General features: G+C 41.1%; 1 protein-coding gene across 3 annotated transcripts; it reads right to left on the bottom strand.

Moving 5' to 3' along the window:
* Nucleotides 1–47,906: 47,906 nt before the first annotated feature.
* mtcl2 (microtubule crosslinking factor 2) lies at nt 47,907–221,462 on the bottom strand. Of its 3 annotated transcripts, none has more exons than XR_012100889.1 (15): nt 220,322–221,462; nt 203,388–203,612; nt 188,740–188,898; nt 152,356–152,418; nt 147,645–148,931; nt 143,523–143,669; nt 119,734–119,859; nt 108,977–109,207; nt 107,916–108,080; nt 105,967–106,134; nt 95,164–95,415; nt 91,481–91,551; nt 88,976–90,419; nt 86,292–87,191; nt 47,907–47,983 (listed from the first exon to the last, which is right to left on the bottom strand). XR_012100889.1 is itself a non-coding variant. In XM_073061885.1 (14 exons), exons 1-14 carry the CDS (start codon nt 221,078–221,080, stop codon nt 87,054–87,056), a joined length of 5,235 nt encoding a protein of 1,744 aa, XP_072917986.1. In that variant the 5' UTR covers nt 221,081–221,462; the 3' UTR covers nt 80,607–87,053. The 3 variants fall into 3 exon arrangements, 1 of the variants encoding a protein (XP_072917986.1); XR_012100888.1 differs by lacking the exon at nt 47,907–47,983 and adding an exon at nt 65,658–66,443; XM_073061885.1 differs by lacking the exon at nt 47,907–47,983 and having other exon boundaries at nt 80,607–87,191.
* Between the last annotated feature and the right edge of the window lie 52,967 nt (nt 221,463–274,429).

Raw genomic sequence — 274,429 nt, 5'->3', positions numbered from 1 at the left:
TTATGCCGATAAGTGTAGGAATGAAAAGGTTGAGCATGGTGAGACTAATGTTCTGAGCTGCGTATATTTCAATGCATTGAGCATTGTAGGAAGGGTTGTATGAGCGTAGGGCATGGATCAGCAGATAGAACTATGACATTGTAGTCCTCAGTGAGAATTAATTGCACAAAGGGCAGGACTGGCCCCTCAATGTTCTAGTGTTCTGTTGTTTTAGATGTGATAGAACAGGTGGGATTAAAGGAGGAGGGATGGCATTACTAGTCAGGGAAAATATCACGGCAGACTCGTCTAGTGAGACTTTATGGGTGGAACAGAGGAATAAGAAAGGTATGACCATCTTAATGGGATTATGTTATAGACCACCCACCAGTCCACAGGTTTTAGAGGAGCAAATTTGTAGAGAGATTGGGGACTGTTGCAAGGTACATAAAGCTGTGACAGTGGTTGATATTAACTTTCCACAAATTGACTGGGACTCCCATACTGTAAAAGGGCTGGATGGGAAAGAATTTGTCAAATGTGTTCAGGAAAGTTTCCTTAATCAGTATGTAGAATTCCCAACTGGAGAGAGTGTGATAATAGATCTCCTATTAGGGAATGGGACACGACAGATGAAATAGGTTTGTGTATGGGAACACTTTGCATCTAGTGAGCACAATGCCATTAGTTTTAAGATGTTAGTTTAAAAACTTCTATAGATGTGTGGTGGAAAGTGTGCTGACTGGCTCCATTATGGCCTGGTATGGGAACACCAGTGAGTGGAAAATCCTACAAAAGGCCCAGTACATCAAGAGTAAAACCCTCCCAACTATTCAGTATATCCACATGAAACGTTGCTGTAGAAAAGCAGCATCAATCATCAAAGATCCTCACCATCCAGGCCGTGGTCTTTTCTCACTTTTGCCATCAGCTAGAAGGCACACCTGCCTCAGGACCCACACCACCAGGTTCAAGAACAGCTACTACCCTTGAACCATCAGGCTCTTGACCACAAGGGGATAGCTACACTCATTTAAGGACTCTGACATTGTTATTTCATGTTCTTTGTTTATTGCTATGTATTTATATCTGCATTTGCTCAGTCTGTTTACAGCTAACAGTTCCTGATATTTACAGTTTACAGTTACTGTTCTATAGATTTGCTAAGTATGCCCACAGGAAAAAAAGTTGTATGTAGTGATGTGTATGCATTCCAATAATAAATTTTACTTTGAACTTTAAACTTTGAAGAGAATTATGAAAAAGAATAGGTCTGGTCCTCAGCTTGAGTTCCTAAATTGCAGAAAGGCCAACTTTATTGGTATCAGAAAAGATCTGGCAAGTGTGTATTGGGGCAAGTTGTTTTCTGGCAAAGACGTTCTTGATAAGTTGGCAGCCTTCAAAAGTGAAATTTTGGGAGTGCAGAGTTTGTATGGTCTTGTCAGGGAAAAAAAGGCAAGGATAACAAGTTAAAAGAACCATGGTTTTCTAGAAGTACTGAGGCACTGGTTTTTAAAAAAGAAGGTGGTGAATAGCAGGTATGGGCAGGTAGGAACAAATGAGGTACTTGAGTATAAGAATCAGGGTTAAACAAAGGCATAAGGTTGCTCTAGCAGACAATGTGAAGGAAAATCCTAAGGGATTCTATCAGTGTATTAACAGCAAAAAGAGAGCAAAGGACAAAATTGATCCTCTGGAAGATCAGAGTCTTAATCTATACATGGAGCTGAAAGAGATGGAGATATTAAATGGATTTTTTGCATCCGTATTTACTCAAGAGCTGTGAGGCAAAGCAGCAATGAGGTCATGGACCCTATACAGGTCGCAGAGGAGGTATTTGCCGTCTTGAGGCAAATTAGGGTGGATAAATCCCCAGGGCCTAACAAGGTGTTCCCTTGGACCCTGTGGGAATCTAATTCAGAAATTGAAGGAGGCCTGGCAGAGGTAGTTAAAAAATCTTTAGCCATGGGTGAGGTGCCAGAGGATTGGAGGATAGCTAATGTTGTTCTTTTGTTTAAGAAAGGCTCTATGAATAAGCCAGGAAATTGTACTCCGTTGAGCCTGATATCAGGAGTGAGAAAGTTATTGTAAAATATCCTAAGGGACCTGATATATACTGTAAGTATTTGGACAGACAAAGAATGATTAGGGATAGTTGACATAGCTTTGTATATGGTAAGTTGTGTCTAACCAATCTTTTACAGATTTTTGTGGAACTTACTAGGAAAGTTGAAGGCAAAACAGTGGATGTTATCTACATGGACTTTAGCAAGGTGTTTGACAAAGTCCCACATAAGAGATTGGCCGAGAAACTTCAGTGACTTGGCATTCAAGATGAGGTAGTCATTGACATTGTGGGAGAAGCTGGCAGTGATAGTAGAGGGCCCCCCTTCTGATAGGCGGCCTGTGACTAGTGGTGTGCCACAGGCATCAGCGCTGGATCCATTGTTGTTTGCCATCTATATTGATGATCTGGATGAAAATGTGGTAAACTGGATCTGCAAATTTGCAGATGACAAGATAGGGGGTATATTGGACAACAAGGATGACTATCAAAGCTTGCAGCTGGATCTGGACCAGCTGGAAAAATAGGCTGAAAAATGGCAGATGGAATTTAATGTAGACAGGCGCACTTTGGAAGAACCAGCCGGGGTAGGTCTCGCATGACGAGAGTGGTTGGGCACTGAGGAGTGCAATTGAACAGAGAGATCTGGGAATTCAGATCTATAATTTCTTGAAAGTGATGTCACAGGTAGATAAGGTCATTAAAAAAAGCTTTAGACTCATTGGCCTTCATAAATTAATGTATTGTGTACAGGAGCTGGGATGTTCTGTTGAAATTGCGTAAGGTGATGATGAGGCCTAATTTGGAGTATTGTGTGCAGTTTTGGCCACCTACTACTAGAAAGATGAAAATAAGGTTGAAAGAGCACAGGGAAAATTTACAAGGATGTTGTTGGGACTTGAGGACATGAGTTATAGGACAAGCTGATTAATGGTTCGGCACAGACTAGATGGGCCAAAGGGCCAGTTTCTGTGCTGTAGTGTTCTATGACTATTACATTTATTTTTTTCATGCACAAAGCTGGACTGGCAAACACAATTAACATATTTAGCTAGTATACTGATGACATAAAGTTCTAACAACACACAAAATGCTGGTGGAATACAGCAGGCCAGGCGGCATCTATAAAGAGAAGCACTGTCGACGTTTCGGGTTGAGACCCTTCGTCAGGACTAACTGAAAGGAAAGACAGTAAGAGATTTGAAAGTAGTGGGGGGAGGGGGAAATGCGAAATGATAGGAGAAGACCAGAGGGGGTGGGATGAAGCTAAGAGGTGGAAAGGTGATTGGCGAAAGTGATACAGAGCTGGAGAAGGGAAAGGATCATGGGACGGGAGGCCTCAGGAGAAAGAAAGCGGGAGGGGGGAGCACCAGAGGGAGATGGAAAACAGGCAGAGTGATGGGCAGAGAGAGAGAAAAAAAACAATTATGTCAGGGATAGGGTAAGAAGGGGAGGAGGGGCATTAACGGATGTTAGAGAAGTCAGAGTTCATGCCATCACGTTGGAGGCTACCCAGCCGGTATATAAGGTGTTGCTCTTCCAACCTGTGTGTGGCTTCATCTTGACAGTAGTGGAGGCCATGGATAGACATATCAGAATGGGAATGGGACGTGGAATTAAAATGTGTGGCCACTGGGAGATCCTGCTTTCTCTGGCGGACAGAGCGTAGGTGTTCAGCGAAACGGTCTCCCGGTCTTTGTCGGGTCTCGCCAATATATAAAAGGCCACACCGGGAGCACCGGACGCAGTATACCACACCAGCCGACTCACAGGTGAATTGTTGCCTCACCTGGAAGGACTGTCTGGGGCCCTGAATGGCGGTGAGGGAGGAAGTGTAAGGGCAGGTGTAGCACTTGTTCTGCTTACAAGGATAAGTGCCAGGAGGGAGATCGGTGGGAAGGGATGGGGGGATGGGGGTGATGAGTGGACAAGGGAGTCGCGTAGGGAGCGATCCCTGCGGAAAGCAGAAAGAGGGGGGAGGGAAAGATGTGCTTGGTAGTGGGATCCCGTTGGAGGTGGCGGAAGTTACAGAGAATTATACGTTGGACCTGGAGGCTGGTGGAGTGGTAGGTGAGGACAAGGGGAACCCTATCCCGAGTGGGGTGGTGGGTCGATGGGGTGAGGGCAGATGTGCGGGAAATGGGAGATGTGTTTGAGAGCAGAGTTGATGGTGGAAGTAGGGAAGCCCCTTTGTTTAAAAAAGGAAGACATCTCCTTCGTCCTGGAATAAAAAGCCTCATCCTGAGAGCAGATGCAGCGGAGATGGAGGAATTGTGAGAAGGGGATGGCATTTTTGCAAGAGACAGGGTGAGAAGAGGAATAGTCCAGGTAGCTGTGAGAGTCTGTAGGCTTATAGTAGACATCAGTAGATAGGCCTTCTCCAGAGATGGAGACAGAAAGATCAAGAAAGGGGAGGGAGGTGTCGGAAATGGACCAGGTAAATTTGAGGGCAGGGTGAAAGTTGGAGGCAAAGTTAATGAAGTCGACGAGCTTAGCATGTGTGCAGGAGGCAGCGCCAATGCAGTCATCAATGTAGCGAAGAAAAAGAGGGGGACGGATACCCGTATAGACTTGGAACATGGACTGTTCCACAAAGCCAACAAAAAGGCAGGCATAACTGGGACCCATACGGGTGCCCATGGCTACACCCTTGGTTTGGAGGAAGTGGGAGGAGCCAAAGGAGAAATTATTGAGAGTAAGAACTAATTCCGCTAGACGGAGGAGAGTGGTGGTGGAGGGGAATTGGTTAGGTCTGGAATCCAAAAAGAAGCGGAGAGCTTTGAGACCATCCCGGTGGGGGATGGTGGTATATAGGGACTGGACGTCCATGGTGAAAATAAGACGGTGGGGGCCAGGGAACTTAAAATCATTGAAAAAATTCAAAGCGTGAGAAGTGTCACGAACATAGGTGGGAAGAGATTGAACAAGGGGGGGATAAAACAGTGTCAAGGTGTGCAGAAATGAGTTCGGGGGCAGGAGCAAGCTGAGACAATAGGTCTACCTGGACAGGCAGGTTTGTGGATCTTGGGTAGGAGGTAGAAACGGGAAGTGCGGGGTGTGGGAACTATGAGGTTGGTGACAGTGGATGGGAGATCCCCAGAGCTGATACGGTTGGTGATGGTATAGGAGACAGTGGCCTGGTGCTCCTTAGTGGGGTCATGATGATGGGGTAAATAAGAGGAGGTATCAGAGAGTTGTCGCTGTGCCTCGGCCAGGTGGAGGTCAGAATGCCGGACAACAACAGCTCCCCCCTTATCAGTGGGTTTTATAGTGAGGATGGGATTGGTGTGGAGGGAGCAGAGCGTTCGGAAGGAGTGAGGTTGGAATTGGAACGGGGTGTGGTGAAGTCAAGACGGTTCTTCTGGATTAGAGCTGGCAATAGACTATGGCAAAGAATTTTTATAAAAATTCCTACTTTGGGATTAGCTGACCATAGCTATAGTACAATAAAGGCATTAACCTGCATCAGTTCTTCTTTAAGTGGACAGTATTGGAGAATAAAGTTGCATTGTTTGCTGTGTAACCAAAACTATGTAACCAGCCTTGTGTTTGCTATTTGCTATGTATCCAATTTATTAGCCAGAATGAAATCTCTGTATTGTCTCTGTACTATTGAACACATCAGTGACTTAAGAAAGTAGCTAACAGTGAGAAACCAGCCTTATATTTACTATGTATCCAGCTTATTTCCAGAATGAAATCTCTGTATTGTCTCTGTACTATTGAACACATCAGTGACTTGAGAATGTAGCTAACAGGGAAAGTAAGCAATGTAGAGATAACGGTGGTAGACGGGATCGTGGAGTGGTGTGATGGTATGGGAACCAGTCAAGGCACTAGAACAAGTATATGCTAATACGACTAAGATAAGATTACTATAAAGAATACTGTGAACTAGGCTCGGCGGACAATTAGTGACACGCTCATTAATTGTCTCAGCTTTTGTTTGCAAATAAAGGCTTAAACTTCTCGAAGAATTTTCTGCGTCTCCTGGTTATTTCAAGAAACCACGACAACAGCCAGTGACTTCTTCCCAGGGTGGAAATGGCGAATACCAGGGGACATAATTTTAAGGTAATTAGGGGAAAGTATAGGGGGGATGTCAGAGGCAGGGTTTTTTTTTGCACTGAGAGTTGGTGACTGTGTGGATGTCCTGCCAGGGGTGGTGGTGGAGGCTGATATACTAGGGGCATTTAGGAGACTCTTAAATGGGCACATTGATGAAAGAAAAATGGAAGGCTATGGAGGAAGGGAGGGTTAGAATGACATTGGAGTAAGTTAAGATAGGCAAAACATCAAGGACCCAAGGGCCTGTGCTGTGCTATACTGTTCAACGCCCTTAACATAGAGTCCTAATAAATAAAAATGTAGTTAATCTAAATGAGTAATAGTGAAATTGCACTTAGATTTGCTAATAATATCAAGTGGATCTTCTGCTTTATTCGTTCTTGGAATGTGATTATCTACTGCCAACACAATATTTTTTATCTAGTCCTTAAATTTCCTTAAAAGACTGATCGGAGAGAGAATTTCTGAACTATTATAGAACTCCTGTATTCTTTCTGGGACTTTGACCCAGCAACAAACAAGGAATGGCAATATATTTTGAAGCCAGGATGTTGTATGTCCTGAAGCGGTTGGTTTTCCTTCATATCGGCAAGACAGTTGAGTCAGTGGGTTTAGTTGGTGCTGTTGAAGAAGTCTTTGTGCTAGCAACATATATCATTCCTGAATAACATTTTCCTATTTCTTAGAAATAATATAAATAATCTTCACTGATCTTCCCTCTTTGCAGTAACAATTTCCTTTTGTGAATTTTTTTTCCTGTAATAAAGTTTAACTATTTTGTTTTGCCTTCAGCCATCTGATAATGATCTAAATCTGAATGTTTTAAGCATCATTGGTTGCCTTCCTCTGGGAAATCATGAAATGAGCGTAACTCAAGTTGCAAAGCCTGTTCACCTACAATTCTATTTTCAGCACTCTGTCCTCTATTCAGATGCCTTCCTCGGCATCTGCCATCACTGATTCATCATGCTTTATTAACTGTAGTGCCTGTGATCAGTGGAACTGTGAAAGCAAGGCAAGGGTACTGTGACCATTATATTGTAAACATAATTATGATTGAGAAAAATATCAGAAATCAATAGATCAAATTTGTGAATGCAGCGGATGTATTTTTCTGAAAATGTGTATTTTAAAATGTTGGATGGTTTTTCCAAAGCTTATATTACACCGATCAGGTGTGTGAGCTCTCTCTGTCTCCTAGGAAACCAATTGTTAGGACTCTGTTGCAGTCAGTTCATTCAAGGCTGATCATAGCTTAAAATTAGTTTGAAGCCAATATAGAAAATTTGAATGTTCAGTATACACTCAGTAACCATTTTATTAGGTACACCTATATTCCTGCTCATTAATGCAAATATCTAATCAGCCAATCATGTGGCAGCAACTTATTGCATAAAAGCATGCAGACATGGTCAAGAGGTTCAACTGTTGTTCAGACCAAATATTAGAATGGGAAAGAAATGTGATCTAAGTGACTTTGATTGTGAAATGATTGTTGGTGCCAAGACAGTATGTTAGATACATGGGTTAGGAACAAAGAAAAAAATGGCTGGAATTACTTAGCACTTTAGTGCAAGGGTATTTATTAGGTGCATTGAAAGTCAAAACTTACAAAAATTAGAGAGAATAATGAAAAGTAAACTGCCAATATTTACAAAAAAAAACCGACCAGAAAACACAATGAATAGCTCCATACCATTTGTCCAGTGTGAGCTCCCGGCAGCATGATCTCTTTCTCTCTCCCCCACTGAGATTGATGCACCCTATTTAATTAGGCACCAGGACGTACAGTACCATCTTTAATTACCCACAAAGTTAATTTAAGATTACAAAATAAGCAGAAGTATCTACCTTAGATACGAGTATAAAAACAACACATACACATTTACACATCGCCATTATTAAATAAATAGAATATTCCGAAGTGTAAGGTGTGAAAGGCATCATAAAGCCAACCTGTTAGGCCCATTATGAGAATGTACGCACTTCAGTATACTCAGTGCAACAACAACAGAATGACAAAGCAATGGGTGTAAATGCGCAAGTGAAAGGAGTGTGTTTACTGAGTGCTCTCTGTCACATGGTATGGTTTATCTCAGAAATGGCTGATCTCCTGGGATTTTCACACACAATAATCTCTAGAGTTTACAGTGAACTGTGCGAGAATAAAACAAAACATCCAGTCAGTGGCAGTTCTGTGGGAGAAAACATCTGAGGTAGTAAATTGGATTAGGCATTAAGCAGAGAGTGGTAGTAGAGGGTTGCCTCGCTGACTGGAGGCCTGTGACTAGTGACGTGCCACAAGACTTTGCTATTTGTCATCTATATCAATGATCTGGATGATAACATAGTTAACTGGATGAGCAAATTTCAAAGGTTCAAATGTTCATTGTATTATCAAAGTATGTTTGCTAAGAAAGAAAGACATCAATCCTTCCCCACACACATAAACCCTAATCCCCCCAGCCCCTCCCTAGCACAAAAACTAACAGATCATCCATATGGAACTGAAGGAGGACAATATTAACTACAGTTAGTCAGTCAGATGACAGTCAAATCCATAAATCTCAGAATTTCGATAACGTCTCCGAGAGCATTGGGACACTGCGACACTTCCAAAGGCAGCAACTTGAACCAGTGTCTCCTCCGATGGCAATGAGCCAAACCAGCAGCCAGTCCAAGGGCAGCGACACAAACCACCAGACCCTCTGAGGGCAGTGACTCGAGCCAGTGGCCCTCTGAGGGCAGCAACGTGAACGATTTGAACCAACGGCACCTCCGAGAACTGCCTGCTCTCTTTTGCTTTTGTCTCGATGTTTCAATCTTCCTTGACACTTTAATCGCTGAGAAATGCTGTTGATCATGGCCAGAGGCGAGGTATGGGCTGGTTCAGTTCACCGCTTGAAGTAGCAGAACCCGACGTTTGGACGGAGAGTTAAATGCCGGGCCAGGTTGAAAAGGTCAGGATGTAGGGGCCCAAGACAAGGTGGGAGCCGGGTTCATATTGCTGCTCCACTGCATTTACTTGGCTCTGTGCTGAATTATGGGACTCACTTGTGGACCTCTCGTGCTTGTGGTTACTGTTTGTATGATTTTTCCCCCCCATTGCACATTGGGTGTTCGATGGTCCTCTAAGTGTAAAGTGAAAGTTTAAGGGGAACACGAGGGGAAACTTCTTAACGCAGAGGGTTGTGAGAGTATGGAATGAGCTACCAGCACAAGCAATGCATGCAAGCTCAATTTCAATGTTTAAGACAAGTTTGGATTGGTACATGGATGGTAGGGATGTGGAAGGCTATGGTCCTGGTGCGGGTCGAGGGGAGTGAGCAGTTTAAATGGTTTCATCACAGACTAGATGGGCTGAAGGGCCTGTTTCTGTGCTGTACTTCACTATGATTCCATGACCATATTGATGAGAGATGTCGGAGGAGGATGGCCAGACTGGTTCAAGCTGACAGAAAGCAGCAGTAAATAATCACATGTCCCTACATGGTGCCCAGAAGAGCATCGTTGAATGCACAACACGTCAACTCTTAAAGTGGATGGACTACAGAGGCAGAAGACCACACCATGTTTCACTCCTGTCCTAATAAAGTGCCACTATGTGTATATTAAGGGTTAAAATTTTCAACCAGGGTATTTTCTTGGAAATGGAGACATATTATTATGTTCTATTTTATTTATTATTATTTTTTTCTCTCTCTGATACATTATGAATTGCATTGAACTGCTGCTGCTAAGTTAACAAATTTCACGTCACACGCCGGAGATAATAAACCTGATTCTGATTCTGACATTTGTTAACATTACAAGTGAATTGCTGAAGGAATAACAGTTCAAACCAGTCACTGATTTGAAAACCAGGAGCAATTTTAAATCAAGCAAACAACATTTTTGATATTTCTCCAAAAAAATCTTGAAGAGGATGTCAGTCGAGTGAAATAGCCTTTGCTTGATTTTACTCCTTTTCACGTCCCCCCAAGGATCATTTCTTAACTGTCTCCTATTGCTCATTTACATGGTACCCCTCAGAAAACATTCAATAACACGATGTCGTGTTTCATGTGTGTACTCGTGGCAACAGTTCTCTATTTGATCTCTTCACTCTCCCCAAGTTATTACACTGTTTGTCCAACATCCAGGAGCGAACAAAAAAGATTTACTCCAACTAGTGTGGCAATAGTGATACCTTTAGACATCACTGACACATTTTGCATTTCATTTTTGATTGCTGGATTGTTGGTTGCCTTCGCCCTAAGTTCTAGAATGCACATGCTTTTGATCATCTTTCCTGAAATCTTTCATGGACTGTATCTAATTAGTTATACTTGTATTACACTTGTTATTAATAATGCCTACTTGATACTATGTTAAAGGCACTTTGCACATGCACATTCTTGCACCTGTTGGATAGTTGCATGTGTTGTCATTTGGATAAGACAATAGATGTTCTGACCTCAGAGTTTAAGTGGTGATGAGGAGTGAAGTATGATTCTTGAAGTCCTTTGGCTGTTCAGAATAATATGTGGTGAAGTACTTTCAAATTATCTCAGATTAAGAAACACTCATAAAAACTTGCAAGTAAAATGTTCCCAATTACCTCTAGATGGCTTTGCTGGAGACCTACAAAGGATCCCTTTAAATCTAAATGGTATATCTTTCAGTGCTGCTGAAGAAGTCGTCATATTTGCATCACTTTCCCTGTTCTGACAGAAACTCAGCCCACCAAGTTGGCACTCTAGAAAAGATCGATGGAACAGTATGTTAGCCCCACCAGCTCTTCGGTTTTGCTGCTCCTATTTTTCTAAGTACAAACAAATTAATTATAACAAAGGTATCATCTTATCAATAAAATCATGTTGAATTAAATGATTTACATCATCAAGAGAGTCTTATTAACCAGTACCAGCTCATAAGTGCAATTACTAAGAAAGAATGGCAGCATCTCTATTTACTTTGAATTTTGAACTTCAAACTTACTTTGAACTTCATAAAAAGGAAATTTGATGAAATAGCTGACTCTCATGAGGATATTCTCTGGTAAATCAAGGTCTTTGGAATGAACTAATATTTTGTAAATAGCCTGCTTTTGGTAGTTCTAAGCAAATAATTGCTGCAAGGTATAACTTGGGTAAATATTGGAAACATTTGATGGTTCTGTCATTATTTGCAGAGAGGAAGAAGTTTTAGAATAATGCTTTAATGTGCACCAAATGTCATTTTTGAAACCTGAGTATAATTGCTGCAAAGTAACCTTAGCTAGCAGAAGCACTTATCAGGGCTTCTCCTGGGGCAAGCACGGAATCAGTTGACTGATTCTACGGAATCTGTTTCTATGCCGGATGACTCAGTGATTCCATTTTGATTTTTACTTTCATTTGTCAGTGTTAGGAGCTTGACAATGAGGTGTCAACAGTTGCTTCTAGTCTCTCAGTGTACAAACTAAATTACATTTATTGATTTGACAACAATCAAATTGAGGAACTCAGCAGGTGGAGCAGCATCTGTGGAAGGCAAAGAATTCTTTACCACAACCTCACCACAGAGTTTTTGTAGATCCACATTCCAGCAGCTGCAGCCCCATGTGTCTCCATTTATTGATTCATATTTGCAACCTAATTTTTAAGCAATAACTTACATCTTTCATTAATAAATCTCCTTTCTCGTTTACCTTTTCTTTTCCTTAACATAAATCCTTTTTAGAATTCCTTATTCCGGTCAGGTTAGTGTTGATTCGAGAAGACTAGAATCAAGTTGTTGTGGTCTACACACATTTTCTCTCTCATTTTCCGTGTGGTGTTGTCCTGGATTCTTGTGTAGTAATGAAAAGTATTTTAAGAGAGAGCAAGAAAAAGCTTTCTGAAGATCTAAATAAACTCTGTCACAGGAAGAGCATTCAAATTTCAAAAGTTCCTGAAGGAAAATTATAGCTTTTTTCCTGTGTTTATATAGCCAGAAACAGGTGCAGTTCTAATTGTATTTTTCCAGCAATGAAAGAGAGCAATAAATATGAGAAGATAGGCATTCACTGAATTTCATGAAGCATTGTTTATAGGTCTCTTAAAATGATAATTTTGATAAGTGAGAAGATCAGCTGGGACAGTTTTACTTATTCCATATCAATTATCATGCAATATTGTATTAGCAAAGATCATGAAACATACAGAAATATTTTCAAAGGATATTTTCTCTATAACCATATAACCATATAACAATCACAGCACGGAAACAGGCCATTCCGGCCCTCCTAGTCCGTGCCGAACTCTTAATCTCACCTAGTCCCACCTACCCGCACTCAGCCCATAACCCTCCACTCCTTTCCTATCCATATACCTATCCAATTTTACCTTAAATGACACAACTGAACTGGCCTCTACTACTTCTACAGGAAGCTCATTCCACACAGCTATCACTCTCTGAGTAAAGAAATACCCCCTCGTGTTTCCCTTAAACTTTTGCCCCCTAACTCTCAAATCATGTCCTCTCGTTTGAATCTCCCCTACTCTCAATGGAAACAGCCTATTCACGTCAACTCTATCTATCCCTCTCAACATTTTAAATACCTCGATCAAATCCCCCCTCAACCTTCTACGCTCCAATGAATAGAGACCTAACTTGTTCAACCTTTATCACCATTACAAAACATAAAATAGGATTTTGATGTAACATTTAAATTTAATTTTGATTGCATTGCTGAAACCCTGGAATGGAAATCCTTTTCCATTGCAACAAGGCTAGGTTGGCAGGATGAAATGATCGTAGCTTAATGAGTGTAAAAGGATCTATGTTATTTAAACAGTTATACTATTCATTGAGCAAACTGAGGTATGTGCCTAACTCACCCAGCTGGCTCTCATTCTGGGTTGAGATTTTCTAACAAAATAGTTCATGAGTTTTAACACTGAATAAATTAATACTATGAATATACTTCTAACCATCTTTGTGTTTTCTGTGCCCAATTAAGTTGGAGTACAATCCATGTCAAAGCATAAGAATGGAAATAAAATTATTTTGTTCATAATCAGAACTGGAATCTGGTAGGAAATTGTTTTAATTGGACAGAAGACGACTATTCAGCTCATGTGCTGATGTTTTCTTGATATTTTAACTTGTGTCTTTTTAATGTCACTGCCTTGAAAATCCTTTACAACTTTCATGCATTTGTTCTGAACTTGAATAATCTTACAGTCCCTTGGTCATGTCCCTATTTTTACCCATGTAATAAAATTATATCATTTAAAACTGCTCTCTGCACCAGACTTGCACTTACCTTTCGCGGCTTACTGCCTGCTTCTGATACAGAAAAGTCCTAGTTTTGCAATACTCATTTTCTTCCATCCAAACTTCCCATTGCCTTTCCCCTCTTGGTACCAAAACAGTCAGATCTCTGTGCTCCTCCAGTTCTTGCCTCTGAAGTCCCTGCAACAGACGGCTGTGCTTTCAGCTACTGAGTCCCTAAGGTTTAGAGTCATAGACTCGTATAGTATAGAAACAGACTCTTTGATCCACCATGGCCATTAGGACCTCCTGGTGGGAAGCACTGTAGTATAGCAGTTAGCATAATGCTATTACAGCACCATCAATCACCGATTGGGGTTCTATTCCCACTGCTGTCTGTAAGGAGTTTGTACGTTCTCCCCGTGACTATGTGTATTTTCTCCAGGTGCTCCAGTTTCTTCCCATGTTCCATAGATAAATGGTTGGGCTAGTGAGTTGCGAGCATATTATATTGGCACGGGAAGCATGGCCACACGTGCGGGCTGCCCAGCACAATCCTTGCTGATTTGATTTGATGCAAATGACACGTTTCACTGTATGTTTTGATGTACTTTTGACAGGTAATCTTTATATCGTACAAGGTAATGGCGATGCCGCATTTGGAGTACTGCACTCAGCTTTGGTCCCCTTACCAAAAAGAGACCAGAATACCATAGAAGGCAGTTCTAAAGAGATTAATCAGGCTGATTACTGGGATGAAAGGATTGTCCTACCAAGTCAGAATAACTGGATTGAATCTAAACAACACACACAAAATGCTGGTGGAACACAGCAGGCCAGGCAGCATCTATAAGTTCTCCTTATAGATGCTGCCTGCCCTGCTGTGTTCCACCAGCATTTTGTGTGTGTTGTTTGAATTTCCAGCATCTGCAGATTTCCTCATGTTTGTAGATTGAATCTATATTTTTTAGCATTTCTAACACTGAGGGATGATTCCATTTAGACATACAAGATCCTCATCACGTTGAATGGTAAGAGGCATGAGGGGTAGAGTGGCCTACTTATTTTCTTGTGCATTCTTGTTTGTGTTACTTTGACTATTTACTTACACACATACAGGATCTCTATGTTTCTGCACCATATTTACATGTAGCCCACTCGTCAGGCTCATGTACAAACTTGGCTAGCTCTGTAACAGCCACGTGACTCTGTGGTGAAAAGGCCCCTCTCAGAAACAACATACGTCCAGGGTCGGTATGATTTGGGGTTCAACCAAACAGGAATATTGTGATGTTCTGATTCAAGAAACCTGGATTTGAGCGAATGCTTTGCAAATATTGCTCATACACAATTATCGGTTAGCAAGAAATAACATTATACAACACATAATATTATAAAAAAGAATGTTTACCAATTAAAAAAAGAATGTTTACCAATTTCAGCTTTATCGAACAGTTATTAAGAGAAAAAAAAGAAATAAGAAAAAAAATATAAAAGGGCCCACTACAATTAGACCAGTCTAAATGTGCACATAACCGTTGGAGCTCATCTCTTCCAAAGCTGGCTATAACAATTACTTACAGCAACAAACCCACAGTCTGGGTGAAAGCACCCGCCACAGTACGAACTTCCCTCAAAGTCCATCTTGAACAAACTGGCTCTCTCTCAGGAGTATTGACCCTTCCTCCTTGACGCCGTTCATCTGCATGAAGCACTTCTTGCAACAGGGACTCTCTTTCGCACGACGTTCTGTGGCATCTTCCCTTCTGTCCTGCTCTGGAACTCCCGCCAAAAGACACCAAACCAGACCACTGTCTATCACAAATCTCTCTTTGCCCCTGCTCTCTCTTGAACCTTCTTCAGATCCCAGTGCCCTGATTGGCTGACACAACATACCTAAGTTGAACAGCAGGGCCAAAACCAAAACATTCTACCAGCAGGACAGACTGATTTTGCAGGAAACTGCTAAAATGAAATGCCTACTGCAAAGCAGTAGCAATCTTAACCAGGGCATTATATACATTTGCACCATTTAATTCATCCCATGTCTGCTATTATACGACCAAAATTACTTCACTTCTGAGCTTTGCATCTGGGAATCTCTACCCTGATCCAGGTTATTAATAGACCATAACAGCGTGTGGTCTTAAAATGGATTTCAGGAGAATACCACTGTCTACTTCTCTGTTTCCTGAAAATCAACCATTCACTATTATTCTGTTCTTTGTCGGTTTTAATTTAATTTAGTTTAATTTAGAGATACAGCGTGGTAAAGGCCCTTCTGACTCATTGAGCCCACACTGTCTAATTTCACCCATGCGACCCATACGTCTATGGAACATGGGAGGCAGCTGTGGTACCTGAAGGAAATCCATGCGGTCATAGGGAGAACACACATTCCTTACAGACAGTAGCTGGAATTGAACCCAGTTACCAGCACTGTAATAGTGTTACACTAACCATTACACCACCGTGCCACTCCATGTTGTCCCTTTACCCATGCTTATTGTCCTGCGTACAGCCCATCATGTTTGGTTTGGTATTGTGGTAACTTCTACTTTACAGAAGGACCACTCGACAATTTTACGGCCAAAAGAGCATCTTTATCTGGGACGGCAAATGATATTTACAATACAAAGGCTTCCAGGTACCTCGGGCAGCATGGATGGTGGAACTACATACCGGGAGTAAAAGCCCCGGCAACCCCAGAACCTGCCTCTTGTTAGCAACAGCTTCCCGATTAGTATTAACTTACTTTTAATAATACTCACATTACAACAGGTATTAAGTTTTGTTTGATGACCTACCCTTGAAACTTCTTACGACAATATTCAAGATTAAAATTGCAATATGACTGCAAGTTATTTCTTAATGCGGTGTACTATTCACAGGGTTACAAGATTCTGATGTAGGGGCATTGTACAACGTGTTCCAATCATAGTCAAAATAAGTTCTTATTTAAAAGTCAACGTGCTTTTTTTATTGCAAGTTTCCAACTGTAAGGAATGTAAACTCGCTTTTATTTTTCATGTCCTTGAATACTGCACTTCTGCAGTTTAACATGGGCAGCAGCAGAAAGAGTAAACCATCCCTGATGGAGCCAGCCAAAGGCTCAGAAAGCCCAGAGATGCTTAACAAAGTTGGAATACAGATGCATTCAAATTTGTGACTGGTTGCTGATGATTCCAAGGGCTGTCTGGAAATATTCTAATATCTACCTCGAGATTTTGTGGATAACACTATTCCTGAGAACCAAGTTCATTGTTGGGGGAAAAAGCAAAAGATCTCAGAAAAGCAACCCAAGGATGAGAGCAGCTCTTCAGCAAACTGTCAACGTCACCTGCAATTATCTACTTTATTCCCAGCCAATCCTTCCTGTCCATCACATTTTCCAATGTATAAGTAAAAGGACAATTTGCAATCCTTTCTTTCTCGTTCCTGTAGAAATCAGCATTTGCAAGGCCAGCAACTCTTTCCACTGCCCCTTCCTCAATTCATGTTATTTCATCATCTTCCCTATCTGATTTCCAATCTCACCACATGGATTGTATGCATTGGCTAACAGGCCTCCAGTTCAATTTTCATCATCTCTTGTCCTGTCTTTCCAGGCAACAAAACATCTCATAGGCTATCTGGAAATAAGACAGGAAGAGTACCCGACATGGTTGACGAAACCCTGGAGATTTGCAAGCAAGAAATTTTGGTGGAGTTGTGGGGCATGAGGCATGGGTACTGCAAGAGCTGGGGATGAGTTTGGTCGGTTTTTTTGGTGCAGGAGATCTGGATGTTATAGTTGCACTATTTATGTCAGTTGACATTCAGCCAAGTGATGACCTCAAGCTGAAGCCTGCTGCTTGGTAAAGCCCTGCTTCTCAGCAGCTGGTCCTCTAGGGAAGGCGTCCTATGTGCCGCCACAGTGACTGACATCCTAGGTGAGTGAACTAGAGTGGTGAGATGAAGCATTCAACACCACCGAGTAGGAGGAGGTATCAATGTCTGAACAGGTAGAAAATAGCTCCTGGAAGTTGATTATATTATATCAGTCTTCCAACAATGGTGCCAGAAAGTCAGTTTCAGATTCAAATTTATTGTCATTCAACTATATACACGTTTACTGTCAAATGAAACAATGTTCCTGTAGATCAAGGTGCACAACACAGTAAGTATAACTCACACTCAACACATTTGGTAATACTACCCCACATAGAAATTTACAAATAATAAGGTGCATTCATGACACAAGTCAAAGAGTGAACAGTATATGCTACTGGGATTGTGAAGAGACCTGGGTAATGACCAGGAGTTCAGTAGTCTCATGACCTCGGGCAAGAAGCTGTTTCCCATCCTAGCAGTCCTTGTCCCAATGCTACAGGTACCTTCAGCCTCATGGTGGTGGGGGGGGGGGGGGGGGGGGAGTTGGTGAAGAAATTATTGGACGAATGGGAGGGATCATTGATAAAGCAACTATTGCAACTATTAAGGTTCCTAATGTGAGCAACAGTTGCTTTACTTAAAAAGACAGCTCCTGAGAGGAACAGATTTAATAAATCATTTTATGAGAAAGAACTCACAGATTGCCACCAGGTGAAAAATTAAATCACTACCATTATTGTGTTTGGGTTTAAATGGACCACCTTTATTACATTGTGTTTTGAAATTAATATGGATATGATCTGTGCTAACAAAGCCAGATTATTTGAAAGCTTGCTCTCTTTGGAAATTCCATGTTGCACACACATTATGCGGTATTTCACTCGCGTGCAGCTACTATTATTCATTAACAGGCTCTTTAATGTAGAAGCCTCGGGACAGGAATTAAAATGAGTTTATTTTGAACTTCTGTTGTTACTCAAGTTAATTAGTTTAGTGGTCAGAAACACATTGCTGGTTAGCACCGGGTGCTAGAAGATATTGATTGTTATTGATTTTATTTCTCTCTAATGGTAATTACAGAATGTATCTTATTTAAAGCAAATTACCTGAGTGCTTATAAGCTTCACCATCTACTAATTGCAAAGAATATTCTAACTGAATGATCTATTGCTCTGGACCTTTGAAAGTTAATAAATTTGACATCATCCTACATTCTTATATAAATTATATTTATGCAGAGCTAAAATGCCCCATGATTATCCATGATTGAAATTTACCAAATTGCTGGATGATAATATCCTTGTTATCTTCAGTTTAGGTAATACCTTTGGCGATCTTTTCTTTCAACACAATCCATCAAAGGTTCCAGTACTGATCGGTGAGTACGTGTTACCACTAAACCACATGGGAGATTTATGTTGATTATAATTAATTTTTTTCTCAAAGATTTCTTGCGGCATTGCTCGCAAACAGTTCGAAGCTCAAATGCATTTTAAACTGTTTTTCTTGTCAAAATGCAAATCAAAGATGTTTTCTATTAATACAATGAAATACAAACAGAATAATAACAAATATATTAATTGACTGACGTGTGACTTTGTTACAGACTTATCAAACTGTCTATCAAGAAAATGAGATTACAGTAGCCAATGGAAGAAATAATATTTCAGTGCCTCAGTAAATTAAAGTTTTGTTTTGACTCTATCGTACCCATCATTCTGTACCAAGAGCCACTGTGATTGCTCTTTCTTATATACTAAATGGGGTACCCATGGGAATTAGAAATAATGCTAGAAGTCTGACCCTGGAAGAACTGCTGGAATTGAGGTCTGGGTCACTGTTCCATTTAGTTTTTTGCAAATATAGGATTTCTAGGTCACAAAATCTCCTTGTAATGTGAGATGCAGTATGATGGTGAACACAGTGTGTTGTGGTTCCCTAGAATAATAAATATTGGCTAGAACATTATTGGCTGTAGACCATTATATAGTACCATATACCTTACCTTCAAAATTCATTGTACATCATTCAGTGTAATAAATCAGAGGCAGAATACGATGTATTGATAAAGGCAGGGATGAAGCTCTAGGTAGAAGTTTCTCTCTCTTCCATTCTCTCTGCAAGTAATGACTCCAAATGAGAGGTTGAGGATATAATTGATCTTCTGGTGAATTTATTTTCCTCATTTATACCTTCTGAATTATTAATAAGAACCCAAATCATTATGATATAGGAGCAGAGTTAGGTTATTCGTCCTACTGAGTATGCGCCGCCATTCAATCATGGCTGATCTTTTTTCCTCAACTCCATTCTCCTGCCTTCTCCCTAAAACGCCTAACCCACTTATCAATCAAGAACCTATCAATGTTTGTCTGAAAACACCTTTTGATTTGTCCTTCACAGCCCTCTGTTGTAATAAATTCCACATATTCACCACCCTTTGAGATTGAAAAGGCAGGGTGTTGGCTCCAGAGGCGAGAGTCGGGCCCGCTGAGGCTGAGGCCTGCTCCATCCGCTCCAAGCTCTGCACTGAACTGAGGCTTGAGCCTGTGGCCTGCTCTGGCTACACTGGGCTTTGTGTCTATGGACTCACTTTTGTTCTGAATACTTTTTGCTTACTTTTGTTTGCATTATTTTTTTCCCTCTATTCATTGGCTGTTTGACTGTCTTTTTTATTATGGGTTCTTTTGGGTTTCTTTGTCTTGTGGCTACCTGTGAGGAGATGAATCTCAAGGTTATATAATGTATATATACTTTGATAATAAATGTACTTTGAACTTGGAAATTTCGCTTATACTTATTCTATCAAATTCCTTGTTGTTAATTTACCAAATAGTGACCTTGCAGAAGAATAAGATTTTATTTTTGGCTGTGTATTCTTGTAGGAAACAGGTTGTATTTTTTTTAAGGGCTATGGGAAAGATCAAGTGACTGACCTGCTCGGAGAGCCTTACAAAAAAACTTGCTGAATCACAAAATCTGAGTGCCGTATCACTTGTAACACAATACCAAATGCTGGAGGAACTCAGCATGTCAGGCAGTATCCATGGAGAGGAATAAAGAGCCAACGTTTCGGGTTGCTGTATCACTCCTATGATTTCATAACGGCGATTTTCAAAAATCTTCAACTTCAATTTCCTGTCTTCAGTGAGTTTTGTTTAAAAGTTGTGTAAGTAACAGTGACAGAACTTGCTGCTTGTTTTGACACCCGCATGCTCAAGTTTGACCCGTGAGAAAACTTGTATTCTGTGCATTCACAGCTGTAAAAAAAAAACACTTCCTAACAGCCTGATCTTCATTAGTGAGATTGTTTATAGCTGCAGGGCCATTTTCTGACTTACTTCGTTAATACAGGGAACAGAAAAGCTGTACTCATGAAGCATCTGAAAACCATCTTTGACAGCCAGCCAGATCAGCAACCCTGTGTGGATCACTGTCAAATGAATCAAAAACATTTCACGTTTGAGGAAGTGACTGGTACTCAAAACCTATGACTATTAATCAAGCTAAATCAATAATGATTAAAATTAAAACAATGCTAAAACTCTTAAGAAGTTGTGAACAATATTTTTTTAAAAATCACTAAAATAAACTTGCTTATCTAATGCAACAATCTGCTGGAGGAACTCAACAAGTCAAACAGCATCTGTGGGGGAAAGGATTGTTGCCCTTTTGACCCAAAATGTCAACAATTCCTCCCCACCCCCAGATGCTTCTTGACCCATTGACTTCCTCAAGCAGATTGCTTGTTGCTTCAGATTCTGTAGTCTCTTGTGCCTCTTCTTTTCCTAGCAAGTGCTCCTCTTTATTCAACTAAATGGATTTGCTCTTTTTGTGTGTTGTGCATTTTGAAAAGGTTCAGTGGGGAGATTCCCTAGTGTAAGTGCAGGGAATTATCACCATTTTCATTCTGTCATTAGAATCAGAGTAGCATCAAGAAATGTATTCAGAGGGTAATCCTGAATTTAATAGCACTTGCATGGAAAAATGCAGGTGATTTAGCAAAGTACTGCTGGTACTTCTACTGCATGATCAGGCCTTTTCAGTAGACACTCAAACAGAATATTATTGCGAAATATACATCGTAGGATTTAGTATTCGGGACCAAAGATTGCAGCATTTGGATAAAGTATTAACCAATTTGCTTCTGCTGTCTAGGATTAAAGTAGGGTATAATGGAATGTGAATTATGCACTTTGAATGTCTGGCCATTAATATTTCTAACAGTAATTTTCGATCTTTTATTGTGTAATTGATGGCATAATGACTAACCGCAGCCAGGAGCAAATAAAGACAGGGCCTGTGTTACACTGTTTTGAACTTAATGAACAATTAAATGCTTTAAATTTTATGCATATTGATAGAAAGTTGAGGGCTGGAGGGCTTCTCAATTATACTTTAAAGACTTTTTAGGTTATGGTTTACTTATCCAGTAATGACAAGTGCTTCATTTACTGAAAGCTGCAAGCTATTCTTATCATGCTTAGCAGCTGTCATTTTCCAAATGATTCAGCCTGTTAACTGATGAACACTTAATACATCTGAATGTGTTTAATATTCCCAGCTATTTGGACATCAACACCAGTAGTAAGGTCTGACTTGCACAAGTGTCAAATTAAATGATTTCACCTGCAGTGTTAACATACATGCATTCCTATGCAATTGTACAAACTTGAAGGCTATATTTACCACTAAAGGGACCCTTGACTTACCATTGATTACAGTTTAGCAGATTTTCAGGTGGTAAAGATGACACGTGGCAACCTGCTAAAAGTTCGAGCTGCTAATGATACAGTGAGATACATAAATTTGGAACACAAGAGGTCCTGCAAATGCTGGAATGCCAGAGCAACAGACCCAACACTGTCTGTGAGGAGTTTGTACATCCTCCTTGTGACCATGTGGGTTTACTCCGGGTGCTCTGGTTTCCTCCCACAGTCGAAAGACGTACCAGGTGATAGGCTAATTGGTCATTGCAAATTGTCCAGTGATTAGGCTAGGATTAAATTGATGCGTTGCTGGGGGGATGTGGCTTGAAGTGCTGGAATGGCCTATTCCATGCTGTATCTCAATCAATCAAACAATAAATGTTGGAGGAACTCAGCGAGCCGGGCAGCATCTACAAAGAGGATTAAACAGTTGCTGTTTCAGGCCAAGACCCAGGAAAAGCTGTTGTCCACTCCCTTAACCAATCAACTTGAAGGGTCATGAACTAAGCAATGTAAAGGTAGAGAAGGGAGTAACGTTGGAATGGTTTAATTATTATCTCACAGCTTTTGACTTAGAGCTTATATTAAAGGGAGACCAAAGACAACCTGGTGCCATACAGTAGAGGCAGAAGTGAGGACCCTAAACCACACCTGGTGCACAATAGAGAAGTTGGCCAAGGACAGAGGTGGAGGACCTTTATTGCTGCCCTAAACGCCAGCAGCATAACAGGCAGTAACAAACTATATTAAAGCGATCAGATAACTATACTCAATTTGAAGCAGTATATCTAAGGCTCTCTACCAAGACCAAAATCCTTCAAAATGACTGCAGTAAAAACTTTTTTTAAAAAAAGGAGAAAATTTATTTTGAAGTACACAGGGACGTTGTCGATTTACTGCAAATTAAAGCCTGAAATTGCAGTGCCCAGAAGAACGGTTTTGTGCTTATATCATTCTGTGGGTCCTTGGGGAATATGTTAACTGCACCACTTTACCTGCAATTACTTTTCAATTGTCTTCCCATAAATCAGCTACACTGTGCAGACTGGCTGCACCATTCATGTACTGACTAGCAAAGGTGTTCTGCCCAGTGTGACTATGTGAAGGCAGAATACCATGGCAACAGTGACATGAAGTTGTGGAGAATCAGTGGCAGATGTGGACATGGAGGGTTTTCCATAAACCCCCCTGTCAATGGCTGTGTGGGGTACCTTCATCAGAAGCACTTAGGAAATTTATTAAAATGGATTATCTCCACCTTCTCAAAGGGACAATCATTCTGACCGTGCCAGCAACACCCAAACGCTAAATAGAAATGTGTGAATGGTGTGGTTATGTCTTCAGCATCTAAGCTTGCTCTCCGGAAGGCAGCTTATCTACCTGTCTCAGAAAGACCAGCAGCAATTACAATGATTCGGAATGAATTCCCTGGACAAGTTCTTAAAGCAAAATGATAATTTTACATTTATCTATCTTCCAGATAAAAGGAGACCACTGTTACCACTGTGAAAACCATCAAGATCCTCCTGTGTGTTTTGTTCAAATAGCTTTTAGGGACAATGGCACAAAGAAATGCATTAAAGGAGCATATTCTGCATTTTTAACAGCTTTATCTTTGCACATAACTGCTGCGGTGCGATCATATGCCAGTTGGTACGTGTGTGTGAGTGAGAGTGTGTGTGTGTTGTTATGGTGATGGAGAGCAAGGGATTTGTTCATTTGGTGCTGGGGGAAGGGATTTGAAGATGCTTAAAAGCTCTGATGGCTCCTTAAGATACCTTTTGCACCTCAGTAATGCAGCTCGAGCCTGTGATGACTGGGAAATAGTATCAGTTCAAGGGTAATCTGCTTTCTTCATGACTACTCATGCAGCACTGCAAAGCAATTCACCTTCAAATATCTCAATTACATATTTTTAAAATTTCTATTAAAGCACGCATTCAGTTGATCCTGTTGACTTAACAAATTAAGTCTCATAATTTCCCTGCCCACCTCTCACTCATCCTCATCCAATTCCATATTTCACCATGGCAACATTTCACTGATGTAAACATTTTAAGTCAGGATAAAATATTAGATGTGCCCACTTATTCAACACTGTGAGGAGGTTACCATGGTGATGAGTCAAGTTTCTGGCAGTCTGCTCAGCACATCCATTCAAAACAGATTTAGCCTGAGAATTTAAAATTAATTAAAAACAAGTTGTCTATTTCCACATTCTTCTTTGAGATGCAGGCGTTCAGCCTGATTGAATGAGGGAAATAGTGATACGTTTCATTATCATGCTTCAGGACAACACACTACAAAATATTTTATGAGGATACATTAACTAGAATATGATAACTAAATAAAGAATTTGACAACAATATATACAGATATGACAACAATGTGGACTATTTTGTGATTAATTAATTGTCTTACTTTTTAAGAGGTTTGGACATTCTGATCAAATATTTTACTATACCTGAAAAAGTGTATTATGATTTGCAAAAGTAATAGAGGATTTTACTGTAAATTTACAAATGAACTGCAGCCACAGAGAATTTTCATAACATAAAAAACATATTTCTGAGTTATTTCCAAATGTATTAGGACTTTGCGTTCAAAAGGTAACCCGAAGAGTCTACAATTTTTGCATTACCTGAAAGCCTGCAAAATCATTTGTACCATGAACCCGATTCACTAGCCCACTAGCCTCTGAAAGTGAATTCCTGAGCTTTCTAACAAAGGGTGTGTTAATTAAATCTATCTATCTGTGTGTGTAGGTATGTATATATTTTATATACAAATGTTTGTATATGTATATATAAAATATGTGTGTGTGTGTGTATATATATAAAAATAAAAACTTGGGTATTAGACTGACCAAGAAGCTAAAATATACCAAAAGGAAATTTTGTAAGATATGATTGCACTTTAGTTCTTTGATGCCCAATTTCTGTTTTTATAAAAGCTAAGTGAGATAGGAAAGCTTTAAGCTCAAGTAGTGATTTCTGAGGGGGATTGCTAATCTGCCCTGGGTAGACTACACACTTTGCACAAATTTATATATTTTATCATGGACCGCATAAGGAAACTGCTGGGGAGGATTTCTCAGAAATTAAAGATAATATTTGTAAAGAGATGCTTGTAAATATAAAACTTTTTGTACAAAAGACTGGCAGTTGTTCAGGACTGTGTTGATGCATTCATCTGGAACAGTCAGATGCATTCCTTCTTTATGGCCTTTTATTGTTTCTTGCCCTCTTTGTCAAATCCCCTTAAAAAAATTTTTCTCTCATTCATCCAAACTCCAAGAAAATAGGCCTAATTTGTTCAACCATTCCTGATAAAATAATACTTTCATCTGGGCATCAGTTTGGAGACCTTTTCTTTGACTTCACGGCAAATGTAACATTCCAAATAAGACAATCCAAACTATACACTGTACTCCACTTATAATCTTATTAAAGTCTTGGATGATAGCAGCAAAAATCTTTTCTTTTATTCACTACCCTCTTTATAATAAATATCCATAATCAACAGGAATAGACAGGGAATTAATAGCAGCTCAAGGCCTCCTGGCCTATCAAGCCATACTTCCTTTCAATATGATTAGTGCTGACTGCCTGAGCTTCCTCTCCTCTTCTATGCTTTGGTCTAAATTCCTTATTTATTCACCTCTATTAAATATCTCCAGTGGTCTAGACTCCACAGTCCTCCTATACTGAGGATTTCAGAGATTCACAACCCTCTGTGAGAAGATTTTTCTACAATCCTCAATCCCCTTGTTTAGGACTCACCTATCTGTGGAAGTATCTCAGTTTTGACTGTGTAATGCCTGTTTTGAATAGAGAACATAGAACAGTACAGGCCCTTCAGACCATGACATTGTGCCAACCTAATAACCTTCTCTAAGATCAATCTAACCCTTTCCTCTTACATAGCCCTCCATTTTCCTATCATCCATTTGCCTACCTAAGAGCTTATAAAAGTCCTCAATTATCTGCCTCTGTCATCACCAATGGCAGGGCATTCCACACACCCACCACTCTTTGCGTTTTTTTAAAAAAAACTTACCTAAGACATCCAATGTTACGTCCTTTGAATCTTTAGTATTTGAGTAAGATCACTTTCTTCCAAATTCAAAAGAATAAAGATGCAGCTTCTTCAACTATTTGTAAAAGAGCAACCTTCTTGTCCTTGGAATTAGCTTAGTGAGCCTCTTCTGGACTGCCTTCAATACTGGTATATATTTTCTTTATTAAGAAGGACAATGATTTTCTCAATTATTTGCTATACCTTTCTGCTAACTTCCCAATCTAATTTATGAAGAGTGCCTAATCTTACTGAAAGTTAATTTCATATCATTTAAATACTGTGTTTTTCCATTCTTCCTATCAAAGATAATATAACATCACATTTTCCAATTTCATCCTATCTTTATTCCCTCCTCATTTCACCTTGCTTCATCCTTATACAGATAGTTGGTGCTACAATTGTAATATATCCCCTCTCTATCTTTATTTACTGGTGGCCTCTAGAACAATGTACCTAAAACTTTTGTTTTAACATGTTCCATCACCTGGCAATATTGCATTATTTGACATCTGGATCTGTTAGCAATAGGATGATCATGTAAAGTGTGTTGTATGACACTATTTTAATGACTCCATTTGAGCCTACCTCATTCTATGTATCGATCTCTTCCAGTAGAAAATAGTTTTGGTATCTGGTTATGCGTTCCCACAACTTTGTCACAGCTGATACAAGTCAGAGAGAAATCATTCCTCTTATTCAAGTCAAGTCATTTTTATTGTCATTTTGACCATAACTGCCGGTACAGTACATAGTAAAAATGAGACAATGTTTTTCAGGACCATGGTGTTACATGACACAGTACAAAAACTAGACTGAACTATGTAAAAAAGAACAACACAGAGAAAGCTACACTAGACTACAGACCTACACAGGACTATATAAAGTGCACAAAAACAGCGCAAGCATTACAATAAATAATAAACAGGACAATAGGGCAAGGTGTCAGTCCAGGCTTCGGGTATTGAGGAGTCTGATAGCTTGGGGGAAGAAATTGTTACATAGTCTGGCTGTGAGAGCCCAAATGCTTTGGAGCCTTTTCCCAGATGGCAGGAGGGAGAAGAGATTGTATGGGGGTGCGTGGGGTTCTTCATAATGCTGTTTGCTTTGCGGATGCAGCATGTAGTGTAAATGTCCGTGATAGCAGGAAGAGAGACCCCAATGATCTTGACCTCACTATCTGCTGCAGGGTCTTGCGATCCGAGATGGTGCAATTTCTGAACCAGGCAGTGATGCAGCTGCTCAGGATGCTCTCAATACAACCCCTGTAGAATGTGATGAGGATGGGGGGTGGGAGATGGACTTTCCTCAGCCTTACTATAGCTTATACAGGCAATTTGTTTAAAAAGGGTTCTAGAAGTAAGCCTGGCAATTATAGACCTGTCAGTTTGACATCAGTGGTGGGTAAATTAATGGAAAGTATTCTTAGAGATAGTATTTATAATTATCTGGATAGACAGGATCTGATTAGGAGTAGCCAGCATGGATTTGTGCGTGGAAGGTCATGTTTGACAAACCTTATTGAATTTTTTGAAGTAGTTAATAGGAATGTTGACGAGGGTAAGGCAGTGGATGTAGTCTATATGGACTTCAGCAAGGCCTTTGACAAAGTTCCACATGGAAGGTTAGTTAAGAAGGTTCAGTCATTAGGTATTAATGCTGGAGTAATAAAATGGATTCAACAGTGGCTAGATGGGAGATGCCAGAGAGTAGTGGTGGATAATTGTTTATCGGGATGGAGGCCGGTGACTAGCGGGGTGCCTCAGGGATCTGTTTTGGGCCCAATGTTGTTTGTAATATACATAAATGATCTGGATGATGGGGTGGTAAATTGGATTAGTAAGTATGCTGATGATACTAAGGTAGGAGGTGTTGTGGATAATGAGGTGGGTTTTCAAAGCTTGCAGGGAGATTTATGCCGGTTAGAAGAATGGGCTGAACGTTGGCAGATGGAGTTTAATGCTGAGAAGTGTGAGGTTCTACATTTTGGCAGGAATAATCCAAATAGAACATACAGGGTAAATGGTAGGGCATTGAGGAATGCAGTGGAACAGAGAGATCTAGGAATAACAGTGCATAGTTCCCTGAAGGTGGAGTCTCATGTAGATAGGGTGGTGAAGAAGGCTTTTGGAATGCTGGCCTTTATAAATCAGAGCATTGAGTACAGAAGTTGGGATGTAATGTTAAAATTGTACAAGGCATTGGTAAGGCCGAATTTGTAGTATTGTGTACAGTTCTGGTCACCGAATTATAGGAAAGATATCAATAAATTAGAGAGAGTGCAGAGACGATTTACTAGGATGTTACCTGGGTTTCAGCACTTAAGTTACAGAGAAAGGTTGAACAAGTTAGGTCTCTATTCATTGGAGTGTAGGTTGAGGGGGGATTTGATCGAGGTATTTAAAATGTTGAGAGGGATAGATAGAGTTGACGTGAATAGGCTGTTTCCATTGAGAGTAGGGGAGATTCAAACGAGAGGACATGATTTGAGAGTTAGGGGGCAAAAGTTTAAGGGAAACATGAGGGGGTATTTCTTTACTCAGAGAGTGATAGCTGTGTGGAATGAGCTTCCTGTAGAAGTAGTAGAGGCCAGTTCAGTTGTGTCATTTAAGGTAAAATTGGATAGGTATATGGACAGGAAAGGAGTGGAGGGTTATGGGCTGAGTGCGGGTAGGTGGGACTAGGTGAGATTAAGAGTTCGGCACAGACTAGGAGGGCCGGAATGGCCTGTTTCCGTGCTGTGATTGTTATATGGTTAATTTAGCCTCTTTAATTGAGGGTTATGCTTCTTGATTATTACATGCATTTCATTCTTCCCATGCAAATTAGTTAAAATATAGTGAATTTGGATTAAAATTTGCATATGAATTTTATATATAAATAGGCATCCATTAGTCTCATGAGACCATGAATTTGCACCTTGGAAGGTTTTCAGGGTGCAGGCCTGGGCAGGGTTGTATGGGAGACTGGCAGTTGCCCATGCTGCACGTCTCCCCTCTCCACACCACCAATGTTGTCCAAGGGAAGAGCAAGGGCCAATACAGCTTGGCACCGGTGTTGTCGCAGAGCAATGTGTGATTAAGTGTCTTGCTCAAGGACACAACACACTGCCTTAGCTGAGGCTCGAACTAGCAACCTTCAGATCACTAGACTAATGCCTTAACCACTTGGCCACGTGCCAACATTTGGTATGTAGACCCTAGGATATATATTCTAATGTATTGTATATATTGTTTTGAGTTCTCTCTGTGTGAGGCATAGGCTTATTCCCAGGGTCTCCCTGCCCCCCTATTTGTGAGATTTACTTGGAGCATTGTTTATGAAGGACACGAGGCATTGTTGAGGATTCCTACCACCCATCCCACAATCTCTTTATCCCACTACCATCAGAAAGGAGGTACTGGAATATCAGGACGAGGACTGCCAGACTAATGAATACCCTGCCACCACCAAGGTCTCATCACTAAGACAGAGAGCTGTTTACTGTACTACTTACTGTTTACCTGCTGCACACTACATGTACTTTGAATGATATTTTATTAACTTAATTATGGTAATATTTTGTTTTATGTGCTGTGTGATATGTTCTATGGTGCAGAGGAATATTGTTTTATTTGGTTGTATGTATGTACAGGTTAAATTATCCCCTCTCCATCCCATCCAATAACATTGCAAATGATGTAATCAGCAATATAATAATCCACCTGCATGAAGAGGCACTCACCTCAGTACCTTGGCAGTGGCTTTTTGAAAGAGTTTTCCTTCCCTCTGCCAAATTGTGACAGACATCTTGCTGGATTTTGATGACTTTAATCATTTTCAAACGAGTCTGATAGAAATGTTTTTAAAAATATTCAATTACATTGAAGTTGTAGAAAAGGATATTGATACACTAATAATTAATTTAAAAGCCTGAAACATATCTATACTTGCTCATTCATCTGACAGCTTCCAGGATACAGTGTAATGCCATTACAGTGCCAGTGACCCATGTCAATCCCATGAGTGTTCGTAAGGAGTTTATACTTTCTCCCCATGACCTTGTGGGTTTCCTCCGAGTGTTCTGGTTTCCTTCAAAATTCCTAAGATGTATGGGTTAGTACGGTGTAATTGGGTGATGCAGGGTCATTGGGCTGTTATTGTGCTAAATAAAAACTAAAAACAGAGTCGAATGTGACTTAACTCTACTCGGAGACCCAGCTCTGCTATTGGACTCGATGGGTGCTGAAACCACTACCTAGGTCAGCATGATTTCACTTAGCAGTTTATGAAATCAGCCAAGCAGAGCTTGAAATGTACAGTACCTTATAATCTTTGTAATATGATACTAAATTTGGAACTGCATTCATGATATTGAAAGAGAGAATATGTAAAGCCAATTTTAGCTCCTTTACCCGAGGGAGCCAGCAAATGTAAGTTGTGTTATTATTGTTGTTACTGTTTCTGACATGATTATCAGTGGCACTAAAAACTGCATTTATTTAACACTGTAAAGGATTTAATTCTCCCAAATTAATCAGCTGATCTGAATGATTGGTAGAGCACGTATCACTTCCTCAGTATCTACATTCATGAAAATATTGAACAATCCTGCCAACTGTTTGCCAAAATACCACAGAATTATTTAGCGCCTCTTACTGGTGGTACGTCCCACTGGTGTCATTCCTATTTCACACTCACGTGCTTAGAAGTATTAATTTTCAGTTTGGTAGCCATCTGGTGAACGGAAAATAATTAAGAACCAGCAAGAATATAATTAGATCTGCTTAGCATTAAATGAACCATGTCTATCTTTAATAAATTTTTCATTAAATCTCTATCACACTTAAATATATTTCTAAACCTTTCAAACTCTGAGATCCATGCTGAATTGCTTAAAAGGAGCAGCATTGGCTCTGATTGGGAGATAGCAAACTAAATATGTTCATTATTTCCATTTATTTATGAAAAATGAACACTTCACATTAATTGATTTGTTATTCAGGGCAACAGTGCTCTGTAGATTCCACATTTATGATATTGGAATAAAATAATAATTTAGATGTGCAACCATTTAGGAATATTGAATACTAAGATCAAACAACTGAATAGAAAGTCAGAATTGAAGATTGAGGTAACTGCTGGATGAGGTTCTAATTCCTGGCCATTAAATTACCTCTGGTTACGCTGGACAACAAAGATTTTGCTTCTTGAATACTTCTGGCTGTATCTTGTGGATTTTGGGCTGCTGATCATGAAAATCACCATGAAATTTCCCTACTGCGCACAATTTTTTTGAAATCCCCGAGATGAAGAAAGGCATTTTTGTTGGCCCACAAATCAAACAGGTGATCAATGGCAGGCAATTCAAAGAACTTCTAGTGGGGCCGGAGAAAAACAAATGGAAGGCATTCGAGGATGTTGTTGAAATTTTCTTGGCATCTACAGAGCACCAACTATGTGCAGCTGGTTGACAACATGCTTCAAACATACAAAACCATGAAATGCAACATGTCACCGAAGATTCATTTTCTGCGTTCCCAGTTAGACTTCTTCCCTACAAACCTTGGCGCTCTCAGTGACGAGCATGATGAAAGGATTCACCAGGACATTGTGATCATGGAGAAGCTGTATCAGGGCAACTGGAATCCATCAATACTGGCTGATTATTGTTGGATACTTAAGTGAGAAGCCTCAGACATTGAGTTCAAATGAAAATCATCAATAAAACATACTTGCCTTGGTTGAACTATTGCAAAGCATCAGCACCATTATACAATTAAATGCATTATATTCAATAAAAGTTAATTTTTGTTTCTCCAAATTCCTATGTGATACATATAGTCTGGAATTGTATTTGTGTTCAGCTTCAAATGGTCTATCATAAACAAAACAGAATTTCTGAGGAAGCAACACTTTTGAAAGAAAATGTCCAATATTACTAAACATATAATTTGTTTAATTTGAAATTAAATTGTTCATAAAGTAAAGTCACTTAATTAGCTAAATTTGAAATAAACAAATGTCATTAGAACCTCTAAGGTCACTGACCTGAAACATTAACTTTATTTCCCCATCCACAGATGCTGCCTGACCTGTTGAGTATCTCCATCATGTTCTATCCTTCAGATTTCTAGATACTTCAGTTTTTGACTTTTAAGAGAAAGCAATTAGAATAATAATCTAAAAATCCCAAGCAGGAAATAATTGAGAACAGAATTTTTTATAATGCTAAAACCAATAAGTCAATCATGGCAATTTACCTTCACCTTCTGCTCCTTTCCTCTCTACTCTTTTGCCCAATTTAAGATGGTGCTGGTGAAACACAGCGACGACTTACTGGCAGCAAAGAAAACTACTATCTACTTTATTAATCACACTTCTTTTTCTGGAGATCAGTCACTGCCATCAATACCCTTTTGAAGGTGAGCTTTTGAACCGCCTGTATGACCTGGCAATTTTGCGGTGTGAGCTAGATTCGAAGGTGTACGGGCTGAATCGAGGCAGTGGGGCTCAGACCTAAGAGCAGGAAATGAGACAATGTATGGTTATTGCTGGAGCAGGATTGGAGTTGATTCTAAGTGGCAGAACTAAGGTGATGTAGAGTCAAGATGGTGGGACCCGGGCCAGGGAGCGAGGAATAAACAAATGTTTGACCGATTTAAGTGCCAGGCCAGATTGGAAAGGTTGAGTATAGGCCAAATTGAGGTTGTGGGTCTTGGGCCCATGAGCATATTGAAATGGCAGAGCCTGGGTCCAAGACCAAGGAACAATGGGATGTTTGGTCAACTTAAACACCAGGCAGGGTGTTAGGGCAGGAGGTGAGGATTGGGCCAGTGTTCAGCTCACAGCTCTATGAGGTTTACTCATCTCCGTACAGAACTGAGGCCGTGTCCCTGCAACTAATGGATTCCTGGATCAGGTGTGACTGGCTTTGTGGCTGTGGACTCACTTTCGTGAACTTCAGTTTGAATGTCATTTCCTTACTTTTTATTATTTGCATGATTTGTTGTTTTCTTTTGCACATTGAGTGTTTGTTGGTCTTTTTTAATGGGTTCTATTGGGTTTGTTTTGTGGCTGTCTGTAAGGAGATGAATCTGAAGGTTGAATATTATATACATTTATAATAAATGTACTTCGGACTTTAAACTTTTGAACTTTGGCTTATGTCCCTTTCTTTTCGAGTCGTAATGAAAGGTCTTCGGTGAAAACTAGAGTTAAGATTGGATCAGCCATGATCTTGTTGAATGGCGGAGCAGGCTTGAGGGGCCGATTGGCCTACTCCTGCTCCTATCTCTTATGTTCTTATGTTATGTTATGTCTTGACATGAAATGTAAATTATTCAGTTTTTTCCATAGATTCCACCTGACCAGTTGAGTTCCTCCAGCATTTTGTATGTGTTGTAGCATGACAGTTTAATGTGTTCATGTGCTTTTATTGTCCATCTATGTTTGTCTTTGAGAAGGTCAGTGTTAAGCATATTTCTGGCAATGATGTGTCTTGCTCTGCTGACCCACGACTGTGCCGCAACACACAGCCTGAACCACTTCAAGTTCGCCGATGACACGACTGTGATGGGTCTCATCAGCAAGGATGATGAGTCAGTTTACAGAGAGGAAGTACAGCGGCTAATGGACTGGTGCAGAGCCAACAATCTGTCTCTTAATGTGAACAAAACAAAAGAGATGGTTGTTGACTTCAGGAGGGCACAGAGCGACTACTCCCCACTGAACATCGACGGCTCCTCGGTAGAGATCGTTAAGAGCACCAAATTTCTTGGTGTTCACCTGGTGGAGAATCTCACCTGGTCCCTCAACACCAGCTTCATAGCAAAGAAAGCTCAGCAGTGTCTCTCCTCAGCCTTTGCAGAAAGTAAAGTCCATCTCCAACCCCCCATCCTCATCACATTCTACAGGGGTTGTATTGAGAGCATCCTGAGCAGCTGCATCACTGCCTGGTTCAGAAATTATGTACTGTACCAGCAGTTATGGTTGAAATGACAATAAAAGTGATGACTTGACTTGACTTACTTGACCATTTCAGAGGACAGTTAGATGTTAAACTATGGTTTAGAGCCAAAGACCACATGGCAACGGCAGATTCCTTTCTCCAAGTTCATCAGAAACAGATTTTTATGAAAATCTAATTACTCCATTGTCAGTATATATCAAAACTAGCTTTTTTATTTTAAACTTATTTAGTTGATTAAGTGAATTTAAATTCTGCAGATTCATTGTCTTGCAGGCATTTACAGGAAAAATAACGAAATACATTAGAACCCACAAAAAGACAAACTGTGCAAATGTAAACATAATACAGAGAACATGAGTTGCAAAATAATCCTTGAAAGTGCGTCTGTACGTTGTAACATCAGTTCAGAGTCGGGGTCAGTGAAGTTATCCATGCTTGTTCGGGGTACTGATGGTTGTAGGGTAATAGCTACTCCTGGTGGTGTGTGGCCTAAATCTTCAGTTCTTACTGCATAGCGATAGAAGACCATGGCCTGGATGGTGCCCTATACATGTACTCAATGGTGGGGAGGGCTTCTCCTGTGACAAAAAGGCTATTTTCACCACTTTCTGTAGCCTTTTCCATTCCTGGGCATTGACGTTTCAATACTAGGCTGTGATGCAGACAGTTAGGATACTTACCACTGTAAGTAAAGAAGTTTGTCAAAGTTTTTGGTGACATGTTGAATCTATGCAGAATTCATGGAAAGTAGAGGTGCTGTCATGCTTTTTTTTTGTTTTGGCATTTAAAAGCTGGTCCCACTGCAGATCCCCTGTTATATTAATGCCAAGTAATATCTGAAGCTGAAAATTACAGTTATGTATATTTTATAAACTACAGAACTGTGCAGAAGTCTTATGCACATATATATCGCTAGGGAGCCGAACACTTTTGTATAGCACTGTATTTGTTGATGTTGAACAGACAGCGAGTTTGTAAATCTGCCTGGAGCAAAGGATGCTGGGAATAGTAAAGAGGGAGGGGTGTGGGGCAGGTGGCAGAGAAGGGTGCCAAGTGTGAGGGAGTGCTATGGGTGCAGACACCCAGCTCTGAGACACCAGGCAAATCAGTTTGATTCCAAGCAATTAGTTTATTGATCATAACAGAATGCCTCTTTGCTGCTTGCTTCTCCCTCCCCTCTCCCTTCTCCTTTTCCAAACCATGATTCCTCTCTCCCTGGTCCCTTTCCACTCTCAGTCCACAATAGAGACCAATACCAACATCAGGTTTATCATCACTCATATCTGTCCTAAACAGTAAACACAATGTACACTGCAGATGCTTTGTATGTGTTTATCTGTCCTGAAATTTGTTTTATTTAAATTTGTTTTATACACACACACACACGAGAGAGAGAGAGAGAGACCGTGAGCTAGGGTGCCTAAGTCTTTTCCACAGTACTGTATTTTGATTGTAAAATGCACCCAAGATGATCCTGATCTCAATTAAATAGGAAATTTAATTAAAATTAAATAGGAAATAATGGTCATGTAAAATGTGTTGGTATATTAAACACGCTACACTTTTGCCTTTGAAACATAGTTAAACTACTTCTTTAGCAGTTCCACAGCACTCCAGTGTGGATGAGAGCTTCTGACCAAAGCAATTCCATCAATAAGGTTATGGAGATATTATGTTCACTTAACTTGAGTTCTTCTCTTTGAAGTTGCCTATGGAATGGAAAATATAAATAATGTTTATTCATCTGTGCTACAATTAGTTCAGTAATTAGGATCTTGGGGAAAAAACCATATTTACCACTGAAGTTAATTTTAAATTATAGCTCTAAATTAAGGCTGACTTTGCATGTACGAATCAGGCACAGATAAAAGAACTTCCCTCACTACCAATTTTATTACTTTCAAGAATAGTTCAGAGTCAAACACAATAAAGAAAGGTACTAGTTTTTGAACTGCCATCTTACGAACTACATTGCCTTTAAAAAGTATTCACTCCCTTGGGAGCTTTCGTGTTTTATTGTTTTACAACATTGAATCGTGGAGGACTTAATTTTGCTCTTTTTTGACATGGACCAGCAGAAGAAATGTCAAAGTGAAAACAGATATCTATAAAGTGATCTAAATTAATTACAAATGTAAAACATAAAATAACTGATTGAATAAGTATTTCCTCCCCCCTTTAATATGAAGCACCAAATCATCGCTGGTGCAGCCCATTGGTTTCAGAAGATATATAATTAGTTAAATGCAGATCACTTGTGTACAGACAGGGTGTTTCAACTGACTGTAGTAAAAATACATTTGTATCTGTAAGGTCCAGCTGCTGGTGAGTCAGTTTCCTGGCAAAAGCCACACCATGAAGAGAAAGGAACACTTCAAGCAATCTGCGAAAAGATTATTGAAAAGCACAAGTCAGGAGATGGATACAAAAAAAATTCCAAGTCACTGAATATCCCTTGGAGGACAGTTAAGTCAATTATCAAGAAATGGAAAGAATATGGCACAGCTATAAATCTGCTGACAGTAGGCAGTCCTACAAAACTGAGTGACCATGCAAGAAGGGGACTAGTGAGGAAGGCTACCAAGGGACCTATGACAACTCTGGAGGAGTTACAAACTTCAGTGGCTGAGATGGGAGAGATTGCGCATATAACAACTGTTGCCCAGATGCTTCACCAGTCGCAGTTTTATGAGAGAGTGGCAAAGAGAAAGTCACTGTTGGGGAAAAAATACTCACATGAAGCCTCAGCTAGAGTTTGCCAGAAGGCATGTGGGAGACTCTGAAGTCAGCTGGAAGAAAGTTCTATGGTCTGATGAAACCAAAATTGAGCCTTTTGGCTGTCAGACTAAACGCTATGTTTGCCATAAGCCAAACACCGTACATCATCAAAAAAACACACTATGCCTACCATGAAGCATTGTGGTGGCTGCATCATGCTGTGTGAATGCTTCACTACAGCAGGCCCTGGAAGGCTTGTGAAGGTAGAGGGTAAAATGAATGGACTGAAATACAGGGAAATCCTGGAGGAAAACCTGATGCAGTCTGCAAGAGAACTGCGACTTGGGAGAAGATTTGTTTTTCAGCAAGACAATGACTCCAAACAGAAAGCCAAAGCTGCACAGGATTGGCTTAAAAACAACAAAGTTAATGTCCTGGAATGGCAAATCAGAGTCCAGACCTCAATCCAATTGTGAATTTGTGGCTTGACTTTGAAAGGGCTGTTCACTCATTACCCCAATGCAATCTGACAGAGCTTGAGCAGTTTTGTAAAGTAGAATGGGGAAAAATTGTGGTGTCTGTTATGTTACTTCTGTTTAAATGTACCATGGCTTACCAATGAAGAATCCTATTCTGGAAGAATTAGAGAACTTTTATTTACAGTAATAAACAAACATGTCTTAAGCCAGTCTTGTGCTGGAACATTCTAGCAATCCTGCGCATGCTCAGTGCTCTGTCCAATCATGTACTGGCACATTATTGCACGAGATATCATCACATCTTCCTTAAAAAGTAAAAAACAATTAACAACATTAATCAAAACACATCTATATCAGATAACTGAAACTCTGAACAGACAGACATACTTTATTGATCCCGAGGGAAATTAGGTTTTGTTACAGTCGCACCAATCAAGAATAGTGTAGAAATATAGCAATATAAAACTATAAATAATTAAATAATAATAAGTAAATTATGCCAAGTGGAAATTAGTCCAGGACCAGCCTATTGGCTCAGAGTGTCTGACACTCCGAGGGAGGAGTTGTAAAGTTTGATGGCCACAGGCAGGAATGACTTCCTATGATGCTCAGTGTTGCATCTTGGATTGAGTCTCTGGCTGAATGTACTCCTGTGCTTAACCAGTACATTATGGAATAGATGAGAGATATTGTCCAAGATGGCATGCAACTTGGACAGTATCCTCTTTTCAGACGCCACCGTCAGAGAGTCCAGTTCCACCCCCACAACATCACTGGCCTTACGAATGAGTTTGTTGATTCTGTTGGTGTCTGCTACCCTCAGCCTGCTGCCCCAGCACACAACAGCAAACATGATAGCACTGGCCACCACAGACTCGTAGAACATCCTCAGCATTGCCCAGCAGATGTTAAAGGACCTCAGTCTCCTCAGGAAATAGAGACGGCTCTGCCCCTTCTTGTAGACAGCCTCAGTGTTCTTTGACCAGTCCAATTTATTGTCAATTCGTATCCCCAGGTATTTGTAATCCTCCACCATGTCCACACTGAACCTTTGGATGGAAACAGGGGTCACTGGTGCCTTAGCCCTCCTCAGGTCCACCACCAGCTCCTTAGTCTTTTTCACATTAAGCTGCAGATGATTCTGCTCGCACCATGTGACAAAGTTTCCCACTGTAGCACTGTACTCAGCCTCATCTCCCTTGCTGATGCATCCAACTATGGCAGAGTCATCTGAAAACTTCTGAAGATGGCAAGACTCTGTGCAGTAGTTGAAGTCCGAGGTGTAGATGGTGAAGAGAAAGGGAGACAGGACAGTCTCCTGTGGAGCCCCAGTGCTGCTGACCACTCTGTCTGACACACAGTGTTGCAAGCGCACTTACTGTGGTCTGCCAGTCAGGTAATCAATAATCCATGACACCAGGGAAGCATCCACCTGCATCACTGTCAGCTTCTCACCCAGCAGAGCAGGAAAGAAGGTGTTGAACGCACTGGAGAAGTCAAAAAACATGACCCTCACAGTACTCGCCGGCTTGTCCAGGTGGGCGTAGACATGGTTCAGCAGGTAGACAATGTCATCCTCAACTCCTAGTCGGGGCTGATAGGTGAACTGGAGGGGAGTCTAAGTGTGGCCTAACCATAGGCTGGAGCTGCTCTAGAACAAGTCTCTCCAGGGTCTTCATGATGTGGGAGGTCAATGCCACCGGTCTGTAGTCATTGGAGCCACTGGGGCGCGGTGTCTTCGGTACAGGGACAAGGCAGGACGTCTTCCACAGCACAGGAACCCTCTGGAGACTCAGGCTCAGGTTGAAGACATGGTGTAGTACTCCACATAGCTGGGGGGCACAGGCCTTGAACACCCTGGGGCTGACACCATCCGGGCCTGCAGCCTTGCTTGGGTGGAGATGTTTCAGTTGTCTTCTCACCTGTTCAGCTGTGAAGCCCACCATGGTGGTTTCAGGTGGGGGAGGGGCGTAGTCATGAAAGTAGGATGGGGGGGCTGTGAGGAGGGGTAGGAGGGGAGAGTGTAGTATGTGTTGGTTGGGGGCCGACAACAGATGAATCATGTGGGGGATGGGCAGGGGCCACAGTGTCAAATCTGTTGAAGAACAGGTTAAGTTCATTGGCCCTGTCCACACTGCCTTCAGCTCCTCTGTTGCTAGTTTGCCGGAACCCAGTGATGGTCCTCATCCCACTCCAGACCTCTCTCATGTTGTTCTGCTGGAGTTTCCACTTAAGCTTCCTCCTATACCTGTCTTTAGCCTCCCTGATCTTGGCTTTCAGGTCCCTCTGTATTGTCCTCAGCTCCTCCCTGTTTCCATCTCTAAACGCCCTTTTTTTAGCGTTCAGGATGTCCTTTGTTACCCATGGCTTTTTATTTGAATAACAAAGGACAGTTCTTGCCGGAACTTGCCGGAAGTTTCTTAACTCTCTTTCTTAAGGTCTTTGGGAGTTATCCACTTTGGGAGTAAGAACAGGAAGGCAGATTATTATCTGAACGGTGTAGAGTTAGGTAAGGGAGAAATACAAAGAGATCTCGGAGTCCTTGTTCATCAGTCACTGAAGGTGAATGAGCAAGTGCAGCAGGCAGTGAAGAAGGCTAATGGAATGTTGGCCTTTATTACAAAGGGAATTGAGTACAAGAGCAAGAAAATCCTTTTGCATTTGTACAGGGCCCTGGTGAGACCACACCTGGAGTATTGTGTACCGTTTTGGTCTCCAGGGTTAAGGAAGGACATCCTGGCTGTAGAGGAAGTGCAGCGTAGATTCACAAGGTTAATTCCTGGGATGTCCAGACTGTTTTACGCAGAGAGGTTAGAGAGACTGGGCTTGTACACGCTGGAATTAAGGAGATTGAGAGGGGATCTGATTGCAACATATAAGATTATTAAGGGATTGGACGAGATAGAGGCAGGAAATATGTTCCAGATGCTGGGAGAGTCCAGTACCAGAGGGCATGGTTTGAGAATAAGGGGTAGGTCATTTAGGACAGCGTTAAGGAAAAACTTCTTCTCCCAGAGAGTTGTGGGGGTCTGGAATGCACTGCCTCAGAAGGCAGTGGAGGCCAATTCTCTGGATGCTTTCAAGAAGGAGCTAGATAGGTATCTTATGGACAGGGGAATCAAGGGATATGGGGACAAGGCAGGAACTGGGTATTGATAGTAGATGATCAGCCATGATCTCAGAATGGCGGTGCAGGCTTGAAGGGCCGAATGGTCTACTTCTGCACCTATTGTCTATTGTCTATTGCGATTTTGTTTTTTTCCTTAACACAGCTCCCTCCTCTATTTGGACCGTGTATGATCTGGTCTGTGTCCATGTGTTCATTTTATCTTGTATCCTCACTTTGTCTCTTTGTCCTTCAGACAAATGTCTCCGTAGATCAGTCAATTCACGTTCCACTTCCACTTGTAATGAAATACGAATCTTCTTTCCTTCCTCTAGTTCATTCATTAACTGTGTAATCATGTATTTATGCTGAGACTTCAGCATTTCAATAAAACTTCTCAATTCCTTCACTTGTGCTTTCACTTCTTCCTTATTCTGTGCCTGCCCACTGTGAGCGTTCCTGGTCTAGACGGTGATGAAACTGAAACTCATATTCTCTTAGTCTCTTTCATTTTCGCTTGCATTGTTTGGTCATCTCAGACACTGCAGCTACTGCTTTTATATTCTCCATGTCAGCATTTGCCTCCATCGAAGAAAGCACTTGCCCATTCACCCAGCTGCCTCATTTAGCTAAGCTCAGATGTGCAGTAACCTGTGTACAGTTTGGTCCTCAGCTCAACTCTTCCTTCACAACTCACTCAGCGTAGTGACTTCCTTCTGTCAGTTCTGAAGTAATGGTGGCCTTAGCCATTTCCAGCTCCATGTCTTTTTTCCATTTGTATTTGACCTCTGCTCTTCCAATGTTGACGTCCATTGAATTTCACTTTTCTTCGTTTCTACCTATCTCGTGGCCAGAACTGTCAAATAATTGAAACACCCTGAATGTCTCAAATATCAGAAAATACTTATAAATGATCCAAAGATAGTTTAACAACTTAACCTTTTAAAAAGAACTTCCAAAAGCATTCAATTAAATTGAATACTCCTAATAATTAATAACTGTCATTATCCCTTGCAGTGTTTGAAACGAAGGAAGAAGCTGTCCTTGCACGGATGCAATGTGCAGCAGACTGTTCCCTCTGATACCCCATTGTGGTAGGGAGTTACTAGAACATCATACCCCTTTATGTGAGGAGCAGTGACAGAGAGAATTTGGAAGTAATACTGCAGAAGCCACTGCCCATAACTTCAGGAGACTTGTGTTCACTGGTAAGCTACAATATTCTTTATTTTTATGTCAGCAATAGCCAACGTATCCCTGTAAAATCCAGGCTATTGATACAAAATATCAACCAATTTAAGCTTTATTTCACATTTCTGTATTTAATGTCCAATTACCAATGCCTCTGTATTTCTTTGCCCAACCAATGACATTTTCCATTTTTAAAACCAGCTTATGATTTATTTTTTAAAATGAAACCTCTGAAACAAATAAATGATTTTTATCAATCATGACATTTGTATCTATCCCAAGATGATTCTGGGTGTTCTTTTTCCAAAACAATGTAATTAGGATTCCTCTAGATTATGTTTGAGACCCCATGGACTGACAACCATTCTGTTCTACAGGAGCTTGGAGCTATTTGTGTTTATATTTAATTTACTACATTTTTCTGTTTAAATTTTGTGTAGCTTGAATTTTAGCAGTGTGTTTTAGTGCTGTTGCTTCAATAATGGATCTTTTATGAACCAAACACAGATAGCCATCTTCTCTTATCTTTAATTATGTGGTTACATATGAACGTTAAACTCATTTTTGGAAAAGCATTCAAACACAGTTGAAACAGATCTTCAGGAGGGAGTTTGGCACATGTATTCAGATTGTTGCTGAGAGGACAGATTTCTACCCCCAGGCTTAGTTTCAGAAAATATGATCTTTACAATTAAGAACATGGATTGGAACTGTACTTCTGCTTGAAAGGCTCATTAAGAGAACCACCTTGCAGGCTCCAGTACCACATTGGAAACAGCTGTTCCGGACACAACTCTAATAGTGGGTTGTCTTTCAATTAACCACATTGTAGCCAGAGTTGTTATTTGCACTAAACACTTAACCCATGGTTTAAAAATAAGCTGTAGGTCAGACGAGCCACCTTATTAATTTTATTAGTACCTAATCTGTACTAAAGAGCTTTGTAGTTGAGTTGCCCAATGTAGGAAGATGGGACAACTTGTGCAGTATGAGTGACTGAATTAAAGAAGAGCTGGCAACAATCCCCACTCTATTTGATGAATTCATCAGATGTAAAGTAATCATTCTATTAAGTAAATCAGGTTAACACCGCTTAACTCGACTACAAGGGTGAACAGAAGCAGACTTGGTTTATTGCACTTGTGGCAAGTATCTTCATATTCTTAAAGGCCACCTTTGAATTACCAACATTTGAACCATAGTAATCTCCAATCTAGTTACTATTCCACCCATATACTGTAATAATGTGTATACTTACTTTTATTCTATGCATTTGTGTAAAATCTGCTAGGCACTCAACATCAGTTAGACCAAAGAGCTGATTCTGGACTTCAGAAAGAGTAGGTCGAGGGAACACGAACCAAACCATAGAAGGATCAAAAGCAGAGAGAGTGAACAATTTCGTGTTCTTGGGGGTGGATATCTCTGAGGACCTAACCTGGGTACAATATATTGATGCAGCTAAAAGGAAGGCAATTCGGTGGCTATACCATCAGTGGTTAAGGGGATCTGGGGTTTGTCAATGAAAACACTTGAAATGTACAAATGTACCGCGGAGATCATTCTGACTGGCTGCACCACTATCCGATATGGAGGGGGAGGGGTTCTACTGCACAAGATTGAAGTAAGTTGCAGAAACGTGTAAAATTAGTCAGTTCCATCATTGATACTAGCCTCCATAGCACTGAAGACTTCTTCAAGGAACGGTGCCTTAAAAAAGCGTCCATCATTAAGGATCTCCACCACCCAAGACATGTCCTCTTCTCACTGTTACCATCAGGAAGAAGGTACAGAAGCCTGAAGGCATACACTCAGTGACTCAGGAACAGCTTCTTCCCCTCTGCCATCTGATTTCTAAATCGACATTGAACCCATGAACACCACCTCACTACTTTCTATTTATTTCTTTTTTCACTACTTATTTTAACTTCACTATTTCATAGAGGAACTCAGCCTTTTCTCCTTGGAGTGATGGATGATGAGAGGTGACCTGATAGAGGTGTACGAGATAATGAGAGGCTGTTCAGGAGGCTTTAAACTAATGTGGCAGGGGGATGGGAACAAATGCAGAGAGACAGAGGGGTGTAAAATGAGGGTAGAAGTAAAAAGTAGTAAGGTGAAAAGTAAAAGTGGCAGGCAGGCAAATCCAGGGCAAAAATCAAAAAGGGCAACATAATTGTATAAGGGCTAAGAGTGTTGTAAAAACAAGCCTGAAGGCTTTGTGTGTCAATGCGAGGAGCATTCGTAACAAGGTGGATGAATTGAATGTGCAGATAGTTATTAATGAATATGATATAGTTGGGATCACAGAGACATGGCTCCAGGGTGACCAAGGATGGGAGCTCAACATCCAGGGATATTCAATATTCAGGAGGGATAGACAGGAAAGAAAAGGAGGTGGGGTAGCCTTGCTGGTTAGAGAGGAGATTAATGCAATAGAAAGGAAGGACATTAGCCTGGAGGATGTGGAATCAGTATGGGTAGAGCTGCATAACTCTAAGGGGCAGAAAATGTTGGTGGGAGTTGTGTAGAGGCCACCTAACAGTAGTAGTGTGGTTGGGGATGGCATTAAACAGGAAATTAGAAATGCGTGCAATAAGGAACAGCAGATATAATAGGTGACTTCAATCTACATATAGATTGGGTGAACCAAATTGGTAAGGGTGCTGAGGAAGAGGATTTCTTGGAATGTATGTGGGATGGTTTTCTGAACCAACATGTTGAGGAACCAACTAGAGAGCAGGCCATTCTAGACTGGGTATTGAGCAATGAGGAAGGGTTAGTTAGCAATCTTGTCGTGCGAGGCCCCTTGGGTAAGAGTGACCATAATATGGTGGAATTCTTCATTAAGATGGAGAGTGACATAGTTAATTCAGAAACAAAGGTTCTGAACTTAAAGAAGGGTAACTTTGAAGGTATGAGATGTGTATTAACTAAGATAGACTGGCAAATGATACTTAAAAGGTTGACGGTGGATATGCAATGGCATATTAAAGATCGCATTTAAAGATCGCATGGATGAACTACAACAATTGTTCATCCCAGTTTGGCAAAAGAATAAACCAGAGAAGGTAGTGCACCTGTGGCTGACAAGGGAAATTAGGGATAGTATCAAGTCCAAAGAAGAAACATATAAATTAGCAAAAAAAAGCGGCACACCTGAGGACTGGGAGAAATTCAGAGTCCAGCAGAGGAGGACAAAGAGCTTAATTAGGAAAGGGAAAAAAGATTATGAGAGAAAGCTGGCAGGGAACATAAAAACTGACTGTAAAAGCTTTTATAGATACGTGAAAAGTAAAAAGATTGGTCAAGACAAATGTAGGTCTCTTACAGTCAGAAATGGGTGAATTGATCATGGGGAACAAGGACATGGCAGACCAATTGAATAACTACTTTGGTTTTGTCTTTATTAAGGAGGACATAAATAATCTTCTGGAAATAGTAGGGGACCGAAGGTCTAGTGAGATGGAAGAACTAAGGGAAATACATGTTAGCAGAGAAGTGGTGTCAGGTAAATTGAAGGGATTAAAGGTAGATAAATCCCCAGGGCCAGATGGTCTGCATCCCAGAGTGCTTAAGAAAGTAGCCCAAGAAATAGTGAATGCATTAGTGATAAGTTTTCAAAACTCCTTAGATTCTTGATTAGTTCCTGAGGATTGGAGGGTGGCTAATGTAACCCCACTTTTTAAAAAAGGAAGGAGAGAGAAACCGGGGAATTATAGACCGGTTAGCTTGACATCGGTGGTGGGGAAAATGCTAGTCAGTTATCAAAGATGTGATAACAGCACATTTGGAAAGAGGTGAAATCATCGGACAAAGTCAGCATAGATTTGTGAAAGGAAAATCATGTCTGACGAATCTTATAGAATTTTTTGAGGATGTAACTAGTAGAGTGGATAGGGGAGAGCCAGTGGATGTGGTATATTTAGATTTTCAAAAGGCTTTTGACAAGGTCCCACACAGGAGATTAGTGTGCAAACTTAAAGCACATGGTATTGGGGGTATGGTATTGATGTGGATAGAGAATTGGTTGGCAGACAGGAAGCAAAGAGTGGGAGTAAACAGGACCTTTTCAGAATGGCAGGCAGTGACTAGTGGGGTACCACAAGGCTCAGTGCTGGGACCCCAGTTGTTTATAATATATATTAATGACTTAGACGAGGGAATTAAATGCAGCATCTCCAAGTTTGCGGATGACAAGAAGCTGGGTGGAGGATGCTAAGAGGATGCAGGGTGACTTAGATAGGTTAGGTGAGTGGGCAAATTCATGGCAGATGCAATTTAATGTGGATAAATGTGAGGTTATCCACTTTGGTGGCAAGAACAGGAAAACAGATTATTATCTGAATGGTGGCCGATTAGGAAAAGGGGAGGTGCAACAAGACCTGGGTGTCATTGTACACCAGTCATTGAAGGTGGGCATGCAGGTACAGCAGGCGGTGAAAAAGGCGAATGGTATGCTGGCATTCATAGCAAAAGGATTTGAGTACAGGAGCAGGGAGGTTCTACTGCAGTTGTACAAGGCCTTGGTGAGACCACACCTGGAGTATTGTGTGCAGTTTTGGTCCCCTAATCTGAGGAAAGACATTCTTTCCATAGAGGGAGTACAAAGAAGGTTCACCAGATTGATTCCTGGGATGGCAGGACTTTCATATGAAGAAAGACTGGATCGACTGGGCTTATACTCACTGGAATTTAGAAGATTGAGGGGGGATCTTATTGAAACGTATAAAATTCTAAAGGGATTGGACAGGCTAGATGCAGGAAGATTGTTCCCAATGTTGGGGAAATCCAGAGCGAGGGGTCACAGTTTAAGGATAAAGGGGAAGCCTTTTAGGACTGAGATGAGGAGAAACTTCTTCACACAGAGAGTGGTGAATCTGTGGAATTCTCTGCCACAGGAAACAGTTGAGGCCAGTTCATTGGCTATATTTAAGAGGGAATTAGTTATGGCCCTTGTGGCTAAAGGGATCAGGGGGTATGGAGAGAAGGCAGGTCCAGGGTTCTGAGTTGGATGATCAGCCATGATCATACTGAATGGTGGTGCAGGCTCAAAGGGCCGAATGGCCTACTCCTGCTCCTATTTTCTATGTTTCTATAGGTCATGTGGATAGTCAGAGGCTGTTTCCCAGGGCTGAAATGGCTAGCACAAGAGGCCACAGTTTTAAGGTGCTGGGAAGTAGGTACAGAGGAGATGTCAGGGGTGAGTTTTTTATGCAGAGAGTGGTGAGTGTGTGGAATGGGCTGCCAGTGACGGTGGTGGAGGTGGATACGATAGAGTCTTTTAAGAAACTCCTGGTTAAGTACATGGAGCTTAGAAAAATAGAGGGTTTGGTAATTTTTAAGGTAAAGACATGTTCGGCACAGCTTTGTGGGCTGAAGGGCCTGTATTGTGTTGTAGATTTTCTATGTTTCTATGTATGTATACTTACTGTAATTCAGTTTTGTTTTCTCTATATTTATTTCTCTCTATATACTTATTCATGCATCCCATTGTATACCTGCTGTTGTAAATTTAACAAATTTCCCAAAATATGCCAGTGATATTAAAAGTGATTATGATTCTGGTCATATAATTAATTTAAGAAAATTATGCTACTAAACTCTTCATTAGCAACTTCTCCAAGGATCATCGCCTTGTTGTGGTGTGGAGAGGTAGTGAGTTCCTGAGATCCCAAAAGCAATGCCATCTGGTGCTTAGTTGGGTCCCCCCTAACGGTAGGTACAAAGTGGGGAGGGGGGGGGGGGGGGTTCCAGACAAAGCGTGATCCAACCACGACCTCAACAGTGGAGCTGCAGGTAGATGCTGACACATCACAGTGGCAGTAAAGATGGAGGAAGGCTGCAGCCGTGAAGGGTCCCTAGTTAACTTGCATTCCATGCCGCTGGACTCTGATCTCGATCTGTCAATGTCTATGCGGTGGCTCCCCACGTTAAACAAAGTTGCACACAGGCATTTTCCATTAGAGGAATCCACCCTAACATCCCAGGACAACCCCTTGTTAAAACATCATACTCAACTCGAGTGATCGCACGACTGCTATTCGTTAGCATAGCATTGGAAGTTGCAGAAGTCGATCAACAATACCCAATTTCAAAGTGTGTATATATGTGGTTATATCTTAAGGGCACCAACAAAAAGCAATACACAATTTTGTATGGATTTTGCAATTGACTGGATATGTAGTTTAATTATGAGCTGCCAGAGGATGATTGATCAGCACAATATATGGTTCAAAGTTCACATCATACTGTGTGAATCTGACCTCCATCAAATAGTGTAATAACTTTAGATGGCTCTCAAAACAAAAGGAAATCCAGCAATCCTTTTCATGGTTAGAAGAAATATAGCCGAAACTGGTCCTAAAGATACAAAAGGTAGCATCCTTTTATACTGGTGGAGGATCAGTATGGAGATGTTACAGTCTGATGCTGTATTAAGCCTTTGTTCTTCACTGGCCAAAATAGGAGCAGCTGCCTTGAGTACAGTGTTGTTGTTTGATTTGGATTACCACACGATGAGTTGTCTCACACTGGATTTCATTTGACCTTTGAGCAATAAAGAGGAGATTGAGAACAGCGTGGTATGTGTACGTTATTACAGCACTAAGGCAGGGAATGTCTTTTAACTATAAAATTCCACAATGTCACAGCAGCAATGAAATGTGATTCAATCACAAAGAAGAGAAAATCTGCAGATACCGGAAATACAAGCAACACGCACAAAATACTGGAGGAACTCAGTAGGCCAGGCAGCATCTATGAAAAAGAGTATTGTCAATGTTTTGGGCCGAAACCCTTTGGTCTGTCCTGCTGAAGGGTTTCAGCCTGAAATGTCTGCGATACGCTTCAATAGATGCTGCCTGGCCTGCTGAGTTCCTCCAGTATTTTGTGTGTGTTGCTTGAGTTAAATGTGATTTATGACTTAGATAGATTTGAATATATCAGTGGTGCTCTTTCGGGAGGCTTGGGGAAATTTGTAGAGCAATGGACAAAATTTAACTCTAGCAGCTAAAAGATTAAGGGGCTTCCTCCATTTCAGTGGAGTACAGAATATCCCTATTGCAGAACAACTGCTACATTTACTAATAACAGTTGTAGCAGTTAGGATGAATGGATTTTGTGTGGCATTGAGATGGTTTCATCAGAAATTGCGGTGCTTTCAGAATAAACAACAATATGAAGGAATTCTGCTTTATTTTGCATCATTATTGCCAGTGAGCATGTCATCAGTGACAGGAAAGTTATTGAAAGTATTCTGAGGGACTAGATATATAAGTACTTGGATAGACTTGGACTGATTAGGAAAATCAGTATGGTTTTGTGCACGGTAGTTCATATCTAACCAGTATTACTGAGTTTTTTGAGGAAGTTACAAGGAAAGTGGATGAAGCCAACATTCACTGCCTTGCCTACATGGCCTTTAGCAAGACGTTTGACAAGGTCCTGCAGAGATGGCTGGTCAAGAAGATTTTGTTGCTTGGCCTTCAAAATGAGGTATTAAACTGGATTAGACATCGGCTTTGTGGAGAAGCCAGAAGGTGGTAGATGGTCACCTTCCTGATCAGATGCCTGTGACTAGTGGAGTGCAACAGCGACTGGTGCTGGATTGATTGTTGTTTGTCACTTATACCAAAAATCTGGATGATAATGTGGTTAACTAGATCAGCAAATTTGCAATTGACATCGGGTTGGGGTGTGGTAGGTAGTGAGGAAGACTATCAGAGCTTGCAATGGGATCTGTTCCAGCTGGAAAAATAGGCTGAAAAATGGCAGGTGGAATTTAATGCATTGTGTGAGGTATTGCATGTTGGGGGGACCAGCCAGGGTAGATCTTACACAGTGAATGGTGAAGCACCGAGGAGCGTGGTTGAACAAAAGGATCTGGGAATACAGGTCCATAGTTCACAGGCAGGTAGGATCATAAAGAAAGCTTTTGCCATTTTGGCCTTCATAAATCAAAGTGTTGAGTACTAAAAATGGGATGTTATATTGAAGTTGCATAAGATGTTTAGAGGCCTAATTTGGAGTGTTGTGTGCAGTTTTGGTCACCTACCTACAGGAAAGATGTAAGTAAGGTTAGTACAGAGAACATTTAGAAGGATGTTGTAAAACTGGAGGACCTGAGTGATAAGCAAAGATTGAATAGGTTAGGACTGTATTCCTTGGAGCGTGGAAGACTGAGGGGAGATTTGATAGAGGTGTACAAAATGATGAGGAAATGCAAGCAGGCTTTTACCACTGAGACTGGGTGGGACTACAACTAGAGCTCATGGATTAAGGGTGAAAGGTGAAAAGTTTAAGGGGAACATGGGGGGAAATGTCTTTACTCCAGAGGGTGGTGAGAGTGTGAAACAAGCTGCCAGTGCAAGTGGTGCACGTAAGCTCAACTGAGGAGAAGTTTGGAGAGGTACGTGGATGGTAAGGGCTATGGTCTGGGTGCAGGTTGATGAGAGTACACAGTTTAAATGGTTCAACATGGATTAGATGGGCCAAAGGGTCTCTTTCTGTGCTGTATTTTTTCTATGACTTTACCTATATTATCTTTAGAACTAGAATTATACAGTATAATTTTTATCACATTTAATCAAAAGCATTACAGCTGGAGCAACACGTACAAAATGCTGGAGGAACTCAGCAGGCTAGGCAGCATCTATGGGAAAGAGTATAGTTGACCTTTTGGGTAGAGATCCTTCAGCAGGACAGGAGAAAAAGAGATGAGGAGTCAGAGATAGGGGTGAGGGGAAGGGAGAGAGAAACACAAGGTGATAGGTGAAATCTGGAGTGTGGGGGTAGGAGGAATGAAGTAAAGAGTTGGGAAATTGATTGGTGAAAGAAAAACAGCTGGAGAAGGGGGAATCTAATAGGAGAGGACAGAAGGCCATGGAAGAAAGAAAAGGGGGTCGATCACCAGAGGGAGGTGAAGGGCAGGCAAGGAGACAAAGTGAGAAAGGGAAAAGGGGATGGGGAATAGAGAAGGGGGGCAGTACATGAGGTTTGAGAAATCTATGTTCATTCCATCAGTTTGGAGGCTGCCCAGTCGGAATATGAAGTGTTTCTGCTCCAACCTGAGTGCGGACTCATTGCGACAGTAGAGGGGGCCATGCATGGACATGTCAGAATGGGAATGGGAATTGGAATTAAAATGGCAGGACACTGGGAGATCCTGCTTTTTCTGGTGTACAGAGCGTACGTGCTCAGTGAAGTGATCTCCCAATCTACATTGGGTCTCACCGATGTACAAGAGTCCACACTGGACTCAGTAGATGACCTCAACAGACTCACAGGTGAAATGTCGCCTCACCTGGAAGAACTGCTTGGGGCTCTGAATGGTAGTAAGGGAGGAGGTGTAGGGGCAGGTGTAGCACTTTTTCCGCTTGCAAGGATAAGTATGGAGAAGCAATGATTCAGAATCACTCCTCCTTAGAAAAGTACTGTATATCTCTGTAAGGTAGCTTACTAATGTCAGGATTATCCTCAATCTTAGAATATTTGGAATAGATAGGAAATATTAATCATACATCATAACACCATAGAAAGAGGCCATTGGACCAATAGTCTAAAACTTCAGTCAACTTCACTTGCCCCTTCATTGAAATGTTCCCACAACCTGTGGACTCACTTTCAAGGACTCTTCATCTCATGTTCTCAATATTTATCATTTATTTATTATTATTTCTCTCTTTTTGTATTTGCATTCTGGTTGAACACTCAAGTTGATGCAGTCTGTCATTGATTCTGTTATGGTTACTATTCTGTGTATTTATTGAGTATACCCACAAGAAAATGAATCTCAGGGTTGCATCTGGTGACATTATGTACTTTGATAATAAAATTACTTTGAATGGCTCTCTACATACCAATCCAGTCTGCCCCATTTATCCACTCTATATCTGTTTATTTCTTTCAAGTGCTTTTTCAGTTTCCTTTTAAAAAATCTTGACCATATTTGCCTCTAACATCCTCTTTGGTAATGAGTTCAAGTTTATAGCCACATGCTGTGTTTAAAACTTCTTCCATACATTCTCTTGTATTTTATTTTCCAAAAATCTTTGTCCTGTCAGCTAATGCTAGCACTTTTTAAAAATCTGATGACCTTTGCATATCCATACCAAGTCTCTCTGCATCCTTATTTGCTCCAAGGACAACAACCCTAACAACTTATCCAACCTGAAGTCCATCATCTCTGGAATAGTTCCAGTAAAACTCCTCTGCACCCTCTTTCAGATTTTTGTATCCTTTCTAAAACAAGTTGATATGGTGCTCAAGTTGTATCAGAACCAGACCTTTATAAATGTTCTTCATCAATCCTCTACTTTTGTACATAATTCCCAGGAACATCCAGATCCCATGTGCTTTGCCAACTATTCCCTTGGTATGTTCTGGCAGCTTTAAAGAGTGATGCGCATGAAACCCCAGGCCCATCTGTTTCTGCGCACGCCCTAGAATTGTGTTATTAGGTCCATATTCCCTCTCCCCATATGTAACTACAACCATCATCTCGCAACTCTCTGTATTAATTGTATCTGCAATTAGTCCACCCATTCTGTAGGCCAGTCCTATTGTAGTTGTTTGGCACCCGCATAGTTTGACAAGGTTAGTGTCATCAGCAAATTGTATTTTTCCTCCTGTAATCCAATCTCATACCTGTCTGTCTTTCTCTCTCTATCTATCTATCTGTCTTTCTCTGTCTGTCTATCTCTGACTTTCTCTGTCTCTGCGTCTGTCTCTGGTGGCCTCTCTCACACTATATTTAAGCTGTATAGGAATTAATTTCAGGACAGAACCACTAACTATGATTAGCCTCAAAAGCAATTATTTATCATGGTATCATCACTAAAGACAGCATTTATTGCAGACTTCTAATTACCCTTCAACTGTGCAACAAAGCAACTGCAGGCGGCAGCCAAGAAGCGGCCACATTAATGTGGGTCTGGAAGTTCGTAAGTGCTATCTGGGCAGGGATGGCATATTTTCTTCCCCAAACCAGCTGAACAATCTGGTCATTATTATTGTTACTGTTAATTCCAGATAATTAACTACTTTAATTTCAATTCCCCATCTGCTATGGTGAGATCTGAACTTGTATCTCTGGTTCATTCAAACAGCCATCTGCATTGTTAGTTTTTATTCCATCTTACCTCACAGCACATGCTACTTTTAGAAGATTTTAAATGTGGGGGGCTTGATTTTTATGACGTTGGTATAAACAATGTATTAATTATATTCTTTGCTATCTTATGAATTAAAATTAATATGTTATTAAAATTGTTTCCACTTTGCTGATTGTACGTAAGATACTAATGCTGCTATATAAACAGGTTAGAAAAGCCTGTAGGAAAAATTGGAGTTTAAATAGCATACAAATTCAGTGCAGAAACGGGCTTTGGGGCCTACCACATCTACACCAACTATTGCACACGTCTGTACTAATCCCACTTACCAAATTAGGTCCAGAGCCTTTTATGCCCTGACAATTCCATAAGAAAAGGAGCAGAATTAAGCCATTTGGCCCATCGAGTCTGTCCCACCATTTCATCATGACTGATCCATTTTTCCTCTTAGCCTCAATCTCCTGCCTTCCACCAGTATCCCTTCATGCCCCGATCAATCAAGTATCGAGCAGTGTCAGCCTTAGATCTACATAAAGACTTGGTTTCCATAGCTGCCAGTGGCAAAGAATTCCACAGATTCACCACTCTCTGGTTAAAGAAATCCCTCCTCATTTCCATTCCATTCTGAGGCTCTGTCCTCAGGTCTTAGACACTCCCACAATAGGAAACATCCTCTCCACATCCACTCTATCAAGGCCTTTCACCATGCAATAGATTTCAATTAAGTCAAGCCTCATTCTTCAGATCTCCAGTGAATACAGGGCCAGAGCCATCAAACACTTTTCATATGACAAACTGTTCAATCCTGGAATCATTTTCTTGAACCTCCTTTGAACCCTCTCCTGCTGCAACACATCCTTTCTAAGATAAGGGGCCCAAATCTGCTCACGATACTCCAAGTGAGGGCTCACCAGTGATTTATAAAGTTTAACATTACATCCTTGCTAGTCCTCTTGGAATGAATGCTGATAAATCAATTCCTTCTCAGAATGATTCTTGATATACATATCAGATATTTTGTCTCTAGAATTGGAAGGGTAACAAGGAAATAACTGCCAGTTCAATCACTTTCAAACAATCTTCTCTGTTCCTGTGTTCTTAAATTGATTAGAACTCATTGAAACAAGCATATTAACTGGCAATCTTTATTATTGCCACTATTTAAGAATATGTTTAAATCCTCCTTATTAGAACAATGCAATATCCCCACTCACTCTTGGGGGTTCCCTACTCCATAATTGCACACAGTGGAACAAGAGCATTAGGAATGGTATTGTGACTCTTGATTCTAAGCATACAGTAGCCCAGTTTATATGGATGCGAGAGCGCATCACCTCATAAATTACCCAGCCACCTCTGGCCTCGTGGAACAGTCTGCAATGTCCTCATCAGTCACCTCAGAAACCACGAGAATGGAGTGGAAGCCAGTTATCCTCGATCCCGAGGGACAGCCTAAGAAGATTATTATCATTAAGGGTAATTTCCAGCCCATTTGTGAGAATGATTTCTCAGCTTGTTTTCAGTCATAGTCTTCTATTGGCAGACGCGCCTCAGCTATTAAAACAGAAGTGATCAGTTAAAATTTTTAAAAGCCATTAATCACACTTGACAACACAATACTACTGACTAATGCAGCCTCTGGCCTACAAGGTTTGATATAAAAACATACCATTTATTGTGAAGCTGTAGAAACCACTGGGCTTATTAATATTGATAAGTTGTATCACAACTTAGTTTCTCACTTGTCTACTGCTTATTGTTGTTATCTTCACTTTGAATAACAGATTTACCTGTACAATCGGTCCGGTGGCATCTATGGAATGCACAAAGGGTCAATGCTTCGACTGACCTGTGCTCCTCTGGCATTTTCTGTATGTTGTTTTGGATTTCCAGTATCTGCAGAGTTAGTTTCTTGTGTTACTAATGCAATTCTGTGTTCCAGTTGCCTGAAACTGAATGATCTTATTTGGCAACATTAACAGTTGTACTTTTACAATGAAAGTCAAAAATGAACTACAGATGCTAGAAATCGGAAATAAAACATAAAATGCTGGAAACACTCAGCAGGTTAGATGGCATTTGTGGAAAGAGAAACAGTTAACATTTCAGGTCCAGGTTTTTTTTTGTCAGAACTCCCAAAGCACTGATAATGAATAATTAGTGTGCTAATATGGTAGTAATGCATTGACTTTGAGGGTTATTTTTGCAAAAGTGACCACTACTTAAAAAAGTATTGGACTTGAACCTACTAGTTCATCTAGCTGGTCCCATGTGGCAATACTCTCAGAACTTTTCCAGCTTACTCATCTCCGCTGTTCCATTCAGCAATCTGTTCTGCAGATTCATTAGCTCTTTCACAGACATGAAATCAAAACAGGATCCACCGCAGGTTATGACAGGGTTCTCTTACATTTAAATAAAAATATCGAGACAAGCAAGGGCAAAGTGTAATTAAACTAAGGAGCTCCACTCAACCATTCAGGTTTCTCTGCAAGATGCAGCAATATTTCTGCAGAGTTCCCATTTGGCAGAAAGTGCTTGCAGCTTCGAAGCAGCTGGCAAATCCACCCCACCAGTCTCCTAAATGTTCATTTACATGTTTGAGCTGTGTGCAAGTTGGGTGGGTGTAAACTGGGGTGGGGGGGGGGAGGAGATGTATTGCCAAAACACTTGCCTCCTTCTAGGCTCCTGAACCTCCTAATGTAATGTTTGCTGGGGGTCTCACACAGTGACAGGACAATATTGCAGCTAGCAGAGTTATTTCCGTCTGCTCCTGTGACCGAGGTGAAATTGTGACCCCCAATATCTTCTGTTTGTACCTTCTCCCATCGAACTCAGACTTTCCAAAGATGTTGGTGGGTGGACGAATTCACCGTGTGGGTCAGTGGTACAAAAGGGGGAAGTTGATATGAATGTGGGGAGAATAAAATGTGGTTAGTGCAGGGCTAATATAAATGGATATTTGATGCTGTGGGCACCGGGCCTCTTTATGTGCATGTATGTACTGTGGCTTACTTCACATATTTCACTAGTCATTGCATATTAACTACATGATTGAAAATACTACTTACTGTCCTTTCAAAAATTCACATATTTTATTGCAGATGGAAGTTCTTAGAAACAAACTGGAATTTCAAATGAAGACTGCTGTATAAATTTAAATGTAAAAACATGATTTATGAATGGGATTGATGGCCTGTAAGACACAGCTTGGGTGACAGTTACGTTATTTTACTTGTGGTTATTCTAACAAAATTATCTTTGCTAATAATACTGACTTTTTAAAAAATGCCCCCAAAATACAAACTGTTTCTGTGATTGCTTTTTAAAAAAAAACCTAATCTTATATCTTTAGAATTTTAACAACTTGATCAAAGATAACAGATAAAGGAATTCTATTTCCTAAATCCAGACTTTAAAAAATGCATATGTAAGACTATAGATAATTCATGTTCACAGGATTGAATACATTTTCTCCATCTGTGAACTCTGTATGTATTGCATGCTGTATCTTTTATTCTCTCAGTCTCCCTATAAATTTCTACCGCTGTTCTACCAGAGTGCAGAAGCTCATTAATGGGAGCCAATGACGTGGAGATAGAAACCTCTCTGGGGGAAATCATGCGTGACAAGGAGACAAGTAAGCTTTTCTGTTTCCTTCCACAGTTTGCTGAACATTGTGAATTTAATTTTGTCAAAAAAGCAAATGGATTCTCTTCTCGTTTTCCTTTTGCCTTAAGCAGTTTTGTTGCTAAGGGAGAAATTTGCATCAGCAAGATTTTGTATATGAAACTTATAATGCCCCAGTACTATGTTCTTGAGAGTGCTGTTTCTGTTGAGTTATTCACAGGGATTATGTAACATTCATCACATTATGACCAGTATATGTTGTTTTGGATGGAATTTGCATTCAATTTGGTGGCTGAAGTACCTGAGGCATTGTGTTGAAGCATTGACTGGAGCCAGGCACCGTATTGAGAAGGGCACTTGTGCACTTGATCCTAAACCCCATCTAACATGTGCAGGATAAATATTATGGCATGCAATTTTGCACTTATAACAACAGTATTAGGATGGAGCTGGTAACAGTTGAGGAGTCGTGTATTGTACTTGGGCAATCAGATGCCGAGTAGAAGTGCTTTTCAGGAGCTCATAATCAGGTACCTGCTAGTTGACTGTGAGAGGATTTTGTGCTGGGTGTTATTTTGGGTCAAAGAGTGAAGAGCTCTAGATTTTAGAGTTGTTGGTATCATTAAGGAATGGTGTGTCTGGGGCTGACAGCTTGTCTTGGCTTCAAGGCATTTGTCATAACCATTGCTCCAAGGGTAAATGCAATCATTCCTCAAAGTGAGCAGGGGGAGCACATCGCATGACAGTCTGCTAGAGAAGGAAGAAGGAGGGCTTGCAAGCTGCCATCTCCACTTAGGGTTTTTGGACAGCTTCAACTTGACAGTGAGAACAGCATGTGGAGTCTCCATAGTTCATCAAGACTTGAGCCACAACTCCAGCCGATGAACCTCTTTCCAAGTGACGGGTAATTCCACAATGCCAACCAAAAGTGTTAGTCTTGCTCTAGACTGTATTTGGACCTGCTTGCAAAATGTTACTGTGACAGTAAAGACAACTTTGAATCTTGTGGACTTTGAATGATGCAGCCACTGTTGATTACATGTGTTGTGATCTGGTTATAACGCACGTTGGTAGATGACCAACTCCAAAGTGTCATTTTCATCATTCCTATGGCTTGTTTTGTCTATATTTGATCCTTCACAGAGTATGTGGATGCCAGGGAACAATGAGTACCTGTTAATAATGTGCTCTTGATTCTGGTCTCTGTCCTTTACATAATTGGTATACAACACATGCCATGAAGTCTGACAGACTGCTCCCTTGGCATACTGAAGCAATGATTCCACTACCAGGTTTACTCTGAGGTAACCCTCCAATGCCCAGCAGAGATGAGGCTTAAGACTGGTGTTCCACCCAATCTGGAGGCATCAAATATGATTCAACTGTGAGGTGGTGAAGGAGGGCATATAATATTCAGAACCCCTTTTTGTTTAGGCTGTCTACTGATTACTCAACAGTTACTCTAATAATAAACATCTCCCATTCTGAATTCATTAATTCTTCTAATGTGTGTCCCATCAACTGCTTCCCTGCAATGCTAAAATAACGGTGAAGATTTCAGATCAAGTTTGTACATCAAACCATGCTAGATATTGTAATTGTGTTAGTGACTTTCATACAGTTTCCCTTTTATATCAAGTGCGAGAATGAAATGTGAGGCCTGGAGTATTGATACATTGGAGCACGAGCTTGGCCTGAGTCTTCCTTGACTACCGTTATTGGCAAGCTAGCAATAAGGATATGGGACATTGACTGGGGTCTGTGGCAAATCTAATGCACTTACCGATCTTGACCACTTCTGTGAGATGGTTGAACTTGTAATACCTTAGCCAGTTTCTCAAGACTGAACCGAACTCCTCAGCTTCTCCTTCTCCTGTGTATTCAGTCTGCATTTCAGAAGGGCCTTCATCTTTTCCACACACCTACTCTGTCTCCGATGCAGTGTTCAAAAACTACAGTACTTGCCTCCTCTTGTGTTTTGCCACAACTTCTGCCAAGCCATTGCCCCCCCCCCCACACCCGCACTTACATGGCCTATTGCAGTGCTTCTCAATTTCAATGATAGGTGGTAAGAGTGGGATCCCTCATCTCTGACCCTCAACATAGGTGCCCCTCAGTGCTGTGTCCTAAGCCCCCTCCTTTACTCTCTGTATACCCATGACTGAGTCACCACCCACAGCTCCAATCTGCTAATTAAATTTGCTGATGACTTGGGAGGAGCCACAGGAGCTGTCAGCGGGGGGTGGGGGGGGGGCGTGTCCAGACAGGTATATGTAGTTCACCATAATGACATTACATTGATTGGCCTTAACTCCAATAATAACGAGGCAGCCTACAGAGAAGAAGTCATCACCCTGATGCAGTGGTGTCAAGAAAACAACCTCTCCCTCAATGTCGCAAAAACAAAGGAGCTGGTTGTGGATTACAGGAGGAATGGAGACGAGATAATCCCTACTGACATCAATAAATCTGGGGTTGAGGGTGTGACCAGCTTTAAGTTCCTTGGCATACATGTCACCCAGGATCTCACGTGGTCTGTACATACCGGCTGTGTGGTGAAAAAAGCACAACAGCGCCTCTTTCAGCTCAGACAGTTAGCATGAGTCCCCAAATCCTAAGAACTTTCTACAGGGGCACAATTGAGAGCATCCTGACTGGCTGCATCACTGCCTGGTATGGGAACTGTACCTCCCTCAATCACAGGACTCCACAGAGAGTGGTGCGGATAGCCCAGCACATCTGTAGATGTGAACTTCCCACTGTTCAGGACATTTACAAAGGCAGATATGTAAAACGGTCCTGAAGGGTCATTGGGGACTCGAGTTACCCCAAGCACAAATTGTTCCAGCTGCTACCATCTGGGAAACGGTACCGCAGCATTAACACCAGGACCAACAGGTTCTGGGACAGCATCTTCAACCAGGCCATCAGAATGATTAATTCACACTGATACAATTGTATTTCTAAGCTATATTGACTGTACTGTTGTATATGCTATTTATTACAAATTACTAAAAATTGCATATTGCACATTTAGACAGAGACATAACAAAGATTTTTACTCATGTGCATGAATAATGTAAGAAATAAAGTCAATTCAATTCAGTTCAATTCAATTCCTTCTGCTCATGGCTCATTTGTGACTTTCATTTAACTCTGTGACCCTCACCATCCATCATTGCTAAAGTTTTTCTTGGTCAACTGTATTAATTATTCTAATATACAATCAATATTTATGTTTTAACAGGTTATAGGTATATGTTAAATAAAATGTTACAGGTGTATATGAAAAAAAACTATTACAAGTCTCTGCATAGGATGCTTTATGTATAATATAAATAATATTCTTCCAACCAGCGACAAACAAGTGATTGATATTGTTAATTGGGTCTTTAGTGAGATGCTTGTAACCGATGCAAACTAGTGAGTTTTCAAATATCTGGTTGCAACTTGGTTAAGGATAATAATTGAAGATCACCTCTTCTCACAAGATCAAGACAGTTACGAGCTTTTGGTAGCAGGTGAAGAGCTTGACTAATTCAACTAGATAAGAGGTGGGAAATCCAAATAAAAACAACTTGGCTCTCTCCCAGAGCTATGGAAATTTATTTTGAATATCGCTAGTAGTCCCGATATTTTGCTTGCTGCGTTTGAATTTTGCCTGAGCTGTTGCATCACTCTGCAGCTCAATAAGACGCATTTACCATGCGGTGTCAACATCATTCACGTTCACCCCAATCCGGAATCTGCATCTCCAGCAGGTCTCTGAACTGAAATTCCATATCAGTGTGCAGTTGTTTCAAATGATCCAGATACACAATCAGATCATTATCTTGCAATTCTATTTTACGAGTGACCACTGATGGAAATTGGATAAACTCGGGATGTCCAATCTTGCTGCTGAAAAGTTAGAATTTTCCCAGGAAAGCAGTAATAACCTCTTTGCAGTTTTTTTTTCTTGTAACTGTCTGTTTAATAAATTCAGTTTGACAGGTAAAATATGTCACACTTAGTAGTAACAAATTGTTCTCCAAGCTGCTTATCACTTAGAAATTCTGGACTTAACTGGAATCAACAAAGGATGCTCGACAATTGTTGCAGGGCTTGAATATTATCATCTCTTATACAGTTAAACTGGGTGACACAGGATTTCATTGCAGATGAGCCTAATGCTTTCTATGCTCACTTTGACCATCAAAACATGGAGCCTGCAGCCCCCAATGATCCTGTGATTTCAGTCTCTGAGGCCGATATGCGAGTTGCCTTCAGGAGGGTGAACCCACAAAAGACATCTAGCCCAGACGGGGTACCTGGCCAAGTACTAAAGTCTTGTGTTGATTAACTGGCTGGTGTGTTCATTGAGACCTATAACCTCTCACTTTGGCAATCTGAGGTACCCACCTATCACAAGCAGGTTTTCATTATACCAGTGCCTAAGAAGATCCTATCTTCTTAGTGCTGATCTCGTCTTTCCAAGATAGTGCCAGCGTACAATGCTCCCTTGGCTGACATCTTCCAGATAGCTTATGAAAATGTCTTTTTTTAAAAAAAAACTTCCTTTACATCTGTTTCTAGAGCCTGCGATTTACAGTTTGGAGATCGTTTAAGTGATCCAGCGCTTTGCTGTCTCTGAAGAGATTCTGGGAAGCAAGTGCATGCTCATACAGCCTCAGTACGAAGGAACTTTGAGCTGGGATATAAGCCAATGTTAGACTTCATTTCCCCTGTTAAAGCATTCGAGTCCATTAATCACTTGATTGAACTTTATTCTTTGGAGCGTAGAAGGTTGAGGGGGGGTCTTGATAGAGGTATTTAAAATTATGAGGGGGATAGATAGAGTTGATGTGGATAGGCTTTTTCCATTGAGAGTATGGGAGATTCAAACAAGAGGACATGAGTTGAGAGTTAAGGGACAAAAGTTTAGGGGTAACATGAGGGGGAACTTCTTTACTCAGAAAGTGGTAGCTGTGTGGAACGAGCTTCCAGTAGAAGTGGTAGAGGCAGGTTCAATTTTGTCATTTAAAAAAAAATTGGATAGGTATATGGACAGGAAAGGAATGGAGGGTTATGGGCTGAGTGCAGGTAGGTGGGACTAGGTGAGGCACAGACTAGAGGGGCCGAGATGGCCTGTTTCTGTGCTGTAATTGTTATATGGTTATATGTTATAAGACATTTGATTTCTCTAAACCACGGGGGCTTTGAGAGATGGCTCAGATGCTTTGAGAGATTTAGGGTCGCAAGCAATTTCATTCAGGCTTCAGAAGAGCAGCAAGTAAGCACACCGATATACTGCATGGGTTACAAAGCAGATGACATCATGGGTGAATTAGGACTGACATGCTCAGGAAAAGGAGTACAAAACAGTGCAGGGCAAATTCAAAGAATATTTCACAAAGAAAGTGAAATGTGATATATATGAGAGGAAACAAGGTGCAGTCAGAAAGACTACAGAAAGAGGGAACAGCAGAGCTCAGCTCAAAGAACACAGACAAGCGAAACAAAGAGCAGGTAAAATGTCTAAGTGCAGGAGGTGCAGCAAGTCTCCATTCCATGTCAAAGAGCTCTGTCCAGTAAAAGAAGTGAAATGTCACCATTGCAATAGAGCTGGCCATTATAAAAGCCAGTGTCATTCAAAAACAGTTCTTCAGGAGGTCAAAGAAGACCATGATTCAGATGAAGAGAAACTCTAGATTGAAATAGAGAATGCTGGTGTACTACAGTTCAGTTGCAAAATGAAGCAGTGATGTTCAAAATGGGCTCTGGGGCAGACATCACAGCCATCCCCTAATGTCTGTTCACAAAACTGGTGAAGGGAGCAGGCAGAATGCTAAACCCAACAAAGAAAGTGCTCGTGGGGCCAGGGAAACATAAGCTCAGTGTGAAAGGAATGTTTACTACTTCCATCCGTAAAAATGAGAAGCAGTTAAAAGAGGATATCTATGATGTTCAGAGTCTCTTCTCACCACTGCTGGGAAGACATGCCATCAAGAGGTTGAACCTCATTACAAGTTTAGATTCACTAAACAATGTTCAGTGGCAGGATAAGTACCCGGAGTTGTTCACATGCTTGAACATAGTAAAACAAGAGTGCCTTAATCAATTGAGAACAGGAGTGACGCTGTACTCTTTCACCACAGTGAGGAACATACCAATCCCATTGATGGAAAAAGTCAAAGCAGAACTGGAGGGAATGGAGGCACTTAACATCATAACTAGAGTGAATGAACCTACTGACTGGTGTATGGGCATTGTTACTGTTCTCAAGCCAGATGGCTCACTGAGGATCTGTGTTGATCCAACAAAATTAAATACCGGTAATGCAGTGAGCCGGTAGAAGATTATTCTGCCCTCCACTGAGCACAAATTGTGTATGCAGTGTGGAGCATAGTTCTTCATCAAGCTAAATGCGTACTCAGGGTCCTGGCAAATCCGTTTAGCTCTTGAACCACAGAAACTCACAACCTTTATCACACCATATGGACACTATACCTTCAAATTTGCAAAGTTGGGGGTGGAGTTCTTAGGCCACCAACTGTCCTCAGGGGAAGTGCAACCAGATTCAGACAGACCGGCAGGAGTTGAGAACATGGAACAACTTACAAATGTATCAGAGACTTGCAGTTTTGTTTGCATGGTAAACCAACTAGGAAAATTTATTCCAGATTTGGCAGAGAAAACAAAGCCACTACTTGACCTCCTCTCTCAGGGAAACATTTGGATCTGGGGCACACCACAGGACTTAAAGTAGATCTCAACTCTCTGCCAACATTGGTATTCTTTGATCTGGACAAACCAACCAAGGCCTCAGCAGATGCCTCTTCCATTGGCCTAGGGGGAGTGCTCATGCAATACTGCAGTGGCGTATGGAAATCAGTGGCATATGCATCAAGTGCACTAACTCCTACTGAACAGCGTGATGCCCGGATCGAAGCAAAGACACTGGCTCTTGTGTGGGCTTGAGAACGATCAGCTGCTACTTGATAGGCATTGAATTCCTACTTGAAACAGAGCACAAGCTACTTGTCAGCCTCCTTAGCTCGAAACTCTTGGATGACTTACCTTCACGTCTGCAAAGATTCAGAAAGAGGCTGATGTGTTACCGTTATGAGATTTAACATGTCCCCCGAAAATCGTTCACAACACCAGACACTCAGTCGAGGATTCCATGCAAAAGTGAGGGGACAGAAACTGACTCCACCCTCATGGAAGATACCAACATTTACTTAGCTCAGGTACATGAAAGCTTTCCTACATCCCAGAGTAAACTGGACAAAATGCGTGGTGAGTTGAAAAAGGACGAAATCTGCAGCAAGGTCCTGTAATACTGTGAGCATGGATGGCCACCTGTTCCAAAGGAGCTATCAAACTCAGATCATACTGGCTTGAAAGAGACACAATCACCACCCTTGATGGTTTGCTCCAGACTCGTCATTTCTGCTTCTACGCATGCTGGGATCATCAGTCGAATCCTCCAAGGACATCAAGGCATTGAAAAGTGCCACCTAAGGGCGAGGCAGTCTATCTGAGCACACAGCTAGGAGATTACGTAAAGCTATGTGAAGCATGAGGAAACTGCACACGAGTCACGCTGAACCTCTCTGCCCCACAGAATTCCCAGACCTGCCAAGACAAGTCGCAGGCAACTTCCGAGTTGAAGACCCTAACTTGGAGTTGCGCTCAGACATTGGTTCTTTGTGGAGGCGGGATATGCTCCAGGGGTCTCAAGGATTGGACGCTTTTTGATATCCCAAGGACACGGCCTCGAAGACGAGTGCGCCTTTGGGGTTCCGTGGTTTTGTGGCCCTGCGGACAGGCTGTTTCTAAACCGGTGACTTTGACTGAAGTGACGGAAGAGAATGGAACATCGGGAACAGTGGATCAGCTGCCAGAGGCTCTGTACTCGGCAAATCGCGCTCTCTCTCTCACTGGTAGGAGAACTCAGGAAAAAGAAGTGACACAACAAGCTTCTAGCACGGTAAATCGGTGAGTTGTTTTGTTATGTCTCACCTCTTGCTGTAAAAGGGGACATCTCTTTTTTTCCTTTATTAGGGAGGGAGAGTGAGAGACTGTGGGTTTCGAATTGTCGGGTGAACAATTAGTTTTTGCTGTTCTACAGATCACAGTCTTCAGGGGCCTTGCTGTTGCATGGTTGGTTGGTGGAGGATGCCGGTGGCTTTTTGCGGAAGTGGGTGGGAATCATTGCTTTGCTCCTGCTTGTGCATGGGAGGGGGAGTAGGGGAGCTTTGGGGTTCAAGCATTTTAACTGTCACTCATTCTTTGGGGCGCTCTTCTGTTTTCATGGATGTTTTGCGAAGAACAAGAGTTTCAGGATGTATATTGCATACATTTCTCCGATATTAATGGAACTGTTGAACTAATCACATTGTGGATTACTACTCACAGAATCTTGAGCTATCCACTACATCCTCAGCAGCAGTTATACAGCACCTGAAAGCTGTATCGCTTACCATGGAAAACCAGAATCACTTGTGTCAGACAACTGTCCACAATTCAGCGGCTCAGAATGCAAAGCCTTAGCCAGGGACTATGAGTTTAAACATCAAACAAGCAGTCCATTGGCACCCACAGGCAAACGGAGAAGTGGAAAGAGCCTGTGTAAACTGTTCAGAGTCTCCTACTGAAGGCAAAAGACCCCTACAAAGCACTCTGCCTTATCGCTCCACACCTCTTGCAAACGGCTACAGGCCGTCAGAGCTGTCAGGGGCCGGAGACTGAGAACAAGCCTGCCTGTTCTTCATTCCCTTCTCCAAACCTCACTTACCCAACTCAGACCAAGTGAGAAATTCTGAGACAACACAGCGCGAGCAAATGAAGAGCGTGCATGATCTCGGACACGGAGCAAAATCTTTGTCGCCGCTCAGGAGTGGTGAAGCTGTCTGGGTTTCAGACCAATCCACCAAAGCAACAATAGTCTGGCAGTGGGCGCCGTGATCGTTTGCGATCAGAGCAACGCGAGGTGAAATCAGGTGGGACAGGCGTGCACTGTGTGTCTTCAAAGTCCACGAAAGGTAGAGGAAGTAATAGAGTGGCTTGATCCTTGTGACAAGGCCCACTTACCTGCAGTGGATGCAAGAAACTCCATCCACTCCAACACTTCCAGGAACCTATACCAGATATGGTCGTTCATCTGTTCCACCACAGAGATACACTCCTTAGCCTAATAGCTTAGGGGGCAAGTGACTAAAGAGGCAGAATGTTCCTCTCACTTTGTCAGAGTGTTCAGGAAGTCTACCTTCTTTACATTCAGTGTTTTTTAAAGAGTTCTAATTTTGAAAGCATTTCACAAATGAGACTGTTCATTAAAAAAGGAATTAGTGGGGAAAAAAGTAGGAAAACGAAGAGTGGGAGACCATTAAAAACAGAGGAAGAGTTAGAATGTTGGCAATTCTTTTTTCAGATTCAGATTCAGGTTCATTTTATTGTCATTTAGAAACCACAAATGCAATGCAGTTAAAAAATGAGACAACGTTCCTCCAGAATGACATCAGAAAAACACATGACAAAACAGACTACACCAGAAAATCCACATAACGTTTGGCAATCCCCAATCCAGAGTTCGGAGAGGCTGCTGCGTATTAATATTGTGCTACCATCTTAGCGCGTTCCCCGGAAAGGAGCTCCAATCCCACCAGACAAACAAGACCAAAAACTAAAGTTACAAGACCTGCACAAAACCACATAGTTACAACAGTGCAAACAATAGCATAATTGATAAAAAAAAAACAGACCATGGGCACAGTAAAAATAGTCCAAAGATGTTAAAAGACTATAAGTTCAAAAGAAATCACCACACAGTTTCCACAAGTCCCCAGGGTCCCGACAGACTCGCCATCCCACGCTGGCGGCAGAAGGGAATATCCCCGCTATGGACTTCCACAGTGCTGCCCGACTCAGCCTCGCAGACGCAGCACACAATGAAGGCTCCGTCGAACCCAGCCTCACAGACGCAGCACACAGAGAAAGCGACCTGACTGCAGCGGATTCCGAGTCCATCAAACCTCCGAACCTCCTACCATCCCCTCCGGCACAGCTTCTCCGAGCACCATCCTCTGCTGAGCGCATTAAGACGCCCCCGCCAAAGGCCATCGACAATGCGATTCCGACAACTGGGGGGCTGTTCTTCCCAGCAGAGACCCGGACCTCACAGCAGCAGGAACAACGACGAAGGTCTTCCTGGAGATTTCCAGATGTTCCGCTGTGCTCCCATGTCCATTTTTCATCCAATTATGATTGCGCACGGCACCCTGCTTCACAAATAACAGATAATCAGCTCCGGAGTGCCCGCTGCAAGCTGCGTCGCGCCGCCATCTTGAAAATATAATTTTTCAGTTTCAATTTTTATGTTTATATAAGGAACTTAAGTAATGTGCTATGGTTAAAGTGAACCAAATCGCTCAATTTCAGTGACTGTAATTTCAATATAGTTCTATAGACAAGAAGTACATACAGTCGGCCCTCCTTATCCACAGGTTCCGCATGCGTGGATTCAACCAACCACGGATCGGGAAAACCCAGAAGTTATCTCTCCAGCACTCATTGTTTGAACATGTATAGACTATTTTTTCTTGTCGTTATTCCCTAAACAATACAGTATAACAACTATTTACATAGCATATTAGGAATTATAATATGATATTATAATATAATGTTGTAATATTAGGTATTATAAGTAATCTAGAGATGATTTTAAAGTACAGGCAGTCCCCGGGTTATGAATGAGTTCCATTCCTGTGTTTGTTTTTAAGTCGGAACAGGTACATCTGGTATTATTTAGCGTTAGTTAGTCAAACATTCGTCTTAGTATATAGTATATAATTTACCTTTCTATGCATATAAAACACTTAAGAAACATATGTATTTCAATAATTAAACCACTGCATTGCTTAGTAATAATTGTAGCGTTCATCGGGGCAGGGCCTTTTGCATGCTCCGTTAAAATTGTTCCGATCGTTGACCGACTGTAGCCTAACGCTTTTCCAGTGACCAACGGTGTTTCACCTCTTTCCGATCGCTTTATTCCACTTTATTTTCAATCGTGATTGTGATTATTTTCGTGAACAGAAACACTGCAGATTCAGAGCTGTGCTGGGTCCTAAGGTCCACCGCACTGAGACAGGTTAAATAAGGGACTTGAGCATCTGTGTTTTTTGGTATCCGCAGGGGGTCCCGGAACCAATTTCCCGCAGATAAGGAGGGCTGATTGTACCTAGTTTTTTTTTATTCAAAAAGGGGCATTGTTAATAGGGTTATTCCTATGTCACTCAGTTAGCCACACCCACATGGAAGGAGTTCACATATTGCATGAGCAGTGTGATCAAATATCCTGCTCTGCACTCTCCCTCAACATCAGACACAACAAAACCTAATCAGTAAACTTCAAGACTTTGGCCTCAAAACCTCCTTGTGGAATTGGATCCTCAATTTCATCACTTGCAGACCGCAGTCAATTCAGATTGGCAACATCTCTTCCACATTCACCATCAGCACAAGGCTGTGTGCTTAGCCTCCTGTTCTACTCATTTTACACTTACGACTGTCTGGCTAAGCACAGCTCCAATGCCACATTCAAGTTTGCTGACAACATCACTGTCATAGGCTGAATCAAAGGTGGTGTTGAATCAGCATTTGGGAGGGAGACTGAAAATCTGGCTGAGTGGTGCCATAACAACAAACTCTTACTCAATGTCAGCAAGACCAAGGAGCTGATTATTGTCTTCTCAAGGAGGAAATCAGAGATCCATAAGCCAGTCCTCGTTGGAAGATCAGAGGTGGGGAGAGTCAGCAACTTTAAACCCCTCATTGTTATCATTTTGGAGGACCTATTCTGGATCCAGCACATAAGGCCAATCGTGAAGAAAGCGCGGCAGCACTTCTACTTCCTTAGGACTTTGCAAAGATTCGGCATGACATCTTAAACTTTGACAAACTTCCATAGATGTGTGGTGGAGAATGTATTGACTGGCTGTATCGCAGCCTGGTATAGAAACAGCAATGGCCTTGAATAGAAAATCCTACAAAAAGTAACGGATAAGGCCCAGTCCATCACGATAAAGCCTTCCCCACCACTGAGCACATCTATGTGAAGTGTTGTCACAGGAAAGCAGCATCCCTCTTCAGGGACCCCACCATCTAGGACATGCTCTCTTCTCGCTGCTACCATCAGGAAGAAGGAGCCTCAGGATTCACACTGTCAGGTTCGGGAACAGTTATTACCCCTCAAACATCAGGTTCTTGAACCAAAAGGGATAAATTCACTCATTTCATTTGTTCCCACAACCAGTGGGCTCGCTTTCAAGGACTCTTCATCTCATATTCTCGATATTCATTGCCTATTTACTTATTATTATTTATTTCTTTTAGCATTTGCACAGTTGGTTGACATTTGCACAATGACTGGATGCTGAAGTTAGTGTGGTCTTTCATTGATTATGGTTATAATTCTATTATGGATTTATTACGTATGCCCATAAGAAAATGAATCTCAGCATTGTTATCGGGGACATATTCTATAAGCAACACACACACAAAATGCTGGAGGAACTCAGCAGGCCAGGTAACATTGTTTCAGGCTGAAACTCTTCATCAGACTGGGGAAAAAAATGAGAAGTCAGAGCAAGAAGATCTCGTCCACTGCCCATCACCTCCCTCTGGTGTTTGTCCCCTTCACTTAATTCCATGATCTTCCAAATGGATTTCCCCTTCTCCAGCCCTTTATATCTTTCCCCAATCAATATTTAGCTCTTTTCAACCCTCCCTCTTTCCTGGTTTCACCTATCTCCTACCACCTCGTACATCTTCCTCCACTCCCCCCACCCCCCACCTTCTGACTTCTCATCTTTTTTTCAGTCCTGATAAAGGGTCTTGGCCTGAAATTTTGACTGTTTACTCTTTTCCATAGACGCTGCCTGGGTGGCTGAGTCATCCAGAATTTTGTATTTGTTGCTTTCATTTCCAGCGTCTGCCAATTTTCTCATGATGGTGACATATATGTACTTCGATAATAAATTTAACTTTGAAATGCCACTCTACTACCAAGATAAGTGAATTGAACTTTTATAAGTATGAGGGATTTAATGGAAGTTGTAACGGTAGGTAGTTTTGCAGTGATGGACTTCACACATTCTTGCTTCTCAGCAGTTTAGCCGTTTCAGGCAGATGACCCCACTGCAGGAACTGCAGCCTTCACGCCACGTTTTGTAAGTATTATAACGCACATGGGTCAGTGGAAGGCAAACAGAAACAGTCTCCTGCTGCGTCTGCAGTTTGCGATTTGGGGGTGTGTGTGGAGCGGGGCTCAGAGGGCCACCCTGGATGGTGTGAACGGTGTCTTGTGTGTGGTCAAACAGGAGCGGAGATAATGATTCACGTACTGCAACTCCCGCCCCCCCACCACACACACACAGAATGCTGTTTTGATGCCTCATTTGTATCATCTAGTATTTTCCAACTACATTTTATTCAGTTTTCCAAGTACATTATACAGATATTTTTATTTATATTTATTTTAGAGCTCCAGACTAACCTTGTGGTGTGTGTGCCAATATGCACAGGCACAGGACACTTGCTAAGTTTAGGCTCCTTGTTAAGTGATCAGGCAAATAACTTAGAATAAATGGTAAATCACTTAGTGAGAGTATGTTTGTGGTCTTCTGCAGCTGTGGCTCACCTGCTTCAACGATTGACGTGTTGTGCATTCAGACATTGGTCTTCTGTTGTAATGTGTGTCACTTTCCCCTCAGCTTGAATCAGTATGGCCATTCTCCTCTGACCTCTCTCATTAACAAACTGCTGCTCACATGGTGTTTATTTTTGTTTCTGCACCTATTTTCTGTAAGCTCTAGAGACTGTTGTGTATGGAACCCCCATGAGTTTCTGAGATACTCAAACCACTCCATTTGGCACCAACAATCATTCCATGGTCATCGTCACTTAGATCACATTTCTTCCCAATTCTGATATTTGGTCTGATCAACAACTAAACCTTTTTTATGCATTGAGTCACTGCCAAATAATTGTCTAATTAGATACTTGCATTAACGAGCAACCTAATAATGTGGGCACTGAGTGGAGATGCTGAAATCATGATAATTGACAGGGTAAATTTATACTGCTTGGTCTGGATCAAATGGATTGGGATTCATCAAGCCTAGCAATTCCTTAGCCCATTTACTGGTACAAGCTAAACTTAGCCACATAATGAGCATGCATAAGCTGTAATTTCTACATGGATACCAATAATGATGCATCAATGTAATCCATAAATAACATAAATTGTGGTATTGTAAAACACAAAAATATATTTTGCTTTTAAGTGGAAGTATACATAAGAAGTGAAATTTGCACCTGCAGTTTGGTAGGTGGGAACGTCTCTAATCTAGGTATTGTCTATTAGTTTTAACTGATGTTCACTTGTTCATGGAAGAGAGGCTGCAGATATCTAATAGGAGCATTACTGTACTGAAACACCTGTCTGTAATTTATGCTGAAGTTTCTGGGATCTGAAACCTAACACACTGGAAAATAATTTTGGAATTTTTTTAAATTGCCAGTTCCCAGCTAGAAACACAGAAACATAGAAAACTTACAGCACAATACCAGGCCCTTCAGCCCACAAAGCTGTGCCAAATATGTCCTTAACTTAGAAATTACCTAGGGTTACCCATAACCCTCTATTTTTCTAAGCTCCATGTACCCATCCAGGAGTCTCTTAAAAGACTTTATCATATCCGCCTCCACCACTGTTGCCAGCTCCCATTCTACGCACTCGCCACTCTCTGCATAAAAAAATCTTACCCCTGACATCTCCTCTGTACCTACTTCCAAGCATCTTAAAACTGTGCCCTCTCGTGTTAGCCATTTCAGCCCTGGGAAAAAGCCCCTGACTATCCACACGATCAATGCCTCTCATCATCTTATACACCTCTATCAGGTCACCTCTCATCCTCCATCGCTTCAGGGAGAAAAGGCTGAGTTCACTCAACCTATTCGCGTAAGGCATGCTTCCCAATCCAGGTAACATCCTTGTAAATCTCCTCTGCACCCTTTCTATGGCTTCCACATCCTTCCTGCAGTGAAGCGACCAGAACTGAGCACAGTACTCCAAGTGGGGTCTGACCAGAGTCCTATACAGCTGTAACATTACTTCTCGGCTCTGAAACTCAATCCCACAATTGATGAAGGCCAATACACTGTACGCCTTCTTAACCACACGGTCGACCTGCACAGCAGCTTTGAGTGTCCTATGGACTCGGACTTCAAGATCCCTCTGATCCTCCACACTGCTGAGAGTCTTACCATTAATACTATATTCTGCCATCATATTTGATCTACCAAAATGAACTACCTCAAACTTATGAACTCCATCTTCAACCATCTGGTTGAACTCCATCTGCTACTTCTCAGCCAAGTTTTACATCCTATCAATGTCCCACTGTAACCTCTGACAGCCCTCCACACTATCCACAACACCCCTAACCTTTGTGTCATCAGCAAATTTACTAACCCATCCCTCCACTTCCTCAACCAGGTCGTTTATAAAATTCATGAAGTGTAGGGGTCTCAGAACAGATCTCTGAGGCTCACTGACCTCCATACCAAATATGACCCATCTACAACCTCCCTTTGCCTTCTGTGGGCAAGCCTATTCTGGATCCACAAAACAATGTCCCCTTGGATCCCATGCCTCCATACTTTCTCAATAAGCCTTGCATGGGGTACCTTATCAAATGCCTTGCTGAAATCCATAGACACTATATCTACTGCTCTACCTCCATCAATGTTTTTAGTCACATCTTCAAAAAATTCAATCAGGCTCGTAAGGCATGACCTGCCTTTGACAAAGCCATGCTGACTATTCCTAATCATATTATGCCTCTCCAAGTGTTCATAAATCCTGCCTCTCAGGATCTTTTCCATCAACTTACCAACCATTGAAGTAAGACTTACTGGTCTATAATTTCCTGGGCTATCTCTACTCCCTTTCTTGAATATGGGAACAACCTTCGTAACCCTACAATCCTCCAGAACCTCTCCCGTCCCCATTGTTGATGCAAAGATCATTGTCAGAGGCTCTGTAATCTCTTCCCCCGCCTCCCACAGTAGCCTGGTGACATATCCAACTTGATGCTTTCCAAAAACTCCAGCACATCCTCTTTCTTAATATCTACATGCTCAAGCTTTTCAGTCCGCTGTAAGTCAACCTTACAATCGCCAAGATCCTTTTCCATAGTGAATACTGAAGCAAAGTATTCATTAAGTACCTCTGCTATCTCCCCTAGTTCTATACAAACTTTTCCACTGTCACACTTGATTGGTCCTATTCTCTCATGTCTTATCCTCTTGCTCTTTACATACTTGTAGAATGCCTTGGGATCTTCCTTAATCCTGTCTGCCAAGGCCTTCTCATGGCCCCTTCAGGCTCTCCTAATTTCATTCTTAAGCTCCTTCCTGCCAGCCTTATAATCTTCTAGATCTGTATCATTACCTAGTTTTTTGAACCTTTCGAAAGCTTTTCTTTTCTTCTTGACTAGATTTACAACAGCCTTTGTACACCATGGTTCCTGTACCCTACCACCCTTTCCATCTCATTGGAACGTACCTATGCAGAACTCCACGCAAATATCCCCTGAACTTTTGCCACATTTCCTCCCTACATTTCCCTGAGAGCATTTGTTCCCAATTTATGCTTCCAAGTTCCTGCCTGATAGTCTCTTATTTCCCCTTACTCCAATTAAATGCTTCGCTAACTTGTCTGTTCCTATCCCTCTCCATTACTATGGTAAAAGAGATAGAATTGTGATCACTATCTCCAAAATGCTCTCCCACTGACAGACCTGACACCTGACCAGGTTCATTTCCAAATACCAGATCAAGTACAGCTTCTCCTCTTGTAGGCTTATCTACATACTGTATCATGAAACCTTCCTGAACACACCTAACAAACTCCACCCCATCTCACTCCACTGCTCTAGGGAGATTCCAATCAATATTTGGGAAATTAAAATCTCCCACCATGAAAACCCTGTTATTATTACAACTTTCCAGAATCTGTCTCCCTATCTACTCCTCGATGGCCCTGTTACTATTGGGAGGTCTATAAGAAACACCCAGTAGAGTTATTGACCCCTTCCTGTTCCTAACTTCCACCCACAGAGACTCCATAGACAATCCCAGCATGACTTCCTCCTTTTCTGCTGCCGTGACACTATCTCTGATCAACAGTGCCATGCTCCCACCTCTTTTGCCTCCCTCCCTGTCCTTTCTGAAACATCTAAAACCTGGCACTTGAAGTACCCATTCCTGCCCCAGAGCCATCCAAGTCTCTGTAATGGCCACAACATCATAGCTCCAAGTACTGATCCACGCTTTAAGCTCATCCGCTTTGTTCATAATACTCCTTGCATTAAAATAGACACATCTCAAACCATTGGTCTGAGCGTATCCCTTCTCCATCACCTACCTATCCTCCCTCTCACACTGTCTCCAAGCTTTCTCGATTTGCGAGCCAACCGCCTCTCCAGTTTGGTCCACAACCCCTGGCGATTCTAGTTTAAACTCTTCTCAATAGCCATAGCAAACCTCCCCGCCAAGATTCTGGTTCCCCCTGGGATGCAAGTGCAACCTGTCCTTTTTGTACAGGTCACACCTGCTCCAAAAGAGGTGCCAATGATCAAGAAATTTGAATCCCTGCCCCTGCTCCAATCCCTCAGCCATGCATTTATCCTGCACCTCATTCTACTCCTATACTCACTGTCACGTGGCACAGGCAGTAATCCCGAGATGACTACCTTTGAGGTCCTGCTTCTTAGCTTCACCCTGTAGTCTGTTTTCAGGACCTCCTCCCTTTTCCTACCTATGTTGTTGGTACCAATATGTAAAACTGACCTCTGGCTGTTCTCCTTTCCACTTCAGGCTATCGTGGACGTGATCAGAAACATCCAGGACCCTGGCATCGGGGAGGCAAACTACCATCCACACGATCAATGCCTCTCATCATCTTATACATCTCTTTCAGGTCACCTCTCATCCTATTTTCACCATAAATGTTACTTGGGATATGTAAAAGTTAATGAGACCATTGGTGACTATTAGCTTTGCAGCTCAAGTTTTAAACCCAATCAAATTCTTAATCCGCATAACTGGAGCTTTTCAGGAGCAGAACATGCTGCCTCAATTTTCCTTTAGGAAGATCAGGGTCATTAAGCTCAATTTTACAATTTTCACAATTCCCAGGTTATTTGTAGCATCTCATAAAGCACCAAAGATCATCCAAAGAATTTAGCTAAATTAAATAAATACCAGTTCTTATCAGTGATTCTGTGGAGTGTCCAGTTATTGTTATTGTGAGAAAATGAACCGACAGATTGGGGGTACAGTTAGCTAACACTTTGTGTTTTCAATTTTGGGACCAGTTTGGATCAGCCTTGATTGAATGTATAGAGAAGCTCTTTTGGTTTGATCTAACAAGGTAGCATGCCCAATATAACATCTTAGAAAGCCTACAGGGATGTATGATGATTCTGACATCAGCTATCTCAAATGGTGGCTGGCAGTGGAATTGCACTGGCCTGTGTGGAGTTTTACACAAAATTGGTAGAGGACACATTTTTCTTGAATTGCACATCCTTCTGAAATGGATGCTGAGCCCGTGTTTTTTATTGTGCAGACTAGAAACTTGACACCTCTGAGGCCCTCTTTCGAAGAATACTCTGTGAAACAAGGTCCAGCAAGTTCAAGCAATGTCCTCATTAACTCTTCCAAAGTTCAATTCCACGCGAGCTAATCACAACATGTATTCTCCAATGCTTCAAGGCTATGGAAGTATTAGGCACTCATTTTTGGTTTTATTCATTTTTATTTAGAGATACAGCATCAGAACAAGCCTTTATGGACCATGAGCCAGCACCACCCATTTATACCCATGTGACAAATTAACCTACGTCTTGGAAGTGCAGGAAGAAACGGGAGCACAGTCGTGGGGAGAGCACACAAACTCATCACAGGTAGGAATTGAACCCAACTTGCTGCTGATGTAATAGTGTTACACTAACCACTGTGTTACTGTACCATCCACATTGTGCACTCTTCAATCATCCACTCCACTCCATCCCTTTACATTGCAGTCCATGCCCCAGAATCCAAGGGTTACCGGCTTTCAGTTGAATTTCTACCGCTAACTTTTGAATTATGACGCCATTTTTTCTTTTAATGTATAATGGTAACCACAATTACCAACCTGCAAATTTATCTCAGTGATAATGGCACAACACCAGGTGGCAGTGTTGGCTGTGAGAAGGATGTGGAGAGGCATTGGGGGTATCGACAGAGGTGAATGGGCAAAGGCATGACATGGGATATAATGTGAAAGAATGTGAGATCACTTCTGTAGAAATGGTGAAACACTGTAATGTGTTGGGTTTTCACAGGAAACTTAGTGTTGTTTTATACATTGCATTAGAACAGGAGAATGGGATTGAGATGGATAATAAATCAGCCACGATGGAATGGCGGAGCAGGATTGATAGCCTGAATTGTCTAATTCTGCTCCTGTGTCTAATGGAAGTTAATGTGGAGGATCAACAAGGAATTCAGAAAGCAAATTGTGTGTTGGCCTGAGGATTTGAGGAACTCATCAGGTTAGAAGGTACATGTAGAGGAAAATAGACTTTAGGCACTTTGCGTTGAGACCCTTCATCTAGACTGCACCTTCTCAGTTTTTTCTCATCAACCTTGTTCCTTCAACACATGCCCCAGCACTCCCATCATGCCGTTTCTTTTCCTGCCCACCCCACCTCTTTATATGATTCCATCTTCTGCAGCTCTTTATCGCCTCCACCTATCATGTCCCAGCCTTTGTCACTTTTTCCACTCATCATCTCTCTATTGTCCTTCCTCACCTGGACCCACGTTTTCACTTGCCAGAGCTAACGCTCCATCTTTCCGTACAATCCCACCTTTCTCAGTCCAGGTAAAAGGTTTCAACTTAAAACATTGCTATTTCCCTCTGTGGATGGTGTTCCAAGTTCCTCCAGATTTCCGTTTGCTGTTTTAGATTCCAGCATCTGTCATCTGTTGTGACTACAGAAGAGACATTGTGTTCCAGTTACCTATATATATATATATGTGTGTGTGTGAGGGAGAGAGAGAGAGATCATTTTGATTCTTGGGATGATGAATTTGTTATATGGAAGATTAATCACACTAGGTTTGTACTTTAGGTGTGCTGATCATTGAAGTGAACAAAATTCTTAAGACTTGACAGTGTAGATGTGGAGTTGTTTCCTTTGTCTGTGATACTGAGAATAAAATATTCTAGAATTAGTCACAAAACGAGAGGTTAGCCATTCAGAACATATAGAAATAAATTTCTTAACTGAGGTAATACACCTTTGGAATTCACTGGGCAGAAAGAGTGAAAGCTCAGTTGCTGAACACGTTCAGGACAGAGATTGGTGGATTTTTATATAGTAAAAAATTTCTGTAAGAGCAAGAAGAACGGCATTGAGAGAAAATGTCACCGGTGATCTTATTGAAAATATCAGCTTTATTTGTCACATGTACATTGAAACATAGTGTGAAGTGCATCAATGACCAACACAGTCCGAGATGTCCTGGGGCAGTCTGCAAGTTTTTCCATGTTTTCAATGCAACATAGCATGCCCACAACTTACTAACCCTAACCCATGCATCATAGGAATTTGGAAGGAAACCAAAGCACCCATGAGGGTCACAGGGACACTGTATAAACTTCTTACAGAGGCAAGAATTGAACTCGTCCGCTGGTGTTGTAATAGCACAACGATAACCACTATGCTACCGTGTTGCCTAGAACAGTGAACAGTGTAGCAGTGTTATTGAATAATGGAGCAGGCATGAGAAAGTCCTCTTTCTGCTTCTATTGCTTATAAAATATTTCCACTAGTATTGTATTGCCAATTTCCAGTGCTTGAACCTTAGGCATTTGAAATCAATTCCAAAATAAGCTTCAGCTTTGCTACACCCAACTACTGTTTTCTTTGTATAATAAATCTTCCTAGCTGCGTTTCTGCTTTTAAATTCAGTTGACTTATCCCAATGCGGTTGCTATGCAGAACTTGTGTTCAGGAACACAGTAATAGTATAATTGCACACAGAAAGCTTAAATTGCTGAGGTCTTTTCACACAATATCTTGTTCTTCGCTGATTTGTATTTAATAATGACTTCTGCATTCTGAGTGGGAAAGAAATTTCAATGCCTATTTCTATATAAAGCCACAGTTTCAAGCTCTATACAACAGAGTGGTCTAAATTGGGAAATTTCACCCAGCTATTTTTAGAGTTACCTTACTTGGCCATTTTGGATTATGGATTGCAGCTGAAAATATTAAGTTCCTTTATGATGATTTTTTCATATAAACCCTAATTCCTTAATTTAGTGATCAAATTATCAGCTATTTATAACTGAGTTAGGACACGGGAGGAGAATTAGGCCATTCAGCCCACTGAGTCTGCTCCACTTGTGTCCAATCATGGCAGATTTTTCCCTCCCATCTCCATTCTCTTGCCCCCTCCTTACAGCTGTTGAAACCATTACAGGGGCAGCATGGTAGCGCATAGTGTTTAGCACAACACTTCACAGTACAGGCGACCCGGATTCAATTCTCGTCACTGCCTGCAAGGGATTTGTACTTTTTCCCTGTGACTGCATGGGTTTCCTCTGGGTACTCTGGTTTCCTCTCACAGTCCAATGACATATCCGTTGGTAGGTTAATTGGTCATTGTAAATTTTCCCGTGATTAGGATTAGATTGGGGGTTGCTGGGTGGCATAGCTCAAGTGGCTAGAAGGGCCTATTCCACGCTGTATCTCAGTAGAGTAAGAGTAAAAATTAAGTACTTATCAATCTCAGCTTTAAATATACCCAATAACTTGTCCTCTGCAGCTATCCGTGACAATAACCTCCACAGATTCACCACCCTCTGGCTAAAGAAATTCCTTCTCTCCTCTGTTCTAAAGGGACATCTTTCTATTCTGAGGCTGGGCGCTCTGGTCTGAGACTCTCCTACTATTGGGAACATCCTTTGCATGACCACACTATCTAAGCCATTTATTATTTGGTATGTTTCAATGAGATCCCACCTCATTCTCCTAAACTCCTGTGAATACAGGGTCAGTACTATCAAATGCTCATTTGTTAACCCTTTCAATCCCTGAATCATCCATGTAAATCTCCTCTGGGCCTTCTCCAACGATAGCACATCCTGTCTTAGATGTGCAGTCCAAAACTGCTCACAATACTCCGAATGTGGTCTGACCAATGTTCTATAAAACCTCAGTATTATATCTTTGCTTTTACAATCTAATACTCTTCAAAATGAAAGTCTTCCTTGCTGCCAACTCATCCTGCAAGTTAAAGGGACTAAGACAAGCCTCTCGGTAATTCCGAATTCACTCACCATTCAGAAAATAGTCTATGCCTTTATTCCTTCTACTAAAGTGCATGATTATGCACTTCCCTATGGTTCATTCCATCTGCCACTTCTTTGTCATTCTCCTAATCTGTCCACGTCCTTCTCCAAACTCACTCTTCCTCGACACCACCTATCATCCACAAACCTGGCCACAAAGGCATCAATTCTGTCATTCAGATCATTATCACACAACACGAAAAGAAGTGGTCTCAACAATGTGGAACACCAGCAGCCAACCAGAAAAGGCCCCCTTTATTCCCACGCTTTGCCCTCTGGCAGTCAGCCAATCTTCCATCCATCCTGTAATACCACCATAAATTGCGATGTACATGTGATAAATAAGTCTGAATCTTATCAGAGGACATTCACAAGAATGATTCTAGGAAGTAAAGGGTTAACCTATTATAAGTATTTGATGGCTCTGGAGTTTGGAAGAATGGGGAGGACCGAGTATTGAAATGTCCAAGATAGCGTGGATATGGAGAGGATGATTCGCATTGTGGGAGACTCCAGAGGGTGGTGGAACTCTGAAATGCATTGCCACAGGCAGCTGTGGAGGCCATATCATTGGGTATATTTAAGTAAGAGGTTGGTTAGGTTCTGAATTAGAAAGATCGGAAGGGTAGAAAAGGAAAATAGAAAGATAGATATGATGGAATACCAGAGCAACTCAATGGGCCAAATGGCCTAATACTGCTCCTATGTCTTATGGTTTTACCTTGTTTAGCAGCCTCGTATGTGACACTTGTCAAAGGCCGCCTTAAAATTCAAGTAAACAACATACACAGACTCTCCTTTGTCTATCCAGCCTGCTACTTCCTCAAAGAATTCCAGTTCTTTCATCACTGATACTTATTTAAATACAAAAGGAGAACAAGGCAGCAAAAAAAAGTACTTTCAGGAAACCACAAATCTGTCTGTTGATTAACTGGGACACTAGCTTAAATCAGCATTTCATCCTAGCTCTTAGAATTAGGAAATGGTTAATACAATTTGAATGCACCACTTACAATGCCAAAAGAACAGGAAGGAACACCGGAATATTTAGAAGAGTCAGTTTGTGGGTTGCTCGAGTGACCTCATCTGGATGAGTTCATTTCCCGAGGAGTCAGCTGTATCTTTGCCTTCATTTCTATTTCTGAGTTGAAGGCCACTTTGGATCATTTTCAGAAATGTGCTGAAGCCTTGCATTTGTTGATTGGGCTGCATGAAATAATCCCTTTGTTGTAAAGCTCCTTTTACCAACGGCAGCAGTAATTGCATCATCCTCAACACACTAGCCTTCTTCATTTTAAAAAATGTGCTTTTATTCAAATCCTCAAAGCAGTTCAGTTTCATGGCACCCTCAATTTCAAGTCACAAGTTCCGTTTACAGGGGCACCATTTTATAAGGAAGCCTGTGTCATCTTTTGATTCTATCACAGATTCTAAATAATGCACTAAGGATCTTGTTCCATATCCTTGGATGGCACAAGTTGATTTGTTAAGGTTGGCAGAAGCAAGTAACCAATTTCAATTACACACAATTGGGGGTATTTCTGCAATTATATTTAATTGGTTGCAAATAGTAAGTAAAAGAATCAGGACAAGGGCTAGGGAACGAAAAGGCAGTTGGGCATATTTCTCACTGATTTTGGTGTTACATTTCCAGGCTTTATTGCCTCCTGAATTAGTGAGCTGTGGTAACAGAATAATGGGTTGCTTGGTATTAGATACAAATCTTGCATCCAAAATGGTCCTAACAGTACAGTGAGAAATATTTAAATTTTGAGGGAATGATATTTAAATAGTGTATTTATAAAATTATATTTATCAAGACCAAACTGCACTAGGACGGGTTTAAATGTTGGCACTACATTTGTATTATTGGGTCTGCAACCAGGCATGTACATGATATAACATGCTCTGGAAATGTGTACAGGGAAAAATGCACTTTTAATTTTAAGAGTCATTGTAAAACAGCTTTTCAACAGAAATAATTTTATTAAGAAAACACATTACATAAGTTTTGCACTGTGAACTCCTTGACTTTAGCATTCTCTTTGTGACCAAAATTATCAATGGCTGCAAAGCAATCATCTTCAAGTTCTATTCCAAAATATGTGGATTAAAAGTTATCTTTTCTTTTTAAAGAATGCTTATTTGATGTTTTCTCCAAGACATCAAAATAACATAAACCACAAATTTCACAGAGAATACAACAATTAATACATAACAATGTTATGTCACAATGCTTTTTGAACTTACACTAAGCTGTTAAATTAGTTTTAACTTGTTTCTGTAAACAAGCCCCTTTCTGTTTAAATAATTTACCACAAATTGACTGATTTTGGAAGTTACTTTAACAACAGCTCTCCATATTGTTGAGTTCAATGTTGTTTCAAGGAGATGACAGGGTTTCGGTATTCTGGACATTGCAAGCAAAAACATGCAGGTAAAATGCTATACCATCATACAAAGACTGTTAAAACACTGGCGTTCCAGAATGGCCCTTGAGTAGGTCTTCAATGAAATACACCTGACAGTAAATTAAGATTTTTTTGGTATTACCTTTGACCAATTATAACAATAACTCCACCACATTTGTAACCAATGCTACTTATTTGTCCTTTTGGGATAAATACTATTACAAACAAAATGGTCCTATAAACCTTTCTCTTCATTTCAAGATATACAAAGATGTTAAGCTCGTAAAGCAGTTTCTATCTCATATTAAAAGTCACAGTTTATACTATACAGTTTCAAAAAATACAAAATTGTGTACAGAATGTAAACTCAAATGTAGAGAAGAGCATTTCAGTTTCCGATCTCCCGATAAATGCTACATAAATAATAATTGGTGTGTATCTCAATACACATTTGCGATAATGTAAAACCTGAAGAGTCAACTCAAAAGCCATTTTGGTTATACCAACATGTCCACTTCTTCCCCTGCACTGAGTAATGGATAAATGAAGTACAAATACCTAGATACGTTTTTCTTTCAATTATTATACACAATTTATTTTCCTATGAACAGTATAAATAATTAAAAGGCATTTTTTTACAAACATATGCTGAACTTTTTATATTAAAAGATCACCTAAAAACAAACATTTAAAAATCTAGTCTTACATTACAAAAATTAAAAACTAATGTTAAAAAACTTAAATACATCAACGATTGTAAATGATAATCAGGTTTTCTGGAGTTTAAAATAGTTTTCATATGTACACATGACAAAGACTTAGAAAACATTGAAGCTTATAAAACTGATATACATTAATAACCTTTTATCAAGTAAATAAAGAATGGTAAGAGCAGGTAACAATGTCTTACTGCTTTGAGAAGAGTATTTGTGTTTGTACTCTTCCTATAGTCACTCAAATCACAGCTCTATAATCCAACTACATTTCTGAATCCTGATAAATCTCAATCCGAAAACATGGAATCACTGTATAATGTAAAATTTACAACAAAGGGACAAATCTGAAATTGATTTTTAAAAAATTGATTAGTAAATGCTGTTGGATTGTTAACTCTTGATTTATTGAGGTGAGACTGTTTTAAATTGCAGTGGCTGTCAAAATTAACTGCTCTCTTACATTAAGCTTTGAACACTTGGCCTTAAAAGTGATCTGATATTCTGAAATAAAATTTGAATGACTAGTTTATGTGACTAGTTGAAATAAATCCATTCTCAACTGGATGTAGCATCATCCAACTGAAAGAACAGCTTTTGATTTATTAGTGAACATACTTATGAACAATAGTAAATGTCCATGTTATCTTCATGCATGATTTTTAAAAAAATATTTAATGTGATAACTACATCTAGATTAGGCAGTGCCAAGCATCATTGTGAAATTATAGTATTATGGTAAGTCATTTATTTGTGTAAAGTAGGGAACAAAATGAATATTTTTAAATCACTGTCTAGGTTACATATTAGATTAAACTCACATATTAAATTAAAGAGAATAACCAGTATCCTATCTGATATTAATTACCTACACTGACAGCTAGAAGGTAGAGACTAGAGTATTGAGATGCGAGACCCTTCTGCGAAGGAAAGTAAGCAGGGAGAGAAGAGGTAGAAAAGGATAATGAAGACAATAAAATGTTAACAGGCAAGGAAAAATCTGGGCAAATTAGAGGAGAAAGGGGAAGATGCAAGAAAGAGTAAAATTGGAAGGATTACTATTAATAGAATGGAGAAAAATGAGTGGGTTAAGCTCAGGGTAGAAGGGAGCTCTGGTAGTAACTCGGATAGAGACAAGATTCATTACAGCTGGTATGAAACCTGGGAGATTTTTTGGGAAACGACAAGTGACAGGATGATGGGAACACAATATTGAAAATAAAAGGAAGTTATTGCTCTACAGAGTTTTCAGAATCCTTGTTGTGGGAGGACTGATTTGAAAACATTTCATTTCATTCTGGGTTTGGAGAAGCAATCTTCTTCTTTCAAATCTGCCAGGAAAGTTGTACCACAATTGCTTCTGCAATCCAGATACCATGCCTTTACCATTTCCTTCAGAGAGCTCAAGGGTGAAGTGACAATTGGTCCTAATGATAGCATACAGTGCATTGGGAAGAACCAGACAATTTCCAATTAGTCTGTTTAAGAGATGCTCACAAAACAAAGAGCGGTGAAGATAATGGCAAGGATTATCAACGGGAGAAACAGTAGCAAGGGGAGACAATGAACGAACATATAAAATGGATTGACAGAACTGAGCTTTTATGGAAAGCTTGGAGAACAAGCTAGTTCAGTGTGAACAGTCAGAAAACCAGCAGAGGTCATTCCATAAGAACTAAGGATAAATGAAGCCAGCCTTGTGAAACAACTAGAAATGAAGCAATGGGAAGATCAAAAGGATAACCAAGAAGGAAAGAGAGTGGGTGGGGGGCAGGGGGCTACAGTAGAGGAAACGAAGACATCCAACAAAGATGAGTTAAGAAAGGCAGACAATTTAATATGAAGTAATTTAGAGAAAGAAATAAAAGGAAACCATAATGGAAAGCCAGCCAAAAAAATGGTTAGAATGACAACGGAAATAACCCAGAGTTGAAAAGAAAACTATTGAGGTGACCAAAACAAAGTCAACAAAAGGGAAAATCAAACAGCGGGACAACACCAAGGCAGCTGCTGACAATGCTGGTAGGGGAGGCAGTTCTGTGAAAAGGAGAAGAACATGGGTGTGTGGTAGTGTAAGTTGGGGATGGGGCGGGGAAGGAGTAGAGAAGAACTTGTACATTCAAACAACAGAGGCACCAGCCAGGAGGGCTAATAAAAATGGATGAATAGGACAATGTAATCTGAAGGTCAGCCAAACACCGGACAGACAAAGTAGAAAATATAGTGGGCAAAATCAGCAAAGAGACAGAGTGGGAGAAACTAAAAAGAAAATGAATAGTAGCCACAATAAAATCTGAAATGCATGAATGCTGAAATTAAAACAAATACCAAATGGCCAAGCAGAGAGAAGATTCATGGTCCTTCATCAGAGCAGGAAAAAGTTAGAAAACAGCTACATTCCAAGTTCCAAAGTAAAGAACAGGTTGTAAGAAATAAGGAAATGTCAGGAATTATGTGGGGCAGCATAGTGGCTAGTACCACGCTTTACAGTATCAGCGACCTGGGTTCAATTCCTGCCGCTACCTGTAAGGAGTTTTACATTCTCCCCCAGGACTGCGTGGGTATCCTCCGTGTACTCCCAGTTTCCTCCCACATTCTGTGATTAGGCTAGGGTTAAATTGAGGGTCGCTGGCTGGCGCGGCTCAAAAGGCCGGAAGGACCTATTCTGTGCTGTGCCTCAATAAAACAAAAATTAAAAAAATAGAATCAACACTTATTAATGACAACTATATTGTTGGTGGGGGCTGCAAACAATGGGAGAAGATGAGGATAGAGGAGAGAATCACTGGGATAGTCTCTCTTTCTGATAGCTGCTAAATACTGCCTTCCACAGTTTCACACTATGGGACTTCCCTTCTACCTGTCTTCATTTACATCTCCACCAGTCAGAATAGCTGCTATAAGTATTCAATTTCTTCTCTCTTGGTTCCCAGTGAATGAAAGCCATTCCCTTTGTTCTCTCTATCTGCATTTTAAACTATTCTGATTTTCTAACAAAGAACAAAAAAAACAGGGAACAATTATGGGGTGAATTAGAACCGGATAAGCCAAATTAATGCTAAAGTCAAAGAAGGGAACTGCAAAGTGGACGTAAATGAGAATGATAATAAGGAATGATAGGTTAGGAATTTCATTGGAAAATAAAACAACTAGGAAACTTTAAATGGTGGCAAAAGGGGAGTTTGATTGGAATGAGTTAAATTAGGCTGAAATTTGATTGCATTGGAAAAGAGAAAAATAAAACAATATATAGCTGGTCCACTGAAGAGTACTAACCCCCCCCCCCCCCCCCACCTCACAGATGTCCAGACACTCTCCTGAAGTTCTCCTACCTGATCCAAACAATGAACAATTGGTCCCCTCCATTCCCTGATGTGCAGCTATTATTTCCTCAAAGACCCATCTCCCCAAGCCACAGCCCTCTGGCGTCATTGCAGAAAACTGCTTTATATTAGCAACTACTATACCTGTCTCCCCATGACTTCTCCCTACCACTCTAGGAGGGCTGGACTGATCTCCCACTTCACTACATGAATTCAAGAGTGCACCGATGAAACCCCCTCCCCTCACCCTCCCCCATGGCCAAAATCTGGTAAACTTCACTGGAGGCTTCAGTCACTCAGAAACCTTGATGTGGTGAGACAATGGCCAAATTAGCTGTTCCATCACATCAATGCTACTCGGAAGCTCTGCGGTTCCCAAGAAGTTACAAGAAACCAGAAAAGCAACAATAGACTACAAATTGGAGCTTTCTATGAATGGTGGACATTGCATGTGAAAGCAACCATCAGAGACCAGGAGTGGAACATGGGCAAGAGCTATGGATCTCTGTCAACTCCCAGGTGAAGACGACTCAACAGTGGCTAGAAATTGCCCATACTATTTTGGTATGGTTTTGCAATGAAATCAATACATTGAAAACTTACCTTTCGGGTGGCAGTCTGTGGTAGCTTCTGTAAGAACCAATGTTAGACCACAGCAACTCAGATGTAACTGACCTAGTGAGTTCCTCCAGCACTTTTGTGTGTGCTGCTCTGTATTTACAGTATCTGCAGAATCTCTGATGTTAATGTTAGCCCGCCAAGGTTAACATTAACTGGCTCAATGATCTTTAGGGTAATGCAATAATCTACGGGGATATTAGGGGCACCTTATTTGAATGTATATAGAACCTAACACCTACTTGTAACATACTTGTTTTGCTAATACCAGTTGCAACCCATTTCTGGCTCATGTGAGCTCATAACGGCCAATTTAAATTAGTAACATCTGCAGAAGCAGCAATGGATTAACACTCCTAATTGTTTACCACGCTCTGAACCCAAAAGAAATGTGGGTGTGTTTATTCTTTTAAACACAATCAATTTATCACCTCTAGATGAAATACTTTGTTCAGAAAATGTGTGAAAAGCTTATCTATGACTGAAGCCTGCAATTTACAAGTTCTTTCAGTCATGACAAGTTTTCTATTGAACCAGAACTGCACCCTGTCTTTAATGAATGTTTAAAAATCTGTTTCATTACCTTACAAAAACACTGTGCAGTAGAAAAATGCTGCGCACTAGGCCAAAGCCAGTGGGATGAAACAGGCCACTTGATATCCGGTCGCGCTGACTCCAATAAATAGCAAGTGTAACAGGAGGCCACACAGTATCATTCCTGCTTAGTTTTCCCTTCCATTCATCTTCTATGTTCTTTGACTCAGTAGCTACGGTGCCAGGGGTGACATACACAGGCATTTGTAATAATCTTTATGCAAACCGCACTCATGTCCAATACAACTGGTGGGTGGAAACTCCAGATTTCAGAATGGGGAATCCGGAACACATTTCATCAGCAATTAATAATTTCTTGGTTGGATACATCTGTGCAGTGGCACAAGTGATTTTGGTTCTAAACACCTCTTGCTCCATGTACATCTGTAGGTCACAGAGGAGTCGTTTGACAGCAATGCTGTTGGGAGAATGTTTGCCGAAAGAAGTGAAGGATGATTTAACATTTGCTGTTGTATGAATAACTAGGCAGTGCTATTGTAGAAATTATTCAACCATCTGAACAGTGCAACCCCAGATCTCTTAAGGTTTTTTTTGAGATTTAAAACAAATAGTTTGCTTCTGTTCTGTAGTTTCAATTTTGCAGTCTACAGTGAACTCGACAGTACAACCTGAATATCTTCTACACATCTCCTCAAATTTCACCTAGGCTGTCAGATAAAGCGCAAGGTGCAACAATAGCTTCGGAACACGGATCCATGTCACTGCCCGGCTATGTGGCACAACTCACTCTTCAGCCTGATTTTTCATCCGAGGCATTTGGATCTGAAGGCAAAGAGCGTGATTTACACTGCGATAACGAATGTCGTGCTGATGATCTGGACGGAAAGCAGGAGGTGAGTGACTGGGATGCACAATCACACGATGCTTCCTGCACAAGAACACGAATGAGATTCAATGTCAAAGTTAAGCCAGGAAAATTTCACCTTACAAACATGTTCAAAATCAAAAAAGAGCTTTAATGTTAATTCAATATCTAAGCTTAGTAACTACTGTTGGTGATTAGCCACTCTCAGGACGGAGGAGCAACACTTCATAATCTGTCTAGGTAGCCTCCAGCCTAATGGTATGAACATCAACTCCTCCTGGTTAATTTTTTTACCCCTCGCCCTTCTTCTACTTCCCACTTTGGCCTCTTACCTCTTCTCCTCATCTGCCTATCACCTCCCCCTGGTGCCCCTCTTTCTTCCCCTTCTCACATGTTCACTCTCCTCTCCTATCAGATTCCTTCCTCTCCAGCCCATTAACTTTATCACTCATCTGGCTTCACCCACCACCTTCTAGCTTGTCCTCCGTCCTCTCCCCACACCTTTTTAATCTTCCCCCTTCCTTTCCAGTCCTGATGAAGTGTCTCAGCCTGAAACAATGACTGTTTATTCATTCCATAAGATATAGGAGCAGAGGTAGGCCATTTGGTCCATTGAGTCTGCTCCACCATTCAATCATGGGCTGATCCAATTCTTCCAGTCATTCCCGCTCCCCTGTCTTCTTCCCATACCCTTTGATGTCCTGGTTAATCAAGAACCTATCTCTGCCTTAAATGCACTCAATGACTTGGCCTCCACAGCCACTCGTGGCAACAAATTCCACAGAATTACCACTCTCTGTCTAAAGTAATTTCTCCACATCTCTGTTCTAAATGGATGTCCTTCATTGTGCCCTCTTGTCCAAGACCTCTCTACCATGGGAAACAACTTTGCCAAATCTAATCTGTTCAGGCCTTTTAACATTTGGAATGTTTCTGAGATCCCCCCTCATTCTCCAAGGAATACAGCCCAAGAGCTGACAGATGTTCCTCATACAGTAACCCTTTCATTCCTGTAATCATTCTCGTGAATCTTCTCTGAACCCTCTCCAACGTCAGTATATCCTTTCTAAATTAAGGAGCCTAAAACTGCACACAATACTGCAAGTGTGGTCTCACGAGTGCCTTATAGAGCCCCAACAGTACATCCCTTCTCTTATATTCTATATCTCTAGAAATTAATGCTAACATTGCATTCGCCTTCTTCACAAACGACTCAACCTGGAGGTTAAATTTTAGGGTATCCTGCACAAGGACTCCCAAGTCCCTTTGCATCTCTGCATGTTGAATTCGCTCCCCATATAAATAATAGTCTGCCTGTTTATTTCTTCCACCAAAGTGCATGACCATACACTTTCCAACATTGTATTTCATTTGCCACTTCTTTGCCCATTCCCCTAAACTATCTAAGTCTCTCTGCAGGCTCTCTGTTTCCTCAACACTACCCGCTCCTCCACCTATCTTTGTATCATTGGCAAAATTAGCCACAAATCCATTAATCCCATAGTCCAACTCAATAACATACATCGTAAAAAGCAGCGGTCCCAACACCGACCCCTGTGGAACTCCACTGGTAACGGGAAGTCAGCCAGAATAGGATTCCTTTATTCTTACTCTGTTTTCTGCTGACCAGCCAATACTCCACCCATGGAGTATTTTTTTTAAAAAAAGCTAGCACAGTCACGATAGGCTGAATGGTACCTCAGTGCTATTATACACTGTAGTCATATCTTGGTTCAGGAATATTAAATAGAAAAAGCAGAAATACATCCGTTGAAATTCTGATAGATGTAGAGTAGCTTTAAGACATGGACATTTTAAAGACAATAGAACTGCAAATACGACTTTACCTCAAACAGACCAGAAGCTCCAGTATCCCGTGCATCTGGATCTTTAGCTCCCTGGGCTGGAGTGGGTGTTGGTGGTTTTTGGTCCTCTTTGCTTGGTTGCTTGGGAAGCCTTTTGTTAATGCCACGGGACCCATTTTCTACTTGTGCATGGCCTGACGGAGTGGTCAAATCAGGCTTTCTGATGCTTTCATCAGAGATTGGGACTTTTATCGGTTTGTCCGCTCCATTTGCCGGACTCTGGGATCTGCCACACACATTCCTGAAAAACTCCTGAACAATCCCATACCTCGATGTATCCCCTTTTGTTTTCGCTTCATGCTGGCTTGATTTCCAAATTGAGTCAACACTTCCAGATGGGTGCTCAACAACGTTGAACAAACTGGAGAGACCATCATTGATGGAACTAAGCACGGGACTATCCCTGGTGGTTGTTGACCTGGCCCAGGCAGACTCATTCTGCCCTCTGTGAGACATGGCCCATGGACTTCTCTCCCTTGCGTGATCTATTTTTGACGAGCTTCTTCGCTGCAGCTTGGGAGAGCCGTATTTTGGTGAACAGCAAGGACGCTCAAACTTAGCTGGCACCTTTTCCAGAGACGAAGAGAGTTGTTTGCTACGGGAACTCTGGGTTGGCATTAGCAAGGAGCCTCTCGACGCCCAGGATCGGTGAAGACTGCTAGAGAGTGATCTTGGGCTCTCCGTTTGCAGCCCGATGCTAATAGTCCGGGTGGTCTGAGTACCCACACTGACAACTCCAACGGTCTGGCATGCAGTATCGTTAACCTTCCTCTCTAGTGGTTTTGTGCACATAACGTTCCTGACGCAGTTGGCCACCTCCTTCATGTCGTCACTCATGTTCCCTGATATCTGCAGATCACGCAAGGCAGATGAAAGCCCAGAAGCTGTAGCAGCAGGAACCGAAACTGGTTGCTCTCCGCAGCCATTTTTCAGGAGATCCTGGTGCTTGGAAAAGTTATTAAACCACTTTTTGCACACATTCTCTGAGCCGAGGTCTGAGCTGCCTGTTTGTTTTGGTTTTGCCATAGTGAACAGGAAACCTGGCTCAATCATAATTTTCCCTTCATTGTTTTGAACCAAAGAGCCATCCATCCTGCGTACGACCGGCGGACTGTAGTAGATCCGAATGCCCGTTCTGTCTGGTGCTGTGTAACTCCTCTGCATCTGTTTTTTGTTGAGTTGTGGATTAACCAGGTTGCTGGCTGTGGTGAAGTCCCAGGATGAAATTACAGGCATTTCTGTTTTTGATTGCTTTATTAGCTTGACCTCCGATTTCTCATATAAGGAATCGCCATCACCAGTTGTGTGTTTCCGATTCTTTTTGTTCAACTCCTCCAGATTCTTTAAGCTTTTTGGTGTGGGTGGTAAATATGGAGATGAATCGAGCAAGCTCTCAAACTCAGACATTGACGAAACTGACTTGGCTCTAAAAATAATGCATTTAAAAATGAATTACTTTTCCTTGTACAAAAGCATAAGATAATGAATAAATCATAGTGCAAACCTGACTTTATATTGGATTTGGCAAGGTTAAGTTACCAGGAAATTATGTGATTTACAACTGAAAGCATACCTTCTCTCTATTAAGAAAAGTTTGGACAGGTACATGGTAGGGGTATGGAGGGCATGGTCCCAGTGCTGAATGATGGGAATAGGCAGCTTAAAGGGTTTCAACATGGACTAGATGGGCCAAAGAGCCTTCTTCTGTGCTGTACTTCCTTATATTGCACCGCTTTTGTAAAGAAAACTACAAGCAATCCTGTTAACTCCAAATCCTTTGCAAGGGTGAACTTCCTATGCCACTAAAGTCTGGATGTAAATGAAATGACAACGTAGGTACGTGGAGAATAGAAACAGAGGGTGATGCTGATGTTATATGGTGATGGAGAGATTAAGCTGCAGGAAAATCTGCTGTGGTTCTTTCAGTGTACTTAGCACACTCCCACATTCATTATAGTTACTGACTCAGTATTTGGCATACATAAAGGGGTTTTGTTGTTATTTCTGTAAAAAGTTAAGCATTGTTATAGTTGAAGTTGTTAAAACGATAAAGCGATTCCAGTGGGTAGATGTGGAAACAAATTCCTTTCATGGCAAATCTGCAAGTACAATCGTAAAATAATGGTCAGCAGAATTTCACCCAAGAGATAGTGGAGATCTGAACCACAGTGCCTCGAGAGTGTGGAATGCTGCGTCAATTGAAAATTTTAAATCAAGGACTGTCATATTCAAAAGGGAAATGGAAGTTGGAGAATAATTGGGGTTGACCTATTGATCACCCAGGAGCGACTGCATGATCTACTTCTATTTTCCTATGGACCAGAATTTTTAAATTTTTATGATGATTCGCTCAATGCAAAGAAAATGCAAGTGATCTGGATTGTGGCCAAGTATTAAACTTAGGGTGAGCAAAGAAACTGCCTGATAGTGTTGATTTATGATAACCACATATGCTTACAATCTAATTTCTTGGTCTACAATATTTACCGTTGTAAATTAGTTCCCTTTGCCTCCAATGCATCAGAAGTTTCCTTTATGCTGTTTTTGTGCTGCAACATCTGAAAAAAATTACAAGCAGGCAGAAATAATAAAATGGCTGCTTACAGGTTCTGGTTAATCTATTTTGATTTCTTCAAAACTGCAGAGGCTACATTTGAAGTCACTGAGCATGTGCAAAACCCACCTGATCCTTACACTAGGCTGACAATAAAACCCTTAAGTACCAATGCCACAGGGCTCCTGCAGGTCTTTGATCTCTGCTTTATTCAACTGATGCGGCAATTATTCTTCTAAGACATTCACCTCAGGGTCGAGGATGACTTAAATGCAGCAATTACACACAGCAGAGCTGAGTGGGGAGGGGGAGGATATCCCCTCAAATGCTGTATAATTTTCCAACACTATCTAAACCCATTTGCAAACAGTGCAGAGGAAATTTTCCACTATACTCTTTATTTAAAAAATCTGATTTAATAAAGAAAGAAGATCCGTGATGTTCTGTCTTATGACCTGTGGGAATTAAGTGTAAACAAGACAATGCGATTTGGCATGGTGATGGATTTGTTCCCCTTTTATTATTATTTATTTATTGAGATACAGTGTGCAGTCAACCCGACCGGTCCTTTGAACTGCGCTGCCCAACTGTAGCCTAATCACGGGGCAACTTACAATGAAAAATTAATCTACCAATCGGTTCGTCTTTAGACTGCGGGAGTAAACCAGAGCATCTGGAGGATGCCCACCTAGTCACGGGGAGAACATACAAACTACTTCCAGACAGTGGCGGGAATTAAACCCCGGTTGCTGGTACTTTATAAAGCATTGTGCTAACCACTATGCTATTGGGCCGTGCCAATATTACGATGGCAAAGCTTTTTCTAAATAATTGATAATCTGTAATGAATTTAAGCATTTTCACATATCTCAAAATTCCAAGTGAACTATTACAGAGAAGAAATGTGAGATTCCATTCCCAACCTCCCAATAAATGAGAAAATATTCATTGCATTGTATCATGGAAAACAACATCTTGTTCTCATCTTCTATGCTGCAATCTTGTAGATTCTAAATATTCCTAAAACAAAAGTATTATTGTATTAGTGTGTTGAACACTGGATATTTCCAAGATGACATAGTCATTTTTTTTTCCTCCTTCAGAGAAGAGATTTTCCTTTTAGTAGATTTATTGCAATGCTCAATTTCCAAGCAAAGGGAAGAAACTTTACTTCACTGGGATCTTCACTGCCACAAATGCAACATGGTGAGACCTGCCTGGACAAGATGAAGACTCTGAAAGCTATGAATTAAAAGCAGGGGGAATACTGGCAGTCTCCAATCTAACTGTTACTGCTGTTGAATCTCAGCAACTTCTGGCTGGTGGTCAGTGAAATAAAGAAAACAACTAAGTACTTCGTTAATCACTCTTTTTCTAGTTTAAAAAAAAATCATCACAAACAATAGCCTGCAACTTCTCTTTGGACTTGGAAGCAATTCAATGTAGCAGGACCGAAGCAAGGAGAGGCAGGAGGCTCCTCGCCGACAGCAAGGAAGATCTGAGGTTTGATCGATTTAAGAGTCTGGCCAAATGGGAAAGTACAGGCTGAATTGAGGCGGCAGTGTCCAGACCCCAGAGCGTACTAAAGTGAGTGAACCCGAGGTATGATCGACAATTTAGGTGCTGGGCCACATTGAAACACAGGATGTCAGGAACGGAGCTGAGAGATGGGCTGGTTCAGCTCGGTTCTCTGCTCTGTGCTGAACTAAGGGTCTGTGGACGGACTCGCCTTGTGGACTTCAGTTCCGAACTCTAAGCGTACTAAAGTTTATTTTTTTTTTACATGATTTTTTTTTCTCTCTTTCTGCACATTGTGTGTTTGATGGTCTTTTGTTTTAAATGGGTTCTTTTGGGTTTCTCCGTTTTAAGGCTGCCTATAAGGAGACGCATCTCAAGATTGCGCAATGTAAACATACTTTGATAATAAATGTACTTTGATCTTTAATGCTGAAGGAGAAAGGGCCAGGCTCCTGAGGAAATCAAGGTACAGGAGCAGAGTGAACATTGAAAATTAGACTCTGGTTTCCAAGAGTTAGTTTTCTAAGACTGCCTCCCTTACAATCTTTAAAACCTCAGGACCATTTAATTGCCATTTCCCAGAGCAGCTGGAGAGAACGATTGCAATAGCCAAGAACAACAGGTGCATTTCTGCTTCCATCGTGACTGGTATGTGTGCCAATTCAATGCATTCCCATTAAATTAGGACACTGAGCAAGAATTTCCACAGAGTAAGAATGCTTTGCTTATGCTGTGGCAAAGTACGTCAGGTCTTACTATGGCATGATACATATTCATTCTACATAAACACACAAATAACTGACAGGGAAATTAAAATGGGCAAATAAAGCCGTGTGTTATTTATATTTGCACTGGTGCAGTGACACCTATGATGCCATGTCAACAAGCAAAATGACTGAGTCACTTAGCCCTTTTTATATTAAACAATTATGAATATGTATGCTGCACAATATTGGATTAAGTGGAAATGTGGCAAGTTCATCCATTTTGTGACGTGTAAGTGCTGACAGCTTGATATAATAAAGTGCTGTCTTTTTGTGAACTTGGTCTCAAACATGTCAAATGTAACCGATCACTTATAATTAATTCCTTGTCAATACATTATCCAGCTGCAGGACCTCACTTGGTATTTTAGTGGCCTTGATCTTTCACACACCTCAGCAGTAGATACAATGATTTAGATGCTAAACTTTCAACGTGCGGAGCATGCGAGTGGTTTTTCCTGTGTCACTAACACATTTTCCTAAAAAGGTGGTGAGCAGTATTTATGTGTGGCTTCCAGCAGCACTTCTGCCTTTTTCTAAGCAATGTGTACACATTCCATTATTCAATAACGTTGCCACATCAGCACTTGGCTAGACATTGTGGTAATGCTTATATTTAGTGGTATTAATTGCAGATAAATATTAGGATAACTGCACCATAATGAGACAACTCAATTTAGTACTGCCCGTCACATCAAAACTCTCCAGAGAACAGAGTTTAGTGATGCCAACAGTGTGGGGAAGGCCAGCGTCTTGGGATAGCTTTACAATATTGTAGTGCCTTCCTAAAGCATGTGTATTCCATTTTTTATAAATTTATTAGGAGACAAAATCTTGCAGTAGCAGTGTCTTTTCTGGTTTGTTCCCTTTGTACTGTTGGGAAAACTGTTGGGAAAACAAATTTGCAAACTCCACCCAGAAGTTGCACAAATATTAAAAACTAAATTAAAATCCACAGTGAGACAGCCTCTCATGACCATAAAATAATGTAACGTTTATTATCTACTGGGTACACCTCACCAAAGGCAAGAGCTCTTCCACTGCAACACATGGGGCCCTTGGTGTGGCTGGGAAACATTCGTTGCTGTGCTGTTCCCCACACCAGCATTCAGGGCAGACAGGTTTATACATGATGGGAAACCAGGGAACCTTGGCAAAAAGCAGTGATCTTGAGTTTGCAACTGATGCTGCCGTCTGAACCAGCTCCCCCATATATATTTTGGGGGCCATGATTCTGGAAACTCAGGTTTCTTACAGAAAATGTTAACACACATCCAGAAACTGTCTGAAAGCAATAATTTTTCTTAATCAAATAGAAACTCTTTTGTACTTACCTGATTGATCTTGTGTTGCATTTCCTTCAGACGCTGCTCACTGTGGCTCCGTTCATTGTTAAATCGATCAAGAAGCTCCAACTTTTCCTGACTCCAGTTCTTCTCACTGATTTGGAGCTGCTGCGTCAGATCCATGACTGCGCTGTACGACTCTGCGAGTAGCTGCTGATGTTCCTCCCTCTCCCACTTCAGGGTGGCCTTCAGATCACTAGGAGCCTTCTCAGAAGCCAGTTTCCCAGCCCTACCTTCCAGCTGTTTAGGGACAGTTAAACATTCAGTTCCTTACTCTGAATCCCTCGCAATTATACTTCGTTTTTTTTTCCCAAATAGCTCCCTAATTCTAAACTTTAACAGTCTAATGACAATGTGAACTGTTTGGTTCTTGTGATTTGATGGAAAGTATTCTATCCCTGGTGAGTTCCAGTGCTTTTCTGTACCTCTGTCGCTTAAATAAAATGGATTGATTAAAACACATTTCTTGCTTTACTACTTAAAGTAACTTTGTTTACTAATATAAGACAAACTTATGTACTTCCAACATTTACTGATTCCCACTTATCTGATTATTCCAGAGTAAACCCTGGAGCCTTCTTGCTAGAAGCAGGGAACAGCAATAACGGAGAGGGGCCTCTATAATCCAATTGATCTGGTTCCCACTGCTACAGTTACCATGACTTAAACATTCTCCCTGTGATATTCAAGGGTTTCCTTTGGGTACTCTGTTTCCTTCAATCATCCCAAAGATATGCAAGGTAACTGGCCACTGTAATTACCTCGAGTTTGTGAGTGGCAGAATCCTTTGGGAGGGGTCGGGTGATGTGAACATGGAGAAAATTAAATAGGATTAGCACAAGTGGGTCGATGGTCAGCACACTCTCAGTGGGGCAAAGGACTGTTTCTGGGCTGTATGAATCTATGACAAATACAGTGTCCCTGATAAAAAATTAATTCCAGGATTAGATTTTTGGCTCACCACATCCCAGAGGACACAGTAAAATCTGTTAACCTTCAGTGCACAAGTCCCTGTATTTGGAAGCAGGGCCTGTGATATGTAAACCAACTTGATTATTCACTGACTGCAGGATATTGTCTGACGTCAGAAAATTACCTTAAGAACAAATTAAATTAAATGATTAACTTCACAAAGAATAAAATGGTGAATAACTGAAATCTGCTTTGGACAGTTTCAGAACAAATCTGAGATACGTCCTCACTCACAGAAGTGACTCTCTACCACAAACAGGTGGAGAAATTCTCAGCTGACGTGGTAAGCTCACGGGCCAGGAGGATTTTCTACATTCACATTGACGCAAGCCCAAAATTAACTGAAAGAGTGCATCTTGCATCATGCCACATTCTGTTTCAATGTTTAGACTCGATTTTTTTTTATCTCAGTGAAACTGCTCTCAAGAGAATGCATGCTTTATCCATTTCTAACCATGAACAAGTCTTGGATGACATCTGTTTTCTTCTGACTCACGCTTTATTGCCACAAAAATCCCCGATGAAGTCATCCAAGAAATGGAATGGTTTTGACTTTTAACCCTGAACTACAGGACAACAGAGTAAAAGACCAATGTGTGGTGCTTTACATGAACTCAAGACATCACAAAATCCTTTAGATTGCAATGAAATGTATTTGATGTGCAGTCACCATGTTCGTCATAGGCAGTCTCTCAGGATCAAAGATCTACTACTCTGGTTTTGTGTACCCTGAAAGTACTGACTGTAATGGGTAAAATAGCACAGTGTCTGCTTGTCCTCCCAATGCATGGATTCAAGGACTCTCAATATCATGGTGAATACTCCTTCTGCACTTTTAGAGATTGTGGGCCAGAGGTTTACAAACGTCAACACCCTTGAGCCTTTTTCACTTAAAATCTCTCCCCGGAACAGAGCTTGCAACATAGTGTCTGTTTCACGACCAAGACAACTGCGCTGCTCCAAACAGCAGGATATGAAGTCATTCTTACCCTCGGCCATTAGGCTCTATAATGAGTCAACCTATAGCCAGGGAAGTGATGACCATTTGTTAGACAGATTGAGGTAACTTATTTTTCACTCTTTCTTTCACCTCTTCAAATATTTGTATATCTGTGCACTTGTAATGCTACTGTGGCACGGTAATTTCCTTTGGGATGAATAAAGTATTTGTCTATCTATGAAAGTCAATTTGCCTATAAGGAGTTTTTCTGGACAACAGTATGATAATAAATATCTAACTTCCTTTTAGCAATGTAGATAGAGGATGAAATTTTGGCCAGTATACTGGAAATATTTCCTTTCCTCCTCTTCACAACTAGTGCAAGGGATCTTTCAAGACCATTAGAGATAGCTGATGGGTCTACATTTAAGATCTCATCTGTGAGATGGCAAGACTGATAGGACTTCCTCAATACTGCTCTGAATCATTGATCTAGATTTCTAACATGACTTGAAAACTAGAATTTTCAAAGGTGAGAATGCTACCTATGGATCTATGAGTAGATACTATAACCATATCATATTAGCTATCATGAAGCAGAATGGATTGAAAACTATTCATTTCAGATTGAAATATTCTTTGTGGGAATGGAGTGAGGGAGAAGGTGCAAACAGTCTATGATTTTGGATATATAGACCATTTTAGGGCAGAATGGAAATGCAGGCATGTAATTATTTACAGCCTTGTTAGTTTAACATATAATAACTTGAATATGTTTGGTTTGTCACATTTGGACCCAACCAAAAAAAAACTATTTTGAAAGCTGCAAGTAATAAAGATATATGCTTGCACCACAATTTGTACCAGGAAAGGCCGAATATGAATGCAAATTTAATTCTGCATTTATTTTCAGCATCAAAATCTTGATATTATAAAACTTCTCACAGACAAATAATGAACAGTCTTAGATTGTTTCAATGACTTTGTGGTTTCTTTTGTTTCTTGGCTGTGGGAGGACAAATCTCAGGACTGTATATTGCATATAAACTTTGATAATAAATGTACTTTGAGTCTTTGACCTTTGATAAAAACGGTTTAGTAATCATAAAATAGATCAACTAATTTGTTGGAGCTCAATGATCTAAAATCAAATTGTTCGAATCAATTTACAAAATACCTGGCAATATGGAAAATTAACTAGTTATCTCCTATTCACAAAAAGGCCAAATTCAATCCAGCTACTTATAGTCCAATCTATTTATGCTCAAGCATAAGCAGGCTGATGCTGCCAAAGATGTGTAAAGAGATGAATCTCAGCAGTGGAAGTGGGAGTGGCTGCTTTAACGTCAAGGAAGCAATGTGGTGTTATAGATTGCCAATGAAAAAGAGTATCAAGACAAAACACTCTAGTTGTTGAGGTCGTATGTCAGACAAAGTAAGTTGATTATTGTTAGTGGTTGATATTTCCAGCCACAGGATATCACTGAAGGAGTTCCTCACAGGATTGTCCTGAGCCCAGCTACCTTCAGCTGACTTTCCAGTCATCACAAGGCCAGCATGAGAACGACCTCTGTTGCGGGACATAGAGAAAGTGAATGGTAATTGTCTATTTCCTGGGTAGGGGAGTCTAAACTAGAGGCACAAGTGTAAGGTGAGCGGGGAAAGATTTAAAAGGGACCTGAGGGGTGACTCTTTCCACATCGAGGGTGGTGGGTGATTGGTACAAGCTGCTAGGGGAAGCTTTAGAAGCAGCTTCAATTACGAAGTCTAAAATATATTAGGAGAGACATAGTGATAGGAATGGCTCAGATGAATATGGGTCAAACTTCAGGAAATGGAATTAGCTTAGGCAGGCATCAAGACTGACATGGATGAGATGGGCCAAAGGGCCTGTCCCTACACTGTGCAACTCTGACTGGAAAATGTTTAATACCATGCCCACAATCTTGGACATTGTTCAGAAATAAGCTGAAGCTGATGCACTTTACGTTAAGAAACATACGTATCACTGAATTGCCAGACAATGACCAACCCCAACAACAAAGGATCTGACCTTTCCTGTTCAGCAGTATTATCACTGTTGAGTCCTTCAGCAGCAGCATCCCAAGGGTCGTCACTGACCAAAACTCAGCAAACTAGCCACATAAATACCAATGCTACAAGAAAAGACAGAGGCTGTGTATCCTGTGGTGAGTGACTCACTTCCTGAAACACCCCCTAGAGGTGTGAGTCAAGAGGATGCTGGAATGTTCTCCATTAGACCAGGTCTAGCAACACTCAGAAGCTGGAAAAGCAGCCCACATAGTCAGTATCTTCTCCATTACCCTTATCGGTGCTCACTGGCTACGGTGTGCACTAAAAGCACTTTTTTGTTGGTGACTCCAATTACATTAGTGCAGCAGGCACATAGGAACATCACCACTTTCAGTTTCACCTCCACACTGCTGTTGTTGGCTCTAAGTCTTGGAACTCCCCTCCCAACCACAATGCGGGGGTACCTTCACTAGAAAGCTGCTAGTGACTCACACTGGCAGTTCACCACCATCTTCTCAAGAACAATTAAGGAATGGGAATGAACATCAACACAGTACACATATCAACAAACTATTGCCTAGAGTCTTGACTGACTATCAGCAGACCAATATTTCACCAACACGAGATGCTGGAAATCCAAAGCAACAACAAAGAATGCTGGAGGATCTCATCAGTTCAGACAGCATCTATGGAAAAGAGTAAACAGTTGACGTTTCGGGCCGTGACTAGTACTTCTAATCCTACACCTGATGCAAACCAGCTAAGCGAAGAATTTTTACATGATTTAAACCAGGGTTTCCCAACTTTCTAATGCCATGGAGCCTTAACATTAACTGAGGGGTCTGTGGACCCCAGGTTGGGAACCCCTGATTAAAACATAATGTTAATGCCCAGGCCTAGCTCTACCCAAACACATTCAAAATTGAAGCTAACCTTGATACAAAACAAAGGAGTTAATTCTTTTCACACTGATGCAGTTGTACATCACTTGGTTGCCAGGGTAACTGAAATTGATCAGATAATTGCATTTTACCCTCAGTGCCATTAAATTACAGTGTGGATAATGAAGACAGTCTGGTGTCACATGACACGGAGTCAAGTGGGACTCATTGTTAATCTGCACCAAGGCAGATCAATTGGAGACTGTCAAAAGCTGATGTCTCAGATCTGCCACGCTCTGAACTAAAGCACAATATATAATCCGAACTTGCTGTACTTGTTTTGCTATTCCTTTTGGCATATTGAGTGGAATTTTTGCCATTTTCGTAGTGTTTGACTGTTTCTTTGCGAGGCGGAGTTGCCAGCTCATCACTCAACCCAGCATGGATGGGAAGTGTATAAGAAGCAGGCCAGAATCGAACTCTGGAGCATTTGCCTTGAAGTTCTGTGCTGATGCCACTACACCACCTTTGCGCTACTGTGCAGCATGGAAAATCTACACAGTACAGAAAAGATGAGTCCCTGTCCAAGTTCCCTTTTAAATAGTTAGCAGTGATTATCGTGTTACCACTATTACAACTCATTCAGGTTTCAATTATTTGGAGAGTTTAGGAATGGTATTCTTTTATTTTTCAATCCCCTTATTTTCTTAAACCACATGTCATTTCCCTCACCAATTCTTTTCCACCTATGATATTGAACACAACAGTCAGAGGCCTCTGCACTCGAACGGTCACTCTCTCTCTCTCTCTCTCTCTCGATGGTGAGATTAACAGCATGAGCTTTCTGCCGATTCTCAAGTCGGGGAAACTTGAAGTAGCGATGCTGCAGATTGTAAGATCGAATCAGCGAGCTAATGGTCTCTCTTGCTGAGGCTGGAGTGATACCTTTCCCTCTCTCTCGAGTGCACATGCGCGTGCCTTTGGCATGTCAAACTTGGGCGAACAGAGGTTTTTGACGGGACTCTAGATCATGCTCTCTGAGGTTTTGCTACTGCCTGCATGCTGGTTGGGGGCTGATGTTTTTGCTGAGGCAGGTGGGGGGGGAGGGGGACATTTGATGCTTTGCTGCTGCTGGTGCGTGGGAGGGGGGTGGTGGGCTTTGGAGTTCTGAAGTTTTCCTGTCATTCATTCTTTGTTTTTTTTCCCTTCTGTTTTGTGGATGTCTCCGGAGAGTAAGAATTTCAGGTTGCATACCGTATACATTCTCTGATATTAAATGGAACCACTGAACCGTTCTACTTTATATTTCCTTCTGAATTCTTGTGCTGTTAATTTCACAATCTTTTGACCAGAGCAGGTATAGATTACTTAGGTTACTTAGGTGTTCATTATGGTACCAAATGGAGTGTTTTCTTTGCTGTTCCATTAGGAGATTACACAGAAAACTGCCACTATAAAAAATTAAACACGCAAGGTCAAGACTAGCTGACCTGTAAGTGCTGTTGGATGCCCTGGAGCATTGAAGAAAGACATAATGTAGAATAAATGATTTAAATTAGTGCTTCTAGCACTGACATTTGCTGTGTGAACTTTGTTAATGGAAAGAGAACAGTGGCAAGTTCTAATGTGTAAGACTAGTCTTTTTTAATTTCTACCCAATTTCTGGTCGAAAAATCCCAAATGGATTGTATTTCTGCAACAAAATGAACAATCTGTCTTGAGGGATAGATTTCTCACAAGGCTTGCCAGACTATACATGGCGTATAAATTTCCATCTGAATCACAGCATTTCCATTCCCAGTGCTGGTACACGCAGCTGTGCCTCTGGGTCAGGCGAATGAAGGAAGCTGCGGTTTACTGAACTAAACCCTTGTAATAGTATGGTTTAGTTATATCAGTCAACACGTGTATGTCATTTTATAAATCAGTGCAGTTATCAGTGGGAAAGTGAATGAGGGAGATAATTCCACGAGCAATAAAGCTGGAAAAATCCAGCATTTCACTTAAAGTTACCAGTTTGGACAGATACAGTACACAAGTCCTTTGCAACTTTAAATCAGCCACAAAATCGGCACCCCAGATTTCCCATTACTTTGCTATGGTTTGGCCAGTTAAATTACCACATGTTAAGCTTCAGCAAGAAACAACACCTCTATTTAATATTTTATGTCAGACACAAAGGAAGGTCGCATTAAGTTGGCACAAACAGTACAGTAACTTCAGACAAAGGCAGCTGCTTGGCTAAACCCAGACATCTAAAACACTGTCTGCCCAACTTCTGCCTCTCTGATTTTAGCCAACACAATATCTTACTGCTAAATAAACAACTGAACAATTTGAAGTTGCTACACTTACTGGCAGATATGCTAAACTCCCTTTTAATTAAGGGATAACTGTTGATTCTCTCCAAATGAAACTACTTAGCACTGGAAACCAGTTAATATGAATGTGGAAAACCATTTGTTCAGATCTTCATTGTTGGTGAAGCATATCAGCATGTCAAATACAAAATGGAGCAAAAACTACTGGAGGAACTCAGTGGGTCAGGCAGCACTGGAGGGGCAAAGCGACAGTCACTGCCGTGCGTCAAGATCCTGCATCAGGAACTATGCAGGGTTTTGACCCAAGATGTTGGCCATCTCTCTGCCTTTGTAGGTGCTGCCTGACCTGCTAAGTTCCTCCAGCAGTTTTGTTTTAAACCTAGATTTCAGCATCTGCAGATCTGTAACACAAAAACAAAATGCAAATTATATTTGAACGTCCTTTGCACCCTCTCTCTCTCTCTCTCTCTGAATCTGCATTTTCCCTCCTGTTTCTCTTCCCACATTTGATTTGTCGTTGAATTCAACACCACCATTGCAGCAGCTGAGCAGCTTGTGTTTGCAGTCCCGTCAATCTGATTGGTTAAATGCCTGCACAGTTGATCGCTGCATTTGCTCAGTTCTCAGATGACTCAAATCGCTATCGAGTTTTACTTTTAGAAATTTGCCAAGCAAAAGTTTAAAAATTCTAAACAGGGCAAGTCTAATTCACTGGAAACGCCATTGGATGCCTTGCCATAGCAAATCCCATGAATCAGCAACACTATGATACAACTGCAGCAGGAGGATATTCACATTTATGGCCCACAGTGCCAGCAGAAAAGACTCGACTAAATTGCACTTTAACATCACTATTGATCATCATCAATTTTAAGCAATTTCACATTTTTCGCTTGTGATGTGATTCTAAGCTAAATGTTCATTAACCTGATAAAGCTACTTTCTTTATATTCCTTTTAAACTGATTAGTCTTGCAATACTTAGTTGCAAAGTAACGTTTTTTTTTGGTTGCTTTGTAAATGCTCAATGTACCAAACTTTGCCTACATTGAGAACTGCGGTCAAGCAGCAATTCCTTGCTCTGAGGTGCTTTGGGATGCTCCGAGGATACGATGAGTCATTTTGCAGATTCGGAAACTTCTTCCAGAAATAACTTCTGGCAATATTAGAGAACAGTATTAAACAGCATCGTGCAACATTTGCCTACTTTCTATGTAGGGGAGAATAAAATCTTGTAGAAATCACTGTAAATTCACCCACTGAAATCTGCAAGATATTTTTAACTAAAGATATTGGTCATTAAAAGGAATCAGTCAAAATAATAAATCTACATAAACACTTATTAAAAATACTAAAATACTGATCTGGATTTGAAGAATTACCCCAAAGTAAACAATAAAAATATAATTGCAGAACAAAGTTAAAGTGTGGTAGTTGATAAGAATCATTTATTGAAGTAATAATTTAGAAAATACATCTGAACTGAACATTAATTAAATAGTTGTTTAGAAAAGGAAAACTGGAAATTTACTCAATCACATGGTGTGTGGTGAGAGGCTGCCAATGCAAGTGGTGGATCCGGAGCTGATTTCAAAATTGAAGAGAAGTTTGGATAGGTACATGGATGGCAGGGGTATGGAGGGCTGTGGCCTGGTGCAGGTCGATGGGACTAGGCAGATTAATGGGTTGAAGGGCCTGTTTTGGTGTTATAGTATTTCTATGACTCTATAAATAGGATCATTTTGGTCGCCCACAGAGACCCTGGGCAAGTGCAATAAATCTGTTATCGTAAAAATAAAGCTGGGAAACAACAATCAATAGGTTTCAATAGGTCAATAGGTGCATTTAATGTCAGAGAAATGTATACAATACACATCCTGAAATTCTTTTTCTTCACAGACATCCATGAAAACAGGAATGAATGCCCCAAAGAATGAATGACAGTTAAAACGTTAAACCCCAAAGAACCCCCCCCCAGCCCCCCTTCCATGCACAAGCAGCAGCACGGCAACGACCCCTCCCACCCCACCAGCAAAAAAAGCATCAGCACCCTCCACCAAACTCTCAAGCATGCAGCAAAGCATCATTAAAAACACAGATTTGCAGGACCCAAAAACTATACGTTCACCAGCATGATAATATGGGCAGTTTCTTTTAACACGGACAATCTAAGTTACTCTTCAAGAGGATATAGAGCTGGAAGTTTCCTGACCTTGAGGAACTCGAGCAGCGGCTGATAAATTTACATACATTATTACACTGCTTCATTTGCTCTCAGTTATTCCACCGGTAACTTGTTAAAACTTTTAAAATTTTAACCCCAATTGCTACATGAAACACAGTCTTAACAGTGATGTCATATGAAAAACTTGGTTACATTTTGTCCAAGCAATACACACAAAATGCTGAAGGAACCCAGCAGGCCAGGCAGCATCTATGGAAAAGAGTAGACCATCAACATTTTGGGCCAAGGCCCTTCATCAGGAATGTAAAAAGTGACGAGGAGTCAGAGTTAGAAGGTGGGGGAGAGGAAGAAGCAGTACAAGGTGGTAGGTGGTGGGTGAAACCAGGAGAGTGGGAGGGATGAAGTAAAAAGCTGGGAAGCTGATAGGTGAATGAGATAAAGGATCAGCAAAGGGGGAATCTGATAGGAGAGGGTAGAAGACCATGGAAGAATGGGAAGGAGAAGGATCACCAGAAGGAAGTGAGAAGGTGAGAAAAGGAAACAGGAATGGGGAATTGTGGAATCGGGGGAAGGGGTGGGGTGGGCAATTATCAGAAGATTGAGAAATCAATACTCATGCCATCCGGTTGGAGGCTACCCAGACGGAATACAAGGTATAGCTCCTGAGTGCGGCCTCATCGTGCCAGTAGAGGAGATGATGGACTGTCACGTCGGAATGGGAACGGGAAGTAGAATTGAAATGGGTGGCCACTGGGAGACCCTGTTTCTTTCTGGCACCTCCTGGTAGGTGCTCGATGAAGCAGTCTCCCAATCTATGTCAGGTCTCACCAATATACAGGAGGCCACACTGAGAGCACCGGATACAGTAGATGATCCCAGAAGACTGACAGGTGAAGTGTCGCCCCACCTGGAAGGACTGTTTGGGGCCCTGAATGGGAGTGAGGGAGGTGGTGCGGGGACCGTCATCGCACATGTTCCACTTGCAAGGATACATTTTATGCATTTCAATTCAGATCCATAATACTAATTACAAGATGCTTAAATCTTTAAAGTCTTTGCTGAATAGATCATTAGGTTTGGACAAACAATGGCACACCTGCAACGTACAAGTTGATCGCAAATCTCTTTTTACCATCTCAACCCCTTTTTTAACCCACTTAAAAATAATTATGACAGCTATCAATTAAACACATACTTGATATTCAGAAATACGTTTATTTGAAAGAACCCTTGCTCAATTAAGAAAGACACTGCTTCTCTTTTCCACTATGCTAATTCCCGGTCATCAGAATAAAGCCTCTAATAAGCAAATTAGGGAAGTACCTGATTTAAATCAAAACAATTTCAAGGAGAAATGTTCCTCGATTTGCATTATATTAAAATACGTGTGCAACAATAATTGTGGCCGGCTGTTAACACAGTACAAGTAGCTGGAAGTCTATTCTCAATCTCTGCTTACCTGTGCAACACGACTCTTGAGTTCCACCCTTTCTACTTCCCAGGCTGATTTGGCATTTGCAAATTGAAGCTGAAGCTCATTGGTTCTCCTTCTCTCCTCTTTCAATTCTGTGCACAGGTCCTTTAAAATCATTTTAATGTCTCCGACAACCCTGCTGTATTCATTCGACTGGAAAATATAAAATCAGCCCAAAATATTATTCCTGCTAAAGTAAACAACATTGCTATAACGTATATAATATTTAAAGCTCGCAATGCTCAGAATTACAAATACCACTCAACTGAATGAAATAGAAAAACCTACAGCTGAACTGCACGATAGCTGAACAAGCATCAATATTAGGCTGCCTTTATCAAACTTAATGACCCGACAAGCATATTCGATATTGGAAAAATAAAATAAAAAGTAATGGATAGCATGGATAGGGGGCTTAATATAAAAAACATTACAAACAAGATTCCAATGCTTCCCTGGATTATCTGAAAATGGAGTGGCACGGTAGCGTAGTGGTTAGCTTAACGCTACCGATCCAAGCATAATTCCGCTGCAGTCTGTAAGGAGTTTGTGTGTTCTTCCTATTACTGTATGGATCTCCCCTGGGTGCTCTGGCTTCCTCCCACATCCCAAAGTGGATGAGTTAATAAATGAGTTAACCCAAATGAGTTAGTACGCTAAGTGGTCGTAAAGGTGGAATTGTGTGGTGCAGGCTCATAAGGCCTGCTACCATGAAGATTTCTTTTAAAAAAAACCATACTTTACAAATCTAAAGCATCCTAAAAGCTGCAATAAGCAGGATACTGGAAGGAAGAAAAACAAAACTGTATTTACTAGTACATTACAACAGTATACAGTACTAGTATATTACAACAGGAACTGAACTTCACTGTATGAAAGTCAAAAACTAGCTCACAGAATCCAAATTTTAAAAAAAACTAGTTAATATCGTGGACTACTTCCAAAACATCAGTGAATCAACAAACACTCAGGAGTCAACGGCTTATATCCTGCACTTTCTAAACCACACAAATAATATAAATAAATAAGCTTGTTAATAACATTAATAAGTAGGACAAACAGGCAGTGCTATGAGATACCTAAGACAATTGAATCTTTTATTAGGTGACAAAGGAAGTTTGCCAACAGATTTAGTCATCCAACTATAATGAAATCATATACACTCAGTGGCCACTTTATTAGGTACCGGAGAGAAACCCGGTGTGGTCTTCTGCAGCTGTAACCCATCCACTTCAAAGTTCAACATGTTGTTTGTTCAGAGCTACTCTTCTGCACACCACTTCTGTAATGCATGTTTATTTGAGTTACTGTCACCTTCCTGTCAGCTTGAACCAGTCTGGCCATTCTCCTCTGACCTCTCTCATTAACAAAGCATTTTCGCCCACAGAAACGCTGCACACTGGAGATCTTTGTTTCTTGCACTATTCTCTGTAATCGCTGTAAACTCTGGAGACTGCTGGGTGTGAAAATTCCAAGCAATTAGGAGTTTCTGAGATATTCAACCCACCCTGTCTGGCACCAACAGTCATTCCACGATGAAAGTTGCATCACATTTCTCCCCCTTTCTGACATTTGGTCTGAACAACAACTGAATCTCTTGATCATGTCCGCATGCATTTATGCAATGAGTTGATTGGATAATTACGTATTTGCATTAACAAGTGTACAGTTGTACCCAACAAAGTAGCCTCCGCATATATATGCTGGAACAATCCCTGCACCCTGTGGTTTCAAAAATCTTTTAAAAAATTAATGCTTATATACATTAATTAGAATAACAGTAACACATAATTGCTATCAAAGTTTAAAAAAGAGTGTCAAACCTACTTGAGCTTATAATTCAGATGAACCAAGTATGTACTTAAAATTTGATATTAGTGTACATGACAGCAAACATTCCTTAGAATTGTAATTATTGACCATTACTGTTGTACCTGCTTTGGATGTGATGCAAGGACAGATTTTTCCACTGGAAGAGTCAAAGCTCCCTCCAAGGTTTTCTGAGACTGATCATCTGTTGTCACTGTCTTATTGTCCACTTGGCGAGGGGTCAGCTCCTCTTCTTCAATCAGCAAATATAAATCCTTCACACTGTTAACCTGCCAAGCACATTGAAGCACGGGGATTGTTTAACACAACCTCAAGAAAGGACATGAATCACACAGCACAGACATCAACAATGGTAGTGAATCTTTTGCCATAGTGTGCAGATATACTAATGATCAATTTTAAAATGAATGGAGCTTGAAAAGAGGAAGTACTTCAGACTTTCTGCTCCTTAGTGACAAAAATCCTCTGCCAAAATTAATGAAGAATTTTAATGCACAAAATTAGTTACCCATTTTGATCAGAAATCTGTTCATTGTGTTCACAGAACTTTTCATGAGTCTCTTTCAGCAGAAGTCCCAGTTCCCTCCACTTATTAGTGTTTGTTCCTTGTGCTACATTCAGACCATGAGTTCAATCTTATCCCTGTATTTCACTAAACTTTAATTTGTGCACCCATTTATTTCCCTGATAACTAGATGAATTAACAAGCAGATAGGAAGTTACACTTTAGTTACTGCCTGCTACGCCACTGGCATTAAGGGAAGCAGTGAAGGTCTTCCAATCTGTCTGTCCTTGGCCATCTTCTCTATTGTGAGACTCACAGGGATAGGATTCTTCATTGATGTTTCCGTAACAAATTCTTTGACCGGCCAGGGATTGTTAACCCTGAGCTGAACCCCTGAACCCAGAGGAGCAGTAGACCTCTTTTAGTCTGGCTTCTACACTTTGACCTGTTTGGCATGGGTGACTCTACCAAGAGTCAAAGCACAATGCCCTGCCTTCATCCAACCCAGGTCTCCAGATCACTGAGGTGTACAAGCCTCCAAACCCAATGACTAGTTTGTGGTACTTTTGGAAGTTGTAATTGCATGTATTTTATTGGATTGACATTGTGCCATTGGATTGAGATTTTGAAAAAGATTTTTTAAGAATTGAAATTATGCACCTCTAGTAAATCATCCCCATCATTATCCATCTTCTTGCCACATTTCCAGTGTTTCAAGAACCATTTCAGCTTCATATAAAGCAGGAAGAGGTTTTGCTTGAACTGATCAGCTTCTTTCACAAACATGTTTTTCTCTTGGCTCCAGAATTTCTGCTCAAGTTTGGTCTGCAAGTTCAGGCTCTGCAGCTCAAAATCTCTTCGCACGAGTGCCTTTTGTTGCTCCTCCTTAAGCTATGGAAGGAATCATGGCAAACAGAAAAGCTTTAATCAGATTAGCAGTGAAAGCAACCATCTAGGTGTTCCCTATCAGCAGCTCACTTTGTTGGATCATGGTTCAGCGTATAAAACAGGTTTTATCACTATTGAGAACCAGTAGTCTCATTGAATTCCTGAAGTTCAAGCAGAAAAGAAAAAACATAAACATACCTGTCCTGTTACACATTTTGGATATTCTTAAAACAGAGATTAGTGTTATTTGGACAGAAGGAAAATGAACTATAAATGGGATTCTCTGTGCTACAAACTTCCATGATTCTATCCAGCTGAATTTTACAGTCGTGAGATGTCATTTTCCTTTATTTATAGGACGTGCACTTTTTAATTGGATCCTTAACTCGAGAAGTTGGGCTATTTCCAAGAACTGTTAAGTTAACTACATTGTTGGCACCTGAAGACAAGTAACAACCAGGTCGAGAAAAGACTAAGTTTTCCTCCCTTAAGAACATAAATAATCTAGTACTATACAGCCATTAATATTGATGAGACTTTAAAAAAATTCTTCCAGATTTACCTGCTTGAGTCTAAATATTCCTCAAGTCACATAGGGGATTTCAACTCTTGTCAGCTAGTCCATAATCTAACAACATTGCCCTATCTGAATGTAACCTCACCAGAAAATGGATCCTCAAGCCCGTCTGCCATTTAAGGAGATTAAGGCCGATCTGCCCAGGTCACAGTTCTTCTTCTATGTCAGCATCCCATAGAAATGGGTATCTTAATATGGCTCTTTGAAAAAAAAATGTATCCAGCTTCTCTTTAAATACTTCCATTGATCTAGCCTTCACAATTCTACAGGGGGAGAATACTGAAGATTCTCTGCAAAAAGAAATTCTTATGCACCTCAGTTTTAAATAACAACCTCTTTATCTTGTTGTAATGTATCCTTGCTCAAGACTCACCTAATAGTCTGTCCTGTCATATTCAGTTAGGATCTTGCATGTTTCAACAAGAGCATCCCTTATTCTCTAAACTCCTAAAAAAATACAGGTCTGATTCCAGCTGCTCATAATAGGGCAGCAATGCTCTGCCAAAGGCTCTATGTAATTGCAGAATTGGGAAATTAGTACGACAATTGGAAATTGATTTCCTAAGTGGTTTCTGAAATACTGGAAGTGTGGCGAATGATCCCTATCAATGATGGGATGATTTAATTGAGGTACATTAGTCGTATCTTAAACACCACCATTGGCATTGCTTTCCCCAATCACCTGATTGCCCAAAACCTGAAAACACAGGAATGACATTTGTTTTCCTGATTTTCTTTCTCGTCTCATTGTTCAATGGATTCTGGTCATTCATAGCGTGTCACACCACACAGTCAGCCATTCTTGTCTGGCGTGTAGTGTCAGGATTGGTCTCCTTTCGGATTAACCGGGACACAGTATGAACGTTCCTGACTCGACCCTTGTTTGTTTTACAAGGCCGAGTGGCTAGCTTGGCACTCAACTCGGCACGGATGGAAAGCGTGCCCGGGGGGGGGGGGGGGGGGGGGGGGGGGCGCGACTGGGTTTGAACTTGGGAGCCTTCGCTTCCGAAGTCCGGTGCTGATGCCACTGTGCCATCAGCTGGATTCTGGTAACCCAATGGAACTTCAATTCAATGCCCATTCTTATAAGTGGAACTTTACTATGAGAAATTTAAGTGCCCAAATCCATTTGCAGGAATGCAGAATCAAGGACAACAATCAAAAACTAGTTCAGCCTTGTGATAAGTAGGATGAGCATCTAGGATTCTATAACAGAGTAATTACATTTTCAGAAATCAGATATTGAACTTGCCTACATTGTCCCAAATAGCCAGTGCAAAATTGATTTTCATTTTTTTAAAGATAGAATCATGGGAAGATATAACCCAGGAGGCCACTCAGTTGTCACATCTGTTACAGTTCTGAGTACACCAATTAACAACATATTAGAGATAAATTTGATGACCCTTCAGTAACCTGAAGCAATGTCTGTTCTCTGTATAACTGCCTTGTGATATGGTGAATAGTTCTATTAATTTCTATTTTTCTTCTAGATTTCTAACAAAAGTAATACTGTGGTTATAATGAAGCTCAAATCATCTGATGAGGATTTCGCAGGATATGAAACAGAATAGAAACAAGAATGAGGTATTAGGACATGACAACAGAGCAAAAGGAGTACCGACAAACTGATAGACAACAAGCTTGTATCTGAAAGCATTTGATTATACAAAACTACCCAGTCTTTGGAACAAAATTTTAACAAAGTATTCAAGAGCAATTTGATATGATGGGCAGAAATGATTTTTAAGTAAACATGAGCCATTTGACTTTTACTTTACAAAAGCATTGAAGAGCTCAAACTATGATCACTAGATTATTAAATACCTTCCAGTCCATTAACAAAATTAGGTCAAGTTTTCCCACAGTGCAGTCCAAATTCCTAAACTAAATGCTTAACATACACAGATCTGAATTGATGTAGAAATGTCGAGTGCTAAAATATATCTTGGTCCAAATACTCAAGGATTCTCCAACTGTCCATCTGTGCTTTGGCTCCATTTGCTGGAAATTATCATTACGCTGTCAGGGTTCCTACCATATAATAAAAAGAACCAAGACTTGAAACTGTGACTTGAAATCTTTGTCTCAATAAACTTTCATCATCATCATCATTATCATCACGTGCCATGCTGTATGATGTGGATGATCATAGTATTATCCATGAGAATGATTCTTCTTGGCAAATTTTTCTACAGAAGTTGTTTGCCATTGCTCTCTTCTGGGCAGTGTCTTTACAAGACAGGAGATCCCAGCCATTATCAATACTCTCATAGATAGTCTGCCTGGTGTCAGTGGTCACAGAACCAAGACTTGTGGTATGTCCCAACCGCTCAAACGACCACCCACCACCTGCTTCCATGGCTTCATGTAATCTTAAGATTTCTTTCGTAAAAGTGGAGTGCAATGGCCAAATCCATTTTACTTCTTGAGAAACATTGGTGCTTTTTGTGCTGCAAGTTCCAAGTTCAAACACCATTTTATAAGGAATCTTGGTGGACAATTCTATACCCAACGCCTTACCCAAATTAAAGGCTGATTATCAGCATTAAGTGAAATACAGTGGATTCCGGTTAATTGGTCCATTGGTTAATCAAGCAGCTGCTTATCTGAGAAAACTCTTAAAGAACAAAAACTAATTGAGAAAATCACTGGGATTCCCTTTGTTTATTTGGGACACTATGCCACTCAACTGGGACAGCAGATTGTTCCTGAATAGTATCTAACTAGCATCAGTTGCATGAACTGGGGTTGCTATAAGACACTACAATGTGCTTACAGTGAACTGTTTTTAAATAACGCTGTTTACATGTGTGTTCAGAAAGCAGTGATTTTTGTCACTGATCGTTGGTGAGAAGTAAGTGGTAAGGCCACTTAGAATTGTTTTGCTCACTGTGGTTTTAAGCATTCAGTCTTGGAGATGTCAGAAATGGCCAGGAGTGAAAATGAGACAATTTTATTCCTTCAAGTTAAGAACTACAAAGGATTTGAAGGAAGTAATCATTGTATGAAGGCAGTCCATTATCTGCACTAAGTGTCTGTACTAATTTTGTTCACTTACAGTCAATCAAAAAACATGACAGTGTGTTGGTTGTCTGTTGTATCTGATGATGACAGTGAAACCTGCGCAGGAGAGTTTTTAAAGTGGAAAAGCCATTGCACTGGGATAGTTCCACTCTCTGGAACTCAGCAGTCCAGATCCAATGGTACCAATTGCCATCACAAACTGGGGTCTTCCTTGGTCACAAAGGGTAACCCTAACATCTTTTGTGCCCTGTCATGCCTTTGCTCTCCTTGAAGTGTTGCAAAACTGCCTTCTTGGCTGTGGATCTCAACTGTCCAGCCCACCGGAGCGGACTTCTCATGCTAGGACAGGCATGTTACCTATGACAAGGTGCCATACATGAGGTTGCTTACCAAGTTAAAGGCCCATGGTATTACAGGAAAGTTACTAACGTGGTTAGAGCATTGGCTGATTGGTACGAGGCAGCGAGGGGAATAAAAGGATCCTTGTCTGGTTGGTTGCCAGTGACTAGCGGTGTTCCGCAGAGTCGGTGTTGGGACCACTTATTTATGCTGCATATAAATGATTTAGATAATGGAATTGATAGCTTTGTTGCCAAGTCTGCAGATGATACAAAGATTGGTGGAGGGGCAGGTAGTGTTGAGGAAACAGGTAGGATGCAGAAGGACTTCGACAGATTAGGAGAATAGGCAAGAAAGAGGCAAATGAAATACAATGTTGGAAAATGCACGGTCATGCACTTTGGCAGTAGAAGTAATTGTGCGGACTATTTTCTAAACGGAGAGAAAATCCAAAAATCTGAGATGCAAAGGGGCTTGGGAGTCCTTGTGCAAAACACCCTAAAGGTTAACTTGCAGTTTGAGTTGGTGGTGAGGAAGGCAAATGCAATGTTAACATTCATTTCAAGAGGTCAAGAATACAAGAGCAAGGATGTGATGCTGAGGCTTTATAAGGCACTGGTGAGGCCTCACCTTGAGTATCGTGAACAGTTTTGGGCTCCTCATCTTAAAGAAAAGATGTGGTGCATTGGAGAGGGTCCAGGGGAGGTTCACAAGGATGATTTCAGGAATGAAGTGTTATGAAGGATGAACAACTCTGATGGGCAGAAGGGTACAGAGTTGCCCATATTTCCCCCCCCCCCCCCCCCCCCCCCGGGAGAATCACAAACTGTTACTGTTACCACGCTGCTAATGAGAGAGAAAGAGAGACAAAGGGAAAACATACTGGGACTGGAACATCTGCTTCAGACAAGGGAGAGATAACACCGGGAGAGAGAGACTTGTTGACCCACCATATTATGACTCCTGAAAGACTTATGGCTCCGGAGAGGGCTGTTTACTTGGTACCACTCTGTTCATTAAAATTCCTCAGTGGACAGCCGCAGTGGGCTGGTTTGATGGACTAAGCCATTCAAAACCGATTGACACCTGAGACCCAGTGAGTAGGGATAAAAGTGAGGTCTGGGGAGACACCCCTCAGACACACTAGTGAGCACTGCTTGAGTGTTGGAACCTATGAGAAGGTGTGGAGCATCGGGGACCAAACAAAGGATCAGTCAGTTTAACTCACAGTGTTTATAGCAGGGCCGGTGGGGGCTTGTGTGTGTGTCCACTCACACCAGAGTGACGAGTCCACAAACAGAAGAACGGTCTAGCTGAAGGACAGAGGGGTCATACCTAAATGGCCACAACACATTGACGGATCAAGAACGTAAAGGAAGGTTTGCCCAACTGTAGCTGTCACTATTTGCTCGCTCTCTCTCTCTCCCCCCACCGATTAAAATACAAGAACCAACTACCTCAGCACGTATGAACTGAACTGAACTTTATATTCACATATGACAATTCATTATCCCCTAGACATCGACAGACCTTGTTTATTATAGATTATTATTATACCCACACTTTTAGGTTTAGTATTGCTAACGTGTATTATCTATATATTTGCATTGTTGATATTGATTTGTATATTTTACTAATAAACACTGTTTGAAAATAGTACCACCAGACTCCAACGGATTCTTCTATCTTTGCTGGTCAGACACCCAGTTACGGGGTACGTAACAGAAAAGGTTATCATACAAGGAACATTTGATGGCTCTAGGTTTGATGTTGTTGGAATTCAGAAGGATGGGGGGGGGGGGGGGGTCCTCATTAAAACCTTTCAAATTTTGAAAGGTCTAGACAGAGTAGATGTGGAAAGGATGTTTTCCATGGTGGGAGAGTCTAGGACAAGGGGTCTTCTCTCAAAACAGAGATGCAGAGAAATTTCTTTAACCGAAGAGTGGTGAATTTGTGGAATTTGTTGCCACTTGCAGCAATGGAGGCCAGGTCATTGGGTGTATTTAAGGCAGAGATCGATAGGTTCTTGATTGGACATGGCATCAAAGGTTATGGAGAGAAGGCCAGGAACTGGGGTTGAGGAGAAGAAAAAAGGATCAGCCACGATTGAATGGCAGAGCAGACTCGATGGGCCAGATGGCCTAATTCTGCTCCTATGTCTTATGGTTTTATTTTACCGGGGTATAAGGCCCGTTGGCTACCCTCACCTGGTTTAGCCTGCCAGCTGAAGCGACGCACCGGGTGTGGTCACTGTCGCATACAAAGAGCTACCTGAGGCTCAGGTGAGAGCTGAGAGTCCAGTGGGGGTCACGGGTGAGTGATCTGTCCCAGACTGGATACGACAAGCCCCCTCACCAGCGGTGCTACTCCCCCCTGCACACCCACCACACAGCAGCGTACACTGTTGATCATGAACTAATACAGTTTTATAGTTGTGTGGTAGCATTGGTTGTGTTCTAATTTGTTCAGTATTTCATTTAAATACATAATTTGTTACTCAGTTAAATGCTAGTCTGTCTTTTCAATACCTTTTTAACTATTTCCATGAAACGTCAGCTAATTGGGGCAGCTGTTTAATTGGGCCAAAATGCAGAAGTCCTGATGTGTCTCAAATAACTGGAGTCTACTGTATCTGCATGAGATGACCTACAACTGTAAACAGACATAAGCCCAACTGCCTCCCATTCTCTAGTTGGGATAAGGGTTCTTCCTCCTTGAATTCCCCGACTTACACTCTGTGGCCACTTTATTAGGTACACCTGTAGTCCTGCTCAAATATCTGTTCAGCCAATCACATGCACGCAATTCAATGCATAAAAGCATGCAGACATGGTCAAGAGGTTCAGTTCTTGTTCAGACCAAACATCAGAATGGGGGAGAAGTATGATCTAAATGACTTTATCTATGGATTGATGGTGCCATATTGGCGTAGTTCGAGTGTCTCAGAAGTTACATATCAAATGCATAGAACATAGAATAGCAAAGCACAGTACAGGCCCTTCGGCCCACAATGTTGTGCTGACCCTTAAACCCAGCCTCCCATATAACCCCCCATCTTAAATTCCTTCATATACCTGTCTAGTAGTCTCTTAAATTTCACTAGTGTATCTGCCTCCACCACTGACTCAGGCAGTACATTCCACGCACCAACCACTCTCTGAGTGAAAAACCTTCCTCTAATATTCCCCTTGAACTTTCCACCCCTTACCTTAAAGCCATGTCCTCTTGTATTGAGCAGTGGTGCCCTGGGGAAGAGGCGCTGGCTGTCCACTCTGTTCCTCTTAATACCTTGTATACCTCTATCATGTCTCCTCTCATCGTCCTTCTCTTCAGAGAGTAAAGCCCTAGCTCCCTTAATTTCTGATCATAATGCATACTCTCTAAACCAGGTAGCGTCCTGGTAAATCTCCTTTGTACCCTTTCCAATGCTTCCACATCCTTCCTATAGTGAGGTGACCAGAATAGGACACAGTACTCCAAGTGTGGCCTAAACAAAGTTTTACAGAGCTGCATCATTACTTCGCGACTCTTAAACTCTATCCCTTGACTTAGGAAAGCTAACACCCCATAAGCTTTCTTATCTACCCTATCTACCTGTGAGGCAACTTTCAGGGATCTGTGGACACGTACCCCCTGATCCCTCTGCTCCTCCACACTTCCAAGTATCCTGTCATTTACTTTGTACTCTGCCTTGGAGTTTGTCCTTCCAAAGTGTACCACCTCACACTTCTCCGGGTTGAACTCCATCTGCCACTTCTCAGCCCACTTCTGCATCCTATCAATGTCTCTCTGCAATCTTCGACAATCCTCTACACTATCCACACCACCACCAACATTTGTGTTGTCTGCAAACTTGCCAACCCACCCTTCTACCCCCACATCCAGGTCGTTAATAAAAAACACGAAAAGTAGAGGTCCCAGAACAGATCCTTGTGGGACACCGCTAGTCACAACCCTCCAATCTGAATGTACTCCCTCCACCACAACCCTCTGCCTTCTGCAGGCAAGCCAATTCTGAATCCACCTGGCCAAACTTCCCTGGATCCCATGCCTTCTGTCTTTCTGAATAAGCCTACCATGAGGAACCTTATCAAATGCCTTACTAAAATCCATGTAGATCACATCCACTGCACTACCTTCATCTATATGCCTGGTCACCTCCTCAAAGAACTCTATCAGGCTTGTTAGACACGATCTGCCCTTCACAAAGCCATGATGACTGTCCCTGATCAGACCATGATTCTCTAAATGCCCATAGATCCTATCTCTAAGAATCTTTTCCAACAGCTTTCCCACCTCAGACGTAAGGCTCACTGGTCTATAATTACCCAGACTATCCCTACTACGTTTTTGAACAAGGGGACAACATTCACCTCCCTCCAGTCCTCTGGTACCATTCCTGTGGGCAACGAGGACATAAAGATCCTAGCCAGAGGCTCAGCAATCTCTTCCCTTGCCTCATGGAGCAGCCTGGGGAATATTCTGTCAGGCCCCGGGGGCTTACCCATCCTAATGTACTTTAATAACTCCAACACCTCCTCTCCCTTAATATCAACATGTTCCAGAACATCAACCTCACTCATATTGTCCTCACCGTCATCAAGTTCCCTCTCAGTGGTGAATACCGAAGAGAACTATTCATTGAGGATCTTGCTCACTTCCACAGCTTCCAGGCACATCTTCCCACCTATACCTCTAATCGGTCCTACCTTCACTCCTGTCATCCTTTTGTTCTTCACATAATTGAAGAATGCCTTGGGGTTTTCCTTTACCCTAGTCGCCAAGGCCTTCTCATGCCCCCTTCTTGTTCTCCTCAGCCCCTTCTAAAGCTCCTTTCTTGCTACTCTACATTCCTCAATAGACCCATCTGATCCTTGCTTCCTAAACCTTAGGTGTGCTGCCTTCTTCGACTGGATTTTCCACCTCATTTGTCACCCATGGTTCCTTCACCCTACCATTCTTTATCTTCCTCACCGGGACAAATTTATCCCTAACATCCTGCAAGAGCTCCTTAAACATCGACCACATGTCCCTGCAAAAACATCATCCCAATTCACACCGCAAGTTCTAGCCTTATAGCCTCATAATTTGCCCTTCCCCAATTAAAAATTTTCCTGTCCTCTCTGATTCTATCCTTTTCCATGATAATGCTAAAGGCCAGGGAGCGGTGGTCACTGTCCCCCAGATGCTCACCCACTGACAGATCTGTGACCTGACCCGGTTCGTTACCTAATACTAGATCTAGTATGGCATTCCTCCTAGTTGGCCTGTCAACATACTGTGACAGGAATCCATCCTGGACACACTTAACAAACTCTGCCCCGTCTAAACCATTGGAACTAATCAGGTGCTAATCAATATTAGGGAAGTTAAAGTCACCCATGATAACAACCCTGTTATTTTTGCACCTTTCCAAAATCTGCCTCCCAGTCTGCTCCTCAGTACCCCTGCTGCTACCAGGGGGCCTATAGAATACCCCCAGTAGAGTAACTGCTCCCTTCCTCTTCCTGACTTCCACCCATACTGATTCAAAAGAGGATCCTCCTACATTACCCACCCTTTCTGTAGCTGTAATAGTAATGCCACCCCTCCTCCCCATCCCTTTTAAAACACTGAAATCCACAAATATTGAGAATCCATTCCTGCCCTGGTGCCAGCCAAGTCTCTGTAATGGCCACTAAATCATAATTTCATGTATGTATCCAAGCTCTCAGTTCATCACCTTTGTTCCTGATGCTTCTTGCATTGAAGTACATGCGCTTTGGCCCTTCTACCTTACTACTTTTACACCCTTTATTCTTTCCTCAAAGCCTCTCTATATGTTAGACCTGGCTTTGCTCCATGCACTTCTTCTACTGCTCTATTGCTCCGGGTCCCATCCCCCTTGCAAATTAATTGCTGATTTCCTGGGGTTTTCATGCACAATAGTCTCTATACTTTACAGGGAAAGGTGTGAAAAAAAATCTAGTGAGCAGCTGTTCTGTGAGCAAAAATGCCGTGTTAAGGAGAGAGGTCAGTGGAGAATGCCCAGACTGGTTCAAGCTGAGAGGAAGGCAACAGTAATTCAAATAACCACGCCTTACAACAATGGTGTGCAGAGATACTTCTCGGAATGCATAACACCTCGAACCTTGAATTAAATGGGCTATGGTGGCAGATGGCAGCAAACATACACACAATGGTCACTTTATTAGGTACAGGAGGGTAACTAACAAAGTGGCTACCATTCCCACTGTTGGTTACAGAGTTCTATATATTCCCATTTCAGTCCCTCTCTCTTGCTCCTGCGGGAATGCTAGAGATTGATGGTTGAATTTATGCTTTTGCCCATTCTGCAGGTGAACTCTTGTGAGGACAACATTGTCTTGGACAGATATTTCAATGCTTTATAACAGGACAATTTTCCTGAACGCATTGTGTTACTCATTTGTTCCATGTGAAATTAAAGTGAATTACTTAACTTCTCTAGAATTTGAACTGTGTAATAAACTTGGCAAAAAATTATTTTCTTCAGTGTCTCTTATGAGTCACCTTATAAATCAAAAATTCTATCACACACAGTTCAAGGAGCTCTTCTCAAACTGACCTGTGACATTTTCTGTTGAAATCTTTCTGCATCCTCATTCCGAAGCTCCCTTTCCTGAGCAAGCTGCTCCTGCAGTCCTCGGATGGTTTCCTTAGCTTCAGATAGATCAAGCTGGAGTTCTTTGACCTAGTTAAATAAGTAATCGAGGTGAGTGAGTATGGTTGCAGAGGATTTTTTTTCCAATAGTCTTCCTTTATCTCTCCAAATATATGACACTGTCACTTCTTCTAGCAGACTAGGCAGGCTGATGTTAGCCACAATATTGTCACAGGCACTGCACAGGTTCTGAGATTATAAAAATGGAATTGCTTGCGCTGAGGTAACTTTCCCATTTAATGACCAGCTGAAAACCAATGCTCCTGCAGCAAAGGTAGATAAAAAAAAATTCCATGTGAGCCTATACACATTCAGTGTGATGAAAAATGCAGAACAAAATGCACTTAATCCCCTGCAAAAGGTCATGAAATGGCACTTCTGCTACAAGCTCATTTCTTTGATTTTTGCTTCAAAGTGTTAATTTTTATTCAGTTTTGATTCTGATCTACTCTTTAATGCATGAAGAGTATATTGATGGTTCTGGGCCTGTACTCACTGGAGTTTAGATAAATGAGGGGAGGATCTCATTGAAACCTATTGACTATTGAAAGGGTTAGGTAGAGTGGATGTGGGGAGGAGGGAATAGAGTGTGTGTGTGGGGGGGGGGGGGGAATTTTCCAAGCACTGAGGACACAGCCTTAAAATTCAAGGACATCCATTTAAAATATAGATGAGAAGGAATTTCTTCAGCCAGAGGGTGGTGCATCTGTGGAATTCATTGCCACAGGCTAAGTGATTGGATATATTTAAAGGGAGGTTGAAAAGTTCTTACTAATCAGCCCAAGGTTACAGGGAGAAGGCAGAAGAATGGGGTTGATGGAATGGGGAAGTTGACTTGATTGGTCTGTGTTCTTTTTGCTTCTATTCATTTCTTCGAGCTGCATTTCTGCAATGATTATTTAAATCTCTCAGCTTTTCTTCCTGACAGCATCTGTTAGTGGGGTGTAATGGGGATTTGAGGACAGATGAGAGCAGGTCTGATTACACATAAGTGCAATTCAATACTTTATGGAGTACAGTTGCAACATAGTCAGGCGCTTGACAGCATCAAGGACAGAGATATATCGGGGTATGTATTATCTACATATGAAGTGAAGCAACCAGCCAAGTGTATTGTGACATTATCTGTTTTATAACTGCAAAACACAACAACAGTAGCATTATGGAAATGCCATTACACTCAAGTTACTTTCCAATTGCTCTGTGCCACAATTCCCACATTATTTATGGGCCAATGTCTGTAATTCACAACCAGTGCCATCATCACCTAGAACTACAAGAGCAGCATTGAGAGCATCCTGACCAGCTGCATCACTATCTGGTAAAGGGCGGGGGGGTGGTTGGAGTTGTAATGCATCTAACTGCAAGACCCTGCAAAAAGACAGTGAGGACTGTTGAGGATTATCAGGGTCCCTCTTCCGCCCATCTGAGATATTTATCTGGAACGCTGCATATGCAGGGCCCTTAGCATTGTCAAGAATCCCGATGAGCCATCCCTCAGTTTTACTAATCCCCTAACATTAGGCAGGAGGTTCTGCAGCATTAGGACTAGGATGGTTAGGACAGGAAACAGCTTCTTCCTCCAGGCCATGAGACTACTGATTTCCTGGCTGCCATCCAGGTCTCATCACATATGAAGCGCCACTGTCATTATACTGTTTACTTTTCAACCTCTGTCATAAATGGCAAATGTCAATCTTCTGGAATATATTTTATCATTTGTTAACTTATTTGTGGTAACATTGCTTATGTGTTGTGTGAAAGTTACACGTGCTGTTTTGGGCTGGAGGAATGATGTTTCGTTTGGTGGATTGAAGGACAGAATTAATCATTGTATATGACTGAATGACAATACATCTGAATTGCTCATGGGGATGCCTCCTTATTACCACTTGAGACATTAAATCTGGGTACACGTAACATGATTACAGACACAAGAGAGACTGCAGATGCTGCAAATCTGGAGCGACACACAAAATGCTGGAGGAACTCTGCGTGGAGGGAAACAAACCATCGACATTCTGGGCTGAGAACCTTCATCAGGACTGGAAAGAAAAAAAAGGCAGAATAAGAGCCTCGGGGAGTGAGAATGATAGGTGAATGTAGGTGACAAAGGGAAGTAAGAAGGTGGGGAGGAAGGGTGGAAACAGAGTGAGAAGCTAAGAGGTGAAATGTGGAAGAGACAAAATGCTGAAGAAAATGTAATCTGATAGGACAACAGACCATGGGAATAAGGAGAAGGAGGTGGGGAACAAAAAGTAGGAAGGTGTGGGTGATGGGCAGGTCATGAGGATGGGAAAGGAGAAAGAGAAGAGGTGAAGGGACAAGAGGAATGAGGGTAAACAACAGTGGGTGGGTGGGAAGGGGGGGAGAGACAGAGGGAAGAAATTACCAAGTTGGATAAATCTATGTTGATGTAATCAGGTTGGAGACTACTAAGGCAGAATCTTGAGCTGTTGCTGTTCCTTGGATATGTGTCTGACCTCACCTTAGCTGTAGAGGAGGCTGTGCACAGAAATGTCAGTTGGGAATGGGAAGTGGAATTAAGTTGGCTGGCCAGTGGGAGATTACGGCTGTAATGGCAGACAGAGCAAATGGGCTCAACGAGATGATCCCCCAATTTCCATTGGGTCTCACTGATGTCGAGGAGGCCATGCAAGATGATAATGTTTCAGTTACTCTGCTTCAGCAGGGATTTGTGGTAAATGCTACGGTGGAGCTCCGGTCCTAATGCAGGGGACAAACCGGAATTTGAGCAATTAATAAGGCCAGGCCAAATTGACTGAAAGGTCAGGGTGTTGGGAGCAGAGGCGAGGATCAGGGCCAGTTCTGCTCCTGATGTTTTTTTCTTTTCTTTTTCAATCTTTTTATTATTATCAACATGATAAGATTAGTACATAGATAATGGGATTACAAACTTACAAAATTAAAATGAACATAAAAGGATACATAAGCAATAAGTACATTATAGTTGTCTTCCCAAATCATGAATGATACAAATATCATATAAACGAGACAAAAAAACTAAGTAATTCATGTTGAAAAAAAACAGAAGAGAAAAAGAAAACAAAATATTAATACCCTAAGAAAAACTAAACTATTAAGAAAAAGAGAAATTTTTTTTTAAAAATGTGCTGTTTATAGTATCTATAAAAAAAATTACAAAATCATCAGTGTCCCCAACTCCGATCCTCTCAACATATATATATAATCAAAACCGGAAAAACAAATAGGATTGGAACAGGGTCAAATTATATCATGTGAAAATATTGAATAAAGGCCTCCAAATCTTTAACAGAAGGGTCATATATGACACTTCTAATTTTCTCCAAATTTAGACATAACATAGTTTGAGAAAACCAATGAAATACGGTAGGGGGGGATTAATTTCTTTCCAATTCAACAAAATAGATCTTCTAGCCATTAATGTAAGAAATGCAATCATCCGACAAGCAGAAGAAGATAAATGGATTGACCCCGTCATTGGTAAACCAAAGATTGCAGTAATAGGATGTGGTTGTAAATCAATGTTCAATACCGTAGAAATAATATCAAAAATGTCTTTCCAATATTTTTTCAAAAGCGGACATGACCAAAACATATGAGTTAAAGAAGCTATCTCAGAATGACATCTGTCACATATAGGATTTATATGGGAATAAAAACGAGCCAATTTATCCTTGGACATATGAGCCCTGTGCACAACTTTAAACTGTATCAATGAATGTTTAGCACATATAGAGGATAAATTAACTAATTAAAGAATTTTATCCCAATTCTCAATAGGGATAATAAAGTTAAGTTCTCTTTCCCAATCATTTTTAATCTTATAAAAGGCCTCTGAACGTATTTTCATAATTATATTGTAAACATTTGATATTACACCTTTCTGAAAAGGATTTAGTTCTAACAATTTCTCCAAAATACCCAAAGAATCAAGATTTGGAAAGGTAGGAAGTACAGTGTTTAAGAAATTCCTAATCTGTAAATATCCAAAAAAATGAGATCTGAGCAAATTATATTTATTAGATAATTGTTCAAAAGACATAAAACAATTATCCAAAAATAGATCAGAAAATTGTAGTATTCCTTTAGTCTTCCAAGCTGAATAAGCTTGGTCCATAATAGAAGGATGAAAAAAGAAATTGGATACAATAGGAATAGTTAAAACAAATTGATTCAACCCAAAAAATTTCCGAGATTGAAACCATATACGTAAAGTGTGTTTGACTATCGGATTGTCAATTCGTTTATGCAATTTAGAAAGAGCAAAGGGAAGAGAAGTCCCTAAAATAGAACCCAATGAAAATCCTTGTACAGATTTAGTTTCCAGAATTACCCAATGAGGGCTAGGAGATAAAACCCAATCCCTTAACCAATATTTCAAATATCGAATATTAATTGCCCAATAATAAAATCTAAAATTAGGCAATGCCAATCCACCTTCCTTCCCTGCCTTCTGTAAATATCTTTTACCTAATCTAGGATTTTTGTTCTGCCTTAAAATATGAGGAAATTTTTGAATCAACATTGTCAAAAAAGGATTTTGGAATAAAAATTGGTACCGCTTGAAATATATATAACTTGGGTAAAATAATCATCTTAATAGCATTAATCCGACCTATCAGAGATAAAGACAATGGTGACCATTTAGTGAACAAACATTTAATCTGATCAATTAAGGGTAAAAAAATTAACCTTGAATAACTCCTTATGATTTTGTGTAATTTTAATCCCTAAGTATATAAAAAAGTCATTAATTAATTTAAAAGGTAAATTTCCATAAATTGGAACTTGTCTATTTAAGGGGAACAATTCACTCTTATTAAGATTCAATTTATACCCGGAAAAATTACTAAACTGAACCAACAATGATATAACTGCAGGGATGGATTTCTCAGGATCAGAAAAATATAATAACAAGTCATCTGCGTATAATGATAACTTATGTATATCCATCCCACGAGTGATGCCAAAAATGTTAGGTGATTCTCTAATAGCAATTGCCACAGGTTCTATAGCAATATCAAATAATAATGGACTAAGAGGACAACCTTGCCTGGTACCCTGAAATAAACAAAAAAAGGGAGATCTTTGATTGTTAGTAAAAACCAAGGCTAGTGGAGTATGATATATCAATTTAATCCAGGATATAAATGTCGGACTAAAATTAAACTTCTCAAGCACAGTAAATAAATATGGCCATTCAACTCTATCAAATGCTTTCTCCGCATCTAATGAAATGACACATTCTGAGGTGCTGCGTGAAGGAGTATAAACAATGTTCAATAATCTCCTAATATTGAAAAAAGAATAGCGATTTTTAATAAAACCAGTTTGATCCTCCGAGATAATTTGAGGTAATACCTTTTCCAGCCTGGTCGCCAGTAACTCGGAAAAGATCTTGGAATCTACATTCAATAAGGATATTGGTCTATAGGATGCACAATCAGTAGGGTCTTTATCTTTTTTCAATATTAAAGAAATGGAAGCTCTATAAAAAGATTGTGGCAATTTACCTAGTCTAATTGCTTCTTTAAAAACCTTGCATAACCAAGGATAAAGAGTAGAGGAAAAACACTTTAAAAATTCCACTGTATACCCATCTGGACCTGGTGCTTTCCCAGAATTCATAGAGGAAATAACACCTTTAATTTCTGCATCCGTAATAAGAGTTTCTAATATTAAAAGTTCTTCTGATGATAATTTTGTAAAATTTAATTTTCCAAGAAAATCATGCATGATATTATGATCATGAGGAAATTCAGAATGATACAGAGAGGTATAAAAATCTTGAAAAGATTTATCTCATCATGGTCAACTGTCAGTTCACCATTCTGTTGACGAATCTTAATAATTTGACGTTTAACCGAAACATTTTTCAATTGGTTAGCTAACAGTTTACCCGATTTATCACTATGTATATAAAAATCAGTTCTGGTTTTCATTAATTGATTTTCAATTGAAGATGTAAGTAATAAACTGTGTTCCATTTGAAGCTCAACCCTTTGTTTGTAAAGCTCCTTACTAGGAGCAATCGAATATTTCTTGTCAATTTCTTTAATCTTATCAACCAATAAAAGAGTTTCCTTCTTAATACGTTTTCTCAAGCCAACAGAATAGGAGATAATCTGTCCATGTATATATGCTTTAAAAGTGTTCCAAAGTATTCCGCAGGAAATTTCATCCGTGAAATTAGTTGAAAAGAAGAAATCAATCTGTTCCTTCATAAATTTAATGAAATCCGGATCTTGCAGTAAGGTAGAATCAGATCACCATTGCTTAGTAGTAGAAGCTGTATCCATTAATTTAATAGAAAGTTTCATTGGAGCATGATCAGAGATGGCTATAATGTCATAATTACAACCAGTTACAGATGGAATAAAACTATAGTCAATAAAAAAGTCAGTTCTCGAGTAAGAATGATAAACATGTGAGAAAAATGAAAACTCTTTGTCCTTAGGATGCAGAAATCTCCAAATATCGAAAATTCCATTATCAGTCAAAAAAGAATTGATGAAGGTGGCCGACTTATTTGGTAAAGTCTGAATGGATATAGATCTATCCAGCAAAGGATTTAAACAACAGTTAAAGTCACCACCCATTATTAACATATATTCATTTAGATTAGGTAGAGAAGTAAATAAAGACTTAAAGAAATCAGGATAATCCACATTTGGAGCATAAACATTAACCATAGCAACCTTCTTATTAAAAAGTAACCCAGTAATTAACAAAAATCTACCACTTGGATCCGAAATAATGTCGTGTTGAACAAAAGCAATAGAGGAGTCAATAAAAATTGAAACGCCCTTTACTTTAGCATTCGCATTCGAATTCGAATGGTACTGTTGACCCTTCCAAAACCTAAAAAAAACATTGATTGTCCTCTTTCCTCACATGAGTTTCTTCTACAAAAATAATATGCGCATTCAGTCTTTGGAATACTTTAAAAATCTTTTTCCATTTAATCGGATGGTTTAAGCCATTAGTATTCCAAGAAACAAAATTAATGGTCTGAGCCATATTTCTAAAATCAAGCCTTTGGTATATAAAGAGTTAACCAAAGTATGAACTCATGCACCCGGAAGAGGAACAAAAATAAGGGCAGGACCCGGAAATGACGACACGGCGGACATTTTAGTAGTTTAAAATCAGCCCAAATGAAAAAACTAGAAAAACTAATAAAAAGAGCAATAAAATTAAAAGGGAACCCCCCCCCCGCCCACCAGCCACAGAAAAGAGACCCTCCTGAGCCTGAAAAAGGCCAGGAAAAAAAGAAATTGTGAGACTAAATCTACCCCCATGTCTCCAGAAGGCGACTCCAGATATATAAAGGAGAAAAAAAAAGATCCACCCAAAATCCTAAAAAGTAATTAACACTATACTAAAACAGACTTCTTAATATAATTGGTAGTAAAAAAAAACCAAGAAGAATATAAACACTGGTAACTTATAAATCGGGTTAAAACCCAAACAAATAAAAGTTAGGATGTGATAAGAAAGGCATTATAGGAAGGAGACGACAAAAAAAATGGCGAAATTTAAAAAAAAGCAAGAAATATTTTAGAAAAGAAACCGCCATCTTAGTTACACAAAAAATGAAAAAGATATATATCAAAACGTTAAAAAAAATTCACCTTCAAAGCATTAATAATAATTACCAAAAATAAAATACAATGGTTAAAGTAAGTAAATTAAAAAGATTAGTACGTCGATAAGGAAAAACTTTAATTGGAACATAAAATGTAAAATAAACCTACACCAACAGGCAGAAACAAAATCTGGTTTTGGAAACAAAAACTATCTTGTAATGATCAAAACCATACATTTATTAGATGAGAATCCGAAACAGTAGGATAGTTCTCATCCAGAAAGCTTCGAGCATCAGATATAGAGAGAAAAACACGTCGTGGTGCATTCGAAGGCGAGATTCTAAGTTTCACAGGGTATAAAAGCGCTGGTTTTAGGTTTTTCTCATAACATTCGGACATCAAAGGTTTAAAAACGAGCCGTGCCTTCATTACTTCTGGGTTGAAATCCTCCACGAGCCGGAAGTGGAATTCTCTCAATTTAACCATCCCTAAACGCCCAGCCAAATGAATAAGGTGCTCTTTAACATGCACATAATGAAATCGAACAATTACAACTGGTGGTTTAGATGAAGAACTTGGTGATCGGTCCATAATTCTATGGGCACGATCAAGTAACGGAGGACTGTCTGGGAATACAGAAGGAAACGCATCCTTTAAAAGTTGAGCGAAATAATTCAAGGGGTCCCCTTGTTCAATACCTTCCGGGAGACCAAGTATGCGTAAGTTCTGTCTTCTAGACCGATTTTCAAAATCGACACTCTTGGCTTTAAGTATTTCCAACTGTTTAATCGCCAACGATAATTTCTGCTCCAGTTTCTCGATTTTCAAGTCTCGCTTCCGAGCGTCCTCTTGCAGAGTTGCGATTAAAGTTTGATGCTGTTTAACTTCATGATCAGTCTTACCCTGAGAATCCTGGAAAGCCTTTAAATCTGCTTTGAAAGTTTGTCATTGTTCTTCAAATTTTCATTCAAGAGCTCCAATATCGCATCATAAGTCAATTCAGTACGCTTAGGATCAGTCTTTTTTTTTCTTTCCATTGCCGTTAGAATCTTTCCCAGGGTCTCGCCCTTTAGATCTTAAAGCCATTTCAGTACTCATTTCTTCAAAATTCAGAGTACCCTCTTAAAGATAAGTCCAAAAAAGTGACGAGAATCTTCTGGTGTAGGTAAAAATAAGTTAAATAAGGGTGATCATAGGTTAAAAAAGTAAAGGTTATGGAGCGAATCTAAAACAGTGCTCACTCCATGAGCGTCTCCTGGTGACCTCTCCTGATGTTTTACCGCGCTCTCCTCAGCGGTGAAGCTGAGGCTGTGTTGTGCTCCGGCTGCTCCAGGCCTAGTGTCTGTGAGCTTTGTGGTGATTTGCTCCTTGGTGTGATGAATGGAGACTGAGGCTAGGGCCCTACTCCAGCTGCTCCAGGCTTCGGCTTTATGGACTCAGTTTTGTTCTGAATGCTGATGCTTGCTTTATTGTTTGCGTGATTTGTTTCTCTCTCTCTCTCTCTCTCTCTCTGCATTGGGTGCTGGTCTTTTCTTAAACAGGGTTCTTTCAGGTTTCCTGTTTTGTGGCTGCCTGTTAGCAGACAAATCTCAAGGTTGTATAATTTATACACACTTCGATAATAAATGTACTTTGAATCATTTGGTTAGACAGGGAGCCAATACATGGAAGAGAGGGTAAAGCTGGCAGGTTTATGAGAGTAATTAATTTTAAGATCTTCAACATAACTTATTTTTGGAAAACCCAAGATACACTCTGGATATTCACAGTTAGCTGATAAGGCTGCACTTCTGTATGGAATTTGCATATTCTTCCTGTGACCACGTGCATTTCTCTTTGGTTCAAGTTTAAGCTTAATTGTCATTCAACCATACAGGAGTAGGGGGGACGTCACGTGATGACGTAGGATCGAGACGCTGGAACCCAGCTCTCCCGTAAAAAGTTAATAAATTAATGTCTAAATGAAGAAAAGTTAGTCAGTATCTTCTAAAAGTTACTTATAAACTACTCCGGACTGTGTCAAGCAATGCCTCAAAGAAGGAAGATGAAGAAAACTAATACCAGGAAGATTACGCAAGTTGGAACAAGAGCGGGGCCCACGTCTGCCGAGGAACCCCGGTCTCAGGTACGTTGTGCCACCGGCGAGGCGGAACAAGAGACCGCGGCAACAATGGCCATTCCTGAAGGGAAGGGTCATCGTGAATTGCGCAAACCCGAAGGACGGAGCATGCGCAAACGGGAGCAACAAGAACTACAAAGCCCAGCTACCACTGCAACTGAAAGTGACAGTGAATCGGAGGGAGAGTCAAATGTCTCGGAAAGATCAGATGAAGAAGAAGCTAAAAGTCCTTCTAGAAATATAGAAAAGACTTTGAGGCAAATAATGCGTAAATTAGACACATTAAAAATAATTAAAAATAATCAAAAAAGACTCGAAAAAAAAATGACCAAAATGGAGATTATGCTTGATAAAATGACAAAGAGACAGGAAAAAATGGAAAAAAGAATTACGGACTTGGAAACTACAACGGAGGACATGGTTGAAAGAATGGACAAAATAGAAAATGAAAATGCTGCTTGGGCATCAGAAAGAAAACAATTTATGGAACAAATTGATAAGCTTGAAAATTTCAGTAGACGAAATAATATTAAAATTGTTGGACTTAAAGAAGATATAGAAGGAGAAGACCCAATAAATTTTTTTCAAAAATGGATCCCTGAAAAGTTGGAAATGGAAGGAGAAATTCCAATTGAGATCGAAAGGGCTCATAGATCCTTAAGGCCAAGACCTCGAGCTGATCAAAACCCACGATCAATTTTGATAAAATGTTTACGATACCAAGACAAAGAAAAGATCCTGAAGGCTGCTGCCCAAAGTGCCAAAAATAGAAACGGGCCATTGATGATAGCAGGAAAACCAGTCCTTTTTTACCCTGATATAAGTCACAACCTGTTGAAGAGGAAGAAGGAATTTAACCCAGTGAAAAAAGCCTTATGGGTAAAGGGTTACAAATTTACAATGCGTCATCCAGCAACACTGATAATTTTTTCGGAGGAAGGAAAAAAATTTTTTTCCCGATTATCGAAAAGCGGAGGAGTTTGTACAAGATCTTCCATCTATTCGCTATGAAGATAGACCCAACGAACAGAATTGATGGACATTTATGGATATTATAGAAAAGGGGAGCAAAATTTTAGAAATACTAAATGAGAATGGTATTTCTTTTTTTTTCTCTTCTTATACATATACGTTTTTGTGTTGCGGGGGGGCTGGGGAGCTTTGGATCGGTTACTGCGGGATTCACGTGTGTAATCATGGCGGTTGCCATGACCCGTACAGCAGAGGGGGGTAATGTTGTGTTATTTTTCCACAACATTAGTAGGGGGGCATTTTGTTTTTTTCTTTATATTTTAATTTTCTTCTATCTTTTAGCCTGGATGATTGGTGGGGACACACATAGCAACACGGAGATTTTTATAAAGATTTCCCAAGATACCATGAAAGTGGAAAGATTAGGTATTATCATAGATTGGAATAATATAATAAAAAAAAATAATGACTAATCTACTAAACTTTTTAAGTTTTAATGTTAATGGGCTTAATGGGCCAGTAAAAAGAAAAAGAATTTTAACATATATTAAAAAAATGAAAACAGATATAGCTTTTTTACAAGAAACTCATTTAACGGACACAGAACACCAGAAATTAAAAAGAGACTGGGTTGGAAATGTTATTGCAGCTTCATTTAATTCAAAGGCGAGAGGAGTTGCAATTTTGGTTAACAAAAATCTACCAATTAAAATACAAAACATATTAATTGATTCGGCGGGGAGATATCTAATTATACACTGTCAAATTTTTTCAGAACTATGGACCCTTATGAACATTTATGCACCAAATGAAAATGATGTAAAATTCATACAGGAGGTCTTTTTGAATTTGGCCAACGCACATGATAAAATATTAATAGGTGGAGATTTTAATTTTTGTCTAGATCCAGCTTTAGATAGATCAACAAAGGTTGTTACAAAATCAAAAGCAGTAAAATCAACTCTATCATTGATGAAAGACTTAAATCTGATTGATATATGGAGAAGAATTAATCCAAAAGAAAGAGATTATTCATTTTATTCAAATAGACATAAAACATACTCAAGGATAGACTTTTTCCTATTATCAACAAATATTCAAGATAGAGTGAAAAATGTGGAATATAAAGCAAGAATACTGTCAGATCATTCTCCTTTAATAATGACAATGATAATGACAGATAAAGAGGAATCAGTTTATAGGTGGAGATTTAATTCAATATTATTAAAACGTCAAGACTTTTGTGATTTTATGAAAAAACAGATTCAGTTCTTTTTAGATATAAATTCACATTCAGTTGATGATAAATTTATAGTGTGGGAAGCAATGAAGGCATACTTGAGAGGTCAGATAATAAGTTATACTTCTAAAATTAAGAAGGAATATATGATAGAAATAGATCAATTGGAAAAAGAGATTACGAAATTAGAAAAAGAATCCCAAAGAAATATGACAGAAGAAAAACGAAGACAACTCATTAACAAGAAGTTACAATATAATACGCTCCAAACATATCGAACGGAAAAAGCAATTATGAGAACTAAACAAAGATATTATGAACTAGGTGAAAGATCACATAAAGTTCTTGCATGGCAGCTAAAAACAGACCAGATTTCTAAAACAATAAATGCAATTCGAACAAGAGTAAATAAAATTACTTATAAACCTTTAGAAATTAATGAAGCTTTTAAGAATTTTTACTCTGAGTTGTACAAATCAGAATCACAAAATGACAATGTCAAGATAGAAAGGTTTCTATCACAAATAACTCTTCCAAAATTAAATACGGAAGAACAGAAGGGATTAGATATGCCTTTTACATTGAAAGAGGTCGAAGAAGCCCTAGGATCACTTCAAAGTAATAAATCGCCAGGAGAAGATGGTTTTCCGCCTGAATTCTATAAAAAGTTTAAAGATTTATTAATTCCTCCTCTTATGGAGTTAATACGCCAAGCGGAAAGAACGCATAAACTTCCAGAATCCTTTTCGACAGCCATTTTAATAGTATTGCCAAAAAAAGATAGAGATCCTTTAAAGCCATCATCATATAGACCGATTTCTTTATTAAATACTGATTATAAAATAATAGCAAAAATCTTATCTAATAGATTATCTAAATGCTTACCAAAATTAGTACATATGGATCAAACAGGATTTATTAAAAATAGACAATCAGCAGATAATGTAACTCGCTTATTTAGTATAATTCATTTAGCACAGAAGAGGGAGGAAATGAGCGTGGCAGTTGCTTTAGATGCAGAAAAAGCATTTGATAGATTGGAGTGGGATTTTTTATTTAAGGTATTGGAAAAATACGGATTAGGAGTATCCTTTATAAAATGGATTAAAACCTTAAATACTAATCCCAAAGCTAAAGTAGTGACAAATGGTCAAATTTCAACACCATTTCAGTTAACAAGGTCAACTAGGCAAGGTTGTCCATTATCACCTGCTTTATTTGTGTTGGCGATAGAGCCATTAGCTGAACTGATCAGAATGGACCCAGATATTAAGGGTTTTAGAGTTAACCAAGAAGAATACAAGATCAACTTATTTGCTGATGATGTTCTACTTTATCTAACAAACCCATTGCAATCGTTGCGTAAATTATCCTATAGATTAGAAGAATATGGGAAAGTATCAGGTTACAAAATAAATTGGGACAAAAGTGAAATTTTACCTCTTACTAAAGGAGACTATAATCAATGTCGATCAATAACCCAGTTTAGATGGCCGGCAAATGGTATAAAATATTTAGGTATAAAAGTCGATAATGATATAAAGAACATATACAAATTAAATTATTTACCACTATTGAAAAAAATTCAAGAAGATCTTGATAAATGGAGGGTATTACCAATAACATTAGTAGGTAGAGTAAATACCATAAAAATGAATATATTCCCTAGATTACAATACTTATTTCAATCACTACCAATACAATTACCCCAGAAGTTTTTTCAAGAGCTGAATAAATATGTGAGGAAGTTTCTTTGGAAAGGTAAGATGTCAAGAATATCGCTGGAAAAATTGACATGGAAATTTGAGCTAGGAGGGTTACAACTTCCAAATTTTAAGAATTATTATAAAGCAAATCAACTTAGATTTATTGCATCCTTTTTTGAGAAAGACAAACCGGCGTGGATCAGAATAGAACTAGATAAAATAGGAGAAAACATACCAGAAGACTTTATATATAAATGGGAATCTAAATGGATACGGGAAAAGAAAGAATCTCCTATATTAAAACATTTGATTGATTTATGGAATAAGATAAATGTTGACGATGAGACAAAGAAATCCTTATTAGCAAAGAGATCTTTAATCCAAAATAGACTTATTCCTTTTACAATGGATAATCAACTTTTATATAATTGGTTTCAAAAAGGGATTAGATATATAGGAGATTGTTTTGAAGGAGGTATATTAATGTCATTTGATCAATTAAAGAATAAATATAAAGTATCAAACAACACTCTTTTTTGTTACTTTCAACTAAGGGCTTATTTAAGAGAAAAGCTAGGTCAAACAATGTTACTACCGAAACCCAATGAAATAGAAACTTTAATTCAAAAAGGAAAGATTAAAAAATTTATCTCTTGTATGTATAATTTGATTCAAAAACAGGCAATTAAACAAGGAGTCCATAAGTCAAGACAAAAATGGGAAAGTGATTTGAATATCAAAATTGAAGAAAAAAACTGGTCAAGACTATGTCTTGAGAGTATGACAAATACAATAAACGTTCGATTAAGATTAGTGCAATACAATTTTTTACATCAACTATATATTACACCACAAAAAATAAACAAATTAAACCCAAATCTATCTGATCAGTGTTTTCGATGTAACCAAGAAATTGGTACTTTTTTACATTCTACTTGGTCTTGCTCCAAAATTCAACCTTTTTGGACAAATTTAAGAGTTTTACTGGAACAAATCATTGGAATACAACTTCCACACAACCCAACATTACTTTTACTAGGTAATATTGAAGGGATAAAACCGATATCCAGATTGAATAAATATCAGAAAGAATTTATAAAAATTGCATTGGCAGTAGCCAAAAAAGCTATTGCAGTGACTTGGAAATCGGATACATATCTAAGTATAGATCGTTGGAAGAACGAAATTTATGGCTGTATTCCACTTGAAAAAATCACTTACAATTTAAGAGATAAATATGAAACATTTTTGAAAATTTGGCGCCCTTATTTACAAAAGACAGGATTAAATATATAGATGCTCCGAAGATGAAATAATTGGTTACTTGGGGAAAGAAATAAATGCATACACCAAAGTTATTACGAACTCCGTGGAGCGTGTGGGGAGCTTCCAATATCCAGGCATTCCTTTTTTTTCTCTTTCTTTTTTTTTAGGGATGTTAGGGGGGAGGGGTTAAGGGGAGGGGGGCTGGGTAACATTTTTTTTTCTCATACACTTTTATTTTGTAACTATTTGAAAACAATAAAAAAAGTTTAAAAAAAAAAAAAAAACCATACAGGAGTACAGCCAAATGAAATAGTGTTACTCTGCGGCCAAGATGCAAACCACGGTACCAACGATCACACACAGCAGAGGGCACATATAAGATAGCAAGCACATATAATATAGTGAGAGCATCATAAAATATCAGTAAAGCATTCACACAGAAGAAATACAGTCCACGGCCCTGAGTTCATGAATGCTGCAGCAGTTTGCAGTGGTACACAATACAGCTTGTCTTCTGCTGAGTGAACACTAGGGTGCAGCACTGATTCCAGCATGGACACCGTACCACCCTGCCTCCGGTGAAACCCACCGACTATGACATCTCTCTCCTCAGTGGCTGTAAACAGGTTTGAGGCCCACTCCTCACTACAACCGAGGCCACGCCACTAAGTCAGTGAATCGGACTCGCGGCATCCCACACTAACAATCTCCAACAGGGTCTTGCGATCACAGGAAAAGCGACTGAGATAATCAATTGCTGTTAGACTGCATGCTGCCGTCGTCCACCGGCTGCGCCATCCACACCAAGTTCAGCTCCTTCAGTTTCACCGCCAGCTAGCAACTCACTGATGGGGTAACCTGCAGTACTTTTAATGTGCAGCAGGGTCTCGCGATCGTAAAAGATATGTATAAAAATCCAATAGCATCTATGGTTGGCCCCGTAGGAGCCACAGCGACTGAACACTCCGCTATCCTACTGGAAGTATGATGCTCTGGCTCCTACTACATCGCAAAGGGGATCACTGTAAACTGCCCCGTGGTGTGAAGATGCAGGGTAAATCTAGGTGAGTTGATGGAATCGCGAGGAGAACAAAGAAGTAGGATTAGTACAGATGGACATTTCGAGGTCGGCAGGGACCGGTTCCATGCTGTACGACTCACACAGAATGATACAACTAACGTTTGTTGGAAGCTTATTTCGGGACAAGAAATCTATAAATACATGATTAATGATGCTTCAGTTTTCACTCAGGCATTTGTAAAATTTTCCTGTTGCACATACATATGGAATAACTGGATCACTGGAATGATTTGCTTGCAGCCTTCATCGTACAGTGAGCTGGTGACAGGAAGTACTTTGTGGCAAGTACACTTTACATGTTTATACACTGCGTTCTGGTTACTTCCAAAAAAATGGCAATGCACTAGGACGCAGCAGCTTCTATGGAGCCAGCCAAAGGTGTTAATGTCTTTTCTAAACTTATTTTTTTACAATGGACATTAAGACCTTTAAGTACTGCAGGTTACCCTGTCATTGAGTTGCCCATTGGTGGAGAAACTGAAGGAGCTGGACTTGGTGCAGATCGAGCTGCTCCCTGCGTCAGAGAGGCATCAGAGGAGCCAGTGCACGAAGGCGGAGTGCGGTCTAAGAGCTAGTTATCGTTTCACTTGTGATTGCAAGACTCCACTGGACATTGTTATTGTGGGATGCTGGTTCGATTTACTGGTTCCTTGGCAGATGGCTGGGGAGCGGCATGGCCTCAGTCATAGTGAGGAGTAAGTCTCAAGCCACTGTGTTGCCTGTTTACAGCCTCCCATGAGAGAGGCGGAGTCGGTATGCTCCAGGGTGTGGCGTCCATGCTGGAGTTAGTGCTGTACTCCAGTGTTCGCTTGGCAGAAGACAAGCTGTATTGTGTACAACTGCCAAACTGCTGCAACGTTCACGGACTCAGACGCCCGGACTATGTTTTTTATGTGTGTCACTATAATTTATGTTATCTTATATGTGCTATATGTGCCTTGTGTTGCTTGTGCCTGTTAGTACGGTGCTCTACATCTTGGCCCTGGAGTAATGTTGTATCGTTTGACTGTATTTAATGGTATTCATGTATGGTTGAATGCCAATTAAACTTGAATTTGAACTTGAATCATGATGGTGGTTCACCACCTGTGAACAAGGCTGTGAACAAGATCCTCATTTGCTCCCCAAGGCTGCGGATGTTAGGGGACCATATTCTCCAGTCTCTTTGTAAACCTTTTTCTCTGCCCCAGTTCTAGCATCTCAGGAGTTGCATCTAAAAATGGCCCAGTCCTTTTCATTTTGTTTGTGAAACTGAATGAAATACCAAGATTTGCTGCAACAGACTTTGTAGCTGCTGAGATGAAAATAATGCACCTTTAGGACTATCTGACAAACAGGAAACGTTGTTGCTCAAGATTCCAAGTTCAGCATCAGTTTACACAGGGAAATTGTGCGTGCTTATTTAAAAATGTCAGAGGTTTGTGCAAAATCAGCCAGTGGGCGAGTACAAATGTCAATGAGGTCCAATAGGCTACAGGCCTGGACTGAAAAATCTTTTCTCATGTGTAGGCCCAGCAACCATCATGTGTCACACCTCCTTAAAGGTGAATGGGTAGGGTTCACTGTTTGCTGGCAGGTCTTTCAGCCTTTTCTCCAAATATCCACTTTGTCTTCACTCAACAATGAGTGGAACTCCAACATAATCCTCAGGAGAGCCTATATAATAAAGTGCAAGTGAGAACTTTATACTTTCTCCTGGAGCAGTTAGGTGGACTACAATTGCCTTTGGACAGTAGATGTAACTGGGATATATGAAGTCTGAATGGCATAGATTCTGACAACCCCGACAGCTGAGGGCCATTCTCTATATACTCCCATCATAAATGTGTAACTGAACAATGTCAGAAAATGAAACATACCTTTTGATAGCTTTCATTAAACTACAATTACAAAATTCTGCATTTCCTTTTCTTTTCTAGCATCGTCATCCAACAACCCCTTGAGTTCTTAATGAAGGCCCTTAATGTCTTGTTCGCCTTGTACAAGACAGGCATTCCACGATCCATGTGTGGGGCACTGAGTCACAGTCAATCCAGGCTGTGCGCTTTGGTTGGTTTGCCTGGTCTTGGAGACTCACACGACTGCTTTGTTCACCAGTGGCTGGTACTTGGAGCCAATAGTACAAGTGACCACCAGATGTGGAATATACCAGGGTGATGCACTATCCCACCGCTGTTCTGCATTGGCTTGAATCCCCTCAGCCAGATCATCTCAGAGAGTGGACATGGGTAGAGGGTCAAGAGTGGACTGATCATCAGCCACCTCCTGTACATGGATGACAGCAGGCTGTATGCCAGAAATGAAAGAGACATGGACTCACTAATCCACCTGACAAGGGTGTACAGCAAAGGGATTGGGATGTCATTTGGACTGGAAAAATGCAGCCGGATCGTAGTGAAAACAGCCAAACTCATTAAGATGGAAGGAGTAGAGTTACCTGAAGGTCATATACCAGATGTGCAGGACAGCTACAAATACCTGGTGCATGGAAGCCACAATAAGGACACAAGGAAGACTACAAAATCCAAGTACCTCTAAAGAATGAGAAAGGTCCTAAACAGCCAGCTGAATGGGAAGAACAAGATCAAAGCCATTAATACATTTGCCCTACCAGTCATCTAATACCCAGCCGCAATAGTGTGCTGGCCAAGGAATGAACTGGAAGCCATTGACATCAAGACGCAGAACTACTAACTATACATGAGGATTCCATCCAAAGTCCAATGTTGAGAGACTGTACACCACATAAAGGAGGACTTGGAAGTGTCAAGGCCACAGTCCTGGAAGAAATGCGAAGCATCCATGAGTACCTCAGGAAGACATCCCTTAAGGACGACCTGCTAGGAGAATACCGCAGACAGCAGGCAGGGGATATGGAAATGGAATTTCGTGAAGCAGAGCCAGAGGACCAGAGGCCATGGCAGGACAAGCCACTGCACGGGATGTACCACTGCGAGATGTCAGAGGTGGCTGACATGAGAAAGTCCTACCAATGGCCGGAAATGACAGGGCTGGAACAGCACAGAGGCGCTGCTCATGGCTGCACAAGGACAGGTGCTGGGCACAGAAGCAGGGGGGTTATCTCACCAGGCAAGACCCAAGGTGCAGGCTATGCAAGAAATCCACTGAAACCATGCTGCGCTGAGTAGCAGGGTGCAAGACCCAGGCAGGGACAGCATACACTGAACGGCACAACCAGGTTGCAGGAATTATGTACAGGAACATCTGCGCAGAGTAGCAGGATGCAAGACCCAGGCAGGGACAGCATACACTGAACGGCACAATCAGGTTGCAGGAATTATGTACAGGAACATCTGCGCTGAGTAGCAGGGTGCAAGACCCAGGCAGGGACAGCATACACAGAACGGCACAACCAGGTTGCAGGAATTATGTACAGGAACATCTGCGCAGAGTAACAGGGTGCAAGACCCAGGCAGGGACAGCATACACAGAACGGCACAACCAGGTTGCAGGAATTATGTACAGGAACATCTGCGCAGAGTAACAGGGTGCAAGACCCAGGCAGGGACAGCATACACAGAACGGCACAACCAGGTTGCAGGAATTATGTACAGGAACATCTGCGCAGAGTAACAGGGTGCAAGACCCAGGCAGGGACAGCATACACAGAACGGCACAACCAGGTTGCAGGAATTATGTACAGGAACATCTGCGCAGAGTAACAGGGTGCAAGACCCAGGCAGGGACAGCATACACAGAACGGCACAACCAGGTTGCAGGAATTATGTACAGGAACATCTGCGCAGAGTAACAGGGTGCAAGACCCAGGCAGGGACAGCATACACAGAACGGCACAACCAGGTTGCAGGAATTATGTACAGGAACATCTGCGCAGAGTAACAGGGTGCAAGACCCAGGCAGGGACAGCATACACAGAACGGCACAACCAGGTTGCAGGAATTATGTACAGGAACATCTGCGCAGAGTAACAGGGTGCAAGACCCAGGCAGGGACAGCATACACAGAACGGCACAACCAGGTTGCAGGAATTATGTACAGGAACATCTGCGCAGAGTAACAGGGTGCAAGACCCAGGCAGGGACAGCATACACAGAACGGCACAACCAGGTTGCAGGAATTATGTACAGGAACATCTGCGCAGAGTAACAGGGTGCAAGACCCAGGCAGGGACAGCATACACAGAACGGCACAACCCGGTTGCAGGAATTATGTACAGGAACATCTGCGCAGAGTAACAGGGTGCAAGACCCAGGCAGGGACAGCATACACAGAACAGCACAACTAGGTTGCAGGAATTATGTACAGGAACATCTGCGCAGAGTAACAGGGTGCAAGACCCAGGCAGGGACAGCATACACAGAACGGCACAACCAGGTTGCAGGAATTATGTACAGGAACATCTGCGCTGAGTATGAAATGGACATTCCCAAATCCAAATGGCAAACACCTGAAAAGGTAGTGGAGAATGACAGAGCTGAGATCCGGTGGGACTTCCAGATACAGACTGATAAAGCAGGTACCAACCAGACATAGTGGTATTGGACAAGGAACAGAAGGAAGCAATAGTAATAGATGTGGGAACCCTGTATGACAATCACATCAGGAAGAAAGAATATGAGAAGCTGGAGAAATTCCAGGGCTTGAAAGAACAGATAGAAAGGATGAGAAAGGTTAAAACCAGAGTTATTCTGGTGGTGATAGGAGCACTTGGAGCTGTGACACCTGGACTGGGAGAATGGCTCCAACAAATCCCAGGAACAACACCTGAGTCTTGCTCCAGAAGACAGCACGACTAGGGAACAGGAAGGATATACTGCGCTGAACCCTCAAGCTCCCAGGCCTCTGGTAGAGGACCTGAGATTGAGGGCAAAATACACATACACACTACCCATAAAGGGTGAGAAAAAAAATGTATTATATACAAAATAGTTAAATTAAATAAGTAGAGCAAAAATATAAATTAAAAATTATAAGATAGTGTTCATGGGTTCAATGTCCATTTAGAAATCAAATGGCAGAGGTTAAGAAGTCATTCCTGAATCATTGAGTGTGTGCCTTCAAGCTTCTGTACTTCCTTCCTGATGGCAGCAATGACAACAAGGCATGACCTAGGTGATGGAGGTCCTTGATGATGAATGCTGGCTTTTTGAGGCTGTCCTGGATACTATGGAGGCTAGTGCCCATGATGGAGCTGACTTGAGTTTACAATGCTCTGCAGCTTATTTTGATCCTGTGCCGTAGCAACCCCACCCTCCACCCCCATTCCAGGCGGTGATGCAACCAGTTAAAACACTCCCCATGGTACTTCTGTAGAAATTTGCGAGTGTCTTTAGTGACATACCAAATCTCCTCAACCTCCTAATGAAATACGGTTGCTGTCAACTGACTGGAATTGTGTTTAATAGGCCAAAATGTTGTACATCTACAACAACAGTATGACCACCAGAAGTGCGAACTTGACTCTTGCTTGTCTGTGTGCATCAATACATATGATAATGAAAGTGCACATCTTATGTAACACATGCATAATCATATGGAAATATATTTTAATACAGGTAGTCCCAGACTTACGAATGTCCGACTTACAGACAACTCGTACTTACGAACCGAGGAAGGAGGACACCGTCTGCCAGTTTAAGTCGTTGCCATTGACACTCTGTTGAGTGGTTAACTTTGTATTTGGCTTAAATTTTTCTTAGTAAGATTCACCCTGACCCCGCCCGCACCCCCCCCCCACCCCCCACCCGTTCCGGTCGGCTGGTGGCACAGTGAGATCAGCGCTGGGCTGGAGAACGGAGTTTCCCGAGTTCGATCCAGTGATAGACCGTTCCCGTGCCGGGTTGATATCGATCCAGTGACTCCTGTACCATCCCTGCTGGGTTGACGTCGAGCTTGCAACTCGACCTCATAAAACAAAAACACTACCACCTCCAAATTAAATTCCCACACGGAATATTGTGGATGATCAAATACCCAAACCCAGCACAGCCCCCACTTATCCCATTTAGTCTGTCTCAATGCGGTGGTCCGTAGGACCCAGCATTCCTCGGGAGCTGGCGCCCGCTGTGTTTCTCTTCCATTGACGGGAAGCGATCGCGATTGAAAATAAAGTGGAAATAATGAGTTTGGAAAGAGGTGAAACACCATCGGTCACTGGAAAAGCATTAGGCTACAGTCAGTCAACGATTGGAACAATTTTAAAGGATAACGGATAAAGTGAGAATAATGGAGCTTGTGAAAGGCGCTGCCCCGATTAAAGCCACAATTATTACTAAGCAACGCAGTGGTTTAATTATTGGAATACATACGTTACTTAAGTGGTATATATACATAGAAAGGTTAAAATATGTACTATATACTAAGACAAATGTTTGACTAACTGACGCTAAATAATACCGGATGTACTTGTTCCGACGTACGTACAAATCTGACTTAAAGACGGACTCAGGAATGGAACTCGTACGTAACCCGGGGACTGCCTGTACAGGGAAATTTACTGTAACATTAAAATATTTGTAATTTATATCTTTTGTCTTTGCACTGTATTGCTGCCGCAAAACCACAGATTTCATGTCATATTAGAATATAATTACAAACCTGATTCATGATTCAAAAATTCAAAGTGCATCTTTTATTAAGAGATTTATAAGTTATATACAACCTTGAGATTTGTTTGCTTGCAGGCAGTCGCAATTAAACTGCCTTAACCCACTCTTCACATATGAACCCTCCACTCTCCAACCTGCGCCGCCAGTCCTCATTTACATCAGTTAACCTTACAAGACCAAATTAGAAGAAATCAAAACTAGAAGTGCTGTCTGCTTGCAATGAGTCTCCACACTGCCCACCTCACCAGCCTAACCCCAATCGTCAGAAGCAGCCTCTCCACACTGAGCCATAGGGCAATTAATTGTTTGGTTTGCCCAAATTTACAGCAAAACTCAGATCAGATAGCTTCTCTTCTTAAAATACAGTGGGGTATGTCAAGTCAAGCCAAGTTTATTGTCATTTCGACCAAAAACTGCTGGTACAGTACACAGTAAAAACGAAATAACGTTCCTCCAGGACCCTGGTGCTACATGAAACACAAAACTACACTAGACAGCACAAGGTTACACTAGACTACCGGTACATAAAACAACATAAAAAACCGCACTAGACTACAGACCTGCACAGGACTACATAAAGTGTACAAAACAGTGCAGGGCAGTACAATAATTATATAAACAAGACAATAGGCACAGTAGAGGGCAAATAACAATATAATGATAATAAGTGTCAGTCTGGACTCTTATTGAGGAGTCTGATGGCTTGGGGTAAGAAACTGGGGGAATATAACTTGTGAATGTTCCAACTGGAGGACCAACAACACTATAACAAGTCAGCTACACGAGAGACCAGTATTTGATGAGAGAGATAAATTGCATTTCCTCCTAAACCAGTTGTAACACTGATTTATTTGCATTTTAATTTCATAAGTATGTACCACAACAAAATAAATTAAATGCCTGAACACTTTTCCAGTACTTTGAGTAGAAAGGTATTGTTTATTTCCAGAGAGTTGGATCTTATAAACAGAAAAAAATTCTGAGACTAACATACCACATGTAGTAATATTCCTTATAAAAACAATGCACCTTCTCACCTCTGTTTTATATGCCTGCAACAGGACGGCAAATGCTTCCACAATTAACTAATTTTATTGAAGAGATAAATAATATTATGAAATTACCTCTGTAGCATAAGAGTCGCTTTCTTCACGGCTATAGATGTTATAATCCTTGTTGCTTTCCCGATATTCCTTAGTGTTAGTTCCACAGTTCCCCGAGGCTTGACTCTCGTCTTGCTGCCAGTCCACTTGGTCCCTAAATTCAGGTTGCTGCATGCATGGGCAAGTTAATGAAAACAAAACAAAGGATAGGGAAGGAACAAAGAAACAAAAACTGGGTATAGTAAACATTGAAAAAACTACAAGACAAAGAAAAGTATGAAAAGGAAAAACATCTTTATTACAGTGGCATATGAAAGTGTTGTAAACAAAATCAAAAAGACAATGAGGAAAATTATGGGCTGATTTGTTTGACAAAAAAGAGAAAAGAGAAGAAAAGGTGTGCAAACACCAGTTACGGTGCTCATGCAGTGAATGATGCAGGGACTAAGCAGCAACATGCAGGCAATAGAGCTCTGATTCAAATCAAGAGTGTGCATGCACTCCTACGAAATATTTGCTCAATCAATAAAAGATTGATTATAAATCAATAAAAGATTGAACTTGATCCAAGTTCAGGACTAAACTACAAAAGCAGCAGACTGATTAGAAAGAAAGGCCAATATCCAGCTTACCCTACTTGTTACACTATTTGTTTGATGGTCAGGTTGAAAACAAATCTAATTTACAGTGCATTCCACTGTAAGTTTCATTTGCTCCTGTGTTAGTAGTAGGGAAAATGCTGGACTCTACTGAGCAAGTGTAAAAGGGCACATGGAAAATAATAGGACTAGACAGAAATAACTTAAATTTATTAAACGGTAATCATGTTTAACAGGTCATTTGGAAATTCATGGGGTGAAACTAACAAGGGATGATGAGTATTTGGACTTATAGAAAAATATATTATTAAGAAAAATAGAAATCATGGCATTGAGGGCAACAATATGTTGTGGATTGAGAATTGGCCAATTTATAGAAAACACAGAAAATACTAGAAATAGACTAGTCACTTTCATGTTTCAGGTGATCAGTGGAGTGCAAAATGAATCAGACCTTATTGTTATAATCTACATCAACGAACTATAAGAGCCCATCAAGAGAGCATGCTAATAATACTGAGTGGTTATCAGGAGGGCACAGAGATGCTTCATAGTCAAGCTCAAGAGAATGGGCAAAGATCTGGCAGGTGGTATAGTACATGGGAAAAATGTGATATCTTGCACTTGGTAGAAACTTAGGTAATACGTTTAAACAATGGGTTTAAAAGATTTAGGTGATTAGATATTGGTGTCACTGTACACAAATTATTGATATTAACATTTAGGTTTAGCAAGTCATTAAGAACACAAACAACACATTGGCTTTTATTGCAAGAAGATTAGAGTACAAGAATGAAGAAAAACCTTAAGACTGCAATTGGAACAATGTGTACAGGTCTGGTCTCCCAACCTAATAATGAATATACTTGGAAAGGTTCACCAAATTGGTCCTGGGATGTTGGACTTGTAACAGAGGAGAAATTACACCAAACTGGGCTGACAAAAGTAACTCAATGGCATTTAAAATTAAAGCCCAAAGAGCAAAAACAGATTTGAATTCTGTTACTTTAAAAGGTAAATTGCAATTTTTTTCTCACTACATTAAAAATATCAGCTAGCCCTGATGAAGGATCTTGATCCGAAACACCCTCTGTTTATTCCTCTTCATGGATGCTGCCTGACCTGCTCAGTTCCTCCAGCATTTTGTGTGTAGAGCTAGCACCTGTTAGTATTTTTACTTTAAAAACTAAAATCCAAAATCAACACAAAGAAAATGTAATGACTAAGATAGGATATTGAAATGCCAGTATGTACTTTGGTCAGCCAGGGAATGTAGGAGGAACACTAGTTTCATTTAAATCTAACGATTGAATTTAGGCTGTTTTTAACTAAAGTCAAAAAGCATCATCCAATATTTCTTTTACCTTCGTTAACTTTTTTCTGCTGTTCTCTTGAAGGTATTGACTGTATGCTGTAAAGCAATTTCCAAGAGTGCCATTCACTCTGAACCACCTTAAATAAATGACTATCATTCAAATACAGCTCTCGACAGTAAATGTTAAGGTTACTTGAGCACAGGGGTAACTACAGTCCAGACTGAATCTGTCATCATATAATGTAACATTATTTTTATAAACTATCTAACTGTGATCAAATGTATGAACTGGTGTAATTGCTGATCAAACAATAATGAATTTTTTTGTAATTAACTTAGTCAGATCACAGATAGTGGGGTGGAGATGTGTCTCTACCAAAGGAGGTAGGTGTAAGGCACTCTTTTCCTCTGTTAGCCTGCTGCTAGTCTCCGATCGGGGTCACGTGAAACCATGGGAGCAGGTGGTGGATTGTCATATGAGCAGCTGGTGCATATCACAGGGCAATCTCTGAAGAATACTGATAGCGCTGGGGTCACCTGACTTGTAAAGACACTGCCCAGAAGGTGGCAACGGCAACCACTTCTGTAGAAAAAATTGCCAAGAATAATCATGGTCATGGAAAGACCATGATTGTCCTTGTCATACATAACATAAAATGACAAGATCTTGGATTTTTTTTAAAATGGCTGAAATGTGACTAAATTTTGCTGGTATTTCAGCTGTATCCTTTGACAGAGTAAAATAAAGTTCAGGTTTTAGTTCAAGTTTTAATTCAGGGTCTATGCGAGTTAACGAAGAGACAGAGTCTTTTACTGTACTAATATTTGTCACGTCATTAACGTGTAGTTAAGGCTGAGTGCCATGTCTCCTAAGAGAAGCCATCAATTAAAGTAAGATCCCTGGTCTATGCTGAGTTATGTAATCTCAATAATGGAGGCATCATACTTTCACAGGAGATGGATATTGCCTTTTAACTATTCTGACAGGAGCATGTCTTAATTGGCTTTTGTTTGTTAATTAAGTCATTCATGGAGAAGAATGAAAAATATCTAGATTTCTTCTTGTCCTTATTTGTTAATTACAGAAAAACTTTTCATTCCACTATACTGGCCAGTGCAGGCCTTCCCAAAATTAAATCTTTGCTTCATCTGAACCTGTTTATATTACAACTAATTGTAATTAGTGCAAGATTTTGAGGCTGAACCTCAACATGTTGATGAGAGAATAAAAATTGTACACATTTTCAGTTGCCATTTTGAGATATTAATAAGTTGCTTTAATCAAATGATTAATGTAGGAAGTCGGTTTTATTTGCATCGTGTTTGCATGAGTGTTTGAAAAATGCAAATAGTTAAATCTGAACATTTGTGTTCGAAGTCAAGCACTGGCTGGAACAATTCTAATCCCATGTCAGGCATTATGCATGGGTCTGTTTCCCATTTGTTATTTTCTAGGCTGATGGGGAAGCTTCAGCACCGAATTTAAGAAAACACAAACTTAAATGCAAGTTGTACATGGGCATGAGATAAACAGAATGTACATCAAGGGAATTCAGGCTCTGATATACAAACACAGGGTCATTTTGCGAATTTGAGGTCTACTCATTGAACCCTGCCTGCTGAAAGCATAGATTGGGAATTTGGTTAAAAATGCCAATTTTCTCAAATTCCAAATCTGCAAATGCTTAGCTAGCAGAAGTCCACAACATGAGCACAAATTTGTAAAATGACATGAGCACATTCTACGATCCAGAAACTTACACTGAAGATTACAGCAACAGGTTTCAGAGCACTGAGACCAATCCATTTGAAATCAAACTGCTGGTAACTAAAAGAAATGACCGTCTAAAACAAAAGATCTAATCACCAAACAATACTTAATTTAGCAACAGTAGTAATGCAACTCAAGTGTTACTTTTGCGAACACAGTTATTAAAATCTAAAACAGATTTTACTAACGATTCCTGGCAACTCACTAGAAATTTATACATTTTCTATTCCTATACATGCATCATCTTCTTGTACCATGCACACTTCATTGGTACAAAGCTCTATGCTGATTCAAGGTGTTTGTTACATGCAATGTGTTGTTAGTTTTTTTGTTAATGCCACCAAAGTTTAAATTAAGGAACAGTAATAGAAAACTTCTCTTAATTGGTCATTACACCACGTAACAGGACAAACCAAGGTGTTGCCACAGGTATTAAGAGCAAAGAAAAACATTTTTACCTTTAGATCAGCTGAAAATTCTTTTCCTACAGAATCCATGGGCAAGTCCTGAGACATTGAAGTCAAAGTGGACAAGAAACTTGCTGACTCTGTCAGATGGGGTAAAGGGGACAAACTCCTACTTTCTTCTCTGATGTTTTCACTGAGCCTATCAATTTTCTCTGTAACAGACGCCAACTCGGTCTTTAAGCCAAGAAGCCTTGAGTTAATGCTGCTCATTAAATTAGGATCGCTGACGTTGGTAGCTTCCTCGCTGTTCTCCTGGAAGGACTGCGTTGGTGTGTCGATGGCTGAACTAAGCCTGGCATCAGAAACAATTCCACTTGTGTCTGAGATTAATAGATCAATTACCTCACTAACAAGTTCAGCTTGATCTTTAATACCAAACAGAATTTCAAGATCTTTTGTTCCCAGTCGACCAGTGAAGTCATCATTATCAGCAGTTCTGCTGCTCCCACTTCCAGAGGTTCTCTCCTGAGTTTCTTTCAAATCATTTTCTCCTCCTACTGGTACTTCTCTTCTGGGCTGCGATGAAGAGATATTTAAAGAGTCACTAACCTCTGTATCAAATTCTTTGCAGCACTTTTGGCACTGGTAAGATGCCAAGTCGTAACGCTGAAGGTTTGAAACAAGCACACGATTTTCATATTCCAGTTTTTTGACTTTCCCATTGAGGTCAGTGATCTGGTGTCTTGCTGACACGAGCTCTTCTTGTGAAGGCTCGTTCAATGATGGACAACTGTCTGACCACGCTGACTCTTGATTACACTCACTTTTGTAATGGTTTAGTTCATTCATGAGGTGCTTATTTTGGTCTTCTAACTCAATCAAGGATCGCCTCAGGAGTTCTGCCTCTTCTTCAACAAACTGAAGTTGACGCCGAAGTTCTCCAACGTTCTCCCCAAACTCACCATAGCATGTGCTGGTGATTCCCAGTCTAATGTCCTGGCCTAAGGGTTCTTTCTCACAGTGACCTTTCATCTCATCCATTTCAGCTTTGAGTCCACGATTTTCCACCTCAAGTTCAACTATCCTTCGGCTTAAAATGTTGGCTTCCTCCTCAACCAACTTTAGATGGAGCTTTAGTTCGGCTTCTCTCACATGAGGAGACTCCCCAATGTCAGCAACAGACACTGAGTTGTCTAAATCGCCATAGAGAGAGTTGTACTTCACCAGTTCCTCTCTCATGTTTTCATTCTCCTTTACTAATTTGGTCAGCTTTTTACACATCACGGCAGCTTCTTCCTTCGCAAAATGGAGCTGGCACTTCAGGTCAGCACTATCCTCCTGTTACAAATTATAAAGATAAATATCAATATTCACAAGAACCAGGAAATAACGCTTAACAGTTCAGAGCATGCTGCCAAATCCTTCTGGTTTTCAATTGTCAAACAAATTGAATGCATACAAGAACAACAATATATTGCAAAATAAAGTGTATCACTGATATCTTAATATTGACAAATTCCTATCATGGGCAAATAGGGGCAAGCTAACTGAGGAGAGGGCGAGGAATCAGAGCTCCTTGGACACTTCACCTGCTAATTGGCTTCAAACCTGCATTGACAAGACAGTTAGGAAAAACAGAATATGGAAAGAAAGACAACACTCTCGTCATCTTCATACATAAAAACATGAAAGATGCGTTATGCAAAGCCTTAATTGAAGTGTTGTTGAAAGATTCAAAAATAAAATCTGTACTATTGTGTAAGCAAGCAACAGAAGACTAATACTGAGATCATGAGCTTGTCTTAACCTGCTGAATGTAACAAAAGGAGGATACAAGCATTGCCAACGTTACAGACTATCCATCTCATATTATATGTGTGAAACAACTCATTTGCAAAAGTGAAGCTTTGATCCTGCAGCAAAAGTTTTCAGGTATTTTTTTAGGGTTTCCTAACTTCAACCGACAATTCCTACCATTTGGGCAAATGAACTTCTTATGTTGCAACCTAAACATTCTTGTAATTAGAAGATTTGATAATCTTATTAAACTGCAAAACTGTTGGCAACATGCCATTGTTGTATTTTAAAGAAGTTTTCATAGAACATAGAAGAACATAGAATAGTACAGCACATTACAGGCCCTTCGGCCCACAATGTTGTGCCGACCCTCAAACCCTGCCTCCCATATAACCCCTGTTATGACCCCAGCCCCCTCCTTTGTGAGAATCGCAAGAGCCCTAGTGAAGGGGGGGGGGTCAATGACCCAAGAGAAGAGAAAGATACGTGCGGTGTCCCTCATTTCATGGCGAGGCAAAAGCTGGCGACTGTGGTCATTGTCTCGTGGAGACACCTTTGTGAATTGGGAACTGTACTACGTGTATACCCTCAGGGCAACGTGGGTGGAGAGACGGAGAGAGATTGCATCATCCCAACCTGATTGACATCTGAGACCCCGTGAGTTCAGATAAAAGAGGGGTTGTAAAGACGGCCCCCCAGACGCACCAGAAGACACGCTAGAAATCCTGTGACAGCGTTTAATAGCGACAGCCGGTGGGGGGGTTCGTGTGCGTCATTTCCTTGCCTGGGATTGGCGACCTCACCACGGAAGAACGGCTTTAGCTACAGGAGAGGCCACAAGTGAGCGGCCATTCCCCAACGAGACTCCGACGGATCGAACTCATAAAGGTTGGAAAAACCCGCCGGGTAACTGTTCCATTCTATCCCCATCTCTCTATCTCCAACAAAGTGCACCACCGCGACACCCAAAAGACGGCAGCTGGCGGAACTGCAGTGACCGCAAGAGACTTTTAGATATACAGCGGACAATATATATATTACCCCTAGACAACGATAGAGCTTACTTCTTATTGATTATTACTATACCTGCGCTTTAGATTGAGAATTGACGACGTATGTTATCTGAATGTTTGTATTAACCTTACTTTTGTGCCCCTTTATAAATAAAAACATTTAAAAATGGTACCATCAGACTTCAGCGGACCTCTCTATCTTTGCTGGTAAGTGATCCAGTTACGGGATACGTAACACCCCCCACCTTAAATTCCTCCATATACTTGTCTAGTAGTCTCTTAAACTTCACTAGTGTGTCTGTCTCCACCACTGACTCAGGCAGTGCATTCCACGCACCAACCACTCTGAGTAAAAAACCTTCCTCTAATATCCCCTTTGAACTTCCTTCCCCTTAACTTAAAGCCATGTTCTCTTGTATTGAACAATGGTGCCCCGGGGAAGAGGCGCCGGCCGTCCACTCTGTCTATTCCTCTTAATATCTTGTACACTTCTATCATGTCTCCTCTCATCCTCCTTCTCTCCAAAGAGTACAGCCCTAGCTCCCTTAATCTCTGATCATAATCCATACTCTCTAAACCAGGCAGCATCCTGGTAAATCTCCTCTGTACCCTTTCCAATGCTTCCACATCCTTCCTATAGTGAGGCCACCAGAACTGGACACAGTACTCCAAGTGTGGCCTAACTAGAGTTTTATAGAGCTGCATCATTACATTGCGTCTCTTAAACTCTATCCCTCTACTTATGAAAGCTAACACCCCATAAGCTTTCTTAACTACCCTATCTACCTGTGAGGCAAATTTCAGGGATCCGTGGACACGTACCCCCAGATCCCTCTGCTCCTCCACACTTCCAAGTATCCTGCCATTTACTTTGTACTCTGCCTTGGAGTTTGTCCTTCCAAAGTGTACTACCTCACACTTCTCCGGGTTGAACTCTATCTGCCACTGCTCAGCCCACTTCTGCATCCTATCAATGTCTCTCTGCAATTTTTGACAATCCTCTACACTATCTACAACACCACCAATCTTTGTGTCGTCTACAAACTTGCCAACCCACCCTTCTACCCCCACATCCAGGTCGTTAATAAAAATCACAAGAAGTAGAGGTCCCAGAACAGATCCTTGTGGGACACCACTAGTCACAACCCTCCAATCTGAATGGACTCCCTCCACCACAACCCTCTGCCTTCTGCAGGCAAGCCAATTCTGAATCCACCTGGCCAAACTTCCCTGGATCCCATGCCTTCTGACTTTCTGAATAAGCCTACTATGCGGAATCTTGTCAAATGCCTTACTAAAATCCATGTAGATCACATCCACTGCACTACTCTCATCTATATGCCTGGTCACCTCCTCAAAGAACTCTATCAGGGTTGTTAGGCACGATCTGCCCTTCACAAAGCCATGCTGACTGTCCCTGATCAGACCATGATTCTCTAAATGCCCATAGATCCTATCTCTAAGAATCTTTTCCAACAGCTTTTCAAGCAACTTGTCGCAATATAGTACCCTCGGAACCAGTTGACCAGCTACTAGCAGGTTCTGAACTCCAGCAACAGCTGTAATATTGGCAGTGAAAACTTTTGTAACGTGGTATGCACAAGAATATTTCCAGATATGGACATCAGTGCCACACTTAATCACATCTGTCCATTTCAGTTTGCGCAGTCACTTTGCCAGGATGACACGGCAATGAACTTCTTGAAATATTACACCTCTATTAAAGATGATCCCTTCAATTACCCTTCTAATTACAAGTCTGTGGCATCACTTTTATTCCAGTTCTCTTTACACATATTTTAACAGATAAATTCAACGACCATCCTAACTAGCTTATATACATGCATAAGTCATTGCTGCTGCCTCGTCTACTTGGAGGGTAAAGATTCCCACATGTAGCTTGTACAACTTGAAAAAATATGTAAAATGCCATTTCCGGTGTGAAACTGTACCTGTGGCAAGGGTTTCTTTTCTTGTTTTGTGGTGACACGGCTATTTCTCTTCTTCAAAGAATTCTGGAAAGATTAAAAAAAGGGATGCTTCATTATATATCAATGGATTTAATCTGTCACAAAAGTCACCAAATCAATTGTCCACTGCTCACTTTCCACAAACTATGTCCCCTGCTTTCATTAAATCAAAATCATCTGAGCATACTGTAACAGGCCAGATCACTTAATTAAGGACACCAGCCAGACACAAACTACACCATGGATGCTCACTGAACAGGGAGGAGGTAAAAAGGCTGAAAGGATAAGTATTAGCTCATCAGGTTCTTGTAGAGCAGGGGTTCCCAACCTGGAGTCCACAGACTCCTTCTTAACGGTATTGGCTCATGGCATACAAAAGGTTGGGAACCCCTGTTTTAGAGGAAGAGAAACATCACCATTTATTTCTGGTTGAATGTGATATAATACACAAAATTGGACTAATGATTTGTCAATCAAGATGCACTTGAACTTGAATAAACAAGTTTCTTTGATTTGTTCATAAATTAATCTGAGTTGTCAATTCCCACTGAAATCCACATGGTGACGTTGAGTCGTAACAGCTGCTTTAGTACTTCAGGAAAAAGCTAGTAACTAAAAGCACATCTTCATAATTCCAATCATATAAGAAAGTGACTTTATAACCAAAAATACATTGGTATCCGTTTATTATTGTCACATGCACTGAGATACAGTGAAAGGCTTCATGCAGATCAATTCACGGTGCATGGAGGTAGAACAAGGTAAAACAATAACGCTGCGGAATAAAGCTTAAAAGTTACAGAGAAAATGCAGTGTGGGTAATCAGTGATGTTCAAGAGCACAACCAGGTAATGCCTAACACTTTGATGATGCTACCCTTATTTTGAAACAACGTGAGCAGCAGTGTAAAATTCTGATAATTTGCTTTCTTATTGTTTGGAAATCCTGATTGTTAGGCATTTGATTCATGCAGTTCTGTTTTCTACATTTCCCTTAAACTCACTGGGGACTTGTTCCCACAATCCCTGGAACTCACGGGGTTTACTGGAATATTTGTTATGCTGTAGTGTAACATCTTTTTTAAAAAAGGGAATAAAGTGTGTTTATGTATGATAGGAGTAAAATCCAGTTTGTAGTAATAATAGTTTGGAAAGTCCCCATTGTGCCTGATTAACCGTATTACACTCTATTCTGAAAATACTTTAAGATATCCTTTTTAGTTTGTTATCTTTCCATCAACTCAACATTTTACTGGTTTGTAATGGAATAAATACTTTCATCACATATATGCTCCTCCCTTTCATTTCTAATGTTACAGCCAATATTTATTTAAGCTTTTAATTCTTTTCTGCTAAGGTGATTCATTTATTAGGACAACATTGAATGTTTTATGCCTACTTCTGCAAAAAGAACATCAATCATTGGTTTTGATCAATAAATTAAGGTGCACATGAAAAAAAATGCTTCTGACAGATATCAATGGGCAGTGCTTTACTGTTAAATGGGTCAAAAGAAAATTCAAGGTATTTTATTCTCATTACATTGCCTATCATCTTTCTGTTTGATGACAGACAATGGCTCTTGGTTTACCAAGTGCCTTTTTCAAAGAAACCTTTCAAGTTCAAATCATGGCATTATTTTGCTGCTGCTCGTTTTCTTAACCTTGTTGGTGCTTTTTACTTTATATTCCTTTTCATCTACTTTGACCTTATTGATTTCTTTGTCATCACTGCATTCAATGACCAGAACCCAAGCTCTGGAAATTCTTCAGACAAAAGCCAAAAAAAAAAGCAACAGCAAGCCATTTGGACTTCAAAATATTCAAGACAATTATGGATTACCTTCTCTCTCAATGTCATATTGTGCTCTCTTCACCTACGTACTGACACCTTGTGTTTAGAAATTTGTTTATCTCCTTCTTAAATTTGGGTGGCAGGGTAGAGATTCATCTCTATTAAAGGAGGTATAAAGCACTCCTTCCTCTGTTTACCTGCAGGTCACACTTGGGCAAGGTGTAGTACCCACCTATTAGAGTATTGATAATGGCTGGGGTCACCCATCTTGTGAAGGCACTGCCCAGAAGGCGGCAATGGCAAGCCACATCTGTAGAAAAAAAATGTTAAGAACAATCATGGTCATGGAAAGACCATGATTGCCCACGTCTTACGACAGGGCAAATAACAAGCAGGGTGAACTGCCTCAATGTCTTTCACCCAGTGGCACTCACATCTACTATGACAAAGTGCTTTGAGAGGTTGGTCATTGTGAGAATCAACTTCTGCCCAAGCAAGGACCCGGACCAGCTGCAATTTGCCTTTAGCCTCAAACTGTCTACAGCGGATGTAATCTCACTGGCTCTCCACTCGGCTTTGTATCACCTGGACAATAGAAATACCCATGTCAGGCTGCTATTTATTGATTACAGCTCAGCGTTCAGCACAATCATACTTTCAGTACTAATCAACAAGTTCCAAAACCTGGGCCTCTGCAACTGGGTCCTCACCAGGTGATCCACAGTCAGTGCAGATTGGAAATAACATCTCCCTGTTGACAATCAACACTGGCTCCCCTCAAGGATGTGTGCTTAGCCCACTGCTCACTATACACATGACTGTAAGGGTAAGCACAGCTCAAATGCCATCTATAAATTTGCCGATGACACAACTATTGTTGGCAGAATTTCAGATGATGACGAGGAGGCATACGGGAGGGAGATAGATCAGCTGGTTGAGTGATGCTGCAAAAACAACCTTGCACACAAAGCCAGTAAGACTAGGGAATTGACTGTGGACTTCAGAAAGGGGAAGTCGAGGGAAAACACACCAGTCCGCATCGAGGGATCAGCAGTAGAAGGAATGAGCAGCTTCAAGTTCCTGGGCAGCAATACCTCCAATGACCTACCTGGGCCCAACATATTGATGCAATTACAAAGAGAGGAACAGGTTTTGGGATGAGGGATTTGGGTAATATGCTGGAAAGATTTTAAGAATTTGTTGACCAGCAAGTGGCTATATTTCATTATGATTTTGAGGAGGGTTGGTATGTCACCAAAGACTCTCGCAAATTTCTACAGATGCATCATGGCGAGCATTCTAACTAGTTACATCACCGTCTGGTTTGGAAGGGCCACTGACAGGATTGGAAAAAGCTGCATGAAGTTACTACCTTCGGAAACATCTTAAAAAGGTGATGCCTCAAAAAGGCTGCATCTATCATTAAGGAGTTCCATAACTAAGGACATTCCCTCTTCTCACTGCTACCATCAAGGAAGTGGTACAGGAGCCCACAAACACAAATTTAATGTTTTAGGAACAGCTTCTTCCCCTCTGCCCATCAATTATCTGAATGGACAATAAACCCATGTATTTTTCACTCAATATTTTTTCCTTTTTTCGCTCTCTTTTTGCACTACTTATAGAATTTAATTTTTGTTTCTTACTGTAATTTATAGTTGTTCTTCGATACTATGTATTGCAATGTACTGCCAGCACAAAACATCAAATTTCACAACATATGCAAGTGATGTTAAACCTGATTCTGATTCTAATTGTCGCCAATATATGAGGGGTGATTAATAACTCACCTCCTTCTACCTTAGGCCACAAACTTATCAATCACCCCTGCTGGACACTTTCTGGAGGTCCAAGATCTCCAGATCACTGGACTAAGTGTGTAAATGTAGAAGGGGACTATGTTGAAAAACAAATGTGCTAGGTTTTCTAAAACTGACTCCTTCTACCTTAGGCCACGAACTTATCAATCACCCCTTGTACTATATGCCTCTGTAACAGATTGCTTTCAGAGATTGAAGTACAATGACATTCAGGTCCCTTTGTGCATCAACATTCTGCAAACTCTCACCTTTTAAATAATACTCTGCTATTCTTTTTTCTTTTCAAAGTGGATAGTTTCAGATTTATCCTGATACTGAGTTTTGTAACCATTATACTTATACCTGCCTATGCTAGCCTCCTTGATTTCTCCTCAAAACTCACAGCCCTATGAATTTTGCTTTACCGACAAATTGGAGAATATTTGGCTGCTTATCCAAGCCAATGATGTATATTGTGAGGAACCAGAGCCCACATACTGTGGTACTACCATAGTCACATTGTCAATATTTGGACGTCCCATTTATTTGCTCTCTCCATTACAACAGGCAATAGACAATAGGTGCAGAAGTAGACCATTCGGCCCTTCGAGCCTGCACCGCCATTTTGAGATCATGGCTGATCATCTACTATCAATACCCGGTTCCTGCCTTGTCCCCATATCCCTCGATTCCCCTATCCATAAGATACCTATCTAGCTCCTTCTTGAAAGCATCCAGAGAATTGGCCTCCACTTCCTTCCGAGGCAGTGCATTCCAGACCCCCACAACTCTCTGGGAGAAGAAGTTTTTCCTTAACTCTGTCCTAATTGACCTACCCCTTATTCTCAAACCATGCCCTCTGGTACTGGACTCTCCCAGCATCTGAAACATATTTCCTGCCTCTATCTTGTCCATTACCTACCAGTCAACAAAGTCTTAATCCATTCCAGCACATTACCCAAAAATCTCTCATGCCAAACCTTTCCCCCTTTTCAATTTCAAGCTGCTGTGCAAAACCCATCTTAATGTTGCCTTTTTCTTTGGCTATTTTGTCTGACTACACTCCTGCAAAGTGCTTTGGATTGTTTTGCTATGTTAAAGGTGCCCAGAATAGCAAGCTGTTATTGATCAGACAATTGATAATGGAAATCATGTGGCGACCCACTTCCTAGCACACCCGAACCGGCTCACAATTAGCCAGCGTGCAGGCACAAAGGCTAGGTCCGCAACAAAGGGAGAAAAGCCTGCAGGGTTTGCGAGTACGTGTCTCTTGGAGCATCCGTGCCCGGGGAGGGGGGGGGATGAGGGAGGCTTTAAAACAAGGCTGTGAAGTTCGAATAAAATTAACTTTGACTGCAGTTTACCGACTCCGTGTCGTTATTTTAGCGCTGCGTGTAGCACACCGCTACAATTGGTGACCCTGACGGTCCAAACGATTTTGGACCGGAGATGACTGACGCCGCATCTGTTCATGCGGTTTCGTTGAAACTTCCAAGCTTCTGGACGCTACGACCTCACCTATGGTTTCAGCAAGCAGAAGCCCAATTCCACGTTCGGCAGATAACCTCAGAGGACACCCGTTATTACTACGTGGTGAGCTCCCTCGACCAGGTTGCGGAGTTCATACAGTCTTCCCCGGCGGACGGCAAGTACACGGAATTCAAAGCCCTACTCCTAAGGACTTTCAGACTCTCACGCCGCAAGCGAGCTGCCCGTTTACTGCACCTGGATGGCTTGGGAGACAGGCCTCCATCAGCTTTAATGAATGAGATGTTGTCTCTGGCCGACGGACACACACCCTGCCTCATGTTTGAGCAGGCATTCCTAGAGCAGCTGCCCGAGGACATACGCCTGCTGCTGTCCGACGCGGATTTCAGCGACCCCCGGGCGGACTTGTTGTGGAACGCCAAGAAGGTGAGTGGGGCGTCCATCGCACAGATCACCCGGCCACGCTCCCAGCAGCAAACCAGTCCAGGCCCGGCCGCAGATCCCGCTAACCCCAGAGGCAGGGTTGGGGAGCCCAATGAACCATGGTGTTTCTACCACCAGCGGTGGGGCGCAGAAGCCCGCCGTTGTCGCCCGCCCTGCCAGTTCCCGGGAAATGCCAGGGCTAGCCGCTGCTGATGGCTACGGTGGCTGGCCATCGGGATAGCCTCCTGTATGTGTGGGACAAGAGGTCGGGACGCCGTTTTTTGGTCGACACCGGTGCCGAGATCAGCATCTTACCTCCGACGAGTTACGACACCCGCAACAGGGCACCGGGTCCCCCCCCCCCCCCGAGGGCCGTGAACGGCAGCACAGTAAGGACCTATGGCACCCGTCAGGTGCAGCTACAGTTCGGCTCCAGCCGGTTCACGTGGGACTTCACACTGGCCGCCGTAGCCCAACCGCTTCTGGGTGCGGATTTTTTGTGGTCTCACAGCCTACTGGTCGACTTGCCCAGGAAGAGATTGGTCCACGCCGAGACTTTTCAGACATTCTCCCTGGGTGCAGCCCAGTTGCCAGCCCCTCACCTCGGCTCCATCACGCTGTCCGACAACAACTTCACCAGAGTCCTGGTGGATTTCCCATCGGTTTTGGCACCGCAGTTCACGGCAGTCATGCCCCGACACGGCGTACAGCACCACATCCCGACCCAGGGACCACCCCTCCACGCCCGTGCTCGGCGGCTTCCCCCGGACAAGCTCCGACTGGCGAAGGAGGAGTTCAAGAGGATGGAGGAATTGGGGATCATCCGGCGTTCCGACAGCCCATGGGTCTCCCCCCTGCACATGGTGCCCAAAGCAACAGGGGGCTGGAGACCGTGCGGCGACTACCGCAGGGTGAACGAGGCTACCACACCGGACCGCTATCCTGTGCCGCACATTCAGGACTTTGCAGCAAATCTGCACGGCGCACGGATCTTCTCCAAGGTAGACCTCGTCCGAGGGTACCATCAAATCCCGATGCATCCGGACGACGTCCCCAAAACGGCTCTCATCACCTCGTTCGGCCTTTTTGAGTTCCTCCGCATGCCGTTCGGCCTGAAGAATGCCGCATAGACGTTCCAGCGGTTAATGGACGCGGTGGGACACGACCTGGACTTCGCATTCATCTATTTGGACGACATCCTCATAGCCAGCAGCAGTCGTCAGGAGCATCTGTCCCACCTCCGTCAACTCTACGCCTGACTGAGTGAGTACGGTCTAACAATCAACCCGGCCAAATGCCAGTTCGGGCTCGGCACCATTGACTTCCTGGGCCACCGGATTACTGCAGACGGGGCAACCCCTCTGCCCGCTAAGGGAGATGCGGTCTGCCATTTCCCCCGACCCACCACGATCAAAGGCCTTCAGGAATTCGTAGGTATGGTCAATTACTACCACCGCTTCCTCCCTTCAGCTGCCCGGATTATGTGCCCCCTGTTCGCCCTGCTGTCCGGTCCGGGCAAGGACATTACCCGGGACGAGAAGTCTGCTGCCACTTTCATTCAAATGAAGGAAGCCTTGGCGAACGCCGCGATGCTAGTGCACCCCAGAATAGACGTCCCTACCGCCCTCACAGTGGACGCATCTAACACGGCAGTTGGTGGGGTACTGGAGCAGCTCATCGCGGGCCGCTGGCAACCCCTGGCGTTTTTCAGCAAACACCTGCGGCCACCTGAGCTCAAATACAGTGCTTTCGACCGGGAACTGTTGGCGCTATACCTGGCAATCCAGCATTTCAGGTACTTCTTAGAAGGTAGGCCCTTCACCGCGTTCACAGACCACAAACCGCTTACCTTTACGTTCACGAAGGTGTCCGATCCCTGGTTGTCCCGCCAGCAGCGCCATCTGTCCTACATCTCTGAATACACGACGGACGTCCGGCATGTCTCGGGTAAGGACAATGTCGTGGCGGATGCACTCTCTCGCCTTAACATTCACGCCCTTTCCCAAGGGGTAGACTTTGAGGCGCTGGCAGAGGCACGGCAGGCAGATGAGGAGATCCCGAGTTACAGAACCGCAGTCTCCGGTTTGCAGCTCCAGGACCTCCCCGTAGGCCCAGGTGAGAGGACACTACTCTGTAACGTCGACACCGGCCAGCCCCGTCCCGTCGTCCCGGCACCTTGGCAGCGACGTGTTTTCGACTCCATTCATAACTTGGTGCACCCCTCCATCTGGACTACCGTCCGGATGGTCTCCAGCAGGTTTGTTTGGCACGGACTCTGCAAGCAGGTCAGTGAATGGACCAGAACGTGCATGCACTGCCAGACGGCCAAGGTGCAGTGGCACACCAAAGCTCCGCCGCAGCAGTTCCACCCCACCCACCGGCGTTTCGACCACATTCATGTGGATATTGTGGGCCCCCTGCCAGTGTCGCGCAGAGCGCGGCACATCCTGACTATCGTGGACTGGTTCACAAGATGGCCAGAGGCGATCCCGCTCACCGACACCACCTCCGAATCTTGCGCCTGGGCACTGCTCGCCACCTGGGTGTCCCGCTTTGGTGTACCGGCCCACATTACCTCTGACAGAGGCGCCCAGTTCACCTCCAGCCTGTGGTCAGCGATGGCCAGCCTGTTGGGGACACAGCTGCACCACACCACTGCCTACCACCCACAGTCGAACGGACTAGTGGAGCGTTTCCACCGTCACCTGAAGTCGGCTCTCATGGCCCGCCTGCGAGGAGCTAACTGGGTGGACGAGCTTCCCTGGGTCCTACTCGGCATCTGCACGGCGCCCAAAGACGATCTGCATGCCTCGTCGGCCAAGTCGGTGTACGGCGCACCCGTGGTCATCCCAGGGGAGTTCATACCAGTCCCAAGGGGGCAAGAGGAAGAACCCGCAGCAGTCTTGGGCAGACTACGCGAGAGGCTCGGTGACCTGGCCCCCATACCCACTTCGCAGCATGGGCAGAACCCGACCTGCATACCCAAAGACCTGCAGAACTGTAAGTATGTGTTTGTACGACGGGGCGGGCATCGGCCACCGCTGCAACGGCCCTACGAGGGGCCGTTCACGGTGCTCAGGAACAACGGGTCCACGTTCGTGCTGGACGTTGGGGGGAGAGAGGAGGTTTTCACGGTGGACCGACTCAAACCGGCCCATGTGGACCTGGCGCAACCGGTCGAGTTTCTGGCACCGCAGCGCAGAGGCCGACCTCCCAAACAGGGTCCGGCCCAGACTGTGGACATTGGGGGTTGTATCGCCGGTTCGGGGGGGGTTATGTGGCGACCCGCTTCCTAGCACACCCGAACCGGCTCACAATTAGCCAGCGTGCAGGCACAAAGGCCAGGTCCGCAACAAAGGGAGAAAAGCCTGGGGGGTTTGTGAGTACGTGTCTCTTGGAGCATCCACGCCCGGGGGGGCGGGATGAGGGAGGCTTTAAAACAAGGCTGTGAAGTTCGAATAAAATTAACTTTGACTGCAGTTTACCAACTCCGTGTCGTTATTTTAGCGCTGCGTGTAGCACACCGCTACAATCATATTATTAACTGACCAGTTTAAAAATGTATTATCACCAAGCTGTTCCATTTTTTCGGTATTAAAGTTTCAACAGCAACTAAAAGAAATAAAAATAACCAACAGAACACTTGGGAATTTATGTGCTATAAATATCTTTGTTCCCTGAGAAATATGTGATGAAATCTTTAACAATTTATAATAAGCATAACACTGGTGCATCTTGCCATATGTTAAATGAGGATTTCATCTCCCTAGTTACATAGCAACAGCTTTGAGATGTCAGCTTGGCTCAGATCCCAGAAAATTGCTTGATTTTCTCCATACATTCTTATGCGGTGATGTTAAAATAACGTAGGTTTCAACTTGAAACCAAAATCTACTCACATGATCATCAAAATGTTCATTCAATGAACTAGACTATAGATGGGAAATTGCAAACGAACACATGCAGCTCCAAATGACACACATATTCCTGAAATATCAATCACCACCAAATCCCAATGAGAAATTTAATACAAATTTAAAAATCTGCACAAGGTAGATGAACTAAATATCTTATCCAATATCAGAAACATTCACAATTGAGCAGTCAGACATTTCCTTTGTGCATGTAACACTCTCAAGATAATAAATATTGATTGGCTGCATCATTTAAAGATTTGTGGTGCTTATGAGTCTGCAGAGATTTAGCATGACATCAAACTTCTATAGATGTGTAGTGGAGGGCTAATTACTGGCTGTATCACGGCCTGGTATGGAAACACCAATCCGTTGGAATGGAAAATCCTACAAAAGGTAGTGGATTCGGCCCAGTACATCAAGGGTAAAGCCGTCCCAACCATTGAGCACATCTACATGAACCAATGTCATAGGAAAGCAGCATCCATCATCAGAGATCCTCGCTACTCAAGAAATGCTCTTTACTCGCTGCTGCCATCAGGTAGAAGGTATAAGAGCTTCAGGACTCATACCACCACGTTCAAGAACAGTTACTACTCCTCAACCAGCAGGCTCTCGAACAAAAGGGGATAACTCCATTCACTTGCCCATCCACTGAAACGTTCCCACAACCAATGATCTCGCTTTAAGGACTCTTTATCTTGTATTTTAATTTCTCATTATTTATTGCTAATTATTTATATTTGCATTTGCACGGTATGTTATCTTCTGCACACTGGTTGATCTTCCATTGATCGTATTATAGCTACTAGTCTATAGATTTGCTGAGTATGCCTGCAGAAAAATGAATCTCAGGGTTGTATGTGGTGACATACATGTATTCTGATAATATTTACTTTGAACTTTTTGAACTCTGAATTTTAGAATGTCATCCAATTATTTGAGGGCAAGTTTACTAACCAGCAATAATCAAATGCATTATTCATAGATACAGAGTTGAGAAGTAACAATGAAATGCTTCCCATTTACCACCTGGATCTTGGAGTCCAGTCAATTCAACTTTGTTTGAATAAAATCAAAGTTCAGATGCTGAAATATCAAAGGTTCAAAGGTCCAATTTAATGTCAGAGAAATGTATACAATATACATCCTGAAATGCTTTTTCTTCTCAACCATCCATGAAAACAGGAGTGCCCCAAAGAATGAATGACAGAACCCCAAAGTCCCCCCCCCCAGCTCCCCTCCCTCCTGCGAGTAAGCGGCAACGAGTGACAATCCCCCATCCCCCCACCAGCAAAAAAAAGCATCGGCATCTGCCACCGAGCACTCAAGCGTGAGCAAAGCAACAGCAAAGACACAGACTTGCAGTTACCCCAAAGACTTCACGTTTCACCCGGTATACGACATACCACAGGCTCTCTCTTTCTCTAATAAGGGAGAAGGAAGTGTCTTCGTTTTCCCAGTGAGTGGAGAGACATTACAAACAACTCGCTGGTTTATGACGTTACGTTGCTTTTTTCGAGCCCTTTGATAATCACAAAGATTATCAGATTCTAGACAGGCTGCTTTAGAAATTCTCTCCACAGAGATCATTAATAATGTTCAGAACAGTCCCATATTACATTCACATGCTAGAATTTATGCCCAACAGTATCACAATATTCCCAGGACTAAGCAAGAAAATGGCATTGTGTAGATGTATCGCTATAAATTTACTATACTTCAGTTTGCAGTTCAGTCAGCAATTTCAGTAAATATATATTTACTGACAGGTATAGTGTCTTTCTGGCTGAATACATGTGGTTATGTTTCTTCACATGGTAACATGAAAGTGGCCTAACAATCTAATAAAGTACCCATAAACCAAGGCTTTCTTATCCAAGTAAAAATAGGGGTAGTTTTTCAAATTAGACCACAATGTATACAATTCTGATTAAATAACAGCTTAGAGATTTAGTACTTTCTGTATCAGCGATGGGCAACATTTTTGTGGAAGGCCAGATATATAATCCAAACCACCTCCCAAAGTAAGTCAAGAGAAAAGTATTTTAATTGTACGCAATTCTGATATTTTTAGACACGTTTAAAGACACCAGTTCCACTGTCCTGGAAGCTAATTTCAGTCTCTTCACTGCTGTTTTGTTGGCTTCATGCTGTCACACAAAGCTCTATATTTCTTGTGCTCCAATAGTCAGCAGGTCAGGGAGTATTTGAAGAAAGAAATACAGGGGTAAAGATTCAGGTCAATGTCTCAGCAAGAGAACAAACAAGTGGCCATCCATCAGAAACTCTCAGTGTGGAAGTGATCTGACTGACTGTGTATTTTCAGCATTTTGTTTTGCTTTTGTCCAAACTCGATTCTGTGGAACTATTGTTGTTCCTTTTCGCACCTTGTGGTCCATCGTTGCATTTTTGCTGTTTCTATAGCATGTGAGTGTTTTTTTGAAAACGAGGCCAAGTTATGAGCTCAATGCTCAACCCAGCACGATGGAAAGCATGTAAGGAGCCAGATTTGAACTCAGGACCATTTGCCTCGAAGTCCAAGGCTGATGCCACTACACCACCAGCCAGCATACTACTGAAGCAGAGACAACTCTACATTGTGAAATTAAACAGTTCAAACTAATTAAAAGTTAACTTGGTGTTAAATTGGCTGTTCAACTACTTGCTCTCGGGGGGGGGGGGGGGGGCTAATGCTTCCCATTCCCAAGTTTTAGGAACTGGTACCCATTTCCTTCCTGCCCGCCCTCTGCAGTTCAAACCTGATTTTGAATCTGAGCATTAGTTCCTCCCCCCCCCCCCCCCACAGGATCCCTTGTTCACAAACTCACACCTATTTACAGTAAGAGTAAACAAGGGGCTGATATTTGAAACAATCTTTCAACCCCAAACCTACACTACTAAATTAACTCCGTAAACCCACAGTGAAATCTAGCATGAAACCTGCACTGAACAGTGTTATACTGTCTCACCAGTACTGTATCCCTACCATAGTGACGTCAACTTATCACATCCCTATCATATCAACTGCCATTCTCGTGTCATGTGGAAAAATGTCCATGTCTATCTGTACTATATCTCTAAAATAAAAAAAAAACAATCTGGAAATACTGAGCAATTCAGGAAGCAACCTTGGAAAGAGATGCCACCAGGCCTGTTGAGTGTTTTCAATATTTTCTGTTTTTAATTTTAGATTTCTCAACATAGAAGGACAGACCTGTGCCTGCCAGTGCAGTACATCCGTGTCTTGACATAGGCGCAGACCTAGATCTTACTTTGGGCAGAGGCGCCTGGACCAAGTCCAACATGGTCTCTGGGCATTTTAACCCTGTGCACCTGACTTCAAAACTAGTTGGAGTCCAGAGGACACTGAAGACAGCTAAGCTCTACCATCAATCTGCAGCTGCAGCCTCCAGAGTTGTCCCTCATACCCGGAACCTTTTGCTGATGATGTCATCAGGACTTGCGGCCATCCTAGTGATTTGTGGGAACTAGCATGATGAATAGACAGCACCAAAGTGGATCTTGTGAGGCTACAGGGCCAGCCAATGGTAATGGACCACATGATCCTCCCCGTGTGCCGGGTAAAGCTTCTGGTTGTAGATAAAGACATCTCCACAGGCTTGGATTAGCTTTAGGTTGAGTCACTCGGGATCAGGAGAACCGACACTGACCTTGGACTTAAAGATATGGGTGTTATTTTAAACAGGGTCTTTTCATAACACCATCAGGATCCATCACCAATTATAATTTCACAACCTGAGCAGGAAACAGCATTTAACCATCAACTCAAGTTATAGCAAGAAGAGACCAAAACAAATACTTTAATGAACTTGGTAAGTGAACACCAGAGATAAATAGCTTCTTTTTCCACCCTGCCCCTGCAGCTGTAAAATATTCCCTCCTGCTTCCTGCGACCTTATGTGTGGAACTATATGTTACATTATTTTTTTGTAAATTGCCCGCCAAACTGGAGCCAATATTCCTGACTGAGTCATGCAATTGCTTACTGAAGCAATGTTCCTTACTGAGTTATACAATTTTAAGTTCTCAAATGTGATATACACCTCCATGTTCCCCATTTTTTAAAGAATTCTTTAAAATAAAAACAAGGCTTAAAAACTGAATTACAGCATCATTCCTCTTTACATTCTGAGTTAGAATCTAGAGAATACCCCTTGTGGAACAGACTCAGTGGGTCGAATGGTCTAATTCTGCTCCAAGTCTTATGGTCAATGGAATTGTCGTATGCTCTAAAGAAAGGACAATGCATAAACTTCATCTGACATACAAATTTTGCCACACAGCAGTTTTGCTTCACTTCAAACATAACGTATTTTGTGTTCTGGGATGTATATACCACAAGATGTGGTGCTTTGTAGATGTAACTTATTCCTTTCTTATCCTTACAGTAAACCACTGCTGCCAAAAAGCTTTAGCTCAAATGCACTGTCATCTAACTAAAGGCTTTCGAATGACCACCCTGAAACCTAGATGTTTGGTTCACTTAAAGAGAACTATACCACTGACATTGAGAGCGAATTGTGCTCTTGTGATAAGGTTGCTTGAAAGAACATGAATCATTGCTATCTTCAAAACATAATGAGAATGACAGCCAATTTAAAATTACAGCTTATACACTGGTGCACGAAAAGAATTCATATGAGAGTGAATAAGAGATGCCTCACATAATATGCATGCCCTCTCACCCAATGTTAGTGAAGATAGCCACTTAAATTAAATGCCAGGTGGGTGGGTTGTATGCCAGGGGCAGGAGTTTTTAATACCATGGCTGAGATACTCAGAGGAATACAAATAATATTCAGTGTTCTTCTCTGACAATTTGTCTTTTAATTCTAGTTTTATTCAAACACTACTCTGAACTGATTCTACCACCCACAGGCTGTCTTTCAAAGACTCTTCAGAACTCATGTTCTCAGTGTTATTTTTATATGCACAATTTGTCTTCTTTTCCACTTTGGCTGACGGTCTTGTCTGCTTATGTACACTTTTTTTTTGGTAAATTTCTATTGTATTTTGCCTGTAAAATGAATCTCAAGATAGTATATGCCAACATATACATACTTTGAAAATAAATTTACTTCAAACAAGAGAGAATCTGCAGATGCTGTGAAATCCAAACAACAGTGTAAAATTTGGCTGTTTTCTTCTTGATATTGCATAATTTCTGAAGGACTGGATTTTTTGTCAAAGCCTTTATTATTGTCATCAGAATTAAACTCAGAAAACAGAACAACCACTGATTCAACCAAATGTCCTCCCTACCCCCTTCCGCATTTATTTGGTTCACATTATGAAGTTGACTGTAAATATGTCCCAACTGTAGTGTTAATGTGACTCGGACACCGCAGTATTAAACACACGCGTTTATTCACCAGACTTCCATTTTACAAAACCCCGCATTCTGACGTCATATGCACTCTGACCTACGAATACTCACATAATACATTACATCCCCCTTCTCAAGTTTTTTTTTCACAATACTGTGAATTACCAAAACAATGCCTCTAGGTATGACTTTCTAACATTACAACAGCCATGACATAAACTAATAAAAATCTTAACTTCTTATACTGTATTCTACATTGTATCTTACAATACTAACAGCAGTATATTTTCTTTTACTAACATAAATAAACCTTTTATTTCACACCTTGGAACTTATAACATGTGTGATTTTTGTCTCAAACTGTGCGAGACTGTAGGTAGATCTAGTCTCTGTATCTAGCTGGAAGTTTGACTTGTCTCCCAGACCTTGTGCGATAGAACTGTGACTGTGCTTGTCCTTCAGAGTCAGTCTCTCGAGTAACCTCTGTGTCTGCATTTCCACCTCGGTCTGTCTGCGCCGAACTTTCACCGTCATTGCATCGTGGGGTTTCTTCACGCCACTCACTCTTGGTGTCATTTGTTTCCATGTCTGTATCTGTGGAAATGTCCTGTGTATATCTGTACGTGGAAACACCCTCTCACCTGTCTTCAGCAGATGCTTCCTGTTCCTCCTGTAGACTCTTCCATCCGGCGTGTGAACTATGAAGGATCTTGGTCGCTGATGCCTGTTCACAACCACAGCTGGCTGCCAAGTGTCTCCTCTCTGTATTCTGACATTTTCACCTATATGCAGATCTGGTAACTGTCTTGTATGTCTGTCATAGTAGCTCTTTTGCTTTATTTGCTTGTCATGTACTTGAGCATTACTTTCAGGAGTCAGTAGAGTTGTGGATGTTGGCGGTTTGGACTTCAGACGACGTCCCATCAACAGCTGTGCAGGAGAGAACCCCACACCCTCAATCGGTGTGTTGCGATATTAGAGCAGAGCAATGTACGGGTCACTGTTGCTGCTTTGTGCCTTCTTGAGCATGTTCTTCACAGTTTGTACAGTTCTCTCTGCTTGTCCATTAGACTGAGTGTTCCCAGGACTGGAAGTAACATGCTGAAATTCCCAGCTTTCTGAAAACTCTCTAAACTCACCACTGGCATATTGTGGACCATTGTCACTGACGACAATATCTGGAATACCATGTCTTGCAAATGTCGACTTCATTGCGGTAATGACACCTTGACTGGACGTGTCACTTAATTTGGTGATTTCTGGATATTTTGAATAGTAGTCCACACAAAGCAGATATTCTGCACCATTGTAGCAAAAGAGATCTGTGCCAAGCTTCTCCCATGGTCTTCCTGGTAGTGGGTGGGGAAGCAAAGGCTCTCTTGGATTGCTGTTTTTGTTTTCATTACAAACAGCAAACTGAGACACAATGTCCTCTATCTGAGTTGACCTACCTGGCCAATAGAGAATGTCCCTTGCTCTTTCTTTACATTTCACTACCCCCAGGTGTGACTCATGAATTCTGTTGAGCATTTCCTGTCTCATTTGATTTGGTACTATGAGTTTTGCCACTTTGAACATTAGTCCTGATGCATAGCTAATTTCCTCTTTAAATGTCCAGTATTTCTGTATTTCTTTTGGAACATCTTTTCTTTCTGTTGGCCATCCATTCATTGTAATGTCTCCTAGCATTTGCACTTCAGGATCTTCTGCAGTCGCCTTCCTGAACACGTTCAACTTCTCCTCAGAGATGGGTAGCTGAGGTGTAACCCAGTTGACCTCCAACTCTCTTCCTAGCAACTCTTCCTCTTGCTCTTTGAGGTAAGCATGGCTCAAAGCATCAGCGATGTGCAGTTCTTTTCCTGGCTTATAGGTAACTGTGAGAGTGTACCTCTGTAGCCTGAGAAGCATCCTTTGCAGCCTCATAGGAGCTTGATGAAGTGGCTTTTTGAAGATACTCTCAAGTGGTCTCAACCTGGATGTCTTTGCCATATACATACTGGTGGAACTTTTCACACCCATAAACTATGGCAAGTAATTCCTTCTCGATTTGAGCATATCGGCATTGACAGTCTGTAAGTGCTCGTGATCCACAAGCCACAAGCCTCCCATTCTGCAGTATAACAGCTCCTATTCCTTCCGAACTGGCATCCAGAGACATTGTCACCGGTTTATTGACATCATAGAACTTGAGTGCTGGTGCATTGGTAACCAACTGCTTCAATGTGTCAAAACTTTTCTTTTGTTCATCTTCCCAATGCCATTCAGTGTTACTCTCTAGTAGCTTTCGAAGTGGAGCACTGACCTCCGATAAGTTGGGAATGAACTTGGCAAGATACTGTATCATGCCCATGAACCTCAAAAGTCCTTGCTTGTCTTCAGGTGGTGGTAGCTGTACCACAGCCCTGACCTTTTCATTATCTGGTTTTAGCCCATCAGCGCTGAGTACGTGACCTATGTATTTGATCTCTGTAGTTCTGATCCTACATTTACTTTTGTTCAGTTTTAGGTTGTACTCACGTGCTCTCTCCAGAAGCTTCCTCAATCTCTGATCATGCTCAATGGTGTCACCCCATATCAGCAAATCATCAATGATACTGACCACTCCATCCAGGCCTTCAATCATTTGTGCCACTGACCTCTGGAATACCTCTGATGCAGAAGAAATCCCAAAGGGTAGATGCAGGAAACGATATCTCCCTATGGACGTGTTGAAAGTGCATAATTTGGAATTTTCTTCATCCAGCTAATCTGCCAGAAACCTTGATTTGCATCCAATACTGAAAAGTATTTTGCATTAGGCATGCGGGAGACAACCTCTTCAACCGTGAGCAGCGGATAGTGCTCTCTTTTGATGGCTCAGTTGAGATCTTGTGGATCCATGCAAATCCTAATCTTTTTCTCTGTGACCACTGTCACCATACTATTCACCCAGTCGGTCGGTTCTATTTCTCTCGTTATTACTCCCATCTGTTCCATTCTGTGTAGCTCCTCCATTACTCGATCCCTGAGAGCTAATGGAACATTCCTCGGAGCATGCACGACTGGTGCAACAGTTGGATCAATCTGGATATGGTGTTTCACTGGTAAACATCCTAGTCCAGAAAACAAGTCAGCAAAGTCTTTGAGAAAGTCATTTTCTTTCTCAACATCATAGATTCGCTTCACCAGGCCTAGCTCTATGCATGTTGCTCTGCTTAGTATTGCCAAAACATGCTGTTGCACAATCTCACTTTTATCTTGTGTTTCTGTCCTTTATACACACAGGTGAGTGTTTTCTTTCCCAATGATGATCACATAATACATTACACCAACAACTTGTGTGTTTTTAAACAGGCAAACCAGAGAGGGGCAATGACATTTGGGGAAGAGCAACATCGTAGGACATAAATCACAGAGGTGCAAACTAGAGGGTCTCTACCCCAGGCTGGGTCATTGGCCTCATTACTACCATTTCCACAACAGTTTAACTTCCTATTTCCCAGCTAAAGAATCAAAAACTTCCCCGGTGAAGTAACGCACTGTTCATGTTGAGTTTGAAGCCACTTTTGATGAAGACACTCACTGAATTCCAGGTATACTCTATTTGTTTTATGTTAATGGAAAAGAAATGGGCATTTTCTGTAGCTGAGATACATCCCACCAACCGCAAGTAACATGCCGGCATACTTCTATATAACCATATAACATATAACAATTACAGCACAGAAACAGGCCACCTCGACCCTTCTAGTCCATGCCGAATGCTTACTAGGGCCCACAAGCCACTCGGTTCATCCATGAGAGCTACAAAGTGGGTTTGAGGAAATGTTCACAAACTTTTAAAATTAAATTGTCTTATGGGCAAATAAACCAAGCACATTCCTATGAACACACCTCATGCTGGCAGGCTTGCTACAATCAACACATAATCCCATAGTTACACAAGTAACATTACACGCAATGAACACTATTTTATAATTTTTCTTAAGAGATCAGTAACCAATACAAAGGGTATCAATAAAAGGATTTCAACTTCCTAAGCATCTCATCTGTCCACCAGTCGCTGGCTTTTGCTGAATCGCTCATTTAATACACTAACAATATGCCCTCCTGAAAGACTACGGTAAAGTTCCTACTGTTCAAATGTTAAAGCTTTGCCAAGTCATGGTTTTATCAACGAAACAGGAAAAGAAATCTCTTAAATACAAAAAGATGTAAATGAGATAATGTCTGTGAAAGCTCTCTGAGAAAATCTCCTTAAAGGTTTGGTTAATATTATCAAAATTGCTCTGAATTGAGCCAGGAAGTGGTGTTAATCAAGCAAGCTTTGTTAAAGTAGAGCAGCGAGCCAGAATGGGTATTGGGCTGGGAAGTTTGAGGAAGTTCTATTGATTTGCAGTCTGTATATTGAGCACAGGAGATTTCCTTAAACTGAAGGGGTCATTTCCTGTAACAAAATTGTTGCTGCCAATTTAACACTGTTATTCAGATGACAGCTACATAATTTTTTTAAAAAGTAAATATTATAAACATCCTTTTGTGGAAAAGTCTTATTTTCATACAAAAATGAATAAACCACTTCACATTTACTACCTTAAACAATATAGTGTGCAGAAAACTATCCCACCAGACCATATAAATTTGTGCCCAGAATGCCAACTTACTAATATTTTGTGTCATATTGTGATAGTTTAATAATAATAATAATAATTGATGTTACATTGTGCATTATGACATATTTCCTTTGTAAATGTTAGGGTAATCTATCTCAACTTTCAAGTGTTGCAAAAAGGAAGCTGTCAATAGAGGCATAAGGAAAGAGAGTAAAAGGAGATCACGAAAATGAGGAGGAGTCAAAAACAGAAAAAAGTAGTGTTTCTACTTTCTCAAAGTAGGAACACTAGAATGAGACCTGTATCCATGTCATTAGAACTGGATGACAGGAGACCATCACCAGTGACAGATTACCAGCACAAAATATACAATTGGGAAAAAATCCCTTTATTTCATTCTTTAACTTTCCCTTTCCTAGTTCCCAGCATTTATAATAGGGATGGCCTTAGAAAACCATTTAACTCCAGCAAAGTATTTACAGTTGTCACATTAGGTCTACTGTAGATTACAAAAGATTTCTAAAGAAACTTTGCAAGACATTATATACAAATCAATCAAACTAAACACAAAAAAATGTACAATACTGTACCGTAGTATTAGAGCTAGGGTGCCTAAGACTTTTGCACAGTAATGTAGTAATTTTATGTATTGCACTGTACTGCTGCCACAAAAAAAAAACAAATTCATGACAGACATGAGTGATCTTAAACCTGATTCTGATATGGGTCTCTACTGTAGACTGAGAGTGGGGCAGGAGGCCAGTAGATGGGAATCATGGTTGGGAAAAGGGGAGGGAGCGGGAAGCACCAGAGAGAAATTCTGTAATGATCAATAAACCAATTGTTTGGAATCAATTCACCTTGCCTGGTGTCTCAGGGATTGGTGTGTCTACTCCTGCGTCTCCCCTCGCTCCTAACACACCTTTACTGCCACCTGTCCCACACCCCTCCTGCAGCACTCTGCCCTCGCCGTTCCAAACATTCTTTGCTCCCGCTGGATTTATAAACTTGCCCTCCGCTCCACATTGACAACACAGTACTGAGCAAATGTCTTAAGCACATTAGCTGTATACAATGCCAATAAAAAAGTATTCACTCCCCCCCCCCCCCCCCCCGGAAGTTTTCATGTTTTATTCTTTTACAACATTGAAACACAGTGGATTTAATTTGGCTTTTTTTTGACACTGATCAACAGAAAAAGACTTGTGTCAATGTGAAAACAGATTTCTACAAAGTGATCTAAATTAATTTCAAATATAAAACACAAAATGATTGATTGCATGAGTACTCACTCCCTTCAAGTCAGTATTTAGGAGATGCACCTTTTCCAGCAATTACAGCTTCAAGGTCTTTGAATTCTGTTTATAGGCACTATATATGTGCCTAAATCTTTCGTACAGTGCTGTGTAGGCTGTCAATTCACAGGTATCAGCATATTCAACAGGAAATGCTTACTTTGACAGTGATGTCCATGTCACATATTTGACTTAAAAAAAGCATGAAAAGAAACAGGTAATATTTAATGAAGTGCCTTCGTTCCAACAACAGCATGAAGTGACACAAACGTATATCTTCAAGGTGACAGGATGTTACTCTATGTCATTTTAGCACTTCTCACACTCCCCTGAACTCTCAAAGTTGGCAGATGGCTGCACTTGTACAAGGCTCCCTAAACAGGCATTAGGCATTGTTGTAAAGAGGAAGGGTGGAGGAAGTAAAAGCAGAGAGCACTGTTGTTTTGGATCATTACTGTTAACTGGCCAAAGGCAACATTAACGGTGGGTGGGGAACTGGAAAACTGCCTTGCCAACTGGTTCACGAGAGGTAAATGTCTAGAGGAACAGGAAATAGGAACAATGGGGAAGGTCAGGCTGCTGGTGGTGGATATGGGCAATAGATAGAGGTGACTGATACATCAGGTGTTGGCTGAATCAGGAGGGTACAGCTAGACAAAAATGAAAAAAAAATCTACCGTAGATGTCGGATTATAAGCCGCTACTTTTTTCCCATGCTTTGAACAGCATTGAACATAGCGGCTTATAATAAGGTGCGGCTAATAGAAAGTTTTTTCCCATGCCGCCAAAACATTTTGCCTCGTAACAGTAGACCAATAAAATTGATGAGTAGTTCACAGAGGTCCAATGAAATTGTACGATAAATCAAGCGCACTTCACAAATTATTGTAAATCAGCCATTTGTACTCACCCTCATCAACATGGAAAACACTCGAAGAAAAGCATATGATGCAGCTTTTAAGTTAAAGGCAATCAATCTGGCGGTTGAACAAGGAAATCGAGCTGCTGCGCGTAATCTTGGCATACATGAATCGATGGTGAGACGGTGGAGATTTAATTTGGGACTGCCGCTTCAGGTCAGGAATGGCTCACGTGATATTAGACAGCAGTACAAGGGAGGGAGGGAGCGAAACTGAGGATTCCGCTGCACAAAAACAGTAAAACTCGTGTGTGAATGGTATCGGGCCAATAAGGACACAAGTGTCCGATGTTACCAAATACCGGTAGGTATAACAAAGTTTAGCCTTACCAAATATGTGTAGCGAGGGTTTGGTTTGGGGGAAAAAGGAGTATAAATAAGAGCAGAATGTAAGGGGAAGGCAAAACGCGTTCTGCAATAAAGCCACGCTGCACTGTAATCCGGTGTTGGTTGTCTCTCTTCCAAAACGAACACAGGGCAGAATTTGAAGCCCAACACGTGTAATATCTTTCTGTGTAAATATCTCATATTACAAGCGGCCGAAAATTCGGTGCGCCGAAAATCCGGTCCGCCGGAAATCCAGTGCACCGAAAATCCGGTCCGCCGGAAATCCAGTGCGCCGAAAATCCGTTCCGCCTGAAATTCGGTGCGGCCTAAAATCCGAAGCGGCCTGTATAATAAAAAAAATGATTTTATTTCTAAAATTAGAGCCAGCGGCTTTTAATCAGGTGCGCTCTGTAGTCCGGAATCTACGGTAAATGGCATGCACATGAAGCTTTCCAGTGGAAATAATGTTATCCAAGTATTTCAAACAATGGAAAAATGGCCTGAAAACACATCCCATCTGGACCTCAGTCTGTGCTGAACAAAGTTTTATTTTATTTTGTATAGCAACAGATCATAACAATAAAAATTGTATAGTAATTCATTTGTCTGCTGTATGAGATGGGATCAAATGTAGACCCAACTCAAGTTCTTGGATGGCTCCAAAGAAGATGCAAAATATTTCAGGAATTGGCATCTGCCTGCCTCATTCCTTTGAATGTTCAGACAATCATGTACTACTTCTAATGCAGAAAAGATCAATAACAGTACATTGTATAAGCATCACTAAACAATAGTCCTTCTACTCATCACAATATTAATGTAATCCAATTGCAACAAAAAGTTATAATAATGCCTCCCTTTGACAGGGATGAAGTGCTGGAAAACAAACTATTTGATGAGAGTTTAATTTGTTTAACGGGAGCAAAGGCAGTTAAGGGAGGGCACAATATCTTGTTATATTGTAAGAGCAGAGCTGATTCAAGCATTTTGATTCAGTACTAAAGTAATCACTAGAACCATTCATTAGGTCAGGCAACAACTGCAAAACATTTGCTTTGACAAAGAGTTCTAATAGAAGATCTCTGTCCCAAAACATCAACTAATTTTCTCTTTACGAAGAAGCTGCATAACCTACTCAGTTTCTTCAGCAGTTTTAATTTTCATTTCAGATTTCCAGCTTAGTCGTAGAAAACTACAGCACAAAAAAGGGCCCTTTGGCCTTTTGTCTATGCCAAACTATTGAAACTGTCTCGTCCCATCGACCTGCACCAGGACCACTGCCCTCCATACCCCTCCCACTCATATACCTATCTAAACTTTTCTTAAATGTTTAAACCAAAATTGCATCTACCATTTTGCACTGGCAACTCATTCCACACTCTCTGTCATCTTTCACCCTTAACCCTTGACCTTTAGTTGTAGCCTTACCCAATCTCAGTGGAAAAAGCCTGCTTGCATTTACCCTATCTATACCTCTTTCAAAATTTCCCTCAATCTTCGATGTTCTAGGGAATAAAGTTCTAATTTATTCAATCTTTCCTCATACTTCAGCTCCTTGAGCCCCAGCAACATTATTATAAATTTTCTCTGTACTCTTTCAATTTTATTTTCATCTTTCCTGTAGGGACGTGACCAAAACTAAACATAATACTTGAAATTAGGACTCAACAACATCTTATACAACTTCAATATCTCATCTCCCATACTCAGTACTTTGATCTATGAAGGTCAAAGTACCAAAAGCTTTATGATCCTATCTAGATGTGACGTCACTTTCAATGAATTATGGACCTGCATTCCCAGATCCCTTTGTTCTACTCCACTCCTCAGTACTCTACCGTTCACTGTGCAAGACCTACATTGGTTGGTCCTCTCAAAGTGCGACACCTCACACTTATCTGAATTAAATGCCATCTGTCATTTTTCCAGCCCATTTTTCCAGCTGGTCTAATCTTGCTGCAAGCTTTGGTGGTCTTCCTCGCTGTTCACTACACCCAATCTTTGTGTCATCTGCAAATTTGCTGATCAAGTTTACCATTCTATTATCCAGAATAGATAACAAACAACAATGGACCCAGCACCGATCCCTGCGGCACTCCACTAGTCACAGATCTCCAGTCAGAGAGGCAACAATTTACTACCACTCTCTGGCTTCTCCTCCAAAACCATTATCTAATCCACTTTACTAACTCATCTTGAGTACCAAGCAACTGAACCTTCTTGACCAACCTCCCTTGTGGGACCTTTTCAAATGCCTTGAAGTCTACGTAAACAACATCTACTGCCTTACCTCCATCATATTTCCTGGTAACTCCCTCAAAAATCTCTACAAGATTGGTTAGACATGACCTACCATGCACAAAGCCATGCTGACTATCCCTAATTGTCCTTGTCTCTCCAAATACTCATGTATCCGGTCCCTCAGAATACCTTCCAATAAATTTCCCACTACTGATGTCAAGCTTACCAGCCTATAATTTCCTGGTTTATTCTCAGTGCCTTTCTTAAACAACGGAATAACGTTAGCTATCTTCTAATCCTCCAGTTCCTAATCTGTCGCGAAGGGTGATTTAAATATCTCTGCTAGAACCACTGCAATTTCTGCACTTGCCTCCCGTAGGGTCAGAGGGAACACCTTTTCAGGCCCTGGGGATTTATCCACCCTAATTTGCCTCAAGACAGCAAACACCTCCTCCTCTGTAATGTGTAAAAATTAGGTCCATGAAGTTGATGCTGCTTTGCCTCACTTCTACAAATTCTGTATCTGTCTCCAAATAAATGAACATGCAAGATATCCATCTTTTTTGGCTTCATGCATAGATTACCATTCTGATCTACCAGAGGACCAATTTTGTCCCTTGCAATCCTTTGCACGTAACACATCTGTAGAAGCACTGAGAGATTTTCCTTCATTTTGTCCTCTAGAGCAACCTCATGCCTTCTTTTAGCCTCCTGATCTCTTCCTGGGTGTTTTCTTGCACTTATCAAGTGTACCTTTGCCAGAAAACAGCCTGCCCCAATCCATCCTTGGCAGATCCTTTCTGGTACCATCAGGATTGGCCATTCTCCAATTTACAATCTCAAACCCCTGACCACAGAACAGACCAATCCTGAAACAGGATGCAAAGTGTTCCCCTACACAAATATCTGCCATCTGCTCTATCTCATTCCCTAGTAGGAGATCAAGAATCACATATTCTCTCGTTGGGACTTTCATGTACTGATTAAGGACTTTCCTGAACATGTTTGATAAACTCTTTTCCACCCAGTCCTTTTAGAATACGGAAATCTTAGTGAACATGTGGAAAGACCATAAAACCATAATATATATGAGCAGAAGTAGGCCATTCGGTCTATCCAGTCTGCGCTACCATTCAATCATAGCTGGTCTAATTCTTCCCGTCATCTCCACTCCCCTGCCCTCCCCCCATACCCTTTGATGCCTAGGCCAATCAAGAACCTATCTATCTCTGCCTTAAATGCACCCAATGACTTGGCCTCCACAGCCACTCGTGGCAACAAATTCCACAGATTTCCCATCCACTGACTAAAGTAATTTCTCCACATCTCTGTGCTAAATGGACATCCTTCAATCCTGAAGATGTGCCCTCATGTCCTAGACTCCCCTACCATGGGAAATAAACTTTGCCATATCTAATCTGTTCAGGCATTTTAACATTTGGAATGTTTCTATGAGATTCCCCCCCCCCCCCACCCCCCCATTCTCCTGAACTCCAGGGAATACAGCCCAAGAGCAGTCAGATGTTCTTCATACGGTAACCCTCTCATTCCTGGAATCATTCTCATGAATCTTCTCTGAACCCTCTCCAATGTCAGTATATCCTTTCTAAAATAAAGAGCCTAAAACTGCACACAATACTCCAAGTGTGGTTTCACGAATGCCTTATAGAGCCTCAACATTACGTCCCTGCTCTTATATTATGTACCTCTAGAAATGAATGCCAACATTGCATTCACCTTCTTCACAACTGACTCGACCTGGAGATTAACCTTTAGGGCATCCTGCACAAGGACTCCCAAGTCCCTTTGCATCTCTGCATTTTGAGTTCTCTCCCTATCTAAATAATAGTCTGCCTGTTTATTCCTTCCACCAAACTGCATGACCATACACTTTCCAACATTGTATTTCATTTGCCACTTCTTTGCCCATTCCCCTAAACTATCTAAGTCTCTCTGCAGGCTCCCGGTTTCCTTAACACCACCCGCTCCTCCACCTATCTTTGTATCATTGGCAAATTTAGCCACAAATCCATTAATACCATATTCCAAATCATTGACATACATTGTAAAAAGCAGCGGTCCCAACAGCCAGAATAGGATCCCTTTATTCTCGCTCTGTTTTCTGCTGATCAGCCAATGCTCCACCCAAGCTAGTAACTCCCCTATAATTCCATGGGCTCTTATCTTGCTAAGCAGCCTCATGTGTGGCACCTTGTCAAAGCCCTTCTGAAAATCCAAGTATACCACATCCACTGTATTTCCTTTGTCTACCCTGCTTGTAATTTCCTCAAAAATTTGCAGTAGGTTGGTCAGGCAGGATTTTCCTTTCAGGAAACCATGCTGGCTTTGGCCTATCTTGTCATGTGCCTCCAGGTACTCCATAATCTCATCCCTTACAATCGATTCCAACAACTTCCCAACCACTAATATCAGGCTAACAAGGTCTATAGTTTCCTTTCTGCTGCCTCCCACCTTTCTTAAATAGTGGAGTAACATTTGCAATTTTCCAGTCATCTGGTGCAATGCCAGAATCTATCGATTCTTGAACGATCATTGTTAATGTCTCCGCAATTTCTCCAGCTACGTCCTTCAGAACCTGAGGGTGCATTCCATCAGGTCCAGGAGATTTATCCACCCTCAGACCAGTAAGCTTCCTGAGCACCTTCTGAGTCATAAATTTCTTTGCACAAACTTCGCTTCCTGACACTCTTGAATGTCCGGTATACTGCAAATGTCTTCCACTGTGAAGAACGATGCAATATACACATTCAGTTCCTCTGCCATCTCTGCACCTCTCATTTCAATATCTCCAGCGTAATTTTCTTTTAGTCCTATATCTACCCTCAACTCTCTTTTACCCTTTATATTCTTAAAAAAGCTTTTAGTATCTTCTTAGATATTATTTGCCAGTTTCCTTTCATAATTCATCTTTTCCTTCTTAATGATCTTCTTAGTTTTTTACTGCAAGTTTTTAAAAGTTTCCCAATCCTCCATCTTCCCACTAGCTTTGGCTTTCTTGTATGCCCTCTCTTTTGCTTTTCCCTTTGTCTCTGACTTTACTTGTCCGCCAAGGTAATGTCCTTCTTCCATTGGAAAATTTCTTATTTGGAATATACCTGTCTTGTACTTCCCTCATTTTTCACAGGAACTCCAGCCATTGCTGCTCTGCCATCCTTCCTGCTAGTATCCCTTTCCAGTCAACCTTGGCCAGATCTCCTCTCGTGCCATTGTAATTTCCTTTATTCCACTGAAATACCGACACATTGGAATTTAGTTTCTCCTTCTCAAATTTCAAAGTGAACTTGATCTTATTGTGATCACTGTTCACGAAGGGTTCCTTAACTTTAAGCTCTCTTATCAACTCTGGATCATTGTACAACACCCAATTCAGTACAGCTGATCCCCTAGTGGGCTTGACAACAAGCTGTTCTAAAAAGCCATCCCTTAAGGCATTCTACAAATTCTCTTTCAAGGTCTAGTACTGACCTGGTTTTCCCAATCCACTTTCATGATAAAATCCCCAACGATTATCATGACATTTTCTTTCTGACATGCCTTTTCTATCTCCTGCTGTAATTTGTAATCCACATCCTGGCTGCTGTATGGTGGCCTGTATACAACTACCATTAGGGTCTTTTACCCTTGCCATTTCTTAACTTCAACCCATAGAGACTTTACACCTTCCGATCCAAAAGTTACCACCTTTTGTTTCTTGCAACAGTTTCCCTCCAATTTTTTTTCCTCCAAGTCCCATGGACTGTTGGATCATTATACCTTTCTTATTCCTCAGTTCCACTCATAAAGCCTCACTAGACAAGTTCTCTGGTCTGTCCTGACTGAGCACTGCTGTGACATTTTCCCTGATTTGTAATGCCATTTACAAATCCTTCAATCCTTTAATCCATCCCATCTATCACATTTGAAACAACAGAACCCTGGAATATTGAGCTGCCAGTCCTGCCCCTTCTGCAACCATACTAATGGCTACAATGTCATAATTACATGAGTTGATCCAGGCCCTGAGCTCATTTGCCTTTCCTACAATACCTCTTGCATTGAAATATATGCAACTCTGACCACTTGTCCCACCATGCTCAACCTTTTGAGTCCTGAGGTCTTAACAGCATCTGTCTCCACAACTTCTCCACTTTCTGTTCTGGTTCCCATCCCATTGCATCTGCAGTTTTGTTTTGATTTTCTTTTCATTCACTAAACTGTCATCTACTTATTCAAGAACATTTCCAAAAACAATCTAAAATTTGAACTTGAATTTATTTAAATTTGACAATCTATCCCACAACTTGAGGGAGTAAAAATCTTAGTATTATGACTCCATTGCAATGTACAGACATGTGAATTTATAAGTCTCACGGCTTGTAGAAAGAGTGAGTCCCGTAGCCTGTGGGTCCTGGCTTTAATGCTGCGATACTGTTTGTCAGATTGAGGCAGCTGAAAACAGTTTATGGTCGGGGTGACTGGTGTCCCCGATGATCTTCCAGGCCTTCTCTCTGCACCTGCTGCTGTAAATGTCCTCAGTGGAGGGAAGTTCACATCCACAGATGCGCTGGGCTATCCGTACCACTCTCTGGAGTGCCCAGCGATCAAGGTTGATGCAATTCCTGTACCAGGTGGTGAAACATCCAACACACACAAAATGCTGGAGGAACTCAGCAGGCCAGGCAACATCTAGGAAAATAGTACAGTCGACATTTCGGGCCAAAACCCTTTGGCAAATGATACAGACAGTCAGGAGGATCTCAATGGTGCCCCTCTAGAAGATCTTGAAGATTTGGGAGCTCATGATCCCATCAACAGTTGACCTACAGAGGTTGATGCTATCAGTCTTATTCCGCAATGTCTCATTATTTGGGCTCAATTCCTGCTTTTATTATCAACTTGCTCATTTTATGCACCCTGGCGAGCATTTGGTCCCTGATGACAGTTGAGAAGAGCTTCTTTATCTCAACTGCCGATTTTATCGCAACAAGCACAAAACAGACAGAGCTCACTCACTCGGTGAGAACCCATTCAGTCACATACAGATGGGGCAGGTGATTACACACCCTGGTTACAGTCAGGGTGGCCCACAAAGACACACAAGCGAACTGTATAACCCGAGCTAAAATTTAACAATGAATCAACTTGAACATCTCACCATAATCCCATGAATGCATTCTAAAACATGAACAATAAGTAGTGCTGGTTGCTAGGAATGCTGGGCCAAGCTGTTGACCGTGCCCAATAACGCCACAATACATTTACGGCTTTGATAAGATAGCATGCAAGGTTGTACATAATATGGCCAGTAGAAACCTCAATTTATACTTTTGTACTAAAACTCTAGCTTGCTTAAACCTTGACACTTGACATCTGTGAATACCTGATCATTAGTGTCTGGACTGAACCGCTGAGTGGCTAAGTATACAGATTTGGAAGAAGCTTTCGCAATTGGCTATTTTTATCTGTTTACAGAATTCCTAGTTCAAACACACAATTAGGCTCCTAACTAATCATGAGCTTATTAGACTTTGATTGCATGTACAGTCGTGTAAAATTTCACAATGTTTGTATTCTGCACTCACTTTATAGATCTGAAGATGAATGGAAGCACACCAGGAAGCCACTAAACTCTGACAGATAATTGAGTCCTGATAACAATCCTCACAAATTACTGATAAACTCAGCAGGCCAGACAGCATCTTGGGAAAGGAAAAAGAGGTGATGTTTTGGCCAGTAAGAAGCCAGAATAAGAAAGTGGGGGGGGGGGGGGGGAGGAAGAGTATAAGCTAGAAGGTGATAGTTGAAATCAGGTAAGGGAGAGGTCGGTGGGTGGGGTAGGGAGGATGAGGTGGGAAACTGTGAGGTGATAGGTGGCGCAGGTAAAGGGCTGAAAAAGAAGGAATCTGATAGGAAATGAGAACAGACCATGGGAGAAATGGAAGGAGGAGGCACCAGCAGGAGAGAGATGGGCAGGTAAAGAGAAGAGGTATGAGGGGAGCCAGAATGGGAAATGAAAAAGGAGGGAATGGAAAAGTGGGAGAAGTTACTGGAAGTTAGAGAAATCAATGTTGTGTCTACTCTGGATTTCCAGCATCTACAGAGTCTCTTGTGTTTTTGATAACAATACTACAGCGTTCATAGTTTACTTCAGTAAAAAAAAACACAAAAGAGGATGAAAAAATACTGAGAGGAAAGAGAAGAGAAACTGGTTTGTAGAGGGAGATACAATGATTGTAGCTCCAACAATTGATAAGCTTACCATCATCAAGGATAATGTAACCAGTTCAAATAGCACCTCATCCAGATCTTAAACATTTAGTTCCTCCACCACTGTGTACTTACAGTGTGTACCAACTACAAAATGTTCTGCTGACATTTGTCAAGGCTACTCCATCAGTCAACTCCAAACAATGACCTTTACCACCAGCAAGGGCAGTGGATGCATGAAAATGCCACAGTGTGCAAGTTGATCTCATAGCTGCAAGCCACCCTGGCTTGGAATTATTCAGCCATTTGATCAGCATCACTGACCTACAGTACTGTACTAGGGTCTTAGGCAGCACTTTTGCACAGTACTTAAAGTTTCAGAGCTCTTGATCTAACAGCATTACAGCTGTTCAAGAAGTACAGTTGCTCGCCAGCATCTTCTCGAGAATCAAGAAGTGACTGCTGGTTTGGCAATGCTGGTGCCCACATGGGGTAAATTAACAGAAAATATAAACACAACAGAATCTACAGATGCTGGAAATCCAGAGCAACACACAAAAAATGCTGGATGAACTCAGAAGGCCAGGCAGCATGTGTGTGTTGCAATGAACAGAAAGGCTGTACACGAAATATTGAGAAAAGTTTAGAGAATGAAACAGAAAATTAAGGAAATGAGATAAATTAAACGTGACAGGGAAAGAGAACATGAAAGCGATGCTAGAATGGGGGGGGGGGAGACAGAAAATTAATAAGAGGAACAGGAAGGGAAAGTTATGTTAAAAGTACCCATAGTAATCTCTTTATTAGGTACAGCTGCTGGTTAATACAAATATCTAATCAGCCAATCGTAGCAGCAACTCAATGCATAAAAGCATGCTGACATGCTCAAGAGTTTCAGTTGTTGTTCAGACCAAACATCGGAATGGGAGAGGAAATGTTTTCTAAGTGACTTTGACCATGGAATGATTGCTGGTGCCAGACAGGGTAGTTTGAGTATCTCAGAAATTGCTGATTTCCTGAGATTTTCATGCACAATGGGCTTGGTATGAAAAGCAAAGGAAAAGAACAGTGACTGGCACTTCAGTGGGCAAAGAAGCATAGTCAATGAGAATAGTCAGAGGAGAATGGCCAGATTGGTTCAAGATGGCAAAAAGGTAACAGTAACTAAAATAACCACACGTTACAACAGCAGCATCTCTGAACGCACAACACTTCGAACTTTTATGTGGTCAGGTTACAGCTGAAAACCATGAACATACACTCAGTGGTCACATTATTGGGTACAGAAGGTACCTAATAAAGTGCCCACTACTGTAATGTATGTTGAACACCATTAAATGTACAAAGTCTTATGTAATCTTCACTGCAGGAAGGTGGTTTCTCACACCAGGAAGAACATTTGAGGACACAGCTTCAGAATAGAGGGGCTTCCTTTTAGAACAGAGATGACAAGGAATTTCTTTAGCCAGAGAGTGGTGAATCTGTGGAATTCGCTGCCACAGGCAGCTGTTGAGGCCAAGTCTGTATGTATATTTAAGGCAGCGGTTGATAGGCTCTTGATTGGTCAGGGCTGAAGGGATATGGGGAGAAGGTAGGAGATTGGGGTTGATAGGAAAAATAGATCAGCCATGATGAAATGGCAGAGCAGACTCGAGTTATGGGCTTATCTCTAAGAATACAGAGTGAGGCAACTTTGCAGGGCAGAGTCAACCTTGAATATTTAGTTAATAACAGAAAACTCAATTTACAATTCTTTGCGGGAGACACCAAGATTAAACGTTATTAGAAGGAGAGAGCTAGCTGCTGATCTGGAAAACCTGCCCCTTGTTACTCATAACTGCAAGAGGTTTGCAGCATTTGTTCAACTACAATCACTCATTAGTGAAGTGCATCGTTTCGTACAAGCCTCTCGAGAGTGAAGCTCCAGACAACAACAGCTGTCATACCCATGTGGCTGGCTGATGTTAAATAGTATAACAAAGGATTCACTGCAGATTGAAGATTTTTGCCTGGAAATATTTAACTACTTTGGAATTAAATGTCAAGCCAGTGCTCAAAATGATTGACAGGAGCATCTCGAGTCAAGATGAAGATAGAGATGGGCACACTACTACTGTCCCTGACCTCAGCTTCGTTTCACTGAGAAAATTTGGAGAATAGGAAGGCAAATAACAGTTAAGAGTTTCTATTGTTCCTCTCCATGCCTTGTGGCACCCTTGCCATTTATTTAGCATTTGTCTTTTTTTTAAAAACGAGGACGAGTTGCTAGCTTAACGCTCAACCCAGATGGGAAGCGTGCAAGGTGCTGGCTGGATTTGAACCCAGGACCACTTGCCTCAAAGTCTGGTGCAGATGCCTCTATACCACCAACCGGCAGTGTCTGTACATCTAACATATTCAAGAAGGCCTACCTTGATAGATCTGTAGGCCTTGAAATAGAAGTATTTGAAAGAATTCTAGAATTTGCGGTTTAGGCCACAATGTAGCACAAAGAAAATCAGGAATGGATTAGGAATCAATTGTTACGAATGATGAACAACTCTGATGGGCAGAAGGGTGCAAAGTCGCCCCCCCCCCCCCCACCCCTTTGGAGAAATCGCAAATCGCTACTATTTCAAGGCTGCTACCAAGGAAATGAAAGGGACAAAAGGAAATCTGCCAAGACAGTTGTTATTGATAAACAGCTCATGTCAGTTAATGAGAGAGAGACAACGCAGAGATACACAAAGTGGAATGTCTCCTCCTAACAAAAGCGGAACGGAACCACTGATTACTGCTATTGTCTTTTGGAGAAGGTTTGTGTACTAGGTACTGTTCTATTCATTGAAACCCCTCAAGGGGCAACCAGAGTGGGCTGGGTTTGATGGGTTGCATCATCCCAACCTGACTGACACCTGAGACCCAGTGAGTGGGGATAAAAGTAGGGTCTGGGGAACACCCCTCAGACGCACCAAGAGAGATGCTACGAGACCGGTGGGGGCTTGTGTGTGTGTCCACCCTTGCCTGGGTGATGAGTCCTCCACGGAACAGTCTAGCTAAAGGACGGAGGGGTCATACGTGAATGGCCACAACAACAACAACGCATCAACGGATCAAGATCGTAAAGGAAAGTCGGCAAGTCAATAGCTGTTACTGCTCTCTCTCTCCAACAATTGCAACACAGCGACCAACAACTACCGCAGCCTGCATGAACTGAACTGAACTTTATATTTCCATCGGACAATTCATTATCCCCTAGACAACGATAGAGCTTATTTCTTATTGATTATTATTATACCCGCACTTTTAGGTTTCGTATTGATGACGTATATTATCCATATATTTGCATTGATATTATTTTTGTGTATTTTTACTAATAAATACTGTTAAAAATAGTATCACCAGACTCCAAGGGATACTCCTATCTTTGCTGGTAAGACACCCAGTTACCAGCAAAGATAGAGAGGTCCGTTGAAGTCTGATGGTACTATTTTTAAACGTTTTTATTTATAAAGGGGCACAAAAGTAAGGTTAATACAAACATTCAGATACTATACGTCGTCAATACTCAATCTAAAGCGCGGGTATAGTAATAATCATCAATAAGAAGTAGCTCTATCGTTTTGTCTAGGGGTAAAAATATTGTCCGATGGAAATATAAAAGTCTCTCCAGTTCATGCAGGCTTTAGCCTTTTGGGGACCGCTGGGTTTCACTTGTTGGAGAGAGACGGAGAGAGATTTTGGTGAGAAGAAACTTACCCGGGTCTTTTAGGACGCAAACCGTTGAATCGGGAACGTGGGTTCCCCGTTGTTAGTTCGAAGTCCTTTTTCGGTGTTATCAGCCACCCGTTCCCCAGGCCAGGGGAAACGGACCACACGTGGCTTCCGAATAGCTTCCCGTTATCACGGGAGCGATGAGCGATGGTGTCTCCTTCTGGTGCGTCGCTAGGGGACTGCCCCCTGCAGCCCCTCTTTTATCTTGACTTGCAGGGTTGTAGATGTCAATCAGGGTGGGGTGATGCAATCCCCAGCCCACATTGCCCGAGGGTGTACACGTAGCCCTGAGAGCTGGCACGTAGTATAGGATCGCAATCCACAAAGGTGTCTCCAAGAAACAATGGCCAAATTCGTTGCTTTGTCCTGCTGAGGATTCTCTCTCATTTCCTGGGTCCAAGACCCGAATTAATAGCGATCTTGCGATTCTCAAGAAGGAGGGGGCTGGGATCATAACACAATACTGAAGCAGGACTATCATTGTCCAAGATGCCAAGTCTACAGAAATTTAAGGACAAAATAAGGGGCTAAGCTAAGAAGGGATTTGAAAATACAAATTTGTTCGATCTTGAAGTAATGTAGGTCAGCAAACACTGAGTTGAGACATGAATGGGACAAAGCTATGCTAAATCAGTCCCTGCCTTTCGAAAGCAGGTGTATCCCATCTCTCATAATCCCCTCCAGTAATTTTTTCACTGATTTAACTTCACCTGCCTGTAGTTCATTGGCTTGTTCTTGCAGTCCTTCTTAAATAAACACATATGTCATTGGTTTATAAATGGTGTGCCACCCTCTGCCTGGAAGAATATGTATACTATATCAAAATTCATTTCACCCAGCCCTTTCCCTTTACAAAATTTTGCCGAATGGAAAAAATTCTTGGAATGCATTCCATTTGTGAATCAAGCAATACATATTTCCTTCAAGTATTACAAGAGCTGAAAACTGATGAACACAATTGCTCATTTATCTAAACTGGTCAATGGACCAGAAGATAACAGTATTTTTAAGGTTAATTATATAATTTAATTCACCTGATTTATAAATAAAACATATATTTTGTCCAAGTTGTAATCACAGCTTTCCTTCTGGTTTCTTTATAGGTATTTAAAGTTTGCTTCTTTAAAACATAGCATTACATACAGTACAGATACAGGTCATTTGACCAAAGTCTATGTTGGTGTTTATATTCCACTTGAACCTCCTCCCATACTTCTTCCAACTGTGAGCATAATTTTGTACTCCTTCTGTCACATATTTTCATGAGGCTTACATTCACACACATCTAATTCTAACAACTACATTTCTTTTTTTTAATAAATTTTTTGAGTTTTTACAATGCAACAAAACAAAAAAAGGTTTATACAGTGCAAAACAAGCATATCAAAAGTACAGTTCATAACAATTAAACAAAGCACCCATAGTAGAATCATGTAAAGTTAGTTACCACCCCACCTTCCCACTTACCCAAATCCAAGCCAACCTTACAGTATATAAAAAGTTAATCAGAACTATCTTACCACAGAACTGTATTTATAAAAAGTTACATTGCCTACTACCTACACTATAATATGTTTACACATTTAAAAAAACCATAAATCTTAACCGTAAGAAGCTGGAAGTAAGGGATACAAGTATATTTCAAATCAAAGTGAGCTTTTCTGGAAGATCCACTGGACAGAAGAGACTGGAATAAAGACACATACACAAAATGCTGGTGGAGCTCAGCAGGTCAGGCAGCATCTATGGAAAAGAGTAAATAGTCAAACTTTCAGGCTGAGACCCTTCATCAGGACTGAGAAGAAAAGGGGGAAGATGCCAAAATAAAGGTGAGTGGAGGAGAAAGAGAAAGGATGGAAGGTGATAGGTCAAGCCAGGTGGGTGGGAAAGGTCAAGGGCTGGAGAAGAAAGAATCTGATAGGAGAGTGGACCATAGGAGAAAGGGAAGGAGAAGGGGAGCAGGTGAGAAAAATTAAAGGTCAGAGTGGGGACTAGAAGGTGGGGGGGGGGGGAAGTATGTCTGTTCACCGGAAGGAGAAATCGATATTCATGCCTTCAGGTTGGAGGCTACCCAGACAGAATATAAGGTCTTGCTCCTTCATCCTGAGGGTGGAATAAAGATCATTGAGAATGCTCCCCAGATTTCTAACAAGATGCTCCCAGTGGGTAAGGATCCAAGTTTGTGTTGACTAAAATAAAAATTGCCCTTCACACCAATATGATAATCAAGTCAAAATGGCAAGTGTAAACAAAGAGCCACATTACCTCTTTCATTTTGTCCATTTCACTCTGCAACACCTGCTTGGAAATGTCCATTTCAATTAGTTTCTGTCGAAGATCTTCATTTTCTCCTTCCAGCTTTACTCTTTTCTTCTCAATAGCTTCCAGCTCATTGTGAAGCCTTACAGAAACGTCTTTTGAAACCTGTACACAGAAAGTACAGTACTCAGAACATGCTCTGGCAGGCTGCCGTTTTTATTTAATAAAGCCTCATAAAGCCCCACTTGTCTACTGCAATACAATTAGTCATAAATTCTTTTCGAACCCCCAACTGAATTTCATTAGGCGCAGTCAGGGCAGGCATTTTGAATCTCACACACACAGACGACATCTATTAGTTCCAAAAGGATCTTGTTTTACTCCACTGCCAAAATTTGGTGAACAATGTGTGATCTATTGTTTAAGGTGGGAAGTTAAATTTAAATATTACAAAGATATAGACTGAAAGACTGACTTAAATGAAATAATGAAGCATCTGGGAATCTGTGTAGGTTCACAATCATTCTAACTGCATCACTTGACAAAGCTGAGTGACAATATTGGCATATAAAAAAGCTGAAACTGTGCCATTTGAAGGGTCAGTAAACACATAGTTAATCTATCTCTGTGTTATTCAGACTTTCTGAGCTAAACTTTTCTGCCCCCGAAGTACAGATTTTGATCATTATCCTGGTCAGTTATCACGGGTTGAAAATTCTGCAGTCAAGAACAAAAAGGAAATGTTCTTGAGACAGAAGGCATGACATATTTCTCCTCAACTGATCGTGGAGCATAAATACAGCTGTCACAGAGTAATCCAGGCAGAACAACCATAACCTTCCAAGAGGAATAGTTTGAGACGGAGTGGTACAATCCAGAAGTTAAGAAAAGGCCAAGTAATTTTAAAATAGATTTTAAAAAAAGCAATAAAAACCACCCATGCAGACAATAAAATAGTTAGTAAAGTACAAGTTTCATAGGGATTGTAGTGCTAATATTCTTGTAATTATGAATCAACAATTTGGCTCTCTCCCAGAACACTTAAATCTGTGAGAATCCTGGTTGTTCCATTTCAAATTAAATTGCCAGAATTGCAGCTGTTGTTACCCTGCATGGTTGCTAATGTCCAGGTGTTGAAACAAGTTATAATATGTTTAATAGAAGAACAGCCATTTCACAGCTCCTGAGCTGAATCAATGTTGTAAAGAGGAATGCATATATTTTGGGTTCTCTTTTCCAATGCATTTAATACTTAAAGTGATGAGGCAGTTTCCACAGACCATTTAACCCAAGTAAACACAACTTTGGAACTACATAACTATGCAAGTGAAAGCTGCCAATAATGAACTGATTGTGAATAAACTGACCAATCCCATAATAACTTGATTTAGATCAAAGCTTTGCAGCTGTGAATGATGGTAGACACATATCAGGGAGTATCATGAACATCCCCAATATCATTACAACCCAATATGCTAGAGGGATGACAAGGCTGAATGAAATCCACTGTCAAGCAGATGTAGTTAAGCAGATGATCTCACTCAATATGCTTCCAACAGCCCACTATCACAGAAGTTAGACTTCAAGCAAACATATTCACCCAATGAGACTTCAAGAAAGTTTGAAATAAATGCTATTGACCTTGTACCATCGTACTGTCCAATGAAGACTTTGCACTCAAAGGGTGAAGTTGAGGTGCTAGCACAGCTGCTTCCTCACAGCTTCTGCAACTAGGATCACTAACTATGTGGAGTTCACATGTCCTCCCTGTGATGAGATGGATTTCACCAGGGTGCTCTGGTTTTGTCTCAGTGTAAAAGAAATGGGTGTGCTTCCTGGTCAGCATGGTGGAAGGAAGGACTTCCTTCTTTGCTGTACCTCTCTAAGGTTCTATACCACCATAACTTATTGCCCCAGTACAGCCGTCATGGCCTTTGCCAATGAGCAGAAGAGATGCAAACTGGCATTTGACAAAGTGTACATCAAGCAATCCCAGTAAATGGAAATTAGAAAGAAAACTCTCCAGTGACTAGAATAACAAAGACTAGTTTTGGATTGTCATTACTGCCCACCAAAGGTGTGGTTGCACAATCTTTTATTGCACTATCCTTGGCCCAACAACCTTTAAACATTCCATCAATGAACTATCTTGCATCAGTATATGATAAGGTTCAATGATGTCTGCGAAATGTTCAACTCAATTCTCTTCTCGTCAGATAATGAAACAGTCTATTGTCTAAAAAAATATTCAGGCTTGGGCTGATAAGTGGCAGAGAACATTTGTGTGGCCAACAATTACAGAGACAGAGAGAGAGAGAGAGAGATGGAAAAACCTCTCCTTCAAAATTCAACAGCATCATCATTCCTAAAGTCCCTCCAATATCATAGAGGAAAACAAATGGCCAGATGTTTATATAGTCTATGGAGATAAATACAATAGCTATTGAAGCTGGGTATTTTATGCAGAGTAACCCAGCCCTTTATTTTCCAAACCATTTCCACCATCTACAAATAATATGTCCGACTGTCTTGGAAAATTCTCAATCTTGAAGAGTGCAGCTTTGTTGAACGTTGAAGCTCAATGTGATATAGAACAAAGTCAGCACCTTATCCACCATCATGAACATCTTTCTCCACCACCACTGGTAAACTGTGCTTATAGATTCCTATAGGATTTATGTATAAGCTACAATGTACCCTGTAAGAACCTGCCAAAACTTCTTCAACAGAATGGTCCAAACTTATTCTCTATGGTTTAGGAAAGTGGCAGCAGGTATGAGTAGGTTAAGTATGTATGAAGATTGGGTTCCAAGAGATACATCAACATGGTTTCAAAATATACTGAAACTCTTGTTATTGTGTCAGTGCCTTCAAATCCCAGCACAAGGGGCTGCTTTATCAGCATAGGTACCACAGTAGCACAGCAGACCCCAGTCAGTATGGATTGTCAACGAAACGGTATCATAGTTAGCATGATGCTTTTACAACTCGAGGCATCAGAGTTAGGAGTTCAATTCCAGCACTCTCTGTAAGGAGTTTGTACATTCTCCCTTTGCCCTTGCGGGTTTCATCAGGTGCTCCAGTTTCCTCCCATATTCCCAAAGACGTACCACTTAGTAGGTTAATTGCTCATTGTAAATTGTCCTGTGATTAGGCTAGGGTTAAATAGGTGGGCTGCGGGCAGTCCCGGATAGGCTTGTTGCTCGCTGTGTCTTTTTTTTCCACAGCAATATTTCTTTTAAATCAAGAAAGCATAGTACAAAGGAGGTTTGTGCAGTACATAACAAATGTACAATTCACATCTATGAAAGAGATGTACAATCATGCTTTGGTTCCTCCCTGCCCCAACCTACCCCTCCCAATTCCCATCTCCAAGCCATCACTGCATTAGCAAAAAGGGTTAAACAGAACCTTTATCCCCACAGAGATGCATTGGTATAGAGAAGGTATATTTTCCTAACACATAAACTGTTGTATGTTTACAAGTCTGAGTTTGTAGAATTTTACTGGAGAATGCTGAAAGTCAGGGAGTTATTTGCAGAGAAAAGGAAGAAGGGATGAACCTTTAGTTTGGCTGGGAATTCTGAAAATATTCAAGAAAGGGTCCCCACACCTTTTGGAACTTTATGTCCGGATTGAGGGTTGAATAATGGATCTTCTGAAGGTATAGACTGGACATGATGTCCCTAAGCCACTGAGCACGGGTGAGCGGGGCAGCATCCCTCCACCTGAGCAAGACTGCGCGCCTGGCCAAAAGAAAGGCAAAAGACAGTATGCGACATTTGGTCGGAGTTAGGTGCATGTCCCCCTCTCCAGAGGTGCCGAAAAGAGCAATCAAAGGGTTAGGTTGCAGATTGTAATTAAGTATTTGGGATAGAATTTGGAAAACATCTTTCCAGAATTTTTCCAAGCTAGGGAATGTCCAGTATATGTGAATAAGGGAAGCCTTGCCCCTTTTGCATCTGTCGCAGCAGGGATTAACGTCTGGGTAAATGTGAGAATTTAGTTTTAGACATATGGACCCTGGGTAGGACCTTGAACTGTAACAGGCAATGGCTGGCACATGAAGAGGTTGAGTTAACTAACTTGAGAACTGAATCCCATACATCATCTGACAGTGAAAAATTTAAATCTTGCTCCCAGGCAGTTTTAATTTTGTCAAAGGGGGCTTACCTCAGAATTGCTAGCTTGTCACAAATAGTAGATATTAGACCTTTGCGCAATGGATTCATGCAGAAAATGTATCAACGACGTTTGTGTTGGGTGCCTCAGGGAAGTTCGATAACAAAGGGCTGATAATATGTCTAATTTGCAAATAGCTGAATAAATGAGTGTTGGGTAAATTAAACTTTGCAGACAATTGTTCAAATGATGCAAAGCAGTTGTCTATAAAAAGATCTTTAAAGCGCTTGATGCCCTTTCTATACCAGTCTTGAAATGTTGGATCATGTATAGAAGGCTGGAAGAGGGATTATGTAGAATAGGACTTGAAAGAGAGAAGCCATAAAGACCACTATGCTTTCTGAACTGAGCCCATACTCTCAGGGTGTGCCTGATAACAGGATTAGAAATTGGTTTAGGTGCAGAAAAGTGCGTGCAGATCCAAGAAGTGCGGAAATAAAGAAATTCTTAATAGAGTTCACCCATTATTGGGAAGTCAGATTGGTTGTGGAGCAAAAGATGAGATAGTGTATGTTAGCTGCCCAGTAATATAAGCAGTAATTGGGCAGAGCCATATCCCCCAACACTTCTAGATTTTTGAAGATGGACTTTATTCAGTTGGGGTCGCTCGCCCTTCCATAAGTAAGATGATATGACTGAGTCTAGCGAGTCAAAGACAACTTTAGGAATGAAAATTGGTATGGATTGAAAAAGGTCTAAGAATTTAGGAAGGATATTCATTTCGACAACATTAATTCGGCCCATCAGGGACATGGACAGGGGTGACCACTGTGATATGCTCTGTTTTGTATGATTTAACAAATTTAACAAATTAGTGAAATTTTCTCCAAAAAGACGCTTATAACTCCTTGTTACTATGATGCCAAGGTAAGTAAATTGGTTATTCACTAACTTAAAAGGAAGGTTTTGGAACTCTGAAGCTTGTGCTTCTCCATTTATTGGAAAAAGTTTGCACTTGTGTAAATTAAGTTTATATCCTGAAAACAGGCTAAATTTGTTAAGGAGTGAGAACATGGGGGGGGGGGGGGGAGTAAGGAGGTGATCCGGTTTGATATAAAAAGTAAAAGATCGTCAGCATAAGGGAGACTTTGTGCTCAACTCCCTCCCTCCAAATCCCTGTCAGATGCACACAACTGTGGAACGCAATTGCCCGTGGCTCTATGGCCAGATTGAAAAGTAACGGGCTTGAGGGGCACCCTTGGCGGGTTCCACGTTTGAGATTGAAAGGTTGGGATTGCTGAGAGTTGGTCAAAACAGAGGCAGTGGGACACAAATATAACAGTTTAATCCACGTGATTAAACTTTGTCCAAGATCTACTTTTTCTAAAACAGCAAAGAGGTAATTCCATTCCACACGGTCGAATGCTTTTTCTGCATCTAAGGAGATAACACATTCAGGAGTTCCAACTGAAGGTGAGTATAAGATATTTAAATGACGGTGTATGTTAAAATAGGGGAGATGGTTTTTGACAACACTGGTTTGGTCTTCATAAATAATAGGAGGTAGGATGTTCTCCAATCTATGGGCCAGAACTTTAGCTAAGATTTTGACATCAACATTTAACAGAGAGATTGGCCTGTATGAGGAGCACTCTGTTGGATCTTTGCCTCTCTTTGCTAGAAGAATGATGCTTGCCTCATTAAATAACGCTGGCAGTTTACCTTGTTTAAATGAATCAGATAAAACCAAAATTAATTGAAGTAAGAGCAGTGATGAAAATGTTTAAAGAATTCTACAGGGAATCCATCGGTTCCTGGAGATTTACCAGTCTGCAGTGACGAGATGGCTGAGGATATTTCCTCAAATGATATTGGCTCATTCAGTCTCACTTTGAGATCAGGAGAGAGCGCAGGGATATCTAAGCTATTTTTAAAAAAATTCTTGACAAAAATGTTATCATTTGGGGATTCAGAGGTGTAACATCAAGAGTAAAAGTTCCTGAATGTGTCGTTGATTTCAGAGTGATTCGAGGTGATGCTTCCGTTTTCCATTTGAAATTCTGTGATGTGTTGTTTGGCTTTGAAGCCCCTTACAGTCAGCCCTCCTTATTCGTGGGGGATTGGTTCCGGGACCTCCCTTATTCAACCTGTCTCAGTGCGGTGGACGTTAGGACCCGGCGCCAGAGCTCTGAATGCACAGTGTTTACGTTCACAAAAATAATCACGATCACGATTGAAAATAAAGTGGAAATAATAAAGCGAACGGAAAGAGGTGAAACGCCATCGGTCATTGGAAAAGCGTTAGGCTATGTTGGTCAACGATCGGAACAATTTTAAAGGATAAAGTGAGAAAGGCTCTGCCTCGATGAAAGCTAAAATTATTACTAAGCAAAGCAGTGGTTTAATTATTGGGTTTTGGGTTTTTGATCCTCCACATCAACCCGCCACGGATGGAGCGCGCACTCAGAAGTGGTCTGTCACTGGATCAAACTTGGAAAATTCAGTTCCCGAGCCCGGCGCTGAAATATACATTCTTAAGTGTTTTATATGCATAGAAAGGTAAAATATATACTATATACTAAGACAAACGTTTGACTAACTGACGCTAAATAGTACCGGATGTACCTGTTCTGACTTAGTTAGTAAGAGAACTTCCAATTTTTTTCCAATCCTGATGCACGATAACCCACGCACATCCTCCCGTATACTTTAAATCATCTCTAGATTACTTATAATACCTAATACAATGTAAATGCTATGTAAAATGGTTGTTATACTGCATCGTTTAGGGAAAAGTAACAAGAAAAAAAAGTCTGTACATGCTCAAACAACAAGTGCTGGAAGAGCACTTCCAGGTTTTCGTGATCCACGGTTGGTTGAATTCGCGCATGCGGAATCCGCGGATAAGGAGGACCGACTGTAATTGGTTGGCTAAAAATTTACCAGATTTGTCACCATGAATATAGAACTGGCTCTTGCTCTTCAAGATTTGACTTTCAATTGGGTGAGTGGAAATAAGGTCAAATTTAGTTTGGAGTTCCACACGTTTTTTGTACAGCTCTGGATTTTTAATTTGAGCATATTGTTGGTCTATTTCTTTAATTTGATTGGTCAGGTGAAGTCGTTCTTTATGGTTCTTTCTTTTCATATTCACAGTGTAGGAAATTATTTGACCCCTGAGGTATGCTTTCAAAGCGTCCCAAACAATCAGGCTTGAGGTTTCAGGTGACATATTGGTATTAAGGAAAAAGATTAACTGGTCCTCCATAAATTTTACAAAGTCATTATCTGACAGTAAGGTTGAATTAAAACGCAAATGCTTATTTATTTGAGGAAGGTCAGGAAGAATTATAGACAGGACAACCGGAGCATGGTCTGATATACACAGGAACAGACCGATGGAATCAGCCGATTATCAATTAGAAAATAGTCAATTCTAAAAAAAGTGTGATGGATGTGTGAGAGGAAAGAATATTCTCTCTTATTTGGGTGGAGAATGTGCCATACATCAGAGACACCATAGTTGGACAGGAAGGACTGAATTAATGAGGTAGATTTGCTTAGTACTCTGGGAATAGGAGACGATCGATCCAGCACTGGATCTAATCAACAGCTGAAGTCTCCACCTAGTATGAGAGGGTATGAACTCAAATCAGGCAGCACAGAAAAAAAACGTTCAAAGAAGTCCACATTATCCGAGTTAGGAGCATATATGTTAGCCAACGCTACCAGTGTGTTATATAATTTCCCCGAGACAATGACAAAACAGCCATTTGTATATGATATTTTGTTGTGGAGCTCAAAGGGAATGTTTTGATTTATGAGAATTGAGACCCCCCTGGCTTTAGCCTGAAAAGTGGAGTGAAAAGTGCAGCCCCACCAATCGTGACATAAGATGGGAATTATCAGAACTGCGAATGTGTGTTTCTTGTAGAAATGCAATTGCTGAGTTAAACTGTTTGAGATGTGAGAACACCTTCCTTCTTTTAACAGGATGATTCAGCCCCTTGACATTCCAGCTCGCAAAATTTAACAGACTAACCATTCTCCTTTAAAAAGGATACAGGTTGATAGGCATAAGCGGTGTCACTTTTCGGGTATCGGCTCTAAGGCAAAAGTGTAACACAAAGAGAAAAAGGGCAGAAATAAATCCTGTATAACAAAGACTTCTAAGGTTCTTAAAACAAAACCGGCATTGGAGTACCCTCCGCTCCACCCCACCAACCCACAACAAGACAGCTGCCAGAGAACCTAGCGGCAAGCTCTTAAGAACAATAATCATCCAACAGTACAACTTCCTGTCACGCGTAGCGTCTTCAACTCTGTTATTGTTATTTAAAGGAAACAGTAAGCATTCAACACTCCTAAACTGACAATGTGCTTAAAGAGAGATAAAACAATTCTCCCAAGGTTTATTAGACATGGCTCTAAAAATTGAACCATAAAACAAAATATAAACTGATATTTGAAAAAAAAATAAACTGACTTTACCCAGTGCTCTTCCCACGAAAGGTTGTAGAGTTCACTGAATTGGAGGTAAAGGGAAATACTCTCTCTCTCTCTCTCTCTCGAGCAGACTGAATGAGTATTATTCCACCTATCATGGCAGTGAGTACCTAACACGACCAAGTCAGACCAGACCTCAGCATCCAAGCACTGCAAACATTACCTGGCAGAGGGTATGGGGAAAAATATATTTTATGAAGAATCCAGTGTAGTGGGCAGGCTATTGATATATTTCCGTGCTTCATCTACTGAGCTTAGCTGCTTCTTGTCACCGCTGGGAAGTGTAATGCAGAGCCGTGCAGGGTATAGAAGGGAAGGCCTGAATCCTCGGTTGTACAGCTCCATTATACTACTCTGCACTCCATCTCGCAGGCTCAAAACTTTGGGAGAATAGTCCTCCACAACCCGAATCTGCTGGCCATGGTATTCTAACTTCCCTCTCTGCCGGGCCTCCTTAACCAGGAGATCTTTAATCTGGTAGCAGTGAAGTCGAAGAATAACCAGGCGTGGTCTCTGTCCTGGGGCTGGTTTAGCTGCTAGTGAACAGTGGGCTCTCTCCGGCGAGAATGGGAGCTTCTCCTTTCCCAAAGATCTCACAAAACAGACTGGAAAAAACTTCAGTAGGGCGCCTGCCTTCAATAGATTCGGGCAGGCCCAGGATGCGTAGCTTCTGCCGCCTGGAGCAGATGTTTTCCAGCTCACTGGCGCGCTGGCTCAGGTTGTCCATAGTGAGCTCGAGAGAAGGTAAGCGATGGCCATGGTCATCCACTTTGCATTGGATTTGATCAAGTTTTGTTTCCAGCAGGCCGAAAGAAGACTTCAATTTGGCCGCTAACACCATGTGGAGATAGCATCTACTGTCAGGCCAGCCACTGAATTGTCTTTTTTTCTGGATTTTCTTTGATGTCATTGTGGAGCGAGTGAAGTAGCAGGCAGGGGGAAGGGTAAAAAAGTCCAACAGTTTGGTATGAGAAAATGGGGAAGAAGGAGTGTGAAAATAGAAAGTAGGACGGAGCAGATGTTCTCTGCGACTACTCCATTTGGCTGCCAACTGGAAGTCTTGCGGTATCTTTAAATCAGGGGTTCCCAACCTTGTTTACGCCATGGAGCTTTAATATTAACTGAGGGGTCTGTGGACCCCGGGTTGGGAGCCCCTGCTCTAAATAAATAAAATAAATTAAGCAAACAATAAGACAGATCACCATTGTGTCTTCAAAGGCACTCCTGGACCGGTAATGTTTGCTGGTCTTCACAGGAAAGAATTAAAATGAATGACCGAATGGGTCATTTTGTAATACTTGATCATCTACATACATTAACATTCAGAACACCCACTCTCTGCTCTAAGTTGCTATGGATTTAATTTACCTCACATCACACCATCACAAAGCAGCTGACCTCAGAATGAAACTGAAACTTTGAATTTATGACATGGAACTCTCCCAGATTTTAATCCAGTCTGGAGAACTTAATACCACAGACTGCAAATACATTTCATCCATCAATATTGAATGGTCAAGGTTTTATAAAGAAATCTAATAGATTGATAATTTATGGGGCTCTGTTATTTTAACCAAGAATTCCCACTTGGAAAAGTGGACTGATCTTGCTTTCCAACTAACATATACATTTGTCATCGTTTCCTTGCTTCTGCAAAAATGAATTATTTTAATTTGAACAGTTGGGTCTTTAGTGTGCTATTTAGAACTTTTCACTGGAAATGAGGAAAAACTGGTTGTTCAATGTGCTCTCCACTATGACAAGTAGTTAACTGTCATTCCACAACCTGCCATTGTGGATAATGACGTAAATTTTAGTCCGCTTGAACCTCGATTTATTTAGAAGTGTATTTTTGCTAAGACGAATAAACACTGATTTTAAAGTTTATTTCTAGCACCAATGTATTGGCTCTCAAATGTGGCTAATAGATTTAACACAACTCAGTGTAGTCGGTGTGGGAATGACTTCACTACAATATTGGTCCCCATTAGAGACTAATAATTAGTTCAAAAAAAGTCAAAAGTAAAATGAGATTGCACAACATATAACCAGCATCTATTAGTTAGAACTCTAGAATTCTTCCTTTGCATTGGCTATGTATACATTTTACTATGAAACAAAATAGTTTTATTAAAATAATACACAATACTTCCTGAAGGTGAAAATTTTACCCCAAACTATGACCATGTTGGTCTCCTTTGGTTTTCTGTTTTCTTGTTTGTCGCCGATTGGCATGTTGGGGGTTGGGGGTTTAATACTATTGTTACCATTTTCCAGATGGGTGATACGTTAGGTTTTTGTTCGAGGGAGTGGTTTGGGATTTGGAGGTTGATGTTGTCGGTGTTTTATCTTGTGGGCGATCTGTTACGTTTTTTTGTGTGTGACAGAGGGGATTGGGGGTTTGATGTTATTGATGCTGTTTTTTATCCCTCATGTGGGCGTTCATACTTTTGCGAAGGAGAGGGTTGGGAGTTTGAAGTTTGCAAGTTTTTGTTAATTTGACTTTTTTGAGCAGGGGGTGGAGTTGATGTCTTTTCTTCCAACAAGTTCCATGGTTTTTCTGTTTCATGGCTATCTGGAGAAGACGACTCTCAAAGTTCTATTCTGTATACATACTTCGATTAGAAAATGACCCTCTGAACAATCTGATTTATTACAAAAATCAATAACACTATGAAGGGTAGGAGTTTGGTGTGACATTAATTTAAATAATACGTACATTCTGATAGGCAAATTTACACACACTTATTTGGTGCCTGGAGCTGCCGCTGTAGAAATTAAACCAGTAACTCATTTTTACTTCTGTTACAATCACCTAATCTAAACTTATTTCCAGCGGGAGCATCATTAGAAGAGAGAGAATTTTATTCATTAAAAAGTTGTTTAATTCAATTAGTTAAATTTGAAAGAAATCTGAATTAGCAAGACTGATATAAGAATAAGCAGCTATAAGAAATATTTATTTTCATTATTCATCCTGCTTGCAGTAAAACTGGTGAAACTGGTATAGCTTATCCTTGATAATTACTCCTTGGGGGTTACCACTCACTTTGCATTACATTACCTTTACAAAAATGGGCAAGGTTCAGTGAATACCACACAGTGTCCCTCAGTGAAATTCATGAGTTCCTCAACTGTCCTCCTTAAACATCTTTGGGCTCTTCAAATCTTACTTGTGTTTTCTGCAGTGTCAATGAACAAGCATGAAATGTAATGTACAAAAACAGTAATGAACTTTAAATCAGAAGCAACATCACTGGCATATTTCCTGGTAATTATTACCTATCTGAAGTACAAAATTAAATTATCATTTCAACATTTACAGTAATTGCTATCACAATCACTATGTACGAGAAGGATTTGTATACTACTGCTTCAAAAGCTAACAACCACAAATTCCCTTAATGGCTAGCAGTGTTCCTAAGACTGAGCAACCACCATCAATGCATAAATTGCACATCCTCAAACCAAGAGACCCAGGCAAGAATACAGTTCAGTCTTTTGTAAATAGGTGGTGGCAGTAGAGGTTGCAGATTGTCTAATGAAGGGAAAAAGCAACTTAGTGACATGGCAACACACCAGCTCCCACTGCCTATGCTGGAAGGGCTATTTCGAGAACTTCAAAATTTCTATTTTGTTAGTTGTTGAAGAATCAAAGCAGATCAGTGCTCACGCCTGTCTCAATCATCAAAATCTCATTTGGAAAGGGCCTTCAGCAGTAGTTTTGGTCTTCATTAATGAAAGTAAGTTGCCCGCTGTATTTCTCAACAGTCAGTTCAGTATAACTAAAGGATCCCAAAAGTTTAGCAGTGGGACAACTGCCTACACAGATTGGCCCCCAGTCATTCCACAGAAACCATACTTCAGAGCAGAATGACAAATTAAGCAACTGAATTATTTGCTTAAAGCTTTGAACTTGGTGATTTAAAAACTTTCACATTTTTATAATTATTCCAGTCTAAGAAAAGGTCCTTAAAATTTAAGAGAATCTTTTTCACATTTTAATATTCAAAACTAGCATGTGTCTGCAAATCCAACCTGGTTAAATGCCAATTTGGCATTAAGAAGTGAACCAGGATAGGAGTACAGTTGTGGTAATTCCAAATCTCACAAATCTCTGTGCAACACAAAAAGAAGGTATTTACTGGAAGATCTCTGCAGCAATTGTTATCGAATGATTTCTAACTGGACTACGACTCTTTGAATCTGCACTGGGAAGAGTGAAGACCATTCTGGACCTTCTTCAAAGCCAACAATACGTTTGAAAATATCTTGAGCTTTCAGCATCTTTAGTTGCACATCCCATCAATTCTTCCTCGAGCTTCTTTGCCATCTAGGGATGGCATTCCTTTAGCTCCATGAACAAGTCTGAGAACCAAACTCTCAATGCACCTGTCAGGAAAAGGAGAAAGAGATCGAGACCAAAAGCTCCAGCCTGCACTAGCCTGTTGAGGGGAGGAGGGGTATGAAAGGAGCAGTTGTTACCAATTAAATCCAATACATCAAAGAAGCTGGAATGTCTCAATCTGTGCTGAATAGATGTTTCCCTCACAATGTACACTGCATGGTATTTGTTGAGGAAGTACTAACTGTTGTAAGGCATCACTTGGATATCCAGTTTGTGAAAACTAGCTTATTAATACAGGTTGATGTTTACTTTGAATGGCTACAAGATAAATGGTTGCTACTAAAAGCTCTCAGTTGGCGATAGCAGATGTTGTTTATGGCTTTTGTGTTTGGAAGGTTAGTGGCAATGATCAATATGTTTTGATTTTGATGAGCTTTACGACCCATCATACAACTAAATCACTTAGAACTAAGGAGAACCAAATCCTCAGCTGTCTGATAACCAGCATATAACTATAATCCTTTCAGATCCTTTTCACAGTATATTTGGAGGGTATGTCACCTTAATGAAAACCTGAAGAATTGGGCAATATTGCCAAGGACCTGCAGCACTGTAGAATTAAAAACTAGATCTCATTATTGTTCTTAAGACATTGGGCTCTCTTGCAGGCCAGATTAGATATTTATTTACTAGTAAATAAATTAATTATAGGAGTCACGCATCTGTTTTCTATCTGCATTGTAGTCCGTTTGCAAGTTTATTATGATAACTAGTCATGTGGGTGGGGGCATGATAAAGAGAAGGGTATTCATGCTTTGTTTTGTGCAGTTTAGAGCTGGGGACCGCCAGGTGTGATATCTTGTTGACTGCTTAATTACATTTGAAATTGCTTAACTTAACTTTGTTTAAGTCTGCTTAAGTATGTTGAATATTGCTAGTTTTAGTTTCATTAGCTTAATCACTTCAAGATTGGTTGTTTTGCTAGTAGTAATAGAAAATCAAATACATTTCTTCAACTTTTTGAATGTTAATATTGTTTCAGATTAGAGGGTCCATCGTACAGGATAACTCCCCGCACTTGGTCTCTAACAATGGCATTGATTTTTGAATTTGGTTCCCAAGAAGAAAGCCAACCTGACCACTGAAACATCAAGTAAATAACATACTCTCATTGGGGTTACAACAGCAGGATTTTTAAAAGTATGCCTGATGCACCATCAATAACTCTCTCTGAGACGTGAAGTCGAGATATCGGCTTTTATTGACTGGAAGAAAGAACAAGCAGTAGTTGACCACCATACTACATCCTGGAGAATGAGGGCCGGGCTCAGGCCTCAATCGCCTTTTATACCGGGGTCTGTGGGAGGAGCCACAGGAGCAGTCAGCAGGGGGCGTGTCCAGACAAGTATATGTAGTTCACCACAATGCCTAAACAATTCATTGCACAGTATTAGCATTCACTCTTCTGTGAGCTTACTTATCGCAATAAAGCTTCCTTGACCAAACTCATTCAGCCACATTCTGTCAACAAACACTGAACGGTTAAAACATATGGAAAGATTTTTACATAATTAAAGATGTGATATTTAAATGTTGCAAATAAAAAAAAACTTAAATAAAGAATCACATGTTCCCTTTTGATATGATCCTATTAATTTTTCAGGGAACAGTGCCTTACCTTTACATCTTGTTCTAAACTTCGGATTAGTTCTCCATCAACTTGGCCTGTTTGAGCTGCTCTGAGGCTTCTTCGCTCAGTCTTTCGCAGTCTATATTGAAGGATCCGACATGTTTTATTCGCTCTGTCTAGCTCCTGACGCAGTTCCTGCAGCTGATACACATCTTCTTCCAAATAGATATCCCTCATTTCCAACATCTCTGCTCGAAGTTCTTCAATTTCATCCTAACATCAGGAAACATCAGTAAGTTTTGTTTTAAAAACAAACTGAAACAAAAAAAACTAAAACAAGGCAGAAAAATATTGTAATAATCCAAAGAACGATTAATTCAATGCAGTGTAATATTATTTTACATGTTATGCAACAATCCTCAAAGGCTGTTGATAATTTTAATGTTGTAATTGCATTTTTTCCAGTCCATCTGTGAACAGGAATGAAATAAGCAATATTAAGAGCATTAACAATTATTTAACTATAAAAAAAAATTGAACCATTTGTTCAATTGTTTGAGATATGCATGTAAAAGACCTAATTACAATTTTACTTTTCTTCACACTTAACTCAAGATTCTTAATTTTCCCACAATATTCTGTCACGTACACAGTCATGAGGGGATTGGATCAGAAGCTTATGGGATATCATCATAAAGTATTAAGCTTTCCCCCCTCCATCATTCTGTATCTTTTCACTAATAATTTTTTTGTTATTGATTCAGAGAACATGGATACCTCCAGCAATGCCAATGTTAGCTGTCCATTTCTAATTGCCCCTAATCCATTGACTGAGTTCAGCGTCAGCATACTGGTAGATCCCGAGCCACATATAGATCAAACGACGCAAGGATAGTGGACTTCTCTCCTTGAAGACATTGTTGAACCAGATGGAATTTTAACTACAAAATTCTAGTTTCCTTGCTGCTGTTACTGTGATGATTTATAATTCCAGATCTATTTGATTACTTGAATTTAAATTGCCTAGCTGCTCCTTGGATGAAAGTTGTGGCTGTTGCACCCAACACTTATTAAACAATTGTATACCCAACCACAATAATGCAAAGAAAGGAAAACTTGCATGAAGTGATCTGTTGGTACTCCAGTATCTCTTAGAAAGGATCAATTGAAAAAATAAACAAATTTACATTTTTAAAACTCTTAAAATAATTAAGCCACCGGATGGACGGTAAATTTCTCCAGATTGGGTGGGAAGGTGAATAGCAAAGTAATAAATAGCAGATTTAACAAAGCATGTTAATAACCTTGAGATGTCCCAGCTGCTTGAAATGCAATTAAATGATCGCGTGAGGTGTGTCTTTTATGAAATGTCATCAGTGCACTGAGCAGCGACGAGCATCACAAAAATAGGAGCTTCACATCCATGAACCCCACAGAGAGGAGGGACTGCGTGAGAACAGACGTCACTGCCTCCTGTGATTAGCCCAGCTGTAGTCAGCAAGCAACTCAATATGCTTTTCATTTTATAGTAACACTGCACAATTTATTGGGAAAAAGTTCTATCCAAATTAACCACTCATTAAAGGTAAAGAAACTAGAATCATAATCTAACCATTGCTCCCACACTTGAGCTCATGATTTTTACTGGCTTTGAAAATTAATTCTACAGAACATCAAGTTATTGAGCAATGGAATCTTCCAAGGGACAACAAATCATTTTTAAATACTGAGCAACCAAATTTGAGTGCAGGTTTTCGGGCTGCCTAGCAATACCAGATGCACATACATTTGGGCTTTGTGTTGGAGTAGACAGAATTTAAATGATCACAGGCAGAATGATCAAAAAACCTCAAACATACCACTTACTGTGAGTGCAAGGTGGAATTTCAATGCCAAAGTGTGGGGTTAATTGATGAGGGCTACATTTTTGGTAAGGATTAGCAGATATGTTCAGGTCTATTCTTCAACTTCACGGAAATTAAACAAAGCTTCTATAAACAGTGTAAACACCAGGAGTAAGATTTACATTTAAAAGAATGCAGACTATTTCACAAACATGTTTCAAAATGATCACACGGATTTCTGCCGGGTTCTCCAATTTCCTCCCACATTCCAAAAGCAATCTAACTGACTACTGTAAATTATCCATTAGGGGAAGTTAGTGGCAAAAAAAATCACAGTTGATGGGCAGGCAAAATAGAGTATGCTGCAGGACCTCAGGGAAGGACATAGCTGCAGAACAGGACTGATGGGATTTTCGCTTCTGACAATCACTATGGTGCCAAGGGCTGAATACCTTCTTTAATTTAAATGGAAGCTTGCTTTTTTTCTCTGCAAATACACAAGTGTTTCCCTTTGATTTAATACCACCTTTAACCTCTCCTGTCATATACAGTTAAACTACTTTTCATTTTCTGTTTTGTGTCTCAATAAAGAATGCAGACAGGCTACAAGCTATGCATTATTTCTTTAAGCACCTTGATTTGTTCACTGTCATGACATCTGACATACATTCATGAGTTAGGCAGATGCATTACTACAGTCAACCTGACCATCATACCTTCATAGTTTTCTCTGTTTAGACTGCAAACCCTAATTTTCGACTGAACATTTTCGAATGATGTAGAATCCTCTCAACATTATGGTCACTCTTTCCTTTTCATTAGGGCGGCACAGTAGTGTAGTTGCTTTACACCGCTGGCAATCAATGATTGGGGTTCGATTCCCATCACTGTCTGTAAGGAGTTTACATGTTCTCCCCGTGACACTCTGGTTCTCTCCTACATTCCACGATGTACAGTTAGGGTTAGTGACTTGCAGCTATATTAGTGCTAGTTAATACAGTGACATTTGTGGGCTGCCCCAAGCTCAATCCTTGGACTGTGCTGGTCTTTGATGCATTTCACTGTATGTTTTAACGTACATGTGACAAATAAAGCTAATAAAGATGATCCAAGATTTTCCATTATCCATTTATCATCGAGGATATATTTTTAAGGCAGGGCAGTGTATGACTAGGAAGGGTACTAGCAAGTTTTGTGCCCCTTGCCCTTGGGTGTGGAAAGCACTGGCAAGGGAACAATGGGAAGTCACTGCAGTGAGGGTGCAGGTTCACGCCCATCCCAGAAATTTAACGGCATAAATCTAGGTTAAGATTCTTTTGAAGGAATGAATGAGTCAAAGGTGTACTTCTTGAGCGAGATGTTTTACTGCCTTCAAGTGAAGGGAAGAGATCCCATGGCAGTACTTTAAATAGCAGAGGTTATTCCTGGTGTACAGCCAACATCACTAAAATGGATTATCTGGTCATTATCACCCTGTTAAATGTTTGGGGTGGCAGAGATTGCTTCATTTTTTTTCCGTTGGATCTGTTCGCATCTCCGCAAGTGGAAAGTATCCCAGGCAAATGGACAGGCAGCATTCTATCTCACTTCAAACTTCTGCCTCGATAACTGACAGAAAGGCTTTGGGAAATCATGAGGCAAGTCACTCAATGCAAGGACTCAATCTTTTGATTTGGTCTTCCAAATGAGGCTGGTCCAACTAATCTTTTGGCCAAAGGTGACCACTGAGAGCTTGACCATTTGGTACGCTTCCTGATGCAGCCATAAAAGTCCCATTTCTGCTGGTAGAATTGCATCCGATTGGGTTGACACCATCTTGGATTTCACCCAAAGCTGACTTTAATGATAATGATGCAGTAAGAATAACAAAGTTTCTGAAACGCTGTTGTACAATAATGAAAACAAGTGCATCTACTTAACTGGTGAGATTTGATGGTTAAGAAAATAAACAAAGAACTGATTAGAATGGATTTAAATGAGCTGTAGAAGAAATAACAAGAGAATTATTACATTAGGGAGCAAAAAAAAATTTACTCAGATTCAGAAAAAAAATTTACAACAAAATAATTCTCCACACAGTTACAGGCAAAATTAAATAGACTGTCATAAGTAATTTTTATATTAGAACACAGGATAGGCCATTCAGCCTATGATGTTGCCAATCTTGATGCCAAATAATATTAAATGTTCACCACCTGTACATCAACCAAATTGCCTCTGGATGATCCCTCCAGCACATACCTTCGAGTAACACACTCAAAATGCTGGAGGAACTCAGCAGGCCTGGTAGCATCTATGGAAATGAATAAACAGGCTACATGTCAGGCTGAGACCCTTCATCTTGAGACCTGATGAAGGGTCTCGGCCTGAAACGCCGAATGTTTACTCTTTTCCATAGATGCTGCGTGGCCTGCTGAGTTCCTCCAGCATTGTGTGTGTTGCTTTGGATTTCGAGCATCTGCAGATTTTCTCACGCACGTGGTCCTCTCTGAGTACTGCTGTGACATTTGCCCTGATCAGTAGTGCAGCCCCTCCACCTCTTTTACCCTCCCTCCCAAATCATATCTGAAACAAAACGCAGGAGCGTTGAGCTTCTGTCCCTCATGCAACCAGATCTTTGTAATGGTAACAACGTCATCGTTCGACATACTGATCCAGGCTCTAAATTCATTTTCCTTACCCATAATACTCCAAATGCTGAAATAAATACATGAACCCCTGAGTTGAAATACATTTATTAGCATTAAATTTACTAGGCTTTCTTTCAGTTTAACTTGGCATACCATCTCACTTGCCCTTCACCCTACCATCTACTAACTTGATGTTATGGTTCCCATCCCCCCACTACTTTAGTCGACTAGTAATTAGCAAAACAATCTTAAATGCATACTTATTTTACTCATTACTAGGAGACATCCTGTAGTGAACTTAATGGACAATTCTAATGCAAAATGAGAAGCTAACAGAACTACAGCAACCCATTGATGTTTAAATAGCTTACTGCAAAATTGTAAACTTTTCCATTAAAAGCTGCTGTCTGATTTGCATCTTATATAGATCATGTATCATTTATATGGAGTTAACCTTCCATCAAAATTTGGGCTAAAGTGATCTTCTAAATAAGTGAACAATTCAGCCCAAAGTTATTATTAAATATCTCTGCTGTGCCGTGCCTAATAACCAGTCTTAATAAGTGAGCTGTGACTCAGATGGGAGCACCTTTGCACAGGTCAGGAGGGTGCAGGTTCACACCCATCCCAGAAATTTAACGGCATAAATCTAGGTTAAGATTCTTTTGAAGGAATGAATGAGTCAAAGGTGTACTTCTTGAGCGAGATGTTTTACTGCCTTCAAGTGAAGGGAAGAGATCCCATGGCAGTACTTTAAATAGCAGAGGTTATTCCTGGTGTACAGCCAACATCACTAAAATGGATTATCTGGTCATTATCACCTTGTTTCCAAAGGAAGACAGCTGTGCACAATTTGCAGTTCAAATCAAGTTTATTGTCATTTAACTATATACACGTATACAGTCAAACGAGACGTTTCTTTGGACCAGGGTGTAAAGCACAGTAGTACAGATAACACACAATAAATTGGGAAAGTAAGAATTAAATCTACAAATGACTTATGCATAAATAAACTGCATAAATTAAATACGTATTGTAGAGTACAGAACAGATTAATCAGTGACTCTGACTGCAATGTGGCAGGGAGTTCAGAAGCCTAATATCCTGGAGGAGGAAGCTGTTGCAATCCTGACCTTTCTTGTCTTTATGCTTCTGAGTCTCCTGCCTGATGGTAGAAAGACCAAGAGGATATTGGATGGATGGGTGGGATCGCTAATAATGCCAAGGGCCCTGTGTAAACAACGTTCCTGATAAGTGTCCCCAATGGATGGTAGGTAGATCCCTATGATCCTCTTGGCTATTCTAACAGTCCTTTGTAGGGGTTCCAGTCTGATGTTCTGCTGCTCCCATACCAGATGGGGATGCAGCTTGTCATGACGCTCTCAAATGGTGCTCCTGTAAAATTCAGTTCAGATTGGGGGGGGGGGGGGGGGGGGTGGGTGGAGCCTTGTTTGCCTCAGTGTCCTCAGGAAGTGGAGGCATTGCTGTGCCTTCTCTTTTAGGGAGGTGGATATTGAGGGACCAGCTGAGGTAATCCGTGATGTGAATTTCCAGGAGCTTGGTGCACTTAACTCTCTCTATGAAGGAGCCACGTATTTGCAGAGACTGGTGTTTCATCTGCACCTTCCTGAAGTCCACAATCATTTCCTTGATCTTCTAGGTTAAGATTCCTTTGTTTCTTACTTCAGATAAGTGACTACTAGCTATCAAAAGGACTTTGGGATGTCCAGTGATCATGAAAGACTGCAAAAAAATATTTTTGTTCCAGTAACACATCCAAAACGTTGGAGGAACTCAGCAGATCAGGCAGCATTTATGAAGGGTAAATAGCTGAGAAACTTAATCAGAAATCCGTCAGCAGTGCGTCAGACTACCCACCAGTGGCACATCAGAATGGAAATTCTCAGTGAATTTAAACCACAAAAAACAATAAGAAATACCCATTTATGCATGGAGGGCTTTAACTTTGTGAGTTGGTTTGTCTGGACTAACATCGGAGGAGGGAATAAATCTGAAATGCTGGAATTGACTTTGAATTTCCTAGCTCCTAGCTATCATGGGGTGGATTCTGTAAAGGGATGGTTGTGAGCAGGACTCCCAAACAAGTTCAGCAGGCAGTGCCTAAAGCAACCAGCCACTGTATGTTGATCCTCAGAACCACCTCATAAACCAAACAAGAACCGAGCTAAGAAATGTCAGTTTTACAACTGAAGGAAGCACTTCTTAAAAAAATTAACCTTGCAGCATCCTATATCTTCCTTTACAGCAGCACATGATTCATCTCACCATGAAACCGAAGTTTAGAGGTCTTTCCAGCACCCTACCACCCTCCTTCAGATTGCACTCCCTCTAAATCACTTCCCTTCATCCAACACCTCATGCCACTCTGTGAGTCCCCACTCACAGCCTAGACTTAGCTAGAGACTCCATTCAGGGGCCTCCTGCCATTAAGGGGATCAGGGCGCTGAAAAACTTTGATGCACTGTAGCTGTGTGTAGGTGAAGAACTTAATCTTCCAGCAACCTGGTTAAGTGGATTTGCAATGGACCCCTCTTAGGGTATAAGGAACCAGTCAGAATGTAGGCTGTTCACTGACCCCCCCCCCCCCACCCACTCAGGGGCAGGGACAGGGGCAGATAACCAATGCAGCTTGTAATAAAAATTATCTACTCCATTACAAACAAATTAAAACCTTGACACATTGATAAAGCGATGTATGAGCCAACAGTGAAAGGTCATGGGTATTGATGGTGTTCATCAGACCAATTATACTCTGGAAAACAGGGAAGAACCGTCCCATCTGCAGCTACAGTGCATCAGTAAACAGAACACCGACCAATACCTTGTATCAAATTCAGTTTGGAATAAATAATGCTGTTTAATTGTTAAACATTATAGCTCCATCATTTGATACAAGGATACGGTACTTAAAAAATGGTTCCTACGTAAAATGTAGCAGGCTCCCCCCACTCCACAGAGCTGATGACACCAAAGGAACAGCACAGACCGATACCGTTGTTGCCAGTCAGTGTTGAACTCAATGTGGGACTACCTTAGAGACTCCAGCTCTAAATTTTCCCCCCTCAGGCTTTACTCCCGAAGCCTTCCCCATGAGTGGGTATAGCTGCAAGGCAGCGGAGGTTTGAGATCAACCACAGCTGACAAGCCCCATCTGCCTGAAGTGTCTGGTTTTAAGGTGCCAGTAATCTGCTTTTGCCCCTTCCTGTCAGTAAAAACAGTTCCGCCAGGCTTAGTAGCTAAGCCACATATGAAGGCCTGGAGCTGGACTTGGTTGTCAGAGGCTATTTGAGATGAAAACCACTGGGAGCATTTAATAGGCAGTTGGAGCTTATCACCACTACCTCACCTGGCTATGACAACCTTAACAGACCAGAGTAAAACATTTACTATTCCAAATTTTGACCAGCAAGCTGTAGGGTTAGTATTGAAACTTTATGTTAAATGCAGCACAAGTGCCAAGATCAAATTTCATTTCTGAGAAACAAACATGTTAATGGAGGTTCAAAGAAAGAAATATTCATATGGATTCTTTCTTTTGTTTTGATTTTAAATAAGATACAACAATTGGTTATCTACTGAACAGTTAACTATGGGGGGAAATCAAGACAACCAAATAGAAGAAATATACTCCATTTAAAGTATAATAAAATAAAATAAAATAAAATGTAACACATCTAGTATAAATAGTGAGCCCAAAGTACAAACTCATTGTGATGATGAACATGGTCAAGAGTACTCTGACTCAGTTCCACGAACAAAAAAATCATATTTGAAGGATTAACTTTTGTGTTGCCATTTATCTGCTGGCTCCTACTAAGTCAACACTTCCTCTTCCTTCACTTAAGCATATTTGAGTACAAGGTTGGCTGTGATAACTAATTAAGCACAGGAGGTTGGAGAGTGTAGATATCCATTCAGTTGCTGACTGGATATTAACACTCTAAAGTCACAGAGGTTGACAAGGTTGGGCTTCGTTCTTCCCCCGTTTCTTCCTATCGAATTAACTTTGTGCCTCCACTATAACAACTTTTCAATTTAAAGGGTTTGATGTGAAATACAAAAGCCACATGAATGAGTATTGTAAAGGTGTCAAGAAATTTTATCTGACAATACAAATGCGCTGCCACTAATGCCAAATGCCATAATAATCAGCTACTTGTAGTTCTCTGAAGACATCACTCACTTTGCTTTTGATGTTATAGTTTCGGACTAAATCTTAATCTTAACTGTTAAAGAAACAAGGCTATAAGCTCTAAATCTTTCATTGAAGACAAAATCTTTCTTCTGAATTTATATATATATATATATTTATAAAATAACCCATTTTTGGTATATGATATTTTACAATTACCCAAGTCTTTAAACTGTATATTTACATTAGATAAATTTAAAACACAGCTCAGCAAGTCTCAAATAATATACTTTTTAAATGGGGCAACAATGTGAGCACCATCTAATAATTTTTCCAGCATGAAATATGGAGGGAAGGATATTCCCATTCTTAATATGAAAGAAAATGAAAGGAGATCAGAATCAGGTTTATTATCACCGGCATGTGACAAGAAATTTGTTAACTTAGCAGCAGCACTTCAATGCAATACTTTGTAGATGAAAGATAAATAAATAACAGTATATGTATATTGAATTGATTAAAAATAGTGCCAAAACAGAAATACGTATTAAAAAAAAGTGAGGTAGTGTTCACAGGTTCAACGTTCATTCAGAATCGGATGGTAGAGTGGAAGAAGCTGTTCCTGAATCGTTGAGTGTGTGCCCTCAGGCCTCTCTACTTCCTACCTGATGGTAACAGTGAGAAAAGGGCATGCCCTGGGTGCTGGAGGTCCTTAATAATGAACATTGCCTTTCTGAGACACCACTCCTTGAATATGTTCTGGGTACTTTGTAGGCTAGTACCCAGGATGGAGCTGACTAAATTTATGACCCTCTGCAGCTTCTTTCAGTCCTGTGCAGTAGACCCCCCCCCCCCACCCCATACCCAGACAGTGATGCAGTCTGTCAGAATGCTCTCCATGGTAACATTTATAGAAGTTATTTGAAATGGTTAAAATCTCAAAAAGCATGCTATTTTAAGAATACTGGCTCTCCTATGGTGTTTTAGGGTGAGCACTATAATAGTTATTCTGTTTGGAGCCTTTTAGTTGTTAAGCAAACATGAGAAAACCTGACAGAAGCTAATAATTTTTGTGTTGGAGAATTTTTAGATTGGGATATATACTTCAGAGCTCGGCTACTCAGCCTGCACTGATAGGATCATAAAGGTTCCAAAAAAATTATGTCCGCACAGAGAGGTCAGAATGAGCCAGAACTTAACAAATGAAGTATCAATTTTGATTTTCTGTGTCATTACCTTCTGGCTTTGTTATTGCTTTTAACCAAAACCAATGACTTGCTTTATTAAAATATTGCATTGCAGTTATACCACTGAACACATTACCTCTGGTTAAAAGCAAAACCAAAGCCAAGAGTGGCCCGGTGAGGTGATGCATCCAGAAGTCACAGTATGACTCCTGTTACCCTCCATTCACCACTGTGATTTGGATGCATTTTAAGCCTTCCTTCTGCCATATCAGGGTCTGATTGGGTGAAAATGACTAAACTTTCTACTCATGCTTCCTTGATGTCAGCCTGGGCACTTTGTCATGTTGTCACTATGAGGAAACAGCAATTCATTGGACTGAAGCCAAGGTGGGGGCTCACAATTGACCAATGTGATTGACTTTGGAGCACAAAGCCAAAGAGAGAACATCTCCTTCTCCAAAGAAGATTTCCTTCTTTCTACCCAGTACTCCAATTTCTTCCAGGCCAAAGAGGAATTAACTTGTATTTTTTCCATGTTGGTACACACACTATGATCATGGCTCATGAGATGATCTCCTCTGCTCTTAGAAGTCAAACTGCTTGTCAGGTTACCACTTTGTGCGACAGCTCCATTTAATTCACAAGCTCAACCCTGAGCTTCTGGAGGACTGCCACTTTCGTGAAGAGTCTCCGACGACCAAAGCATTAACTCTATTTGTCTTTCAACAGATACTGCTAGTCCTGCAGTCATCCCAGCACTTCCTTTTTTTTATTTCAGAATTCCAGCTGTTACAACTGCCCAACATGTTCACATCATCACTTCAAATTTTCCAGGCAGCTCCTAGTCCGACCTCCTACACATGTTCCAATAGCTGGAAGAGCAAGTTCATCTTTACAATTTTCAGGACACAAGAATGAGTCAACACTTTTACATAATGACTCTGCTGTTTCCATTTATGTGATTTTTCTTAAATTGTTCCATTATCATTGCATTTTCTCTTGCAGCGTCATCCCTTTTGTCATTTAATCTCCCCTATTTGATATAGAGCTTTCTTACTTCTCTTCTCCACCTTTCTCCAACTGCCCTGTAAACTGTACGCCTGTACTTTATTCCAGTAAGTGTGAAAGGTACAGTGTATTTTCCCACTCACAACAGTCTCTAATATATATATTTTTTTAATCACAGTTAATCAATGCAGAGTAAAGGGAAACTGGTGAATTAACTGAAGAGCCAATGCTGTTGTACCATTAGTACTTCCTGCTACTGGCATCTTATTCCAAACGTCTGCTGTTTTTGGCACTTCTAAATGAGCCATATAAGATAATTTGTCTTTAACATGACAGAATAAATGAAAAGCTTCACGGATATGTTCCCAAAAAAATGCATAATACTAAGCAACATAGAAAGGTTCTAATAGAGGCAATCAAAAGCTTCATAGAGGTATTTTAGAACCATTTTAACATAGGAGAGGAAATATTCTAGAGCCATAGGTTTGACCACAAGACTTTGGAGCACAATTCGGCCATTCAGGCTATTGAGCTGCTCTGCCATTCGATCATGGCTGATTTATTATCCCTCTCAACCCCATTCTCCTGCCTTCTCCTTGGAACCTTTTGATGTCCTGATTTATCAAGAGCCTCTCAAATTCCGCTTTGAAACTCATTGACTTGGCCTGCATAGCTACCCATGGCAATGAATTAAATCAGATTCACCACCCATGGCTTCAATTCTGAGGGTGTGCCCTCATGTTCAAGACTCCTCCATTATAGGAAACATCCTCTCCACATCCACTCTAGGCCTTTCAATATTTGATAGGTTTCAATGAGATTTCCTCTCCCCATTCTTCTAAACTGCAGCAAATAAAGGCCCAGCACCATCAAATGCTCCTCACACATTAACCCTTTCATTGCTGTAATCATTCTCATGAACCTCCTCTGGATCCTCTTCAATGCCAGCACATCTTTTCTTAGATAACTATTCATGATACTCCAAGTGTGGTCTAACCAATGCCTTATAAAGCCTCAGCATTACATCCCTGCTCTGATATTCTAGTCTCTCTTGAAATAAATGCCAACATTGCATTTGCCTTCCTTATCACCAACTGAACCTAAAATAAACCTTTAGCAAATTCTGCACAAGGTTTCCCAAGTCCTCTTACACTTCTCATTTTTGAATTTTCATCCTGTTCAGAAAATAGTTCACTACTTTATTCCTTTTACCGAAGTGCATAGCTATACACCTCCCCCACACTATTATTCCACCTGTCACTTAATTACCCATTCTCCCAACCTGTATAAATCCTTCTGCATACTCTCTGCTTCCTCAACACTACCTGTCCCTCCAGTTATCTTCATATCCTCTTCAAACTTGGCCACAATGCCATAAATTCTGTCATCCAAATCGTTAACATATAATGTGAAAAGAAGTGGTCCCAACACTGACGCCTGCAGAACACCAGTAGTCACTGGCAATCAACCAGAATAGGCTCTTTTTTCTTGCTCTACCTCCAGCCAATCAGCCAATCTTCTATCTATACAAAGTACCTTTCTTGAAATAACTGGACTCTTATCTTGTTTAGAAGCCTCATGTGCAGCACCTGTCAAAGCCATTTGAAAAACCAAATAAACAACATCCATTGATTCTCCTTTGTCTATCCTTCTTGTTATTTCCCCAAAGAATGCCAACAGACTTGTTGAGCAAGATTTCCCATTAAGGAATCCAAGCTGACTTTGGCCTACTTTATCATGTGCCTCCAAGTAACCCGAAATCAAATCTGTAAAAATGAATTCCAACGCCTTCCTAACCACTGAAGTCAGGCTAACTAGCCTATAATTTCCTTTCTTCTGCCTTCCTACCTTCTTAAAGTGTGGAGTGACATTTGCAATTTTCTAGCCTTCCAGAACCATTCCAGAAGCTAGTGATTCCTAATGACTCCACCATCTCTTCAGGTACTTCTTCAGAACGCTGGGATGTAGTCCATCTGGTCCAGGCGACTTATCTACCTTCACACCTTTCAGCTTCCCAAGCACCTTCAGCTTAGTAATGGTAACTACACTTACCTTAGCCCCCTGTTACTCTTGAATTTCTGGCATACTGCTAGTGACTTCCACAGTGAAGACAAAATATTTATTAAGTTTGTCTGCCATCTCCCCATCTCCCATTACTACTTCTCCAGTCAGTTTTCCAATAACCACTCTCACCTCTCTTCTACACTTTATATATCTGAAAAAAGCTTCTGGTATCCTCTTTGTTATTATTGCTTAGCTCACTTTCATATTTAATCTTTTCTCTCCTTGTGGCTATTTTAGTTGCCTTCTATTGATTTTTAAAAGCTTCCCAATCCTCTACCTTGCCATTATTTTTTGTAATATATCCTCTCTTTTCCTTTTATGCTGTCAGCCACTATTGGGTCATCGTCCCATTAAAATATTCTTCATCTTTGGGATGTATCTATCCAGCACCTTCTGAATTGTTATAACTTGTTATAATTTGTATCCCACATTGTGGCTACTGTTTAAAGGCCTGTATATAACTCCTATCATGGTCTTTTACCCTTGCAGTTTCTTAACTCTACCCAGAAGGATTCTACATCTTCTGATCCTATGTCACCTCTTTCTAAGAAATTGATTTCATTTTTTACCTGCAGAGCCACCCTACCCCCTTCTGAAAGGCAGATACACTAGTGAAGTTTAAGAGACTACTAGACAGGTATATGGAGGAATTTAAGATGGGGGGTTATATGGGAGGCAGGGTTTGAGGGTCGGCACAACATTGTGGGCCGAAGGGCCTGTAATGTGCTGTACTGTTCTATGTTCTATGTAATTACCCCCAGAAACTCCAGCCATTGCTGTTCTCCCATCATCCCTGTGAGTGTCCCCTTCAAATCAACTTTGGGCAGTTTCTCTCACATGCCCCTGTAATTCCCGTTACTTCACTGTAATACTTATACATCTGACTTTTTCATCTCCCTCTCAAACTGGATGGTGAAGTCCAGCCATATTATCACTGTCTCCTAAGGGTTTCTTTACCTTAAGCTCCCTAATCAAATCTGGTACATTCATTACACAAAGCCAATTCCAGAATTGTCTTTCCCCTACAGGGCTCTCAACCACTAGTTGCTCTAAAGAACCATCTCATAGGTATTCTACAAATTCCCTTTCATGGGATCCATCACCAACCTGATTTTCCCAATATACTTGCATATTGAAATCCCCTTTGACTGTTGCAATGTTGTACTTCTGACATGCCTTTTCCATCTCTTGCTAGAATTTGTATCGCACATCCTGGCTACTGTTAAAAGGCCTGTATATAACTCCTATCACGGTCTTTTACCCTTGCAGTTTCTTAACTCTACCCAGAAGGATTCTACATCTTCTGATCCTATGTCACCTCTTTCTAAGAATTTGATTTCATTTTTCACCTACAGAGCCACCCCACCCCCTCTGCCTATCTGTCTGTCCCTTCAATACAATGTGTATCCTTGGATGTTAAACTCCCAACTATAATCTTCTTTCAGCAACTGCTCAGTGATGCCATCACATCTGTCAATCTCTAACTGTGCTACAAGATCAGCTACCTTATTCCATTTACTACATGCCCTCAAATATCATATCTTCAGTCCTGTATTCATCACCCATTTCAATTCCCCCCATGTTTCACTTCAGCTCAATTCACTGATTGAAATTTTGCCTTGTCATCTGCCGGTCCTTCCTCACAGTCTCACTGCCTATACTTGTCTTGTATACCAACTGCCTAATCTCTCTGGTTCCCATTCCCCTGTCACATTTGTTTAAGTGCTCCCCAACTGCTCCAGCAAACCTGCCAAGCACATGGTACTGGGAGAAATCCAGAGATGACTACCCTGCAGGTACTGCTCTTCAGCCACTTTCCTAACTCCCTGTTCACACTGCACAGGATCTCTCACCCCCCCCCCCCCCCCACTAACCTTGTCCGGCTGTTCACCTTCCTTGAGAGTCTTCTGCAGCAACTCTGAGACAACCAGACCCTAGCACCTTGGAGGCAACACATCCTCCTGACATCTCTTTCACAGCCATAGAATCTCCTGTTCATAACTCTACTGCTCTGTAGCCTCAGAGCCAGCCACAATGCCACTGGCCTGACTTCTGCTGCTGTGCCCTGATAGCTCATTTTCCTGCTGAAGGGTCTCAGCCCATAAAGTCGACTGTACTCTTTTCCACAGATGCTGTCTGGCCTGCTGAGTTCCTCTAGCATTTTGTGTGTGGTGCTTGGATTTCCAGCATCTGCAGATTTTCTCGTGTTTCTGATTTGATTACAAAGTATTGGGCTAGGTTGTCAAGGAGTTGAGCAGAGTGATAAAAATCCTAAATTTGACATTTCTACATTTGTCATCAATGTACACTTGGAAGAATGATGGATGAATGGCATATGGTAAAAAGTTAACTACTGGTGGGAGAATTTGGGATCATAGGCCAGGAGGAAAGCTTGCTGTTTAGGCAACTTATCTCATCACCTTGGGATAGAGTTGAAGTCCAGTCACTATTCTCATGTAAAAAATTTGGCAACCAGCCTGCAACCACCACCGTGTTAGCAGCAAGATGATAAATGTGTTGGTATAGGTACAAATATTGGAGATATCTCACTGCTGCTTTTCAAAACTATGCCATGGGATTTTTCTAACTGGAACAGCGGACTGGGTTTCAGTGTTACGTCTCCTCTGAAAGTGGCACATCTGACAGATGAGCACTGCAGTGTCAGACTACTCTGTGAATCTCTGCAAGTCTGCTGGGGAAGTTGAAGCCTAATATACAAGTCTGGTTAAAGGCAGAGGTGGCTTGTCCTGGGGGTCAGAGGACTGTGTATGCATGTTAGTGGGTGGGTGGGAGGTAGGGAGGAACAGGGCTTGCTTTGTTGTTTGTTGAGTTCTGCATTGTCCTGCCAGGCATGTGGGCATGCTATGTTAGTACTGGAATGTGTGGCAACATGAGGGCTGCCCCCTGCACACCCTCAGGTGTGTTGATTGTTAAGGCAAGTGGCGCAGTTTAGATGTACGTGTGATAAAAAACGAATCTAATATGATGTGCTCAAGTGTTTGGAAAGAGATTAACAACAAACATTTTGACTCAAGAGGCAAGAATGCAAGCCACTACAATGTATCTCATAACTGGGCAAAAGCATATAAAAACACTTTTGGGTGGTGGTAAGATTATGGATAAAACAGGATCTGGATAGAATCTGCTGAGTCCCTCCAGCATTTTGTCTGTGCTGTTATGGGTAAATATTTCAACAGACGTGAAGTGTGAGACTGAAGTTTAGCATTTTGCATATGTGATAAAATAATAACAGTATTTCCTCTAGTCTCTCGGCCTACATTGTCTGCAGGTAGCCACTTTTCTCTGCCAATACAATTACGTTTGCAAGGATGCCAAAATAATTACTCGTTCAAAATTTCAAACAACTCCACAGATGCACATTAACATTTGATGGTGTAGCATTTGCACATGTATACTTTGCCCAGTTACTCACCTCCCAAATATTACAATTAAGACATGTTTATGCAAAAAAAAACAATGCTCTAACTAAATTCCTTGAAAATAGAGAAACTGCAGTTCTGTTTGGATCCTCTGAAAATTCTGGAAAATCATCTCCTCTTGGCTTCCATCAACAAAGCAATTTCTAGAAAAGGGATCAGCTCTGGAACAGTAGTGAGAGTGTGTAGTAGTATTGTAATGTTGCAGCAGCCTCACATTCAGCAAACAGTAACAATTATTCATCACACATTCGGATCTGAGCAATCGCCAGGATATGGATGCAAGGACATCTGTACAAATACGACTAAACCCAAAAAGGGAAGGCAGCTGTTACGCCAGTCATTCCTCCGCAATACAATGCACCTGAAGGCAGTCTGCACCCAATAAAACACAAGCCTTGCATTCAATTTTCACCCAGCTGAATGAAATTCACCATGTGTGAATGAGAAACAAAACTGGTCTTCCACCCTCCCCACCTCTAACGAGATTTATTTTCCACAACCTGCAATCTTTGCACGGTCCACGTATTAATTTGACCATATCTCTTGTTTATGCTTTGGGCTTCATACCAGCAACAAATTTCATTGCACCCTGGTGTATAGGACAATAAACTATTCTGAATCTAAGAATGAAATGCTGTACAAAAGGCCTCGCCCACCTTCAGGTAATCGTTCTCAGACCGCAACTCGTCGATTTCCTTCACGAATTCCTCCTGGATGCTATCAACAAATTCTTCGCTGAAATCCGAAAAGCCCAACGAGTTGCTGACGTGAAGCCGACTGTCCAGCGACGGCGATTTGGTCCCGCATGGTCCATCTGACTGGCCGCTGGCCGAAGCCAACGAGCCGTCCTCTCCGGGCCAGCTCCGATCGTCCTGATTCGGCGAGCAAGCTCCTCGGCGGGATAGCGGGGGCTCGGAGCCGCCGGCGCCCCTGGCCGACTCGCTGTCGCTGGTGTCGGCGGCGGACGGCGGCTTGTTGTCCTCGGACAGCGGTTCGGACGGGCAATCGGACAGCTCCGAGCTGCTGTCGGTGGCGGGCGAGCGCTTGCCCGGGGCTCGCGGCCCATCGCCGGCCCGAGGGTTCTTCCTCTTGCCCGTAGTGCCGCCCGCGCCCCCTGCCCGCTCCGACTTCTTGCTCCGCGGGTCCCCCTTCCCGGCTCGGGACCCCGCCGACGCCCCGGCCGACCCTACCCCGGCCGCCTTGCCCAGCTTGATGTCCTTGAGGCCGGGGCCGTGCCGGGACAGGCGGCACTGGGCGAGCCCCTGCTTCGAGCCCCCGGGGCTACACTTGGACTTCGCCACCGACCAGCCGCGGATCAGCGCTTTGGGTCTGGCCGGAGACGGCGCTCGGTGCACTTTCTTCTTCTCCGCCGGCTGTTGCTGGCGAATTTCTGGAGTCCCATTCACCGCCTCCATCCTTCGCCCATCCACTGCTCAGAGAGCGGAATCTTGTGGAACAAACAAGAGCCAGCAGTCCTTGTCTGAGCCACGGTGTTCATCCCATCCCCTCCGAATTCAGGGCTGCCCGCTGACCCATTCAAGGCAATTGCAGAGCCCGATGAAAATAGTGTCCTTGTATTTTTTTTTACGTGAGATAAATCTCTATATTTCTAGCAATCTCTGTTGTCACTGAAACACGCTGCCTATCTAATACACCACTCAGCTACTGGAGAAATAACATAATACTCCGCCCAAGCTCCTGATGTGGTGACGCATGATAGCTACCAAGAGCCAACTTGCTCCCCCCTTGCATCAGACGTCCTTCGCTGGAATTGCTCTTCAGAATCCTCCAAAGCCCGAACGCGCACAGAATCGCTGTTGCTGTTCTTTTCACAGCAGCCGTCGTTTTTTTAAAAAATCGTCATTGATTCCATTTCTATCTCCGCCCAGGCCAAAAAAAAATTAAAGAAACAACGGTCACATTTTAAAAACAAATGACGCAAATTAGAATTTTTTTTAAAAAAAACAGGACTGATATCTCAGCGGCTGTAAAGCTAAGACAGTTGGAAGCGGGAGGATCTTTCGTCTGCAGATTTAGTCCATTGTTGTTTTTTTATTCAAATACCGTGATTTCCCAACGTTTTCTGCTCTTCACATGTTACCATGAGAATTCGAACCGTTTGGACAGCCAAATATAGTAATGCATTAATATTTGATCTTACAATGAACTGAGAATCAAATAAGTCGAGCCCTCAGTTCAACCTGATAAAGGATCTCGGCCTCAAACGTAGACTGTTTACTCTTGCTGCCTGGCCTGCTGAGTTTCTTTCCAGTATTTTGTGTGTGTTGCTTAAAAATTTTAAAAAGGGCACGAATCTGATCTTTGCTTTTTCTTCCCCCACTGGGCATTCTTCTTATAACTCAGTATCTTACAGAGTTGGATGCCACCAGTAGAGAGTGCATCAGTGATACAGGTAGCCAGGTCAAATCAGAATAAGTAAGGTGTTAGAATGAAACCATTCAATGTAAAAGAATGGATATTGGAAATCTGAAATAAATAATGCTGGAGATACTCAGCAGGGCGGGGGACATCTTTGGATCAATGAACACAACTATTATTCTAGTTCAATGATCTTTTGTCAGAGTTGGATTCCTATGTTGATAAAGACAGTAGGTTCAGTGATGCCAACTAGTTGTGAAAAGCTTCAAATAAACCATGTTCCTATTTCAAACTCAACCATGTAGGCAATAGGTCTTGGTGCAAGGTCAGTCAATAACTGCAGTACAGATTTGATCTGTCTTGGGCCTGAGGACATTTTCACATGTAACTGAGAAAAACAAGTTGCTCAAAGGAGGTGTGACACATCATAGTCAAACTGATACCATGCTTGTCCAATCTTAAACCCTGACTTTCAATGCTTAACTATCAAGTATTCTTCTAGATCTTAAATGTTTTATTATATGTGTTATAATATTTATAACTGACCCTGTGAATTATAATCATCAATCATTTTTCAAACTGATAGGTAGTTGAAGTTAAAATGTACTGTTATTACAAAGGATGTGGGACTTGACATAGAGCAAGATCCTGATCAAGATGTCATTATGAAAATAATAAACAGTTATATCAATATTTGCATATGCTAATTTGACAATATCTTTATCAATAAATATATATCAATTAATATTGTGCCGACCTTAACTGAATTTGGTCATTATTTTTTATTCCCGTTTGAGAAAAAGTATATCCTGAAAGATCTAATCCAACTTCAATTGAAATCAGTATATCAATGTATGTTAAACATAAGTTCTATCAATAAGCAACTGTGTCTTCCATCAAAGGCTTCTATTTTAAGGACTTGTCCTTTGACATCACAGTCATTGTACATGTATTACTTACATTAAGCAATATATCAAGCTTTAGCCAATCAATACAGTGTTTATTATTATGTCCTTCCTCACCTTGTAGAGAACTGTAGATTTCTCTGTGATCAACTACATCATATGTCTTCCAACAAACCTAATAAAAAGAACTCACACAAACTGATGTACCAGCATTAAACATTTGTCTGTAATCAATAATTTATGTAGCCTCCAGACCAATTAATTAGTGCTGCCTTAAATATAAAGTGTTCAAAAGCTGAATGTCATTCCAATCATCATGATTCTTTTGTACCTAAGATCAAACAGAATGAGATGATGCAACATTGATACCAATTATGTTACTGTTTGGTTTATTCAATGCATTGCCAATCGTAGATTCTTATAGTTGTTGCTAGTGATTTGGATAGGATATTAATGTTACTACCTGCTGGCAATATGCAATGCTGAGAAAGTTAGCACTGTGCTGACTGATCGTAGTTCTTCAAGTAACTACTGTTTAACAGTTCAGATAGATGTTTGTGGTTGGCTGGACTACAATTACCTGGGAACTTACCTGAACAATAAACTGAACTGGACTAAAAATACAGGGATTCTATAGAAGAAGGACAGAGCTGAGTGTGCTTCTTGAGGAGGCTCCAGTCATTCAACGTCTGCAGTACTATGCTGCAGATGTTCTATGATTCAGTGGTGGCCAGCATTCTGTTCCACACTGTAGTCTGCTGGGGCAGCAGGGTGAGAGCAGCTGATGACAAGAAGGTTGATAAGCTCCTCAGGAAGGCTGTTTCTGTTCTGGGGGTGGAACTGGATTCCCTGGTGGTTGTGTCTGAGAGGACGCTGCAGAAGCTATGGAGCATTATGGAAAATCCCTCTCACCCTTTCCATGCCATGCTGGACAGAGGAGCGCCTTTAGTAACAGATTCATTCTAGTGAGGTTCACCACTGAATGCCACAGGAGATCTTTTCTCCCTGTGGCTATAAGACTCTACAACTCCTCCTCCTTAAGCATATAGTTTCATTGTACATCTGTATTTTGCACTGTTACTTTTTAATGCACACTTTGTATTCTTTTTTGTACCTCAATGCTTACAATAATTTCCTTCAGGATAAATAATGTTTCATCTTATTTTATCTTACCTTAAAAATATTTTGCAACAAGCAAGATGCTGGAGGAACTCAATGGACCAGGCAGCATCTGTGGAGGGAAATGAACAGTTATATTTTGGGACGTTTACATTACCTGTTATGTTTTGTAACGCAAAAACATAAAACTAATTGAAAGAAAAATGCAGAGCTGCTAAATGTGAGTCTACTTCATTTTTCACTTTAGTAAGGAGTGCACGTATGACCTGGTGATTTAATGATGTACTTCTACAGATAACCCATAATGAATTAGGTAATAAAGAATGCTTAATGCTTAATCAAACAATATATATTTACAACATTACCTAACCATTGAATACACAACACTCTTCCCTGCTTAGCTATAAACTCCAACACAATAGAGAATGCATCTCAACTTGTATTCTTTTATACCGTATATATACAGAATACTCTATAATACAACTACAGGTGCTATATATTACCCTATTCAAACCTAAAGATCCTCCTCCACAGCGGTTGTAAGAGCTGACTCTGTGACTACAGGAAGTGGTTCTGACAGCTCCAGACACCTTTCTTCTCCAGCAATTGACTCTGCTCTCCTCAACTGATCGACATGTCATTTCCAGATGACATCAGATGTGTAAGAGAGTGGTCCAGTTCTGCCCTTAATCTTTCCAAGTACCCACTTCTGACTACCTCTGTAGTCCCTTGCCATGACTACTTGTCCAGGAGTGAAGCAGTGAACCCTCTTATTTGAGGAGCCCTCAATTTGTCTCAGCTATTTGTTCTACATGCTCCTTCCGAGACTGGGGTTGAGTAGGTCCGAGGTTGAGCACAAGGGATGACCCAGGAACTGCATAGCTGGTGAGCTGTTAGTTGTGAAGTGTGCCGCATTGCTATATGCAAAGAGGAAATTGGCGAGCTTCTGATTCAGTGTTAGTGTAGTGAGTTCTGCTGACATTGCTCGAAGTGCTTTCCTTTGCACTCAGGATAAACCTTTCCACCAAGACATTTGTAGCTGGGTGGTATGGTAGAGATGTAATAGGTCTTATTCCATTCACTTTCAGGAATGACTGAAACTATTTCACAACAAACTGTGGCCTATGGAATAATTTTTCAAAAATAAATTTTATAAATAATAACTAATTGTTTTCAAAGTAATTTATAAATACCAATTCCCTTTGAATTGCTTCTAAGAGAGATATTATTGCAAGTCCTTTCATTGCTAACTGTACACAGAATTCTACATGATAAATAATAAGCATCAATTTGAAGTATTTCATTTCAAATTAATACGCGTCAATACATTGAAATTTACTTTTGCAACATATCCTTGGATAGTAAAGCTTATCAGAGACTTGGGAGATTAAATTTAAAAAGGCAATCTCAACATTCCTGTAAAATTTAGTATTTTTATTAGTCTATTAGTCAGTATTAGTCACAACAGTATAATTCCAATTTAGATATGTGGATAAGACTTCTTTATAGTTTAAACTCCTTCTACAGATTAACCTTCTACAATATTGGCAATAAATTCAAGAACATGATACTATAACTTTTTATTCTGTATGCTGAAAGTTGTTGTACAGTGGAGAACTTTATGTTGTACAGACTGAGCCGTTCGTGACATCTTTAAGCAATCTGCGTTCTCTCTGATGTCAGTTTATTTCCATATTGGAAATCACTGATGAAGTAAATGGAAATATTGCATTATTCTCACTCTACTTTTGTATAAACAGGATAGTACATTTGAGAAATTGTTCCCAGCAGTGCTGGATTTGGTATGAAGAAAATGTATACTTTATGTTAATTGTATTTTTGTGGAATAACTACAAAAAAACAAGAGAGTATTTCAAAAGGATTAGTTAAGTTCTATTCTACATATTCAGTTATTTTTCCTTTCAAGATCAAGTGTAAAAACATGCTGAACATTATACCTTAATATAAAGTACAGGTTAAATTTCATGAGCATGTAAGGGAGAAGTAAAGAGGAAAGAAAATAAAGATATAACAATCTTGCTGTGTTCACAAAGTTTCAGTAAAGTCCAAGATGGCGGCGCGACGCAGCTGCAGCGGCCACTCCAGAGCTGATATCTGTTATTTGTTAAGCGGGGTGCCGTGCGCAATCCTAATCTGATGAAAAATAGACGTGGGAGCACGGAAGAACATCTGGAAATCTCCAGGAAGGCCTTCTCCGTTACTGCTGCTGCTGTGAGGTCTGGGTCTCTGCTGAGAAGAACAGGGCCCCCAGTCTTCAGGGTCGCGTTGCTGATGGCTGTTGGTGGGGGCATCTTAATGCGCTCGGCAGAAGATGGTGCTCGGAGAAGCTGTGCCGGAGGGTATGGTCGGAGGCTCGGAGGTTCGACGGACTTGGAGTCCGCTGCGGTCGGGGCGCTTTTACTGTTTGCTGCGTCTGCGAGGCTGAGTCTGGAGGCGCCTTGGAAGTCTATAGCGGGGGTATTCCCTTCTGCTGACTGTGTGGGATAACGAGTCTATCGGGACCCTGAGGACTTGTGGAAACTGTGTGGTGGTTTCTTTCGAACTTATAGTTTTTTAACATTTTTGGACTATTTTTACTGTGCCCATGGTCTGTTTTTTTTAAATCAATTATGCTATTGTTTGCACAGTTGTGACTATATGTTGTAACTATGTGGTTTTGTGCATGTCTTGTAGCTTTAGTTTTTGGTTTGTTGGGTGCTAGAGTTGGTCTCCTGACTTGGTGTGTCTGGGTAGTCTTGTTTTGTCTGGTGGGTTTGGAGCTCAATAGCACGATGTTAATATGCAGCAGCCTCTCCGGACTCTGGATTGGGGATTACCAAACATTATGCGGATTTTCTGGTGTCGTCTGATTAGTCATGTGCTTTTGTGATATCATTGTGGAGGAACATTGTCTCATTTTTTTAACTGCATTGCATTTGTGGTTTCTAAATGACAATAAACTGAAACTGAACTGAAAAAAAAACATAATCTGAAGATGAATTTTTTCTGTAAAAAAAAGTATTATGTGAATGAAAAATAATAGAGGCTAGTGTTTTCTTTCAATTTTTGTGATATGATTGCTCTTTGGATTTGCTCAGAATTTTATTCTGGTGTACTCTTACTGTAAGTTTTGGAAGAAACAGTATTTTTATTGTTAATGTTATGCTTTTTGAAAATGTGATCTTAAATAACAAGTTACCTTTGTCCAGTGATAATTAAGGTCCACATTTTCAGAAGTTGTTTCTTAAGACCATAAGATATTAGGAGCAGAATTAGGCCATTCAGCCCATTGAATCTGCTCTGCCATTTCATCATGGCTGATTTATTATCACTCTCAACCCCATTCCCGTGCCTTTTCCCTGTAGCCTATCAGCCTCCACTTTAAATATATCCAATGAACTGGCCCCCGCAGCTGTCTGTGGCAATGAATTCCACAGTTTCACTAACCTCTGGCTAAAGAAATTCCTCTTCACTTCTGTTCTAAATGGACATCCTATGTTCTGAGGCTGTACCATCTGGTCTTAAACTCCTCTACTACAGGAAACATCCTCTGACAGAATCATACTTGCAAACCGCCTCTGGACCCTTTGCAGTACCAGCACATATTTTCTTAGATAAAGGGCCCAAAACTGTTCAGAATACTCCAGGAACAGCCTCACCAATGTCTTATAAAGGCTCAGCATTACACCCTTGCTTTTATATTCTAGTCTTCTTGAAATGAAATTACATCCTTGCTTTTATATTCTAGTCCTCTTGAAATGAATACCAACATTGCATTTGCCTTCCTTATCACTGACTCGACCTGCAAGTTAGCCTTTAGGGAATCCTACATGAAGACTACCAAGTCCTATAGCACCCCTGATATCTTTGAGTTTTCCACCCTTTTAGAAAATAGTCTATGCCTTTATTCCTTCTACTAAAGTGCATGGCCATACACTTCCACTTCTTTTCCCATTCTCCCAATCTGTCCTTCTGCAGACTCCCTACTTCCTCAACACTATCTGTTCCTCCACCTATCTTTCTATGGTCGGTAAACTTGGCCACAAAGCCATCAATTCCATCATTCAAATCATTGGCATATAACCTGAAAAGAAGCAGTCTCAACACCAACCCCTGAGAAACATCTCTAGTCACTGACAACCAACCAGAAAAGGCACCCTTTATTCCTACTGTTTGCCATCTGTCAGTCAGCCAATCTCCTTTCCGGTAATACCATGGACACTTATCTTGTTAAGCAGTTTCATGTGTGGTACTTCATCAAAGGCCATTTGAAAACCCAGGTAAACTACATCCACTGACTCTCCTTTGTCTATCCTGCTTGTTTTTCCAGCAAATTTGTCAGGCAAGATTTTTCCTTAAGGAAACAATGTGGATTTTGGCCTTTTTTACCATGAGCCTCCAGGCACCTGAAACTTCATCCTTAATATGGGACTCTGGAATTTTCCCAACCACTGGTCAGACTAACTGCTCGTGTAATTTCCTTTCTTCTGTCTCCCTCCCTTCTGAATTGAATTGACTTTATTTCATACATCCTTCACATGCATGAGGAGTAAAAATCTTTATGTTACGTCTCCACCTAAATGTGCAACATGCATTCATAGTCATTTATAATAATTTATAATAAATAGAACAGTCAATATAACATAGAAATATACTCACATCAGTGTGACTTAATTAGTCTGATAGCCTGGTGGAAGAAGCTGTCCCGGAGGCTGTTGGACCTGGCTTTCATGCTGTGGTACTGTTTCCTGGAGGGTAGAAGCTGGAATAGCACACACAAAATGCTGGTGGAACACAGCAGGCCAGGCAACATCTATAAGGAGAAGCACTGTCGACGTTTTGGGCCGAGACCCTTCGTCAGGCCTAACTGAAAGGAAAGATAGTAAGAGATTTGAAAGTAGTGGGGAGAGGGGGAAATGTGAAATGATAGGATAAGATTGGAGGGGGTGGGATGAAGCTAAGGGCTGGAAAGGTGATTGGCGAAAGTGATACAGAGCTGGAGAAGGGAAAGGATCATGGGACGGGAGGCCTCGAGAGAAAGAAAGGGGGAGGGGGGAGCACCAGAGGGAGATGGAGAACAGGCAGAGTGATGGGCAGAGAGAGAGAAAAAAAACAAACAACTAAATATGTCAGGGATGGGGTAAGAAGGGGAGGAGGGGCATTAACGGAAGTTAGAGAAGTCAATGTTCATGCCATCAGGTTGGAGGCTACCCAGCCGGTATATAAGGTGTTGTTCCTCCAACCTGAGTGTGGATTATGGTTTACAACACCTTATATACAATCCGAACTCAGGTTGGAGGAACAGCACCTTATATACTGGCTGGGTAGCCTCCAACCTGATAGCATAATCCAAACTCTTAAAGAGTGGAGTGATATTTGCAATGTTTTAGTCCTCCAAAACCATTCCAGAATCTAATAAGTTTTGAATGATCATTACTAAAGCCTCCATAATCACTTCAGCTACTTCTTTCAGAACCCTGGGGTGTAGTCCATCTGGTAGATAGGTGACTTGTCTACCTTCAGTTGATGCTAGATCCCCTATGTCATTACCTTCTGGTACAGCTAGGAGAAGAGAAAAGAAGGAGAGCAAGGTTGACTATTTCGGTTAGTTTCAAGGTCACAAAATGAAATTGCAGATTAAGGTGCAGATCTTATTACTGAAGATCTGTTACATGTTGCATCATGTAGTTTAATGTGGGAATTAGTCATACTGCATTAAATTTTGCTTTTGTGGATTCTGATGACTTAAACTGTCCATTCTTGACGAGTTTAGTAATTATTTAGTTTGCAATGTTTGCACTGTTGTTCGCTTGCACACTTCAGCTCTCTTTAAGAGACTTAAGACTTAATTGCATCTTTTTGATGATCAGGCTAATTCTGTTTGACTAGTAGGCAGTTCTGTCTATTACATGGAAAACAAAACACTATGAAATGCAATTAAATGTAATGGTGTTAAAGTCAGAAACAGTAATACTATCTCTAAGTGGTTTGCTAAGAGTTCAAGGAAGTCTGAATGATGTGATCTGGAGTATAAATAGACAAAACTGAGTTGTTTAGCAGATCAGGCAGCAGAATTAACATTTCAGGTGATTGTGTATCAGAACTGAGAAAAATTGTAAATTAAACTTATTTTAGGTTACAGAGAATCCGGTGGGGGGGGGGGGGCAGGGCAGACAGATCATAGGGAAGGTCTGTGATAAGTTTTAGTACCTGTTCTGATAAGAGGATCCTCTCGACTTCTACAGGTGCACTATAGAACGTGTCCTAACAGGTTGCATTTCAGGGTGCTCTGCTCTGGGCCATTACAACCTGCAAGCATTGTAAGCACTGCCTGGTCCATCACAAGCTCCTTACATCCTACCATCCAGTCTATCTTCCCGGTACAATGCCTAACAGTATCATCAAAGATGCTTGTCACCCTGGCCCTTTTCTCTGTTCTGAAGATACAGAAGTCTGAAAGCCCAGAGGACAAAACTCAAGAACAGCTTCTACACTCCTGTCATCAGGCTTCTGAACCAATCACCTTGTCCACCTTCCCTTCCTGGTGGTGCTGTCTCATTCCGGAACCCTTAACTCTACCTCTTCAATTATCGTCACTTTAGCGCTTCATTTCACACTACCTCCGTTTACACTGCTATACTTTGCATCATTCAATTGATTTTGCACTTGTCGCTGTATTTATTGTTGCATTTATTATTATCATGTATACTGTTTATTCACACAAGCAAGGAATATCATTGTGCCCTGGTGTATATGTGTGGTAAACTATGTGTATACCTGTCTGGACACGCCCCTCTGCTGACTGCTCCTGTGGCTCCTCCCACAGACCCCTGTATAAAGGCGATTGGAGGCACTGCTCCTCCCTCAGTCTCCAAGATGTTGTGGTCATGTTTGCAGCTAATAAAAGCCTATCTTTTGCCTCCCGTCTCCGAGAGTTATTGATGGTGCATCAATATGACAATAAATTTAACTAATTAGCTAACTAATTCTGTTTCTTACTCCAGATATGTTGCTGAATTTGTTGGGTATTTCCTGTTATTTTTGTTTTATTTAGGATACTTGGCATATTATCTTTTCTTCCAGATTTTACTTTTAGCTTTCTTGCTACTTGAAAAAGATATCTAGTTTGGAGATTGGAGCACAAAAGGCCAGGTTGACTATGCAGAGTGGTACTGAATAGGTGTAATGGGATCAGAAGTGCCATTTTTGTGGTGGGATACCTCACCAGATCTTTCAAATAAAAGACTGAAAGGTATGAATTCAAAGAAGAGCAGGGAAGCTGCTCATTGCTTATCTCTGAAACAAACCAGACTAAAACATAGTTTACGCTGATGAAGAATCTAGGTCCAAAACATTGACTATTTATTCCTCTCCGTAGATGCTGCCCGACCTGTTGAGTTCCTCCAGCATTTTGTGTGTGTTACTCTGGTTTTCCGGCATCTGCAGAATGGCTTGTATTTACAAATTGGTCATGATCTCCCATCCTTTAGGAAGAAGTATTAAATGAACATTCAGCAGGATTTCTGATTTCTTACAGGAAAAAAATTACTCTGATCTTATTTAATTTTTAACTTTGCTACTAATTCTAAGGGTAGGATGTAATTTTGCTGGAATAGAAGTATGAATGGGAATCAGGTTGACTTCAAAAGAGATAGCATACAACAAAATACAAAGCCACAGCTTCCAACTTCATCCTAGATTGCGGCGAACAGGAGGTTTACAAGGCTATCCGTTAATCCCTCCGTCAATGTTGACCATCAATGATTCAACGGCTGGTTTTGAATGAAGATTTTTGCTGACTGTTGTTATCAATAAAGCACCATGCATAGCTCTGCTTCTGTCAGAAAGGAAGTATCATTTTTGGAGTGTTTAAGTTGCGAAATAGAACAATACAGCACAGTACAGGCCCTTTGGCCCACAATGTTGCACTGACCCTTAAACCCTACCTCCCATATAACCCTCCACCTTAAATTCCTCCATATACATGTCTAGCAGTCTCTTAAATTTCACTAGTGTATCTGCCTCCAGCACTGACTCAGGCAGTGCATTCCACACACCAACCACTCTCTGAGTAAAAAACCTTCCTCTAATATCCCCCTTGAACTTTCCACCCCTTACCTTAAAGCCATGTCCTCTTGTATTGAACAGTAGTGCCCTGGGGACGAGGCGCTGGCTGTCCACTCTACCTACTCCTCTTAATATCTTGTATACCTTTATCATGTCTCCTCTCATCCTCCTTCTCTCCAGAGAGTAAAGCCCATTACCCCGCGACTCTTAAACTCTATCCCTTGACTTATGAAAGCTAACACTCCATAAGCTTTCTTATCTACCCTATCTACCTGTGAGGCAACTTTCAGGGATCTGTGGACAAGTACCCCCTGATCCCTCTGCTCCTCCACACTTCCAAGTATCCTGCCAGTTATTTTGTACTCTGCCTTGGAGTTTGTCCTCCCAAAGTGTACCACCTCACACTTCTCTGGGTTGAACTTCATCTGCCACTTCTCAGCCCACTTCTGCATCCTATCAATGTCTCTCTGCAATCTTCGACAATCCTCTACACTATCTACAACACCACCAACCTTTGTGTCGTCTGCAAACTTGCCGAACCACCCTTCTACCCCCACATCCAGGTCGTTAATAAAAATCATGAAAAGCAGAGGTCCCAGAACCGATACTTGTGGGACACCACTAGTCACAACCCTCCCATCTGAATGTACTCCCTCCACCACGACCCTCTGCTTTCTGCAGGCAAACCAATTCTGAATCCACCTGGCCAAACTTACCTGGATCCCATGCCTTCTGACTTTCTGAATAAGCCTACCGTGAGGAACCCTTGGTACCTATGTGATATACAGTAATACATAGAGCAACATTCCTGTAAAAGTCATTTCTGCTTTACTTACTGCTTTTCAGTGATCAGGTTAATAGTTTGAATAAATCTGGTGGTCAACTAACTGACTTCTTACAGTTAATGTGGTGCAGATCATGTACTACACCAAAGTAGATCAAAAGGACACTTGATAACTTTTGGATTTGTATATCTCTGACTTGTTCAGCGATTGAGTGTTTTACAGTGAGTTTTATTTAGCTCCAGTCATATTTAATTCTGTGTTATATACCAGATTGACTGCAGTAGTCATGGATTCAGGACCAGAGGTTTAATCATGTGACAGGCAATGTTTACACCATACTTTTTGGCAGGTTCAAAGCATAGGAAGGTTTTAATGTTGCTAGAGCTTGCAGGTGATATCTTCAGTGCACAGTTGTTGGTGTTTCTCTCTGGGGGTGCTTGCATTTATATCGGCCCTGTTCTCTTGCCCTGGTCCTGACTGGCTACCCCATCAGCTGACCTCTGAATTCTGTAGGCATAGAATGATTTTAAAAATACAGTGATTAAAGATCTAAAGTATCTGTAGATGTGTTGGAAATCAGAAATAAAAATGGAAAATGCTCGATAATAAAATACATTTTAGAGGTTCCTTTATTGCTATTTGGAGCAGTAGATTAGATTAATTGATGCACAAATGCCCGTACCGTACCGTGCCCACTAAGTTTGTGTGTTGCAGTATTTTGGGTTGTTGTAAGCCCATGAGATGGTCACAAGGTTTTTGATTATGCTCCAATCTTAAAATATCAACAGCATTCCACAATGGCTCAGCTGAGGCAAACACCATAGTGAATCAGTAAGTATGCCAGATATAATTACTTTGCTTGAAGATATTTGGGTTAGGAAGTGAACCCATGTGAGAGCGTTTTAAAGGAGAGGGAGAATAAGTAAACTCTAGGACTGAAAGTTTACATCTATTTTGGCTATAATTTCAGTGGGAGTGTGATGTAGTAAGTGGAAACAAGGATGAGACCTTGGGGCGTGTTCCCTGGATGGCCTTTCGGTGCTATTTTGGCACATATTCCAGCATCTGTAGTCTCTTACAACAAACTTTTGGGGAAGAAACTCTGCAGGCATGGTGAAAATTCCAAGCATTATAAGTCCTAAGCAGAAGGGGGCCTTGTCAAGACAGCAGTACCTAACCAACATCCATTAATTGGGAGCCGTTTTTCTACACAGACTCAATGGGAGCACTAAAGCCACATTTGTTTCATATAAAGATGTTTCAAAGCAAGTCATTTGAGATCTAGTCATGTGAGCTTCATTCCAAGGAACAGAAAGGCAGTGTATTTTGCAATTCTTCCACTTGGTTCCCCTTTCATCAGTCATTATTGTCATTAGGTGAGTTAGAGAAGCATGACATGATTACAATACACTTACTCGTCAGATTTTGTATATGTTCCGGAATATATGTTGTTGAAGAACAGACAGATCAGAAGCATGTCAGCTAACATCTGCGTAAAATCAAGTTGTGTGTCTCTTTTGCTGGAAGATATTACAGATGAACAAACTTAAAAAGGAATCAAGGAAGGGAAGGGAGGAAGAAAGTAAAAGCATGATAAAATAATTTGCAGCATTTTCCTCGATAGAGTCATAGTCATAGAACACTACAGCACAGAAACAGACCTTTCAGCCCATCTAGTTCATGCCAAAATATCATTCTGCCTAGTTCTATTGAACGAAATCTGTACCCTAGCCCTTGCTACCTGAGTTTGGATAAAGGGTCTTGGCCCAAAATGTCCACTGTGTCCTCTTTTCCATAGATGCTGCCTGGCCTGCTCCGTTCCCCCAGCACTTTGTGTGTGTTGCTTTGGATTGCTAGCATCTGCAGTATCTCTTGTGTTTGTGAGCCCCCCACTATCTGTTATGTGTTTAATATTTCAGTTATAGTTGAGTAATCTTGTATATATAGGTTAATTAAGCATTCTCATTTGTTTAAATAATTGATAATGGGTTATATGTACAAAAATAGAGTAACACACATATTTTGGACTCCAGTGTCATTCTTTGAATTAGTCTAATGTTTTAAAGTTACAAAGCATAACACTACCCCTGCTAAGTTTTCTCTTCATATTCCCTATTGCATTGTGTGCATCACTGGCAAATTATATCAGTCATCCCTAGTTGTCCTGGAAGAATGCTGATGGACATTTTTTAATAAACTGTATACAAATAAGTAATTCACTTGGCCAATTCAGACAGTTGTTAGGAATCAAGAAAGCTGGTATGGGAAGGTACAAAAAAGCAAGACTGACTAAGAAAAAAAAGGCTTCTTTGTAAAAGTGAGATTAATGAATTGGTGGTACTGTTATTCAGAATCAGAGGTCCAGGGTGCAATTTAGAAACAGCAGGAGCAGTTGGTTCAAGAAAGAAACCACCAGCAAGTCTGTTCCATGAATCCCAGATATAACAGTAATTACAGCTGTCACTCAGAGTCTGCCCTTGATGCAATAAAACGTTTGAAGGGCTTCTCAGAAGCTTTAGCAAACAAAATTTGACAATGAAGCATTTTGGAAGATAGTAGGAGAGATGGGCGTTAACTTTTAGGGAGTCCCTTAGAAGAGAAAAGGGGAAAAGAGATGTGGATCAATTTAGGGAAGGAATTTGAAAGCTTAGGGTCTAGGCAGCTGAAGATACAGCTGTTAATAATGAAGTCATTGAAATGGGAGATGATCAACAGACCGGAAATGGAGGAATGCAAAAATCTCGGGGGGTTTTAGGGCCGGGGAAGGTGACATAAACATGGAGGGGGAAGTGTCATGGAAGGGTTTGTAAACAGAGAAGAGGATTTTAAGATTGAATTATTTGGATTTGTTCAAGGTTACATAAAGTAGTAGATGGAAGGCTGGCCTAGGAAGCATTAGAATGGTCAAGTATAAAAGCAACAAATACTGTACTGGGTGAGTGTTCAGCCACATATGGAATTAAATAGTATTGGTAATGTACTAAACATAGAAATGGAAGCATAAAGTGAGGCTCTTTGACCCAGTATATTTATGTAGCTGTTCATTGCACATTATAACCTATAAGTGTGGTAAAATCACATTGTTTGTAAATGAAAACTAACTTTCTCAATCTTATGCTTACTGTAATTGCCAAACATTGCGAGTCATCTCTTCTGTACATGCTTTAGATACTTTTGAAATCTCAGATCTTAGGTCAGTTGCATTTATATTCAATTATTTAACAAATAATTAATATCAATTAACTTCAATATACAGTGTAATATTTATAAAGAGAGCATCGTTTAAGACTTCAGCAAATATTATATGTCCCATTGTAAGCTGTTCTGCTTCTGAGGTAAATGGAAACTATTGCTGAGTTCTGTTGGGGTACATTTTGAATCCTTAAATTGTTCAGGCTGTAGAAGGTAATGAAAACTGGATATATGGTGCTTCCCCAATATCTCATTAGCACTACAACTGGGATTAGGTGAGGCATTCAGTTGTTTTGAACAGCATCAAAAAAAGAGTTATTACTAACGTCTTGGCAAGGTTGTTTTGCCTTACTCTACCTTATTAAAACAAACATAAAAATGATGTATTAACTAAAACCATGCATTTGCTTTGTATGAGCATTGGAATGACATTTCATATGCTGTATCTGGAAACTGTTGTAATAATGACACTGGAATGTTACACTATAATCAAGTTTCTGGAATTCTGAAGCAGAACATAAAATGTCTGGCCTGTTGAGAATTTCCAGTACTTCTTGTTTTAGTTTTAAGTATTTCACAAACTTGATGTTGATGACTTCAGGGAGGATATTGTGAATTAGGGAGTGGTTAACCCGAAAGACAGCATGTTCTTAATTCCATTCTAGTAATCAATGTTCAAAGTGTATGAGAAAGAAAATAGTAGGGAGAAGAATGAACCGTCTATAAATAATTATCTTTTCAACACTCATTACCTAGTCTCTCACATGAAGAATAACAGAGAAAATATCTAACTGCTTGGTGCAAAAATGGAATGCTAATCTGAATACAGAGAAGGAATTCATTTCTGATATAAAAATTCGGGATGATAGGTCTGAAAGACACTCAGCATGGTCTCTGCAGAAGTAGTGGAAATGACTGTTGAGGCTTTCATCGAGTTATTTATGCTGGGCTTCATCCAAGATGCTCAAAACATCAGCTGCTGTCACAATTGTCCACAAGCCAGGCAAACACTAGTGTGATCCCAGCTTAATGGATTTATCAGATTGCTTGAAAAGTTGGCAATGAGCCATCAACAAAGCCATGAGAATAGAGGAGCAAGAAGAAGTAAAGTTTTAGGAAATGTCTTAAACTAAATACAAAAAAAAATTTAGGAATGGAATTTCAGAGCTTAGGACCAGTTAGGTCAGACTAGATGGCATTGACTATATAGGCTGAAGAGTCTGTTTCTATGTTGTACTTCTCTATGACCAGACAGCTGAACCATCGTTGACCACTAATGCGTTTTTCAAAAAAGAACAAAGCATGAGGTAAACAATCATCTGTTAAACCTGTAAAGTCGAAGGTTCTTCTACATAGCTCTGCAGAGCAATGTAGTATGATTATTGCCTATCACACCAATACACAGGAGAGACCAACATGTCATATTTGTTGTAGAAACATAGTTACCCCAGAAATTTATTTATAAAGATCAAAAGAAACTCATGTTAATTATTGGATAACAGACTTGCATAGAATAAGTTAGCTGCAGATTAAGTTATTGAAGGAAACTTGGAAAACAGTCAATAAGGGAAGAATAATCGCAAGAAACTCTGCAGATGCTGGAAATCCAAAGCAACACACAAAATGCTGGAACTCAGCAGATCCTTTCAGGCCGAGACCCTTCTTCAGGACTGTGGAAGAATATCCCTTGTTATTTTTTTCCTGTCAACTAAGTTGTGAAGAGAAGGTTAAGGAGTCTCCAGTGGTATTGATAGGCTAAATTAGTGGTGAAAGGTATGGCAAATGGAGTACAATGTAGGAGAACACAAAATGGTCCAATTTGGCTGAAATAAATGAAAAAACAAACATGTTATAAGGAATTGCAGACTCTGAAAAAGCGAGAGATCTTGGAGTCAGTCCTAATGCATGATTTGAAAAAAGTTTATAATACCAGTACTGCAAGTAATTAGGAAATCTAGTAGAATGTTATAATTTATTGTAAAGGGGAAATGGATATGAATGTGTAGTTATACTGTATGTGACAACAATGAAGTTCTGTAGGTCTGTGCATCTGCAGATCCATGTACATTTAGGCATCATTATTTAAGGGTGGATGTTAATACTTTGGAAGCAATTCAAAAAGAATTAGCAATCAGGTCCTCAAGAGAAGGTTGGATAGGCAAGGAGTGCATCCACTGGAATGCAGGAAAGTGGGAGGGCACTTGCTTAAAATATGTAAAATCATGAGGCATCTTGATGAGTTGGATGTGTACAGAGTCTTCCCTCTTGAAGTTGAATCCAGAGCTAAAGTTTTCCATTTAAGATAGAATGAGGTGAAGCTTTCTTTCTCTCAGAAGGTTCTAAGCCTCCTCAAAATTCAGCAGAATCTTTGAATACTTTAAGGCAGAATTATATAGTATAGTTACTTGATAAGCAAGGGCACAAATGTTATTGCAGATTAATGGGAATGTGGACTTGAGAGAAGTTTAGATCAGCATAATCTTATTAGATGTCACAGTAGGCTCAAAAGATCAAATTACTTATGCCTGATCACGTGTATGTTCAGAGGCACCTACCAGCATAACATTTTTCAGGCTTAACTGCAGAAGAAAGATTTGTGGACTTTTGATAGAATCTGCTCAAGGCAAGAAGTAAACTGTTGTTATCACATTTAACAAATTAAATACCCAGCCCTTTACATTGGAAATGTGCAAAGACTGTTAGTCTGCTAGGAATGGTGAACATTTGCTGCATTCATTCATGGGTGGTGATACTTGGGTCATCTGAGTGGTACCAATATCCAAACCCCTATTGTATTAACTGATATAGGAGCATAACTAGGCCATTTGACCCAGCCAGTCGGCTCCACCATTTTATCATGGCTGATCCAATTTTCCTCTCTGCCCCAATCTCCTGCTTCTTCCCGTATCCCTTTATGCCCTGACCAATCAAGAATGCATCAACCTCAGCCTTAAATATACATAAACACTTCACCTCCACAGCTGCCTGTGGTGAAGAATTCCACAGATTCACCACTTCCTGGCTAAAGAAATTCCTCCTTAACTCCGTTCTAAAAGGATGCCCTCTATTTTGAGGCTGTGTCCTCTGGTCTTAGACTCTTCCACCATTAGAAACATCCTCTCCAGATCCACTCTATCAAGGCCTTACACCATTTGGTAAGTTTCAATGAGGTCAGCCCTCAGTCTTCTGAAATCTACTAAATAAAAAACCAGAGCCATCAAACGCTCTTCATATGCAAAGCCATTCAATCCTGGAATCATTTTTGTGAACCTCCTTTGAATCCTCTCCAGTTTCAGCACATCCTTCTTAAGATAAAGGATCCAAATCTGCTCACAATACTGCAAGACAGGCCTTACCAGTGCTTTATAATGTCTCAACATCATATCCTTGCGTTTATATTCTAATCTTCTTGAAACGAATGCTAACATTGCATTTGCCTTCCTCACCACAGATTTAACCTACAAATGAACCTTTAGGGAATTCTGCACAAGGACTCCAAAGTCCCTTTGCACCTATTTTTTTGTATTTTCTCTGCATTTAGAAAATAGACACCTCTTTCATTTCTTCTACCAACATGCCTAACCAAACACTACCTGATACTGTATTCCATCTGCCATTTCATTGCCCATTCTCTTAATCGGTCTATGGCCTTCTGTAGTCTCTCTACTTCCTGAAAACCACCTGTTTCTCCAACTATCTTCATTTTGTCTGAAAAGTTAGCAACAAAGCCATCAATTCCATTATCCAGATCATTGACATATAATGTAAAAAGGATCAGTCTCAACACAGACCCTTGTGGAACACCACTAGTCACTGGCAGCCAACAGGAAAGCCTCCCTTTATTCCCACTCTTTGCCTCTGCTCTATCCATGATAGAATATTTTCTGTAATATGATGGGTTCATTGCTTGCTAAGCAGCCTCATGTGTGGCACCTTGTCAAAGGCCTTCTGAAAATCCAAGTATACAACATCAACCTATTCTCTTTTGTCTATTCTATTTGTTATTTCTTCAAAGAGTTACAACAGATTTTTCAGGCATGATTTTCCCTTGAGGAAACCATACTGACTAAAGCCTATTTTATCATGTGCCTCCAAGTATCCTGAGACCTCATCCTTAATAATTGACTCCAACATCTTCCCAACCACTGAGGTCAGGCTAACTGGCCTATAGTTTCCTTTCTTCTGCCTCTTTCCCTTCTTGAATAGTAGAGGGACATTTGCAATTTTCTAGTCTTCCAGAACCATTCCAGAATCTAGTGATTCTTGGAAGATCATTACTAATGTCTCCACAATCTCTTCACCTGCCTCTTTCAGAATCCTGGTACAGCTGGCTTATCTACCTTCAGACCTTTCAGTTTCCCAAGAACCATCTCTCTTGTTATGGTAACTTCACACACTTCATGAACCCTGACACCTGGAATTTCCTCCATACTGCTAATATCTTCCACAATGAAGACTGATGCAAAATACTTATTTGGTTCATTTGTCATTACATTGTCCCTCCCATTACTACTCTCCAGCATTGTTTTTTAGTGGACCGATAACCACTCTCACCTCTCCTTTACACTTTATGTATCTGAAGAAATTTTTGGTATCCTCTTTAACATTATTGGCTAGCTCAATTTCATATTTCACCTTTACCTTCTTAATGACTTTTTTAGTTGCCTTCTGTTGTTCTTTAAAAGCTTCCCAATCCTCTAACTTCCAACTAATTTTGGCTCTATTCTATGCCCTGTCTTTGGGTTTTATGTTAGCTTTGACTACTCTTGTTAGTCACAGTTGTGTCATCTTTCCTTTAGAATACTTCCTCCTCTTTGGATGTATATATATATCCTGTGCCTTCCAAATTGCTTCCAGAAATTCCAGCCATTGCTGCTGTGTTGCCATCCCTGCTGGTGTCCCTTTCCAATTAAATCTCTCCAACTCCTCTCTCATGTCTCTGTAACTCCCTTAACATCTTCTCTCAAATTTCATGGTGAATTTGATCTTATTGTGATCACTACTCCTAAGGGTTCCTTTACCTTAAGCTCTAATCAATTCTGTTCCAGTTTCATTGCACAACACCCAATCCAGAATAGCTGACCTCCTAGTGGGTTCAATCACAAGCTGCTCTAAAAAGCCATCTCATAGGCTCTCTAGACTTCCTCCCTCCTGGAATCCAGCACCAACCTGCTTTTCCCAAACTACCTGCATATTGAAATCTACCATGAATATCGGCATATATTTTATATTTCTCATTGTAACTTGCAGACCACATTCTTGCTACTGTTTGGGGGCTGCATACAACTTCCTGCAAGGTCTTTTTACCCTTGCAGTTCCTTAGTTCTTTCCACAATAATTTGACACCTTCTGACCCTATGTCACCTCTTTCCAATAATCTAATTCCATTTTTACCAACAGAACAATGCTGCCCCCTCTGCCATCCTGCATATCCTTTTGATACAATGTGTATCCTTGGACATTAAGTTCCCAACAATAATCTTCTTTCAGCCACGATTCAGTGATGCCTACAACATCATACCTGCCAATCTGCAACTGTGCTGCAAGTTCATCTACCTTATTCCGTACACTGCAAGCATTCAAATATAACACTTTCAGTCCTGTATTTACCCTTTTTGATTTTATCCACCTTTTATATTGCAACTCATCCTGTTGACTGTAATTTTGCCCTATCATTTGCCTCTCCTCACTACATATTGCCTCTGCTTGCAAACCAGCTAACTCATCTTCAGCACTATTATCCGCCTTCCCTGCGATACTTCTTGCATTGACACCTGACCTTGCATTGAACATGACTTAACACCAGTGGATTCAAAGTTCAAAGTTCAAGGTCAATTTTTTAATCAAACTACATGTATGCCACCCTGATATTCATTTTCTTGTGGGCAAACTCAATGAAACTATAGATTAATAACCATAACAGAATCAATGAAAGACCACACCAACTTGGGCGTTCAATCAGTGTGCAAAAGACAGCAAGCAGTGCAAATACAAAAATAAAAAAATAATAATGGAGTTCAATGCGGACAAGTGTGAGGTGATGCATTTTGGAAGGACAAACCAGAAGACTGAGTACAGGATTAATGGTCAATTACTTAAGAGTGTGGATGAACAAAGGGACCTTGGGGTTCAAATCCATACATCCCTCAAGGTCGCTGCACAGGTTGATAGGGTAGTTAAGAAGGCCTATGGGATGCTAGGCTTCATTAACAGGGGGATTGAGTTCAAGAGTAGAGAAGTCATGTTGCAACTCTACAAATCTCTGGTGAGACCGCACTTAGAGTATTGTGTTCAATTCTGGTCACCTCATTATAGGAAGGATGTGGAAGCTATGGACAGGGTACAGAGGAGATCTACCAGGATGTTGCCTGGATTGGAGAACAAGTCATATGAAGCAAGGTTAGCAGAGCTGGGACTTTTCTCTTTGGAACGTAGAAGAATGAGAGGGGACTTGATAGAGGTCTACAAGATTATGAGAGGCATAGATAGGGTGGATAGTCAGTACCTGTTTCCCAGGGCACCAATAGCAAACACCAGAGGGCATATGTACAAAATTAAGGGAGGGAAGTTTAGGGGAGACATCAGGGGTAAGTTTTTTACACAGAGAGTTGTGACTGCCTGGAATGACTTGCTAGGGATGACGGTGGAGGCTAAAACATTAGGGGTATTTAACAGCCTCTTGGACAGGCACATGGATGAAAGAAAAATGGAAGGTTATGGGGTAGTGTGGGTTTAGTACTTTTTTTAAGGATTATATGGGTCGGCACAACATGGAGGGCTGAAGGGCCTGTACTGTACTGTGTTCTATGGTTCTATGTTAATAATCATCATAAATAAATAAGGAGTAAATATTCAGAGCATGAGATGAAGAGTCCTTGAAAGTGTGTTGTGGTTGTGGGAACAGTTCAATGATGGGGCAAGTGAAGTTGAATGAAGTTAGACCATAAGACCATGAGACATAGAAGTATTTAACTGAGTAACAAATTATGTATTTAAATGAAATACTGAACAAATTAGAACACAACCAATGGTACCACAACACTATAAAACTGCATTAGTTCGTAATAGTTATCGACAGTGTACGCTGCTGTGTGAGGGGTATGCAGGGGGGGAGTAGCACCTCTGGTGAGGGGGCTTGTCGTGACCAGTCTGGGACAGATCACTCACCTTTGACCCCCACTGGACTCTCAGCTCTCACCTGAGCCCCAGGAAGCTCTTTGTATGCGACAGTGAACACACCCGGTGCGTCGCTTCAGCTGGCAGGCTAAACCAGGTGAGGGTAGCCAACGGGCCTTATATCCCGGTAAAATAAAACCATAAGACATAGGAGCAGAATTAGGCCATCTGGCTGATCGAGTCTGCTCCACCATTCAATCATGGCTGATCCTATTATCCCCTTCTCTGCCCACTCCGCAGCCTTCTCCCCGTAACCTTTGATGCCGTGTATAAGACCATGTTATCCCCTTTGGTTCAAGAGCATGATGATTGAAGGGTAGTAACTCTTCCTGAACCTGGTGGTGTAAGACCTGAGGCTCTTGTACCTTCTTCCTGATGGCAACAGTGAGAAGACACCATGTCCCGGCTGGTGGAGGTCTCTGCTGATGGATGCTGCTTTCCTGCGACAGTGTTTCATGTAGTTCTGATCAATGGTGGGGAGGACTTTACCCTTGATGGACTGAACCTTATCTATTACTTTATGGAGGATTTTCTGTACAAGGGCATTGGTGTTTCCATACCAGTCTGTGATATAGCCAGTCAATATACCCTCCACTACACATCTATTAAAGTTTGTCAAAGTTTTAAATGTCATACCAAGTCTCCACAAAGAAGAGGTGCTACCGTGCTTTCTTCGTATTTGCACTTAAGTGCTGGGCCCAGGATAGGTTCTCTGAATTAGTAACTGAGGAACTTGAAGTTGCTGATCCTCTGATGAGCATTGGCTCATGAACTTCTGGCTTCCTTCCCCTGAAGTCAATAATCAGTTCCTTGACATGGAGGAGGTTGTTGTTGTGGCACCACTCAGCCAGATTTTCAATCTCCAGCCTACACACAGACTCATCACCACCTTTTATTTGGCCTATGAAAGTAATTCTAAGTAAATAAGATCCATTGAGCCTAATAATCCTTGGATCATGCTTTGCTGGCTCTTAATCTCATTAGTATGACATATGCAGACTTCTGTTATCTGCACTTAAATAACAAAATATGGAACTTCTCTGGTTTCTGCCAATCAGAGAATGAATTTCTTATGTTAACCACAGCAATTTAAAATCAAACAATTTTACACAAGGTTTTTGCTTAATTTAAGATTTGTTTTTAATTCGGAGCTACAAAGGAACTGCATGATACATCAACTGATTTCACATTGCATTTACTGTTCAGCATGTTTTAGTTGTGGTTGCTTACTACTCTGTGTAAAGTATAATACTGGTGTTATTATGGGTTAAGTATTTTACTGGTGTTGTAATGTACTAAATCTGATGTAATGCTCTTATGTCTTCAATTAACATTTGAATGCATACTATTAATATGACATTTATAATTTTTTAAGATTTCACATACATAGATTTTTTCAAGGATGTGGATTCATATACTGAAAAGAAGAATGACATCTTTTTGAATCTTTTCTTTTGATATGCAGTTGCAAATTTGACATGGTGTACTTTCACCAAAAGTTGCATTGTCGGAAATACTTGACATCACCCAAGAACGCCCTAACAGCTTTGTGAGAATTCCTGCATCTCACAGATGGCAGTGATTCATGTAGAAGGCCAACCACTGCCACCTCATGGATGACTGATACAGTGACATGCTGAAAAGGACTCAAACAAAATCTGGCGCTTCATTCTCACTGAGTTGTTCAAGAATAGGGCATATCCAAGAATAGGATATATCTGACATGGATGTATATATTCTCAGTTACAAGCTGAAACACAAAAAGCAATCTCCTCTGAAATCAATAATACTGCAAGCCAACCATCCAATCTTTCCTACAGGGGATGTCAATGAACTGTGTTGTAAAAGTTTCAGTCACTAACTAATGAAAATATGAACACTGCAGCAGTTGATATTATACATAATGATCTTACAGGTTTAAAAAGTAAATACTGAAAATTCAGGGAAAGCCCATGAACATTTATAAACAGAATACATTGGATTCACTGAAATCTGATCTGTTTTCAGTCAGATTCTGCCCTGAAATACATATTGATAGCATGACCAAAGCCAAGGTTTATAAGACCATTCTTTTAATAGCGCTGCTAAACCAAACTGCTCTGTAGTTGCATTGAAGTAACAGACAGGGATTTTAGACCATAAGATATAGGAGCAGAATTTGGCTCTTTGGCCCATCGAGGCTGCTCCACCATTTCATCACAGCTGATCCATTTTTTTTCTCTGCCCCAATCCCCTTCCTTCTACCCATATCCTTTCATGCCCTGACCAATCAAGAATCTTTCAACCTCAGCTTTAAATATGCATAAAGTTTTGGCCTCCACAGCTGTTTGTGGCAAAGAATTCCACAGATTCACCACTCTCTGGCTAAAGAAATTCTTCCTCATCTTCGTTCTAAAAGGATGCCCCTCAATTCTGAAGCTGTGTCCTCTGGTCTTAGACTCTCCCACTGCAGAAAACATCCTCTCCACATACTCTCTCTCAAGGCCTTTCACCATTCATAGGTTTCAATGAGGTCAACCCACATTCTTCTGAATTCTAGTGAATACAGGACCAGAGCCATCAAACGCTCTTCATATGACAAACCATTCAATCCAGGAATCACTTTCGTGAACCTCCTTTGAACCCTCTCCAGTTTCAGCATATCCTTTCTAAAATTAGGATCTCAAAACAATCCATAATACACTCACCACTGCTTTATAAAGTCTTAACATCACATCTTTGTTTTTATATTCTAGTCCTCTTGAAATGAATGCTAACATTGCACCTGCCTTCATCACCACAGACTCAACCTGCAAATTAACCTTTAGGGAATCCTGCACAAGGACTCCCAAGTCCCTTTGCATCTCAGTTTTTTGTGTTTTCTTTCCAGTTAGAAAATAGTCAACACTTCCATTTCTTCTACAGAAGTGCATGACCAATCACATCCCAACGTTAGCTAGGTGCCTAGGACTTTAGCCACAGTACTGTATTTGTCAACATGGAGCAGAAAGCGAGTTTGTAAATCTGGTGGAAGCAAAGGATGTTGGGAAGGGTGAGGGTGGAGTGTGTGGGAGGAACCTGGGACAGGGGGGAAGGAAGGAGTGCCAGGGGCAGGGGAGGCCATTTATTTTCCCATTCTCCTAATTTGTTTAAGTCCTTCTATGGCCCCTCTGCCTCCTCTCAGCTACCTGCCCCTCCATCTATCTTGTCCGTTAAATGCATGTCTCAAGTGCAAACCTTCTTTTGTAGTCCTGGCACAGTTTTTCTTCACTAGTTAATCATATTACTCTCACAGCCACTTGTGAGTCTACATTTAGAGATATTTTCAGCTTATGTTCGCATTAGGTATACAGTACTGTGCAAAAATCTTAGGCAAACATACAAATACCTAGGGTGCCTAAGACTTTTGCCCAGTACTGTAGTAATTTTATGTGTTGCATTGTACTATGCCACAAAAAAAAACAAATTTCATGACATATGTGAGTGATGATAAACCTGATTCTGATATGGGTCTCTGTTATGGACGGAGAGTCGGAAGGGGGCAGGGGGTGGGGAATCGTGGTTTGGAAAAAGGGGAAGGGAGAGGGGAGGGAGCAGGAAGCACCGGAGAGACATTCTGTAATGATCAATAAGACAATTGTTTGGCCTTGACTGGTGTTTCTGCACCTGAGCCATCCCCTGTCCCTGGTACTCCTTCTTTCCCTCTTGTTCCATGTTCCTCCCAAGCACTCCACCTTCACCCTTCCCAATATCCTTTGCTTCCACCAGATTTACAAACTCACTTTCTGCTCCACACTGACAAAGACAGTACTGACAAAAGTCACATATGCATATATGTAAGTCTTTTGCACAGTGCTATACACTTTTGGGAAGATTAATTTATTTGGGGCTACAGGTATATAATCTTCTTTTTAAAACAGCACATTTTGACCTCTGTAGTGACTGCCCGGATAAGTCAGTGTTTCCTTAAGTGTTGCAAAAGCAAGCCTTCTGCTGGAGTTGCCTGCAACAATTATGTTGTAAACTAATTATGCATCAATTATGAGGAAAATGCATGTGAAACAAGTGATGACAAAATGGCATTGATTAGCATTTGGTGCATATGCTGAAGACTGTGTGGCCGTGCAAGCGTAAAATACACAATAGAAGGAGGCCAAATTAGTATCCTATAAGTACTGTGCATCAAGTGCCCTATTTTGCTTAGCAATTTATTATGTAACATTCAAGACATTCTGCTGTGTACAGTGAATGGATCTACAGGGGGCAATGCTTTGTAAACTGTTAATTGATTGAGAAATAATTGTTGAAAAATATAGTTGCTGTCAGTTGAGTGTAATTGTAACATCTGTGCTAAATGTGAAGGATTACTTTATCTTATGTCTGTACTTTTTGTGATTTTCAGTATAACGAGATATTAAAGCTGTAGTGCCATCTAGTGAACCCAACTGGTGTTAAGGTTGCTGTGAATTGCTATCCCCTGACACTATCGCATTTTCACAGAAACAAATAATTATATGACTCTACTAGCACTGCATTTATTGATTTGATTGACGCTGGGTGAGTAGAGTGAGGGGTGTGTGTGTAGGGAGACGGGTGCATGTGAAGTGGAATGGTTCCGGATTTTATGGGCTATGAATGCAAACGTTGCGGGCATGAGGTGAGCACTTAAAATACAAGTTTTGGATTACAAAGACCACCTGGCAAAACCACCCACTTTTTGGTTTAGTAGATGCTTGGATGTCTGCCTGTAATCTACGTGCTGCGTTTGAGAGCTTATATAATATGGTGAGTGAGTGTCTTTAGGATTCATTATTATTCCTATGAGTTGTTAAATCTTTCTATTGAATTTCTATGAGCTTCAAAATTAAGGCCTCGAGCACTCATTTGTGATGAATCTCTCCAGTAAAATTTGTGTGGTTGAACCACTGTGTGAGTGATATTTAAAATTTGAGATTGTCCATCTGGATGAAAGCTCACCCACTGCCTTTGGTAAGAAGGGCGATACTTAGGTTGATAAAACTTTGTAAGAACATTTCAATCTCACAGACCCATAGAGTTATATAGCACAGAATCAAGTTCTTCAGCCCATCATGTCTCTGCCGACTGAGATGTCTTCCTGAGTTAGTCCTGTTTGCCTGCTTTTGGCCTTGATCTGATTAGGTGAAGATGTTGTGAGTGGGTTCCATCACTAAGTGGGTGTGTAATGAGTGCGCTCCAGAGGACATTGCAAGCATAATATGCCCATCCACACAGTGAAGAACTGTTGCACTGGGGTCTGCATATGCACAGAGAGATGCACAGAATCTGGAGACCTTCAGGGAGGACGATAAGGTGAGGGAATAGAATTGCAGAAGATACTGCTCAGGTAGAGTGGCAGGGTGAAGATATGTCGCTACCAAAGGAGGTGTAAGGCACTCCCTCCCTCCACTAGCCTGCAGGTCACCCTTGGGCAAGGTGTAGTATCTGCTTAGCACCCACCCCCCCAACCAATCAGGGTCACATGAAGCCTTGGGGGCAGGTAGTGGGTGGTCATATGAGCAGCTGATGCATATTACACGTCCTGGTTCTGCAGCTGTTGATGCCAGGCAGGTAATCTCTGAAGAGTATTGATAATGGCTGAGGTCAACTATCTTGTAAATGCACTGCCCAGAGAGGGCAATGGCAAACTACTTCTGTAGAACGATTTGCCAGGAACAATCACGGTCATGTGATCGCCCTCATCATATGACACGACACATAATGATGAAGACAACTACACAGGAGAGAAAGTCCACAGATGAAGGTTTAGATTTCTGTCAGTGTCTGTACACACGTTCAGATTACAGTGACTGGCAGTTACAGGAATTTGCAGTCACTTGAAGAACTAACCTGTTTGAAAATTCAAAGCATTTATTATCAAAGAATGTACAAATGATATGCCTTGAAATTAGTCTGCTTACAGGCAGCCACGAAGCAAGAAACACAAATAATGCCATTAAAATAAAGAGAAAGAGGGAAAAAAACACACTCATATGGAGCAAACAATAGAAGCAAGTCAACAGCATCGCAGAACAATCTGCGTCCCAGATCTGCTCCTGGAGCAGGGGGAGTAGGGTCAAACCTCGGTCCCCAGTTAATCACGCCAGTGGGGCAGAAACAGATCAGTTCACTGCCTCGGCACCGTGGAGAAAGGAATAAACATTCGCAGGACAGTGAGTGACATCAGCCCAACCCTTGCCCTATTCCTGACACTTGGGCTTCCAGTCTATCAGTGCTGGTGTTTAAATTGTCCAAGCACTGGATAGTGTCGCGTTCCAGGACCCGGATCCAGGCACCCTGATAAACTTGGGCTGCCCAGCCTGAAGCTGTACTCAATCTCACCAAACTAGCTCTGTGCTTGGAGCAATCCAGCCTCGCTCCTGGATTAGGTAGACAGGCATTGAAACTCTTCCACATCGACTCCTCTCCAGGTCACTCAATCCAACTCCGACAGCGATACGAACCCCGTCTGCTACCCGGGCTTGAACACGTTGTGTCAAGCTCGGCTGATTCCCCGAACCACCCTCACCTCTGCCTGCCTCCTCACTGTCTGTAGCAATAGTTCCCCACAATTTGCTTCAGAAAAGATGTTATAAGTAATGTTTTTGGTCAAATCTCTTGCCTTATGATTTACCAGTAAGCTGTCGCAATCTACAGTAGCACCACCTTAAACCAATTTGATCTAGTAGCCGTAATTACTCTGTTGACAGAATTGGAGGCATCAAAATGACTTCTCGGTGATGACTTATTTAAGCAAAGGCTGGAAGATAACAAGATAGTTAATGGGACATATTTTTATAAAAAATTTCCATTCTGACAATGCAAACATGAGAAAATCTGCAGATGCTGGAAATTCAAGCAATACACACAAAATGCTGGTGGAATGCAGCAGGCCAGGTAGCATCCATAGGAAGAAGTACAGTTGACGTTTCGGGCCGAGACCCTTTGTCAGGACTAACTGAAAGAAAAGTTAGTAAGAGATTTGAAAGTAGGAGGGGAAGGGGGAAATATGAAATGATAGGAGAAGACAGGAGGGGGTGGGATGAATCTAAGAGCTGGAAAGGTGATTGGCAAAAGGGATACCGAGCTGGAGAAGGGAAAGGATCATGGGACGGGAGGCCTAGGGAGAAAGAAAGGTGGAGTGGAGCACCAGAGGGAGATAGAGAACAGGCAAAGAGTGATTGTGAGAGGGGCAGAGAGAGAAAAGCAAAAAAAAAGGAAGGGGGGTAAATAAATAAATAAATACAGGATGGGGTCAGAAGGGAAGGAGGGGCATTAACGGAAGTTAGAGAAATCAATGTTCATGCCATGGGGTTGGAGGGGGTGTGTGTGTGTGTGTGTGTGTGTGTGTGTGTGTGTGTGTGTGTGTGTGTGTGTGTGTGTGTGTGTGTGTGTGTGTGTGTGTGTGTGTGTGTGTGTGTGTGTGTGTGTTTTCAAAAAGCAGTTGGAAAAAAATAAGCAGCAAAACAATTCAGAATAATTTTGCTCAGTGTGGTTTCAAGCATTCAGGCTTGGAGATGCCAGAAACGATTGGGAGTGAAAATGAATCAATTTCACTATTACAACAAGTTAGATGCTACAAAGCAATTAATAGTATTGAACAATGATCTTGAAAATAACAATGAAAATGAAGACTTGGTGGATGCAGTTGTCAAAAGCAAAATATGAAGACGGTCCATTCTCTACACTAAGTGTCTGCACTAATTTTTTTTCATTTACAGTCAACCAAAAGAACATGGCAGTGTACACTGGATAAATTCCTCTGTCAATAACTATCAGCAACTAATACACAGTTTTATAGTTCTGTAGTAGTATTGTTAGTGTTCTAATTTGTTCTGTGTTTCATTTAAGTACATAATTTGTTACTCATTTAAATGGTAGTTTGTCTCTACTGTACCTTTTTAACAACTTACTATATTATATATATATAAACAACCACTTATTGGGTGGTGAACTTATGCAGTTCTTTACCACTGAAAGTTGTAGACGCTAACTTGCTAAATATATTTGAAAGCAATCAAATAGATTTCTAGACACAAAAGACGATAAGATGATGAGAGGCGTTGATCGTGTGGATAGCCAGAGGCTTTCCCCAGGGCTGAAATGGCTCACACAAGGGGGCATAGTTTTAAGGTGCTTGGAAGTGGGTACAAGGAGGATGTCAGAGGTAAGTTATTTACACAGAGAGCGGTGGGTGCATGGAGGTGGATACAATAGGGTCTCCAAGAGACTCTAAGAGACTCTTAGATAAGTACATGGAACTTGGAAAAATAGAAAAATTTTAGGCAGTTTCTAGAGTGGGTTACATGGCTGGCACAACATTGTGGGTTGAAAGGCCAGTAATGTGCTGTAGATTTCTATGTTCTATGTTCTATAGGGAGTTGGGAAGAGAATGGGAATAAGGTATTGAGATGGATGATTGGCCATAATTGTGCAGAATGGTGGAACAGGTTTGAAGAGAAAATGGTCTAGGCCTGGTCTTAGTTTTCAATGATCTATATTAAAGAAGAGCTGGGAACTGTACACTGTATCCTGAGCAGTATTTATCTCTTAGCTAAATCTTAAAAATTGTATTATCCAGCCAAGGTCGTTAGGTCTTGTTGTGTGGAAATAGGCTTTTGGGTTTCTAACATTAAAACAGTGTCGAAACTTCCAAACCTATTTCATCGCCTGTGCCATGTTTTCAGGTGAAATGAAAAGTATGTGAGACGCCTTATGTACATCCGTCTTTAGTTGTTAACTTTCACCAAATGCAACTTCAAAAGCAACAAATTAATTTAAAAGTTCTGGAAACACTCGATAGGTCAGGCAGAATGAGGCAGAGAGAAACAGAATTAACACTTTAGACTTTGTCAGAACTGGATCAAAAGATGGCCAGGTTCAGATAGTGGATACAGTATACCAATACTTTCAAAATAATCCTGTTTCCAGGTTTCAGCACTTGTTGACTGGAATAAACACTGAAGACCATTTACACTGAATGAGAAACAGAATGCTGGAAGAACCCAATGGGTCAAGCAGCAGCTGTGGAAGGAAATGGAAGTCCATGTTTCGGATTTAAATGCTGTTCATATTGAACACGTTGCCCAGTCTGCTGAGTCTGGCTCAGAGGCACACTGTCGGGCTGCAACTTGCTTTATTCACAAGTTTCCAGCCTGAAGCCTGGGCTAGTCAGTGGTAAAAACCTTGGAAAAAGTCCAGGTAAATGGCAGCATGTGGTGTTTGATCTCTCAGTTTCCCCTACTGTGTCGCTTGCTTTAATTGGAGAGATCTTCAACCCTACATATAGTTTTTAACGCATCACATTTCAACACAAGAAATCACGTCGAAAGGAGCCACATAAACAAAAATAAACAAAGTGTGAGGTTCCTTTACTTTTGTTGGTTTTCCAAATCAAGAATGAATTGTGGATTTGTTTTCTTAAGCAGTGTGCCCAATGCTCAGAGTTTATTGGTTTGTTTTTGGCAACCTAAATCATATTCATGGCCACTTTTTGTGACCTCACACTGCCTCATGGCCAAATGATTCCTTGAACTGAATTCCATTTATATTCCACTTCTCTTACTCCTTTTCAGCCTTTGTATTTTCCCAGGAGATGCTCTTTCTCCATGTTACTTCAGTCTGAACATATCATCTTTTTGGTGTCTATCAATCGAAACAGCTGATAAAATAAATCCTCCATTGTGATTTATTTTGTACTCCCATATTCCTTTATTTTTTTTTGTTCCCAGACAAAGGAGGACATGTTTAAACTTATCACTAACACACTATAAAATAGATTACCTTGGAGAATAAACATTGCTGCTGCTTTTTTTTTTGAAATCCCTGTTCAAACTGCTTTTAGAAACTACATCCTTAGCTGAACTGCAATGCAAAGTGTTAATAGAGTTCAGAAATGATTATCATAAAATTGATTATTCATATAGTCACTACTGCTGTTTCTCTACTTTTCCAAAATTCTATTTCCAAGCCCATGTATATGAATCCTCAAATCATTGCTCATATACAGTGTATTTCAATCTGTATATAACCCTATATTGTTCATTTTGCCACAAGTTAAGTCTCCTTTCACAACTATATTCACTTAAGCCATTCTAATCAAGCTGAAGTTAAATTTCTTCCCACTATCTTCCTTATCATAAGTTACATGTGTGTATCAAATAATGGACCTTTCTCCTGAGATAGATGATAAATAGGTAAGTTGTTTGGTTATTGTCACGTGTACTCAGGTACAGTGAAAAACCTGTTGTCCATTTTGATCAATTCATTCTAGCAGTGAATTGGTGTAGTACAAGGTAAAACAATAACAGTATACAAAATAAAGTGTTACAGTTACAGAGAAAGTGCTGTGCAGGCAGACAATACGTTGCAAGGCCATAATGATTTTGAGGGAAAGAATCCATCTTATATTAGTGAACTGTTCCATAGTCTTATAACAGCAGGTTAGGAACTGTCCTTGAATCTGATGTGTTGTGTATTTAATGTTTCAGTGAGTATTGTTGTGAATATATTGTTTAAACATTCTTGATCATTTCAATAATTCATTACAGGTATATGTAAAAGTATGTGAATGACATATGTCCTCAAGCCACCATGTCATTACTTGCATATCTGATTTAAAGTAAAAACAAAGTTAGACACTTTATTCCCAGCTGCATGTTTTTATTTGGATTAGTTTTGTGTTTTGGAATCACAAAACATAACATGGTGTGCATGCTTTCAGGCATTTATATCTTTTGCCTGATGGGTTGGTTTGGGGAGGATACTTTATGAGGTAGGAAAATATATAGACAGAGTCCATGGAGGAGAGGTTGGTTTTCATTCTCTGCAGTTCCTGGTGGTGATGGTCCAAGCAGATGCCATGCCAAGAGATGATGCATCTACATAGGGTGCTTTCTATGGTGCTTTGATAAAACTTGGTGAGGAGATGGAGTTGGTGAATCTTTGTTGCAGAGATGATGTGACAATTATAATTATCTTAACATTGCTATTCAGAACTTCCTGTTCTCTCAATCCTACATCTCTTCCTGGTTGCATGCAATCTTTATTCTTCTGTTCTTAGGAAATCCACCATCTCCTCATCTCTAAGGTTCCTGAACCTCCCAAATCTATTGAGATACTCAAATAATTTTCTTTTACTGACATCAACTATACCTCAAAAGCTGTCTACTTCTAATTCTGGAACATCTTCCACCTCCACCTTTTCCTCTACTCTTTTCAACAAAGATCTTAGCAGTGGAGCTGGAGGAAGATGATAACACATCACAACGGCAGAGAAGGCGGCAGAAGGCTGCGGCAGTGTGGTCTTGCACTCCATGCCACTGGACACTGATCCCAATCTGTCAAGGACTATGTGGTGGCTACCGGTGCATTAATGCTCCCCACATTAAATGAAGTCACACACAGACATACTCCATTAAGGGTTCCATCCTAACTAACATCTGAGATTAAGTCCTGTGACAATCAACAAGTGGTTAAGGAGACAGAATTGTGATGTTTGGAAGTCTAATCATGAGCAGGCTCGTTGAGCAGTGGGTGTTTGATTCATTTGCTGGGCTCTTGAACTGAGGCAGAAAGAACCCTTTTGGCAGCTGAACCCTTGACTCAGCAGCCTTATTTAGAATCCACCCTGCTCATCCCACTCAGGGAAGGAGCTTGAAAAGGTGCCTGAGCTGCACCAGAATATGTGGATCTCAAATAGGTCTCTATAGCCACTTGAGGACCTACCAATAGCCAACCCCTTATGAGAACACCATACTCTACTTGAGTGATCATGAGGAAGGAGACCCTTTTCTATATAAATCCCATTGGATTGGGGAAGTCCAGAGATGATGGTACAAGAGAGTAACTTTAGTCAAATATCCATCCTCAACCTTTCAGTCTCCATCTGATGGAAGCATCTTTTCTGACATATCCTCCAAAATTTTGTCCTTTATGCCTCTATCTCACCAAGATGGTGCCCTTCTTTAAATGCTCTGAAGAAACCCAACACTTCACTTGTAGAAATTAGCATTTTTTTAAATCCTTCCTTAGGTTGACATATGTTTCTCATTAGCCTTTCTGGTGAATTAGGGTTGCTTTATAAATGTAATGGTAGAGAAATTCATCATCGACCTGAGAGGCGCGGAGTCTATCAGTGATCCTACCTCCCAAAAGTTCAGAAGTGCCCAAGTGCCAACTGCAAGAAACATTCTTTACATATATGGTCCCTTGCACATATTCTTTCTGTACTGTTCAATAATGGAAGACAGCAGGTAAGTCTGGGAGTGGGGTCAGATGTGGCTATCTATCACAGAACAGACATACTTGCTGGCTAAAGGCCAGGACCTGTGAGATACTTTGATCAGGACATGAGTTGTGGCTATAGATTTAAGCTTGGAAGTCAAGGACAATTGCAGATTTGTTCCAGGGAGGTGATGGGGTAGGAATGAAAAAGTGGATAGGGTGGTTGTATTAGAGTGTTAGGGCTTGAAGTCATGGATTGAGCCTGCTGTATGTCAGAGGATTGGGCCATAAAGGAAGGTTCAAGTTGGAGAATTTGACTTGGATATCAGTGGTTCATGGCCAGAAGGCTGATGGTCCTTATTTCAAGGGGTTGGAGGAACAGGGCCTGAGTTTCCCCCCGAGTCTAATCCTCTGATATAATCTCAGACTCAATCCTCAATGCCTGACGAGAGTTGTGGATTGCAGGTAAATAGTCATTGGCTTCTTATTGTCATATGACTTTCAATAGTGAAAAACTTTGTTTAGAATGCCATCCCTATTGATCATTTCAAAATATAATTGCTTTGAGGGAGTACAAGAAGAATGAATTAACAGAATGTAAGATATAGTCCAATCACAAACAAGAGAAAGTCTGCAGATGCTGCAAATCCATGCAACACACACAAGATGCTGGATGAACTCAGCAGGTCAGGCAATGAGTAAACAGTCAACGCTTTGGGCCAAGACTCTTCATCAGTCCTGATGCAAGGTCTCAGCCCAAAACGTCAACTGTTTACTCTTTTCATAGATGTTGCCTGGCCTGCTGAGTTCCTCCAGCATTTTGTGTGTGTTGCAGAATATAGTGTTACATTTACAGAGAGGATGGTCAGGATGATAAATTGGAGATGTGGGTGGGGGACACAAGGAGACCAGGTAAGCAAATATATTGAAGAGTATCTACATGGAGCTGCCAGAGGTGATCACTCTTAAACTGGAATACTGCAGAGACAGCAATGCTCCCAATACTGTATTGTTCAAGGAGAGCCCAGTGACAGCCACATCTCAGAGCTATTGAGATGAATTTCTCTGCCCATGCTGTAAGGAACATTGGACAGTAATGTCATCATAACATGAACTTATGAAAACAGAAAACATATCTTCAGCCTGAGTGCAAGATATGACCAGTTCAATTTCTTGACTGATAATTTGACTCTAAGGTGATTTGTAATCTCAGTACCTTCAGTAAATCTAATTTCTCTCTATATAACAGTGATGTAAGAAGAGTTAATTCTCCAAGTTTGTTTAGCCACCATCCCATTTAGTTCACAGAAGTTAACAAATCATTTAAAATTATGCTGATTTGTCTTTGGAGGTAAATACAGTTAGAAGTTGAAATGACTCCAGGGATCAACATAAAGATGTGACAATTTAACAGAAAATAATATTTGCCAATTATGTCCTCTAAATGTGGAATAAAAATTCATCTTGTAAAAGTGTTTCAGTTACAGCAGCAGGAGGATGGGACTTACTTATGATATTACATTTTGAATTGGTTAACCTGGTATTTCAATAGAAACAAATATTGATCTAGTCTTTGTCAGATTTACAAAGAGCATCAAGCAGAAGAAAGAGAAAAAATATAGAAATTATGGTAGCCTAACATAATTTCTACAAAAAAAAAGGTTTAATAGTTGTTGTATAGAAGGAATCAGCATTGCCTTAGAAAGTCAAGAGATAAATGACTGAACATACCTGAAATGAGATTTCTGAAGAGTTAAGGCAGTCAGGGATTTGGGGTTACCCAACGGATGTAACTTAGCAGAGCTTTCAGTAAGAATATATGAGACATTTGGGAAAAAAACTTCTATGTTCACAAAATTCATTTCACATTAGCTGACAAAAAAAAATGTCTTGGAGATTGAATGCTAAGAAATAGGAGTTCATCTGTTTCCTGAGAGCTGATCACACAGCAGTCGCGCCCAATTGATTGACCTATAAAAAGCTTGTGAAACTGGTGAACATTGTTGGGCTATTTCTCAGTTTGAATCCTATACAGAAGCTTGAGCTGTGCACCTCCTTATGGCGGCTGCCCGCAGAGCTCGCTGCTGCGGCGTTGATGCATCAGTGGGAAGGGAATCAGAGCTCAAGAACACAGCTCACTGCAGCCTCAGAGTAAGAGTCTGCCTTGGACTTGGAAAAGTGTGGGAGAGGAGGCAGTGAACTGTGCGTCTGAGCAGAGTCCCACCCCGCACTCTGCAAAGGCTCCTCATGTCACAAGCATTATCAGCAAAGAGATTCCCTGATAGAAGGATGCTTCTCAGAAGGAGCCTGCAAACTCCATGAGAGTCATACAGCATGGAAACACGCTCCTTGGCCCAAATTTTCCATGCTGACTGTGTTGCCCAGCAAACCAGTCCCATCAACCCATGTTTGGCCCATAGCTTCCTAAACCTCCCCTATCCATGTACTTATCTAGATGTCTTTTAAATGTCGCGGATGTGCCTGCCTCGACCACTATTTGCTGTTGCTTGCTTGGTGGCTGGTGGCTGTTGATGATTTCTGCTGGACTAAGTGAGGGAGTGTTGATACTTTGCGGCTGCTTGTGTGTGAGAAGGGAAGTGGTGGTGGTGTGTTTGTGGTTCTAGCGTTTTTACTGTCACTGGGGTATTTTTCTGTTTTTGTGGGTGTCTGCAAGGACCAAAAATTTCAGGTTGTATATTGAATACATTCTCTGATATGAAATGGAACTACTGAACTAATGAACTATTTCTACTTCATTCCAAGAACAGACCACCATTTACACGAAGAAGCTGCCACTGATATATTCCTTTTAAATCTCTCTCCTCTTGTCATTGCCACCAATATCAGGGGCTAACCCTAGTGCAGGTAGAAGTCTCTCAGTTACCTGAAGTTTGTATCATTTCAGGAGTGGGAATGGTACCCTGTGCTCAAAATGTCCTAACAATACCAATGCATAGAACTGATATCAAAATGATTGTATAGACTGAATAACAGTATGAATGTTAAGAGAGTCATGCACTATGTTTTTTTTTATTGCTTGTATGTATATATTTCTCATGATAAAGTTTACTTTTGAGGCAAAGATTGTGCACTAATGAGTGGGTGGAAGAGCTGACCTGACTAAAATCACTTCCCAGTCTGTAGCTTTCAGTATATCATTTTCCCTCCAATTGCTATTTGAATGTACAAGTCCTCCCCATATTGTGCCAGGTTTCCGTTCCTGGGAACTGTTTGCAACCTGAACAGTTCACAAGTCAGAAAAGAAGGAATGAACTGAGCTCCTACTCGGCAGAAGGTGCCTTCAGTCAGCAAATCCATCCAGCCTTTCTCCCAAACACTCACTCATATCAACAGCCTGTTTAGCAACAACCTCATGCCCAGTGTCGGCACGACCAAGGAATTGATTGTGGACTTTGGGAAGGGGAGATTTGGAAAACACCCACTGGGTCTTGTCGACGGTTCGTGAGTGGAAAGGGTGAGCAGATTCCAATTGATGGGTATCAGCATCACAGATGGTCTGTCCTGTGCCCAACACATTGATACAGTCACAAAAAAAGCATGCCAACAGCTATACTTCATTCAGAGTTTAAGGGGATTCTACAGGTATACTGTGGAGAGGTTTCGGACTGATTGCATCACTGCCTGCCGTGAAGGCTCCATTGTGCAAGATCAAAAGAGGTTGCAGAGGGTTGTAGACTTAGCCAATTCCATCACAGCCACAACCCTCACCACTATCCAGGACATCTTCAACAGGCAGTGCATCAAGACGGCGGAATCCACCATTAAGGACCTTTACCACCTAGGATATACCCTCTTCTCATTACTACCATCAGGGAGGAGGTACTGGAGCCTAAAGACCCGCACTCAACATTTCAGCTTCTTCCCCTTTGCCATCAGATTTCTGAATAGTCCATGAACCCATAAGCAGTTCACTACTCTTCTTCTGCACTATGTATCTACCTATCTAAAATTACTGTAAGTTATAATAAATAAATGACTAAATACAGTCGGCCCTCCTTACCCACAAGGGATTGGTTCCGGGACCCCTCGCGGATACCAAAAAACGCGGATGCTCAATTCCCTTATTCAACCTGGCTAAATGCAGTGGATCTTAGGACCCAGTGGAACCCCAGACCTTATTTAACCTGTCCCAATGTGGTGGATATTAGGACCCGGTGGTGGAGCTCTGAATCTGCAGTGTTTCTGTTCACGAAAATAGTCACGATCACGATTGAAAATAAAGTGGAAATAATAAAGCGATCGGAAAGAGGTGAAATGCCAACAGTCATTGTAAAAGCGTTAGGCTACGTCAATCAATGCTCGGAACAATTTTAAAGGATAAAATGAGTAAGGCCTTGCCTGATTAAAGCTACAATTATTACTAAGCAATGCAGTGGTTTAATTATTGGGTTTTGGGCTTTTGAGTTTTTGATCCTCCATATCAACCCGGCACGTTCCTGAGCCCGGCGCGGAAACACACGTTCTTAAGTGTTTTATATGCATAGAAAGATAAAATATATACTATATACTAAATCAAACATTTGACTAACTGACACTAAATAATACCAGATGTACCTGCTCCGACTTACTTAGTAGGAGAACTTATGATTTTTTTTGATCCCGATCCACAATAACCCACGCACATCCTCCCATATACTTTAAATCATCTCTAGATTACTTATAATACCTAATACAATGTAAATGCTATGTAAAATATTTGTTATACTGCATTGACAAGAAAAAAAAGTCTGTACATGTTCTAACAACAAGTGCTGGAAGAGCACTCCCAGGTTTTCTCGATTCGCAGTTGGTTGAATTCATGGATGTGGAACTCGTGGATAAGGAGTGCAGACTGTAGTACACTATACTGCAGCCATAAAACAACAAATTTCTCAACATACGTTTGTGATAGTAAACCTGGTTCCAATTCTGACTTCAGTACAGAGAAATTGGGAGAGCACATAACAGTCCCCATCGAGGGGTCACTGGTGGAAAGGATGAGCAGCTTCAAGTTGCTGGGCGTCAACATCCTCGAGGACCTGTCCTGGAGAATCATGAAGAAAGATCTGCTTCATTAAAAGTTTGAGATTTGGTATGTCAGCAAAGACTCTTGCGAAGTTCTGCAGATGAAGAGCATTCTGACTGGCTGCATCAATCCAATGCACAGGCTGTCAAGCTGCAGATTCACCCAACTCCATCTCAGGCACAACCTTCTCCCACATCGAGGATATCTTCAAGAGGCAGTACCTCAAGAAAGCGGCATTCATCAATAAGGGCCCTCACCATTCCGGACATGCCCTCTTCTCATTACTACAATTGGAGTGGAAGTAGAGGAGTTGAAGATTCACACTCAACAATTTAGGAACAGTTTCTTCTTCTCTGCCATCAGATTTCTGAAGGTCCATGAACCCATAAACAGTACATAATTTCTTTATTTTTTTGAATACTTATTTATTTTGCAACTTACAGTAATTTTATGCCTTTGCATTGTACTGCTGCAACCAAACAACTTTCACATATTATAAATCAGTGATGATAAACCTGATTCTGATTTGGATGAATGTAAGCTGGGGAGGATTGTATGGAGGGTTTCTAAATCTGTTTTCCTGTACTTGCAATGTGTTCTTGAAAGTGAGTTTATAGGTTGTGGGAACATTTCACTGATGGGGCAAGTGAAGCTGAGTGAGGTTATCCCCTTTAGTTCAAAAGCCTGATGACTGAGGGGTAATAAAGGTTACAATCGAAATGGTAACACTGAGGAATTTAAAGTTGCTGACCCTTTCCTCATCTGATGCCTTCGATGAAGACTGGCTCATGGACCTCTGGTTTCCTCCTCCTGAACCTGGTGGTGTGAGGTCCTGTATCTTCTTCTTGATGGCAGCAGTGAGAAGAAAGTATGGCCTGGGTTGTGGGGATCCCTGAAGATGGAGGCTGCTTTCCTGCAATAATGCTGCATGTAGATATGCTCAATGGTGTGGAGGGTTTACTCATGATGGACTGAGCTGAGTTCACTACTTTTTGTAGGATTTTCCATTCACGGGCATTGACACTTCCATACCAAGCTGTGATGCAGCCAGTCAATATACTCTCCACCACACATCTATAGAAGCTTGTCAAAGTTTTAGGTGTCATGCAGAATCTTTGCAAACTCTGAAGGAAGTACAGTTATTGTCATGCTTTCTTCATAATTGCACTTATGTGCTGGACCCAGGACAGATCCCTTGAAATGATGACACCAAGGAATTTAAAGTTGCTGATCCTCTCCACCTCTGATCCTCCGATGAAGACTGGCTCATGGGCCTCTGGTTTTCTCCTCCTGATGTCAAGAGAAAAGATGCAGACTCTGTCAACTTCATCACAGGCACAACCTTCCCCCACATCGAGGATATCTTCAAGAGGCAGTGCTTCAATTCACGTCGGGATTGGAAATGTAATATACTATTGAGAGGATAAAGAGATGTATTTCCACGTTGCAAACTCTGTGTCAAAATGGTTGTTGTGATGCATCTAGTATGTTGGTGTAGTGGGTAGTGCTTGGCACTGTCCCTTTCAGCTTCCAGCACTAGCTAGCAGTCTTGTGAAAAGGAGAGCTGAATGTGTCAGTACATAGCCCCTCCAACAGCAAGCTTCATGTAGAGTCTCCTCGCTGGAGACACACGAAAACGGAACACCTTTTGGACTCAGACTGAACTACAGAGGATGGGGAGGAGGTCTGGCCCCTGCACACGTAGCACGCAGGCCCACCGGAGTGTGGACATGACTTGGTGCTCATGAACCAGACCCTCCAGCTATGGGTAAATAACCCCACTGCCTTGTGGGCAGCCTCAGGATAGATGAAGGCAGAGAGCAAATTGTGAGTGGAACCCTAAGGCTGTCAATGAGCTTCCTTCTGGCAGCTCCTGCAGCCAAGCTGGTGTCAAACTTATTGCTTCATAAGCTTTTCTTTGGACTACACTGGTGAGGCCGAGAGGGCGGATCTCGGCAACTGGACATCTCAGGATCTCCATACCTTCCGCCCAGGCTTGTGATGATGATGATCATCATCACCCACTGTCCACAACCAAATCCTATATATTTTTATTTCTGCCTTAAATATGTAAAGAAAAAGCCTGTGCCTGACAAGGAAATATGCAGGCCTTTCTTTGACATCTGTTGTAATTTACAGGATCCATTGTTTTTGATTAAATCCAGATCTTGCAAATGTAAGGCATTAGCTCTCAGATAAAAAGAAATTTAACTTATCAACTCTGCACTGTCATTTTTCTCAGTGAGTCATCCAGGCTGACACCCCTTCTACTCGCATTCATAACAAATTCATATCCACTGCAGATACCTCTCTTTGTTTAGGGATGTTCACGTCTCTCTAAAGCAAGTTGTTTGATTCCGTTTAAAGAAATTTGACAAAGAAAGAGCTATCTTTAACAGCAGTACCTAGAAATTCACTCATGTCCTTTGTTCATGGTCTGCCTAGTTAAGGAAAAAAAGGATTTATATAGTGCCTTGCACATCCTTTATTGGAATTTCCAATGTGCCTTATGACAAAGGAAGCACCTTGGAGGTGTAGTTATTACGATAGGGTATGAAACAGCAACCTACCGCACAAAGCAAGCTCCCACCTACAACAATATGATATTAACCAGCTAATCTGTTTTGGTGATAGTGATTGATGAGCAAATACTTGCCAAGACACTGGAGATGACACTATACTCGCTTTGGAGAGAGTCATGTGGATTTTCTACATGAAAGAGCAGACATGACCTCAGTTTGGTGTCCCAAAGTTCAAAGTACATTCATTATCAAAGTATGTATGTTGTATACAACGCTGAAATTCGTCTTCTCCACAGACAGCCACGAAATAGAGAAAACCATGGAACCTGTCAAAGAAAAGTACCAACCCTCCCCCACGCATAAAAAAAACAAATTGCGCAAATTGCAACAAGAACATCAACCCCCTCATGCGTAAAAAAGCAAATCACACAAACGACAACCTCAACATCAAGCCCTTTGATGCGCAAAAAACAAATCATGCAAACGACAACAAGAAAGAATGAGTGAAAACACAGAATATTAAAAAAATTGAAAGAGTCCAATTGAACTGCAGTCTAATCTGCAAACCGCAGGCCCAGAACTCCGAAAACATCGGTGGGGGGTGGGGGGGGGGGGTGGAGAGAGAGAAAGAGAGCATTTGAACACAGGGTCCTTCCCTTGGGATTTGTGAGTGAGAGGCTGTCACACACAGACACCTTCATCTGGCAGCAGCGAGTGAGAGGCTGGTAGATGGTGCTGAATACCCGCAGGCCTTCTGCACTCACCTTGGTGTTTCAATCTTTGTGGAAAAGACGAAGCTCAGGGTTGTATACAGCATACATGCTTTGATAATAAATGTACAGTCGGCCCTCCTTATCCGTGGTGTCAATGCTTTAACCAGTGAGATCGGTGAGAAATAGACCACCATGGCCTTGAGGCCGTTCACCTCCTGGAATCTTCTTGGAGATAGCAAAGTGCCAAATCGTTCAATGGGCTCGAAAACACACCATCAAACTGTCGATCCCCGGCTCCATCAGTACCAGACCACACTTAAAAGAAAAAGAAGACACAAACGAAGTGAAAGAAACAATTTTGTGGACCATTTGGAGAATATCACCTGAGGTAGTGTTGTTCGCTGGCTCCACCTTGAGCAGATGATCAATGTGGAAACCGCCCTCAGTTCTGCCGTGGAGTGCTCTTGTATTGCAGTCACTTGAGTGGCAGTTAAACCCACAATATTCTTACTGAAGGGGGATCATTCTGTCCCTGTACAGCTAACAGCAGACAGAATGAGTTTGGTTTGACAACCAAGCTCTTAGGTTACAGAGTTAAGCAAAACATGCAGAAAACTGGGTGAGAGGTACTTGGTATAATTAGCATAATTTTTGTTCCTGTACCGTTAGGAAAATAAAGATCCACTTCAGTGAGCTCCTTCCTGCATGTGAGGCTGAAACAAGTAGAGATTTTCCTCTTCAGCATGCTGCCATTTACACATATTTGTTTTCTTTTTCTCTTTACAAAGTGTTTCTTCAAGGATTTGCAGGAATCAAAAGAGTTTCTGAAATGCTAGGAATTGCTAATGAACTGGCCAAATGTTTGGATCCATTCAGCACTACTTATCTTGTATTTGAAAAGTTCTTTCCCTGCCAAGGTATCCGCCACTCAGGATGCAACCCTCCCAAAGGGTTAACACCTTTCAGACGGTTCTTGCCCAGAATACATAATGTGTTTCCCGGCAGAGAAATGGCCCAAATATTCACAAATGCCACACTCCTGAAGTTCTTTAATATTCCTTTTTCTGAGCTGTTCCATTTTAAATGAATTTATAGGCTTAGGATCAGCAATGGCCTGTGGCAAAGAATACTACATTCCAACTATACACAAAGAATTGTTTTTCAAAAGTCCTTTTTAATCCCTATTTAAATGCATAAATGTTCCAGCTAAGCCACTAAATCTAGAATTTCATTCTTTGTCTATATTATGACATGAAATGTTTATGAGTATATCAGGATTCTATTTCTGCTGCTGAGGTCGTAGCTATTTCTTCGAATTCTGTGACAAAGCAATATACAATCTTGTCACTCATTTCCTTTCATTTTCAGACTGAATGCTTGTTACAATTTCCTTAAGAATGAGCGTCAGATATTACAGATAACACATTTATGCAGGAAGCAAAATATATTCAGTCTGAACAACTTCGCAGTGCCTAGCGGTTGTATTCCATAATGATATGAAGCCACTAAGCACTTGATAATATTTCACACACATAGAGTCTAAAACACAGCCACAGATGACAGCAGATGTGGAATATGGAGCAAAATATAAATGGCTGGAAGAAATGAGTAGGTGAAAAGATAATGAAAAGCTTGGTTAAAGAGGTGTAGATTTTGAGGGGCATCCCAAATTGTGAATTTAATATTGCAGAAATATTTGCGTAATCTTGTAAATATATTGTTCGTTGTTCATATAATCATGATGGTTATATGTAAAAACACGTGAATTGCATACAGACAGGCAGACAGACATACTTTAATGAGCCCGAGGGAAACTGGGTTTCGTTACAGCCGCACCAACCAAGAATAGTGAAGAAATATATCAATATAAAACCATAAATAATTAAATAATAATAAGTTAATCATGCCAAATGGAAATAAGTCCAGGACCAGCCTATTGGCTCAGGGTGTCTGACACTCCAAGGGAGGAGGTGTAAAGTTTGATGGCCACAGGTAGGAATGACTTCCTATGATGCTCGGTGTTACATCTTGGTGGAATGAGTCTCTGGCTGAATGTACTCCTGTGCCTAACCAGTACATTATGGAGTGGATGAGAGACATTGTCCAAGATGGCATGCAACTTGGACAGTATCCTCTTTTCAGACACCACCGTCAGAGAGTCCAGTTCCACCCCCACAACATCACTGGCCTTACAAATGAGTTTGTTAATTCTGTTGGTGTCTGCTACCCTCAGCCTGCTGCCCCAGCACACAACAGCAAACATGATAGCACTGGCCACCACAGACTCGTAGAACATCCTCAGCATTGTCCGGCAGATGTTAAAGGACCTCAGTCTCCTCAGGAAATAGAGACGGCTCTGACCCTTCTTGTATTCAGCCTCAGTGTTCTTTGACTAGTCTAGTTTATTGTCAATTCGTATCCCCAGGTATTTGTAATCCTCCAATATGTCCACACTGACCCCTTGGATGGAAACAGGGGTCACCGATGCCTTAGCCCTCCTCAGATCTACCACCAGCTCCTTAATCTTTTTAACATTAAGCTGCAGATGATTCTGCTCATACCATGTGACAAAGTTTCCCACCGTAGCCCTGTACTCAGCCTCATCTCCCTTGCTGATGCATCCAACTATGGCAGAGTCATCAGAAAACTTCTGAAGATGGCAAGACTCTGTGCAGTAGTTGAAGTCCGAGGTGTAGATGGCGAAGAGAAAGGGAGACAGGACAGTCCCCTGTGGAGCCCCAGTGCTGCTGACCACTCTGTCTGACACACAGTGTTGCAAGCGCACGTACTGTGGTCTGCCAGTCAGGTAATCAATAATCCATGACACCAGGGAAGCATCCACCTGCATCACTGTCAGCTTCTCACCCAGCAGAGCAGGGTGGATGGTGTTGAACGCACTGGAGAAGTCAAAAAACATGACCCTCACAGTGCTCGCCGGCTTGTCCAGGTGGGCGTAGACACGGTTCAGCAGGTAGACGATGGCATCCTCAACTCCTAATCGGGGCTGGTAGGCGAACTGGAGGGGATCTAAGTGTGGCCTAACCATAGGCCGGGGCTGCTCTAGAACAAGTCTCTCCAGGGTCTTCATGATGTGGGAGGTCAATGCCACCGGCCTGTAGTCATTGGAGCCACTGGGGCGCGGCATCTTCGGTACAGGAATGAGGCAGGACTGATGCACCATCAATAACTCACTCTGAGACGTAAGAAGTGAGATATCGGCTTTTATTGACTGGAAGAATGAACAACACTACATCCTGGAGAATGAGGCCGGGCTCAGGCCACAATCGCCTTTATACAGGGGTCTGTGGGAGGAGCCACAGGAGCAGTCAGCAGGGGTCTGTGGGAGGAGCCACAGGAGCAGTCCAGACAGGTATATGTAGTTCACCACAAGGACGTCTTCCATACATCATGACACTACCTAATGAGATGTGTGTGCCTTGCTTAAAGAACAAACTAAGACTTGCATCCCTCAACTCTCTTTGAATTAGTTTAATGCTTTAAAGGTACAAAACTAACAGAGGGAAGAGGTTCAAGGACTGAATTCCAGACAACAAAGGAGGAATAATTAAAATTGGAGAAGCTCAAGAGGTCAGGAATGGAGGAATTTGATATCTTTGAGCATTGTAGAGTGGACAAAATTGCAGATATAGTGAGGGACGTGGATTTGGAAACAATGACAAAAATTTAAAACTTCACCTTCACTGGGATCCAAAAGCAGGTTCAGAATTATAGGCTTGATAGGAGATTGATGCATTGTGTGATTTAGGATGTCAATGTAAAAGCAAAATCTGGAGGTTGCAAAGACATAGATTCAAAGTACATTTATTATCAAAGAATATGTAAATTATACAACCTTGGGATTTGTTTCTTTACAGGTAGCCACAAAGTAAGAAACTCAAAATAACCCAATTAGAGAAAAAATATATATGGCAAACACAAGAGAAAGGGGGAGAAAACACAAATCATGCAAACAATTGAAGTAAACAACAACATTCTGAACCAAATTGAGTCCTCAGCTCCAAACCCTGGAGCAGCCCGGAGTAGGCCCAAAGCCTTGCATATCAGTTCATTGTATTAGCAGCCGGGGCACAGAGATAGTAGAGTGATTCAGAGACAGAATCTGAAGAACATAGAAGTGATAAAAGGGAGTGCTGGGGGAGGTGTGGGTGTGTTGTGTGAAATTTACCTTCAAACCAAATCAGACAGTTACTAGGGAGGTGGATTATATCAGAGGTAGTTGCCAGTGGGAACAAAGGCAGCTGCTTAACTGAAGTAAATTTCTAGTCATCCAGTAACCAGATAAGCAGGTTTGATTGTGTAGGCAGTTAGCTGATAGTTGAAGGAATAATTGAGTTGGTGTTGAAGAGGCACTGTGTATTACCTGCATATATTTGGAAATGGCACTCCAGAACTTTAATCATTTTGAGGTTTACAATACCGAGTATAAAAGTACATCAGACTTTATAATTATTTATGTCATATGACTCCAGTTGTATAGAATAGGCTTTGCACATCCTGAATGGCCAGTGGGTAAACAGAGGTCTGATGCATTTTAATCTACTGTAGGTCTGAAATTTCCAAAGCAAACTTTTTCTGTCCTATGAAAAAGTCGCATAAAACCAGCAGATGGCAGCAGACAGCACAGAATGGGAAAATGTCCTTGAAATAAGCTGGGAGCAAGTTATCTATCAGAACAAGAGAGCGCAGGTCCACATCAGTGCAGCACAGGAACATGTCCTTTGGCCCAACAAGACTGTGCCAGCCATAATGCCAATTGAGATTACACATCTGTCTGCACATGGCGTATACCCCTCCATTCCCTGCCTGTTCATTTGCCTCTCGGTTTGAGATTGTGAATAATATAATGTAAATAAGAACATTAGTTGTGTAACTGGACCAGGGATACATTTATCTACTTTTGGCTGTTGCCAGAATATTGGATTGGGAACCTGAAGCAATCCAACCTGAGTTTTTCTTCATCTAGCGTTCTTAGAACCCAGACTTCAGGCTTTGTCACAAGTCACTTATGCTTGCTACTGAACACTGAAGAAAGATTAGACTTATCATGCACAATTTCCATGGTAGAATCTGCAGCCCCAGATGGCTCTATTCCTTCCATCAGAATCAGGTTTAATATCACTGGTATATGTCAAATCTGTTGTTTTTGTGACAGCAGTACATTGCAGTACATAATAATAAAAACAGTGAATTACAGTATATATATATCTAGAATAGTTAAATTAAATAAGTAGCGCAAAAAAGTAGTGTCCATTCAGAAATCTGATGGCAGAGGGGAAGAAACCATTCCTGAATTGCTGAGTGTGTTTCTTCAGGCTCCTGTATCCCCCCCCCCCCACCCCCGATGGTAGCAATGAGAAGAGGGCATGTCCTGGGTGATGGGGATCCTTAATGATGGATGCCGCCTTTTTGAGGCTTTGCTCCTGGAAGATGTCTTGGATGCAAGGGAGGTTAGAGCACATGATGAAGCTGACTGAACTTACAATTTTCTGCAGCTTCTTGCGACCATGTGTGAGGAAAAGAGGAATTTGTGATACCTTGTCCTTTAATTATTTATTGTTTAGAGATACAACGTGGGACAGGCCCTACTAGCCCGATGAGCGACACTGCCCAGCAACTCACCTACTTAACCCTTGCCTAATCACAGAAAAATTTACAAAGACTAATTAACCTACCAACCAGGACGACTTTGGGCTGTGGGAGGAAACCAGAGCACCCGGAGGAAGCCCACACGGTCACAGGAAGCTATAATAGTATTACGCTAACCGTTACCTGCTGTGGCACCTCGCAGCTGTGCAGAATAAGTTTTACCTGCAGAGTAACTGAATTGATTTTGATAGCCATCCAGAAACAGAATTAGGTTCATTTTCACCCACTTGTGTCATGAAATTTGTTAACTTGGCAGCAGCAGTTCAAGGCAATACATAATACAGAAGAAGAAAATCAATCAATCGATCAATTACAGTATACGTATATTGAATAGATTAAAGATCATAAAAAAACAGAAATAATTTATATTAAAATGTGAGGAAGTGTTCACAAGTTCAATGTCCACTTAGGAATCGGATGGCAGAGGGGAAGAAGCTGTTCCTGAATCACTGAGTGTGTGCCTTCAGGCTTCTGTACCTCCTACCTGATTGTAACAGTGAGAAAAGAGCATGCCCTGGGTGCTGGAGGTCCTTAGTAATGGACGCTGCCTTTCTGAGACACCGCTCCCTGAAGATGTCCTGGATACTTTGTAGGCCAGTACCCAAGATGGAGCCGACTAGATTTACAATCCTTTGCAGCTATTTTCGGTGTTGTGTAGTAGCCCCCCCCTCCCCCACCCCCCATACCAGACAGTGATGCATCCTGTCAGAATGCTCTCCACAGTACATCCAAGCCACACTTTTGCTCTGACAAGAAAGGATCAAAGGTGTAAATGTAACTTTATTTGTTACATGTACTTCAAAACATTGAAACATACAGTGAAATGTGTTGTTTTAAATCAGCGAGGGTTATGCTGGGCAGCCTACAAGTGGCACCATGCTTCCAGCCGCAACATAGAATGCCTACAACTCGCCTCACCATACACCCTTGGAATGCAAGAGGAAATGTACATACTCCTTACAGACAACGGTGGGAATTTAACCCCGAATGCTGATTGCTGGCACTGTAATTGTGTTGCATCTGCTGCTAGGCTCCCATGGTGCCCTAAAAGTGATTCCCTGTGCCAGGTCCAATTTGACACTGGCTGTTGATGACAATTCTCATTGTAGATGATGGGGAGATTGCAACAATTTGATTGTTGCATTCAATGGGGAATCTGGTGTGGAAGAACAGCTGCAAAAAGACATAGATTACTGTCTGCAACTTTGGAACTTTTATATTCATGCAGATATTCAGAAATTGCTGACAGTAGTTATGGGGCTAAATTATGCTATGACAAAAATGTATTTAAATGATAACTTTCATAAACTCTAGATGTACAAAAGTATTTTACAGCCAATAAAAGTTTAAGACGGAGCAATATGCACCCATGAAACCAGACTTGGTCGTAATTTTGATATGGACGCCCCGGGTGTTGTTTGGGACAAAATGATGTCTGCTGCTTGTGTTTACCTATTGGTCATGAACATGCAAAGGTGTCTCTATGTGTCATGACCATTTACACTTCCGCAGGGTCCGTGCGCCCTTACAGGTGGCCTGCGGAACTGGCTCGGCACTCGTGCTCGTGGGTATGCACGCTCCAGCTAATTCCTAATCACCAGTTCTCAGCTTTATCAATACACATTAATCTGATTGCACATCTGACTGCATACATGTATACAAAACAATTATGTACACAGTCTTGGTGTTTGGGCAGTATTCTCCCACATTTCCCTTCCTTATTTCTTGTACATAGTCATGGAGATGCAACATAAGGATTTTCACTCCCTCATGTTGTGAGATGGATGTAGGAAATAAAAAACAATGACTAATTCTGATTCTGATTCTGGTGTTTCTCTGTGGTGGTGTTTGATTCCCTTCCTCTCATTCCAGTCTTGATGAGACTTGACCACAAGCACAGCATCGTCTACGCTCCCTGCTCAGCCTCATCCTTGTCCAGGAAAGAAGACTAACATTTCGATTGATGCTGTAAAGGAGCTGTATTCATTTCTTCTAGCCACAGTTTGAGGGTTCTGGTTAATGGCCCTGTTGACCTAATATTATTGTCTTTTACAAAATTCTGAACAGTTCTCCTTAAAGTCGGTGAACTGTTGACCTGTTTGTGTCTCTCTTTGCCCTTGGTCCATAACTGCAAATTTGTGTCTTTACGTGCAGAATAAATGCTGCCAGAACTATGAAGAGCAGGAATATCATGACATCAATGTATGTGTAATGATAATTTAACACCAACGTATTACATACCCCTGCTGATTCCATCTCTTAAACTACCACAGCTGAAGCACACGAATACATGCTAAGCAGCTGGATGGACACCTGACTAATGCTATTTGGAGAAACTGTCAACTACCTAAAGACTAGTTCTTGATTAATCACTTCTGGCTGTTGCTAAAATTGTACAAGTGCTTACTGCTTTGCAGAGTGATGTCAAGTTTCACAAGTCCACAGGAAATGGTGTAGCAGGTGCAGAAGAAACTACTGCTGACTTCAAGGTTTCTGCACAGATTAGTTGTTGCATCAGAGGAGAACATTTCTGCAAGAGTAAACAGATGGTGTACAGAGCTGGTTGTGCCAGTGAAAAGGGAGAATGAAGATGCAGAGAAGGGCAGGTGGACATAGAGTCATAGAACACTTCAACACAGAACTAGGCACTTCAGCCCATCTAGTCTGTGCCAAACTATCTATCTGCCTAGTTTCATCAAGTCTTCCAAAATACTCAGGCAGTATCCTCAGTCTCAATATATGAGATGTCTGCACTTCAATGATGATATCCATACTGAAATCTTCTAACTGCTGGAGCCATGAATGAACGTCAATTATCACATTCACATTGATATTTACTGTGGCAGTGCACTGGGCTGTAGCTGAAAGTGTTTCCCTTCCCCTGTTTCATGGGAGATAAATAAATAACCAAGTCTTTCAACTGAAAAAGCATTACCATCTCTTGTTCCCTTGAGGCAGGCAGGGAGAATTCAAGGATTGCAGGTCTTCCCCTTAAGCAGGGCACCATTTATTGTACGCATCTCTGATATTGTGTGTGGTCACTTGTCATAGTCAGAACCAAAAGGCATTCCACTCTCTCAGCATCCAGCTGGGAGTCCATCACTGCAGCAGTGAAATTCATTCATTCTGGAGGGTTCACTGTGCTAGCATCACTTTTGCCACTGCAGCAATCCAAAACAGAGCGCACAGCAGAAGCTCAGGGCAATTCTCTTTGATGCACATTAACTTTAAACAGTGGAGGTCATTTTTGGAAGCCAGGCAATGTGCAGCAATTGAGCTAATCAGCAGATCACATCGAGAGTAGGGGGTAAATCATGGATCACAATACAACTAATAGAAGTCCCTTGCACACAGCACAATAAGAAAGAAACTTAAACATTTCAACCAGGGCACAGGGACAGATACTTTTACTGCAGGACTTGCATGTGTTCAGGACAAAAACTGGGCAGGAAAATCAGTGCACATATTCCTCACCCAGCAAACTGGAAAGAGCTGTTCTGGAAAGAGCTATAGTGCTATTAAAACAAAAACTTCATGCCATCTTGAAAGTTTCTTCTCCCAGGCAGTTAATCTGATCAACCTTTCTAGTTAACCCCCCCCCAACCTCTTCTATCTGTACTTTTGACTTTATTTTTATATAATTCTTTATTTTGTATGATTGTTGAGTGTTGTCATTTTTATTCCATGTCATGCCAACACGCTACAGCAGTTTCCTAATACATGTGAATGTGTATGGTAAATAAAGTTGAACCTTCAGATCTTCAAAATACTAGCATAAGACCTTTTACTTTCACCCTAGAGGGCAGATGAGAACTTGGTTTAATGCCTTACAATAAATTTGGCATCACTACTAGTCCATATGTTTTCTCTAATTTTTTTTTTTGCTTACACGCCTCTTGCGCCAATGACCTCAGAGCAGTGTAGAGACTGAAGCTTAGCTAACACCAAAATACATTAATTAATAAGTACTCCTGCAGGAGAGTTGAGAGATTTCCCGACTAACACCCTAGCCTCAATCTCCAACAACATACAGTTTTTAGCATGAAGGAGACTGGTTGATCCATCACACTTGGAGGCAAGCCCTGTAAAGCAGCAACTTACAGAGTGCCATCTGCTCCTTGCTTCATTTAGCAGGCAGCACATTTAGGTCCTTAGAAAAGTTTATTGGTGCTGTAGAAAGTCGCTGTAAAATTCGTTGCCAAAACCAGAAACGAGAAGAATCTAAAATAACTTTTAAAGGGACTGGATAAATATCTAGTTATAGAAAGGCGTTAAAATGGCTTTGGGGCACTGGGACTATGTAAGGAGCTTTTTTTAAAGAGTGGCGGTAGACGCATAATGGTTCAAGTAAACTTACTTTATTCTGCAAAAATTTCCTGATGTTCCTGGTTCAGGAGGGAATGTTGGCCAAGATTCCAAGTGGATCAATTGGAATCTGTATGGGCCAGCAGGCAGATGCAACAGGGCTTCTTGAGAGCAGCACCAGCAACTCAGTGGTCAATAAGCGCTCCTATGTGCATTATTCTGGCGATTGAAACTGCAAAAAATTCTCTGACTCGGAGAGCAAAGCATTACCAACCGACTGAGGATGAAATATTTTATAAATGAATGCTGAGTCCTTATAAACATGTAACTGGTTTCTAGGAAATGCCATTCTTCACTGTAACTATTCATATAAATATTGTGTCAAATAATGGATACTGCTGTGGGCCTTATTGCTGCAATTCAGCTGAGAGCTTTTGTCATGCTCTCTTAAAATTGATGGCAGTCAGTTGAAACAGAAGATCGATTATAGTTGCCTCTGTGCCCTCTGGTATTTTATATGGAATGTATGGAACGTCTTTTCCATTTTATTGCTGATATCACATTCACTTCTGTCACTTTGCAATTGTTTGCAGAATAGCAGCTGTTAACTCTACAAGCCAACTTTGGGAATTCTTCTAATACCTTGGAAAGTCAACGTTTTTATTTAGCGGCTCAAGTCTCAGTAG

Source organism: Hemitrygon akajei, chromosome 11 (genome assembly GCF_048418815.1).
Source record: "Hemitrygon akajei chromosome 11, sHemAka1.3, whole genome shotgun sequence".
In the NCBI taxonomy this organism is placed as follows: domain Eukaryota; kingdom Metazoa; phylum Chordata; class Chondrichthyes; order Myliobatiformes; family Dasyatidae; genus Hemitrygon; species Hemitrygon akajei.
This window is presented reverse-complemented; position numbering and strand designations above follow the sequence as displayed.

What these genes read in the sequence shown, in the direction of transcription:
- mtcl2 (XM_073061885.1), bottom strand. Translation starts at nt 221,080, where the DNA reads ATGGAGGCGGTGAATGGGACTCCAGAAATTCGCCAGCAACAGCCGGCG. An exon ending in GTTTAGAACAAGATGTAAAG is followed by an intron (nt 188,899 to 203,387) that starts GTAAGGCACTGT and finishes TTCTGTGTACAG; the next exon opens with GTTTCAAAAGACGTTTCTGT. An exon ending in AAGGGAACTAATTTACAACG is followed by an intron (nt 90,420 to 91,480) that starts GTAAATATTGTA and finishes CATTATTTTTAG; the next exon opens with AGCCAAGTCAGTTTCGTCAA.